Source organism: Tachyglossus aculeatus, chromosome 13, assembly GCF_015852505.1.
Source record: "Tachyglossus aculeatus isolate mTacAcu1 chromosome 13, mTacAcu1.pri, whole genome shotgun sequence".
In the NCBI taxonomy this organism is placed as follows: Eukaryota; Metazoa; Chordata; class Mammalia; order Monotremata; family Tachyglossidae; genus Tachyglossus; species Tachyglossus aculeatus.
In genome coordinates this window covers 18,068,551-18,356,908 of record NC_052078.1, presented here as the reverse complement: position 1 = coordinate 18,356,908, position 288,358 = coordinate 18,068,551, and the positions used below count along the sequence as shown (strand labels likewise).

Here is a 288,358-nt window from a genome sequence, read left to right as displayed (position 1 = left end):
TTGACTCAGTCAGCTCTCAGACAGAGGGGCACACAGAACTGGGGCACTAGAAGGTTCATAACACACCCAGTGGATCAGGGGGCCCCTTTTCACCTGCTGCAGAACAGTGCCCAGCGCTTAGAACATTGCTTGGCTCAAAGTAAGTGCTAAACAAATACCATAATTATTATTATTATCACCCGAGGAAGCAGAACTGTGGGCCCAGATGTCCTGGGGAAGCCACAGCTTTGGCCCTGGAGCAGGTACTGGGGCTCGGCCCAAGGTCATGGGACCCATAAAATTCATTTTTAGAACAAAAAGCATCATCTGGCCAGAATCCTGAAGTCCTGGATCCTCATCTCCTTTGCCATTCTCCACTCCTCAACTTACCTGGGTCCCACTCCCTCCCCATTCTTTATGTTGCATCACCGGATTTGCTCTTTCAATGTGTCAGGACTGAGCCACGGAAAAATGAAGTTCAGGTTTGCAGAATAAAGACTCCGCCTGCCCTCAGGGCTATTAAGCCTTTTAGCACATAATGAAATTTGGTACGTCACCACTGCAGGTCTCTTTTAAGCTTGAGCTCAACCGGCTTGGGTTGATTTTTGTCTGAAAAGCTTTCCCCTGTTGGAAAACACCACCAAGTCCGTTTGAGTTTTTTGGCCTTTATTTGCTTTTTCCTCAGAAATATTTATGTATCCAACATAAACGCTTTGAAAAAGGCCTTTGCCTAAATATTTTGATCGTTTCCATTTGGCAACTTTGATGACTTCCTGTGTTTTTGATTGGAGCTGAAAGGATCATACTTTAGGCTGAAAACTGCTAACACCTCTGGGTATCATTCACCTAGTCACACAAAAGCATCTTTATTTTTGCCTTGCATCAGCAAGGTGAGACCCACACAGACCTGCAATAGTATCTGTGCTTGCATGGGGATGGGAGAAGTTGGCTGGGCTTGTGACAAGTGGGATGCTCAAACTGTTTTTCCGATGATTTAGGTAGGTACATCAAAACCCAAAACAGACCCTGCCAAGGACTTTTCCATTCATTTTTCAAACTGTGTGTTCTTTTAAGGGAAATTTAACCTGCGTGTTTCTGATTCATTTACCCTTAACTCATCCAAATGGAGCTTCCTAAGAGCTCTTTGATGTTCAGGAAGCTTCCGAGCCTTTTAAAAGCCCCTTACATGTTTTTGCTCACAGAAAATGAAGACACATTTTGCTGAGGGTAAAAGAAGGCGGCCCTAAAGTTTCCAGTGTATTTTGAGACTCGGAGTCCACAAGGATTCAGAGATTCTTGATAGGGCAAAACATCTTTTTCCTTCTCCCTGTCCTGCTCCAAGGGCGAAATCGTACCGCCACTGTTTGAGGCCTGCGGAAATAACAGCTTCTGCAGTGCTGATTTGTTGCCAACTTGTACTTCCCAAGCGCTTAGTACAGTGCTCTGCACACAGTAAGCGCTCAATAAATACGATTGATTGATTGATTGCTGATGCAATGAAATGTTGTGCAGTAGCGGGGCTGGCCAAAATATTTGGAATTTGTCCTGTCACCTGAAAAGCCTGAGGGGGAATTTAGTAGGGTCCCATTTTGGGTCAGGGTGGCAGGCTTCCATAACCTCGGTGGCAGTTCAGCAGGAGGAAGGAGGAAGAGGAAATGTCTCCTCTTCATCACCAGCAGCAGTTGCTGTTGCTACTGGCACCATTGCTGCTGCCGCTGAACAGGCTACATGGGGCCATCCACGGAAGTCCCAGACCAAGTAGCCATTTCTGCCTGGGGAGAATAATGAACAGTTTTCACCTCTCCCAGTATGTACTGCTGAAATACACCCCTCCCAGCTGGACCGTTGTTTATGTTGCCAATTTGTACTTCCCAAGCGCTTAGTACAGTGCTCTGCACATAGTAAGCGCTCAATAAATACGATTGATGATGATGATGATGATGATGACCGTTCTACCTGGGAGTGAGTGCCAGGAAAGATGTCTGAGGAGTTGAACCACTTCTATTTTCATGACCCAAATGGCAGTCCCAGCTATGTCAGCACGCAGAAATGAATGGCCCAGTTGAAAAGACCAGTGGCTGACCACCTGCCAATACTATGAAGACCAATATGAATAATATTTGTTAAATGCTTATTATGTGGTAAGCACTGTCCTAAGTGCTGGGGTAGATATGAGTTAATCACATTGGACACACGGGGCTCATGGTATAAGTAGGAGGAAGGGCAGGCATTGAATCCCCATTTTACCATTGAGGAAACTGAGGAATAGAGAAGTTATTTGCCCAAGGTCACACAGCATCCATTTGGCTGCGCCAGTATTAGAACCCATGCCCTCTCACTCCCAGGCCCGGGCTGCTTCCACTAGGCCACTCTGCTTCCTTCACCGAGTTATAAGCTCCCTGAAGGCAGGTACCGGTTTCAGTCGGGCAGAGACGAAGACTCCTCTTCTTTATGGGCTGAGCCAAGCTGTGCTCCCACGGAGAAGCAGCGTGGCTCAGTGGAAAGAGCCCGGGCTTTGGCGTCAGAGGTCGTGGGTTCAAATCCCAGCTCCTCCAATTGCCAGCTTTGTGACTTTTGGCAAGTCACCTAACTTCTCTGGGCCTCAGTTACCTCAGCTGTAAAATGGGGATTAAGACTGGGAGCCCCCCGTGGGACAACCTGATTACCATGTAACCTCCCCAGGGCTTAGAACAGTGCTTTGCACATAGTAAGCGCTTAATAAATGCTATCATTATTATTATTATTATCTGCCACTGCTTCCTCCTTGTCTCCCTACCCGCCTCAGCCTGGCAGCGGGGTACATAAAGCACTGTCTAGTAGGGTAGGCCCTCAGCAACAGCACTGACTACATCCCACAACCCCTAGATAAATGGGAACACAAGGAGTTTCAGTGCTTGGAGTTCCTCAGTGTTATTACCACTTATTTGCTTTCCAGGGAAAAAATGGAGTTTCCCCAGAGCTGAGAGAGGGGCTCTCTCAGCTGCCCCTGCAAGTGCTAGTCACAAAGGAACGAGGGGGCCTGAGGCTCTGTCGGGGTCAAACTCCCATCCTTTCTCCCACCAGGCAATCAAGGGGAGTCCCGGGAAGTGTGGGCCCCCAGAATGGGGTAGGAAAAGCAAAACACGGGGAAAAGAATGTGGAAGGGAAAATAGATAAGGCAAATGAGAAGTGTAGACAGGAGAAAAAAAAAAGAAGAGAAAAATATATCTGAAAAAGTTTCCAGACCCCCCTCTTCTAATTATATAAGTTGTATTTATTGAACCCTTTAGTGCAATGCTCTGTACTAGGTTCTGGGGAAAATAAAACTCAAGCACAAAAGACAAAGGCCATTTAACTTACAAACAAGGATTTCTCTTAGAGAAGCAGCGTGGCTCAGTGGAAAGAGGCGGGCTTGGGAGTCAGAGGTCATGGATTCCAATCCCAGCTCCGCCACTTGTCGGCTGTGTGACCTTGAGCAAGTCACTTCACTTCTCCGTGCCTCAGTTACCTCATCTGTAAAATGGGGATTAAGACTGTGAGCGCCACGTGGGACAACCTAATTACCTTCCATCTCCCCCAGCACTTAGAACTGTGAGCCCCATATAGGACAGGGACTGTGTCCAATCTGATTGCTTGACATCTACCCCTGTGCATTAAACAGTGCTTGGTACATAGTAACTGCTTAACACATACCATCATTACTATTATTATTATTATTATTGTCTTAATTATCCAGTTACACAACCCTCCATGGCAATCTGTGCTAACTAGCCTGACCTTTGTGTGCATTTTTAAGGTGGGCCTTGATATGCTCTGTGAAATTTCTAATAATGAACTCCATAAGGCTAGGCCTCAGTTTAGCAAATTATGAAAACTTATACCTAAAGTATCCAGGTTTTCTTAAGCTCCAAGAAGGATTTCTCCTTTTCCTCTGGCTCCATGTCCCTTCCCCTTAGTTCCTCCCAATCCTCCCTCCCGCCCCCCTCTCTCTCCACCCTTCCCACTTCTCCCCTCTTCCTCCCCGTCCCTCATTCCAGGGGGCAGGACCAATACTGTTCCCCATTTTGGGGCAAGGGTTTTGAGAGAAAAAGAAAGGACAGAGACACATATGAGGCTAAGATTTGCACAAGAGAAATATTTCTGTATCTATGGCAAGACTGTATTTTGCGCAGTGCCATCAAGAAGGGAGTGGCACTCCCTGAGCAGAAACTTCGTAAAGACAAAAGAGAAAACTGTGCAAAGCACTATAAATATTGAAGTACACCACCGCAGGAGGGATGGCTTCTTTGTGTATCCAATGTGATCAGAACTATGAGTTCTGCATTAGCCTTTTCAATCAATATTGAGCTTTTACTATGTGCAGAGCACTGTACTAAGCGCTTGGTAAAATGCAATATACGGAGTTGGTAGACATGTTCTTTACCCACAATGAGATTATAGTTGAGACACACACCTCATAGGTGAACTTCAAGTCAGTGGCACCTTCTTTGAATTCGGAGGATAATAATAATAATATTATTATATTATTATAATATATTATAATATAATATAATATATAATATAATTATTATTATTGGTATTTGGTGTAAACACTTTCTATGTGCCAGGCACTATACTAAGTGCTGGGGCGGATACAAGCAAATCAGGTTGCACACAGTTCCTGTCTCACATGAGGCCCGAAGTCTCAATCCCCATTTTACAGAAGAGGTAACTGAGGTGCAGAGAATAGAGCACCGGCCTGGGAATCAGAAGGACCTGGGTTCTAATTCTGCCTCTGCCACTTGTCTGCTGTGTGACCTTGGACTTCTCTGGGCCTAGTTACCTCATCTGTAAAATGGGGATTAAGAATGTGAGCCCTGTATGGGACAGGGACTGTGTCCAACCTGATTGACTGATACCTACCCATAATAATAATAATCAATCAATCGTATTTATTGAGCGCTTACTGTGTGCAGAGCACTATACTAAGCGCTTGGGAAGTACAGGTTGGCAACATATAGAGATAGCCCCTACCCAACAGTGGGCTCACAGTCTAGAAGGGGGAGATAGAGAACAAAACCAAACATATTAACAAAATAAAATAAATAGAATTGATATGTACAAGTAAAATAAATAAATAGAGTAATAAATATGTACAAACATATATACAGGTTATATATATATTATATATAATAATGATAATAATGATGGTATTTGTTAAGTGCTTACTATGTGCAAAGCACTGTTCTAAACTCTGGGGGAGATAAAAAAAATAAATGATGGTATTTGTTAAGCACTTACTATGTGCCAAGCACTGTTCTAAGCACTGGGGGGGAATTCAAGGTGATCAGTTTGTCCCACGTGGGGCTCCCAGTCCTAATCCCCATTTCACAGTGAGGGAACTGAGGCACAGAGAAGTTATGTGACTTACCCAAAGTCACTCAGCTGACAAATGGCAGAGCCTGGATTAGAACCCATTGCCTCTGACTCCCAAGCCCGGGCTCTTTCCACTGAGCCACAATGACAAGGTGATCAGGTTGTCCCACGTGGGGCTCACCGTCTTAATCCCCATTTTACAGATGAGATAACTGAGGCCCAGAGAAGTGAAGTGACTTGCCCAAAGTCACACAGAGCCGGGATTGGAACCCACGACCTCTGACTTCCAAGCCCATGCTCTTTCCACTGAGCCACAATGACAAGGTGATCAGGTTGTCCCACGTGGGACTCACGGTCTTAATCCCCATTTTACAGATGAGATAACTGAGGCCCAGAGAAGTGAAGTGACTTGCCCAAAGTCACACGGAGCTGGGATTAGAACCCACGACCTCTGACTTCCAAGCCTGTGCTCTTTCCACTGAGCCACAATGACAAGGTGATCACGTTGTCCCACGTGGGGCTCACAGTCTCTTAATCCCCATTTTACAGATGAGATACCTGAGGCCCAGAGAAGTGAAGTGGCTTGCCCAAAGTCACACGGAGCCGGGATTAGAACCCACGACCCCTGACTTCCAAGCCCGGGCTCTTTCCACTGAGCCACGCTGCCCATGCGCATAGACAAGTGCTTGGCACATAGTAAGAGCTTAACAAGTACTATTATTATTATTATTCCGTGATTTACCCAGGGTCACCCAGCAGGCAGAGTGGGAGTAGAACCCAGGTCCTTCGGACTTCCAGGGCCGTGCTGTGCCCACTAGACCATTATACTTTATGGAACGGATTTTTGGACTGTGAGCCCACTGTTGGGTTGGTATATGTTGCCAACTTGGACTTCCCAAGCGCTTAGTCCAGTGCTCTGCACACAGTAAGTGCTCAATAAATTCATTCATTCAATCGTATTTATTGAGCGCTTACTGTGTGCAGAGCACTGGACTAAGCGCTTGGGATGTACAAATCGGCAACGTATAGAGACGGTCCCTACCCAACAACAGGCTCACAATCTAGAAGGGGGAAAGAGACAAACCAAGTAGACAAGTGTCAATACCATCAGAATAAATACGATTGTTGTTGTTGATTGTTAGGGACTGTCTCTCTATGTTGCCAACCTGGACTTCCCAAGCGCTTAGTCCAGTGCTCTGCACGCAGTAAGCGCGCCATAAATACGATTGATTGATTGATTGATTGATGATTCTCCGCCCCCCACGTGGCCGTGGCTGTTTGCACCAGGTGTTGGCAGGCCTTTGATGGGGCGGTCGGTCTCCGCCTCTTCCTCTGCCTTCCTCCCAACAGGCCGAAAGCCCGTGATTCCCGATTCCGGATCCAACGCCAGCCTGGGATTTCAAGCTGGACACCCGGGAGGACCGAGGGGCCGCTTGGCCCGCAGCCCCCTAAACGGGTGAGTGCCCCCCACCTCCGTAGTAACGGAGAAAACCGGATTTGGACGTGCTTTGCCCGCAGGAAAAATGGTCACCGCCCAGGAAATTTGAACATGAAAGGAAATGCTGCCCGGAGGCTCAATCTCAGGTTTTCCAGTAATCAACCAATCAATCAATCAATCAAGCGTATTTATTGAGCGCTTACTGTGTGCAGGGCGCTGGACTAAGCGCTTGGGAAGGCCACGTGGGCAACATAGAGAGACAGTCCCTACCCAACAGTGGGCTCACAGAGTGAAAGGGAGAACAAAACCAAACATACTAACAAAATAAAATAAATAGAATAGATATGTACAAGTAAAATAAATAAATAAATAGAGTAATAACTATGTACATATATACAGGTGCTGTGGAGAAGGGAAGGAGGAACAGGGAAGGGAATCAATCGTATTTATTGAGCGCTCACTGTGTGCAGAGCGCTGGACTAAGCGCTTGGGAAGGCCAAGTGGGCAACATAGAGAGACAGTCCCTACCCAACAGTGGGCTCACAGTCTGAAAGGGGGAGACGGAGAACAAAACCAGACTAACATAATAAAATAAATAGAATAGATATGTACAAGTAAAATGAATAGAGTAATAAATATGTACAAACATATATACATATATATACAGGTGCTGTGGGGAAGGGAAGGAGGAACAGGGAAGGGAATCAATCGTATTTATTGAGCACTTACTGTGTGCAGAGCCCTGGACTAAGCGCTTGGGAAGGCCAAGTTGGCAACATAGAGAGACAGTCCCTACCCAACAGTGGGCTCACAGTCTAAAAGGGGGAGACGGAGAACAAAACCAAACATACTGACAAAATAAAACAAATATAATAGATATGTACAAGTAAAATAAATAGAGTAATAACTACGTACAAACATATATACAGGTGCTGTGGGGAAGGGAAGGAGGAACAGGGAAGGGAATCAATCAATCAATCGTATTTATTGAGCGCTTACTGTGTGCAGAGCGCTGGACTAAGCGCTTGGGAAGGCCAAGTTGGCAATATAGAGAGACAGTCCCTACCCAACAGTGGGCTCACAGTCTAAAAGGGGGAGACGGAGAACAAAACCAAACAGACTAACAAAATAAAATAAATAGAATAGATATGTACAAGTAAAATAAATAAATAAATAGAGTAATAAATATGTGCAAACACATATACATATATACAGGTGCTGTGGGGAAGGGAAGGAGGACAGGGAAGGGAAGGAACAGTAAGTGTTAACTAGGTGCAAAAAGGGAGATAAGGCAAGTGCCCGCCGGTGGACTGGCGTCTGGTGAAAGGTCCGCGTGGGTCCGACTTATGCCCCTCACATTTTGGTCAGAAATGGGAACCAATAATAATAATGGCATTTGTTAAGCGCGTACTATGCACAGAGCACTGTTCTAAGCGCCCCGGGGGTTACAAGGTGATCAAGTTGTCCCACGTGGGGCTCACAGTCTTAACCCCCATTTTACAGATGAGGGAACTGAGGCTCAGAGAAGTTAAGTGACTTGCCCAAGGTCACACAGCAGACAGGCGGTGGAGTCGGCATTCGAACCCAGGACCTCTGACTCCAAAGCCCGTGCTCTTTCCACTGAGCCACGCTGCTCCTCCTATCGAACCGTGCCTTCTCTAGCCCTGGACAATGGGCAGATAAAATGCTTTAAAGCAGTCAAACAAAAACATCCCTTTATTGGAATTTCAAAGTCTCTGTTTTTGAGCCACTTGTACAGGTGTTATATGCCCCCACCTCCCATCAGACTTACCTCTTTTGAAGATTCTGTTTCTGCAATTTTGTGATTTTTTAGCAAATTCACGGTGGGAAACATCTGCAAATTTCCTTGTCTTAGAGGAGGCCTCCTCTGTCATTTGAAGTGAGGAACTCAGTGATAAATTCAAGGGAAAATTAGTTCTTTTGAGGAACCCATGAGCAGGGGGATGGCTTTGGGGGGCAATTGTGGTTTATGAATAGGGGAAGCAGTATGGTCTAGGGTGAAGAACACAGGTCTGGGAGTTAGAGGACCCGGGTTTTATCTAAGCTTGGGTCCACCTTGTTTTTGCTGAATTCCAGAGACAGAGATTGAAAATCGGCTGTGGGGAGAGCAAGGATTAAGGAGAGGACAGAAAGAGATGGGCAGAAAGTCTGCTATGTAGTCTTAAGTCATTTGACTTCTTTGTGCCTCCGTTTCCTCATCTATAAAATGGGGATTAAATAGTAAATGCCCTCCTTTCCCCTTAGACTGCGAGCCCCAATTGGAACAGGGACTATGTCAGATCTGATTATATTGGTTCTACCCCCAGTGCTTAGCGCAGTCTTGACCATAACAAATACCACAATTTTTATTATTGGTGAGGGGGATGAATAAAGTAAAATTAAAAAGATGGGCCTGAGGTGGGATTTTGTAAAATTAATTTCAATTCTATTGTCCTATGCCATTTTTAACAGTCCTCTTTAATCTGTCCCTTTAAACTGGCAAATGAGATCACCCTGGGAACTGAAAATAAATTATTCCTTCCTTTTTCTCTTGGGCTGGAATTTGTATTGGAAGTTTTTTGAATGTTTTGTTGCATAATTTGCTGTCAGCTTTTGTGGATTTTTATTTTATCTAATTGAAAGAGGATTGCTTGCTCTTCTCTCTCCAGTTTTAGAGGACAAACGAAAGAAGGTTTTCTACCTCTGCACCCTTCTAGACTGTAAAGTGCTTGTTGGGAAGGGAACATGTCTACCAACCTTTTATTCTCTTCCAGTCGCTTGTACAGTGCTCTGCATATAGTAAGAGCTCAGTAAATATCGATGATAATGATTTTAGTATTTCCAGATCAAACTGGAAAGTGTAGAAGAGGATGAAGTGTGATAAATGGAAAAAGAACCTTATTTGCTAACCAAGTTGAAGGCGAAATTATATTTGTGAAAGGGATTCAGTCTATCGGTGATATTTATTGAGGGCTTACTGTGTGCAGAGCACTGTACTAAGTGCTTGAGAGAATACAATAAAGAAGAGTTGGTGGACAGGTTCCCTGCCCACAATGAGCCTACAGTCCTGGTACATTCACTCAATTCTGTATCTCAGGGATTGTGTTCTTGTAGATCCCTGTGTTAGGGAAAATGCCATTTATAGAGCACAAGTGGGTTTGGTGCTGCACTTATTCACACAACTGTTTCTTCGGATATCTACATTAATGCTTTGTCAGTAGAATGTTACCTCATTCTGTCATCTTGTTCTATCCATAGCTTGTAGTGAAATATGCTTTCTGGCAGAATGGCATGTATTCAGTTTTCTGGCTATCAGTTTTACACAGCAGTTTAAAAACAGGCATTCCTGTCCTGTTCTATCTCTGAACTGCAATTTAAATATTCCTATAATTTTTTTAATAGCAGTACGCAGGCCCCTTCCCCCCACACTGATTTTCCAAGCTCTCACAACGCTCAAGTTTTGTGTTAAATGGCCTAAGGTCAGATGGTGTTGGTTAGATTTTATTTTACAAAGTTGTTGCTGGAGTCCATTGTTTTCCTGGCGAATATCAGTTTCAGGAAGGTGGTAAAAGGTCCCACCACTAATATATCTACTTAAGGATGCACTAGCTAGACATAAAAATCAGGTTGGAGGAAGTAAGGAATGGTTAGGTTTGAATTAGGATCACTGATGAGGATTGTTTCTTATTCGATTTGAACTAACACCGTTCTGTCACAATAGCCAGGCACTGAAGCAGAACAATTTGTCCGAAGTAGACAAGATAGCAAGGGCTGCCTTGCTGGAGGGGTATGTAAAAGAACCAAGGTGACTGGAGGTCATCAGTGGTAACCAGAAGAGAAAATTGAATTGAACAGACTGCTTCCATTTAGTGATATTCCTTTGGGATATTACTTACAAACCTGTGAGTCTGGTCCCAAGACTGCCCACAGTCTGTCCATTGGAGAGAGGCTGTGAAATAAGCTTGCATCCACCCATTCAATATTGAAAATAGTGGAATGCAGAATCCCCCCACTGATCTCTTTAAAAAAGATTATTTGGAACAGCTAGAGGCCATGAGGTAGCCAAAATGGTAGCCCCTCCATTGTTCTGATGCTCCTAGCCCCCAGGACAGCCTTGCCTCTTTTCCTTAGATGTTTTCTGCCCGGAGTCACATTCTGTTGTTTAGCATCACATGCAAAATAACCCTAAAAACCAGAAATGTGCTGTGGAATTTTCTTTAGTGCTCATAATGAGCTTTGCAAGCTCTTCCATCCAGAAGAGCAGGGAATGTGTAATTTCAAACACATTTTTAATAGTTTCTCTTGGCATAGGAGACGGGGCCAGCTGACACTACTCAGAGAGAGGCAACAGCTCTACATGTGGTCAATGTGAAACAAATTGCCCAGGTGCTAGAGGCATCTAGGCAGGGATTGGGAGTTTATGGGGAAGAGACAAGGAACCAGAGTTGGACCCAGGCTCCAGGATTTAATCCCGACTGGACGGGGTTATGGCAGATGGCTCCTGGTTTTTCTCTCTCTCTGCATCATCACTTCCTTGGACCTTCCTTAAGGCAAGCCCTTTCTTCTCTTAAGTAAAAGAAATAAGTAAGGATTTTCCCTCCAGTAGGAAGAAAAACTTTGGTAACAGATTTGCTACTAGCCAGGCCAATATCAAGCCACCGGATGGAGTTGGCATCCTCTGGCTTTGGCTTTAACTAACCAAGGTGTTCTTGCCAGATCAGAGTTGGGAAAAAGGGGCTCTCTGGATGCCCTTGGAAATCAGGAGGGAGGAGCTTGGGTTCAATCTGCTTTCAAGGCTGCAGAGTTCAAAGGAAAGCAGGGGAGATTCTTACTGGTAGGCAGCCCAGACAGAGAAGCTCTGAGTAAGCTACTTTGGCAAGACAGCAGGAAGAAAGTCTTGACTGTAAGGGTTACTTGCTTCACTGAACCATTCTGGTGGAAATCTCCTTTTCAAGAGCGTTCAGCTGGCCGCCCTGATTGAATGATTTTAGGCTTGCAACTGTCTAGAGGCAGGGGAGGTGGACCAGTTGACAGAATAATAATAATTGTATTGGATAAGTGTTTATTGCATGTCAAGCACTGGGAAAGACACAAGATAATCAGGTTAGACATAGTCCCACTTGAGGCTCACAGTCTAAGTAGGAGGGAGAACAGACTGTGAGCCCACTGTTGGGTAGGGACTGTCTATATGTTGCCAATTTGTACTTCCCAAGCTCTTAGTACAGTGCTCTGCACACAGTAAGCGCTCAATAAATACAATTGATGATGATGATGAGAACAGGTATTTAATCCCCATTTTACCGATGAGGACACTGATGCACAGAGAAGTTATGTGACTTGCTCAAGGTTACACAACAGATAAGTGGCAGAGCCGGGATTAGAACCAAGGTCCCCTGACTCTCAGGCCTGTTCCCTTTTGTGGGAAAGCCACACTGCTTGCCACACTGCTTCTTGAGGCTCTCTCCCAACTCTAATCCTATGGAATTTATATCTGGGGCTTAGGGAATTATGAAAAAAGGTCAGGCCAAATGGGCAGATAAACGAACAAGTTCATGACTAGGAATGCTGCTTAATTTCTTTGAGTATAATGAAGTCAACATTTTTGCATATAAAACAAAAAATGAAATCAATTTTGTCTTTTACTAAAAACAGAGAACTTGAGTTCCTTGTGTCGCTGAGGAGCTCATCTGGTTTTGAAAATGTTCAAAATGATAGTGGGTCTGCTTCCTTGGGAGCAAGTATGACCTTCTAGATGACTGGGTGTTAGGAGACTTGTGTTCTGATCTGCCACTGGCAGGCTGTGTGACCTCGGATAAATCTCTGAACCCCGGTTTTCTCATGTGATAAATGGGAATAATAGTAATTGTGGTATTTGTTAAGCACTTACTATGTGCCAGACACTGAACTAAGTGCGGGGGTGGATGCAAGGAAGTTAGGTTGGACACGGCCCCTGTCCCACATGGGACAGTCTAAATCCCCCATTTGCAGATGAGGTAACTGAGGCACAGAGAAGTTGTGAGTTGTCCAAGGTCACACAGCAGACAGGTGTTTGGGCCTGTATTCTATCCATGACACCATGCTGCTTCTCAACCCTGCTGCTGCTTGTACCTGCATTCTCAATCCCTAGATTGTGAATCTCACGTGGGCCAGAAACTGGGTTGGATCTGGCTCCCTTTTACCTACCCCAGCACTTAGTACGATGCTTAGCACGTAACAGTATTAGGTATTTTCTTTTATTATTCCTCTTGAACCATTTAATCTTGAAGGAGGAAGCCAGATTGATTTTCCTCCTCTTCTGTACACCTTTTTAGAAGGACATTTTGCAAGTGTAAGATCAGCAGGAAAGGGATAATTAAAAATGCCTTGATGGCTGGGGTATGGCACTGGTAATCAAACAAGGTTGCTGCTCAGAGTCGAGTGAGGCATCCAGCGTTTAGAACAGTGCTTTGCACATAGTAAGCGCTTAACAAATAACATCATTATTATTATTATTATCCATTGCCCACAGGCTTGGCCTTGCCACTTGAAAGCCCAGATGGATTCTGTCCTGCTGGTCCCCAGTCAAGCTAGCTAGCCAGCTATTTCTTTCTTGACAAAAACATCTGGCCATTTCAGAAACTGTAGTTTTCATGCATTTTAGCTCACGCTGGAATGTTGAAAAAGCTGTTCTGAAAAACACAGCTCCCTTCTGTGCCAAACCAGTTGGGCTGGAATGAGTGACTGTTATAAATCTCCCACTGGCCTTTAGCAGCAGCCCCAGAAGGTACAAAACAGAATGTTTCATGAATCCTGCTGAGGGGTTGGCAAGTGCTGTTGAAGGGAGAGACCAACATGGTCAAGTGAGCTAGAACCTGGAAATATTGTATGTTTTCCTTCTGTGTGGCTATTGGAAGGGGAAAAGGGGGGGTGCATACGTGTGTATCTGACTTCTGCACTTTTGGCCCTCCCTCTCTCTGTTTCTCTCTCCTTTCCTTTGCATCCGCATCTCAAGAACTTGTGTTGGAGTTTGAGAATGTATGGTGCCTCGGTGTGAACAACAAATTCCTATGTGTCCCTAACTGGACAGAGAATTAATTACATGGCAGAACTGCTTGTTTGCTGAGGAAATTCCCCAGGAAAACCTAGCAATGACCTCTCTGTTGTGGCAGGAAAGAAACTTGACTGGGATCTCAGACTGAAAGGTCCTGAGAGGTCAACAAGGATTCTGACCCCGCGGGTGTGTCCTTGGCCCATCTTGACCACATCTAGAGGATACCCAGCCTGCCTTTGGGCAGTCAATCAATGAATCGATTGTATTTATTGAGCACTTTGCTAAGTGCTAGAGACAGTACAAATGACAGAAATGTACATAAAGTGCTGGGAGGCCGAGGGAGGGGTGAATAAAGGGAGCAAATCAGGACGATGCTGATGGGAATGGGAAAAGAGGATGTGAGGGCATAGTAAGGGAAGGCTTTTCAATAAGGCTTTGAAGGTGGAGAGAGTAATTGTCTGTCAGATATGAAGAGGGAAGGTGTTCCAGCCCAGAGGCAGGACGTGAGCAAGAGGTGGGTGACAAGATAGATGAGATCAAAGAACAGTGAGTAGGTCATCTGTAAAATGGGGATGAAGACTGTGAGCCCCCCGTGGGACAACCTGATCACCTTGTAACCTCCCCAACGCTTAGAACAGTGCCTTGCACATAGTAAGCGCTTAATAAATGCTATCATTAGGGGAGCAAAGTGTGTGGGCTGGGTTGTAATAGAGCAGTGAAGTGAGGTAGGAGGGGGCAGTCAATCACCAGCCAGCCCAGATGCATTTCTGGTTTGCCTGACCCTTCTGATTCCGATATTTCTCCCAAATGAAGATTTCTTGCAGTGCTTGACTCCCGAAGTTCTTTGAAAGCAGCCTTTTCCCAGAGTGTTCAGTTCTCCTCCCTGTTCATGAGGAACTCAGTCTTTCTGCCTTTCACAGAGGCACTATCTGGAGTGTAGTTCGCAGTGTATCCGGTCTTACTGACAGATCCCGTCTCACTGACCATGTCTGTCTATAGAAAAAAAAAAGCTGCACTCATATGTTTAAAGGCACCAATGTGTGCAGCCTCATTTCCAATCAAGAGAAGTTTTCATCAGGTTCCTTTTGAGTTGCAGATATCTCAGATTGGCTGGAGTCTGTTTCTGTCCTTATATTCTGTGTGCATCTCTCCACTCCTCATCAAGGGTAAACTTCTGACTATCAACTTTAAGGCACTCAATCAGCTCCCCCCACCCACCCGGAGCCTCCCACCCCTCCTATCCTTGCTCCTGGCACACAAGACTCCTCTAATACCCATTTACTCACTGTGCCTCACTTTCATCTCTGAAAGTGCCTCACTTTCATCTCATGGCCTCCCTCTTACCTGCAACTCCCTCCTCCTTCATGGCCAGCAGACCATTGCTCTTCCCCATCTTCAAAACCCTAGGTATATCACATCTCCTCACTGCATCTCTGAGTCCTCACCCCCATGCACTTAGAGTACTCCCCCGCTCACATTTATGTACATATCCTTAAACTATGTTGCCTGTAATATATTTTAGTGTCTCTTATTCCCACTAATTTGCTCCCTGAGGGCAAGGGTCACGTCTTCCAACTCCTTTGTACTCACCCAAGAGTTTCCTTTTCCTCTCCTCCCATCTTGGGGACCGTAATGGCCGCACTGACGTAATATGCCAGAGGCATTTTTTGGAGTGTATCGAGCTCATCTGGAAATATGGGGACCCAAACATGACGTGAACACTGGTGTCTAATTTTACAGGCGTAAGAAATTTATTTAACCTGGATGAACTTCCTTCCATTTACAACCAAACTCTTGGGTAGCTCAGATTTATCCGACTCTTACCACTTTCTCAGATTTTTCCAAACTGAACTGAGCCTGATCCTTGTACCTATTGTGGTTTGTCCATCAACAGTGAGAACCTGTGAGGTAAATCGATGTGAAAAGCAGCATCGTCAGTGTTAGTGGAGACGAGACCTAGTTGTCTCTACTCACCCGAAATCTTCATCCCCTCCAGCATCACCATCCTTTCTCTCCCTCCAGTAAGGGGTCCTGGAACCCTCTTCCTGGGAGCTGCAGGATAATGCCTGGGATGTGGTAGAGCCACACACCTTGGACACCAAGACTAGTTAGTGTACATTTTAGTTACACCCATCCTTGGCACTTGTGACCTTTTGTATTTGACTGTATAATTATTTTAATATCTCTAGTTGTAAATGTTTTTTTGTCTCCTCCATTAGGATGTAAACTTCTAGTGGGCAGGAACTATGATACTTCTGTGTCGCACTTCCCCAGTGTGTTACTCCTGCTTATTAATGTGTGTACTGTTACTATTCCTCACCTCTACTTTCAATCTGATTCTAGTTTATCTACTTCAGCCTCTAGTACAGTGCTTGGTACAAAATAAGCACTTAAACATCACATTTAATATTATCTTGTTGTTCCAAAGGTGGTGTACCCCAAAGAAGTTCAGCTCTCCAAGGTTCAGTGGTCCTCTGATTATCCCAGGAACAACTAAACTTTTGGGTGTAATTTGCATTTTTGGAAGGCCTAGTTAAATGGTCCATCCCAACTGCAACTCATGACCTTTGTTTATCCATAGAACTTTTACCAAAAGCCTGGCTAATCTTTTTAGGGGGAAAAAATGCCTATAGCTCTTTCACCTCAGTGCTGCCCTGGACACCCTCTCTCTCCACCAGGCCTCTCCTTCCTCTTTATGTCCCCAGGATGCCCAGCAATGTCCAGAAAATCACCTGTCATGACTAGAATTTCTGCTTGATATAACCCGACTGTATTGCATTTGGGAAGTCGAGTTGAGGAAATGTGTCTTTTGATGCCTGTCTCCCCCTTCTAGACTGTGAGCTCGCTGTTGGGTAGGGACCGTCTCTGTATGTTGCCAACTTGTACTTCCCAAGCGCTTAGAACAGTGCTCTGCACACAGTAAGCGCTCAATAAATACGATTGAGTGAATGATGACCGTAACCAATGGCCCATTTATGTCTCGGGGCTGGGATCAATGGAGGGCACTGTGCTCGCTCCCCCCCTTTCCTAGGAGTCAGGGTTTCCTGGCTGGCGGGCCCTTCAGCTGGCAACCAGAGGCGCAGGGACCCTCGGTGCCAAGGAAGGGAGAAAAAGGGGAAAGTCCGAAAGGATTTTATGAGGAGAGACTTGGTGTGCCCATCAATCCTGGGAGTGAACGTTTCTGAGTGGCTTAAAAGAGGGGCTGATTTGTATCAGAAAATCTTTTCTGGCCTGTCCCCTGTCCCCCCTCCCCTTTTCACTCCCCCCGCATGCACTGGCAGGGCATGCTGCACCTCATTAATCAGGGTCAAACAGGCGCTTATGTCCTACGAGCAGTCTCGCTCAGCCATGCCTCCTTTGTCGGGTGTCCTGTGGGGCTGTCAGTCGCAGAATCCTATCCCAAATGGGAGGGAGAGACTGTGTGCTGAGACCCATTCTGGTCTCAACCAAACAGCCCCACACTTGGGGAAAATTTTCCCCTCGCCTCCTCCCCCACCAAACATTTGACAGGCACTAAGCGATTCTCCCCACAGGAACCAATTTCCCGTATTGAAAGCAAACATTTTTCCTTACGTTTTCCCTCTCAGAAATTCAAAAGGAATTATTTCCCCTGAAAGAAAGCCGCTTGTGCTTAAACTGCAGTTGTAAACACTGCCGGCCCAGAGAACCCAAGGTTTAAATTAGGAGGCTGCCGGCTGTTATTCATGTTTACTGTGCTGAATGTGTTTTATGCCTGTCAGAACTAATATCCTGCTTCGGAAGTATGTCGGGGGTAAAATCAAATCCTGTTGTCCCTGGAAAAATAGTCAAGCTCTTAACAGGTTTCTCTGAGATGGCTTCCGTTCCACAGTCAGAGGTGGGTTTTGTATCGGGAACCGGGTGTTGTCAGACTTTTCTTGTGCAGGCCATCGGTGCTGTCGTTTCCTGACAGTAGGTTCCCTTAACAGAATGAGTGTGTCTATGTGTTGATTCAGACTAAGCTCAAAGACTTCTGCTGGCCATAGAGCTAATTCGCCAGCTGTACCCCAGCCCGGCTCCCATTCATTTCAGGAGGGAGCGGTATCATCATCATCATCATCAATCGTATTTATTGAGCGCTTACTATGTGCAGAGCACTGTACTAAGCGCTTGGGAAGTCCAAATTGGCAACATATAGAGACAGTCCCTACCCAACAGTGGGCTCACAGTCTAAAAGGGGGAGACAGAGAACAAAACCGAACAGACTAACAAAATAAAATAAGTAGAATAGATATGTACAAATAAATAGAGTAAAAAATGTGTACAAACATATATACATATATACAGGTGCTGTGGGGAAGGGAAGGAGGTGGGATGGAGAGGGGGACGAGGGGGAGGTATCCCAACCTGGCAGGGGGAGGGCTTGGCAAGACCATCCTCAGAGCGAAAGCCCAGGTAAATTTGCAATCCCTTGTACTTTGGTCCCTGAAAGGGTCGGTTCTGCAACTCCGAACGTTGGCCGTCTAACTTGGATGTCCACCTTCGACCGGGGAAAGGGGCCAGCCCCACCAAAAATGAACATTTGTAATTAAGTTAAGCAGCCACTGGATGTCAGCAATTGATACTGCTTCGGGGACGTTTTCATGGGCCAGCGAAGCGCACAGAGCTCAACATCCAAAATCTGGGAGCGGCGTGTGCTGATGAAAAAGGCTCTGCACAAACAAACAGATGTGCAGATGGATAAATATGTATGTCTCAGGCTGTGTGTTTTAAATTGCATGCTAATTCTCACACACACACACAGTGCCTGGTACAAAGTGCTTCATTTGTGCACATCAGTAAAAGGGTGGAGAGCTAAGATAGTCACACACTTGGAATTTTCACTGAAAACACATGGGGTGATTTACCAAAAATGAGCGCTGCATTTCTAGAAAAACTAAACACACCACTAAGCCCTCAGCAGGTTTACTGATTTTGATTTTCTCGGACGTAGGGTTTAAGGTCATCAAAGAAAAACGCCGCCGTGGTCCGGGAAGTGGGGAAAAAAGGAACGAGACGTTTTAGATGTGTTTATCGCCCTGATGGGATTTATAGAATCAGGCTGTCATCCCTGGGTCGGATCTCGAGACTGGCCTTTACACTGAACGGACAGCATGTGATTCCCAATTATCAAGGATTTTGAATAGGATGCGGTCTGAGCAGCCTTCAAATCGAGTATCGTTTCCTTACAGAAACAGAGAGGGCCAGGCGCTCGGGGTTGAGGGTGTTCTGTGTGCAGGTCAGTGGGGATCTAGTTGGGGAAGAACACATGCCTGTTTACAAGGCCACCTGTTAGCGAATAAATGATGAGGGCCCCTTCTCCACTCACTTACCTCCTCCATGCCCCTTACACACCTGCTCCACTTGGTTGAATGGGAGGCTCAGAATTTGGCTGAATCAGATCCTCAGAAATGAAGATGTATAATATACACCCCTCCATCATTCAGTCGTTTAGCATCTGACCACCGCAAGCCTTCCCAAACTATTTCCTGCCTGGATTTCCCACTGTCCTTCCCCTGGCCTCTTTGGTCACACCACGCTTCTCCCCCCACCACTGTATACTGCCAAACTCACACCACAAGATGGAATGAGCAGCGTGGCCTAGGAAAAAGAGCACGGGTCTGGAAATCAGGAAACCTGCCACTTGTCTGCTGTATGACCTTGGGCAAGTCACTTAACTTCTGTGTGCCTCACTTACCTCATCGGTTAAATGGGGATTAAATCCTCCAACCTCTGATTTAAGCCTCAGAGCACCATTTTGGACAGGAACTGTATCCAACCTAATTATCTTGTATCTTCCTCAGTGTTCAGTACAGTGCCTGGCACAGAGTGAATTCTTAATTCTGTGAAAATAAAAGACCCTTCTAGCCAGCCCTGTCTTTTGGCATATCATTGCTGTGAAAAAGCACGATTTGCTCAGGCTGTGATTTTGTGTCACCAGTCACTCATTCGTTCGTATTTATTGAGTGCTAACTGTGTGCAGAACACTGATTAACCTCTGTATTATCTGACTGATGCTCTACAATTTTTGGTATAAAAATGAAAGAGAGAACAGGAGGTTTAATAGAGGATGTGGCCAGCTGAAAAATGCTATGGTGTGAGGAGAGAGAAGGTGGTGCTGATGAGGGGAACTTCAAGGACTTGTGAGTGCTGAGGTTGAGAGGGTAGGACAGAAGCAATGGGAGTCCGCAGGAAGAAACTAGCCTTGTTGCAGCCTTAGTGGGATTATGGACGCCCAAGGCCGCCTGAACAGAGGGATTTTGGAAGAATTAACAGGGGAGTGTGAGTTAAATGCTCTGAACGTCTTAGAAGAAGGGTGTTCTAGAAAGGTGAAAGGAAGTTGTTGCTTGGTAGGCGTGTCACCGGGACAGAAAGAGAGCATCTTTGGGGGGGTCTCAGAGCCATTATATTTCTAATTCACTACTAAATCCTGGGGATCCCATTAAGTCCCAGACCACTTCCTCATTTCTCTTCTGCGTTGACTCCCAGGACCCATTTATCAAAATATCAGTTCACTTTGGTCCTTTTGCCACTTTTCAGTTCACTTTTGTCCTTTAGCCAAATGAGAGATTGAAATATCCTTGTCGGTAAAGAACATCAACGGTAAACCATGTGCTAGAATTTCAGAAGTAAAAGCAAATATCTAGCTCAAAACATTTTGGTCATGTCGAAGATTCATTCATTCATTCAATCGTATTTATTGAATGCTTACTGTGTGCAGAGCACTGTACTAAGCGCTTGGGAAGTACAAGTTGGCAACATATAGAGACGGTCCCTACCCAACAGCAGGCTCACAGTCTAGAAGGGGGAGACAGGCAACAAAACATATTAACAAAATAAAATAAATAGAATAAATATGTACAAATAAAATAGAGTAATAAATACGTACAAACATAGATACAGGTGGTGTGGGGAGGAGAAGGAGGTAAAGCGGGGGGCATGGGGAGGGGAAGATCACAGCCCTCTTTGTTCAGTCATGCTGGATGCGTCTGTAAGGAGGAAATTTGATGTTATTTTGCAAAAAACTGTTTCAAATTATAGATGTGCCTTACTGGCCTTAATGAAATCTACCTCCTCAGCCCAATGGTCAAGGAGTTGGTTACCAGTATGTGTTGCAGTTCCACCTAGAAGGATTTGTTTTCTCTAAGCGTACATCCTCAAGCAGTCTCCTGATGGATTTAGCAGTCAGATGCTACTTGGGACTGCTGGTACTCCTAAGCTGGTCTCCTTGTCTAGCCGTTAGCCTTCCCGGACTCCGGACCGCCCTGAGGGAGCAGTCTGAATGGCCTCCTTGGGGAAGCGAAGGAGCTGAGCTCTCTCCCAGGGGTCTAAATTGGCCAGCAAATTCCGCAGCAGGCCGGATGGTCAGGTTTTTGGGGGTCTGCCCTTCCATTAGGGACAGGATCTTCAGCTGGAGATAGGGTGATGGTGAACTACACCATTGGTCATGGAAAGGGGTGGGGGAATCTTCCCTTGTCCCTTCTCCATACCTCCACTCCCATCCTGCCCCCTACCCCTCCTTAAATCCAGAAATCTGGTCACGGAAAAAGGGAGTCTCGTCTTCCTTCCTGCAGCAGGGTTGGTTAGAGCCCAACCCCTGAAGGAGAGGAGGGAAATGAGTTAGGTATTTCTTGAAGCCAATAGAATAAGTGAAGTAGGCTGATGGGAACAGTTGGAGTGAGGACGGCTGTTGTAGGTCCTAAAAACGCCCCTCTCCCATCTTTGGTCCCTGGGTCAGTGTTGGGTTGGCCCTGAAACCCTTGGGCTTCCTTTTTCAGGGCCAGGCCCATCTCTAAGACCTTTCCTCTGCTTTGTGAGAATTAGAGCCCGCTCTGCACTCTCCAGCACCCTGCCTGCTGCCTGAGTCAGCCAGATCAATCAATCAATCAATCAATCGTATTTATTGAGCGCTTACTGTGTGCAGAGCACTGTACCAAGCGCTTGGGAAGTACAAGTTAGCAACACATTGGTCAGGTCACATTGGTCAGATCAGGCTGTATGCTCCCTGTGGGCAGGGAACGTGTCTACTGACTCTACTGTATTGTACTCTCCCAAGCACTTAGTACAGTGCTCTGCACATAGCAAGTGCTCAATAAATATGATTGATTGATTGGAGAAAGGCTGAAAGGAAACTGAAGGGATAGGGAAGCTGGAAGGGCAGGAAACCCAAAAGGAGGAGGAGCAGGCTTGGGGCTTTCTCCCACCCATCCAGCCTTTCAATCAATCAATCAATCAATCAATCGTATTTATTGATTTTCATTTCATTTCAGCACAGCAGGCTGCCTGGAGCGGGAGCCGAGCTGGGGCCAGGGTGGGGACTAGGGGGCCACTGGTAGTCAGAGAGGAGAATCTGGGGCCCTTTGCAGAGCCCCTTCCCTTTCACTGGGGGTTGGGGCCACACCCGGTAGTCGCCCCAGAATTGACAGACATTTTACGCCTGTGAATTACATTTTTCTAAATAATTTATCAACACCCCGAACGACTGGGAACCGTATTCAGCGGCACATGTGTTTTCCATGTGTGTCGCGGCTGTAGAAAGTAACCAAACAAATCTGTATTTAACTTGTCAGACTCTAATCAAAAGTTCCACTAATTACTTCAGCATGAAACTGACCAAGGTCTCTCCCTTAATCACCGAGAACAGCTCCCATAAGTGAACAAAATGGCTCAGGAATACGGTTTTATTGTGTTTCTTGGACAAGTGGAAAGACATAAACAGAAGGGGAGTGCAGGGCCTATCCCTCCCCGTGCAGATCTGCACATTTTTCTGGAACCTGCGTTCCTCTTGCAGTCACCGTGGTCACCTCGAGAGCTCAGGGCTCGGGAGGCCCAGTATGAAGTCTGCATTCCTGAAAATGCGATTGGATAGTTGCACTGAAGCAATGGTTTTTGCCAGAGAGTTGAAACCCTGGCAAATGAGTTAGCCTTTCTAGGCTGCTGGCCCAGTAGTACGGGGAAGGGAAGCCAGCCAAGAATCTGCCAGTGTTTATATTTTTCGTTCAGTTGTTTTATCTCGGAGGGGCTGGTACCAACCAGAACAAAGGCTGAGCGTTCCGAGCCTGAGAGGAAGAAAATTAAGATGCTTGTTTCATTGAATTTTTAATAATACTTTTTTTTCTTTTCCTAGTGGGCTGAAATTCAGATTTCTCTAGAGTCCTACACTTGGAAGAACGGAGGGAAGGCGAGGGGGAGGGAGAGAGAGCGGAAAGACAGACGCCAATCCTTCTTAGCTTCTTTTTCTCCAAAGGCAGTTTCTCTCTGAGGATGGTGGGAGAGGTGAACCTGCCCCAGTCGTCTTGCTCTGTCCCTTGTAGGAAGCAGCCTGCGATGCCTTGATGGAAAGAGAGCTTGGCTAGAAAAGCAGTATGGCCTGGTGGAAAGAGAATGGGCCTGCTGTGTGACCTTGGACAAGTTACTTCTCTGTGTCCCAGTTTCCTCAACTATAAAAATGGGGATAAGATCCCTGCTCTCCCGTCCTCTGAGATTGTGAGTCCCGTGTGAGACGGGGACTGTGTCTTATCTGCTTATATCGTATCTACCTCGGTGTTTAGCACAGTACTCGGTACGTACTAAGCACTTAAACACTACGATTATTGTTACTTTGCTGACGTGGGCCCAGATTGGAGTCCGACTGGCTCACTGGTCCGAGGACAGGCGTTGTGGGCTGGGGTGGCCAGTTGTGTCTATGAATTTGCACTGTTCAACAGGGGTTTCATAATTTCAGGAAGCCCTGTAATCCCCCCAGTCTCCCAGCTCCCAGAAAGACCTGGTGTCCAGCCCCGTCTCTATCCGGGGCAGTCTTCCCCTGCACCCACCTATCACGAAGTTTAAGGGAGTGTCAGGGCTTTGAGCTGTACTGTGCGGGTTTCAGTGGGAAACTACTCAGAGTGTAATACAGAAATATTTTACTGAGTAAATAAGCTGGCACGAACAGTTAAAAATTAATCCCAGCTCCTTTGGCTGAAATCCCTGAGGTCTACTCTTCTGTTCCCCGGGCTCTGTTTCTTCCTTCTCTTATGAAATCAAGAAAAATTAGGCTTCCTTTCAAACCCCCAAGTTTCCATGAAAACCCACCAATTAATACTACTTAGATTTTGGGAGAGTATGATAATTAGAAGGGACGGTCCCTGCCCTCAAGGGCCTTATGATCTAGGAGGGGAGATGGGTAGAAGGAAACAAATGGGGGGAAGGAGAGAGTGGGAAGATGGAGGTGCTGATGAATTAAGTGCCGTGGTGCAGAGGTGATGCTGCTTCTGTTGTTGCCAGAAGTAGAGGAGCAGCATGGTCTGGTGGTTAGAGCATGGGCCTGGGAAGGCAGGTGGTCATGGGTTCTAGTCCCAGCTCTGCTACTTTTCTGCTGTGTGACCTTGAGCAAGTCACTTCTATGGGCCTCAGTTCCCTCATCTGTAAAATGGGGATTAAAACTGTGAACCTGATTTGCTTGTATCCACCCCAACGCTTAGTACAGTGCCTGGCACATGGTGCCTAACAAATACCACAATTATTATTGTTAATATTTTTGACGTCAAATAAGGTCTTTCACTGATGGTTTTGATGCACCTCAAGAAGTAGTCCATTGGCACCTGGAACAGAGCTAGATTTCAGTGTCAAAAGTAGGTTGGGCACCCACTGTCCTCTGAGGAACTTATTTTTTAAATGGTATTTAAGTACTTACTGTACGCCAGGCACTTTTGGACACAGTTTCTGGCCCACGTGGGGCTCACAATTGTAACGTCCATTTTCCAGATGAGGGAACTGAGGCACAGAGAAGTAAAGTGACTTGCCCAAGGTTACACAGCAGACAAGTGGCAGTGTGGAATTGGAACCCAGGTCCCTCTGACTCCAAGGCCCCTTGTTCTTTCCACTAGGCCCTCACACTGGCCACAGCCTAAGCCCTATCCTAGATGCAGACGTAATGAGCAGGGCTTCCAGTCTGTGATCCTGGTCACTGCTTGAAACATTAAATGATACCAGATCATCATCATCATCAATCGTATTTATTGAGCGCCTACTATGTGCAGAGCACTGTACTAAGCGCTTGGGAAGTACAAATTGGCAACATATAGAGACAGTCCCTACCCAACAGTGGGCTTACAGTCTAAAAGGGGGAGACAGAAGATCCAGAACTGACCTCTAAGTAATGCTACCGGCTGTGACTGCTTCTCTCTCTTTCTCTATAGCTGCCACTCCCTAGATCTCACCATCAAAGGGAGACATGCCTGGGAAATTCAGCTTCAGCTGGGATGGTGTGTAGGAGAATTGGGTAACTTTTCATTAAATTCCTGGGTGTGTGCACTCATCCGCTCACCCGCTCAAGCACAGGGTGACACATAGTCACCTTGGTGACTGACCATGAGCTCTGCGTGGCAGTGTCTGACCAGATTCCCTTATATCTACAGTGCCTAGGCACATTGTAAGCACTTTATAAAAGCTACTATTATTATTATTATTATTATTATTATTGTTATTATCATCATCAGACTGGGTATGATTAGGCCCTGGACATTGATCCTGCCACTTTGAAAATGTCCTCAGATATCTCTCTGTAGGTGAGAAACAGAGAGGATAAGTACCACCTGAATAATTTGTTTTTACAAGGAATGGCGATCAGGCCTCCTCGTTGTCGGGCGTGAAATAGAAATAGTAGGAGTTGTATGAAGTAGAGGACTGTTAGGGTGTTTTTGCAACCATTTTACAATAATAATAATAATAATGGCATTTATTAAGCGCTTACTATGGGCAAAGCACTGTTCTAAGCGCTGGGGAGATTACAAGGTGATCAGGTTGTCCCACATGGGGCTCACAGTCTTAATCCCCATTTGACAGATGAGGTAACTGAGGTGCAGAGAAGTTAAGTGACTTGCCCATAGTCACACAGCTGACAATTGGCGGAGTCGGGATTTGAACCCATGACCTCTGACTCCAAAGCCCGGGCTCTTTCCACTGAGTCACGCTGCTTCTTTGTGACAACTGAGCAGAAGAGGGGAAGACTTGCTTTGGACTCTTTGTGTCGCTTTGTGTCTTTTATCATATACAACCTCACATTGCTGAACTTCTACTTGAAATACACAATAGTCCAGCTCATTGGGTGGCTTGATATTCATACAGCCTGTCAGAGAAAACCCTCCTGCATTTCAGCTGGTAAATAAATAGCTTGGCCCTCTGGATTATTCCTTATTTTCCCTCAGAATAGGTAGGATCATTCCCAGTGGCCATTACACACCATGCTGCCATTTTGTCGTCGTTGGGGGAAGAGCAGTGAAAAGGGGCTAGTGTTACGCTTTCCGGTACTCATGTTGAATTTCCAGCTGTAAATCCAAATTCACCAGAACCTCACCGTCGTGCTAGGTATGGGCCGTTTTGAAACAGATATGGAGAATGTTTCAGGTTATGAATGTGGGCAGCGTTCTTACCCTGGATAGCCCATGAGGAAATTGCAGAAAGAACCCAAGGTGACTACTTTTAATGTCTGGAGGAGGCTCTGAGAAACAACAATTCTTGCCCTGGAGTTAATGTAGCATTTCCCTCAGGGGAGGCTACATAGGCAGGGCTCTGTTTCAGGCCGTATTCATTAAAAAATATTTGTGGAAAATGTTTCCCAAGTTTTGAAACCTTAATGGAAAGTTATTTTAATAAAGGGAGTATGTGAGGAAGGTAAATGAGCACAAAATGGGTCCACTGTTCAGCGGTTTAAAATAAAGTGACCCATCTTAGGTAGTTCTGAAAGAGAAGAGCTTTGAAGGCCACTCAACTTGTCCCATCTCTGTCAGCAACATGGTTCTGTGTTAACCACCCATGCTGTTCTCCTAAGAAATCCCTATGGGTGAGGATGATGTCTTTGTTTGACTAAATTGATCGTTTTAAGGCAGGGAGGTCTAGTGGAAATAGCCCTGGGCTGGGGGTCAGGAGACCCAGCCTCTGGCTGCCTGGAAAATCTTGGACAGATTGATCCCGTGCTTCAGTTACTCCACCTGAAAAATGGGATAATAATTCCTGCTTCTTACTCCCTTTTAATAATAATGTGTAAGGATAGAATGAGATGAAACATGTGAATGAACTTCAAGTGGAGGGGGAAAGAAAATCCATCAGTAGGAAAAATGGCATAATCCTTTTATTTCTTTCCTGACTTACTGAAGGATAGTGGGATTTACCGCTAGTGCTTTTTCGGCAGACCAACACGGGAGGATTAAGAAAATGTTATGTTGAGAACATGCAGACAGGGTGGATTATTAAATTTTTTTTTTCGTAAGATTGTTTCCTCAGAGCGGCTCCTGATTGGCCTCTGTAAAACTTGAATCTGACTCGTTCCTCCTACATTTAGGTGTAATTATTGGGTTTCAGGGACTAGTGGAAAATCACCTAAACAGGAGTAGTTAAAGGTGTGGGCAGAGTTTTGAAACCAGAAAACTGAGCTGTGCCTTCTCTTCTGTGTTACAGATTTGCACTTCAAATCATCAGTCCCGTAGGACCTTGTAGCACTTAGAGTCCATGTGGGAATGGGAGAAATACTGGACTTGAAGGGGAGGATGGAAGGGGAAATCTTTTTTTTTTTTCTTTTCCTTAGTAACACTCCCCCTGCCCCCTGGTTTCATCTTCACATAACTCTGAAAACTCCCTTGAGCCCTCCCAAGGAGTCAGGTCTGAGGAGATGGAAAAGTTTGAAGGTGGCAGGACAAATTATAGAAAATAAAGCCATTAAAATCCAAGAGCCTGAAGCACCAAAAGGTCTAATTGCCCAAGATTCCTAAAACAAACCCCAAACAAAAAAGAAAGACAAGACTTTATATCCCATCTTCTGTGGCTTTCCAACAACTGGCTTTTTTAGTCAGGCTGATTTTGATTTCTGGAATCTTCAGTTTGACTTTAATGTTTGGTTTGTTGTGAAACCCAGGAAAAGACGATTTGTATCAGCTCAGCACAGTTCCACAGTGGAGTCACGGGGAGGTTCACCTCACACAGATTTGGGGCCCAAATAGATTATCACTAGAAAATTCCTTTCAATAAATTCAGTTTAAATGGTTTAGGGGAAACACATTTGGTGGCTTCCATGTGTTTCTCACCCTTTGGCCCTATATGTAATCCTACACTTTTTAAAACCGGGGAGGGGACTATCATGTCCATAGGACTTTTACATAGCTACTGGCCAGTAACTACTTAATAAATAATAATAATAATAACAATAATAATAATAATAATAATAATAATAATAATGGTACTCATTAAGTGCCACGTGCCAAGCTATGTTATGTGCTATGTGCCAAGCACTGTTCTAAGCACTGGGGTGGATAGAAGTTAATCAAATCGGACACATTCCCTGTCCCACATGGGAATCACATTCAATCCCCATTTTTCAGGTGAAATAACTGAAGGCCAGAGAAGTGTAGTGACTTGCCCAAGGTCACTCAGTAGACATATGGCAGAGCTGGGATTAGAACCCGGGTCCTTCTGATTCCCAGGCTTGTGCTCTATCCATTGTGCCACGCTATTACTACAATCTGTGCTAATCAAGATATGTAAATTGAGTTTCATTCAAAGTGCAGATGAAAAACATCCACTGTAATTACAATTTTCAGTTCTAGCCTTATTTTAAAGCTAGTTTATGTTATGGAAACAGCAGTTTGAAACCTACCAAAGAATTGCATATTTGTATACTTTTCTAGTAGGTGCATCATGTAGAAGAAAACCTAACGACAACTGTGCTACTATGAGTTTGTATATCTGAAAGTACACTTTATGCAACTAATTCAGATATACAAACATCAAAATGAAAGAATAACAAAATAACTGAAATAACATAGTGAGTCTTTTCAACAGGGCCTTACCTCATTTTGTAGTTTAGGAAGATGGATACTTTGGGGCAGAGGAATGGATTTTAAAGCAGACCTTTAATCATTAAGTCTTCCAACCTTAATATAAGAACCAGATAGAGGGATAAACTCACTGAAGAGTATTCAGAAGGTTTCATGCTTATGAGTATAAATTGTGATATTTGAGTACTCCTGGATTATTATGAAATAATCATTCAACCAAGGGTATTAAGTGTTTACTTTGTGAAGAGCACTGTACTGAGCTTTTTGGAGAGTACAAGACAGATATGGTAGACACACTCCCTGCCCACAAGGAGCTTACAGTTTAGAGTAATTTGGCAAGTAATGCACCATGCCAGAGTAGAAAGCACAATATTGAGTTTTTGCAGGTCGACTGGCTCCTACACACTGCTAGGTTCTGTGAACTTCATATCTACCTTTACCTTCTTAGAGGGATCCTGTTCTGTAATAAACCCACGGAGTGGAAAACCTTTTTTGAACAAATGAACAACGAAAAAACCCCATGGCCTTATGTCCCATTTGAGGCACCTTTGAAAACAAAATATTTGACGAAAAATGTAAAAGCTGATGGTAACAGGAGACACCTCTTTTATTAAAACAAACAAAAACAAACTAACATGGTATTTGCTACATGCTTAATAGTGTCAAACACTGTTTTACATGTTGGGATAGATACAATCAGCTTGGAGCACCTCTCCATCATATTAAGCAATTGAAAAGAAGCTGTGTTCTCGTACAGAGTTGAAACAGTATGATTTGTTCAGCCTCACATTACGAAAAGAAACAAAATCTTACTGATCCCAAGAGTCTCCCATGCAAATACCTGACTGAGTAGCCTTGATATTCCTTGGTTAAGAGTAGCTACCAGTTGGGTGGTGGACTGGCGGAAGACTTTCCTAAGCTAGGGAAAAAGCACATGATAAGGACTGTCATCTTTGCCATGCAATATAGGGAAGAAATCACCCTAATTTGTGGTTATTTACAGCATTGTAAATCAAGGAAATGCCATGAAGTGCCAATAAAAAAATGTTTAAAATCAGCTTTAAATAGCAAAACTCTCAATACCAGCTCATAAAATGAGACTTGGCAGTTCTTGGGTAGTTATGGTTAAATTGACAGTCCTTCAGGGAGTTAAGATATCCAAAAAACAGAAGTAGTTAGAAATATAATGATATATGGTGGCATTTGTTGGTTGAAGGGAATTTATGGGTCACATTTAAATTTTTGGTGTACCAAGGAGTAAGCTGCAGCGTACGAGAGGGAGAGCATCAGTAAGAGCTATTTCATGCATCATTAATCTAAAAGTCTTCATCCTTAAGAAGACCTAGACCTGAAGGATAGACAGTGACCCATATATATTTTCCTGAAACAGGATATTTTTCAGGCATGAAGTTAGGTGGAGAACAGTGCAAATCCACAGGGGCGAAACAGGAAGGTCAAAAAAAATGTGAGAAGGGGGACCGCAAGTGGAAAATCTGAAAAAGGCCATAATTAAGGCATGAAAAATTTACTTTGCAAATGCCGAAGTGTGCAGGCCTGATTCCCAGGGACCAGCTTAAGCTAACATTTGCTGGGCTGCATCGGAGATGATCTGAATGTGAGGTGACCTCCTGTTAGCTGGTGTCGGCCAAGGCCAGCATTCATTTTTTTTTTTCAGGGATTCCATTATTCCCTACCTGTTTTTGCAATATCACTTTTATGATGGCCAGCGTCCAGGCTGCCGCTCCGGCTCGGGTCCCGTCTCTCCTTGCTCTCCGTCAGCGGCACCAGCCGTTTTTGCAGAGCTGCATTCAGTCCCTCCCACTCTTTCAACCGTTGCCTCCCACTGCGTGTGCACGCATACGTGTAACCCCCACATGAAGCCTCATGTAACAAAACCTGCCAGGTTCCAATCAGTCGTCAATAGTATCTGAGTACAGAACACTACGAGTGCGTTGGAGAGTGCTGTAAAGTTAGTAGTACGGTTTACAGTAGATAAATGGAGGCATCCCCCCTATGTTTCCAGGAAAATATGGCCTTTCTTTCCATAGGCATTTAAGATCCGCGGGGATCAAGGTACCTCACAAATGGCTCGTCGTGCTGCCTTCAGGCCCCACCTACTTCTGGTTGTCCGGAAAGGAAGGTCCCGGCTAGTGTTTATGAAGTGGTTTGTCTTTAGAAATGTACTGGCAAGCAGGAGGGAAGTGATGGTGTTCTTGCCAAAACCTTCGCTCAAGCCGAACACATCTCTTTTCCTGCTTATGGAAACAGTCTTTCTCTCTACCCTTTCCTCTTAGGTGCACTTGTAATTTCAAAGTGGTGTTTAAACTCCTCTTCTCCCGTAAACTCTTTGACTACTCTAGCCCTCTTTTCCTTCTCCTCTAAACTCACTTGGGTGTCTGTGATTGTTTCCATGCCTGGGCAAATCCCCCAATACACACAGGGGGCAAGACACGAAAAGTCCAGAGGATTAAAAAAGAAAAATACGTTAGGAACCCAGGAGTAGATTTGGTTTAGAAGCTGCCTTAGTGTGTAAAGTTTGGGAATTGTGCTTGATTTGCTTACTCTCTTGAAGAGAGTGACTGGTACATATCTATTCTATTTATTTTATTTTGTTAGTATGTTTGGTTTTCTTCTCTGTCTCCCCCTTTTAGACTGTGAGCCCACTGTTGGGTAGGGACTGTCTCTATATGTTGCCAATTTGTACTTCCCAAGCGCTTAGTACAGTGCTCTGCGCTCAATAAATACGATTGATGATGATGATGATGATGAAAGGCCAATTTCAGGTTTAATCTGCAGTTGTGCCTTTGCCTTTTTCCAAAAGTGTTTCCTTGAAGCACTCTGTTCGAACTTGGTCTGGACACAGCCAAGAAGAAAATAAAATACCTGTAGTCATTAGGGGCCTAGAAATTAAGATTTATTTCAAAGTTGTTGTTTTGGCAGTTATTAATTTTATTAAAATTACATACGTTGAGATGAAGAAGCACAATAATCCTGTTTCTCTAAAATATAAATTATGAATTCATTCTCATCTGTCGACTCTGCGTTGTTGAAGAGCCTTTGGTGGTGGTGGTGGGGAACATTTCTGTTTTGAAAAAGTTAAAGCAGCGATCGGAAAAATAAATTAAAGGTAACTGCAGAAGGAAATAATGCCAAGTATCTGTAATTGTAAAATCTTCTTGATGTATTTACAGGGCATTCTCCATGCTCAAAACCACATGACTAACTTCTCCACAATGGCTTATCTTCTCAAGTTTACCCCAGAGAACAAATTCCCTGCTCCTAAACAGGATCACAAAGTATGAATGGCCTTCGATTTGAATAAAAACACTCAGGATACATCTAACTGAAAAGTTTGTCAAAACAGACACAATTTATTGTCACAAAATATTTAATACCAGAATAACTTATTATGTAGTATGAACAAGAGTGAAGTATTTGTCTTGAGTTTTCAGTTCTACACTCCCATTATGACAAAATTCTGTCATGTGAAGTATCAAAAGTTGTCATGGAATCCTAAATACTTAAGGCTGGAAATCAATAAAATACATACTCCATCTGCCCATACAGTCACGTCATACATTTTTGCTTGGCACTTAATGACACCGCAAACAGCAATTTAGAAAACAAAGTAAAAAATATATACAAAATATTTTCATATCAAATCATCTCAATTATACACTAAATAACCTCCCCTGCCCCCCCCCCCCCCCCAAAAACACTATGTTACATTAAAAAAAGTCCTGCGAGTTAACACTACTGTTGATAGTTTCTGTGACCTCAATCAGTTTAATGCAACTGGAGCAGACTATTCTAAAAGTATTTTGCAACATAAAAGAAAGTTTCACCATGTGGCTGCATTATTGGCTCACCAGAAAGAGAGTTTCCAGTAAAAAGTAACAAAATAGGTTACTAGCAGGGGAAAAACATCCCTTCCCAAACAAGCCCAATCCCTTTCAGCTTTCTGTAGTTGGTTCCCTCTAAGTTATATTTGGTGTTTCTACTGTTTTATTCAAGTGCTCCCAAACTGAACAGAATATTATTGTTTGATTCAAGAAAAACAGGGTACCCAAAAACATCTTTTTTTCCATTGATTATTCCCTCTTCAATGGCAGTCAAGTTTAGAAACTGGAACTGTTATTTTTTAATGCATGATTTAGCTCCAACCTTTTCTCTAAACCCTCCCTTGGCCAAATGTGGAGATTTTCAATGTTTCATGTTCCATATGCTCTTAATTTAGGGAATAACTTCATGTGTGTATATATGGATTTCACTGAATTTTTCTCACTGAAATGCAGCTTGTCAATCAGCTGTCCTTATTTGATAAGTTCTAAATTAACTTTTTTTCTGGGTTGCATTGTACCAGTATCCATTTTTATCACAGAAAGACATTGATCTCAAGTACAAATAAGACACCACTCTATACATTTCGTTTCTGTACAAAAAGAGATTCTTTTTGGTTATTTATGTAACTTCAGTAAGTTTGTAGCAAAGCTTTAGAAGTAGTTTAAACTACATTATAGAAGGGTGTGGCAGTGACTTTTGGCAACACTTTCGACGGGAGCTTTACTGATCAAAACGGGTTATTGAATTTTTTAAAGATAATTTGAAGGACGTATTTCTTAAATATACATGTGGAGTATTGCACTTTTCAAAGAAGTGAAGTATTTTGGTAGTTTATAACATACTGCATATACAGGCAAGAAACATGCATAACGACCTCTACATCCCTTGAAAAACATACTGTACAAATTTAATACTGTAGAATGTAAAAAGAGGAGCAGTTCCTTTAAGGGGACCAGATTTTTCCATTTGTACCTGTAAAGCGCACTGCAAGGGCTCTTGCCTATTCTGGCCAAAACCCTGGGAATGGCCAGGCCCATCTGGAATAACACACGTAGACTAAGCATTACGGCGTTGTCATTTTGAGGCATGACTTCTTGTACTATGCCCACGTTTATAGCTTATTTTTGGAAAGCAAGGCACTTACTGTAATAGCAATGCAAGACATTTTATGCATAGTTTTGAGTAACATAAAATAAGTTAATATTTTGATAAAAACAGGTTTTTTTATAATTTATATGTCATTTATAGAAGCAACTAAAACCAGTCATTTCATTGAATTAGGAGAGTCTGAGGGGCGGGGGGTAGATTTCTTACTGACCACGATGCGGATGAAGGGGGACCGTTTTCAATGTTGGCTCCAGATCTGGCTTTTCGGAAATACAGATGATGTGAGGAACGTCCATTTGATCCAAATGGTAACCTGCTCTTAAAACTGCTGGACTAGTGGCACTTTGACAGTCTTTACTTCTGATATGTGTGAGGATTTCTGAATGATGCAGCTGGTAGTTCCCTGCAGTTTGTCTTTCCCCTGCGCGAGGTTTGTTAAGGCCATAGCTGCGTTGATCTCCTTCCAGTATGTTTCGTCTTTGCTCGTCCCCTTTCTGTTAGCTGCACTAGATTTAAGTAAAATGGAGAGAAGACACTGACATGTTACACTGCCCTGGCAGAGCTCTCCCAACAGAAGTTGATAACGGGGTACCACGGAGAATGCTATCCTCACCTGTCACACTTGTTGGGTCCATTGTCCAGCGTTTCTGAAAGCGGAGGGAACAGGCAGTTACTTTCAAAGTGCAGCACAGATGCCAAGAGTGAAAGGATTCATGAAGGGATATGGCCAGAGGCAATTAGGGCTCTTAAACACCCCAGTTTCTTTTGGGCAGCTACTTTGGGGAGGGTGTGTGTGTCTGATCCTTTAGGATTTGTGCCCTGAAAGCTCAGATCCATCAGTCAGCTCCGCTCTAGGGCGTGCACTCTTCTCTACCCATTTCATCGTGCCACTGAAAATGATCTTTTGGATTTGTTCCACACCAAAGTCATTCTTTCCTCGGAAGACTTCATCAGAAAGAGCTGGGAACCATAAGTCGGGGGCCAAGCTTGGTCTAGAAACCCAACCAAGTCTGTTTGGTTAGCCACATTTTTTGATGATCTCTGAACTGGTCTCAGCCTCACTTGCTTTGGTAATCACATCTCCACAACAACAGGACTTGCTCCAGATTTCTGGCCTTTGAGCAAATCACCTAACTCTCACCGTTTCCTCGGCAACGTAAGTGCGGTGGTAGTTTTGGTACCCAGCCCAGCATCCAGCGGGATACTGGGGTGCTATGAGTGCTTGCAGCAAGAAGGAGCAATCAGGCCTTTCTCCCTCTGTTCTCGGCTTCAGCCAGGACCTTATTAGAGTGTTTGTGCCAACCAAGTCCTGGGCCCCATAGCAGGGACGTAGACCGTGTGCTTACTCACCTGGGAGTTTTCCTGAAAGGAATCCAGTGGCTGAGAATGAGGAGGGAAAGCGAGGCCGGCCTACAGGACTGTGTCCCCCTCTGTTCGTACTGGCCCAGGGGGTTCCCGTTCCCACCTCCCCCGCTTCATACCTAACTTTCTCCCAGAGACTCAGCTCAACTTGAGAATATCACATACACCTAATAGTAGCAATGCAACCCCTGGTAATTTTATCTAAAAACGTCAGAGCCTGCCACTACTTAGTTTTCATAAACATCCATCGCTTGTTTCACTAAGGAATTGAGAAGCAGAATTTTGCCCCAGGCTGCTTCCGCAAAATGGGAATTCTAAGGCAGCAGTTTGAGAACAGTTTGATCATTTAGAGGTGAATATCTGAGTGATTGTTTATGATTATTCCAGGTGTATCCCTATCTTGCTGTCCCACCAAATCCATCTTCCACACCCATTAATCTTAAACTCGGTAGGACCATGATACTGCCAGAGCTCGAATCTGGATAAGATGCCCATTCAGTAGGTAAGCTGGAATTTTGCAGGGGGTAGGTGGGGGAGAAAGCAAATGACCAGTTATGCCTTTGTTTAATTTTGCCTGTAGCTTCAGAATCTTGGTTGCCAAAGATAAGCAATAAGTTAGGGGGGTGTTTTAGTCATTGGAATGAGTTGGCCAAAGCTAAATAAGTCCCATGAAGCTTGAATAACGTAGAGACATAACAAAACCTTATTGTGAAAAGCCAGATGACTGATGTTCTGGTTCCCTAATGTAACAGTTTCACATAGATAACCTGATTTCAGCTTCTTTGCATAACTGCTAGGTCGGTGATAATGGCAGGGGAATATGTAGATGTCAAACATCATACGGTATTTTGCCAGTCAGAATTCAGACAGCAGGACACATAGCTAGTGAGCTTCCAATTCACTGGGACGGAGCGTTAGAGGGCTTGTTTTCATTGGGAAACAAGGTGCCCACAGCCAAGTGTGAAACCGTAATTGGTTGTGTGTTTCTGTGTGTGTTGTTTCAAGAAAATAGGTCAGATAGGAGTACAGGCAGTCCTTGTGAAATCTTAAAACACAGCAGGGTGTTTTTTCTTCTTTAATGATCTGAGTCCTAACTCTATTCTAGGTGCCAGTAGACAGCTGAATTAGGCACTGGGGGCATCAGGGGCCTTCCAGCATGGACTTTTTATTATTTTCCAGCAATAATAGAAAAGCTTTCACAGGAAACCATGTGTGCCCCTAATGCTCCTGGACCAATGTCCAATATAACCCGGGTCAACTTTCCCCACAGACCTTGGGGATTAAGACTGTGAGCCCCCTGTGGGACAACCTGATCACCTTGTAACCTCCCCAGTGCTTAGAACAGTGCTTTGCACATAGCGCTTAACAAATGTCATTATTATTATTATTATTATAGTCTTTGGCATTCAGGGGCAGACTGTAGAGCTGACACTGTCTGAGAAAAACAAAACAAAAAAATCCCAAGGAACATGGAATTATTCTTCTTGATTACAGTCTGCCCTCCAGGCTATCTGAGCCATTGCAGAATAGAGAATTGCAGAATTTCTTGGCTACTGCAGTGGACTGGAAGTGACCTTCCCCAGGTGTGGCATGGCCACATGCCTGAGGGAATAATAGTTTTGTTAAAAAAAAAAAAATGGAGGAGAGGGCAAAGAGGAGGCAAGGAAAACCTGTCTCTGAACATAAGGCACTGAACCTAAAGGAACATCCTAATGAGCTCACCGCTGTCCCTTGGTGGGTCCCAATGGGGTCTCTGGAGGTGCTAAACTACAGTGAGAGGGGCAGGCTGGCCAATTTTGGGCTTTTGCCTGGTCTCACGGAGACTTTGTGCCTCCGAGGACCTCCAATGGAGCAGCACTTGAACACCATTTCAGTCACGGTGGCAAACAGGAGGCAGTTTCAGTCTAAAACTGGGCATCTGGTTGGGAGTCTTAAGATTTTTGCTATTCTAATATTTGAAAATAAAATTTGGGGAAATTGCCTAGTTCCCTTAAAGCACTCACAGCATTTATTTCAGGATGCTGAAAAGAATACCGCCCATCTGGGTGACTCAGGTTTAATTTTTTTCCTCTTATGTTGTTTCCTCTCAGCTGGGGGATTTGCTTTCTTTACAATGTGGTTCATGTTTTCTTCTTCTCTGTTCTGCTTCTTTCTCACTTTGGTCAGTTCTGCTTTGCCCCTACCCAAGCACAAATTAAACTACCATGTCAGACACCAGTGAGCTGAAAATCCATGTCAGAGTGAATTACTTCCGAGGCAACGGGTTGGCAGGAACATACGTTAAAAGACACTGTTTCGAAACAGTTGAGGCCCACTAACCAGGAATATTTTGGATGTTGGGAAACCAAAAATCTCTATGAAACTTTTGGCGTAAGTGGCTACAACTGTCCTCTGGCCTCAATTTACAGCTGGAGTGGTGAGTGTCACGGCACTTTCACAATAATGAGCCTCAGTGAACTGCCTGCAAATTCCTGGCCATCCCACCATAAATGAGAAGCAGCTTGGCCAAGTACAAATCAATCAATCAAACTTATTGAGTGCTTACTGTGGGCAGAGCACTGTACTAAGTGCTTGGACAGTATAACAGAGTTGGTATACATGTTTCCCTGCCCTCAGTGAGTTTGCAGTCTAGAGCGGGGGAAGAACACAGGCCTGGGAAGCAGAGGACCTGAGCTCTAATTCTGGTTCCACTCACTCCATGTCTCCTGTGTGCCCTTGGACAAGTCACTTATCTGAGCTTGAGTTTGGTTCTCGATCCTATTTCAAGCAGACTTACATTCCCGAGGAGGCCCTGAAGCAATTCAGGCTCGTGGGTGCACAATGAGCCAGAGATCCATGGCAACCCCAGACCAGGCCAGGCTCTTCATGACTGGACGCACCAAATGGCCTGTGAGAAGACCTGAAAGTGGTTGTTTGCTCCAAATTGGCAGTGTTAGCCCACATTTTCCAGTATTACCAGTGCCTTTCCCAACAGTTTACCTCCTCTCACTGGCCCCTGTACTCAGAGCTTGAGAGTACAAGTGTCTGCCTGAAACAGAAACTCCTGTTTCATTTCCACTGCCCCATGTTAACCATGAAATAGTGATGATAATAATAGTAATGGGAAGGAAAGGAATCATTTATTCAATATCTTTTCAGTTGGCTACTTGACTTCCCACCATTCCTCACAAGGATGTTATGAGGATAAAATGAGAACTGATTTGAAAGTGCTGTGGAAAAACACCTGCTATACAAATTCTGTGGATGAGGTCTGACTTTGCCTCTTCATTATAATAATCATCAAAACATTTACAAATTGGAGAATCTGTGTGTTGCATAAGTATTGGAAAAAGTTTAACAAAGTCACGGTCCTTGTCCTCCAAAAGCTAAAAGAAAGCAACACAGATGATGCTCCCATAAAGGATTTTTTTTTCCCAACCAAAATAAACCAGCTGTGACGTTTTTACTTAGGTTAAGGAGACAAAGGGGGGCCAGCAGGAGTGAGAAGAGGGGGGAGGAGCTGGAGAAGGACATCTTATATTTTTTAATTCTTCTTGACCTCTTGCTGCCTTCGACCCTGGGCATGGCTTAGTGGAAAAAGCAAGGGCTGTATAACTGTATGCTGTATGACTTTGGGCAAATCACTTCACTTCTCTGTGCCTGTTACCTCATCTGTAAAATGGGGGTTAAGACTGTGTACATGGGACAACCTGATTACCTTGTATCTACCCCAGCACTTAGAACAGTGCTTGGCACCTAATATGCGCTTAACAAACACCATCATTATTATTACTGTTATTCCGGAAACACTTTTTAAAGTGTTAGCTTTAGTCTTACAGGTGCTTTCTGATTCTCCTCTTAGCTCCCTGGCCTAGCTTTTTCACCAACTCTCCCTCTGTCTCTCCCCTAACTGTGGAGGGTGTCCCTTAAGGCTCTGTTCTAGGTCCTTTTCTCTTCTCACTTTACAGTCACTCTTTTGGAAAGCTCATCTGCTGCTATGGCTGCAACTATCTACTCTATATGGATGTTTTCCAAACCTGTATCGTTAGCCCTCTCATACTTCCGCTTGCTTCTTATGTTGCCAACTTGTACTTCCCAAGCGCTTAGTACAGTGCTCTGCACACAGTAAGCACTCAATAAATACGATTGATTCTAGGGCACTGCTACATGGATGGACCATGCAACTTGTCATCTTTCCTCATGATTGATAAGTTTCCTAATACTGCTCCCACCTAACCCGTCACAACCATCCTCCCCATCTCTGAAGCCCATAACTGTGGTATTTCCCTCGACTCCTCCCTCTCTTTCAATTTCTGATTCAGTCTGTCCCCAGATCTTGTCGGTTTCCTGGGATCCACCCTTTCCACTCCATCCAAGGGTTACCAGGTTGGTCCAAGTCATCCAGCCATCAATCATCACCCTCTGCCAAGCCCTTGGGAGAGTATAACAGAGTAAGTAGACATGATCCTTGGCCTCAAGGAGCTTACCACCTCCGAGCTGGACTTTGACATCAGCCTCCAGTTTTCCCCCCACTCTGGTCAATACTTCATTCTGCTGCCTAGATCACTTTTTTCGAAAATGCACTTTTGCACATCTCCCTGTTCCTCGGAAATCTCCACTCGTTGCTCCATTCCTCCCCACATAAAGCTAAAGATCAAGAGCTTCTGTCTTAAGGCACTCAATCCTCTCTCTTCCTCCAGTGAATCAGCCCTCTTCTCTCACCACATCCCAGCTTCCACTTTTCCTTTCTCTCAAGCTTACTCAGTGAGCCTTGTTCTCATCTCTCCAGCTTGCTCACATCCTGCCCCAGCCTGGAACTCCCTCCCCCTTCAGCTCTGACCAGGGCACTCCCCATAAAGCCCTTCTGAAATCACATCTACTCCAGAAGGCCTTCCCCATTTGATTTCTAATCTCCCCTCTTAAATCCTCCCTTTTGACTGTTGAAGACTTCTGCCTGATGTCATAGTACTTATCCTTTCACTTAAGCACTCATACATGTACTTTCCTTCTTCCTCCTATCTGAAATGTATTTTAGTACCTGTCTCCCTTGGTAGATGGTAAGCTACCTGAGGGTAACGAACCTGTCCACTAATTCTACTGTACTCTTCCAAGTACTTAGTGCTATCCATCCAGTAGGAGCTCAAAATACTATCAAAAAGAAGCAGAGGAGGAAAGGAAATGAACATAAAATAAGCAGCCTGCCTCTCCCACCCTCTCCCACCTGGCTGGGCTTGCTCCCCTCGACGACATTAAGATCCCAAAGTAAAAAATGAGCTGAGCTGGAACAGGGGAGAAGAGGAAGCAGGGAAGGGGACATTGTCTTGAGGGCTCCCCAAAGGACCTCCAAAGGCCCCATGGTATAGAATTGTTGTGTTTAGACTAAGGAATTAGGACCCTGCCAGAAATCGAAAAGTGAGCCCCAGAGGAAGAAACATGTCCTACTCATTGTTGACATTGGAAAAAAAAAAAAACGAACTAGAGAACCAGGTTCTGCTTTGCAACTTCACTTTTCCCCCATGGGCCCCTGGCTAAACAGAAAATCCTGAATCAAAGGCTGTAAGGGTAAAAACCACACTGACTGAACCCGACACAGGGGCAGGAGTGTTGGCCAGATGGCTTCCCTGCCTGCTTCCAGTCCCGGTGACAAACTTGGAAGGGTTGGGGAGGAGCTGGAACTGTAGTCAGGCAGCCCTGGTTCAGCACAGCTCTTTCCCCTGCCTCCCACCCTCACCTCCACCCACCTCCAACCCCACCTTCAGTGGCTGCTGGCAGCTGCCAGAAAACATTTAAAAAATCCATCAGGTGTTTTTGTTAAAAACTGCCCACATGCATAGTCTCATCTGTAAGTCTAACTAGACAATTAGGACAGGGACTGCTTTCCAACCAGAGCTAAATGCATCCTTGGCTCCCTGTATGAAATAGTGCTAGTTTCTCAAACTCTTTTTCCTCAGGAGCATTTAGGTTAGTAAGGAGTCCACACACATTTTTCAGAATTTGATATGTAATACCAAGGAAGCTGTCCAAATTCCAGTCCGGGGAATGTTAAAACTGCTTTTTACAGCTTCCCTGCCCTTTTAACTAGACATGCTGTTGCAGTCACTGTCCTTGCAGGGACAGTTGCAGTCACTGTCCCACAGCACCTGTATATATGTATATATGTTTGTACATATTTATTACTCTATTTATTTTACTTGTACATATCTATTCTATTTCGTTAGTATGTTTGGTTTTGTTCTCTGTCTCCCCCTTTTAGACTGTGAGCCCACTGTTGGGTAGGGACTGTCTCTATATGTTGCCAATTTGTACTTCCCAAGCGCTTAGTACAGTGCTCTGCACATAGTAAGCGCTCAATAAATACAATTGATGATGATGATGTTTTTACATATTTATTACTCTATTTTACCTGTACATATCTATTCTATTTATTTTATTTTGTTAGTATGTTTGGTTTTGTTCTCTGTCTCCCCCTTTTAGACTGTGAGCCCACTGTTGGGTAGGGACTGTCTCTATATGTTGCCAATTTGTACTTCCCAAGCGCTTAGTACAGTGCTCTGCACATAGTAAGCGCTCAATAAATACAATTGATGATGATGATGTTTTTACATATTTATTACTCTATTTTACCTGTACATATCTATTCTATTTATTTTATTTTGTTAGTATGTTTGGTTTTGTTCTCTGTCTCCCCCTTTTAGACTGTGAGCCCACTGTTGGGTAGGGACTGTCTCTATATGTTGCCAACTTGTACTTCCCAAGCGCTTAGTACAGTGCTCTGCACAAAGTAAGCGCTCAATAAATACGATTGATTGATTGTCCTTACCCACTGCATGTTGGTGCTAAGTGGCTGTTTGGTAGCTGTGGTATTGCAGTGCTAAGCCAGTAAGTTTTGGAGTTATTCACTCCGTGGCATTCCAGGTGCTTGGGAATCTTGGGTGTGAGTGAGAGACGTGTACTGTGTGTAAAGCTCTACTAAAGAGAAAAATGACTGCTTTTAATGGCCTGATGGGGAGGCCTCCCTGACCCACTGGCCAGAAATTAAGCACTCCCCTTGGATTAATTAATTTACTTATTTATGGCATTTAAGTGCCTACCACAGGCAAAGCTCCGCACTAAACCCTGGGATTGATACAGTATAAGCAGATTGGACACCATATTCATCCCACAAGGAGCTCACGGTCTACAGTTTGGGGTTTCCTATATGTGGCATGGGAATATATAGAGGTTTGAGGAGTCTGGAACTTTTGGGTGTTTCTGTCGGTGGGGACCTTTCTCCTGTAGCAAAAAAAAAAAAAAGGCTGAAGTTATTTGACTACTTCTGTATCTAGGCTTGAAAAGGGCGTGTCCCATTAGTCCATAGAGTCAAGGGCAAGGATCTTGTCATTACGTCGCTTGTATGTTCTCCTGTGCCTAGAACAGTGCTGGGTGTGAAGGTACTAAGGAAATGCTATTGAACCAAAAGTGCTTTATTTTTCAAAGAGTAACCAGTCATGACCTCAACTAAAAGTGCTTTATTTCTCAAAGAGTAACCAGTCATGACCTCGACTCCGGGGCCAAAGCCTGTTCTCCTCCCTGCCCCATCCCCAGGCACGGTCCTGTGTCCCAGTTACACTGTAACTGCTTCTCCCCCAGATAGGCTGGGATGGGCTTTTCCCAGATTTACAGAACGGAGAATATTTCATAAGAACTGGAGCCTGTTTTCGGGAGAGCGGTGGGCCACAGAAAGGAGGTATGCCAGGGTAGGCTGGGGGCAGGGTGAAAGCAAAAGGGAAGCTGATTTTTGCAACCCTGACCATGGATCCGTTCTCCAGGGCCTTTCCTCAGTAGATGAGGGCTTGAGGCTGAGGTCCTTCGGGAATTCTCAAGCTTGGCATTTATTCTTGTAGTTGGGATTGCTGCTCTCCTGTTATCTCCCTGAGTGAAGAAACCAGAGGTGAAAACTCGGGCTTGGAAATGCTTCTCTGGTTTAATCAGAGCACTTCCTATAGGAGGGAGCATCTTTCTCTTACACTCCCCTGGTTTTTCTGATACAGACATTAAAATAAATAATTTAAAGCAGTTACTCCACTCCAGCTATGTGGAAGGTAAGTTTAGGAAACGGGAATTAATTTAGCTTTCAGAAGAACACTTAACACCTGACTCAATTCTGCAACGTGCATCTGGAAAATACTAGGTTGTTACACTTTTATCTCATCCTCAACAATAATTTCAAGTTATTTTCCGTTGTTTTTAATCAGTCTTTCCTAAAATGAGCCCAGGGAGTAGGGTGGAAACATTCTAATTTAGCAGATTAGGTTAGTCTAGGATTCAGATTACCCTCAGGTCCTCAGTCTGTTGCTTAGCAGAGTGAGCCACTCCACTTGTAGAGCAAAATGAAGATTACAGAGGGTGTCCACCAAGTGCCCCTTCTGGTAGATAAATTGCTGAAATAAAAAGTGATTCAATGCCAAGCTGTTAAACGGTATTGGTGTTTCTTGACAATACTTCACCAAAATAGGGCATCCACTCAGTATTGATTAATACGTATGAAAGTCACACTGATCATTCATTCAGCTGTATTTATTGAATGCTTACTCTAATAATAATAATAATAATAATGGCATTTGTTAAGCGCTTACTGTGTGCAAAGCACTGTTCTAAGCTCTTGGGGGGATGCAAAGTGATCAGGTTGTCCCACGTGGGGCTCACAGTCTTAATCCCCATTTTACAGATGAGGTAACTGAGGCTCAGAGAAGCTAAGTGACTTGCCCAAGGTCACACAGCAGACATGTGGCGGAGCCAGAATTCGAACCCATGACCTCTGACTCCAAAGCCCGTGCTCTTTCCACTGAGCCACGCTGCTTCTACTCTGTGCAGAGCACTGTACCAGGCGCTCGGGAGAGTACAATACAATAAACAGACACAGTCTGCCCACAATGAGCTTACAGTCTAGAGTGGGGGAGACAGACATTAATATAAATTACAGATATGTACGTAAATATTGTTGGGCTGGTGGGGAGCAAAGGGAGCAAGTCAGGGTGATGCAGAAGGGAGTGGAAGAAGAGGAAAAGGGATATTTATTGAGTGCACACTATATGCAGAGTATATTGTCCTATGGGCTCAGGAGAGTACAATACAATACTAGGAGCTTGCACTTACCACCTAGAAAAATGGACCGTACTTAAGGTATTTTGAGGAAGGATATCCTTGTTGAAAGTATGTGAACTCGCCAAATTACAGAACAAGAAAGAATAGAAAGACAAAAGTGCTCCAAGAATCCTCTTTTAGAAGAAGTAGTATTTATTAAAAACTCACTGTGTGAAAAGTACTCTGTACTTAGCACTGGGAGAGAATACACAGGTGGGAGAAGCAGCATGGCTCAGTGGAAAGAGCCCGGGCTTTGGAGTCAGAGGTCATGGGTTCAAATCCCGGCTCCGCCAATTGTCAGCTGTGTGACTTTGGGCAAGTCACTTCACTTCTCTGGGCCTCAGTTCCCTCATCTGTAAAATGGGGATTAAGACTGTGAGCCCCACGAAGGACAACCTGATTACCTTGTAACCTCCCCAGCGCTTAGAACAGTGCTTGCACATAGTAAGTGCTTAATAAATGCCATTATTATTATTATTATTATTAATTAGACAGTCTCTGTCCCCTGTCTGAGGGGTGGGGGGAGCTCGCAATCTTTTACTGTTCTCAGACAAATCAGAAACAGGCCCTGGGAAGTAGGGGAAGGACGAGTATAGTCTCCGTGTACTTCTACATTATATGTACATGCAGATGATATTTAAATCAGGCTCTTGGAGAACAATTTCATAGAAATTAAGATACAAAGGGCTGGAATTGCACACATGTTTTAAATATATTTAGAAGTAATGTGCAGATGCTTTGTTAATAGCATACAGTCCCTAACTAAACAAAGTACCTAAAATGGGAGGCCCTTTCGCCTCCATATTTTATTTATTAAGAATACCTTGTTGACCCAGAGGAAAATACTGCCCTTTATACGGAGAGCAATACTCAGCTGTCCTTTATCTCTCCTTCCTTTTTCCACACCTCTTGCTGAATTTGGGGACACATAAATAGCATGTTCACAATAAGCAGCATATGTGAACCAGCTTTTAAAAACATAAGCAAAAGGAGGAAAGAAAGAGCAAGTCAGAAGAACACTGTACAGAAAGAGGCAAAGGAAGCAGTGAGAAAAATGAAGTTTACACTAGCGACGTGAGCCGGCTTAGAGATCCTTAGATACTTATCCATCCCTCTGGGCCTCAGAGGTGGTACAGATTTCACATTACGGGGGGTGGTTTTGAAATGAGGTCTTTTCCATTTTAAACACCCTGAACGCTATTCCTCGGGGGAAGTGGGTGAGTTTGGATTGAGAGGAGACTTCAGTGATGTGTAAGTCTCTGGTTCGCGCTTGCTGCAAAAAAATGCGAAGCTTTTGAACGGAGGAAAAAGGGACGGTATTTGTTAGGCAGGGTCTGATGTGAATCCACAGTCCTGTTCCTGCCTGGTTAGCAACTGGCCGTTCTGCCCTGTATTTGGTGCTTCCTTGGGGACATGCCAAGAATATGCGAGAACACGGAGGATGATCAAGTTCCTTTCTAAGTTGGAAACCAGGGGGGTGAAAACACTAAAGTTGGGTCAGCAAGCCATTCCCACTGAGGACACAGTAGGGATAACAGGCAGCCCGACTTCTTGGATGGTAAACAGCTGGCCCCTCAACCACCAGTTGCCTTCAGTAGAATTTATGCTGACCCATAAAAGGCTGCCTGGAAGAAAGTGAGTTTTAAGGAGGGTGTTTGTCAGGTAGTTCAAGGATAGGGTGTCACAGAAGATGGAAAAAGCATGAAAAAAGACAAGGGAACGAAGGTCCAAATAGCTATTATTATGTTGGTCCTTGTTGTGCTTGTGAGCCCACTGTTGGGTAGGGACTGTCTTAGGAGAAGCAGCGTGGCTCAGTGGAAAGAGCATGGGCTTTGGAGTAAGAGGTCATGGGTTCAAATCCCGACTCCACCAATTGTCAGCTGTGTGACTTTGGGCAAGTCACTTAACTTCTCTGTGCCTCAGTTCCCTCATCTGGAAAATGGGGATTAAGACTGTGAGTCCCCTGTGGGACAACCGGATTACCTTGTAACCCCCCAGCGCTTAGAACAGTGCTTTGCACATAGTAAGCGCTTAATAAAATACCATTATTATTATTATATGTTGCCAACTTGTACTTCCCCAGCGCTTAGTACAGTGCTCTGCACACAGTAAGCGCTCAATACGATTGATTGATTATGTGCCAAGCACTCTTCTAAGCACTGAGGTAGATACAAGTTAATCTCACTGGATATAGTCCCTGTCCCACATGGTACTCACACTCTGAATCCCTGTTTTACAGAGGAGGGAATTGAGGCCCAGAGAAGTTAAGTGGCTTGCTCAAGGTCACACAGCAGATATGTGGTAGAGCTGGGATTAGAACCTAGGTCCTGCTGACCCTCAGGCCCAGGCTCTATTCACTAGGCCCCACTGCTTCTCATTAACTCATTCCTGAAGGTTTATACTGAAAGTTTCAAGGGGGGCAGGGGGAATTATGAAGGGAGCTGAAAGGAGTTAACTAGAAATGGAGAATGGAGGTTAGTTGAGTAGTAGCAGAGAGCACACTGCTCTAAGCACTGGCAAAAAAGTGCACAGTGGGAATTGGATGTAGTCCTGTCCCTCAAGGAGCTCACGGGCTATGAGAAGATTAGTAGTGACAATTGGCACCAGATGGAGGAGGTGAAGAAGCCAGAAATAAAATGCTCCCCTGAGCAGCCTTAGAAAAAAAAAACAACCCTGAGAAGACTGTGGGGCTTCAGTCCAATTTAGAATGAATTTCTAAGCAATCGTGAGTGACCATGCCAACCTCAGTGAGAAGCAGCGTGGCTCAGTGGAAAGAGCCCGGGTTTGGGAGCCAGAGGTCAAGGGTTCGAATCCCAGGACCGCCACTTGTCAGCTGTGTGACCTTGGGTAAGTCACTTAACTTCTCTGAGCCTCAGTTCCCTCATCTGTAAAATGGAGATTAAGACTGTGAGCCCCACGTGGGACAACCTGATCACCTTATCTCCCCCCAGCGCTTAGAACAGTGCTTTGCACATAGTAAGTGCTTAACAAATGCCATTATTATTATTATTATTATTATTATTATTTTTAGGGACAGGGAAAGCGACACCATCTGAAATAGTGCAACTACAGGGATGACATGAATTCACCTCAAAAGAGTTTGGAACCGATTCCAGGGATATTGGCAATCAGGGCACTGTAAGAAAGGCAGGTTTACTTCCCTTTTTGTTCATTCACCAACCAGTTTATCTCTCTGCAGTTACAATAACACTGAGGTTAATTTCAAGGCCTTACCTTGAAACCCAGTAAATAGCAAGTAACTTACAGATTCAGGATATTTTTGGTGCGGTGAGTTTTTGAGGACAGAGCCGTACGGGCCAAAATGTTGTGTCTGACGTGAGTGGGGATGGCCCTCGGAAGAGCAAGATATTTCTGGCTTCATATTTACAGGATTTAGAAAAGGCAGATTAAATTGTCTTGGGGCCAAAACAAGTGAAGCTTGCTTGCTTGTGCATGAGAATAGGGATCATCCAACCAGTATGCAGAATAGGCCTCCGTGAAACTTAGGGAGACCTCACAATTTATAACTCCCATAGACCTGGTATGTTTTGGGCGTAGGGGTGTAAGTAAAACAATGAAAGAAATTGTCTACCGTTGTCATATCCTCACACGTTTTGCTGGCCATAAAGCGTAACCTGTTGATGTCACGGCCTGGGCCACAGGCTGGGTGCTCCAGCCTTTCCCTCGGAGGTGAGGGGAGGGGACAAAAACTCCCGGGAAGAGTCCCCTATCCCTGTTCATCCCCCCAGCCTAGAATTCCAGGCTGGGCTGACTCCTTCTGCCTGTAAAATGACAATGAGGGCAAGGGGGTGAAACACTGTGCTAGTGGTGGACACACAAGTAATGGTTCCAAGATGCCATCATGAGTGATATTTTCACTCGTCCCCCTCTCCATCCCCCCCATCTGACCTCCTTCCCTTCCCCACAGCACCTGTATATATGTTTGTATATATTTATTACTCTATTTTACTTGTACATATCTATTCTATTTATTTTGTTAGTATGTTTGGTTTTGTTCTCTGTCTCCCCCTTTTGTGAGCCCACTGTTGGGTAGGAACCGTCTCTATATGTTGCCAACTTGTACTTCCCAAGCGCTTAGTCCAGTGCTCTGCACACAATAAGCGCTCAATAAATACGACTGATGATGACGATATTTTTCTATATCCCCATACCATTAATTCCCATTGAATCAGTGGCCTTTATAGCACAAATCTGCCACAACACAAAGGTTCTTTCTGAATACTACCCCTGTACTTTTTGGGTATTATTTCTTGTAAATATTTCATCACTGCACTGAACCATTTCAGTGCCCGGTAGTTTTTTTTCCCGAGAAACATGAATGGAAGATTTCTGGATAAGATTATACAGACGTATACTGCAATTAAAATACAGAGGATCAGAGCGTCAGAGGAACTGGGTTCTAATCCCAGCTCTGCCATTTGTATGCTTTGTGATCTTGGGCAAGTCGCTTAACTTCTCTGTGCCTGTTACTTCATGTATAAAATGGGGATTGAGACTGGGAACGCTGTGTTGGACAGGTGTGTGTTCAACCTGATTATCTTGTATCTACCCCAGCACTTAATACAGTGCCTGGCACATACTAAACACTTAAGAAATACCATAAAAAAATAATAGCAGACAGCCTGAGAAAAGATAAGCTTCTTCCACGCTGGCAGTGATTTAGTGGAAAAAAACTCTGTTTTGTTAGGCCAATAACAGGGTAAAGGGTAGCCACTTCCACTCTTTACCAGAACTGCACTACAACCGCATTTCTGTTAAGCAGTGGACTTTACTATGAAGCAAGGTGGTTAGGCCTGTGTTCATTTCTGAAGTCTAATATTCACAGCGTGTTTTCCCAGGCCTCCGTGGCTATCCTCTTTAACAGAGGAGAAAACCAAGGCCACTGAAAGTGTGTGTTTTGGGCATATTGTCCTGGTTAACTAAGTCAGTGGCCGTTTGAATCGGACCTTGCAACTCTCAAGTTTCTGGGTGGCTACCTGGCCTTCTGGAACGTACAATTTGCAAACCATGACGTGTTCAATAATAAAGTTTCTAATGAAACTGAATGGAAAAAGACATGCAAGACTTACAGCAAATGCTTGCAAAATTGCAGCTAGAGAGTGTTAACTTTTACTAAAGTATTTCCTTGCAAGCAGAAAGGTGGTACTTAAAGTGGTGGCTCAACTGAACTGCAAAATAGAAAATAGATTTTTGGATGAACTTATAGTTACCAAGTAATGCTTCAGAATCTTTTGCCATAGTGCTTTACCAATATCATTCAAAATTGTCATTTTACATTGTTGCAAAATACCAACCTTGCAAAATGAATGTTGACATTTTATTATTTGTCACCCCCATGAGTACATATTGAGAATCTCTTCCACCACCTACACCCAAAAGGAAAAAAGTAAAATGAAATAATTTACATAAGTGGCCAGAAAATATTACTGTGGCTTATCAGCTTGAGGTACTGGACAACTGAAATTTTAGGCAAATCACTTTTTTTTTAATATTAGACCTCAACTATGTCATCATCTGACTTCAAATATGTAATGGGAATTTTGTTAGCCAGAAATTGGCATTTGAAAAACACTTAAATTGGAGCCGAGGCTACTCAAGAAAAAAGGGCTATTTATAGATTTTTAAGGTGAAAAGAAACCCAAGAATTAATAGAAATTGTAAAAAAGAACTAATGAACTCTTTTATTTCTCTCCGGAAAGAGAAGCAGCATGGCTCAATGGAAAGAGCCCGGGCTTTGGAGTCAGAGGTCGTGGGTTCAAATCCCGGCTCTGCCAACTGTCAGCTGTGTGACTTTGGGCAAGTCACTTCACTTCTCTGGGCCTCAGTTACCTCATCTGAAAAATGGGGATTAAAATCTGTGAGCCCCCCGTGGGACAACCTGATCACCTTATAACCTCTCCAGCGCTTAGAACAGTGCTTTGCACATAGTAAGTGCTTAACAAATACCATTATAAATTAAAAAAAAATTTGTACAGCATACATTTTCCTTTAAAGTTACTTTTCTATTCTGTCATCTATTTTTTTTTTAACGCAGTACCATCTTGACCACAGTTTTGAGTTGCTGAACTACCGCAAGCTGCAAGCACATTTCCTTTTATATTAGCTACTTAACCAAAATCAGTGAAAACCCATTTGGTTGAGTTTGTTACTCTCCTAGTAGAATCGGGGTATATGTACCCCCTGTGGGAAACCCAAATCTTTCAGAAAGGATGCTGTTTGCTGTGTGCGTGCGTACGATTCATTTGTCTTGCATCACCAAATTAGAACATGACAAGCTTCCAATCAACACTTGTTAATTTGAAACAAAAAGAATTCTCTCTTTCATTGAAACCAGATTGCTGCTCTTTCACTGCATTCTCCGAGGTCATATGCTGTTGGCAAGACACACCCCCCCCCACCAAAACAACCCCAAAACCCCTTGTAGTCCAAACTTGCTTATGTTCAGCTGTGTTTACTTAGACTTAACTTGACAAAGTCTGACTCTGATTACACATAGCAGTCATCTGCCCAAAGATAAATAGATATTACACAAACGTTTGGAGGGAATGACATTTGGCTACCATAATTTCTGGAATAATTGACTGTGCACCCTCAACTTAAAACACCAAAATGATTCATAATATGTTTCTGGAATATAAAAGTAAATATTTCCACTTAACAAAAAGAGTGGTCTCTATGGCCTTTCTGACTTTTAGATGGCTTACTCATAAAGAAAAACACTTGGTTAGGTGTAGTAGTACACATCTGTACTAAACAGCTGTCAACAAAAATTCTGTCTTTTCAATCTTCTCAAGTTTCAAAGAGTCCCTGTAAACCACATGTCACTTCAAAATGGACTTTCAGAGAATTTTAGCAGCCAGTCGCCAGAAAGAACCGAGCACACCTAAAATGGGAATGAACTCAATTATCCCCGGAGTTGGCATCTTTGGGTAATGATATTAAATGGGGTAGTTTTATTTAGCTGTGGTATCTGAAAAACAAGAGTACAACTCTGTTCTTGGAGTTCCACAAACCAAGTCTGCAGAGTGGAGGCTTGTCCATGAGTGACAGTGATCGTCTGTGGCCCACGTTTAACTTTTTGGGTTATTTTTTTCCGTACAGGAAAATATATACTTTGCGCTCACTCTGCTGGGCTGGAATTAGAAACAAATTTGCTATGGAAATATTCTTTTTCATTAATCTCTAGGTTGCCCATATTCTTTGTACAAATTCAAATGTAAAACCTTTTTTTTTTTCATGGAAACTGAGCTTTCTTTGCTCTCTCTGCTGTAGTTCTTGAATCAGTTCTTTAGGCTGGGGGAATGGTTTGTCATGGGAGCCAGTTGGGTTTCTCTGGTTGTGTTTCTGAGTTAGTTTAATTATTTTTGACTGATTCATTTAATACTTTTTACTTTACCTAGTTCCCTTAGATGCATGGTGACAGAGACCTTGCCAAATGGGTTAAAATAAAGCATTCAGATGCCACGGAAAAACTGTTTAAATACCCGAAGCCCTGACCGTTTTTTAGAAGTAGTTTTAAAGATCATATTCTTTAAATTCTGTTTCATGCATCAGAATGCATCTGGCAACTCACACACTAGTTGTTTACTCTCGACGTGCTTTGATTCCACAACAGAACATGGCTTTGAAAATGGAATGTGTTTTTTGAATGTGGTGGGCTGTAAAGGTCAGCAGGCAGATTCATACAGTGTGGAAGATGGGTATTTCCTCTTTATTGTAATTTCTGTAGATAGAGGTATTTCGGTCTCGGTGCCCAATTCCATTTATTGTCATGCAAGAGAACGCAGGTTCCCCAGAATCAAAGTAAAATCCAAGAAACTGGGTACAGGAAAATGACAAGATAACAAAGATTCATCAGTGGGGTTTCCCGGAATAACAGTTAGAGAAAGGTGCCTGGGGCCCGAGGCACCTCCAGAACAACTGATACAGCTACCTACCAACTAGAAGGACATTACTGCTAGAAAAATAACCTAATAATAATAATTGAGGTATTTACCAAGTGCTTTCTAAACATTGGGGTAGATACAAGGTAATCAGGCCCCATATGGGGCTTCCTAGTCCAAGTAGGAGGGAGAATAGGTACTGACTCCCCATTTTACAGACGAGGAAACTGAGGCACAAAGAAGGTAAGTGACTTGCCCAAGGTCACACAGAAGAAAAGTGGTGGAGCTGCAGTTAGAGCCCAAGGCCTCTGTCTCCCGGGCCCGTGCTCTTTCCACTAGGCCACGTTGCTTCTCGATACCAGACTCCCAACAGGAAGGCACAGGGCCGTTACAGTGGGGCAAGGGACAAACGGGGCCCAGCCTGCAACAGATTAGGTTTTCCATTTATCTCCTTTAGCATTTCCTTAGAAATATATATATATATATATAAAAGTACTAAAAGTTGTATCATTTGCTAAAGTGGCTTCTAACAGGGGAATATTATCAGAGCAGACCGAGCCCTCCAATCTGCCGGAGGGGAACCTGGTAATTAAGAGTTTTGAAGGACAGAAAAACCCACAAGTATCTTCTACGTAGCCACCAACTAGGACGATGGAAGGAATGCTCTACTGGTGGCTAGTAGATTGTTCCAGGAAATGTGGATCTGGATTGGTGGGGAGGGAAGAAATGAAAAGTGAGAAACCCTTAGGAAGCCAACGTAGATAGTTTGTATGTTTGAATCAAATTCCTACAAGACCTTTTAAAGTAAATAAGCATGCAATTTCAAAACAAAGGACTCTTATGATTTCCTGTAATTTCTGGTTTTGCTCTTTTCCCCCCAGGACTGATGCGGCATGGGAAAAACACTTCTGAGGACCCACTCCAGCGTGTCAGAAAACGACAGAGATGTACAAATATTCTTAACGAGTTTTAGCAGCTTTTCAAGGTTTGGACCACATTTCAGGTAACGGTTCATTCAGTACTCTTTTGTTTCCATACCAGTTCATCAGGGCCTCAAAAAAAGTAAATGATCTTTCCAACCCTTGGATGCTATGTAGATTTGTGCCAACATGTTGAATGGAATTACGGGCAGTCTCAAAGCCATGCAGAAAAATCCAATTTTAATACAGCTGAAAGTTCTCTGGAAGGAAGGAATGGATGATGATTTTATTATCACTAGTAGGAATGCTGGCACCTTCTATTCTAGTGAAGAGTTCCATCTCAGCAAATTACCTGCATTTCCACCTTGTCTCTCTTCCCCTCCTGTGCTTCTGCCCTTGCCAACATTTCCTTCCTACTAGAAATTCCCTTCCTTTGGCCTCAGGTTATGGGAGCATTCTGTGGTATTTTGAGTTTGTAAAACCAACTTGTTAATGTTTTGGATTTTGAAAAACTTGAAATACCTCCGTAATCCAACCTTTACCCTTCCCCAACAGCCCCCCCCCCCTCCTCCCCCATTTAAGCCACTTGCATTTTTCCAAGGAAATTTAGTTTGGGGAACATGTTTTTCTAACTAAATGGAAGCTTATACCCTACAAACAAAAATGATCCTCTACGAAAGTATAGTAACTCATGCCCCTTAGCTATGGATTTTACCAGGGGAATGGAAAATGAAAATTATATTCCAAGATCCGTGCCCGCTCCTACAAGTCCAGGCCAACCCACTGCAAATTGTGTTCCCACAAAAAGGGATAGGCAGAAGGTGACGCGAAGGAAAATAGTCTCATTACCCTTTCCTGGTGACCTTTTTTTCCTTTAAGGGGTGGAAAAAAAAAATCAATCAAAAGTGCTTACTGTGTGCAGTGCACTGCACTAAACATTTGGAAAAGTACAATATGAGAAAGTGGGTAAACGTATACTTTGACCACAGCGAGTTCAATATCCTCTGTTTCCTGCTAAGTCAGCGATCCCAGACTTTCTGCCTATATCTTCCTTATTCCAGTAAAAGAAATTAAAAGCCATATGCTTTACCGTCATGAAGTTTGTTCATCTTGGATTTGATCAGGTGGCAATTGATAAGAATTGTCCTCTAGACTCAGGCCTGTAGCTTGTGCTTGGAGTTTTCAGAGAAGGCAAGATTCATATCCCTTACGGAGTCTGTTATACCCCAGGCAGAGATCTTAATTGATTGGAGAGGATGTTCAGCAAAGGAGTGCTAAATGACGTATGATCTCCCTTAGGGAATAAAGTAAAATGCCCGGGTATTCCCAAGAGCCAAAAATTGGCCAAAACAATATAAATTTTAAAGATGATAAAGTGCAATATACATTTTCAAATAGCAAATAGTGTTTTACCAATAACTGAGGATTTTGAATTAGATTTTTTTGAGTATGTAGACACAGTACTTAATTTCATAGGCATCTTGAGCTAATGGCTCTGTCGTCATCTATGCTAAACTGCAACAGGCTTTCAATCATTCTTCAGTCAAAAGGATGCTAAAATAAGAGTGTTGCAAGTAGGGATAGCTGTGCCAAAAGAGAGACAGGAGGGGTTTCTCACCACTGGAAACTAAGAAGGGCCTCCCCAACGTAGTGGTTGGGGATTGTCGGGTGAAGGAGGCTGTTCCCACCCTCTCAGGCTGCAGCGGACAACCCAAATTTCTTGCCTTCATCATCATCATCATCATCAATCGTATTTATTGAGCGCTTACTATGTGCAGAGCACTGTACTAAGTGCTTGGGAAGTACAAATTGGCAACATATAGAGACAGTCCCTACCCAACAGTGGGCTCACAGTCTAAAAGGGGGAGACGGAGAACAAACCAAACATACTAACAAAATAAAATAACTAGAATAGATATGTACAAATAAAATAAATAAATAAATAATTTATGGCACCAAGGACGGCTGTCTGGTAAAATATTGCACTGGCCAGAGCCCCCTGGAATTTCCTGAACCCCAGTTCTCCTTGCAGGGAGTCTGCACTTCACCTTCCCAACAAGATAGCACGAAATGGGCCACGGTGGAAGTCATTGTTCCTCAGAGCTGGAGGGATGGAAGAGCGGGGATTCCTTGACATCCCCTGCAACTTGTTGGCACTCGGGGTCTGTCTTTTCGGGTGTGGTAGGATGGGTCTGGAAGCATGTGTGGGTACCGGACTGTCTTTCCCAGACTGTGTGAAAGGAGGGAGCAAAGGGTAACACGGTAGTTTAGAGACAGTCACTGCTTTTGACAGTTTCTGGGAGTTGGGCAGAGGGAAACAGCCGGTAGCTGCCAGATCTGAAAAGAAGTAGACAAGCAACATGTGCTAATCCAAGGTGATGGGAATGCCAGCACGCATGGCCCTTGGAGGCACTGCCAGGGTTCCAGTCTCCCTCTTCAGCCCTGACCCTGCTGAGAGCAAGGAGGAACCCCAGGTTAAAGGGGCTGGAGAAGGAGTGAGGATGAGGGAGGGAGGGTTAATCTTAATATTCACCTCTGTTCCCCAAATTCTCCTTCTGGCCTTGCTTTCACTCCACTGCAACATGCTCATTTCAACAGGCCCATGCCACAAGCCCTAAAGAGGAGGAGGAGGAAGAGGGAGGATCCCCTATCTCATAAAAAATGGAATTGGGCTCACTTATCCAAGATAATCTGATGCATTCAAAGAACTTCACAGACTCTGAGTACGTAACACCCCTTAAGTAAATCGGCTAATGGAATCTAATGATTTTCCTTTTACCGATGAAGAAACCGAGATGGCAAGGGTGACACTATGCCAGTCCCCCACTTTTTTTGTGGAAGCTCTATTGAATTTTAATGCCAGTGTTCTTCAGTGCCTTTTCAAGTGTTGTGATTTTGCTGTGTGTGTGCCCCGAGCACTGTGTCGGGCATACCCGGGCGCACTGTGTGTTGATATGGAATCCATCAGGTACAGTTCAGTACATCATGACCTCAGAACTGCCAGTGCAGAGAAGAAAAACATGAGTGTGTAACTCTGACTGTTAAATAATACGTCCTGAATAGTCGAAATTGGCAACGCTGGCATTTTACTCAATTCATCGTTCTCATTCAACCCACACATTCAGTCGGTCACAAAACTTGTCAGTTCAACCTTCACGACGCTGCTAAATTCCACCCTTTCCTCTCCATCCAAACCGCTACTACACTGATCACAGCACGTATCCTATCACGCCTTGCCTACTGCATCAGCCTCTCTGGCTCTCGCCTCGCCCCACTCCAGTTCCCACTTCCCACTGCTGCCCGCATCACTTTTCTAAAATACATTCAGTCCATGTTTTCCCCACTACCTCTGCATCAAATAGAAATTAGGAGTCAGGTAAGGTACCATTGGCTTTAGGGCAGTCAGTCCGTGCGTAGTCTCCTGCTCCTTAAGAAGCAGCGTGGCTTAGTGGAAAGAGTCCGGGTTTGGGAGTCAGAGGTCGGCGGGGGGGGGGTCTAATCCCTGCTCTGCCACTTGTCTGCTGTGTGACCTTGGGCAAGGCACTTCTCTGTGCCTCAGTTACCTCATCTGTAAAATGGGGATGAAAACTGTGGGACAACCTGATTATTTTGTATCTACCCCAGTGCTTAGAACGGTGCTTGGTACACAGTAAGCGCTTAACAAATACCAACATTATTATTATTAATCTTGTTCCCTCCTATTTCACCGCTCTGATTTCCCACTGCAACCCAGCCCGCTCACTTTCGCTCCTCTTATGCCAACATACTCACTGTTCCTTGATCTCTTCTATCTCGCCACCAACCCCCTCACCCGCATCCTGCCTCTGCCCTGCAACTCCTTCCTCCTTCAAATCTGACAGACCACTGCTCTCCTCACCTTCAAAGCCTTATTAAAATCAAATCTCTAAGCCCTCATTTTCCCTACTCTCTCGCTCTCACTTCTGTTTTGCACTTGGATTTGTGTTACTGGGCAGGGACTGTCTCTATATGTTGCCAACTTGTACTTCCCAAGCGCTTAGTACAGTGCTCTGCACACAGTAAGCGCTCAATAAATACGATTGATGATGATGATGATGGTGTTTAAGTTCTTCCCCATGTGTCAAGCACTGTTCTAAGGGGCGGGGTAGATACAAGTTAATTAGGTTTGGACGCAGTCCCTGTCCCACCTGGGGCTCACACCCAGAGTAGGAGGAAGAACAGGTATTGCATCCCCATTTTACATCCGAGGAAACCGAGGCACAGAGAAGCTGAATGACTTGCCCAAGGTCACACAGCAAGCAGACGGCAGAGCTAGGCTGAGAACCAAGGTCCTCTAACTCCCAGCCCCATGCTCTTTACAGTAGGCCACGCTGCTTCTCTGTGTGTTTTCCCTTTATTCATCCTACTCTGTCCTATAGCTCTTTTGTACATATCTGTAACTTTTTTAATGTCCGTCTCCACTCCAGACTATAAGCTCCTTAGCGGAGGTACCATGTCTACCAACTCTGTTATACTGTATTCTCCCAACTGCTTCACACAGGGCTTGGCCCACAGTAAGAACTCAGTAAATACCACTGGACGGATCGATTCAAGTGAGTGTCCAATTGGCAAGTACGGCGTTTTGGTTTGGCGAGGTCAGTAGGAAGGATAGTGACGGATTTTGTTATGGGCACACTCTAAGATTATAAATTTTAAACAAATGTTCACATACGTGAACATTTGTTTAAAATTTATAATCTTAGAGTTGACAGACCTTTACATTGCTAGCGAATGGTGTGTTTAGTGCTCTTTCACTTGACACTCTTACAGTGGAAACAAAAGTACTAATCAGTGTATTTCAGTAGGTGGAACTCGGTGTCCTATCTGCTGTTCCTGGCTCGTAGGCCCAGGTTTGGCTTGTCATGGACTAACTCCTCCCACAGCCCTGCAAGGCCCCAGAATAGGAGCTCTGAAAGTCATTAACTGGTATCCTGCTGAAGTCGAGCCCTCAACAAAAAAATCCCAAACCAAATACAGCATCATAATGAGATCCATGTTACATCAATACCCCGAGAGGAAGTAGAGGGCTAGGAATGTGGAATTCTTCTTACACTGGCCATGATAAATTGGGGATGGGCAACCTCTGTTCCAGTAGAATTAAAAACCAGTCTAAACTTTCTCCCCGAACAGAAACTAAACTGAAGCTCCCAAGGCCAGTCCCTTGGGGAAGGTACTCCCTCCAGACACTTTGGGGGACTCCAGACACTGTTGTTCCCAACCAGAGCATCAGCAAAGACCAAACACTTGGACAACTCATCTCTGAATTTTGTTCACTTCTACCATTCCGTGGCCAAGTCTGTAGCTGTCCCGGAAAAACCCATCCGGTTGCCATGATGGAGGCTAATACCCTGGCCCATCATCGCTGTATCCTAGTTGCTGCAGATGCAAAAGGCAAAATGCCGTAATATTAAGGTTTTGTGGCACAACCGTCACTGCTGTGAGAGAGCTGCAGATCATCTCTGAAGGGGCTCCTGTCAAAAGATGTACAAATGGCCCTAAATGTAAGCGTAAAAATATTTTTCTCCCTCTACAGCAAAAGGAAGCTAGAAAAGTTTGATGTTCAAGAGCTATTTTGATTTTTTTTTTTTTAATCCAACTTGCCAAGGTTTCCTCTGTGTTTCACTTTTGTTTCTCCTTTGCAATTACTACTACCCAAGTTTACTGTGGGTTAACACACTGATTTTCTGTAAGGGCACAGTAGGCACAAGGGAGGGAGGCTCCACATGACTTTTCTAAGGCATTGGCAACTTTCATGACATCTGATCTTACCCAAGGATTAAGTCATTCATGAATAGGCCCCAAAGGGAGGAAAAACTCCAAAAAAAAAAAAAATCCAAGAAACACACATCAGTCTCACTAACAGTGCAGAATCCAGAAATTCAGTCACTATTGCCACAGTCACAATTTGAAGTCTGTCTGGCAAACTGAGGACTCTAACTGCAGGCTCTGTGGTTTACATAAAATGTATCTACAGCAGCTTGGATCCATGTTTAAAAATGTTCCATGTTATTTCAGTCCAAGGACAGGCTTTTAAAATGAAAAGAAAACGGTGGTTTTAATTACAGATTAAAAGTGAAAGTTGTTCTAAGAGAATGTTTTTGAGCAGCGCCGTTCGAGGAAGCGTGTGAGATGTAAAATTCAAGCTCTTCCCCATTCTGTTCCTCCCACCGGGTTTTAGGCGGCCACCTTCATAAATATTTAAAGGTCAAAATCGGAAAGAATGCGATTCCGGTGAAGGAGAACACTTTGGGAGAAGAGGGGGTTTAACCACCATAATCCCGGTCCACTGGGCGTTGCCTGTTTTCTAGGGATTTCATTTACTTACTGATAGGGTTTGAAGTACTTTGATCAACATCATTAGAGGAACTCTGGCAAGGCAATTTCCATGTCGTGACTGGCCCATGTTCATTCTCCTGGTTAAAAAAGGCTATCCTGTGGCCCCACTGGGCATGGGGGACAGAAGTAGAGAACTCCGGGTTCAGGACCCTTCTCAGTAGGCTGCTTTTCCCTGTTGTAAGAAAGTTTTCTTCCTCCAGCTTGCCTGGGAACCTGCTCCTTTCCTGCTCGGGTCAGTCCAGTCCAGGGCCTGGATGGTTCATTACTGCAGAGGAGACCCCAGGCTCACTGACTTCTCTAGGAGGGTGAGGGGAAGAGAGGATATTAAGCTAGGGACTTTAACCTACCTTAGAGCGATGTCTTCAACAGACTTTGAAAGGAATAAAACAATCAAATAGCATTGGTAGAGCACTTTACGGTGTTTAGAGCACTTAGGACAGTACAGTACAAAAGATTTGGTAGACATGCTCCTTGCTCACCAAGGGCAGAAACATGCAGAAAAAGAAAAATTTAAGGACGTCAAGAATTTTTTTCCCCGCTCTGTCGTATACTTTGCGCTGAGACCAACAGATAATTATTCAAGATACAGCCAAATCAGGACTACCCAGGGATGTTAGCCTAAAACTATTCTATCTCCCTTACAACCTTCCTATTTTTTATAAACTGCCCTTCCCATAGGACAAGGTAGGAAAAGGCTGTGAATTGCAAGCCAATTGTGCCCTTTTTTGGGTTTTGATTGCTTAAACAAAAACATGAGAAGTAGTGGCTAATCAAGGTTCTGGAGTATTATTTTGGATTTCCTTGTCCCTAGCTGCCATACACAACTGAAGATCCAGGGCTACCAAAAATCCTATTCATTCCTTCAATTTATTCATTCACTCAATTGTAATACTTGAGCACTTACTGTGCGCAAAGCACTGTACTAAACACTTGGGAGAGCACAGTACAACAATAAACAGACACATTCCCTCCCTACAATGAGCTCACAGTCTACAGCGGGAGACAGACACTAGTATAAATAAATTACAGATATGTATATAAGTGCTGTGTGGCTCGAGGGGGGCGGGGATGAATATATGGAGAAAGATTGATGCAGAAGGGAGTGGGAAAAGAGGAAAGGGCGGCTTTGTCAGGGAAGGCCTCTTCTACTCCTTGGTCTGAAGAAGTCTCATAGGCCAAGAAATATACCTGTGTGCAAAGAGATGGCTAGATTTGAGTCAAAAATATAAAACAGGGAATAGGAAAAATGGCCTATAATACACAGTGGAGACTGCTGCATTTGGGGTGACTTCGGTGCACCTGAAAATCACTACTGCAGCTAGCAAGTTTTCAATATATTCAAATACTCAAGAAGAAAATCACTACTGCAGATAGCAAGTTTTCAATATATTCAAATACTCAAGAAGCAGGTGGCCCTTGAAGGAATATTCCTTGTGGGGAAGAAGGGACACAGGGAAAAGGGAGTCTTTTTTTCACCTCCAGGTTAGCAAGAGTCCAAGACGTCTGAGTTACAGTACCGCACTGAATGACTACCTCAACTGAAGTAGGAGGCGGCAGGAGACAAAGCAGTTTCGGATGAAAGAGGATGGATGGGAAAGGTTATTTTGATCATTTGCCTGTGAGCTCAAACATGCCCATTCCCCCACCCCCTCATACACTATCCTGACACTTATTTCTGGAATTCCCAATGATTTCAAACACAGTTGTCTTTCTTTCCTTAATATCTTTTTGGTCTGTCGGACGGCTTGTGAATCAACCTGAAGCACCAGTTGGGAATTACTGAAGTAACCTAAGAAAGCGTCCATATAACATTTAATATTTAATGCCCCATTATTCGATAATTTGGCCTGGGGAAAAGAAGTTGGCACAAAGAAACAGAATTCTTTAGCTCCTTAGTTTTACTTGAAAACTCCCAACAGTCTCCACTTGAACAAAGAACTTCAGTTTTCCACTGGAAAGACAAAAAGGAAAGCGCGATCTAGCCTGTCCTGCCACATGTTCAACTCCACTTGGATTCTAGTCACATTTCAAAAGTGGAGTCTTTATTAGCCCTTTGGCTGCCAAGTTCCACTATTATCATATTAGAATAACTATGGTGTATTTTTACTAACTAAATTATATTTAGCTCTTTAGTTTAAGCACTGCAGTTTGGAAAGTCTTGTGTGTCATGATGTGTCACGTATTTGGGACATTCAATCACATGGATTCGTAAGGTTTTTTTTTTTCACTGCCTGTAAGCTATTAATGTATGTTTGTGACCTAGGAGCTTTTTACCTAGTTATTATTCATTTAAACCTAAGGGTAAAAGTGCTCCTTTGGTGTGCCAAACGCCTGCTAAAGTGAGAAGGTCAGAATCCGTCAGACAAAATGCTTGCTGAAAAAACAGGCACCACCCTTTAAGAGCAAAAATCAACTGCTAAAAGCCCACCTTATGGCTAATTTCAACAGGGAGTTTCTCATTTTGTTTATTATTATTTCTCAGGGGTTTATTATTACATTTGGCAATGGGAATTCGAGGCATGGATTAAAAGAGATAACTCAGCATGTATGCATTTGCTGGCATTACCGATCTCCCCAATATGGACACTCTAAAAATATTTCAAGGCCAGGGAAGAAAAGCATTGCTGCCTGTGGAAAGGATTAAAAAAGTCACTGGTATTTGCGATTAGCAGAGCTGGAGTCAGCAGAAGTAAAAATTGGAATTCCAAAGACTGTAGGATTCTGGTTCTTGTGAACCCTGTGTTTTGTTTCCACTTAGCAAAAATGAGCATTGCTATTAGAATTTGGCCATACATTCACAGAATAGTAACATTCAGCGGTTAATGGCATCACCTCATCAGATCAACCATTTGCGGTGGAAATTACTTGTTCACAATAAATGAAGGCCAGAAATCTGAATAAATTAAAATAAATAAAAATCAGACCAACCTAAAGCCTTTTTTCCAAAAGCAGGAAAGAAATGCATCTTTTACTGATGCACCAAAAAATTTACATGAGTTTATAAGATATTTTGCGGCTTTATTTTTCACTCTGCCAGGTCATTCCATGGATTAACCCCAGAGTTGCCACTGCCATTCACTTTGAATAAATCTGTTCAACTATAAGGACTGTCTTTAAAATAAGGGATTTTTTGGGGGGGCGGTTTGGGGGAGGATTGAAATCCAGTTTCATTACTGACCAGCTGTGGGGATTATGCCATTTCTGCGGCCAGAGTTTAAACCCCTGCTTTAAAAACTCAGACATCAAATTGTCAGGCATGGTGGATAGGGAAATGTAAGGCTTTTCCTCCACTTCTGTCCTGCCACCCCCAGTCACTAAGCAAAAGGATAAATAATAATAATAATAATGATGGCATTTATTAAGCGCTTACTATGTGCAAAGCACTGTTCTAAGCGCTTGGGGGGGGGTACAAGGTAATCAGGTTGTCCCACGGGGGGCTCACAGGCTTCATCCCCATTTTACAGATGAGGGAACTGAGGCCCAGAGAAGGTAAGTGACTTGCCCAAAGTCACCCAGCTGACAATTGCTGGAGCCAGGATTTGAACCCATCAGGGCTGGCCTCACCACAACCATCCAGCACTGGCGGTAGTGCCGATTCCTGGCCATTTAGGAATCGAAATAGGAATTTAGTACAGTGCCAAGCGCTTGAAACAGTGCTCTGCACACAGTAAGCGCTCAATAAATACGATTGATTGATTTAGGAGCCCTGAGGACACAATCCAATTTCAAAACCACTGGGCTTTGGACTCCCAAACAAAGCAGCCTCTCAATTTAGCAGCAGTAGTAGTCGCGCTGATTGAGTGTCCCGTTGCAGTGTGCGGTGCCTGCGTGACCTCAAAATACTGTTGTTTGGCCTCAACGGGCTGAATGGGACAAAAAGAACAAAAAGGAACCCTTAATGCCACTGTCATAGATTCTGTGAACTTCATGGCCCGTGAAGAATCCAACATAATCTGTGGAAACTGCACTGCAGTTCATTAAAAAGAATGCTTTCCTACAATAGCCCAGACCTGGATCTAGCCCAGTGCGGAAGCAGAAGCAAAGAGCGGCGGAGGCTTGTGAGTGCTGAGGGTTTGGACGTGGTCTGAGCAGATACCCAAGTGACTTTGGGCAAGTCACTTAACTTCTCTGTGCCTCAGTTACCTCATCTGTAAAATGGGGATGACGACTGTGAGCCCCACGTGGGACAACCTGATCACCTTGTATTCCCCCCCGCCGCCCCCAGCACTTAGAACACTGCTTCGCACATAGTAAGCGCTTAACAAATGCCATCATCATCATCATCATAACAGTGCACTGTCCACACTCACTCCAACTCTGTCAGGATCAAGAGATGCAGGGGATGGACAAGGAGCAGAACAGACTATAGAAGAAGTAGAGAAGCAGCGTGGCTCAGTGGAAAGAGCCCGGGCTTTGCAGTCGGAGGTCATGGGTTCGAATCCCAGCTCTGCCAACTGCCAGCTGTGTGACTTTGGGCGAGTCACTTCACTTCTCTGGGCCTCAGTTCCCTCATCTGGAAAACGGGGATTGTGAGCCCCCTGTGGGACCACCTGATCACCTTGTAACCTCCCCAGTGCTTAGAACGGTGCTTTGCACAATAGTAAGCGCTTAATAAATGTCACTATTATTACTAGATGTTCTGGCTTACTCCAGCCCCTTACCTTCCTAACTCAGCTGGGGCAGCCTGAGATGTGGGGAGCGGAGTCCTGGAGACAGGGAGGACTGACGACCTGAACCGCCCGACCCCAGGCAGTCCTCTGCCCGGTCCCTGGCTTCCCCGGCCCCACTCCCTGACAATCAGATAACACGTACCGTTCTCCTTTAGTGCAGGAGTCACTTCCTTGGCAGACACCAGACGATTCCACACAGCGGTTTCTTCCCACCTCACGCCACATTTATCCAGGCCGACACACGTCGGAACAATCCCGACAGCACTCTAGCCAGACGGCAGGGTGAAAACACGCGCTACCGAAGACCCGACTGCATGAGGTTTTTCTCTCCCCAGCACTAGTGCGAACTGGACTCTCAGAGTCTGGGGTCTGGCAAAAGCAGAGGTGATACAGGTGTTACGGGGCCTGGCAGTGCTGGAATCTGGGAACTTGAACGATGTGCCCCCTCCCAATCCTGCTGGACTCTAATCCTGTCCCATACTCCACCGCCCCATGCGATGGTACAGAAACCGACCCCAGCGACAGCCCCTTGGGCACCTTACTCTGGGCAGCATACAATGAAGGCCACAACTTGATCCAAACCATGAAGTATCAGTTAGAATGCACGTTAGGAATCGGCAAAAATAATAATAATGATGGCATTTGTTAAGCGCTTACTATGTGCAGAGCACTGTTCTAAGCGCTGGGGGGGGGGGAGATACAAGGTGATCAAGTTGTCCCCCGTGGGGCTCACCGTCTTAATCCCCATTTTACAGCTGAGGGAACTGAAGCTCAGAGCAGTTAAGTGACTTGCCCAAGGTCACACAGCAGACATGTGGTGGAGCCAGGATTCAAACCCATGACCTCTGGCTCCAAAGCCCAGGCTCTTTCCATTGAGCCACACTGCTTCTTAAAAATGGCACCCTGTTCTTACCATAGACTGTAAGCTTGTTGTGGGCAGGGAACTCATCTACCAACTCTGTCATACTGAGCCCACTGTTGGGTAGGGACTGTCTCTATATGTTGCCAATTTGTACTTCCCAAGCGCTTAGTACAGTGCTCTGCACATAGTAAGCACTCAATAAATATGATTGATGATGATACTGGACTCTCCCAAGTGCTTAGGACAGTGCTCTGCACTATGAGGTCATGGGTTCAATCCCGACTCCGCCATATGTCTGCTGCGTGATCTTGGGCACGTCACAACTTCTCTGGGCCTCAGTTACCTCATCTGTAAAATGGGGATTAAGACTGTGAGCCCCCCATGGGACAACCTGATCACCCTGTATCCTCCCCAGCGCTTAGAACAGTGCTTTGCACATAGTAAGCGCTTAACAAATACCAATTATTATTATTATTATTAATTGATAATGTGTGTCTTCGATAGAATGCTGGTAAGGGAATTAGGGAACGTTCTTCTGACATCGCACGTCTGGATAGAACAGGAGTGCAATGTTGGAAGAAATGGTTGAGTGAATGTGTATGGTGTTGTCCTTCCTCTCCCCCTCGTCCCCCTCTCCATCCCCCGCATCTTACCTCCTTCCCTTCCCCACAGCACCTGTATATATGTTTGTACATATTTATTACTCTATTTATTTTACTTGTACATATCTATTCTATTTATTTTATTTTGTTAGTATGTTTGGTTTTGTTCTCTGTCTCCCCCTTTTAGACTGTGAGCCCACTGTTGGGTAGGGGACTGTCTCTATATGTTGCCAATTTGGACTTCCCAAGCGCTTAGTACAGTGCTCTGCACATAGTGAGCGCTCAATAAATACGATTGATGATGATGATGTACCAGAGCACAATTTTCCCTTACCACAGGGTCTGTTGGAGAAAGCGTATTTGAGCTGGGTGAAATTTCGGTCACACATCCACACCATTCTTTGTATTATAAAAATGGTTACAAGACCCCCATCCAAATGGACGAGAGTACTGCAGGACAGTGTGCCTCCAAATAAAGCTGGACACATTTTCTGGCTTATAAGGGTCAGCATTACAGCTTTGCAGTCTGTAAACTTCTTGTGGGCAGGGATTGGATCTCTTTTCCCAAGAGTACAGTGCTCTGCACACAGTGAGCGCTCAATAATCACCACTGATGGATCGCATCCTTCATACTTCGTGCACCCCTAGGCTGGGCAAGGTGTCGGACGGCACCTTGGCCCAAGTCAAGCTCCGGGATGGCTGAAACTCCTCGGCAAAGATGCTTCGTACCGAACCACGGGCCGGCGAGGATTTTACGTTTCAAAAATGTAAGACATTGCGACACTGAAGGAATTCTGGTTTGTGCCAGAGACCCCCGCCTCCCTCCCTGCACCCCCACAACTGATGATCCTGTGTGCTTACTTGCCTGCTGTGCGTCTGTTGTCTAAATCAACGCGAAAGCTGGAAGGAGAAAGTCTAAAATTTGGCCTTCGCTGTAAGGGTACATTGTAGTGTCATAATGACCATCTTGGCAGAACAGATCATTCTTACTTGAAACGCTTCTGCCATACCAAAAGAGCTGTTCATCATAACCTTAGTCACTGGCAAGGGGAAAAGATATCGGTCCCAACTTTCTAAGGTCCCGCCACTGTGTGAAAATTAAAGAGAAAATGTGTTCCTTGGCTCTTTCCGCTTAAAAATCCCTCTTTTCAACAGTTTCACTAATGCAGCTTCTTTGATTAAGCTCTTTACTTTTCCATTTTATCCTACTGAAACATTGTTTCCTAAATGATTATTCCTCACTCACTTTGGTTCTTTGTTTTCCAAATTCTTGACAGAAGCAAACTCATCTTTACAAACTGTATATAAAACTAGTCTTAAAATGAGCAAACACAACAGTGTTAGCCTTATTAATGCTCACCTTATTATTAATGCTAGGCTTATAATAATAATGATGATACTTGTTAAGCACTATGTGCGAAGCACTGTTCTAAGCGCTGGGGGGGGATACAAGGTGATCAGGTTGTCCCACAGTCCCATTTTACAGATGAGGTAACTGAGGCACAGAGAAGTGACTTGCCCAAAGTCACACAGCTGACAAGTGGTGTATATGTATATATGTTTGTACATATTTATTACTCTATTTTATTTGTACATATCTATTCTATTTATTTTATTTTGTAAGTAAGTTTAGTTTTGTTCTCTGTCTCCCCCTTTTAGACTGTGAGCCCACTGTTGGGTAGGGACTGTCTCTGTATGTTGCCAGTTTGTACTTCCCAAGCGCTTAGTAAGCGCTCAATAAAATAATAATAAAAAAAAAAAGTGGTGGAGCTGGGATTAGAACCCATGACCTCTGACTCCCAAGCCCGTTCTCTTTCCACGGAGCCACGCTGCTTATCCAATTAAGCCCTCTTTTCCCCAACTTCCCCTCCGTGTTATCTGTGCATTTAGAGCCGTACCCTTTGGGCACTTGGTAGTCACCCCACCCTCAGTCCGACAGCACTTAAGTTCATGTCTGTAAGTTGTTATTTATTCATGTCTCGCCCTTTAGAACGTAAGCTTGTTGCGGGCAGGGAACACGTCTACCAGCTCTATCGTATTGTACTCTCCCAAGTACGTAGTACAGTGCTCTGCGCACAGTAAGCGCTCCCCCGTCCATCCCCCCCATCTTACCTCCTTCCCTTCCCCACAGCACCTGTATATATGTATATATGTTTGTACAGATTTATTAGAGGAGCAGCGTGGTTCAGTGGAAAGAGCCCGGGCCCTGGAGTCAGCGGTCATAGGTTCAAATCCCGGCTCCGCCAATTGCCAGCTGTGTGACTTTGGGCAAGTCCCTTCACTTCTCTGGGCCTCAGTTCCCTCATCTGTAAAATGGGGATTAAGACTGTGAGCCCCCGGTGGGACAACCTGATCACCTTGTAACTTCCCCAGCGCTTAGAACAGTGCTTTGCACATATTAAGTGCTTAATAAATGCCATTATTATTATTATTATTATATACCATTGATTAAATGTGCTTGCTCTCTTCGTCTGCTATTCCCCAACTCGTTCTCTTCATGCCTCCCAAAGTAACTCTCCTGCCTCCGTTCCCTTACTCGTGCTGTTCCCCAGCTTGGAACTCCTGCTCTACTCCAATGTGACGGACCAGGGTTCTCCCCATGTTCAAAGTCCTCCTGAAATCCCACCTCCTCCAAAAGCCTTCCCTAATCAATTCGCAGCACCGTAAGTTCTGCAAACCAACCAGCCACTTCTGGCCCCTGTGCACTCATTTATACCCATCCTCAGCACTTTTGCATATATCTTTGTCTATTTTTTATATCTGACTCCCCTGTTACGAGTATAAGCGCCTTATGGTGCTTATACTCGAGAAGCAGCATGGCCGAGTGGAAAGAGCACAGGCCTGAGAGTCCTCTGACTTTTTTTTATAGTATTTCTTAAGGGTTTACTAGATATCGAGCACTGTATTAAAGAGCTGGGATGGATGCAAGGAAATCGGGTTGGGCAGCAGTCTCTGTCCCTCTGTGCTTGACACATATACTATGTGCTTAAATACCAGGGAACATAACGTCTTTGTTGTGTACTTTTCAAGTGCTTAATCCAGTGCACTTCTTCAAGAGAGCACTCAATAAACACTGCTCCCTCAGAGAAGCAGAGTGGCTCAGTGGAAAGAGCACAGGCTTGGGAACCAGAGGTCATGGGTTCTAATCCCGGCTCCACCACTTGTCTGCTGTGTGACTTTGGGCAAGTCACTTAACTTCTCTGGGCCTCATCTGTAAAATGGGGATTAAGACTGTGAGCCCCTTGTGGGACAACCTCATCACCTTGTATCCCCCCCAGCACTTAGAACAGTGCTTCGCACATAATAAATGCTTAACAAATACCACCATTATTATTATTATTATTACTGTCAGGGAAGACAGTCTTCCACAGTTCACCAAAGTAGCCGAAGGCTCTACATTAATTAAATGACATTTGGCAAGAAAGGAGGGGCAACTGATGAAACATATAAAATAAAATACGAGCCTACCAATGGAAGGACCCAAGCAAATAGTGGGGAGCAGTGGTAGCAGAGGAGGAGGGGGCTAAAAGCCGGGAGAGGAGAGGTGGATGGAGAGAGGGTTAGCCCAAGGGAGATAGTCTGCTCCTGGGGGGATCCTGGCAGACTTTCCCCAGGAGGCCACCTCCTTCCATCCTCCTTCCATCTCCTTCCTTCCCCGAAGCTAGCCCTTTCCTCGGCAGGTCACAAACCTCCGGTGTCCCTAACCAACATCCTGCCTGTGGCAACGTGGCACACTTCTTTTACTACAGAAGGAGCTGAGATAAAGGAAGATGTTGCCCACTAGTTAGATGGAGAGGACTTACTGCTGGATTGTACTTTCCCAAGCGCTTAGTACAATGATCTGCACTCAATAAATACGACTGAATGAAGGAGAGAGAATAGGTTGGAATCAGGAGGGTGGATTATGGCTGGAGACCAAAGGAATGTGGCCGTGGTTCACCAGGCAACTGGTGTAACCTCGTCCCCGCCTCCCAGCTCTGGCGTGGACAAAAGGAAGTTGCTCCCTCCTGGCACTGCCTGGATCCTGAACTCCTTTCCCCTGAGCTGGCTCTTGGCAGTGGTCCAATTCATTACGGATAGTGACCAATAATAATAATAATGGTAGTATTTGTTGAGCGCTTACTGTGTGCCAAGCATTGTTCTAAGCGCTGGGGGGAGATACAAGGTAATTAGGTTGTCCCGCGAGGGGCTCCCAGTCTTAATCCCCATTTTACAGATGAGGGAACTGAGGCACAGAGAAGTGACTTGCCCACAGTCACACAGCTTTGACAAGTGGCGGAGTCAGGATCAGAACCCGTGATCTCGGACTCCCGAGCCCCGGGCTCCTTCTGCTGAGCCGCACTGCTTCTCTGGCTGAATTGCCAGTTAGAGCAAATTGTGAATTGCCATGATCAATGGGTCAGAATTCCGAGAAGTGGGATTAAAAAAAAGAAAGTTTTTACGCAGAAATTGCAACCAGTAGGATCTAGTGAAGTTAGGGAACCATTTTGCAAACTATCTCCTTGGCCTGTTGGCTGGGTCTCCCCTTTTACACTGGGCTAAAAAATCTTCCCGTCTCAAAACTGAGATTATCCCTATCCCTCCTGTGGGGAATCTCCCTCTCCCCTGCCACCTACACACCCTAAGGAGCCCGGCCCCTAGAGTGGAAGCAGAGACCCCTGCATCCCCTCAATGTTGAAACTCCCCCAAATTTCTGCCCTTCTAATTCCCCCCAACCTTTCCTTGTCACTCCTGGAACCCGGAAATCCAGAGGAGCCGTCAACAGGCAGCCCAGGGCCAAGAGGGGCAGCAGGAAGGGCAGTCTCAGTAACCTCAACTTTTTTCATTGAGATTTCCCCCCTCCACCAGCCCCCCTACCTCACCTCCCCAGCCTTCAGGGCCTGGCACTACCCAGCATCTAAAAAGATAACTATTCTTTGGTCGAGGTTCCCCAGAAGACAAAAGGTAAATATTGTCTCCTGGTCCCTTCCATAAATGTTGTAGGCCGCACCCCCTGAGGATGTGGGGTGGGAATTTTCTGAGAGCAGAAGCTTGTGTGTGTCCTTTAAAACTGCCTATACCCTCCCTTCCCCACAGCACCTGTATATATGTATATATGTTTGTACATATTTTTTTACTCTCATTTATTTGTACATATCTATTCTATTTTATTTTGTTAGTATGTTTGGTTTTGTTCTCTGTCTCCCCCTTTTAGACTGTGAGCCCACCGTTGGGTAGGGACTGTCTCTATGTGTTGCCAATTTGTACTTCCCAAGCGCTTAGTACAGTGCTCTGCACATAGTAAGTGCTCAATAAATACGATTGATGATGATGATGATGACAAAGATTCCTACTTCTCACGGTCCCTAGGCATAAAATGTCAGAGAGCAACAAACTGCTGTTTCCCCAGAGCCAGAGATGGCCCCAAACAGGCTAGATGTTCACCTATGGCTGCATTTCACCATTGCAAGGTTCACCACTGGAGAACAATCCCCCAAATGGCAAAGAGATTGAATAAATCACGCCTCACCCACGGCAAAGACATTCCAACCAAAACCACAGGAAAATATCTGAAGGAAGAGGCCCAACTAGGATAAGTATTACAATACTTTGAATTGTTTGTACATTAAGTTGCTAATGTCAAAAATTTATGAGACCATAAGGCGCTTGTACAATGCTCTGCACACAGTAAGTGCTCAATAAATACGATTGAATGAATATCCCATCAATCGCTCCTATCAATTGGGCAAGCTCCATTCAGAAGCACTGACTTATAAGGCTGTTGCTAGCACTTCTGCTTGTACCTCATCAGCTCTTCTAAGTCATAAACATGAGGGAACTTACTGAAGCTAAAAACTAAGGGAAGAGTGGTTTCTCTTAGGCCAAAGCATTTTGAGAATGTGCCTTTTTATTGTTGTACTGTACCCTCCCAAACGCTTAGTACAGCGCTCTGCACACAATCAGCACTCAATAAATACAACTGAATAAATACGACGGAATGAATTTCAGCATCCTGGTGTTTTTCAAGTTCCGGTAAATAAATGGGGCAGGCTGGGCATAAACTATACATTTCTTGTTTCTTCAAGAATCGGGGTGGGAGGAAATTTTTTTTTATCATCTCCCCTAGAATCGAGGACCCAATCTGCATTACAAAAATAGATTAAATATCTGATCAGGCCTAAAGCAAGCCTTCTCCGTGGGAAAGTATTTATTTATTTATTTATTTTACTTGTACATTTCTATCCTATTTATTTTATTTTGTTGGTATGTTTGGTTCTGTTCTCTGTCTCCCCCTTTTAGACTGTGAGCCCACTGTTGGGTAGGGACTGTCTCTATGTGTTGCCAATTTGTACTTCCCAAGTGCTTAGTACAGTGCTCTGCACATAGTATGCGCTCAATAAATACGATTGATTGATTGAAAGTAATTTCTCATCTACAAGGCAAATTTTCACCTACGGAAACTCCTGGGCAACATTAGAACAAAAGAGTAGAACCTAAGGAATACATACACACAAGCGATAAGGAACAGGCCCCCACACCTTCATGACCATTAGAAGCATACTCTTTTGTATAACGGTAGCTGCCGGCAGAAGACATCTTAGCAGGTTCATTCCTTTTCATCAGCATTTACCCAGAATTTACAAGCCTAACTCAATGCAGCGTTACTGGGTGTTTCCCCGTTCAGTATCCTAAACACAGAAGGGAGAATGGAGCCTCTTTCTGTGCCAGTTTTCAGCCTGAATTCCATTTTTATGACTGACTTATAAAACTCTTGGAATAAAAATGTCTTCTAATGGAAATACTGACACCATTTTAAATACACAGAAATGAATGGCACCACTATAAAACGACTCCACCGGGCTCAGGCTGAACAGAATGGAGCAGAAAGATGGCAAGAATTTCAGTCACTTCAGTCAGCAGACCCTGACAAGAACATATCGAAACATCAGCTCCATGACTAAAATATCACATAAAATTATTGCTTTTTTTTCCAAAAAGAAACTGTGCTTTGCACTCTTCTGCCTCTTTCGAATACTACCAGGAAAACTTGAAAATCTTATTCCTCTCCTACTCTAATTCAGACTAGGCAATCCTATATTGCTGAAGCCAGAATCTCTCAATGATGCTTCCGTGTTAAAAAATAGTCACTTTAATGCCTCATCTTTCTCTGTCAAGGTGCATACCCACAACTTCTTTAAAAAAAAAACACCCCAAAGTTTTAAGTTGGATGCTAAAAATTACTGACATATAGTTAGTGGCTGAAGTCAAATCTTCAAGAAAAAAAAACTACATACTCATTTGCTCACCTGTTCTCTTTATTTTCTGTCTTCACTTTGGATTGCACTCTTTTTGTGCCTACTTTTCCGACATTACAAAAGAAAAGCAATAATTCCTAGAAGCAAGATGCTCAGTTTCATTTTACATTTTTACCCTTTGTTCTTGCGTTTCAATTGATTTTCTTGGTCACTAGAGTTTCGTTTTTATTCACATTTTTCCTTTCATTTAGAAGGTTTACTTTTGGCCTTAAGCCTTGCTTTAAAATTTATTCTGAATTTCTTTCCTCTTGTAATGTGTAAGGATGCGCCCACAAGCACATAAATTAATATCAATGAGGCAAGAAATGGACATCTTGGATGTCTTAGAGGAGAAACAGTAGGATACACAGGGGAAAAATGGAAACAAAGACGACTAAGATCAAAAACACTTGTGAGAGTATATTTTATATCTTTCCTATAGTAAAACTGCCTTTTGTTCGCTTTTTTAAGCAATGGAGGTGGGCCTTAATTTGCATTTCTTAGTCTCTCACACAAAAAGACAAATGAAAATCTATCTCTAATAAATCTGTAAACTCCTTAAGCAGACCGCAGGGTTGTTTTTTTTTCTGATTTGGTTTGCTGTTAATATTAATCGTCCAATTTAAACTAGAGAGGTTGGAGAAAATTTACTTAAATGATTTGAGCTGTAACAATAAAGAAAATTTGGTTATCGGAGTTCAATCGTCTTTTGTTCTCTGTCTCCCCCTTCAAGACCGTGAGCCCACTGTTGGGTAGGGACTGTCTTTATATCATCAATCATATTTATTGAGTGCTTACTGTGTGCAGAGCACTGTACTAAGCGCTCTATATGTTGCCAGCTTGTACTTCCCAAGCGCTTAGTACAGTGCTCAGCACACAGTAAGCGCTCAATACGATTGATGATGATGATGATGTTGCCAACTTGTACTTCCCAAGCGCTTAGTACAGTGCTCTGCACACAGTAAGCGCTCAATAAATATGATTGATTGATTGATTGATTTAAAAATACACACTTTGTTAAAAACTACTCACAAATGTATCTGCAAATAGCTGTCTTATTCATCCTTAACTAATGGCTATTGGGTGCCCATTATCAATGTTTCACTTTAAAAATACACACTTTTTTAAAAAACTACTCACAAATGTATCTGCAAATAGCTGTCTTATTCATCCTTAACTAATGACTATTGGGTGCCCATTATCAATGTTTCACTTTAAAAATACACACTTCTTGTAAAAACTACTCACAAATGTATCTGCAAATAGCTGTCTTATTCATCCTTAACTACTGGCTATTGGGTGCCCATTATCAATGTTTCACTTTAAAAATACACACTTTTTGTAAAAACTACTCACAAATGTATCTGCAAATAGCTGTCTTATTCATCCTTAACTACTGGCTACTGGGTGCCCATTATCAATGTTTCACTTTAAAAATACACACTTTTTGTAAAAACTACTCACAGATGTACCTGCAAATAGCTGTCTTATTCATCCTTAACTAATGGCTATTTGGGTGCCCATTATCAATGTTTCACTTTAAAAATACACACTTTGTAAAAACTACTCACAGATGTATCTGCAAATAGCTGTCTTATTCATCCTTAACTACTGGCTACTGGATGCCCATTATCAATGTTTCACGTATATTGTGTGGACCTGAATTTTTCATATTCCAGTTATGAATAAAAAGCACTTGGAACTTTGATAGCTTCCCAAATATTCTTTTTAGTCTGCTCTCCTGAAGAACAGGGATAGCAGAAGTGCCCGGAACAGTCTGTCAAAATCTGGAATGCCTGGTTCTTTTTCGTTTCCAATGTGATTTAAGTGCTTACTTTGTGCCAGGCACTGAACTAAGCACGGGGAGAGAGACGAGATAATCAGTTCATTCATTCAATCATATTTATTGAGCGCTTACTGTGTGCCGAGCACTGTACTAAGCGCTTGGGAAGTACAAGTTGGCCAGATAAGTGCTGTGGGGCAGGAAGGTGGGGAAGAACAAAGGGAGCAAGTCGGGCGATGCGGAAGGGAGTGGGAGATGAGGGAAAGTGGGGCTTAGTCTGGGAAGGCCTCTTGGAGGAGACAGGCCCAGCGTTTCTCCTCGGAGCATTACTTATCAGTCAATCAATCAAGGTATTTATTCATTCGGTTGCACACACACCATGTCCCACATGGGGCTCAGGGCCTTCACCCCCATTTTACAGAGGAGGAAACTGAGGCAGAGAAATGAAGGGACTTGCCCAGGGTCACAGAGCCAACAAGTGGCAAAGCTGGGATTAGAACCCGTGACCTTCTGGCTCCCGGTCGTGTGCTCGATCCACTCCGCCAGGTTGCTTTTAGACTGTGAGCCCACTGTTGGGTAGGGACTATCTCTAGATGTTACCAACTTGGACTTCCCAAGCGCTTAGTCCAGTGCTCTGCACACAGTAAGCGCTCAATAAATGCGATTGATTAATTGATTGATTGCTACTCTGTCAACCTGCTCACTCTACCTAGATCTCCCTGTATCTCTATCTCGTCCGTCTTGTCGCTGACCTCTCACCGACGTCGTGCCTCGGGCCCGGAACACCCTACCTCTTCCTTTCTGAGAGCCAATTCCTCTCTCCACCCTCAAAGCCTTATCGAAGGCACATCTCCTCCAAGAGGCCCCCCCTGATTAAGCCCTCATTTCCTTTTCTCTGATTCCCTTCTGCGTCACCCTGCTCTGTTCCCTTTATTCACTCCTCCCTCAGTCCCACAGCGTTTACGTACATACCCAGAATTTATTTAATTATATTATTGTCAGTTTCCCCCTCTAGACTGTAGCCTTGTTGCAGGTAGGGAACATGTCTATTTTTTTTTTTTGATGGCATTTATTAAGTGCTTACTATGTGCAAAGCACTGTTCTAAGCGCTGGGGAGGTTACAAGGTGATCAGGTTGTCCCCCGTGGGGCTCACAGTCAATCCCCATTTTCCAGATGAGGTAACTGAGGCACAGAGAAGTTAAGTGACTTGCCCAAAGTCACACAGCTGACAATTGGCGGAGCCGGGATTTGAACCCATGACCTCTGACTCCAAAGCCCGGGCTCTTTCCTACTGAGCCACACTGCTTCTCATATAACTCTGTTATACTACTCTCCCAAGTGCTTAGTACAGTACTCTGAACACAGTAAGTGCTCAATAAATACGGCTGATTGAAAATAAGATTCATTGTATTTTTTTTAAAACAAACAACATTAACTGAAAACAAACCGAACAAGTGACTCCGCCACTTGTCAGCTGTGTGGCCTTGGGCAAGTCACTTAACTTCTCTGAGCCTCAGTTCCCTCATCTGTAAAATGGGGATTAAGATTGTGAGCCCCACATGGGACAACCTGATCACCTTGTATCCCCCCCCCCCAGCGCTTAGAACAGTGCTTTGCACATAGTAAGTGCTTAACAAATGCCATTATTATTATTATTATGAAATTCTAGGACTTGAAATTTTTCCTACATGAGGAATCAAAGAAATCAATGTAACATCTCAGTGTACTTCCCGGAAAACTCACATCAAATTCTCTCCAAGCTTACATCAAAGAACTATTGATCCAGCATCTTAAAGGTACAGATGAATCCAGTCTGTACTATGCTCCCTGCTCATTCTTTTGACCATATTTTCAGTTAAAAGGTTTGCATTTGGGTTCCCCGTATCAAAGCACAGGTGCAAGACACATCAGTGGCTGGGATGAGACTGGAAAAGGGCTGGAATTTTTTCTTGGACTGTTTTCCATTACTGCTAAATATTATGGCATTCCTGAATCTCCTCTAAATTACCATAATACTTCCACACACGGCAGCAGCTATTCTACTGTAAAATTAACTGGTACCAGAAGCACACAAGATCTTTTCAAGAAAAATGCAAAATCTTTACTTCGCTTTTCAAAAATCACTGCAAAAAACTCTCAGACACAGTCCACAGTTAAAGTCCATTACAAAAAATGGAAATTGCAATTTTTACTCACGGCTGACAAACACCACAATTACTGGCCACACCCTCATCAATTAAAAAAAATAATTGTTTCATCTCTTTCAAATGATTTATTTCCTTTTTCTGGCTCCATGAATAATGGGCCTCAATCTTCAGGGGTTAAAAAGACAAAATTTTTTCAGAAGCAATGGCACTGCCAAGAACCACCAATCAATCAATCAATCAATCAATCGTATTTATTGAGCGCTTACTGTGTGCAGAGCACTGTACTAAGCGCTTGGGAAGTACAAGTTGGCAACATATAGAGACAGACCCTACCCAACAGTGGGCTCCCAGTGTATCAAAAGGGACAATAATGGGGGTATGACGATATTCACGCAATGGCTTACTATAGGTCTTTGATTAAAGCCAAGTTTCGGAGAGCGGGGCGACTATCATGTATGCTCAGTTACAAACTGATTGGAGAATGAATTAAAGTGCTTTTCCTTAAAAATCAGGTCTCAGGGTCTCATTCGGAGATGGCATTCTATCCCTGTCGGAAAACAGCATTTTAATGTTTGGTAGCAGCGGACTGCCAAAAGCCCTCCACGTGGGATTCCCCAATCACACCCCAATTACACCAACACACTGGAGTGTCCAAACCAACTACTGAAATCAAAAGATCACTACACAAGCAAACATATTTGGAATCTATGTGGGTGCACACACGTACACATGCGTGTGTGAAATCACAACTCAGGAATGTGTTTAAGCTGCACGCTTTAACAATTTTCCCCCGAATGCCGTTCCTGACTTTCTATTCCCCTTATCAGAGGCAACTGGGTTCTCCAACAGACCGCGGGAAGTGACGGTAAAACATTGCATCCTTGCGCTTGGATGTGCACCCTTTATTCACCCGTCCCTCAGTCCTACAGCACTTAACGTACAAATCCACCATGTCTGTCTCTCCCTCTCGACTGTAAGCTTGCTATGGGCAAGAAGCCCACTCAGAGAAGCAGCGCTTTCCAGCAGACGGAGCCCGGGCCTGGGTGTCGGAAGAAATTGGTTCTAATCCCGACTCTGCCGCTTGCCTGCTGTGTGACCCTGGAAAAATAGTTTCACTTTTCTGGGCCTCAGTTACCGCATCTGTAAAATAGGGGTTAAGAGTCCCCCCCGCCCGTGGGGTATGGACTGTATCCAACCTGATTATCCTGTATCTACCGCAGCATTCAGTACAGTGTCTGGCACGCGGTAAGCGCTTAATAAACACCACAAAAACAAAACCCCAAGACAAACCTCTGTTGTAATAATGTTAATGTTGGTATTTGTTAAGCGCTTACTATGTGCAGAGCACTGTTCTAAGCGCTGTCGTACTCTCCCCAATGCTTTGTACAGTGCTCTGCACGTGGTAAGTGCTCAGTAAATGTGACTGATTGGTTGCTTATTGCATGGCCCTCCTTTCCACAATGTGTTTCCTCCAAATTCCTCACTTCTTGACCCCTCCTTTCCCTAGTCCCCAGCTGCTCGGAGGAGAGCGTAGCAGGGATCCATTTGTTCCGAACTTCTGTGCCGCCTCACGCGTGTGTCGCTTTGGGGAAAACCTACCTAGAATCTGCTTTCTTGTTTCACACTTCACTCAAGCTAGAGACCGATCAGAGCTGCAGGCACGGGTCAGAACTAGAGCTACTGTTTCATCATCATCATCATCATCATCAATCGTATTTATTGAGCGCTTACTGTGTGCAGAGCACTGTACTAAGCGCTTGGGAAGTACAAGTTGGCAACATAGAGAGACAGTCCCTACCCAACAGTGGGCTCACAGTCTAAAAGAATAGATACGTACAAGTAAAATAGAGTAATAAATATGTGCAAACATATATACACATACACTGGTGTTTCCTTAATCATTTCATGCATCTTAGCAAAGTGCATAATAGGGATTAACTGGAGAAAATCAGGAGTCCCTGCCACTTGATTTAGAGATCAATGTCTTAAAAATACAGATAACAGTGGCGATTTTGGGGGAACTGTTCGATCTGAAGTTAGAAATCCTAGATGGGTGATGGCATTTTGTCTAGGTTGACCCCCAATAATACTCTTGAGTGGCATTCTCATCTCACTGGGTGCTCGAGAAGGCCGAGAGACGTGATCCAGGATTGTCGCACTGACTCTCGGCTGGTGCAGGTACACTCGCAAAAGCCCCATCTTCTGATCTAACGCAACAGAATAAAAAAATACCGGCCCATGATCATGTCAGACCGGACAGCAGCAATGCTTTCCTGGATGTCTCCCCAGTGGATTAAGAAGAGCCTTGCCAGAAGGGAGCATACAGTGGCAAGGCCCCTAGGTCTATGTGCCCTATTTGAGGGTATGGGCTGGGGGTTGCGGAGAGGGAAGAAACTCTGGTACGTGGTAGATGTGAGGCTCATTTTTGCAAAAAAACCCCAAGGAGTCCTTATGGAGCTAGCGCCAAGCGGGGGCCAGCATCCCCATATGTGACTTCGTAGGCTTCACGGACGTGGAGTGGAGAACGCATGGACATGTGGTCTCCAATTCCCCGGTTGGGCAACTCGTGTTTAAGGGCTGACCAGTTCCTCTGACATCCGAAAATTTCAGCCCGCTAATCTGACATCGCCGGAGTGGATTGCAACATTTCTGGAGACCAGCCAGAGGCTGTCGGCTACACAAGCATTCTGTGAACTTGAATCTGAATGACCTCACTTATGGCAGAATGCTGAGTGACTAATTCCCTTTATTTTTAGAATGACTATTGAGCAATTATTAGAGCTAATTTCCACCACTTCCCATTGTAGTTGCTGCTTTCATAAATACAGTTGCAGCTGTATACAGTACAGTCTTACAGACAAAGAAGAGCTAGTGGTTTTTCAGCTCTTTATACAGTATTACAAACAAAAAAGAGCTAGTGGTTTCTAGCTACTCCTGTTTGTGGACATGTTCACACTCTGTTTCCGGAAATAAATAAGCATCCCTTAGACAAATGGCAAAGAACAAGATGCGAAGTGGACAGACACCCTATGGTACACCGCTCCCACAGACTCTGCCATTTGTAAGGGCCATTTGTGGAAAACAGAACATTGGCTTCAGCAATTCTTCAAAAAACTGCTGACAGGGGAATTTCTTTACATAGCCGAGACAGCTATAACCAGAAAGTGTTCTCTTTCTTTTGTGCTCTCTCTCTCTTTATATATATATATATATATAGGCATATATATATACCTATATATATATATATACACACACACAACTATTAATGCCATATATATATGTAAAGAGAGATGTATTAGGGGAAAATATATATGTATATACATTAGAGGAAGAAAGAAAAACAACTAGAGTCAGGTGGCCCATCATTCTAAGTATCACGTTAATACAGATGTGTATCAAGGTCGGAGCTCCGGCACGATCATCTCACCACTTCCATACCAGACCCTGTTTCCACTCTGGGCTAAAACTGTGCAGGCTGCAACAGTCCCCCAGCACTTTCACCAGCAACAAACGATCAGTTTATGCACTTTAAAGTAATACACATGCATGAAAACCAGAAGTTTACATGTCTCAGTTGCTTTTTCTCCGCTTGTATAACTCTAAAAAATGCTTTGATTTAAAAATAAAACTTGGCAAATGATTAGCCCGTAATATGGACCAAATGCATTTGGAATGCCCCAAAAATTGTTCAATAACCAAGTTACTTAACTTTGAAAGGCAATCTCCCTGCATGTACCCTATCTACTGCTTATAGGGTTTTACAGCACACCTTCCTCTGAAGAGAGCGGGCACGCTCAGTACAGCACATACATTTGGTAACCTTGTTTTCAAGGATCATTACATTCATGAAAGATGTTAAAGGAAGTCAATCAAATGCCTGATTCATATTCCTGTAAGGAGCCACACACAGGCCAGATTACGCTTTTCCTACAACTGCTCGTACCCGCATCTTCCATAAAAGAAAGCCCCGTTATTCGCTTCTAAACAACTGCTACTTTGCGCCATTTATTCTGAGTAAGGTTCCTCTTAGACTCTTCTCATGCAATAATCTGCATTGGTGGATGCAACGCTGACCTCTCCGGTCCTACCATCAAGTAAACCACATCCCTCTGAGAATAGAGGACGCTGACGGACTAACTAGCAGAAGCTGATCAATCCCGATTTTCTAGAGCTATTCCTCTTGGGCTAAAGTGCTTTGTTGCCATGACTCCGTGCATAACAGGTTTTTAAAAAAGACTTGGGACCTTCTGCTTTACCACAGCCATCAAAATGTTAAAATCAAAATGGAGTTTTCTTTATGTCTAAGGAAACACTCCCCTTGATATCCGCTCGGCATAAAACAGTAACACTAGGAATTATACTTGAATAGCAAGATGAACTTTCTCCCCCATCCAAATTTAACTGTGTTCAAAAAAATCGGTGAAGTACTGGCAGTTTTGAAACTCAGGGTGAATCGCTTACCTGTGCGATAGACAAAGTTGCCTTCGGTTTCTGATGACGACGGGGACACCAACTCCTCCTCAAATTCATTGGAACTAAATGAACCGGAATGGTTCCTTTGCCTTGTCTTTTCCATCATAGCGGCATTCGTGGCCATGACGTGTCTCAAAGAGTCATTAAGGTAACGGTTTAACAAGCTGCTCTTGTATTTCGGGGGAGACACATAATCCTCGTTTGCATTTGCCTCCGGTCGCACTCCAGTTTTTATTACTGAGCTTTCAGTTTTAATCACAGTGTGGTGAACTGGTTTATTATATCCCCCTTCATTCATGTGGTTTCTTGGAGGATTTTCTCCATCTGAGGGACAGAAAAAAAAAAACCCAGAACAATTTACTAAGTAATCATTCACTCAATCGTATTTATTGAGCGGTTACTGTCTGCAGAGCACTGTACTAAGTGCTTGGGAAGTACAAATCGGCAACATATAGAGACCGTCCTTACCCAGCAACGGGCTCACAGACTAGAAGACGGCCTCACAGTCTAGAAGCACTGTACTGAGCACAACAGACTGCTACTTTGCGCCACTGGGAGAGTACAATACAACAGACAGACACATTCCCTGCCCACAACGAGCTTCTGGACCGCTCTTTCCCTCCCAACCCAGTGTTCAAGTTATGAGCAAATCATTGTCATTCACTTGAAATACTGAATTGTATTGAATTGTTCCAGGAATATGTTTCCTGACGATTGCTAAGGCTCTAGACAAAAGAAGAATGCCACGCTCCTATTGACCCTTCAAGGTACCGTCTTATAAATACTAAGCGACTTCAAGAAACGGGCACCAACAGGTTTTGTGCGATCACCATTCCTTAAAGTTAGGGCTCAAAGGTGACGCTCTAGGAAGGGGGCAAATTAAGGGGGAAAAAATGTCAACTACAAAAAAAAAAACAAACCTTCGGAACATGAATCATCACTGCTTACACTAAGCCTTTCCGCATTTCCTTGGACGTATTTGTTGTACAGTTTTATTCGTAACGCCCAGCTTAGATCTGGCTGCCGGACAGTGTTCTTTAGGCGCCGTCTTGCGTTGGCAAACCAATTCGAAACCTAAAAATAAGAAAGCGTTATTTTTCCTCTGTTGGTGATTTGGCCAGGGTGAGAAAAAAGGCAGCAGGAACCAGGAAAACTGGGCCCCACCAAAAGGTCCACCAGCCTTGTACCCAACTGGGTGATGAATAAATGCCAGTGCAGAAGGATTCCCACACTGATTTCCATGCAGGCTCATTCTGTTCATGATAATGATGGTATCTGTTAAGTATTTACTATGCGCCAGGCCCTGTACAGAGTGCTGGGGTGGATACAAACAAATAAAGTTGGACTCAGTCCCTGTCCCACATGGGGCTCACAGTCTCAATCCCCATTTTACAGATGAGGTAATCTGAGGCAGAGAAAGGCTAAGAGATTTGCCTAAAATCACAGAACAGCCAAGTGGCGGAGCCGGGATTAGAACTCATGACCTTCTGACCCCTAGGCCTGTGCTCTGTCCACTCTGCCAATATTGATACCCGCTCATAATCAATCCACGGCATTCACTGAGCATTTCCTATGTGCCGGGCACTGTACCAAGGGGCATGGGAGAATACAGAGTTGGTAGACTCTGGCCACAATCATGGAGAATCAGAATGGCCTAAAGGAAAGAGCCGGGGCCTGGGAGTGAAAGGACTTGGGTTCCAATCCAAACTCGGCCAAGTGCTTGCTGTGTGACCTTGGGCAAGGCGCTTCACTTCTCTGTGCTGCAGCTTCCTCAACTTTAAAACGGCAATTAAATGCCTGTTCTCCCTCCTATTTAGGCTTTGAGCCCCATGGGGGACCACAGACTGTGCCCACCCTGATGAATCTGTACCTACCCCAGCACTCAGAACAGTGCTTGCGCTTAACAGATGCAACAATAACGGCTCCTGCTGCCTTTGCAGGCTAGAAGCAGCGTGGCTCAGTGGAAAGAGCCCGGGCTTTGGAGTCAGGGTTCATGGGTTCAAATCCCGGCTCTGCCAGTTGTCAGCTGTGGGACTTTGGGCAAGTCACTCAACTTCTCTGTGCCTCAGTTACCTCATCTGTAAAATGCGGATGAAGACTGTGAGCCCCCCGTGGGACAACCTGATCGCCTTGTAATCTCCCCAGCGCTTAGATCAGTGCTTTGCACATAGTAAGCGCTTAATAAATGCCATTATTATTATTATTATTATTTGCACGCTAGAAGCAGCGTGGCTCAGTGGAAAGAGAACAGGCTTGGGAGTCAGAGGTCATGGGTTCTAATCCCGGCTCCACCACATGATGTCTGCTGTGTGACCTTGGGCAAGTCACTTAACTTCTCTGAGCCTCAATCACCTCATCTGTAAAATGGGGATTAAGACTGTGAGCCCCACGTGGGACAACGTGATCCCCTTGTATCCCCCCCGGTGCTTAGAACAGTGCTTCGCACATAGTCAGCGCTTCACAAATGCCATTATTATTATTATTGCAATCACCATCATAACAACAATCCCAGTCCTAATCATAAGAACGACAATAATAATTTAACCAACACCACAATGGGAGAGGTTAAAAACGTATTCAGTTTTGTGGAATCAAAGGACATTGGAGTAACGGGCTGATGATTGCCTGGGGTCCACCTGCATGGTTAGCCCTCTGTTGGGTAGGGACTGTCTCTATATGTTGCCAACTTTTGTACTTCCCAAGCACTTAGTACAGTGCTCTGCACACAGTAAGCGCTCAGTAAATACGATTGATGATGATGATGATGGTTAGGATGCTCTACCATCCATCGCTTTGCCCTCTAGTGACCCCGCCACTAGCTTACATAACTTTTCCGTCTGGTCATCTGACAAGGACTGCCAATCTGCCCATGACTCTTATCTGCAGTTTTCCTGAGCGTGCAATTTTCTCTATCAAGCCTTACTTTCCCCCTCAAATAATCCATTATGGACCTCTCCCCCGGAATCTATCCAATCAACAGCATATATTAAGCACCTGCTGTGCACAAAGCACTGTACTAAGGACATTATCTTCTTGATCTTCTTAATAGTTTCTGTATAATGAATTCCACATGCCTCCGACCCAACTGTACTCAAAAGTGCTTCCTTTTGTTTGTCTTGGGAAAATTAGGGTAAACTATCATCACAATTCCAGAAAATGAGAAGGGGGGCCTCATGTTTGGATTTATCATCATCATCATCATCAATCGTATTTATTGAGAGCTTACTATGTGCAGAGCACTGTACTAAGCGCTTGGGAAGTACAAATTGGCAACACATAGAGACAGTCCCTACCCAACAGTGGGCTCACAGTCTAAAAGGGGGAGACAGAGAACAAAACCAAACATACCAACAAAATAAAATAAATAGGATAGATATGTACAAGTAAAATAAATAGAGTAATAAATATGTACAACCATATATAAATATGTACAACCATATATAATATATAACAACCATATATTATCCCTAGCTACTACCCTGCACCGAGTCATACAAATCTCAACCCCTAAAAGATGATCTTCCAGCAGGTATTCAAAGTGTATCGGCAGCAGATGGCCGGGGCAACAGGGCAGGGAAGGCAAGCGACATTAAGTGAGCGGCAAGTCTGGCCTGGAGTCAGAGAGGGCTCAGGGCAAAAGAAGAAGAGTAGAGAGGAGGAGGGGAGGGGATCTCGGGATCCAAAATGTCAGAGAAGGAGGCCTTCAGGACCCAGGAAGACACTGGGGGGCCTGGGAAGACGGAAAGGGAAGGATCCAGGGATCTAGAGAGGCCAAGAAGTGTTGGGGAACTTGAGGAGGGGCGATAAGGAAGACCAAGCAGTGGTGCTGGTTGCGGTGGGGAGCGAGCGAACAGGGAGGAGGAGGAGAAAAAGGTGCTGCAAGAGGTGAGAAAGACAAGAGCCTAGCAGTAAAAATCCATACCGAAAGCGGTGTGAACAAGAGGATGGAGGAAGCAAAAAAAAACATGATCCTAATTCCATACAAAGTCTTGGTGGGTTTCAGCTAGTAGTACGCCAACCTGTAAATGTTTTGGAGAGGTGAAACTACCACCTTTTTACTGAAGAAAAATAACAAAAAAAACTTCCACCTGCTTGACACTGGTAAAAAAACATTGGTTCAAATCTCAGCTCTGTGACCTACCATAGACTTCTTAAGCTTGTCATTCTGATTTCACTTAAATCCTACTTTACAGTAAGCAGAACTCCACGGGGAATACAACCGGCTCAAGATCGGCATTTGCTGTCAAAAGTACTGCTTTGGAAACCCTGTATTTTACAGTGACAGTTTAGCAGACTAAAGCCGAAACTGGCAGCGAAATCTAAATAATTTTCATCCTACACTAATGCTGCTTGTTTATATTCATCATATTGACACAACATCCATTAGAAGTAAACCAAGAGGGATTCTTTGGAATCTGTCCCACTTATAATGCACTAAGTCAACAAACCCACTCCACTCAACTGAAATATTGATGGTTTGACTTCCACGTGATTTAGTATAATTCCAAATTCAGATGTGGAGTAATGTGGAGGGACTGATTTGTGCCTCCAGTTGAATATTTAAACAGTTACAATGAAACCAAATGGCTGCCAGGTTTGCGAGCATCTCAACAGATGCACAGCACGCTGCAGTGACAAGGCACACACTCATATGCAGCAAATATGGTGAGTGTGGCACACATCAACATCATGACATTTCATCAAAATAACATAATACACCGTGGTGAGTAAAAAGTACTGATGGTGGCTACCCTTTGCTTACTGAATATTCAGTTTGCCTCTATCCTTCCCATGATACTGAATGCGTTTCTATTAATAATTCCAACACTGAACCTTCAGTTTGGAAAAAGAAAAAAAAACCCAGTAGCGTTCAGTCGTATGATTTTGAACTCAACATTCTAGACACTTTTCCATGATCAAAAAGCAAATAGAAGAAAATGCCACATGCGTGTATTTCACCTCCCACTTCAGAATTACTCAGTCGTTCTCCAAAACAAAGTACATTCACACAGGCACAGAGCTCTTGAATCTAGCCCACTCTGTCCTCCTAAAAGATGTCTTGAAGGGTAATTTATTACGGATTACTCGTCAAGAAGGGTAAAGTATTTTGAAGAGACGAGGGCCAAATATTTTCCATTCCTCAGTAGACTATAGCAGAGATAGCCTCACGTAAACTTGAATATTATGAAATCCCTGCAGCGCATTGCTGGTATACTAATCATTCAAGGGCTATTCATTTCTATTCTAAAATGAAGGTATTCTTTTCTTTGGACAGGCCAAGAAATCATTTTTCTGGTGAACGTTACAAAATGTCCCCATCAAATTTAAATAAGACACTGGGCAAATAAAGAAAGCATAGCAGATTTTGTGGCAAATTAGCAGTGCAAATTGCTGATTCTAATTGGGGAGTTTAAACGCAGAGTTGCTTATATGTTGCTTTGTGGCCTTCTGTTTCTGCAAAGTTGGCAGAATCTGGCCTTTGATTACTGTGTTTTATAATGCTTCATTTAAAAAAAAAAAAAACTTTCATTAGTTTAGCATTTCACTTTAAAGCCGCGACAGCCAATCCACTTTAAAATGGAGGGACCTTGGAAAAACTGCTTTATATTAAAAGTCTTTCCATTTGAATTATTTTTACCCAAGTCCAAGAGGAAAACTGCAAATGGGAAGGAAATGATTAAAATGCATATTACAAGAGAGAGAAGGACTGTAAAGAACTGAGCCACTGGTTTGACAGATTCCTAAAACAAGCCATAATGAGAAACGTGATACTGAAAGTAGGACTGTAAGGTCAACCTCTCCCTCTAGACTCGTGTGCTAGTACATACTATAGTTAATTGCCCCACTATTTTGCATAATTTTTGGCCGTCCCCAAACAGGGGAGGGGCTCCTGTGGGGAATTAAGTCTAGCAAGAAGGGGAGCAGGAGGAGAATAAAAGGATGATCAAAGGAAGGGAGGAGGAAAAGGAAGGTAAGAGGGTACTTAAAGTTACTGCTTCTCTTACTTCTACAGTGTATGGTATTTATAATAGGCACTCAATTAATTAACTGCCTCCAAACTCTGAGTTATCACCCTTCTGCTCCTCCTCTCCTGGTCTGTGGTTGTCCCAATGAATTCACTATCCTCACCGGTCCTGTTGAAATTCTGAATTGTGCTCCTGCCCTGGCCCACTGCCACCTTAGTGAATTCACTACCCTCACCTACTCTGCGCCATTCTCACCCCTCTGCTCCCCATTTTCCCCCTTCCTCTTCTCTGTCCCCCTTATTCCCCCCCACCCACCCCCAATTTTCTACCCTCCCTGCCCAAGCTCCACAGTTCAGGGCCTTTAAAACCTGTCTGACACACTGCACTTGGTTTGATAAGTGTGCAATACCTTGTACTGAGTTCTTTTAAAAACTGAAATGAGCCAGTGTCTCCCATTACATAAGCATTCCTGTTTGCAAAGCGTTCTTGGAAATTCATATTAAATTTAATTCTTGCAGGACTTGGGCTGCTGTTTTGTACCGAAGTGCTAGTGGCCGGTTTGAGAGTTAAGGCAGCTTCCAACAGTTCCTGCTTTATTCCCAAGAAGTCATTTACATGGGGTGGCGGAGGACGACGACGACACGGGAAGGACTCAGCCTCAACATGTTCTGAGCTAATTTTCAGGGTCCAGTCATGCTGATCTAGATTACGGTCCGGCGCACTTTTTGCAACTTTATAAACCGTTTGGGAATTTATACCGGTTTCCCTTTCCTGGCTCGGGATCTGCGTCTATGCCTAGTGTATGCATTTCCTTCATTTTTTCTGCTGTTCAAGTTGGTCGAGATAAGAAAAATGCAAGCTACGCCCAAATAACAAAAGTGTGGTTTTGGGTGTGCGTTAAGACCTTTCAGTGATATTAAAATTCTGATTTGCTCTTTTTTTCCGTTCGACTTCATTTTTCAGTTCCTGAAATGAATTTCCCATAACATACAAGTACCACAAATTACTAAAAAAAGGAGGGGGGGAAGATCCTACTACGATTACCTATCCATGTGAAAGGAGTTGTAAGAACTTTACATTTCTGGTTGTTTACAGGAGCCGTATTTAACAGTAAAAAGACCGTAGACCTCGAATTAAAATGCTCTTCCTCATAAAATATTAAAAATTCTTAATTGTCAGGAGGTTTGTTCTCATACGGTATTAGTTATCTGGATTTCAATTCCTCCACGTATTTGTCTATAGTAACCTTTTAAATTGCTAACAAAGACATTTTGCCATTCCAGTACACTGCAATTCAAAGATACATATTTTATTGGGCCAAGAGATGTAGAGCACCCCTTATAATAACTACTAATACGAACAAATTTGAGGTTTTATCACAGATAAAGGAAAAAAACCCAATAAACACGTAGATTTTCTTCGCATTCAATTCGAAAAACATAAATACCGTTCTACAGTTCGACAGAAAGTCCTTTTGCGTTTCTACTTGACCAAATTAACCCAGTAGACCATTCATATCCTCGTCTAGTGTTCAGCACATTTCTAAAAACCACTCTTAAAATAGATTTACGCTCGCCGAATACATTTTCGGTGACATGCTTTCATAAACCGAATCATTTCCTGGGGTGAACTAGTCATCAAAAGGCCGTAGCTGTGATGAGGTTTCTGTCGGTTCTCAACGTAAATCAATGTATTTACCAATTTCGTGTGTATAACTGCATTTTATCACCCACTAGCAGTTCAGCGGAATACCGGCACCTTTTAATGACGAAAGGGGAAAATGCCCGTAATGCTGCTGAATAGCCTGAAAACGTTGGTTTTCATTCAGCTCTGGCAGAAACCGTGGAAGAGTGGCTCTAGTAAGTTCTCCTGAAAAGTCACATTCATGCCATGTCAAAATCCAGATGATCCCTCCACCTCAGGCTTAAAACATTATGGAAAATCATTCCAATCCCAATTAGCCCGGGTACTGGTTTATGACTTGGGTTCCCTGGTCTTTTTTTGGGGTGTGTTTTCTCAAGGAGGGGTTGGGTTCCGTCCACAGGACTGTGACAAGGCAGGGGGACGGAACCCAGGATTGCGGTGAGAAGCAGGAAGAACCCCAAATGCCAATTACTGGGGTCCCGGGGCTGACGTCAGTGTTCCTAGGGAGGACGCCGAGGCAGCCCCGATGCTTCACGGTCGGTCAATATCTTAAGTGCCGGGCCCTGTGCTAAATGCTAGGGTAGATGCAGGATGACAAGATCGGCTAACAGGTAGGGGAAGCACGCATCCCCATTTTACGGATGAGAAGACGGAGGCGTGGAGAGGTTAAATTGACCTGGTAAAACTAGCTCAGCAGGCCAACGACGGAGCTGGGACTAGAGCCATGCCACCTCTCGGCTTTAAAAGCATCCCTCCGCTTTCATATCTGACAGATCACTAAGCTCCCCATCTTCAAAGCCCTATTAGAAAAAAAATCACATCTCCTCCAGGAAGCCTTCCCTGACTCACCTCTCATCTCCCCACCCTATTTTCCCTTACTCTATTTATTTATTTATTTATTTTACTTGTACATTTCTATCCTACTTATTTTATTTTGTTGGTATGTTTGGTTCTGTTCTCTGTCTCCCCCTTTTAGACTGTGAGCCCACTGTTGGGTAGGGACTGTCTCTATGTGATGCCAATTTGTACTTCCCAAGCGCTTAGTACAGTGCTCTGCACATAGTAAGCGCTCAATAAATACGATTGATTGATTGATTGATTGATTCCTCTGCATTGCATACGCACTTTATTTTGTTAGTCTGTTCGGTTTTGTTCTCTGTCTCCCCCTTTTAGACTGTGAGCCCACTGTTGGGTAGGGACTGTCTCTATATGTTGCCAACTTGGACTTCCCAAGCGCTTAGTACAGTGCTCTGCACACAGTAAGCGCTCAATAAATACAATTGATTGATTGATTGAGTCAGTAGCTCCTAGGCAGTTAGATATTCGCCATCAAAACCACCCTTCTGTACTTTTTGATGGTACTCGTTAAGCGCTTACTATGTGCCCGGTACTGTATTAAGCGCTGCGGTGGATACATGATAATCAGGATGGACACCGTCCACGTCCCACACGGGGCTCGCAGTCTTAATCCCCATTTTACAGATGAGGTAACTGAGGCACAGAGAAGTGAAACGACTTGCCCGAGGTCACACAGCAGACGAGTGGTGGAGCCAGAATTAGAACCCAGGTCCTTCTGACTCCCAGGCATGTGCTCTATCCACTTGGGCACAGCGCGTCTCACTAGGCCACACCGCTTCTCGTCTATTTTTACATTTTGTTGCTTCCACTACGTGCAGTTTATTTTAATGTCTTTCTTCTCCACTAGGGGTAATAATAATAATAATAAGAATAATAATAATAATAATGGCATTTATTAAGCGCTTACTATGTGCAAAGCACTGTTCTAAGCACTGGGGAGGTTACAAAGTGATCAGATTGCCCCATGGGGTGGGGGCGCTCACAGTCTTAATCCCCATTTTACAGATGAGGTCACTGAGGCCCAGAGAAGTGAAGTGACTTGCCCCAAGTCACACAGCTGACAATTGGCGGAGCCAGGATTTGAACCCGTGACCTCTGACTCCCAAGCCGGGGCTCTTTCCACTGAGCTGCTTCTCAGGGTGGTAAAAACTCCTCGAGGGCAAGACTCAGGTGTACTTATTCTACGGTACTCTCTCAAGCATTAAGACAGTGCTCTTGCGCACAGTCAGTGCTCACTAAATATCATTAAATAGGTTTATCTTGCTGGCATGGCACCTCAAGCTTGTCTTGATCAGTTGCAGGTCCAAAATGGATTTTTCTGCTGAAAAATCATTGTAATAAACCACTCTTGCCTGGGCTAGACAACATATTGGACATGGTGTTCGCAGCTAAAGTGCTTTTTCCTCACAGGGATGTGTTCCTTTAGAGAAGCAGCGTGGCTCAGTGGAGAAGAGCCCGGGCTTTGGAGTCGGAGGTCGTGGGTTCGAGCCCCGGCTCCGCCAATTGTCAGCTGTGTGACTTTGGGCAAGTCACTTCACTTCTCTGGGCCTCAGTTACCTCATCTGGAACCCAGACTGAGCCCCTTCCTTCCTCTCCCCCTCGTCCCCCTCTCCATCCCCCCCGTCTTACCTCCTTCCGTTCCCCACAGCACCTGTATATATGTATATATGGTTCTACATGTTTATTACTCTATTTATTTATTTATTTTACTTGTACATATCTATCCTATTTATTTTATTTTGTTAGTATGTTTGGTTTGGTTCTCTGTCTCCCCCTTTTAGACTGTGAGCCCACTGCTGGGTAGGGACTGTCTCTATATGTTGCCAATTTGTACTTCCCAAGCGCTTAGTACAGTGCTCTGCACATAGTAAGCGCTCAATAAATACGATTGATGATGATGATGATGATGATGATGATCTGGAAAATGAGGATTGAGACTGTGAGCCCCACATGGGACAACCTGATCACCTTGTAACCTCCCCAGGGCTCAGAACAGTGCTTTGCACATAGTAGGCGCTTAATAAATGCCATCATTATTATTATTATTACTTTGACAGTAGTTCCCGACTGCCGTCCAATTTCTCCGTTACGGCTGAATCCCCCTCCCTCTGTTCTGCCTCGGTATCTTGTGCGGGGCGGGTGGGCCTTACCTGCACGAGCGTCATCTGCGAGCCCAGGGCCAGGAGGATCTTCTCGGTCTTGGTGGGGTAGGGGTTGTCCCGGTGCTTGTACAGCCACTGCTTCAGGGGCCGCGCCATGTCCTGCAGCGCCTGCCGCTTGTGCCTCACCTTCCCGCCGCCCTGCCGGGCCCTGGGGTGGGCAGAGGGTGGGATTAGCTCCCGCCCGAGGAGGGCAGGGCACGTGGGGCGAAGGGGGAAGGATGGAGGCAGGCCCGGGCACCAATAAGGGCCTGTATGTATGCTTGTACATATTTATTACTCTATTTATTTATTAATTTTACTTGTACATAATAATAATAATAATGGTATTTGTTAAGCGCTTACTATGTGCAAAGCACTGTTCTAAACCCTGGGGGAATACAAGGTGATCAGGTTGCCCCACGGGGTGGGGGGGGGGGGCTCACAGTCTTAATCCCCATTTTACAGATGAGGCCACTGAGGCCCGGAGAAGTGGAAGTGACTGGCCCCAAGCCACCCAGCTGACAATTGGCGGAGCAGGGATTTGAACCCACGACCTCGGACTCCAGAGCCCGGGCTCTGTCCACTGAGCCACGCCGCTTCTCGGCGTGAATGAATAAATTCTCCTCAGCGTGGATTCTAGCCTGTGAGCCCGCTGTTGGGTAGGGACCGTCTCTACATGTTGCCAACTTGGACTTCCCAAGCGCTTAGTCCAGTGCTCTGCACACAGTAAGTGCTCAATAAATACGATTGATTGATTGACTGATTGAATGAATGCAGGGCACCGTACTAAGCGCTTGGACCCACGACTCCGGGGTGGCAGTCATCTGAGTGACCGCCGGGCCTCGCGGGAAGGGGGAAGGCCCGGAATGGGGGTCGGGGGCTATGTACATATCTATTCTATTTATTTTATTTTGTTAGTCTGGTTTTGTTCTCTGCCTCCCCCTTTTAGACTGTGAGCCCACTGTTGGGTAGGGACTGTCTCTCTACGTTGCCAACTTGTCCTTCCCAAGCGCTTAGTCCAGTGCTCTGCACACAGTAAGCGCTCACTAAATGATAAGGGTGCCGCTTCGCCACCCCACCCCGTGCCCGATGAGGCATGGGTGGGTCAATCGATCAATCAATCAATCGTATTTATTGAGCGCTTACTGTGTGCAGAGCACTGTACTAAGCCCTTGGGAAGGCCCGGGCAGAGGGGGAACCCCCCCGGGGCTCGTCCAGCCCCCCCCCCCCCGTGCCCGCCCACCGCCCACGTGCGCTCTGGGACCGGCTGGGCCTCGGTGCCAGGAGGCCACCTGCCGCAATTAGCCATCGTGAGCCCACCGCTGGGCAGGGACTGTCTCCATATGTTGCCAACTTGTCCTTCCCAAGCGCTTAGTACAGTGCTCTGCACACAGTAAGCGCTCAATAAATACGATTGATTATTTTACTTGTACCTATCTATTCTATTTATTTTATGTTGTTAGTATGTTTGGTTTTGTTCTCCGCCTCCCCCTTTTGGACTGTGAGCCCACCGTTGGGTAGGGGCTGTCTCTAGATGTTGCCAACTTGTCCCTCCCAAGCGCTTAGTGCAGTGCTCTGCACACAGTAAGCGCTCAATAAATACGATTGATTGATTGACTCGGGGGGCCACGGGCAGCAGGGTGCCCTCCCGGAGGCGCCCGGCAGGTGTCGCGGTGGGTCCGCCCGCGGCCAATCAATCAATCAAAAGTATTTACTGAGCGCTTACTGTGTGCGGAGCACTGTACTAAGCGCTTGGGAAGGACAAGTTGGCAACACAGAGAGACGGTCCCTACCCAACAGTGGGCTCATACCGGGCAGGGGCACGGGGGCTCGTCTCCCTTTTAAATAAACAAATCCATTGACAAACGGGCAACCTCCGCGGCCCCAACGGGAAGGCCGCCTGGCCTGCCAGGGGGATAACAGTGATGGTACTCGTTAGGCGCTTACTACAAGGCCCTGCTGAGAGCTCACCTCCTCCAGGAGGCCTTCCCAGACTGAGCCCCTTCCTTCCTCTCCCCCTCGTCCCCCTCTCCATCCCCCCCTTCCCAGACTGAGCCCCTTCCTTCCTCTCCCCCTCGTCCCCCTCTCCATCCCCCCCATCTTACCTCCTTCCCTTCCCCACAGCACCTGTATATATGTATATATGTTTGTACATATTTTTTACTCTATTTTATTTGTACATATCTATTCTATTTATTTTATTTGTTAGTCTGTTTGGTTTTGTTCTCCGTCTCCCCCTTTCAGACTGTGAGCCCACTGTTAGGTAGGGACTGTCTCTAGATGTTGCCAATTTGGACTTCCCAAGCGCTTAGTACAGTGCTCTGCACATAGTAAGCGCTCAATAAATACGACTGATGATGATGATGTGCGAAGCACCGTTCTAAGCGCTGGGGGGCTTGCTATGTGCGAAGCACCGTTCTAAGCCCTGGGGGCGGGGAGGGAGACACACAAGGTGATCAGGTTGTCCCCCCACGTGGGGCTCACGGCCTTCACCCCCATTTTACAGATGTGGGAGCTGAGGCACCGAGCAGTCAAGTGACTTGCCCAAAGTGACCCAGCTGACAGGTGGCGGGGGCTGGGATTAGAACCCACGCCCTCTGACTGCCAAGCCCGCACCTGCCATCCCCCGGGCCTCCGAGACCGGCGGCTCGGGGAGAGGAGGAGTGAGCCCATATCTACATATCAATTCTATTTATTTTATTTTGTTAGTATGTTTGGTTTTGTTCTCCGTCTCCCCCTTTTAGACTGTGAGCCCACTGTTGGGCAGGGACTGTCTCTCTATGTTGCCAATTTGGACTTCCCAAGCGCTTAGTACAGTGCTCTGCACACAGTAAGCGCTCAATAAATACGATTGATGATGATGATGATGATGTTGGGTGGGGACTGTCTCTCTGTTGCCGACTTGGCCTTCCCAAGCGCTTAGTCCAGTGCTCTGCACACAGTAAGCGCTCAATAAATACGATTGATTGATTGATTGCGGGGCTGGGGGCGCCGGGGAGGGAATGCCACCCACTCTCCCACCCCGCAGGGAGAGTATGACAAGTCGGGCCCCGAGCCCCTCGCCCCCCAAACGAGACGATCCCGAGGAGGGATCGGGCCTTGGGGCTGAGGTCCCGGTGGGGGCTGACCTCCAGAAACTCCTCACCCCGGGCTATAAGGGCTGTCCATCCATCCACCCATCCCCTCGCCCCCTCCTACCTCCCCTCCCTTCCGTCCTTCTCCAGCGCAGCCCGCACCCTCCGCTCCTCTGCCCCCGCTAATCTCCTCCCCGGGCCTCGTTCTCGCCTGTCCCGCCGTCCTCCCCCGGGCCTGGAATGCCCTCCCTCTGCCCTCCATCCGCCAAGCTAGCTCTCTTCCTCCCTTCAAGGCCCTGCTGAGAGCTCACCTCCTCCAGGAGGCCTTCCCACACTGAGCCCCTTCCTTCCTCTCCCCCTCGTCCCCCTCTCCATTCCCCCATCTTACCTCCTTCCCTTCCCCACAGCACCTGTATATATGTATGTCCATGTTTATTACTCTATTTATTAATTTATCTTAGTTGTACATATCTATTGTATTTATTTTATTTTGTTAGTCTGTTTGGTTTTGTACTCTGTCTCCCCCTTTTAGACTGTGAGCCCGCTGTTGGGTAGGGGCCATCTCTCTATGTTGCCAACTTGTACTTCCCAAGCGCTTAGTCCAGTGCTCTGCACACAGTAAGCGCTCACTAAATTTGATTGACTGATCTTGTAACCTCCCCAGCGCTTAGAACAGTGCCTTGCACATAGTTAGCGCTTAACAAATGCCATCATCATTATTATTATTTCTAGACTGTGAGCCCACTGTTGGGTAGGGACCGTCTCTATATGCTGCCAACTTGTACTTCCCAAGCGCTTAGTCCAGTGCTCTGCACACAGTAAGCGCTCACTAAATACGACTGATTGATCTTGTATCCTCCCCAGCGCTTAGAACAGTGCTTTGCACATAGTAAGTGCTTAACAAATGCCATTATCATTATCATTATTTCTAGACTGTGAGCCCACTGTTCGGTAGGGACCGTCTATGTTGCCAACTTGTACTTCCCAAGCGCTTAGTGCAGCGCTCTGCACACAGTAAGCACTCACTAAATACGATTGATTGATTGATCTTGTAACCTCCCCAGCGCTTAGAACAGTGCTTTGCACATAGTAAGTGCTTAACATGTCGTTATTATTATTATTATTATTTCTAGACCGTGAGCCCACTGTTGGGTAGGGACCGTCTATGTTGCCAACTTGTACTTCCCAAGAGCTTATAGTCCAGCGCTCTGCACACAGTAAGCGCTCACTAAATACAATTGACTGATTGATCCTGTAACCTCCCCAGCACTTAGAACAGTGCCTTGCACATAGTAAGCGCTTAACAAATGCCATCATTATCATTATTATTATTTCTAGACCGTGAGCCCACTGTCAGGTAGGGACGGTCTCTATATGTTGCCAACTTGTACTTCCCTAGCGCTTAGTCCAGCGCTCTGCACACAGTAAGTGCTCACTAAATACGACTGACTGATTGATCTGGTAACCTCCCCAGCGCTTAGAACAGTGCTTTGCACATAGTAAGCGCTTAACAAATGCCATTATCATTATCTTTTTATCTTTTATCATATATCTTTTAGACTGTGAGCCCACTGTTGGGTAGGGCCTGTCTCTCTATGTTGCCAACCTGGACTTCCCAAGCGCTTAGTCCAGTGCTCTGCACACAGTAAGTGCTCAATAAATACGATTGATTGATGGATTATTATTATTTCTAGACTGTGAGCCCGCTGTCGGGTAGGGGCCGTCTCTCTAGGTTGCCAACTCGGACTTCCCGAGCGCTTCTAGTCCAGTGCTCTGCACACAGTAAGCGCTCACTAAATACGATTGATTGATGGATCTTGTAACCTCCCCAGCGCTTAGAACAGTGCCTTGCACATAGTAAGCGCCTAACAAATGCCATTATCATTATCTTTTTATCTTTTATCATTATCTTCTATCATATATCTTGTAGACTATGAGCCCACTGTTGGGTAGGGACTGTCTCTAGATGTTGCCAACTTGGACTTCCCAAGCGCTTAGTCCAGTGCTCTGCACACAGTAAGCGCTCAATAAATACGATTGCTTGATGGATTATTATTATTATTTCTAGACTGTGAGCCCGCTGTCAGGTAGGGGCCGTCTCTCTAGGTTGCCAACTCGGACTTCCCGAGCGCTTCTAGTCCAGCGCTCTGCACACAGTAAGCGCTCACTAAATACGATTGATTGATGGATCCTGTAACCTCCCCAGAGCTTAGAACAGTGCTTTGCACATAGTAAGCGCTTAACAAATGCCATTATCATTATCTTTTTATCTTTTATCATTATCTTCTATCATATATCTTTTAGACTGAGAGCCCACTGTTGGGTACGGCCCATCTCTCTATGTTGCCAACCTGTACTTCCCAAGCGCTTATAGTCCAGCGCTCTGCACACAGTAAGCGCTCGCTAAACACGATTGATTGATCTTGTAACCTCCCCAGCGCTTAGAACAGTGCTTTGCACATAGTAAGCGCTTAACAAATGCCATTATCATTATCTTTTTATCTTTTATCATTATCTTTCATATATCTTGTAGACTGTGAGCCCACTGTTGGGTAGGGGCCGCCTCTCTAGGTTGCCAACTTGGACTTCCCGAGCGCTTCTAGTCCAGTGCTGTGCACATAGTAAGCGCTCAATAAATACGGATGGATGGATGGATGGATGGATGGATGGATGGCTGGCTCCCGCGTCGGTTCGGGGCCACTTACCCGGCCCTGCGGTGCCGGAGGCTGAGGCTGTCTTTGCCGGCGGTTGTGCGGGGCTCCGGAGGGGCCCCCCGGCCCCCGGGCCCGGCCCGCTCGGGCTCCCCGTCCACGCCGTCCCCGTCGCCCTGGAAGAGCAGGTGTCCGTCCAGCTGGCCCAACACGATGGTGGCGTTCATGGCCTGGGCGGGCCGCGGCGTGGACGCCCCGGCGCCTGGGTGCCTGCGGGGGGACAAGGCGCATCGGCTTTACTACTTACTGCTCCACGAGCCCCCGATGGGGCGGGGCGAGGGGCGGGACGGATAAGGGAGGGGACGGAGGGGAGGGGAGAGGAGAGGAGGCCCGGCCCTCCGGCCCCGCTCAATCCATCAATCAACCAATCCTATTTATTGAGCGCTTACTGGGTGCAGGGCGCTGGACCGAGCGCTTGGGAAGTAGAAGTCGGCAACACATAGAGACGGTCCCTACCCAACGGCGGGCTCACAGTCTAGAAGGGGGAGGCAGAGGACAGAACCAGACTAACATAAGAAAATCAATCAATCGATCGTATTTATTGAGCGCTTAAATGGGTGCACGGCGCTGGACCGAGCGCTTGGGAAGTCCAAGTTGGCAACATCTAGAGGCAGTCCCTACCCAACGGTGGGCTCACAGTCTAGAAGGGGGAGGCAGAGGACAGAACCAGACTAACATAAGAAAATCAATCAATCGATCGTATTTATTGAGCGCTTAATGGGTGCAGCCCTGCTGAGAGCCCAGTCTGTGGCCCTGCTGAGAGCTCACCTCCTCCAGGAGGCCTTCCCAGACTGAGCCCCTTCCTTCCTCTCCCCCTCGTCCCCCTCTCCATCCCCCCATCTTACCTCCTTCCCTTCCCCACAGGACCTGTATATATGTATATATGGTTGTACATATTTATTACTCTATTTATTTATTTATTTTACTTGTACATTTCTATCCTATTTATTTTATTTTGTTGGTATGTTTGGTTCTGTTCTCTGTCTCCCCCTTTTAGACTGTGAGCCCACTGTTGGGTAGGGACTGTCTCTATGTGTTGCCAATTTGGACTTCCCAAGCGCTTAGTACAGTGCTCTGCACATAGTAAGCGCTCAATAAATACGATTGATTGATTGATTGCAGGGCGCTGGACCAAGCGCTTGGGAAGTCCAAGTTGGCAACATCTAGAGGCAGTCCCTACCCAACGGCGGGCTCACAGTCTAGAAGGGGGAGACAGAGAACAAAACCAGACTAACAAAATAAAATCAATCAATCGTATTTATTGAGCGCTTACTGTGTGCAGGGCGCTGGACCAAGTGCTTGGGAAGTCCAAGCTGGCAACATAGAGAGACAGTCCCTACCCAACGGTGGGCTCACAGGCTAGAAGGGGGAGACAGAGAACAAAACCAGACTAACAAAATAAAATCAATCAATCAATCGTATTTATTGAGCGCTTACTGGGTGCAGGGCGCTGGACCAAGCGCTTGGGAAGTCCAAGTTGGCCACATAGAGAGACGGTCCCTACCCAACGGTGGGCTCACAGTCTAAAAGGGGGAGGCAGAGGACAAAACCAAACAGACTAACAAAATAAAATAAATAGAATAGATATGTACAAGTAAAATAGATAAATAAATAAATAGAATCACAAATATGTACGGGCTCACAGTCTAAAAGGGGGAGGCAGAGAACAAAACCAGACTAACAAAATAAAATAATTAGGATAGATATGTACAAGTAAAATAGATAGAGTCATAAATATGTACGGACTCACAGTCTAAAAGGGGGAGGCAGGGGACAAACCAAACGGACTAACAAAATAAAATAAATAGGATAGACATGTACAAGTAAAATAGATAAATAGAGTCATAAATATGTACGGACTCAGTCTAAAAGGGGGAGGCAGAGGACAAAACCAAACAGACTAACAAAATAAAATAAATAGAATATCAGCAACATCAATCGTATTTATTGAGCGCTTACTGTGTGCAGGGCACTGCACTAAGTGCTTGGCAACATACAGAGACAGTCCCTACCCAACAGTGGGCTCACAGTCTAAAAGAATAGATATGTACAAGTAAAACAGATAAATAGATAGAGTAATAAATATGCGCAAACATATATACATATCCTCGGTCCCTACCCAACAGTGGGCTCACAGTCTAAAAGAATAGATATGTACAAGTAAAACAGATAGAGTAATAAATACGCACAAACATATATACAGTCCCTACCCAACAGTGGGCTCACAGTCTAAAAGAATAGATATGTACAAGTAAAATAGATAGAGTAATAAATATGTACAAACATATATACATATCTACAGTCCCTACCCAACAGTGGGCTCACAGTCTAAAAGAATAGATATGTACAAGTAAAATAAATACAGTAATAAATATGTACATATATACATATATACAGTCCCTACCCAACAGTGGGCTCACAGTCTAAAAGAATAGATATGTACAAGTAAAATAGGTAAATAGAGTAATAAATATGCGCAAACAACAGTCTAAAAGAATAGATATGTACAAGTAAAATAGATAGAGTAATAAATATGCGCAAACATATATACATATCTACAGTCCCTACCCAACAGTGGGCTCACAGTCTAAAAGAATAGATATGTACAAGTAAAATAGATAAATAGAGTAATAAATATGCGCAAACATATTTACATATCTACAGTCCCTACCCAACAGTGGGCTCACAGTCTAAAAGAATAGATATGTACAAGTATAATAGATAGAGTAATAAATATGTACAAACATATATACATATCTACAGTCCCTACCCAACAATGGGCTCACAGTCTAAAAGAATAGATATGTACATGTAAAATAAACAGATAGAGTAATAAATATGTGCAAACATATAGACATATAGATGCAGGCACAAACCGCCAACCTTGTCCGGGGGACGGACGCTGGTTGGTGGGGGAGCCCGCTTACCGATTTGGCCGAGCTCTTCCTGCTCAGTGAAGACCCGGGGGCCGCTTTCCCGGCCGCGGTTCCCAAATTCCCGATTTCAGGAAGAGGCCACCCTCCTTGGGAGAGGGGGGGGGGGGTCCGCTCGGGGAAGAGGCCGCCGGCTGGGGCACCGGCCCTGGGCCCGACTCGGCTGCCCGCTGGGGCCCTGCCCCTCGAGGCGGAGGAGCGCGCGCGGGGGGCGTCCAGCACAGTGCCCGGCTTCGGGCGAGACGCCCCCCAGTCCGTCCGTCCCCGGCGGGGAGGGGGGGCCCCACACCATCCGACCGGACCGCTCCTTTAGACTGCGAGCCCACTGGTGGGTGGGTGGGTGGGTGGGGACCGCCTCTAGATGTTGCCAACTTGTCCTTCCCAAGCGCTTAGCACAGTGCTCTGCACCCAGTAAGCGCTCAATAAATACGACTGATTGATTGATTGACCGGTCCGCTGCCCGGCTCGGGCCTTCTGCGGCCGGGGAGGGAATTTGTGCGCATCTCCTGAGGGCTAACACAAGCCCCCACCCTCTTTCTGCGCGGAGGCCTCCCCTCCCCCGCCCCCCCCAACACGCTGGGGCACTCATTCATCCATCCATTCATCCATTCATTCATCAACTCATTCATCATCATCATCAATCGTATTGATTGAGCGCTTCCTGCGTGCAGAGAGCACTATACTAAGCGCTTGGGAAGTCCAAATTGGCAACATAGAGAGACAGTCCCGACCCAACAGCGGGCTCACAGTCTAAAAGGGGGAGACGGAGAACAAAACCAGACTCACAAAATAAAATAAATAGAATAGATAGGTACAAATAAAATAAATTCACTCATTCAATCGTACTTATTGAGCGCTTCCTGCGTGCGGAGCGCTGCACTAAGCGCTTGGGAAGTCCCAAGTTGGCCACGTCTGGAGACGGTCCCTACCCAACAGCGGGCTCGCAGGCTGGCAGGGGGAGGCAGACGACAAAACACACTGACAAGATAAAATAAATGGAATATGTACGAGTAAAATAGAGTGATAAAAATATGTACAGGCAAAATAGAGTGATAAATCTGCGCAAACGTATATACAGGTGCTGTGGGGAGGGGAAGGAGGTAAGGAGGGGGGGGGATGGGGAGCTCACTCACACTCACAGCGCTTAGAACAGGGCTCTGCACATAGTAAGCGCTTAATAAATGCCATTATTATTATTATTATTACAGGCCCGCGCCCCCGTGGCTAACCTGCCGCTCCGCCAGGCACCGCACCGCGCCCAGAAATGAAAAGATGGCCACGGTCAATATTTACAAGGAGGTACTTCAGACCTCACTGGGCCAAACGCCGATGTCTTGCGAGACAGGTACTTCCCAAGCGCTCAGTCCACTGCCCGGCACCCGGGAAGCGCCCAGTAAACACGATGAAACGAAATGAAATGAATGTATATCGATACCTATCTGGTGCATGGATTGGAAACCAAAAAAAAAAATCACTCGCTCCTTCGCATCTTCCGCATTTTCCCGTTTTCTCTTCTGGATCCTGGGACTGGCATTGACGCCTTCCCAGATCTATAAAAGGGGTGGGGGTGGGGGGGGGCTCCCCGCCCCTAAGGATTTAGAAAGCGACTGACAAACCTGTTTGGTCACCCACGTCTCAAGCTTGTTTTCACCCCGTTGCACTTCCCAGACATTGCGAAGCGTTTTGGAGAAGTTGGGAGGGGCGCGGGGTTGACAACACGACAGGGGAGAGGGGACAAGGCCCCCGCGAATCCACAACCGGGGGGAGGGACACACACACACACACGCGTCCCTATTTTTGGTTTTGTTGTCTGTCTCCCCCTCCTAGACTTGTGAGCCCGTTGTTGGGTAGGGATCGTCTCTCTACGGTGCCGACTTGTCCTTCCCAAGCGCTCAGTACAGTGCCCTGCACACAGTAAGCGCTCAATAAAGGCCCTACTGAGAGCTCACCTCCTCCAGGAGGTCTTCCCAGACTGAGCCCCTTCCTTCCTCTCCCCCTCTCCATCCCATCTTACCTCCTTCCCTTCCCCACAGCACCTGCATATATGTTTGTACATATTTATTACTCTATTTTACTTGTACATATCTATTCTATTTATTTTATTTTGTTTGTTAGTATGTTTGGTTTTGTTCTCTGTCTCCCCCTTTTAGACTGTGAGCCCGTTGTTGGGTAGGGATCGTCTCTCTACGGTGCCGACTTGTCCTTCCCAAGCGCTCAGTACAGTGCACTGCACACAGTAAGCGCTCAATAAAGGCCCTACTGAGAGCTCACCTCCTCCAGGAGGCCTTCCCAGACTGAGCCCCTTCCTTCCTCTCCCCCTCTCCATCCCATCTTACCTCCTTCCCTTCCCCACAGCACCTGTATGTATGTTTGTACATATTTATTACTCTATTTATTTTACTTGTACATATCTATTCTATTTATTTTATTTTGTTAGTATGTTTGCTTTTGTTCTGTCTCCCCCTCCTAGACTTGTGAGCCCGTTGTTGGGTAGGGACCGTCTCTCTATGGTGCCGACTTGTCCTTCCCAAGCGCTCAGTACAGTGCCCTGCACACAGTAAGCGCTCAATAAAGGCCCTACTGAGAGCTCACTTCCTCCAGGAGGCCTTCCCAGACTGAGCCCCTTCCTTCCTCTCCCCCTCGTCCCCCTCTCCATCCCCCCATCTTACCCCCTTCCCTTCCCCACAGCACCTGTATATATTTATTACTCTATTTATTTATTTATTTATTTTACTTATACATATCTATTCTATTTATTTTATTTTGTTAATATGTTTGGTTTTGTTCTCTGTCTCCCCCTTTTAGACTGTGAGCCCACTGTTGGGTAGGGACTGTCTCTCTATGTTGCCAACTTGGACTTCCCAAGCGCTTAGTACAGTGCTCTGCACACAGTAAGCACTCAATAAATACGATTGATAATGATGATGATGAATAAAGCGCTCGAAGCCGCCGCGTGCCTCAGTAGTAAAGAGCCCGGGCTTGGGAGCCAGAGGGCAGGGGTTCAAATCCCCACTCCGCCAATTGCCAGCTGTGTGACTCTGGGCCAGTCACTTCTCTGGGCCTCAGTGACCTCATCCGTAAAATGGGGATGACGACGGCGAGCCCCACGTGGGACAACCTGATCACCTTGTATCCCCCCCAGCGCTTGGAACAGTGCTTTGCACATAGTAAGTGCAGCGTGGCTCAGTGGAAAGAGCACGGGCTTTGGAGTCAGAGGTCAGGGGTTCGAATCCCGGCTCCGACACTTGTCAGCCGCGGGACCTTGGGCAAGCCACTTAACTTCTCTGTGCCTCAGTTACCTCATCTGTAAAATGGGATTAAGACTGTGAGCCCCACGTGGGACAACCTGATCACCTTGTATCCCCCCAGTGCTTAGAACAGTGCTTTGCACATAGTAAGAGCTTAATAAGTGCCATTATGATTATTATTAATAATAATAATAAATGCCATTATTATTAATACTAAATATGATTGAATGAATGGTTGGGCCCGGCTTCGGTCCCCCCGGTGCCGGCCCGGGAACCTCCCTGCCTCGATTTCCCCCCGGCCTGGGTCCCTCTGGCAATGGCTTCCAGGCAGTGAGACCCTCCTGCGCCCGTGGCTGTGGCCCCCGATCCTGTTTCTTCTAGACTGTGAGCCCACTGTTGGGTAGGGACCGTCTCTATACGTTGCCAACTTGTACTTCCCAAGCGCTTAGTACAGTGCTCTGCACACAGTAAGCGCTCAATAAATATGATTGATTGATTGATTTCCCCTCCTCACCCGGCCCTACCCACCTGCCAGGGCAGGCCAGGCCCCCGCTCCTCTCTCTTCCCCCTTGCCGGCCACGGGCCGGAACACAGACGGATGGATGGACGGACTCAGACACCTGCCGGATGTGGGCGAGAAGCCTGCTCAATCCATCAATCAATCAATCGTATTTATTGAGCGCTTACTGTGTGCAGAGCACTGTACTAACCGCTTGGGAAGTACCAGTTGGCTCATCAACTCCAACGGTGCGTGTGTGACAGACAGATTTCTAGACAGTAAAACCCGGTGTGGGCAGGGGTCGTCTCTCTTTCCCGCTGAATTGTACTTTCCGAGCGCTCAGCACGGTGCTCTGCACACGGGAAGTGCTCAATAAATACGATTGGATGAATGAATGACGGCGAGAGAGACAGGCGGACGCCGTATTTCCGGAGGGATGCTGTACATGCAGCTCAAGGCAGCAGCCTCTCTGTCAGGGTCACCAAAGACCCTCGAGTGCGTCCCTTAGACTGTGAGCCCACTGGTGGGTAGGGACTGTCTCTATGTGTTGCCAACTTGGACTTCCCAAGCGCTTAGTACAGTGCTCTGCACACAGTAAGTGCTCAATAAATACGATTGATTGATTGACTGATTGATTGATCTCAAAGCCTCCCCCTTCCAGACCGTGAGCCCGTTGTTGGGTAGGGACTGTCTCTATATGTTGCCAACTTGTACTTTCCAAGCGGTTAGTACAGTGCTCTGCACACAGTAAGCGCTCAATAAATACAATTGATTGATTGATTGATTGATCTCAAAGCCTCCCCCTTCCAGACCGTGAGCCCGTTGTTGGGTAGGGACCGTCTCTATCTGTTGCCGACTTGTACTTCCCAAGGGCTTAGTCCAGTGCTCTGCACACGGTAAGCGCTCAATAAATACTATTGAATGAATTTAAATCTATGGGGCCTGTGTAATCTGTGCCGCCTACTTCTATTTGGATCCATTCACTGCAGTAAAGTTTGGGAAGGCTAATACTGAATTAAAAACCCTAATACTTCGGAAAGCTTTTCAGACCTTATTACTCCTTAAAGTACTTCTTGTTCCTGCTCCACTACACCTTAAAAGACTCGTTCTGCCTCAGAAATAGGGTTACTCTTTCTGCAACATCTCCATCTGTTTTCTGTGCGGGGACGGGATACACCCCAGTGATTCCCTAACCCTATGAAATGTTGATTTACGATTATTCATTTGAACTATGGTTGGAAATAAATGGTACATTGAAAGACAAAAATCTTACGGGGAGACAGAGTCGGTCTCTAAAATGAAGTCAGAGACGAATTTTGTTTCCTAGAGATAAATCTTTGGCTTTCCAACTTTCAAGTTTGTCCCTAATTTCAGTTTTGAAAGCATTTTCTTCTCTAAACTCATTTTTTATTTTGCTGTAGTTCGGCTTAAAATAAAAATCTATCGACTATATTCAGTGACCATAATAGAAAAATACACGGCACCCAGATTATGATCCTGATAAGAATGAATCCTATTTTCTTTAGCGAGAAACCACTAAAAGATTTAGGAAAATATTTAGAGCCCTTTTTTTTGCCTCCTGTCACGGTGATTATTTCCTCAAGCCAGAGACTTGTCAAATTAGGACAACTCTGTGTATCTCTTGCACTGCTCCTTAGAAATTTGCCGTCAATTTCAGCACATTTTTTACCTCTTATTTGCTTCAGATATTTGACATTTTACTCGAGGCAAAAATCTTGCCATTTGGGATCAATGTTTCCTGTGGTGCTTTCAAAAAAGCAATCTGTTCAGGACACAGCCCAGTCATCAGTAAATTTTCCGACACTACGGATGGCCAAGTCGGGAGACCGATGTCTGCCTTGCCTGTTGATGGAAAACTGGATGGAGGGGTGGACGGATGGATAGATGAACGAATGGGATGGGCGGGAGAAGAAGGCTAACTCTCCACCTGCCTAATCAGAATATGCAAAATCTGTATTTGGAAATTAACTAGAGCAACAAAGGGGATGGAGGAGTAGGAACATCCTGCCAAAGGAGCCTGAGCAAACTGCGGGAGCAGTTGGCACGGAAGGATGCTTAACAAATCTTCGAGAGCTGCAAGGTCTACCAAATAGCTCATATAAATTTCACCCTCACTAATAGGTTCCTTTTCCATAACTCCCGTTTGAAAGGCTTCTAATAAAACCACAAGGTTACTGCTTCTATTTTCAGACCTCATTACTATCTGGATGGGAATATGCAAGCCAGGTTATGGTTTTAATTAAGGTTGCTGAACCAACACGATTCTAAATGTAAGTCAGTGCTTATTAGCTGGGGAGCAAGTGAACGGTCCAGTCTGCTCTCAGTTTATTTGTGTATTCTCCAGGACAGAGCGTGGTGGGATTGAGAGGTCTCAGAGATCTTACACGAAAATACAGAGTTGAGAGAGCCTTGACAATATAATGCCGGCTGCATGTGACTGCGAACAAATCCAAAGAGAAAACAATAGTTGAGTTGTACGTTATGTTGGGATACAAGTAAAAAAATTGGAAGAAGGTTTCGGATTTAAAATGGGCTTTAAAGACCCTTAATTGGGAGTCAATTTAAAAAGGTGATTTAAAATTGTTCAAAAGTCAGCCCTGATAAAACCAAGGAGATTTTAATAAAAAGAGACCAGGACTTGGACTCGGTGGCTAGCAATTCTTCCAGTGCCCAAGTTTTCTCCCTGGTAGTTAAGAAGGCACTTTTAAGGGGAACATTAACTCTTTCATACCACCAGGGTCCTTTCGGCTGCATTTGCCGTTCACGCACACGGTGCCGCAGTGCACTTAATGAAACCATCCCTAATGGTCTGAAAAAGGGAAGTTTAGGAACTGAAATCATTCTGGCTGCAGTCCATCCTTCAGGTGGAATGTAAAGACCACCAAGCATTCAGTAGGGCCTTAAAGTTAACTACTGTTCTCTCCCCAACCCTCCTGTGGGTTTTTTACTCTATTTATTTATTATTTATTTAATTTATTTGTACATATCTATTCTATTTATTTTATTTTGTTAGTATGTTTGGTTTTGTTCTCTGTCTCCCCCTTTTAGACTGTGAGCCCACTGTTGGGTAGGGACTGTCTCTATATGTTGCCAATTTGTACTTCCCAAGCGCTTAGTACAGTGCTCTACACACAGTAAGCGCTCAGTAAATACGATTGATGATGATGATTGAGCTGTTCAAGGACACCTAGCAAATTAGTTTTGGAGCCAGGAATAGAACACCAAAATGGCTCGATTCCCTGCCCGTTGCTTAGTGCACTACCCCAACCTGCTTGCCCGCATAAGAGCACAGGGTGGGGAACTCCAGGACACTGAGGGAGTGATAGCAGTGCACTTGACCTAATCAATAGAGCATGGGTCAGAGTCCTCCGAGTCAGAGGACCTGGGTTCTAGTTCCGGCTCCACCATCTGTCCGCTCTGTGACCTTGGACAAGTCACTTAACTTCTCTGTGCCTCAGTTACCTCACCTGTAAAACGGGGATAAACTGGGGATTAAGACTGTAAGCCCTGTGTGGGGCAGGAACTGTGTTCAACCTGATTATCTTATATCTTATACCTATCCAGTGCCTGGCATACCATCTGTATGCCAGGCACTGTATATATGTATACAGGCCACCTGTGAGCCCACTGTTGGGTAGGGACTGTCTCTATATGTTGCCAATTTGTACTTCCCAAGCGCTTAGTACAGTGCTCTGCACATAGTAAGCGCTCAATAGATACGATTGATGATGATGATGATATATGTTTGTACATATTTATTACTCTATTTATTTTATTTGTACATATCTATTCTATTTATTTTATTTTGTTAGTATGTTTGGTTTTGTTCTCTGTCTCCCCCTTTTAGACTGTGAGCCCACTGTTGGGTAGGGACTGTCTCTATATGTTGCCAATTTGTACTTCCCAAGCGCTTAGTACAGTGCTCTGCACATAGTAAGCGCTCAATAAATACGATTGATGATGATGATGATGATGATTATCTTATATCTATCCTCGTGCTTAGTACAGTGCCTGGCACATTAGTAAGCACTGAAGAAATACCATAAAAAAGGAGCTTGGCTGGATCCATTGGTGTCCTTGTGGTCTCACATAACACCGGTGTCTGAAACCAACACTTCTGGCTGTTACAACGTAGCTCAGGGGCCGGAAAATTGCGGCTCTTCTTCACTTGCTCTGAGCTCGCGCACTTCAGTTTTATTATTTTACTTTAGTACCGGGCTGCAGCGTGTCCCTGCTCCGGCCCTTTGCTGGTCGGCAGCGGTCCCACCCCTGTCAGCCCAGGCAAAGGAGAGGTCTGGCGTCCGGCCCCATCCTCAAGGCCCACAATTTCCTGTAAGCTGCCATCACTTGTCCCTTCACCCTGGGGACTTAACTAAGCAAGTAGTTGACCCAGCTACCATGTTATATGGTTTCAAATGCCTGTCCCTTCTACTTGCCTCCATTTCAGCTCAGGATTCAAGGTTCCGCTCTGCATTTTCACTGGTTCTGTTGGGCCGACCTATCAGCCCGCCCTTCAATTATATGGAAATCCCTACAATTTCCTCGTGTCTCATCAGAGACTCTGATCAAACAGCCACTCTCATCATATGGATGACACAAAGTGAACCGACTCCACTCTATCGGAAACTACTTTCTAGGTCCTCTGGTACTCAGAAATGCACGCTGGATCACACTTTCAGACACTCACCGTGTGCAATGCACCCCACGGTCGTTTCTCTCCATATGTCCATCTTCACAGTCATCCACAGTATTGGAATGTCTACTCTGTGCAAAGCACTATGCCGAGTAAAAAAGAATGATCCTTGCCAAATAGTAGCTTGCAGGCCATAGGTCATAAAAATAGATAATCATACTGACTGACGCCCATTTTCTCCAAGGAGGCTCTCCTACCTAAAGAGTCTATTTAATCCAGGGATTCTTTAAGTCATCTGAAGGAATTCACAAGCGAGCACGTGTCAGGTTGGATAACCGTTTTATGTTTCCTTCCTGGACGAATATGAAAGAAAACGTGATTCTGGACATATGAGCCTGATTAAAAAAGAGCATTTTATTTTTCACCCATAATGTGTTTTGTATTTTTTTAAAGTCGACTTCTATGACCACTGTGGTTCTCTACATAACCTCTAAGAGTTCCTGAGAAAGGTAATGGCAGATGCGTTTAATTTGTGCCTGGTCAGCCATTTTCAGGCCTCTCAGACTATAAAAACCTAAAACAATCCAACTTTGAAAACCACTAGTTCATTCTGAGGCATAGGCCCTCGGCTACACTATCCCAACATCTTTGGTGTGACGACTCACTAGTTAAACCACTCAACAGGACAACAACTGTTCTGCCCTATGGAGCTGCTTATAAGAAACAGACACTGCCATTTCAACAGTTTCATGAAGATGTTGGAAAATCAGATTTGTCAATTGATAATCCCTTTCATTCTTCATGATGAAAGACTACCTCCAATTCCACTTGGTCTGTTTACTTTGTATACAGATATATCCATTCATCATTTTGTTTGCAATTCACCATAGTATCACACTTAAGCACAAAGCCAAGACCAAATTGATTTGCACAAGCTGAAAGGGAGCAACTATTTTAAGCATTTGGCCCTTGATAACACTAACCTGAGGAGAACCAAGACCAGATGTCACTGTTTTGTGAATTTTTCCATTTGCATTTTTTTTTTTTTAATGGTACTTAAGCGCTCGTTATGTTCTGGGCACTGTACTAAGCACTGGGGTAGATACAAGTTAATCAGGTTGGACACAGTCTGTGTCCCACATGCGGCTCACAGACTTAATCCCCATTTTACAGATGATGTAACTGAGGCTCAGAGAATTTTAGTGACTTCCCCAAGGTCACCAGGATTAGAACCTAGGTCCTTCTGACTCCCATGCCTGTGTTCTCTTCACTAGAGCATATGTGTGAATAATAATAATAATAGCATTTATTAAGCGCTTACTATGTGCAAAGCACTGTTCTAAGCGCTGGGCTGTGAATGTTGTCGATACTTGAAATTGGATCTATATTTTTTTCTTTTCCATGAGGCCCTATACTGAAACTGATTGGGTCCATTGCAGGGGAATTTAGCTACAGCAATAACCCTCTGAAGAGTTAATCTGGGAGATAAGCTTAGGGCTGGCCCATAGGGGCTTGGCCAGCAGGGCCACACTCTGAAAATGAACTGGAACACAGAAGGAAATGATAAAAGCATATACTCACAATGAAAGATGCCTTTTTGGAATTCATTTTCCCCGTGGTCAGCAACACTGGATTCAAACTATTATTACATATGACAGTTGCTTCTGTCCTGGATTCGCAAACTGCACTTTACCCTTTCAATTACAATGCAAATTGATGGGATGTCAGATTGGCAAAGCTATGTGACAAAAGGCACATCAAACAAGAATGAATCCCAAGAGAGGAAAAAAAAAATATCCTGTGATCCCTGACTGGATACTGCTGCCACCCAAAGGTCCTGGTATCAACTCTGCTGTAGTGCACTTTCGCAAACACTTAGTACAGTGCTCTCTGCCCAGTGAGTGCTCAATAAATACTGCTGACTGACCGATCAATTCATCTTGCTACCTGTTTCCTCCTCAGGCATGATAAAAGGCCTTTCAACACACCCAACAAAGCTCCCCAAAGCTTAGCCAACTTTGTCGCATGATATTAAACCCACATTCTCAGTTTGTCTCTTACCATTAAATTCATCCATTCAATCAATCGTATTTATTGAGCGCTTACTGTGTGCAGAGCACATTAAATCTTTTCTACGACCAGCGGATGTTCTAGGGACATTGGTTCTAATCCCGGCTCCGCCATCCGTCTGCTGTGTGACCTTGGGTAAGTCACTTCACTTCTCTGTGCCTCCGTTACCTCATCTGTAAAAATGGGGATTGAGACTATGGGCCCCATGTGGGACAACCTGACTACCTTGTATCTAACCCAGTGCTTGGCATATAGTAAACGCTTAAAAATACCACCATTATTATTATTTACTCTAGCAGAGAGGTTCTTGATAGATCATGGAATTTTTACAGATGAGGGAACTGAGGCACAGAGAAGTTAAGTGACTTGCCCAAAGTCACACAGCTTGTACTTCCCAAGTGCTTAGTACAGTGCTCTGCACACAGTAAGCGCTCAATAAATACGATTGAATGAATGAATGAATGAATTTCAGGGCTGGACCGAGTGGTCACATACTGGTAATTTACCCCCCTGTAGGCAAGATCGCACGTAAATTGTTCCAAATAGCTGACCCTACAGTTACAGCTGCCTTGAGAAGGAGATTCTTCAACTTCCCTCAGCAGTTCTTTCCCAAGTTTAACAAATCTAGGAATTTTGTCTCTTATACGTAGCCTAATCTTGGTAGTTGCTTGTTTCTGCCTTTAGGACCATCCTCTGTGTAAGGGTCTGTCATATTCCGGGAGACCGATATTGGATTCCTGAGAAGCAGCGTGGCCTTCGAGTCAGAAGGACCAGGGTTCTAATCCCGGTTCACAGCAGCCACTTGTCTGCTGTATGACCTTGGGCAAGTCACTTAACTTCTCAGTGCCTCAGTTACTTCACCTGTTAAAAGGGGATTAAGACTGTCTGCTCCACGTGGGACAGGGACTCTGACCTGATTAGCTTGTATCTACTTCAGTGCTTAGTAAAGTGCCTGGCACATAGTAAGCACTTAACAAATACTATTAAAAAAGAAAAACTGCCCCACAGCCTTCTTATTTCCAGAGTGAATAATCCCAGTTCCTTTATTCTTTCCTTATACGTTACATCCTGGTTCTCTTCTGAGCCCCCTCAAGGACGACCACGTCTTTAAGCACGATTCCCTTCACCTTCCAAAAATGGTGAGGGATTTTTTTTTTAACTGCTTCCCTGAGCTAGCAGTAACCTAAAGGCATCTGAAATGAACCGAAACCATTAACCTGTAATTAATACGCTATTATTTCCAAATCTGTTACATTTCTCTTTCTGCTCAAGAAAATATCCTTGAATCTCTTGGCCTTTCTTGGTCTCCGAGAGACTGTAATAAATAGGTGAAACTAAAAGAGACTATTAATTTCTAAGAATAGATGTTCGAACTAGTTAAGTGATGGGGGCCAGCAACGTTGGGATGTAGGGGGGTCTCTGAGGAGGAGGAGGGGGGGGTGCCTGGCACATTGCAAGCGCTTAAGAAATATCATAAAAAAGAAGGAAAAGAAAGGGGGAGGGGAGCGAGGCATTCATTCATTCATTCAATCGTATTTATTGAGCACTTACTGTGTGCAGAGCACTGTACTAAGCGCTTGGGAAGTACAAGTCGGCAACATATAGAGACGGTCCCTACCCAACAATGGGCTCACAGTCTAGAAGGCGGAGACAGACAGACGACAAAACAAACCACGTAGACAGGTGTAACCTGGGTTTTTGAAGTACAAGGGCAGATACTGGAATTAAAACCCCAAGCCTGTTGATCACAACCACCGTGAAAGAACAATTTCTAATTCTCTACGTTAAGTAAAAGGCACACGGACAATCTTGCTAGTCCCAGGAACTGTTCACTGAATGTTTGGAGCACCTTAAGTTTTTAAGTCCACATACGCAACAGCATTCCCTAAGTATGGAAGAGCAAAAGTAGACAGTAAACTCTTTATAGTTTAAAAAATATTAAGACCATAAGAACATTAGTCCCGTATTCTGATCAGACCTAACACAACAGCCTCTGAATTTTCAAAAAAAGAAAATCAAGTTCCGCCCAGTTTTTTGGATCAAAGTGTGCTTTAGAGTATTGCACTTAGAGGCAGAAGGAGAGAACCAGCCCAGGAGTATGGGAAGGGAAAAGCAGGAGGGTGAATGAGTGTGTGGAGCAAAGAGCCGGGTTTCGTCTTGTTTCGGCCAACCTCTCCCCAATTTACTCCTCCACCACCTTGTAATGCCCTCCAGTTGGCTCTCTCCCCAACCCTTCTGCTGGGCCTCAGGGAGAGCGGCAGGCCAGGTGTTGATTGGTCGAAAATGACTAGTAGAGGATTTTATGAAAAACAACATCCTTGTTGCATGAATGCAGAAGATTAATTTCACTTAATAATACCATGCCTAGTTCCTGCAGTTGAGGCATGCATTTCAAATGACTTCTCTCCAAGTTTTCAAAACTGCATTTGCATTTCATGAGCCCGCAAACGTTAACATGCAGTTTTCAATAATAAATGTCGGATGTATTTTGAGGGGTAAGAGCCAGTTCTAGGTTGTTCTCTCTGATAGTCAAAAGACTAATATAAAAGTACTGTCACTCATTCTTCACTTTAAGTCTGGAGTGGACTTATATATCTGCATGTAAAAAAGTCCACATCATAACTTCGTGCAGAGAAAATTTCCATGCCTAGGAACTAGTCTTTTCAATCATGAGTTAATTTTCCCAGAGAATTGAAAATTGATTATTGCAATAGATAAGTTTCAGAGTATTGTGAAGGGCATAGACTATATTTAGCCATATGTCGGTCATTTCCTGAGCTGAAGGAACCATTTGCTAATAGTAGAGGGGTTTACATTTAAGTTTGTAAATGATTCCTTGGACTGAGAAATAAAAGAGATGAAAAGCTGGGGGAGGGGGTGGAGACAGCAAAGCTCATACTTTTATGAATGATGGTTCCTATGACTGAAAAACAATGCATCTGTATGGAGCTCAGTGGAATCAGTGTGTTGTACTAATTCACAGAGGGCAGCCCCAAGTGACTAAGCAATGCTGCTAAAGGCTACAAGAGGAAATGTGTATGGAGTCATGTTTTCAGGGGATCAGGTAAGAAAGAATAAAGAGTTAAAGTTCAGAAGCTGGGAGACTGAAGTGCTCCCCATGGGAGCAGTACTATCGCTCAGGTTAAATAAAAAAAAAATCTCCAGATCGTGACACACAGACTAAATGAAGGTAGCTGTAAAGATGATGAAGAGCACAAGACCATATCCTGAAAAATGAGCAACACAACATGACTTCTGATAGATCCTTAAATTAAATTTCCTGTGGTCTCTGTGACCAAATGGAATCCAAATTCAGGAAAAGAGTAGGTGGAAACTAAAGGGAAAGGAAAAATTAAGGAAGATAAAGTCGCCAATCTGGGGTGATACAACCAGAGAGAATTACTCAACCAAACCTGTGCTTTCCAATTCTGGTCAGCCTGTTTCACCACCAAAGGATCGGAGGCAGTGCTCACGTACCTTTGCTTGTACCAGATGAGAAACACTTTTACATTAGTTCCTAAACTTGTGAACATGCACTAATAGGAAAAAAACACAAACATCAAAGGGAATAGTGGTGTAGCTTGAAAACACCCTCAACTGAGGATCCGGCAGAACTAAATTTGGAAGAAGTACGACACGTTGGAAAGAAAAGCTGCAGATTATAGCTACATTTAATTATTTTAATATGCAGGAGACCACTTTTTTGTGTTAAAGTTTCCCTCTGTGGAAACAGTGTGAGTGGTTTCAGATGTTAATCCTATCAGAAGAGAGCTCTAGAGTATCATTTTTGGTGTGACTCAGTGTTAACAGGCCCTCTAAAACTTGGAAGAAAACTGTAAGCTCCCTGGGATAGTCTGACAAACTGTCCACAGCCTCAGACTCTTACTCCTCAAAACATCATCGTGCAAAAAGAAATCGGAAACCGCTTGTCTGTTATAGGCTTTCACCCCACCCAGCCCATATGTCGCTTGGAGGGAGCTTTGATTTCCTAATAGAGCGGGTCTTGGGATTAACAGTGTGGAAGACAAGGAGCAGGAAGGAGTAGATGGGAAATTGGGAGCTGGATCGCTTTTGTCCTGGACTTTTTCCAAACCATTCCTCTCAATAAATCAATCAGCAATATGTACTGACCCCTTACTATGTGAAGAGCACTGTTCTAAGCACTTGGGAGAGTACAATATGATAGCAAAGGGAGACGCCCCCTGACCATAAGGAGCTTACAATTAACGGGGGAGACAGACATTGAAGTAAAAATTACAGATAGAGGAAATAGTAAACTACAGGATAAGTGCTGTGGGGTTGGGTTGAATATCATACTGCTTAAGGGGAACACAACCAAGCACATAGTCGATGCGGAGGAAAGGGTGGACAGGGGAAATGAGGGCTCTTCCCATGCCACTGCCTGCGCCAACTGTAGTGGGGCTCTTACCTGCTGCCTTTCCCTTGTGTCTTTTCGCTCTCAAAGATCCATTTTGATTCCTGAGCAACTTGGGACCCAACTGAATTTTGGTTTGCTGGGTGAGGATGGGCTCCCTGCAGTGTTCCAAGATTTCCCTCTTCCACAGAAACAAAGGCCTGGAAAGTGTCGACGGGTTTCACGTAATCCTGAGGGATGAAAAGAGTCTGCAGGAATTATTTTGCCAGAGTCAAGTCACTGCAGGGAGCTCATGATTTTCTCCCAAGGAGGGAACTCTCCCAGAGAACTCCTGGGTGGAGATGCCAATGCCACTGATGCCCACGCGGGTAGAGAGAGTGGCTGTTTAAGGAGGGGAGGAGACTTCTCGTGGAACAAGTTTTCAGGCAAAAAATACAATTTCAGGTGAGTCATGAGTGTTTTGATAAAATTACAGACATTTTATCAAACTTCATGACATTTCCATTTTAACTGCATATACGGCCCCAGGAGATGCCCATATGCCTTTTCTCCCTTCTACAGGGACTAAGACTGGAGAGAACAAGTTTTCCTAATCCAATTGCTCCTTCTTAAGGTTTCCTCCAATCCCCTCTCTCCACTCACCCAACACCTACTCATATCTGCCCTCTACACCCACAGAGGCCTTCAAACTCTAGCCCCTCCCCTACTGTCCCAAACCATCATGCCCTACCTAGACTCCACATTGTCCCTCCCCTCTCCATAATCAAAATCTTTGCCCTTAACTTTGCCTTTTACCAAAGCCAACTCCCTCCCCTTATCTCTGACGGTCAATCTCACACCAGCAAGCTCAGTTTTGGATCACCCCACAGTCCGCTTCCTCTGCTACTGCAGAGTGCGTTGGTGTAAAAGGCACTGTGGCTTGGTAGAGAGAGAGACCAGAACCAGCAGTCAGGAGACCAGAGTTCTAGCCCTGGCTCTGCCTCTTGCCTGCTGTGTGACCATGGGCAAGTCACTTAACATCTCTGTGTCTCAGTTTCCTCATCAGCAAAATGGGGATAAAATACCTGTGCTCCCTCCACCTTAGACTGTGAGCCCTGCATGGGACAGGGACAGTGTCCAACATGATTATCTTGTATTTACCCCACTTTTTAGGACATAGTAAATATTCCAAAACACACCATCATTATATTATTATCTATATCATTTTATTATTAAATCCAGAGACCACACCAATTTCTACTACTTTAAATTCACCCTGGCCTGCTATAATTCCACTCTCTTTCGCTCAGCAACAGTTTTCCTCCCTCGTTGACCCCCATACCCATAGCCACCAATTACTTTTCCAGGTCTTTTAACTCCCTCTCCTAAAACTTTCCAGTGCCCTCCCACCCATTATCGCTGACGTCCGGACCAACAATTTTAAATCCCATAAGATGTGAACTCCTCCGAAGTCTCTCCCATGCCTCCCTATCTCTGCTCTTCCTTCACCAATCCTTAGTCTGTGCTCTATGCTGAACCATCGCTGGGGTGGTATTTGTTATGGACTCATTATGTATTAAGCTCTGGAGTAGATACGAGAATATCAGGTCAGACACGGTCCCTATTCCACATGTGACTCACATTTTAAGTAGGGGACCGGCGATTGAATCCCCATTTTACAGATGAGGAAATGGAGGCACAGAGAAGTTAAGTGACTTGCCCAAGGACACACAGGAGGCAAGTGGCTGACCTGGGATTAAAAACAACAAAAAATAAACAACTCCGGTACTCTGATTCCCAGACCCATGCTCTTTCCGCTAGGCCACTCTGCTCCTCGATCCCTCTCTCCCACCTCTCCTGCTTCTTGCTTATGGCCTCCACTCTGCTGATACTCCCTCCCCTTTCAAATCCATCAGACAATAGTTCTCCCCATCTTCAAAGCCCTTCTGAAATCCCAACTCATCCAGGAGGTGAATCCTAATTAATTTTCTTCTATGAAGTTTATATCCCTCCAACTACTCACTTTAGGACTTACGCACACAGCCATCAGCAGCACTCTCATACCCTCCTAGTTCAGCACGTGCACACATGTATTCATCTTTCCGTTCTTTTTTAACTCCTATCTGTAAATTTTGTGTCTGCCTCTCCCATAAACGTAAGCTACTTGAGGGCACATTTTTTTTCCCCCTTTTACAGCTTATGTATTCTCCCAAGTGCTAAGTGCATGCCCGAGAAGTACATAGCTAAAATATATCATCTTTCATTCACTGTCTGCAACATGTTTCCTAGAAAACCGATTCTTTTTCTTAATCAAGCCAAACATCCAGGAGGCTCAGAACATGCTGGTGTGAAGGCAGCGGTTGGGGCATATTCTAGCTTGGATTCTAGCTCCTCAAGGTAAGGGAGCTGTGTCTCGTGCTTACCTCATGTCCAGATCATGTGGTACCAATGCTCAATCTATTAGGGGACAGGAGTCAGGGAGAGTTGTTCTAGGGGCTCTGAAAACCAGCCAGGACTGACAAATCTCCTTCTGGGAATGTTGAGAGTCGAGGGAGGGGGAGAAGAGGGTGGAAAGGGGGGGAAGGGGGGAAGAAGGAGAGAGGGAGGGGGGAGAGAGAGAGATAGGGAGAGAGAGAGATGGGGAGAGAGAGGGAGAGAGAGATCTTGTATATATATATATATATATATATCTCCTGAAAGGTAGTGGTTCTAAAACAGGCTCTTGGGGATCAGTCCCCACAGTTCAGCAATGCATGTAACTTTGTCTGCACTTCATACAGGGTTCTGCTCAGAGTGGACGCTGAAGAAATATTTGTGATGAGAATCTCTCTACGATGATGTCACTGTCAATGATTGGTTTAACAGGGGACACATTACTCTGATTCCAAACTAAAAATAATTCCTGATATAACAGAACCAATAAACCTTAAGAGTCTCTTAGATAATTGGAAAACCTGGGGGAATGTCATCAACATTGAAGCTGTTTTAAAACAGCAATCCAGGCAAACATAAATAGGCCAAGTATCTTTCACGAGCTACTAGGAGTGCTAGGCCTGACCTATGGGTTCCTTTAGCTTGCATGTCCTTTTGCCTTGTGATAACAGGTAACAATAAGGTATGGGCACCTTTTAAAAAATTTAACAGCACTGCAGATAACCACCCACCTCCACTTTGTGATATTCATTTGATTAGCTTTTGATGGGCAATGATGCTTCCTTCTCAATGACACCAATCTTGCAAAAAGGCCTCTGTAAAACTTCATGAAAAATCAAAAAGGTAACCAGAGAACCTCCACCCTCTAAAAAAGGACAGACCCAGCTCAAAGTTTCAGAGATTAAGAGTTCTCTTTTGAAATCAGTTTTGCCAACCATTACAAATTTCCCGTCTAATGACTCCTGGCCAAATTTCAGAAGAGATGGAGAAGGATAGGAGTAGAAGACTTCTTTCTTACTTCGTTTCTCTAAGTAATCTAATTAAACGAGAAAGCAGTCTCCACATTGTGGCGACAAGTGCGTTACATCCCTAAATTCCAAAACAAAGCAGAATGGGCTAATGGAAAAAACACAGGCCTGGGAGCCAGAGGATCTCAGTTTTAATCCCAGTCCTACCACCTGCCTGCTGTGTGACCTTGGACAAGTCACAACTTCTCTGTGCCTCAGTTACTTCATTTGTTAAATGGGGATTAGGATTGTGAACACTACATGGGACATGGACTGTGTCCAACTTAATTATCTTATCTACCCCCGAATTTAGAAAAGTGTTCAAAAATCTCCAGTGGTTGTCTATCAACCTCCGTATCCAACAAAAATTCCTCACTATTGGCTTTAAAGCTCTCCATCACCTTGCCCCTTCTTACCTCACCTCCCTTCTCTCCTTCTACATCTCGGCCTGCATACTCCGCTCCTCTGGTGCTAACCTTCTCTCTGTGACTCGATCTCACCTGTCTCGTTGCTGACCCCTGGCCCATGTTCTACTGCTACCCTGGAATGCTCTCCCTCCTCAAATCCACCAAACAATCACTCTTTACCCCTACAAAGACCTACTGAAGGTGCACCTCCTCCAAGAGGCCTTCCCAGATTAAGCCCCCTTTACCTCAGCTCCCCCTCGCTTCCATGTCACCTTGACTCGCTCCCTTTGCTCTCCTCCCCTTCCCCCCAAAGCACTTATGTATATATAATTCTACTTATTTATATTGATGTCTACTTGTTTTGATGTCTGACTCCTCCCCTCCAGACTGTAAACCCATTGTGGATAGGGATGATCTCTCTTTATTGCTGTTTTTTACTTTCTAAGTGCTTAGTAAAGTGTTCTGCACACAGTAAGTGCTCAATAAACATGACTGACTGAAACATAGTAAGTGTTTAACAAATACTGTTTTAAAAAAAAGTTGCGATTTTTGCCTGCTATCAAGATCATATCAAAAGGCCCAGAGAGCTCACTGCATTTCCACAAAGTAACAGAATTGATCTGATGACTCAGTTCAGCTGTCAGTGTAAGATTAGGAATTTGAGGGAGGAAAGGAAAGCCTAGCAACCACTTTGTTTTTCTCCAAGAACAGCCAGATGGGACAAATGTAGGACCATGAGACTAGGGTGGTTAAACTGATTATCGTGTCCTAATGTTTCAATAAAACAGGGTTCACCTCTGGGTTCTGTTCAGTTGAGACCAGTTAAATTGCTAGCACATGGATGGATGGCATCGCACAATTATTTTCCCAGTTCCCTTCTTAAGTTGAAGAATTTAAGCAATTACAGATTAAGTAATAGCAATAATTGTGGTATTTGTTAAGCACCCTCTATGTGCCAAGCATTGTTCTAAGGACTGGGCTAGATACAAAACAATCAGGTCAGACACAGTCTCTGTCTCACAGGAGGCTCACAGTCTAAGAGGGGTAGAAGGGAGAGAATAGGTCCGTTTTACAGGTGAGAAAACAGACCCAAAGAAATTAGGTGATTTGCCCCAGGTCACACAGCAGGCAGATGGGGGAGCTGGGATTAGAACCCAGGTCCTCTGGCTCCCAGGACCATGCTCTTTCAACTAGACCACACTGCCTCACAAAAGGAGTTTGGCTCAAAAGAATATTCAGCAATTCCCTGAGAAGCCCGAGGCTTGCAGTGACTGTTGCCCTGGGTAACCTGACAGGCAACATATCGGTTATTGGACAAAAATGCTCTAACTCGCCCTGACGCAACCGGCTATTCTGCAAAGTTGCTCCCTTGGTGGAATTGTGAACATTACATACTTGCAACAAGATAAGCTGAGCCTCCCTTATCTCTGGTTTAAATTTCTTGGACATGTTTACTGTTTTATGTGACCTATTTGAGAGTTGCTTTGGAGAAGGATGACTGGGGACCATGAAGGGTTCAATCCAGGTGACAGTTTTATACTCTCAGAAATGGCCCCGCCCTGCTCACTCCCATTTCTTCCTTCTCCCCTCTTCATTTTCCGTCCTTCCCTACTATCCAGACATGTGCTACTTCCAACTTTCTATCCTTTACCCTCATAGCATCTCTTTCTCCATTTCTTTGCTTCCTGCGTTTTCCCAGCTAATGCAAATTTCTCAGTCCCTTTTCTCCATAGCCACCACAGCCACATTCTTTTACTGAGAACAAATAAATGGGTTTTGGATTAGTTTAGGATAGTTCACCCCAATTCATTAAAGCAAGGGTTTTCAACTATTTATGTGAATCTTTATTACTGTGTTCTCAGGGGTTTTACTCAAAGCATGCCTCACCCTTAGATCTCCTCCCGCCCCTCCCTCCCCCAGCCATATATGCCCTCCTCATATCCAGTAACTTCTATTATTCACCCCTGTCTTTTGACCCCAAGGTTACATCCTCTTCTGTTTCTCCTTGGGGAAAGTCCCCCTGATTGAGAATCTTTGCAATAGAGGAACACTCTTTTTACAGGCTCGGAAGAAGCAGCTTGGCCTAGGGGGGAAGAGCATGAGCTGGGGAGCCAGAGGACCTGGTTTCTAATCCTCTTACCTGCTGTTTGACCTTGGGCAAGTCACTTCAATTCTCTGGGCTTCAGCTTCTTCATCTATAAAGTGGGGACTGAATATTATTCTCCTTCCTATTTAGCTGGTAAGCCCCATATGGGATAGGCACTGTGTCTGATTTGACTGTACTGTAACTATTCCAGTGCTTAGTACAGTGCTCGGCACATAATGAGCACCCACCAAATACCATGATTATTATCCAAAGCACTAGGCAGACATCAAGCACCAGATACCAGATACAAGGGTTGATCTAGCCTGCCATTCTTACATCATACGACAAAGCCATAGGGCTGGGTAAAACTTGGGAGTCTCAGGCTATTGGACTGAACAAAGCCGAACTTTCATTGCAACATTCCACAACATCCAAGGTCTCGTTATTTTTTCCTTTAAACAAGAGAACTGCGCTTGGCATCTCTGATGTCGAAGCCAGAGCCCCACAGAGGCTGCTTACTGGAGAATATAACCCATGATTGGAAATAGGAGTTTAATGTTTACTGCACCAATTTCACAGTACAGCTGTAGACATACTCTAGTAGAGGGATGGAGCAATATGATCTTTTCGGGCTCGAAAAACAGTGATGCATAGCCAAATACTTAGAACTGTTTGCTTGTTCAAGACAAGACCTATTTCATGATTTAATTACCACTAAATCAGACAACTTTTTCATCACTAAGTCATTTCAATTCCATATCATATGTTTCTAATTTGGTCAGTATTTATAACTTATTTTTGTTGAACTCTGCTTGTCAAAAACAATGTGGAAATCCCGGGTTATATAAGCAGGGTCTTAGAGAGCCAATATAGGGCTAGTTCACTGAAATAAAAATAACTGTCAAGCAATGTTCTCAGAGAGGCTCATTTTGTTCTCGTAGCAGGGCACCGGTGTTTTGGGTTGAGTTCTTGGGTAGAGTCAGATGAGAGAAAGCGGGTTTCATTTAATGGGATCATACGTAGGATGAATCCCAATCCAACTGTACAGGCGATTGGGAAGCCAAACTCCCCAAACTGGGTTTGGCCCAACCCAGTACCAGCTCCCGCTCCACAGCACAGCTGCACCGGGCTTGGCTCAGTCCTAGGTGCAACATAGCAACGTAGATGCCTCCCAACTGGAAATGAGAGGGACCAACCAAGGAATGGCCCAACAACTCACACTTTGGGGGAACATTTTGGCTTGTGAACTACTGTCACTGAGCCTAAAGCACATGGATAATTATGTGCCAGAGTTCACCCCCCGCCTGAAGCGAGTAGGGGGACCCTCCAATTTGGCCCTCCTACTTGGTGTTCGGTGGCTGCGGGATCATGGTCTCGAACAGGGTCCTGAGGGGAATGATAATAATAATGTTGGTATTTGTTAAGCGCTTACTATGTGCAAAGCACTGTTCTAAACGCTGGGGGGGATACAAGGTGATCAGGTTGTCCCACGGGGGGCTCACAGTCTTAATCCCCATTTTACAGATGAGGTAACTGAGGCCCAGAGAAGTTAAGTGACTTGCCCAAAGTCACACAGCTGACACTTGGCGGAGCCGGGATTTGAACCCATGACCTCTGACTCCAAAGCCTGTGCTCTTTCCACTGAGCCACGCTGCTTCTCTACTGGGTTGGGGGAAGGAGGGAGGAGAAAGGGAGGGAGGAGAAAGGGAGGGAGGGGAAACTTTGTTCCCCCCACTGATCCAGTCCAGGGAGCCACAGGCAACACTTACGTTTTTCCAACCTGCTTCGGAAGAGAGTGACTAATAATAATCGTACTTGCCTGAGTTGATAATGGGTCTTCCTTCCAAGAAGCTCAAACGGTTCCACATGTCATCACAGAGGCTGGGTCTCTAAGAGGTTGGGAGGAATGTGTATTATTATCATCCCAATTTAGCAGATGGAGAAGTTTTACTGCCTTCTGAAAAAACTTCCAATTTCATCTAGAGATATGTCTTTGTGGACTGGTTCAGTCACATATTTTGCTTTCACATTGAACAGATCATTCTATCTGATCCAGAGCAGCACTTCTACCGCTCTCCCTTATCACTGGAAAATGACTTGCCTCTACTTCAAATTTGTCTTGATCTTTTACAAAGTGCTTCCAGGAAGCCGATGTATCCATTGGTTTCAGGATTGCAAAATGCTGGCCGTATCTCTGGCTGCCATTAGATTGCGAGTTCTTCAAGGGCAAGGACCTCATCTGTTACTTCTAATGCGTGTTCCCAACTGCCTTGATCAGAGTGCAGTTCACAATATGTGCTCAGTAAATAGGGCTGCTGATGACGATTGAAGAGGACCCAAAAGGCCAGGGCCACGTTCGGTGATAAGGTGGCCTAATTTGCAATCCTCTTTAAGACAAACTTTCAGTTTCTATGGGCAGGAGTGCAGGAAGCATGGTGTGGGGCGGGGGGGAAAATCAGTGAACGTCAATGACCAGTTCTGCTAAGAGGCTGGGTTTACTGACAGATGTGATAACTAGCGTGATAGAAGCAGGGTAACATTGTACTTAGAGATGGTGGGAAAGAAAGTGAATCCCTGTTATGTGGCAATCTGGAAAGATAGTAACTAGCTCGTTGTGGTCAGGGAACATGTCTACCAACTCTGTTATATTTTACTCTCCCCAGCACTTAGTAGAGTGCTCTGCACAAAGGAAGCACTCAATAAATACAATTGATTGACTGATTGATTGATTGAACGATTCCAATGCTGCTGAGGAAACTTGAAGGGGCTGTAGCTACTAGAGAGATGTTTAAAGGAGAAAAGAGGGAGGAGGGGACTTGGCTTAATTTTAATAGGAACAAATCACTTCCCCAATAATAATAATAATTTTGGTATTTGTTAAGTGCTTATTACGTGCCAAGCAGTTCTAAGCACTGGGGGAGGTCAGGGTAATCAGGTTGTCCCACGTGGGGCTCACACTTTTAATCCCCATCTTAAAATGAGGTAACAGGCACAGAGAAGTTAACTGACTTGCCCAAGGTCACACAGCAGACAAGTGGTAGAGCTGGGATTAGAACCCATTTCCTCTGGCTCCCAAGCCCGTGCTCTTTCCACTAAGCCACACTGCTTCACGAAAAGACCCAATGGATCACACAATGATCTTGGAGAGACCATCTAAAGATTGCCAAGAAAACCTGCTTCCAGATAACATCGTTGGGGGAATCTCTTCTAAACAAGACTAAAAGTGGGAATGTTAAATTCCTGTGAGAGGACTCCCTCACTAAGCATTGTTCCAGTGATTAAGCTGCTGTTTGAGTTTTAGAAGCCTGAATATCTCAATTCCTTTTTAGATAAGTCCAAAATCAAATTGAGGACAATGTGCTTTGAATGAAAAATGCTTTTATCATACAGCGTCTATAAGTCAATTATCTGCATAATGCAGTGTTTGTTATGGGGGCTTCTGTATTTGTAAGGCCAGATAGTATTAAAATATTATTCGGTCGGGACCTTCACAAGCTCCAGTATTTCTTTTTATTAATCTTTGGGTGATAAATGCTCTGGTCCCAATTACTAAATGTCCCTACCCCAGTTCTCTTTATAATAGGGAAAAGAAGTTGGCATCTCCCTCTCCTGAAAACCCTCAAAACTGATTTTTCTCTTGTTCCTCTAACATCTGTGGCAAGCAGGTTTCACGTTTCAAAAATGTCAATCATTCTGTGTCCAAAATATTCTTTTTTTTTTAAACAAAATTAGAGCCGGATACTAAACTCTTCATCAAACCACGGGTAAATACACAACCCTCCCCCCACCCCCCATCCCCCCAGAAACCCATTATAAAGCAATATAGAAAAATCTTAGCTGTATGTAATACAGCTTCAACATAAACATTTCCTCCATGTTCGAAATATCAACTTTTGGGGTGCTAATTGATCCAACTGATTGCTGGTGGAAAAAGGGTAAGGCAATTCCGAAGCCACAAAATATTCTGACTCCTAGTAATCGGGGAAGACAGTGGTGCTAGCATGTAGGAGGAGCCTGGGCTGATGAGCCATCGGGGAAAAATCCATAACTCTGGTCCTTCTCTGAAACCCTTTAGAACACGTCTGGACCCCCCTAGGCATATCTGGCTCCCAAAGTGAGAAACTTGGATCTACTACTGTACAGATTTTCTTCGAGAGAACAGTTATTCAGTAAATAACCTCCACAAATACACCCAAGGCTGGTGCTAACGTTCCAGCGGTTCCAAGCCAGCAAGCATTTTGTGGGCCTAGTCTGGGTGGGGGAAAGGGGATGGGTATGGAGTCTGAAGGGCAGAACTACATGCTGTTCCAATAGTTCCCCTCCTTGAACTGTCTCCTCCTTGGATTAAGCCCGGGAGGCGTTGGTTCGACAGTCCAGTATTAGGTGGGATGGAATGAAAAGTTTCGCTGACGTCCAGATGTGATGCATCTATCCCCTTTGTCTAGATGGCTGGACATTAAAGGAAATTCAATTAGTACGACCCAACTGACTCTTCACGAAACTATGCTGACTGCTTCCCAAACTTGTGTTCTTCTAGGCAACCTGACTGGTCGGTGATTTCTTCTCTATGTTTCCAGGCATCAACGTTACACTTCCTGGTCTACGATTATCAACATCATCCTTTTGCCCCTTTTAAAGATGTCGTCGTGGCCCAGTTTAGTGCAGAGATATTTCCCAAAGTGTCCACTAAAGGACAGTCTGGTTTTTATTTATTTTTATGTGAGCCTGAAGATGTTATTGAGCAAATTCTGAGTCAGGCACAGCATAAAATCAGGAATGCTTTATTGAATTACAGACTTCACCCCAAGCCCTTGATACTAAAGTACTCATCTCCAAAATCAAATCTTAAACCTCACTGCTCTGTTCCTACCACCTTTCACCTGGCCTCTCCATCTCCTTTCGTCCTGGATATCCTTTCCCTAGGCAATACTGATATAAGCCTCCCCTTTCCAGTAGTAGACAGTGACCTGTATTTACCCTGCTCTCTAAACATTTTGATATAGTTCATGACCTAGGGCAGGCAACCAAGGCCCCTAGCCTCTTGAATGGGTGATAGCTTTCTCCACTGCAACCTCTATTACATGTTTTCCCTGTAACAAACATCCACACATGCAAATTGGTGGGTCTTTCCATTAATCCATCAATCAATCCTACTTATTGAGCACTTACAGTGGGCAGGACACTGTACTAATGAGCTTGAGAGAGTACCACATAATAATAATCACGATGGTATTTGTTAAGCGCTTACTATGTGCAAAGCACTGTTCTAAGCGCTTGGGGGAGGATACAAGGTGATTAGGTGGTCCCACGTGGGGCTCACAGCCTTCATCCCCATTTTCCAGATGAGGTAACTGAAGCACAGAGAAGTTAAGTGACTTGCCCGAAGTCACACAGCAGACAAGTGGCGGAGCGGGCATTCGAACCCATGACCTCAGACTCCCGAGTCCATACTCTTTCCACTGAGCCACGCTGCTTCTCTAAAAGGGTTGGTAGACGTGTTCCCTGCCCACAACGAGCTTAAACTAGTACCTTGGCTTCCTTCACCCCTGCCACCTCAGTGGTGGCAAGTGCTTAGTACAGTGCTCTGCACACAGTAAGCGCTCAATAAATACGATTGATGATGACGACGACAATGTAGGGGTGCAGTTCTGAGATCCTGAGGTGATAATAAAAGAACCCAGAGTCCACACTGAAGGGCACTATTTTTGGTCTTTTTTAATCTTCAGGGGCCTTTCCTGTTTTCTTTGAGTCCTCAAAAATAACACTAGCTGGGCTATAACGCTTTCCAATTCTTTACAAACCTGAGAACATAGGGCATCAGAATCTGGTGATTTGATTTCATTCAGTTTTTTTTTAAACAACTTTTCAACTACTTTCTTTACTGTTTAGTTTTTTTCCCACCTTTCATCACAGGTTGTCCTACTTCTGGCTTATCTGATCACAAATACAGTTTTTCATAAAGACCAGAGTGAGAAAAATCAATAATAATCTATCTTCACAGACATCTGTTATTAGCTTTTTCTTCTTAGCTACTGAGAATGAGTTATTTCCCCTGGTCTTCCTCTTTTACCCTAAACAAACTGAAAAGTATCTTCTAGCTGCTTTAAGTCTTTTGCAAGCAGCATATCTTTTCTCACTTTAGCTTTCCTGACTTTGTCCCTTCACTATCACGCTACTTTTTTACATTTTAAAAATCACTGATTTGCCCTAATTTCCACTTTTGGGTGGCTTTACCAATTGTTTCTGGTCTTTGTAAAGGTTTAGGTATAACCAATTTAGTACCTAGACTTGCTAATTTTCCCATGTCCAGGTACTGCAGAACTATTTACTCTTTAAATACATTTGGGTCCTTATGCCTAAATATAAAACAATTATAAATGGTAGCTGCTAAAATAATGTATTTTTTCAGCCAAAATCTTCAAGTATCCCAAAAAAGTATTCAGGGCTTCCTTTCAAAAGTACTCTGCAAACCAGTAGTACAGGCAAATAGGTGTAGTTTTGTACTAAATTTTACTTCCCAAATCCTTTAATTAGGACACTGAAAAATGGCAGTTTATGGAAAAGTTTTATTACAGCCAAATTTGTCAGATACCCTATAAAGGTAGACAGCTAAGACTTTCTTTTAAAAGAAACCCCCAAGATAGTTTCACAAGACTTATGCGGGGCAGTTTCTCCACAAAATTGGCCAAACTACTTTTTCTTAGTATTCTGGCTTGTAGACTAGCGGGAGCCAATTTACAGAGCATCCAGCTGCCTTGAAATTCCTTGTGCCAGACTGTTTTTCCATTAGATTTAGAAATACTCCAGCATGTGGCCTTTCACTGTAAAAATTTGTTTTCCTGATTTACTTGAATGCCATGTGTGTTGCCAACTTGTACTTCCCAAGCACTTAATACAGTGCTCTGCACACAGCAAGTGTTCAATAAATACGATTGAATGAATTGAATCATCCAGAAGTTGTTTCTGTCAAGATTTCATCAACTTTCATATCCTTGACAATAAGAATAAGATATGCAAGGGCATTTGCACTTTAACTGATTCCTCCACTTTTTAAACTGAGAAATGCCATTTTTTTAAGCTATCTGTGACCTGCTCTATTGCTTGCCCTGCAAGTATCTGCCTGAGGGCGTTTCTTATCAGGATGTGTTTGTGACCAGCTGTTTGAAGAAGGAAGTAAACATCATGGAAGTGTTTCTAAGGAGTAAGACTGCATGAAGTTCAGGTTTACTAATTTGTTGGAGACAAAACACTGGCCTTGATAGACCAGGGCTTAGAATCTGAAATTTAGACTATCCCCTATCTCTCCATCGATCTCATACCACTAACCCACTGCCCTGGATCACCTCCACAGGATGCTTCCTCTGCTCCTGTCCTTGAACTGTGGGGCACTGAAACCGAGATATCAGACTAACCTCATCCATCTCCAAGTGGTCCCTGGGCTAAAGCTCTGCCCTCTCTGCCCAACATTATTTATCTAACCTTATTGACTCCCATGCCCGTGGCCTTTGCTAATCGTTTCAGACATTAAACTCTCTCCTCACTCTTCCTGTTCCCCTGTCACCCCCACTGTCTCTTGCCCCAAATGATCTGGCCAGGTACTCTACTGAGAAAATTGAAACCATCAGGCATAATCTCCTTCAAATCTGCCTTACTCCTTCATCAAGATGTAACCCATCTCCATAAAACTGGCTACACGTTAGGAAAGTAGAAGTGAAGTTTGAATCACCTTAATTCTAAGAAATTCCTCTATCCCCACTTACTTTTCTCTGAATTTATTAATAATAGATGATAAATCTATAATCCTACAAGAGTCTCCCTGGGAAACTTCTGCGTAACTGTGACTCTAAAGTGAATTACCTAAGAGTTGAATATCTTTTGTTTTCCAGGAAAGCTGTTATTAAACAACTGCCCACTCTCAGATTCATGCACAGACTATGAATCAGTCTGGCTGTTGCAGCCTGCTCAGATATTTAGTTCCTATGATGTCCAATCTGATTCTTGCAATCACACTGGGATATCTAAATGCCTTGGAGCAATTATGTGGCATGTTCCTGAGAACCCAGATACGAACTTGAAGACACGGCACAGAATATCGACAATGAAGAGAGTTTCAGAGTGAGGGCGGGGGGGAGGGCAGGGTGGGCATAGTCCCATTATCTGTCTCAGTCTGACCTGGACAAGAGCAGGGAGTGGGAAGGGCAGTTTAGTGGAATAGTGCTTAGCGCTTAGAACAGTGCTTTGCACATAGTAAGCGCTTGACAAATACCATTATTATTATTATTATTGTTATTATTAGTGGAGGGAGATGCCAACCAGCAGCAGAGTCAGCCGTACTACCAGTGGCAGAGGATGTAGTCAGAATTTCCTTGCTCACTGCCTTCCCCACTGCTGCCACAGAGAAGGCTAGCGGGGTTGCTATGATGCACAGGAGCTCTAGTCTGGCAGATGGGAAGGGTTAGAAACAGCCAGAAGTTGGGAGAAGAGGAAGAAGGGGGAAGAGGAAGGGGCTCAGGATTATTATTGTGCCAAAGTCAAAGAACAGGCAGCCCTACCCCTGCTGTTTTTTTATGGTATTTATTAATTGCCTACTATGTTCCAGGCACTGTACTAAGAGCAGGGGTAGATATAAACTAATCCGGTTGGACACAGCCCATGTCCTACATGGGGCTCACAGTCTTAATCCCCATTTTACAGATGACGTAACTGAGGCTTAGAGAAGTGAAGTGACTTGCCCAAGGTTACAAAGGAGACAAGTGATGGAGCCAGAATTAGAACCCAAGTCCTTCTGACTTCCATGTCCGTGCTCTAATAATAATAATAATAATAATAATGGCATTTGTTAAGCGCTTACTATGTGCAAAGCACTGTTCTAAGCGCTGGAGGGGGATACAAGGTGACCAGGTTGTCCCACGCGGGGCTCACAGTCTTAATCCCCATTTTACAGATGAGGTCACTGAGGCTCAGAGAAGTTAAATGACTTGCCCAAGGTCACACAGCAGACATGTGGCGGAGCCGGGATTCGAACCCACGACCTCTGACTCCAAAGCCCGGGCTCTACCCACTAGGCCACGCTGCTTCTCCAGCACTACACTTCCAGGCAAAGATTAGGCCCAACCCACCAGGTCAAAGCAGCTCAAGTTTGCAACTAAGAACCCTGAGCAGGGAAACAATGAAAAATTCCCAAAATATTGCTGTTACAGAACCACAGTGGATCTCATCGGAAGCCTCTGGGGGAGAAACCAAACTACACATTCCCAAACCTCACAAGTGGAGGAGAAAGAGCTTTTCTCTCTTCCTTTTCAAAGCACAATTTGTTGTTTTTAGTCATAATCTCCACCTTTTAGGAGAATATTCCAAATAGCAAAGGCCTCTGAGATTGAAATGTGTTAGTAAGGCTTCTGTTTTAAATCAGGCCCCGGAGCTGTTTATTGCTTCAAGTAATATACAGCAATTGCAATGAACACTGAATTATTTACACCTTCAATAAAGGTTTAGAAAATACCATTGGAAATGAAAAACTGCCCTCATTAAGCAAGCTACTCTTGCGTTCTTGGGATGCTCTGGGCCCTCTCTGGGGATCAAGGTGAGAGCAGTGGGCCTTGAGGGCTCTGCCACATTGGAAGAGTCATCAGGGAATGGAAGACTAGACAGAGTTCATGGCGATCACAGTTACAGCTTATATAGCAGATAAGCATAGGCGGTGAATTCAATCAGTGGGTGCAAATGGATTGATAAGAGTAATGTAGAGCCAACTGCCTGTTATCTGATCTTGGGCAGTCACTTCTCTGTGCCTCAGTTAAGCTACCAGATAAGCTACCTGTTCTCTTTCCCCCTTAAAATGTGAGCCTCCTGTGGGATGGGGACTATGTTTGATCTGCTTATACTGTGTCTGTCTTAGTGCTGAGTTCAGTGTTTGGCACATAGTAAACCCGTAAACCGTATTATTAGTAGTAGTAGTAGTAGTAGGTGCAATAATAATAATACTAAAAAAGGTTGCATTTTGTAATGTCACATATGCTATCTTCTACCTCTTTCGTTGCAAATTTCTTGAAGACAAAAAAGAGTTATAGCAATTTTTGACTGCCCATGCCCAGGGAAACATGATCTGTCTTCTGCTGCCTCCCAGCCATCCACAGGTATGTCACATGCTTAATTTCCTGCTCAATGATGATGATGATAATGATGAAGACCCCAGCCCAGAAGGATGTTCTGTTTCATCCTGTTTCAGGAGTGTGAACCGGTGTCAGGGAATTGATTGTAGTGACGGTGACGTGTACAGCCTCCTTCACATCTCACCCCCGTTAGCCATGCTGGGGCATGGAATATGTTGCCAATTTGCACTTCTCAAGCGCTTAGTACAGTGCTCTGCACACAGTAAGCGCTCAATAAATACGATTGATGATGATGATGATGAATGCAATGAGCAAGTTGGGTTCGTTGATCCAGATGGTCTCCCAGTCCTGAGGGGAGATCAACACTCCCTCCGAAAAACACTGAAAGGACTGAAAAGGAGGACTGTGGTTCCCCACCTCCACCCTAGGAAAACCGTGCTTTCTGGGAGAACACACCTCAGAGTCATTCAGGATTAGCACTGCAGTCTGGACTAACGGAACAAAGGATCCCCAAGCAGCCCCGGGGGCCTGTAATACTTTTAAAGTGATTGAAACCCTTAGACCTTCCTTTCCTGGCAGAGGACTGAATAGTCAGATGAAAAAAAAAAAAAAAGGGGAAAGATTTGCACCCAAAATACAATTGACTACAGTCTTTGTAGCATGAGATCAAACAGATGAATTACACTGGAGCCCATGTAAATTTGGATAAAACATCCACCTTGCCAACAGAAACAGCAGGAATTCAAGAGATCTGGCAAGAGAAAGAAAGCACTAAAACAAAATGGCTGATTATCTGGCACAGCTCAAAGAAATAACAGAGGAATGGTCACATAAATTGAAGCAAACTTGTCTATAAAACATACGCATAGAATAAGGGAAACCCCTTAGCCAAGATGTCCTTAACAAAATAAAGCATACCGTACTCCGAGAAACCACGATGTGTTGTATATTTATGGCCTTTTAGAAAGCAAATTGCAATCTATTTATGCAGCATAACGCATAAGACTGATTCATTTCCAGGAGCTATTACCAAGGCAGAATCTCACTGGTCATCATCTCTAGTACCATTTCTTTCAGAGATGCAGTTTAACTATTGGTAGGCATTAGGAAAGAGGGGGTTGGGAAAGGTGCCTGGTGGGAGATGGAGCTCATTTTATATGCTTCTTGTGCCATTTTTTTTAAACTATTAGAGCCCTAGAAATTGCACTTGGTCTTCTTTTGCTTTAAATGGGACAATGATAATTATGCAGTCCTCGACCTTAGTGTCTTCCCTAGGAGCTAATGAAAATCTTGACTGTGCAGAGCCTCAAGTCCAACCAAGGTTTGTTGGTAAACTGTGAGGGAAATATGACTGAAATGTCCCCTTATTCCATCAATTGTATTTATTGAGTGCTTACTGTGGGCAGAGCACTGTACTAAGCACTTGGGAGAAGTAATGTTGCTCAGCTGAAGAAGCAAGCTCTAGACTGTGAGTCCATTTCTAGACTGTGAGCCCACTGTTGGGTATGGACCATCTCTATATGTTGCCGATTTGTACTTCCCAAGCGCTTAGTACAGTGCTCTGCACCAAGTGAGCTCTCAATAAATACGATTGAATGAATGAATGAAAAACAAGAGGTGAAGGAGCTAGTTTGTTCTTTTCTCAAGAGATACTTATCTGGTCTGTTTAGAACAAAACACACTTATTTGGGAAAAAAAAACCCAACTTGAACTTTGCTAATATCAGTGTTCCCCAAAATCTCGGGTTAAAATCTACTACTCTACATGCTCTCTTTTTGTAAATTTGTTTATATTGAGATGATCCTCTTTGTTCTCTGTGTTAGTACCAGCATTTTATACCAGTAATATGATACTGTACAATGCTAAGTTCTTGTGGTTATACGCTCTTATGCATGCAAACGTGAAAATAAATAGAAAAAACACCTAAGTCTTACTGATGAACTTTGATTTTGCACATCAAGAGATAAGTCCATTAAGCAGAAAAGGATGTCTATTATCAAGCAATTAATCATGATGACACAGGCAAAGGAAAAGATTTTTTTGTGTGCTGATAGGTGTAGCGAATGAAAGCTTCACTGTTCCTTTAAGATTCATTAAAGGAATATCAAAGGGGGAAAGACTGCATCTGTTACACCACCTCCTATCAACAAGGCATCCAAAATAATATGGACATTTCAAAACTATTTATCATACTTCCAAAAAACAAAGAGCAAATGTCTCCAAAGGTAGAATACACAATAAGCATTTGGTAGGATTGATGTAAAAAGAGGTGGGAAAATAATACTAAATGGCAGGTTTAAAATGAAAACTTGAAAGGAAAATGGAATTAGTAGGGGGAGATGCAGCAACAAATTATGACAAATACACAAAAGGAAAGGTCAGAAAGAAAGATAGGCTGGTTTTCCTAGGAAAACATAAATCCAAACATTTGCCCACTCTTACCTTTTGAAATCTGGGTGAAGAAGATTCTCCTATCAGTTTCATTTGACTTAACATGGATTCATCATCAACCTCATTGTTTGAGTGCCTGTGGCATTCTAAACTTGCATCTGACAAAAATCTGTAGACAGAAGAAAAACTGGAAGGTCAAAAATGGTTTTACTATTTTAATCAGAATTCAGTGAAATGTGAAAAAAATATATATATATATGATATATCAAGCCCATTTCCCTGTACCTAACTACTTCCAGTCAAATCTCATTATTATTGCTAAGATCTTGAAAGGAAAAGAGATGCTACACTTTCCCCTGGTAGTCAAATGAAGGAATAATTTGGGGACAGAGGGCTTTCAGGAGATGGGGCTTCCAGGGACACGGCGAGAAAAAGACTGGAAAGAGAAAGGTGGCAAGAGTCAGAGATTCAGCCAGAGAGGCAAGCACAGAACCCAGAAAGGTTGATCTTTCCTCTACCTCCCTTCTTTCCCCCCATCCCCACATGACCCCACCCAGGTAGCGTGGCCCTGATGTCTCCCATAAGAGAGGGACCCCAGAGCCTCAAGCTTCATTCCTGCCCAGGATCCCGTGAATGGGTTGTTCCACTTCTAAATCACAATTCTCTGCTTTGCAAATAGTAACTGCTTAACAAATGCCATCATTATTATTATTATTATTACTGTAATAGAACAACTAATCAAGTGCCTTGCAATTTCACATCTAGCCCGATAATAGAGTTGCTTATTATCCTGGGAGGGACACGAATTTATACATGAACTCATGAGAAGCAGTGTGGCTTAGTGGAAAAAGCGTGGGCTTGGGAATCAGAGGACATGGGTTATAATCCTGCCTTTGCCACTTGTCTGTTGTGTGTCCTTGGGTAAGTCACTTAACTTCTCTGTTAACTTCTCAGTTACCTCATCTGTAAAATGGGGATTAAAAGTGTGAGCCCCATGTCGGACAACCTGATCACCCTGTCTCTACCCCAGCGCTTAGAAGAGTGCTTGGCACATAGTAAGTCCTTAAATACCATTATTATTTATTATTACTTCCTAGCTTCAGTTACAGTTTCAATTCTCAGTTCAATGTTGATGCCTTGGAAATTTAAGCTACACCACTGCCATCTGACAGGAACCAGGCTTTTACCCCACTTCGCTTTAAAGACACATCTTTCACCTATTCCAGTGAATTTATGGGATGTAATAGAGTTTTACAAATAAGGTTTACTTTTAAGTTCTCATTACCCTGAGTCTACCCGAACTATGCTGGCTGTACAGAGGTCTCTACCCTGCAACAGACCAGCTGTAGTGATGAGTTTCACAAGAGGAAACTTCACAGACTAAACAGGCGGGCAGCTCAGGGCTAGTCCACGATGTCTTCAAAATTGCTAGAGCAGCAGAGCATATCGCAGCATAAAGGTTGGTGAAGGCTGAGAGCTCCTTTAGAGAATTCTTCCTCAAACTTCCACTGAGCTGAACAGCAGCAGTGGAAGCTATTCACAACTCAGAGAGCTCAAATTCACATATCTCTGAATATCCTAAGGAACAACAAAATAGAGTTCCTTACAACCAAAGCCCTTACTTTTAAAATAATTCTGAGGAATGAATTCTAAGGGCCTTCTTTCCCAAATGCTTTAAAAAAAACTAAAAAAAAAACTATTAAAAATCAAGGGAAAAAGTAATTGAAAAAATATGAGCGCTCTAACCATGTGATGGTGAAGTAATATTGTACAGTTGTTCCCTGTACATCACATGGACAGGTAATGTACTTACCGGTTCTTTCACTTGCTTGGAAATTTCAGCTAATTAGATCACAGTTTTCTGTTACATTATTTCAAAAAAAAAGGTAGAAACTGAGCTGAAAAACTGCCACAAACTCGAGTTGCTTTCACAAGAACTTAAGGTACAAACCATTTTAACCCAACACATTAAATACATCCAGTTTTCCTATAACGTGGCGGGTTCGTTCATTCATTCATCCAACAGTATTTATTGAGCACTTACTGTGTGCAGAGCACTATACTAAGCACTTGGAAAATACAATTCAGCAACAAATAGAGACAATCGCTACCCAACATCGGGCTCACAGTCTAGAGTTACATTCATACAGGCTTAGGGAAATCCACATTATAATACTTACAGTGTTTGAGGCTGGGTCCCCGCACCTAATCACGCAGACTGTTTCTTCTAACACAGTTCCGTGCTGTAGCCAAACAGGTCTGCATTGTCGGAAGAATGCTCCCTATTTCCCTAATAGTGTTGAAGTCAAAACACATAATGAGACCACGTGCTATAGTAAAACAAAGAATACTATGAATTTCTATCTAAAGTATTCATTGTTTCCCTCCAGTTGGGTAGAGGAAAACAGGATTAATTGAATTACATTACTTTTAATTCAATTTTTCCTGAATTTCATTGAAAATGATGGGAATTTGTTGAAGATATTAGTGGATGGACTAGCTTCCTCCTAAAAAGAACAATGTTTTTATGGAATAATTTCCTCCAATTGACTAAATTGAGATGATTTTAAAACCCAAAGGCAACTTGAAAGGCAATATAATTACCTTTTTTGCCAAAGGTATGTGCTTTTTTGAATAATGATATAAACATATATGTGGCTGCCCTTCATTTTCCAAGACGACACTGATGGAGAGATCTTATCCATGTTTCAATGTGACTTGACTTACCCTCCTGTATAATAATAATAATGATAATAATAACAATATTTGTTAAAAGCTTACTATATGGCAAGCCTGGTACTAAGTGCTAAGGTAGATACAAGATTATCAGGGTCCTACAAGGGGCTCACAGTCTAGGAGAGAGAACTGGTATTAAAATCTCCATTATGCAGATGAGGTAACTGAGGTACAGAGAAGTTAAATGACTTGCCCAAGGTCACACAGCAGTAAGTGGCAGAGTTGGGATTAAAACTCAGGTCCTCTGATTCCAAGGCTCTTTCCATCTAGGCCACACTGCTTCCCACAATATGAAGGGGATCCCTTGCTGGTACAATAACAGCTGTGCCTTATAAGATCTGTCTGTTTTCAAGCTTGACTTTTAGTTTCTGATTTTTATATGCACAACCCTTCTTCTGATTGCTGTCTGTTAGGGTGATTGGTCTATTACAGGTTTTTTTTTTAGCAGTCCACTTAAAGTTACATTGTTTGTGACTGCATTTTACTGTTTGAATTGTTTACTAAGCCTTCCCAGCTTGCATATACTCTTTCAGTTCACGCTACATTAGTTGTTAGGGTATCCTGCTGTCATCCATTTTCCTTAAATGTACTGCCCAGTGAAGTTTTCTGGCTATGACCACTGCTTCCATGCTGGTAAACAGACTGCCTTCCAAGATTTCATTGTTGGTAATCTTGTTCTCTCAAATGGTGCTCATTGTAGTTCACAGGTGATGCTGGAGAAACTGGTTAACATGCTGGATGTCTCTCCTGGAGCGGGGCCAGGTCTCAAACCTATTCCCTGCCACAATGCTAGAGGATGCAACAAGGGATTGGAAAACTAGAGTCAGAATTTGCTTCCATCCACCACAAAATTCTTCCCTCATCAGGCTACAACATCAAAAAAGCCTTTGAGACTAGTTCAAGGAATGACTACATTCTTGTGAGGCACATAAGCAGACATGAAAATGATAATGAATAACTTTGCAGATTTGACAAAGTGCTACAGACTGAAAATAAGTCAGAAGAAATCCAAAAATATGTGCCAGCTTATACCTGGAAAACGTTATGCAAAACTAAACATTTCAATTAATGAACAGAACTAATGTTATCAAGGCACGATACTAACCAATACCGTACAAAGTAGAAAACACAATAGGATATCAGAATGACTGTCAGCAGATTGGCAGAGTGTGGTGACAATGGGGCATTCACTCCATAAGAGTTGGCGGTCTACAATATAAACGACATACCACTTTTCTGCTTGTGTCAGTTATGCACATACTTCTGGAGGAATGCACTGTGAGAAAACAGATAATGAAACAAAGCTTGTAGTTGTGAAGAGTCTTACAAATATGCAACTGCTGAAAATTAAAGTGAGAACACTGCAGATGCATTTTTGAAAATAAACGGTAGTTAATACCATTTCTTTATTCAGCAGTGTATTACTCCAGCTCTGTAACCATTCTTAAAAATGCACGCTAACTTGCCTTACAGAGGGATTGTGCATATTAAGAACTGCTGGCAGAGATTTTGAAAGTCTCTGTAGTTTCCTATCACTTCAGTATATGCTTCATTATTTAGTCTTATTATCGTATTAGAGAAAAGGGCTCCCTAATCAGTAAAAGGCCAGCAGCACTGTGAGATGGAGGAGAACCGTGTGTTGGATGGAAGGTGACCGTGTTATCTGAGGAACTGCTAAGGGAGAAGCTGTGGGGAAACTGCTGGGGAAGAAGAGGGAAGACTTGGCTGTGCGGAGATGGAGGAAAGCCACTCTTTTCCTAAACTCCTGCTGGCGTCAAGACTGGGTGATGACTGGTCAGAAACTTCTATGCATAACCCACAATTTCTGATAATCGAACAACATCTATCCCAGGATCATAGAATTTCCCATTTACAATCTATTTCTCCCCCCAAATTTATATACTTGATTTGCATTTCCATTACAGTAGTCCATTATCTGCCCCAAATGACAAACATTAACTGGAATTAATTAATAACAGCCTACCCTTCAAAGTTACGAGACTTGTCTACCCTTATAATTCAAATGAATGAATTTACATTCACTGGCACATAGCACTTTTTTCAGATCAGTATTTGCTATTGGGCAATGTCAGCTCCTAAACACTTAGTACTCTGGAGTTTACATATGTAGTTCCTGCAGTGGGTTTTAACATTTCTATGTGTTTGCAGATTACTATTCAAGAAAGTACAGTATGTGCTGAAAACTGTTTCAGTAATTGCTTTAGGGACAGTAACACACTATCATTATTTCAACAAAATTAATTCTGTTCTTGTTGAAGGGATTAGTGAATCCCTTAAGGGAAAATTTATAAAAGGAAACTTATGTTTCTAAAGTCCAAACATAAACATGCTTATTTTTTCATGTTTCAGATCACCTGATTCGGTTACAAAAATACAAGGATATCTTGTAGGCTGCTGGACCTATTTAGGAGACATCTGGGGTGACCTTGAAATGATCTTTACTTCTCCAGCTGCTTACTCCAGTCTTACAAAAGCAGATGTGAAATCAATGCATCTATACATTCAACCCTCTCTTGTGCAGTGCAAGTGATCAAATGAGCAAAGCCATAATGACAGGATGATTAGACAGGTTTAGCAGAAGGGAGATTGCCCGAGACATTCTCAATTGCTGGCAACTATGCATTATGAAGGTAACGTTGTCATTACAATCACGGCTATGCTGACATGCAGACTGAAAACAAATAACTTCGCCTTAAGTTCCTGGACAATCAGTTTCATAGATTTTAATTGATGTTCATTTTAACACAGAGCATTAAACAAATCAACTGAATAACTAAATTTTTGGAATAAAAAACCTTCACATTTTTAATTCACATGTCTGCATTTAGACGGATGCCTAAATTTGCTAATAAATGCTTTCTAAGTGTGAATTTATGCTGCCTGTCCATGAAGTGACAGTTTGATTTTGGGTAGCCATTCAAAACCATTCAGACTTCAACCATATTTTGCCTTCTCGGTAGCAAGAGCCAGTCTGCGGATGTTTGATATGCAACCAGCTGCTGCTTCCTGGAGGGCTTCATCTGGAGAGCCAACCATATCCAGTAATAGCTATAACAAAAAAAAAAAAAAAAAAAAAAAGAAAAAGAGGAAGAAAGATGGGCTGAAGAGAAATTAACTGAGTAAATCTACATGCTGGACCCAATTTAAGTTCTTAAATTTCGGGCTGGATAATTCACAGCTTGGGAGTTACCCAGTTTCCTCATGTTTCTTGCTCCCTTCTTCTTTTTATTTCTTTACAGTGCCAGCCTCTATCAGGGTTTAGGGAAAACAAATGCATCAACTTTGCTGTTTGCTAGCAGCTCTGGGGAAAGGAGTGATAGGGAAAGGGGCGGAAGCTAATTGCTAACTTCTGATTTGATTTCACTTATACTAGTCTAAGAAGGTAATCTAATAGAAAGATGACTATTAGACATCCAATTAGAGGGTAAGGTCCCTGTAAAATGGGCACTCAATAAATGTTATTACTACTTCTAGTTGACTTTACCCACTTGGTTTAATTTGGTTGCTTCTCCTCAGTTGGCATAAGGAAGCATTATTTTCAAAAACACTTACTGAATATGGTCATTCACACCCTGTTGAGATCCCAGTTCACATACAGCCCCAACATCCTGATTGACAAGGGCCTGTTTACCTTCTCTTCCTAACCCCAGAAGATTCACTATGAGGAGAGTGGGGACATTTTAAACAGGGAATGCCATCACTAAAGTTCTATGAAAATGGGGAAGCGTGTCATGACCGTGGCTGAGGTAGTGGCAGCAGGACCCATTCAAATAGTGCTAACATGTCATTTTTCTGCCCAGACCCCAGGCAGGAGTCAGTGCTCATTATCTGAATAGTTCATGCTGTCACTTCTCCCTCAGCTGCTAGCTGTTATACAGAGTGGTTAGTAACACCTGGTCACAAAAGGAAGACAAAGATCTCCCTCTCACCCACTACTTCTCATCACTGCTCCACCCAAATAACTCAACGAGAGCCCTGCCTTCACCAGAACATAGTGCATTTGCTCTAAAGCTTGTCAGAACCGTGACTCTGGAAAAATGAATTCCAGAAGACAGGAACCTTTACCTGAAAATAAAATGACACAGGCTTCCTAGGTACTATGAAGCTGACTGAACGACTCAGATGGAATTCTGTGAGGAAGAATATCCTCATACATTTTAAGTAACTGCTTTATGGGCTAGTGACACGACCGCAGTTGCAAGGCCATATAATTGGAAAACAAAAGAATCGTGCACGGCTCAAATCAGTTCCGGGAACGCAACATGTTTTCTGAAAACGTGCCAGGTATTCCAGAGGACACACAACTCTAATTAAAATCCATATTTTCAGCCTGTGATACCTAGAATTCTGTATTCACCCAAACAACGTTGCGTTAACTACAGAAAAATCTGTTATTACTCAACGCTACTGAATAATTTTCATACAACTAAAACATAACATGAAATGATGAACTGCTAAATGTAAAGGCACAAATTGAATGCAGATTTCAGATTCATATGCTACCTTTTTTCTAATCTTCCAGTGGCTGTGACGCCTTGGCCACAGCTGCATTCATATGGCGTGGCCTACGGAGATCAAAGTGGGTTATACACAAGGAAGTGTTTGTGTTAGCTTGTTAAAAATAAGCATTTTTGTCAGTCACCTATTATTCCTGGTCTCCAACATTACAGAATGTCTACAGTTTGCATTATATCAGATAAACTGTGCAATTAGGTACTAAAGGTGTGTGCGTGTGCAGGAGAAATAGGTCTAAATTATTATATACACACACACTTTCTAGGTATTATTCTAGAAACACCTAGAACATTTCACAAAGTTGATATTGAAATCCTCAGAAACAGCTGGCTAATGAGGGTGGCAAAGACAGTAGATGGCTAAGAAGGAAAATGCTTGTTGAGCTATGGCACTAAGGAACGGCATCATCCCTATACTACCATCACTTGGGCACTTCACCCTGCCTCCTTACTGACTCATTCCATTTTATGTCTGCAGGAACATGGCTAGAAGGGATGTGAGGATGTGAGAGGCTCTGGGAAAACCACTCTCACTACAATAGATTAACTCCTTCACACACGTTCTTGGTCCTCAAGTCTCAGGACTGAGGTTCACCCGTTTTTCTTAGCAAAGGGCTCAAATACATGAATGTATTTGTGGGTGTGTGGGGGTGAAAACTCCTTCCCTTTCAAAGATGACTTTACTGATAGTAAAGTCTAGTCACACTTCTAGACTGTGGGCCCGCTATTGGGAAGGGACCGTCTCTATATGTTATCAACTTGTACTTCCCAAGCGCTTAGTACAGTGCTCTGCATACAGTAAGCGCTCAGTAAATACGATTGAATGAATGAATGATAGCGAAATCCTATTCTTATGTATGAGTTTAGCTGAAAAACCCTTCGTACACAATCCAGTCCCTGTAAAATTGTCTCAAGGATGTTTGCCATTTACAGTGCCTGTTGAAGTTTTCAAATCTGTCCCCTGAAATTCCTAAAATTCCACCCAAGTGGGGAAATCCCTCTCCTGGTTGTTGCAAGTCTGCCTTGTCTACCTGCTGTAGTTATCGTCCAATCACTACTCAATTTTTATGCCATTTTCTTTAAGGCTGTGTATCACTATTTTACAATATTTGTCTACCCTTCCAGTTTCTGTATGCCCTATTTCACCTAGGCATATAGCAGTTGCTTGGGTGTACCGTTCACATGTCCCACCCAGAAAAGTTATGTTGGGATGAGCTTTACTCCAAAGCTGGTTAATTGACTGTTTCAAGTCATTCTGTTTTGCCATTTGATGTCAAGCACGGTTCTTGGGGGAAACAAAATTGTGGTAGAAACTGGGTGTCTTTTCTGTATGGTTTCAGTTCTTACAGACATAGACGTTGGGCACTATGCTAACTTTATAGATCTTTAGTTTCACTCAAACTTGTGTAATCACTGCAGTGTGTCTGTCAATTTCTGAGGTCAGCCTGCTGCCAGGGGATGGGCCCAGATCACTCCTATAGCAGGGCTGGGCCTGGTTTGGCAGCCCCCCTCTCAGTGGGGGTCTATGTGAGTAGAGGTGCTGACCGCTGCTAAACGAAAGGGCAGCCATAGCGGCAGTGGTGAAGTAATTTTCATGCAGGAATGACTGCTCTGATAATCATAATAATGGTATTTGTTAAGCATTTACTATGTGCAAAGCACTGTTCTAAGCGCTTGGGGGATACAAGGTGATCAGGTTGTCCCACGGGGGGCTCACAGTCTTAATCCCCATTTGACAGATGAGGTAACTGAGGCTCCGAGAAGTGACTTGTCCAAGGTCACACAGCAGACATGTGGTGGAGCCAGAATTCGAACCCATGACCTCTGACTCCAAAGCCCACACTCTTTCCACTGAGCCACGCTGCTCAGTGGAGGAGGGTGCCCATTTTACAGATGAGGAACCTGAAGCACAGAAAAGTGATTCACCCAAGATCACCCAACAGGCATGAGGCAGAACCAGGACTCCCAAACCCATACTGTTTCCACTCAAAATATCTCAAAATGTTATTTCAAAATGTGGACAGGAGATAGTATGATAAGAGGCCCTTGAGCTTAGGTAAAATGGCTCTTCCCAAAATGGTAATCCAGTCTGGGAAAAGTCTGACAGACTACTTTTGTTCAGAGCCTTTCTGGGGGAGCAGCCCACTATCACAAATGCCATACAATCAGGAATCTCCAGTAGTGACTGAGGTGATGTCTACCACTGAATTAACTTACCTTGACTTCATATTGTTGAGTTACACATAATAATAATTACGTCATTTGATAAAACCTTTCCACTGAGCCACACTGCTTCTCTAGTACTTTTCTGATACTTTTACTAGAACCAAAGTCTGGTCTGTACTTATTTCCAATTCTGAACTGTTCCAACTTATTTCCAGGCACCATACTAAGCACTGGGGTAGATACAATATAATCCAGTTGGACACAGTCCGTGTCCCACATGGGGTTTACAGTCTTAATCCCCATTTTACAGATGAGGAAACTGAGGCATAGTGAAGTTAAGTACCTTGTCTGAAATCACACAGCAGACAAGTGGCAGTGCTGGGATTAGAACCCAGGACCTCCTGACTCTGAGGTTCAGGCTTTTTCCACTAGGCCATGTTTCTTCAGGGGTTTCCTAATTGCATTTGTGCACCACTGACCAGAAAGGAGAATTTGGACCTAGCATTCAGCTCTGGAGAGGAGATGAAAATCTTTAAATAAATTTTGGACATCATGAGTTTCCTTTTTGCAGAGTGGCATAATTCAGTATTCTTCAGAATTAGTCAGTCCACAGTGCTTTGCTGACTCTGCAAAGTAGTTCATATTCACGTGCATTTCATCTTGGGAATGTGCTTCAAAAGCATAGTCATTAGTATACAGCAGCTTCTGGTTGACAGTCTCAAAGGCTTTCAATAACGTTCGCATCCTTCCTACTTGGATCTCTTCGACTTTCAATTCCTTTCATATTTTAAAAGGAAGAAAGCCTTTTAATCCAATCAATGATAGTTACTGAGTATATAGTGAGTGGTAGACACTATACTAAGTGCTTTGGAGAGTATAACTATAGCAAGTCAGATACTCCCTGCCCTTAAGCTTACAATTTAATGGGCTAGACAAAACATTATTTAAAGACACTGAAAGCTAGAGGAAGATTATGTATAAGAAGGAAACAGTACAGGCACATCAGTTTGAAGCAGCTGAAATGATTGACAGTACGGATTAATATATACAGTTGTACACATCTATGTACATATACACATACGCACATGCATAAGATTAAAGAAGTTATGTGCTACGGATGGATTTTGTGAATTATTTCCTGAACTAGGTAGAACCTTAAAGGTAGAACTTTTAAAGATGGAGAGAGCTGTGGTCTGGAGGATTTTGGTACGGAAGAAAGCATCAGGTTTGGGGAAAAGCAGGAGCTAGGGGTCAGAAGGTGAGAGAACTGTGACATGGTACAGTTTGGTGGGGACTTGGGGAAGTGAAGAGTATCAGCTGGATAAGAGACTATTTGGTACACCTATGTTCCTTCTATAACACCACCAAAATTCTTTACGTTACAAGGAATTTAGAGTGGGAAAAAGAGAACCAGTTATCATTCAATCACATATCGAACATACCCTCCTTTACCGAAGAAATTATGATGCTGTAGAGTAAAAATCATAAATGTATTATAAAACATTTCCTTCTACCTCTACTAATCAGTGATTTTTCAAGCATTTTGTCCTCTAAAACGTTAAAATAAGAACGATGCTTGAATTGGTTTTAAAGAGTTCTCTGACTTGGTCTCAGTTTGCCTGCAACACAAAGATGGACATATATTCCAGGGCTTGAGTCAAAACCCAAAGCCCAAATATACAGCACATACTGTAATGGTTGTTTGGGTAAGGTAATATTTATTTATTCAATTCATAAAACCATATTCAATGCCTCGCCTCCGGGTGCATATCACAACAACGAGTAACATTCATCAGTAGTGAGCAATAAATGAATTTCATACTAATATAGTAACAACAATTGCCACAAAAACTACAAACTGTCAATTCTATGGTGTTTCCAGTGACAATGTTGGGATCCAAAATTTGGACAGTGAAAAAACAGGATAGAAAGAACATTGATTCCTTTGAAATGTGGTGTTGGAGAAGGCTTTTGCTAATACCATGGACTGCCCGAAAAACAAACAAATGTATTTTAGAGCAAATTAAATCAAAGTGGTCTTTGGAAGGGCAAATAACTTGACTTAGATTAGCAGATTTTGGTCACATAATCAAGAGACTAAGTCTCTGGAGAAGACACTACTGCTAGGAAAAGTCCAGGGAAAACATGGAAGAGGCAGACCAGCGGCTAGATGGACAGGGACGATAACAACGATTATGGAAGAACCTTTAGAAAGGTTGCAGATTATGGCAGGGGACAGGATGTTCTGGAGCAATTCTATCCATGGAGTCACTATGAATCAGAAATGACTCGATGGTACTTTATAATAATGATAATAATAACAGTAATATAGGAAGCAAAACAGACGTTTGACCAAAATATTGAGCCATGGACTGTACCCTAAAGGTCAAAATTGTTAAGTTCTTTACAGAGAAAAATGTCCAGCCTCCAGGTGTACTCTCCCAGCTCTAAATTCCAATTCCAGAACAATGCTCCTAGGGTTTATGAACAGATCTTACTGTTCAGAAGGAAGACAAAGTTAAAATGGTGACAGATACAGTCCATCATGCCAGACCATAAAAGCCTGGAAAAGTGAAACAGACACTGGAGAAGTGAGTGGGATGAAGGAGCTAAGGGGAGTAAGGCAGGATGGGGCCAGGAAATGGGGAGAAAAAGATGCTTCCACAATCAACTTAATTCCCTTTTACTCCAGTGGGCCAAGGCGGCGAAGCAGATAGGGCCCAAATCAAGTAGTGCTTTAGAGAATAAAGACAAAATTTTGAATTATACTTAACAGATTTAAGGAAGGTAGTCAGGAAAGAACAGGTTTAGTAGTTTCTAGATGCCTCCACCCTTACGTAAACTGCTGAAATGGAAATCAGTGGAAGCTTTGCAGTTGGCTTTCAAGCAGAATGAACTGCAATAGCTCACATTAGAGGCTAAGAGGGGCAAAGGCCTAGATAACTGTGGCCAGACTGCATCTTGGAGAATGGCTGCGGATTCCTGCTAAGAACAGAGGGAAGAAAGTGTTCTTGGCCATGAATCAGAAAACAGCTGTGCACCCAGAAACTACAAGACTAAACTTTAAGGGAAAAAGTTAAACAGTACACTCTAGAGGGAGGCAAAATTTCCCCACCTCTCCAGATACTTTCTACTCTCTACCGGTATAACTTCTTTTTCATCAACTCAAACGAGAAACTCCAACCTTTGGACAAGGTGAATGGAGGTTTAGATGAGTCTCAGTGCAACTCTAGTAATTCTGGCAGAAATCAGGGCAAGGGGATCCTTGCCTAAGTGTCCTGCCTGGGAAGGGGAAGGGAGCACATAACTGAGGCAGGACTAGGCCTAGTAAAAAAAAAGGCTGCTCAGTTGTTGAAGGAAAGGGGGCCCTTCCCTGATTTAGTCCCCATTGCCCCTCTTGGCCCTCCCTTCTGCATTGCCGATACACTTGGGTCTGTCCTCCTTAAACCCTTGATATTCACCCCACGCCTAGCACTTACGTATGTGTTCTTATACTCTCAATCTTTTCCCCTTTCTGCCATTTAGTTTAATGCCTGTCTCCCTGTGTAGACTGTGAGCTCCTTGTGGGCAGGGATCGTGTCTACCATCTTTACTGTATTATACTCTCCCAAATGCTTAGTGCAGTGCTCTGCACACAGTAAGCACTGAATAAACATCATTGATTGATTGATGGTACCTTGGCTGTGCCCCTCCCTACCAATGGCACCCTCTTATCTTTAAGGCCATATCAACTCTCAGTTCCGAGCTGTTGAGACAGCACTATTCTGAATGTGGGCTGGGAATGTGTCTACCAACTCTGTTATACTGTACTTTCCCAAGCACTTAGTGCAGTGCTCTGCACACAGGACACACTCAATAATACCACAAATATACAAAATAACCACAATTATCATCATCATCATCGTCATCAATCGTATTTATTGAGCGCTTACTATGTGCAGAGCACTGTACTAAGCGCTTGGGAAGTACAAATTGGCAACATAACATTACCAATAAATATGGCTGATTGAGTTTGGAACAAAAAACCTCCCAAAAATCCCTTCAGGGGGGAACATGCAGGTTGGGAATATTTTCTAAGTGCTTTGTTTCTGGCCCTGCAAAAGAGAACACTGGGTCTTAATGCAGCACAAAGATCCACAGGTTAACAACTTCTAAGAAGTTATGTGTCTTGAAAGTACTAACCATATACAATTCATTAACTGAATAATATTGGGGGTGAGGAGGTTGAAAAAAAGATATCTGTTGCAATGAAGCTTGAAAGGGGTAAACAGCATTTGGCTGAGGCTGTTCACACAGTACAGAGTACTTCTTCAGAAGACTGTGTCATTGTGCGAGCCTCCAAGGAAACTGTCTTACTGGATAGGGACCGTCTCTATATGTCGCCAACTTTTACTTCCCAAGCGCTTAGTACAGTGCTCTGCACACAGTAAGCGCTCAATAAATACGACTGAATGAATGAACTGCTGTCTTGGGAACTCTGCATCACAGCTCCTCACTGTGCTAGACTCAGCCTAGACTCTGGATACTTCCCTGAAGTCCCCTTAGGGAGAAGGAGGCTTTGGGGAAAAGGACTGGAAGTTGGAAAGCCTGAAATAATAATAAAAATAATGGCATTTTTTAAGCACTTACTATGTGCAAAGCACTGTTCTAAGTGCTGAAATGAAATCTGTCATTCAATCAATGGTATCCACTGAGTACTTACTGTGTGCAGAGCAACGTATTTGCTGAGCACTTGGGGAACATTCAAAATAAGTAAAGACATAGTGGCACTGGGGTTCCTGAATGTGCTCTAAAGTGGGACAGATGTATGCTTAATGCAGGGTCCACCCAGTGTAACTGCTGCTAGTATTAGTTTAGCAGTTTTTCTTAGCTCAATCAACCAACCAGTGGTATTTACTGAGTACTAACTACGTGCACAGCACTGTACTAAGCAGTGGGGTAGATACAAGCTAATCAGTTTGGACACAGTCCATGTCCCACATGGGCTCACAGTCTGAATCTCCATTTCACAGATGAGATAACAGGCACAGTGAAGTCAAGTGACTTGCCCAAGATCATACAGCAGACATGTGGCAGAGCCAGGATTAGAACCCAAGTTCCAAGACTCTCAGGTCTGTGCTCTTTACACTACGCCATGCTGTGCAGATCTAGGCTCTAAAAATAATTTTCTAAAGAAAAATTCACCTTATAAATCTCTCTCTCAAGGTAGTGCGTATTAAAGCACTTGCTATCCACCAAGCACGGTGCTAAGCCCTGGGAAAGATAAAAGATAAGCAGTCCAGACCCAGTCACAAACATATACATCTAGCATTTATGAACTTATCTACAGTCTCCTTAGCACTCATATAAATATGCCTATTTTAATTATTTTACACCTCTCGAGTTGTAAATAGTTTCATGTTTGTCTTCTTCACTAGCATATAAACTCTTTGAGGGCAGAGAACCTATTATTTCGTTAATCTGTTCTTGCCAAGCCCTTGATACAGTGCACCACATTACGTGAGGCAACTACTTACACGCCCCACAAAGTCACCACTATTATCTCTGTGCCACTTCAAAAGTTTTCCATCAAAGCTAGGGTGGACAAATTGAAACCCCATAATCACGATCCTCAGTCTGGACCCGGTTCCAAGGAAGCTCAAAGAGAGAAGTGTTTCTTTATCTTAATCAATCCCCCGGACACTAAAATTGCTGAGGCCTAAGAGGTGCTAAAGAAATGCCTGGGGAAGACTGGATAAACGGGGAACAAGATTTTGAAACATTGCATTCCTTTAAATCTCTCCCAGTACTGCCAACACTGTTGGCTGCCAATGCTAATCCTAGTCTAAAAATACGATTTCGTGTCTACATAAGATTCATTTCTGGTGATTTTGAACTGGAGACAACAGAGTGTTGGGTGGAAAGAGGAATTAAAATGAAATCTACTATCAATCTATTTTGTCTGCAGGAGCTCCTGAGGGCTGGCCAAAACAAGCTACAACAGCCCAGTTATATTTAGAACGACTACGTTAACAAGAGGCCCCTGGTGTCCAGTTAAGTGGATAAATACAAAAGATGAGAAGTTAACTCTAGCACTCGGGCAGTCCCACCATTATATTAACTTGCTATTTAATTTGCATCTACGCGGCTCCAAAAACAGATTTGGGAAGGGCTAAAATGGCAACTACTGTCAAGGACGGCAGGTCTTCACGGTGAGCTCTATCCAGGTGATGGAACTTTTCTTCAAACCAATTTAGCCTAAAAGTTCGGTTCTGTTACAGAGAGGGAAAATTTCCAGCCAACTTATTTAGTGCTCGTTAAGGCAGCTAACATGGGGGGCTTTGTGTCTGTCTCAGGATTGACCAGGGGTTAAAGAGAGTTTTGTCTGGCAGCTGGATATTGTGACAGAGAAGTATAGAAACTGCAAGCTAGCTCTAAGGCTTGGAAGGGACAAAGAGCCCACAAAAGGCCAAAAAGAGTTAAAGAGGTATGAGCTTGCCCCACTTGAAAGGGTTTGAGTGGCTTGCAAGGGGCAAAGAACCCTAAAACCAACTTCAATCCTTTAAGCTTCCTTACTATAGTTATGGTATTCGATAGGTACTTACTTTGTATCAAACATTGCTCTAAGCATAAGGGGAAGGTACTAGTTAATGAGGTCAGACAGTGTCCCTGTCCCACATGGGGCTTACGGTCTAACAGGGAGAACAGGCATCAAATCCCCCTTTTAGAGATGTGGAAACTTAGGTCCAGAGAAGTTAAGTGACTTGCCCAAGGTCACAGTCAATGGCTGTCTTGGGTTATCAGCAAGTACCTGAAAGTAGAAATTCAGAGCAGGGAGACCAAACCGGTGCAGCCAGTGAGCCAGATCGTCTGCCTCAGGGTTTGTAGCCACTTAGGGCCCAATCTACCACAAGGGATCAGACCAAACCACGGGTCTGCTAAGTGGTTGAACAGCTACCTCAGTGCATGGCCATAAAATTTAACTTCCTGGGATTTCTATTTGTGGGTCTTCTTTTCTGTTTGTCTCTAATAATAATAACTATTATAATAATTATGGGATTTGTTAAGCACTTACTATATGTCACACATCATACTAAGCGCTGGGGTGGATACGAACGAACCAGTTTGGACACAGTCCCTGTCCCGCATGGGGCTCACGGTATTAATCCCCATTTTACAGATGAGGTAACTGAGGCACAGAGCAGTGAAGTGATTTGCCTATGGTCACACAGCAGACAAGTGGTAGAGCCAGGATGAAAACCCATGACCTTCTGATTCCCAGGCCCACTCCACTATGCCATACTGCTTCTCTGTCTCTCTCTGTTCCTTTAAATCTGGGAAACGGGAAAGACTTCCTCTGCTTTCCTTGTTGCATTTACACTTTAACACTTTAATCTTTCCCTTTAGATTTGCAACAACCAGGTCATATATTTTATTTTTTTTTGCTAATTCCCCTCAACATTTGGAACACTGCCTTGCGTATAGAAGTGCTTAATAAATTGGCACACTGCAAGTACTTAATAAATACCATTAACAAACTACTGCTGATGATGTAAGTTCCATGAATGCAGTTGCATGCTCCCAAGTGCCTAGTATGGAGCTCAACCCATGAGTAGAAATTTTTTAATTTTTTTGGCCTGTACAGGGCCTAACAGACCAAGCGCGCTCCTCCAACAGCATTACCTCCAGACCAGTTCCACAGGCACTATGCAGTCCCCACACGCTTCCCAGCAGGGCAGACATCTTCTCAAACCCTCCGAGAAGCTCCCTGTGGTCTCCATCTCTACCCTGGAGCCATCCCACAGCACCTGTATATATGTATATATGTCTGTACATATTTATTACTCTATTTTACTTGTATATATTTATTCTATTTATTTTATTTTGTTCCTATGTTTTGTTTTGTTGTCTGTCTCCCCCTTCTAGACTGTGAGCCCACTGTTGGCTAGGGACCATCTCTATATGTTGCCAACTTGTACTTCCCAAGCGCTTAGTACAGTGCTCTGCACACACAGTAAGCGCTCAATAAATACGATTGAATGAATGAATGAATGAATGCCAGGCTTGCCCTGGCCATCACCCTACACCCGCCCCTTGCATTCCACTCAAGGGTCAATGTAAAGACTGGCACAGCCACGTCAGAGAGAGACTCTGAGCCTACAAATAATTCATGCCAGAAGACACGTTCTGGAACTTAAAAACCTAATACCTATTTTAAAATGCCACATGCATAAATATTGCCTTATTGAGGGCAGAGATCACGCCTACAAATTCTACAGAACTCTCCCAGGCACTTAGGGCAGTGCTTTGCAGAGAGTCAGGTGCTCAGTGAATATTACTGAATTTGATTTGCTGAATTGAGGGTCCTAGATCACTTGGATTTTAGAAAAGTGGGTGTTCCATAGTCTATTTCTATTGTACTATGAGATGGGACTGTACCATTATACTGAATGAGAAATATTTTCACAAGGCTAGATTATGTGCGTAACAACATTCAAAACCAAAATTTTAAATTTTTCCAGAATGCTCCAGACCGTGAGCTGTTTGTGGGCAGGGAATGTGCCTGATGTTATACTGTACTCTCCCAAGTGCTTAGTACAGTTCTTTGCATACAGTAAACACTCAATAAATACAATTAATAATAATCCATTGGTGAAAGTTTCCAAAATGCTGGCTGGACCTAGATTAATGCTTTTTTTGAGCAGCTTCTATTACATGCTTTGTTAAAATCTTTTTTTTTTATATTACATTTCTAAAAAGCTTATAAAAGGATCCTTTTGTAGGAGAAGAGTTCTACATTTTGGTATCGAAAAGGATCTTTCCTTCAGGGTTAAAAGATGGGGAGGAGTAAATAAAAATACCCAGAGGAACAACATAGTAAGCGCTTAATAAATGCCATCATCATCATCAACTACAACATGGAGTGGTTGGAGGGACAAAATTCGTAACTATGTGATGCCTGAGATTATGGCCACCTGTCATACCAAAAATAAGGAGGAAAATAGGGAGCAAGAAAAATTGAGCATGGACCTATATACTACAGCAAGCTACCACAGAATGGGATCTAAGGCACATAAGTACTAAAGAAGTTAAACCATTGGTGGGGGGGGGGGGGGTAAGAAGTGGGGGGGGGGCAGGTGGGGGGGCATGTAATTATATGCTGAGAAGTAGTGTGTCCTAGTGGATAGTCCTGACGGGGCCGAAATACCTCAGTTGGGAGAGCGTTAGACCGAAGATCTAAAGGTCCCTGGTTCGATCCTGGGTTTCGGCACGTGGTTGGCTTTTCAAGCGCTTAGTACAGTGCTCTGCACATAGTAAGCGCTCAATAAATACGATTGATGATGATAGTCCTCACATCTGGGAGTTGGAAGGACCTGCGTTCCTAAGCCCGATCCATCACTTGTCTGTCGTGTTACCTTGGATAAGCGACTTTGCTTCTCTGTGCCCGTTACTGCATCTGTAAAATGAGGAGCCTCAGGTGGGACAAGGACTGCGTCCACCCTGATTAACTTGTATCTACCCCAGTGCTTAGAACACTATTTGACCCATAGTAAGCGCTTAATGCGTACCAAAATTATTATTAAACCAAGAGGGTCTTTTATCCTGCCATTCAAGTGAATTGCTAAAGGACTGAGCCCCCTCTTTCCTCTCCCCCTCCCCATCCCCGCAGCCCTACCTCCTTCCCCTCCCCACAGCACCTGTATATATGTTTGTACAGATTTATTACTCTATTTATTTTACTTGTACATATTTACTATTCTATTTATTTTGTTAATGATGTGCATCTTTTAGACTGTGAGCCCACTGTTGGGTAGGGACTGTCTCTATATGTTGTCAATTTGTACTTCCCAAGCGCTTAGTACAGTGCTCTGCACACAGTAAGTGCTCAATAAATATGATTGATGATGATGATGATGATCTAGCTTTACTTCTATTTATTCTGATGACTTGACACCTGTCCACATGTTTTGTTTTTATGTCTGTCTCCCCCTTCTAGACTGTGAGCCCGCTGTTGGGTAAGGACCGTCTCTATTTGTTGCCAACTTGTACTTTCCAAGTGCTTAGTACAGTGCTCTGTACATAGTAAGCTCTCAATAAATACAATTGAATGAATGAATGAATGACTAAGACTGTAATCCTCATGTGGGACAGGTACTGTGCCCAACCTGATTAGGTTATATCTACCCCAGTGCTTAGTACAGTGTCTGGCACATAGTAAGTGCTTAACGAATACCATAAAAAAAGTAATGACCAATTTTTCTCCTTTCTATTTCCACGTAAATAATTCCATTTTACAATAATAGATGACTGAAAAAGTAATACTTCTAAAAAAGTTCTGCACTTCTGATCTTTACTCTTTCCAAGTCCTCAGGAAACAATGGAACGCCTACATACACTGATCTAGCCCTAAAACAATGCTTGATGCTTTTGTGGCCATGTTTTATATCAGGATGGGAGGACAGAAAAGCAAATCTATGCCTTTACAGCTATTAAAAAAATAATGAAAACACTATATTTCTGTAACAACTATTAACATATCTGCTGAAATTCATACAAACGGGAAAGAAGACTTACTCTAGTTTTCCCTCTTTTTCTTCAATTTCCTTCCCCTTTCCTTTCATTACCTTATTACATCTCCCTGTCTCCATGGGGGAGCTCATTTTGATTCCCCTCCAGCAGGTCTGGAATGCTTCTTTCAATTGCACACTTGGGCTTGAAACTGAAGAAAACTGGGAGAGAAGCGCCCTTACCAAAACTGGGAAATACAGGACTATGAAAAAGTATTAGGGCACAATGGAATGTGAAAAGCAGCAAAGTATGTGAAAAACAGACTGGGTCCTGAAAAACCTAAAAAGGAACTTTTTTTTTTTTGGCCACAGATGACAGGCCAACACTTTTGGGTTTATTCCAGCTGGACGGTATCTTGTCAAACAGGGGTGCACTTCAATGGAAAGCTGGGGGTGTGCATTTGTTGAAAACATTTTCTGCCTTTGAAAGAGGATCAGGGTTAAAAATCCCTAAGATCTGCCTGTTTTTCCAAGACACCGTTGCCCTAGTAGCTGCTGTTGTCCTAAGCAGCAATGCCTGCACAAAACTAGCAGGTGACTGTTAGGTGGGATGGTTTCAAGGTTGAAAATAGCTCAAAAAAGGGAAAAGACCATAGGCAATGAGAGATATTTAATGGGGACCGCCCCCCACCCCCCCCACAAAAAAGCCTGAAAACAGTAGCCTGTGACACAGAAAGGGCTCAGAAATTGTGGAACAGAGAGATATATGACTGGAAACCAAGAGAGAATGCAGAAGCCAAATAGTGTTACTGAAGAGTCTGACACTGGGGGAGCTTTTCAGCCAAGTAAGATGAGTCATTTAGAGTTAAATATATTGAGGACTATTTATTAGAAAAAGACTTCCTTGAATTTATAATGAATTCTCTGCAAAGGGAAGCTTTTAGTTTGGCACTCTGCTTCTCTCCCCCTTCCTTCCATCCTTTCCCCACCCTGCTCACTCCCCTCCCGCCTCTGCTAAAAATATCACCCAAAGTTGTCTCCACTACCTCTCCCATATTTTGAAGGCATGTCAATTTACATCTATGAATCTTTTGGGGGTAAAGGTGAAAAACTAGGATAGGCTAATGATTTTGGTGCATTTAGAGAAGCAGCAGGGTTGTAGAGCACGGTCCTGGAAGTCAGAAGGTCATGGGTTCTAATTCTGGCTCCACCACTTGTTTCCCGTGTGAACTTGGGCAAGTCACTTCACTTATCTGTGCCTCAGTTACCTCATTTGTAAAATGGGGATTGAAACTTTGAGCTCCATGTGGGACAGGGGACTGTGTCCAACCCGATTAGCATGTATGCACCCCAGCGCTTGGTACAGTGCCTGGCATATAGTAACCGCTTAACAAATACCACAATTATTATTTACAAATCTCAAGGCCACAGATTTTTACGCTCTTGCAAATAAGGGAGACTATAGTCTCCCAAACATCTTTTTTCGAGCCTCTGTTAGAGAAACTCTGTGTAATGAATATGACAGTAAACAAAATAACAGAACAGCAAAACATAGGGTAATCAGCCTCACCAATATCGTTCACTATAAATAACCAGTCCAAATCATGAAAGGTTAGTTCTCTTGGATCATGTTCTAGTTCTCCAGCTAAAATATTTATAAAGAATTAAAAGCCAAGAACATTCCAATTTATAGTCTTAAAGGATAAGAAATTCATCCCTTGAAAGCAATAGAAAGATCTGATAATCCATAAATGATGAAGCCAAACATCTTAGAGCTAATTATATTTGAACCATTTTTTCATTTCACTGTATCTTTCAAAAGGAGGTTTATATGAAAAATGCACAAGTCAAGAGAAGAAAAACAAAGGCCTTTTTCCTAATGGCATAAAAATAGTTCGTCTACTCTTAATAAATTGGAACATTTCAGAAAGATTAAAATGGGAAGTCTGAATTCCTTTGAACCAAGTCTTGAATGCAAGGGTCCTTTGCCATGTACATTGTTATTTAAAAAAAGCCCTTCTAGTTGCTTTTCCCCATCTTTGAGAATTTATTTTACTGTGGCTTTTCCTTTCGCTTTCCTTTACCCTTATCTGCTCTATCTCATTTTTCCATTTCACTGTGGTTGCTTCCAATTTGGGCAAAGGTTTGACTTTGTTCTTTAAGTTTGCCCAGTCCAGGGTCTTCATAAGAGAACGATGATTCCAATCTGGTTTTGTATTTCACTGATCCTCACCCACACAAAAAAGACATTTTCTAATATGATTCACACTTCACAGAACCTGAAAACACAACCTCAAGATGGGTAAATACCCATCTTGTTTGGATTCAAGATTTTACCAACCTGGGAAATATATTCTTAGTATGTGGTAGTATGTTTCTGCTTTCTCACATTTTTCTTGTGCAGTAAGTAAAATCCACATCTGCAACTGTTCCTTACTAGAAGGTAGCTTCACCCTTGATGCAACGGCCCAGGAAAAATAGCTGAGCCACGGTAAAAAGGTCCCAATTATTGCCCCAGATGCCAGTTCAATTGTGTACTTTCATTCATCCACACAATTGTCTCCATTGAATGTTTGCTATGTGCAGAGCACATACTAAGCACCTGGAAAAGGACATTACAACAATAAAGTGACAGTCCCTGCCCACAGCGAGCTGACATCAATACAAATAAAGTTATGGATATGTACATAAGTGCTGTGGGGATGGGAGGGGGGAAAAGCAAAGGGAGCAAGTCAGGGCGACGCTAGGTGATCCCATCTGATTTCAGACTCCCTGCAATCTGGAAATAGATCAGACTGACGGTCACCATCTCTCCTTGAAAAAACTGGAATGGAACACTGATCTAGGTCTGTCATGCAGCCAACCAACCAATCAATCAATCAATCGTATTTATTGAGCACTTACTGTGTGCAGAGCACTGTACTAAGCTCTTGGGAAGTACAAGTTGGCAACAACCAGACCTCAAGAGAAAACTCCGATGTGACCGGGATATTCCTCTCCCTCTCCACCCACTGCCCATGATCTCATGATCCTCTAGCTTAAGTGAATCATGAGTAGAGATGGCTTTCCCTTCACCATAACTTTCTAACCAGAAATTACATAACTGCACTTTACCAAGCACCTAATATGCAAAAATTATTATAGGTATATAATGTGTACACACACACACACACACACACACACACACACACACACACACACACACAAATGGAAAAACTAGAAGAGGATTTTCAGGTAATTTCTACATTGGCACAGTAAAGAGTGTATTTGGAAAAAAAAAATTAGAACATAGTTTGTCTTTTCTATGTTGCCATTGGCAGGCAGATAACTTTAGTGAATTTTCCCCCTAACTCAAATTCACTGGAAACAGGTCCTTTTCTAGTTATTCTTGCACTTCGGCAATCCCCAATAGCTCCAAGAGTGCCAAATTACACCAGTAATCAGATCCTGAACTTAAGATGACTCCACTCCTAAAATCTGATGCTTCCATAATAGAAAAATAATTTAAATTTGAGAACATAAAACATGCCATTTATGGGTCAGATAATTGGTTCAACCAGCCCAGTATTATTTCTGATGGTAGCTGGGGAGCAGGAGGACAAATTGCCCTGGCCTCAACCATGGTAGGGGGACCTTCTGTCTTTGCCCACTGAAGACTGCCAATTGAGACTGAGACATAGTTGCTTAAGATTGTACTTTCCAAAGGATGACATGTCCTGATGCTCCAAACAAGGAATTGCAAAACAGAAAACTTTTACCTCATATCTATTTCTGAAACAAATCCCTCTGTTGTTTTGGGCAAAGCATTTGACTATCTACCTCATAATGCGTGCTGTGAAGATTCTTTAATGGCTGTAATTTAAAACCAAGCTCTTTGGGAATTTTGGAGCGGTAGCAATGAAGAAAAGTAAGTGCTTAGAACAGTGCTTTGCACATAGTAAGCGCTTAACAAATGCCATCATTATTATTATTATTATTAAGTAAATGGCGGGGTGGTGGGGGGGTGCTATAGCCTGCTTTGGTTGTCAAATACCAGGCCACTTTTTAAGATGGGATGAGTGAAGGAAGAGCAGAAAGGAGAAGGGCCCTTCTTTCAGGAGCACATTTACTTGAGGTTCACTGCTAGGCAAATAAGAATTACAAGAAAAGTCCAATACACTAATTTACAAACTTCAGTACAAGGCTTAGGTTTCTTACTTGGTAAAATTGCCTAGAGAATTCTTAATGACAAGTGGGCAGGACCTCTACTTATGACTCACTCAAAATTGTTCTTATTAGTGTGGGGCATGATAACCTCCAGAATTTAACTGAACATGAAAAGCTCTAACAATACTAGAACGTTTGAAGTTCGTACGCATTAAAATAATTAAGTTGATTTATTTTCCAAATTTAAACTTCCATTTGGAAGTAAGACAGATGATCGTTTCCACAAAATCCATATTCAAATCCAACACATGAGCAGTCTGGCTGTATAAATCCAAGGCAGTAAGCCCTTAAAAATATAAATTGGAGCTAGCAAAGATCCTTGTAGAAATAGATTTAGACAGTTTTTAGTTAATTTAGGCCTACAATTCCTATTCCAGACCAAAACGGCTTCTACAGAAAGAGAACTTCCAGGTTTGGTACAAGGGTAACGAAGGCTTATTATGACCCAGGGAAGGTACAGTTAATAGGAGGTATAATTTTGTTTTCAACATAACTTCCAATGGAAACAATCTGGTAGCATCTCTCATTATAGTCATAATGAAAATGTTAAGATATTACTCCTTCAGAGTTCTGGTAGAAAATGCTCAATCACAATACTCTCAGTGTCTTTCCCTACAGGATCTCGAAACCCAACTCATAGAGATATGGGGTAACTAACCCACTCCTTGGGAGAAAAGCCAGGCTGGCGGCAGAGATCCTAATGTTTGCAATATGGCTTTTACTTTTCAGGATACAGTCTGGCAGTGTATATATTTTTATGACTGCAGGTCTAGTAATCTTGCTGGAACACATCCTACACAGTAAATTCAACTGAAATTTAACAAATTTTTCTTTGTAAAGAAAATACTGGTTAAAATAACATTCTAGTTGTCATAATCAAAATAACAAAATACTTATATCCCAAAGTTAGCTGGTAACTAGCCTAGGATTTCGAGTGACTTAAATGTTCTCATCTGCAAATCTGCTTGATTTGCTTTTGGAAAAGTTGCAACTTTTTTAGTTTCAGATCCTTCTTCAGAAAATGGGGCAAATTAAATAATTGCCAGGCTTAGCCTACCTACAGCCGTACTCTTAGGATATTGCAAATTCAATGATTTTTTCAGTGGCAATTTCTTCAGCATGAAAATAACACCCTTCAGGCACCTGTACTTTCCTATTTGCAAAATGAGGCCGCTAAAAGTGAGAATTCACACCACAGCAATAGGTGGTTAAATATGGAGACTTTGGTGCCTAAGGGTCTGAGAGCATTTTTAAACAAAAACTGATTGATCCTGCAGAGAGAGAAAATAAGTCTTAGAAGACAGCACTAATGAATGCATATTTTTGGTACATTAAAGACTCCAGAGTGCTAATTCAAGCACTGTTTACTTTTTGTATGAAGCAGAATTGGTGTTTTCAAGGGAAAATAGATGATATTCTCACTGAATGCCAAAAACTACTTATTCATGAAGTCTGGAATACCATTATTATTATTTCTTATGTTCGGCTTCTGTGAATAGCTTCTTGTACAAGGAAACTATTTTGAGTCAGCTGAATGCCAAAAATAATGATCTGGCATCTTGCCTTTGTGCATTAAGCCCAATACCTGCCTGCCAATTAAGAAAACTGATTTTATTCATTTTCAATTTGCATTTCAGAAGATAAGAACGAATGCTTCTCCTAGAGAACTGGTTCTTTAGTGATGTCTAATTAAGAATACATATTTCAAATCTGTCCTCAAGGCCGAACGTCGTGCGAGGAGCTAAACAATTGCGAGGCGCTTCCCTGTGTATTTCTGTGGTTTAGTGTAAGTGCCAAGTCGGAAGGAAAAGACATTCCCTGCATTTTCTAAAGCTAGATAAATACCGAAAAGGAATATAGATGAAAGATGGAGCTATCTATGGATCCTGCCAGATTCCTCGGCTTCTTGGCACACCTACTGAAGCTGGCAGACGAAGCCAGCAGCAATTTTTTCCATTAGAAGGAGCAGCACATATTTTGATTCAACACACTTTGTTTGTGCATTTTTTAATCTTCCCAAATGTCAGCTTCAATTTTTTTTTTTGAAAAAATTATTCTTTTTGCACAGTTGGCTACAGCTCCATTTATTTGAAATGGTCCATTTATCACTGAAAGAGCTGCTGGGCACTGCTACTGTTGAACAGCTCCAACAAACCTACAGCTTAGTGGGACAAGCTTCTTTTTATAAGACTAAAAGATGTTTAATATGTGCCAAGTGCAGTCTTATGCCAGTCAAAAGGTTAGCTCTCCAAACTGTTCTAAATTTGAGGTCTCTTGAAGTACAGTTAAGACAAAGATAAGCTCGTCTGACTTTCTGTTGCTGCTGCTTTCTTCCTTTTGGAACTGGGCAGACAGTAACACACCACTTGTGGGACGTTACCAAGCTTCTGTAACATGAGAGCCTCATAAACTTAACCCATCAGTGATTTTCATTTATAAAGAGTCCAAAGGCTTCCTGACCTCAAAAGTTTTTTTTTCTGAAATATGCTCTCTCCTTAAGGCTGTAGTACAAGAGGAACTTCCTTGATGCATGGAAACAACATAAGTCTAGAAAGGTTTAGTGGCAGGACGTATAGAGGCAGCAGCCTGCTGTTTTCTGTTTCATCAAATCAACTTCTGAAGGAAAATGTTCACACCTGACAACCCATTAACACAACTCAGGCTGCACTGATTTTTCTGGTTTTTGTGTTTCAGTGGCTTCTTCTTAAACTAAACAAAATTTGCTATGGAGACATATCTTTGGAAGTCTCAAAGTGCAATATGACTGATACATTTGTAGGCTTATAAACAGCAAAGATGCTGGACAGGTTTTCTGTGGCTAACAGACTTACTCTCCCCCCACCTCCACCCCTCAGCACTTATGTACTCATGTATAATATGTATAATTCTATTTATTTATATTGATGCCTGTATACTTGTTTTGATGTGTACATATCTATAATTTTATTTATTTATATTAATGCCTGTTTACTTGTTTTGATGTCTGTCTTCCCCCTTCTAGACTGTAAGCCCTGTGTGGGCAAGGACTATCTCTTTATTGCTGAATTGTACTTTCCAAGCACTTAGTACAGTGCTCTGCATACAGTAAGTGCTCAATAAATATGATTGAATGAATGAATGAATGCAGCCTTCTTTTTTTAACATCTGTTTCCTTTTTCTTGCTAAGAAGCAACTAATTTATAGCAAGTGACACGCATCAGCTTAGTATATGAGCCATCTGAACACTTAAACAAACTATAGAGCCAGGATCAAGGTAATAAAATTAGATTCCCTAATTTGCCAAGATGAAAATTAGAATAAACCAGTGCATAATCATTTGGGTATATTTGTATACATATTTAGTTCAACAAGAACTACATAATGATGGATATTTTACAAAAGTTTAAATTTGGGGGGATTAAAAAAAAACTCAGGTTGATTGCATAGCAGGGTATCCCAAACAATCATGTTACAACAAAAAGAAGGGCTAAATGTTTTCATTTAAGTTTCAAAATGCTAAATCCATACTAGCATTTGGCAACCGTTGGGTTTGGAATACCTTCAGTAAAAATTAAAAATAATTACCTTCCACATTTTGTAATTTACATCAATTTACTTCACAAAGCTTGACTTCTGAAAGAAGTTCTTTAACTCTCCCCCTTGCCAACCCCCACCCCACAAAACCCTATGTTAGCCAGAGCTGTCTGCAAGAATTTGTAATTTTGACAAACAATTCCCAGTATTTTGGAAGCAAAATGGAATGTATGCTGCTTTAAGGAACATATAATAATAAAAATAGCACAACAAAACACATCAAAATTCAGTTGCCATATTAAGATTAGAAATCAAGTTAATTTAACATGGGAGATCACAGTTAATCTTGTCACTTCAATGTCTAACTGGTAAAAACTCATTCTGTGCAGCTTGGAAATGCATATGAAATTTGAGAATCTTTTCAAAGAAGTCTCTTCACTAGTCTGGGGAAGACACTGTAACACGTTACACCTGATCATCAGCCATTAATATGTATTAGGCATTCACTTGGTGCACTGTACTTATAAAATATTTTGCAGAATTTGAGAGAACCAAAGAAACTTTTGTACAGAATCCAACATAGTACCATGACTTATGTGCCTTAAATACTATTTGATAATGACAGTGTCCAAGTAAACCAGTTAATATCTATATACAACCAACAAAATTCTTGAATGGCCAATGGAATTCAAAATTTCTTATCTTGCTAAACTGAAGTGAATTATTAACCAAGATCCATAACTCAAGTCACTCTTGGTCTTCTATATGGGAAAGCAGCAAGTTACAATAACTTTTTCACCTTCAATTGCTCACTATTGCTTCTCAAAGATGGCAAACTCCATTTTTATTCCTATTCGCAAAGTTGCAGGCCTGGCAGAGAAGTTGAGGAGTCTCAGAATAGCTTAGATGAACCTCCTAATAAATTCTTTAAAGTTTTTCTTTAACCCTCAAAAAGTAATTTTCAAATTTTCACTTATTTCACCGTTTTTGAGAACTGTTAGTTTTGATACCTTATGATAGTCTTCAAATACACTTTTGAATTTTGGGCGTTTAACTAGACTGATCACCAACTGCAATCTACCATGTACCTACTATGCAAAGAGCTACTGAAACTTGGGAATGTGACTCTTCATGAGATACTTTGATTTCTGTGACAATTCAGTAGTAGAGTCTGGATTTGAAGGTTTTTTTTTTTTTAAAAAGAACAATAACAACAAAACAACCAAAAACAATTCCCATTAAAAACAGTGAATGTGAACCCACAATTGATAATAGTTACGGAATAGTTCAAAATCTCCTCTAGCTAATACTCCACCTTTAACAAGGGGAGAGTCTGTGCATCTGTGCACTCCTCCTTTGGAGGAGATGCCAAGGAAAACTGAACTCTTTTAGACTGTGAGCCCACTGTTGGGTAGGGGCTGTCTCTATATGTTGCCAACTTGTACTTCCCAAGCGCTTAGTACAGTGCTCTGCACACAGTAAGCGCTCAATAAATACGATTGATTGATTGATTGAACTCCTCATCTTCCCTCCCAAACTCTCCTCTCCCATACTTTCCCATCACTTCTGGCAACCCCTCCATCCTCTCTGGCCCACATCTAGGCATTATCCTTGACTCATCTCTCTTCCTCAATCCACAGTCACCAAAACAGCCAGTTCTATATTCAAAAAGTCTCCCCAAACGAACTCCTTCCACTGCATCCCAACAGCTATCACCTTGGTCCAAGCCCTTAGCAACAGTTCTGTCTCGACAACTGAATAAATCTCTTTGCCGATCTCCTAGCTTCCAGTATTTCCTCCTCTCCAGTCTTCACTTCACTCTGCTTTCTAAACCATTTTTCTAAATAATTCTGCCCACAACTCGCCACTCCTCAAAAACCTCCACTAAATGCCTATCATCTCCATATCAAGCACAAACTTCTGACCATCGGCTTTAAGGGTATCAGCTCTGCCCCTCCACCTATCCTCGCCCACAACCCAGCCCACTCACTTCACTCCCCTAACAACAATGTACTCACTGTGCTTTCTCTCTATCAACCACTTGCCCTCACCCCCCTTCCCGCCAGGAACTTCCTCTCCCTTCAAATCCGATGGACCGCCACTCTTCCCAACTTTAAAGTTCTACTGAAATCACATCTACTCTAGGAAGCCTTCCCTGATTACTATTTCACCACTCCATTTTCTCTCCTTCTGCCTCCCTCAATGTACCAATGTACATATCCCTATACTCAGTCACTTGTCTTGCCCAGTAAGTGCTCAAAAATATCACTGATTGACTGGTTGATTAATTAAGGCACTCTGGGATTAAGAGGGCTAGGCTCTAAAGCAGGTCTTTGGCATTTCCAGTTCTGATTAGTGACAATGGCTCCATTCCCATCTTTCATTGATGAATCCTTGCTGGGAAGGTGGCAATGGCCTCTCCCTCCCCATGCAAGAACTGACCCCTCGGAATAACAGAGCTGCAGACTGGAACTGAGTGTACTCTAATGCTCTCCATCGAATCTTTGTGTGCCATGCCTGCATGCAATAATTTAGAACAGGAAACAGAAAAACCATTCACTCTGCTAATTACAATCACTTCCACAAACAACCAAATTTTTAATTTTCGGGTCATTTTTAACTTGATGAGGGAAAATCTGAACTTTTAAAGCTATAATTTTAACATACCCTTGAAAGTGACTGGCCAAAAATATTCTAATCAATCTCACTGCTTTTTAAAAAGCACAATTAAGTCCTCCATGTATAAGCAATCACTTCCATATTTCCATGTGCTTTCAGGTTAAATCGTTATGGAATCGTGGAGCCAGAGGGACATCAAGTGGCCTCCATGCCCATCATCCCAGTCCAAAGTAGGTTTGCACCAACATCACCCTGAGTACATGAATATGGATTTTATTTTTAAAAACATCCACATGAGGAATTTCTACAACCTTACTTTTAAGAGACCTTCTTTACATCTAATAAAAATCCCTCATTCTGCAGTTTATGTGCAATTCTGCTGCTTCTCTGTGTATATGATAGCCTACATGGGTATAGCTGCATGCTTCAGACTCATATTTTATACCACTTATAATGAGATGACTATACATTGTAGACCTCTGGATATGATAAATAATAATAATAATGATATTTATTAAGTGCTTACCATGTGCAAAGCACTGTTCTAAGCACTGGGAAGGTTACAAGGTGATCAGGTTGTCCCACAGGGGCTCACAGTCTTAATCCCCATTTTACAGATGGGGCAACTGAGGCACAGAGAAGTTAAATGACTTACTGAAAGTCACACAGCTGACAATTGGCAGAGGACGGATTTGAACCCATGGCCTCTGACTCCAAAGCCCGTGCTCCTTCCACTGAGCTACGCTGCTTCTCCTAAAGACATGGTCCTGTTCGTAATTTATATTTTTTAAAACCAAAGTTGCACATAAGATGACAGTTCTTCCAAAAGATGATTTACTGGTATGGCCACATTACTTGTAAAGTACAGCCCCTTAGAGACAATGAGATCTTTTAATTTCTTATAAGAGCGGACTACAGCCAAGACTGCTATTCACCACTACACAGGGGCATTTTACATTTCAAAGAACCACAGAAGAGCTTTATATATCTATATCATGATAATCTGAATTATTTAAAATACTGTAAATCCTGGTGTAAATGGTTATGATTTCAGAATTCAAAAACAAATGTACATGAATAACTATTTAATGAGAAGCAGAATGGACTAGTGGAAAGATCACGGGCCTGGATTCAGAGGATCTGGGTTTCCTGCTCTGACACTTGTCTGCTGTGTGACCTAGAGCAAGTCCCTTCACTTCTCTGTGCCTCAGCTACCTCATCTGTAAAATGGGGATTAAGACTGTGAGCCCCACGAGGGACATGGACTGTAGCCAACTTGATTACCTTTTATCTACCCCAGCACATAGTACAGTGCCTGGCACAGAGTAAGCACTTAACAAATACCACATAAAAATCTTAAGAACTAGACAGTGGCACCTAAGTATTGTCCACTCAAAGGAGTTCATTTTGCTGCTTTGCATAGCACCAAATATTTGACACCCTCCAAACTTTTACTACCAACAAGGCCACTGTATTGTAGAATGGCATTCAAACCATCCCACTGGCTGAAAGTTCAACTTTTGGAGAAAGGAGACACATGCTACACACTTCATGTCCACACTGAAGCAGCCCTATTAGGGTACAACTAATTCCTGTGAATGGGCCTTCCATGCAGTTACCCATTCATACTCTGGCTGCTCTTTACAAAAGTGGCAAATTACACTAAATTCCTTGTTAAATTGCTAGTCACCTATCCCGATATTATTCAATAGAACTAAAGAAAATGAAATTTGGGACTAGAATCAACTTAATCCTTTTCTTATTAATACTATGTTAGAGGGTAGGAATTCTGTTGGGACAGGGAAAATAATCAAAGGTTAGGAGTCACAAAAAGCTGAGAAATCAATCAATCGTATTTATTGAGCGCTTACTATGTGCAGAGCACTGTACTAAGCACTTGGGAAGTACAAATTGGCAACACATAGAGACAGTCTCTACCCAACAGTGGGCTCACAGAGAAAGACAAAGAAAGAAAGAGATCGAGTACAAGATTCATGGGTAGAGAGACAGACAGGGACAAGACAGACAAACACAGAGAAAAAACACACCAGAGACACAGACAGTATTAGAGAGAAAAACTGAGGCACAGACGAAACAAGAGGCCAGATAAAGGAGAGGTGCAGGTTACAGACACTCACAGGCTTGGATGAGAAAAAGACACACACTACACATAAACAAGATCTCTCGCTTGAATCACCCAGAGGAGTTTACCCTGTGGACAGTAACGACAGCAAAAACAGCAAGAGGAGGAGAGGGGTAGAGGAGAGAGCGTTCCTTTGCCTACAATTACTCAACAGTTCAGCTCCATGCTGCTAAGGTGGCTGCTTCTGCTCCCCCGGGGTTTGCAGCTCAGGGGAATCGCAAGCAAAGTATCCCCAGAAGTCTGGAAATCCCAGAGAGTGAAAGCAGTAGCAGTAGATGGAGGTGGATTCCAGAATTTGTGTGGAGGACATGTCAGCAGCATCTCTCTCTTCCTGTTGTTCTGACAGGGTGAACTGTCCTGCGGGTCACCTAGATTTAGAGATCTGCATATCCACAGTTTATCCAACCCAACCCGTGGGTACCTGCCACACGGTTATGGAGTAGGCCTTCCTTGTATGAGGTGGGTAGGTGTGGAAGTATGTGGGTGTGCGTCAGATTCTGGTGCAAAGTGGACATATCCGCGTAGGTGAGAAGACGTGATGTTGTAGACGTCAGACACGTTTCTTATAAAGGGTACTTAATGCTGGTAACTAGGATACGCTTCAAGGAGAGGGCTACAGCAGCAGAGCAATGGAGAGACAGAGGGTGTGAGACAGAAACTGAGAAATAGGCAAAGAAAGGGAGAGCCAGAGGTCAGAAGTCAGAGATACAAGGCACATAAAGAAGTGGGGGGGTACTCAGGGAGGAAAGGGACTTGGCGCAGAAATTTGAGAAGAAGCCTGGCCTATGAGAAGCAGCATGGCCTAACGGCAAGAGCACGGGTTTGGGAGTCAGAGGTCGTGGGTTCTAATCCTGGCTCCACTACTTGTCTGCTGTGTGACCTTGGGCAAATCACTTCAATTATCTGTGCCTCACTTACCTCACCTGGAACATGGGGATTAAGATTGTGAGCCCCATGTGGGACAGGGACTGCGTCCATTCTGTTCACCTTGTATTTACCCCAGTGCTTAGAACAGTGCTTGGCACATAGTAAGCGCTAACAAGTACCACTGTGATTATTATTACTATTAGTTCTTAAAAAATAGTGAGGCCTAGGGTCTGGCGGTCAGATTATCATGTATCCACCCCAGTGCTTAATATAGTGTCTGGAATATAGAAAGTGCTTAACAAGTACTATAGAAAAAATCAGAGCATCAATTGAGGAAGGAAGACTCAGACCGAGCTCCTCTGGTCACCAGAACCCTGCATGCTGGAAACCCTAGGCTGTGCCTTTACAAGGCTGTGGAAACTACGGATGTTTGAAATGAACTGCCTGGAGCAGTGAGGAGTCTGAGGACGCCTTTCAAGAACTCCTTATGGACCTTAATATTGTTACCTTCGTTTACCAACTCTGTAACTTCTTTTTTTGTTAATGTCTACCACTACTCGGAATGGGAGCTTCATGAGGGCCATGATTCAATACTGCGTATCTACCCCAGCAGTCTCGCTGTTGGTCCGCGGGAAAGAGGAAGGCTCTAGGCATCGGGAGATCTGGATTCTAGTCCCAGGCTGTGTAATAAATGATAATAATAATAATAATGGCATTTATTAAGCGCTTACTATGTGCAAAGCACTGTTCTAAGCGCTGGGGAGGTTACAAGGTGATCAGGTTGTCCCACAGGGGGCTCACAGTCTTAATCCCCATTTTACAGATGAGGTAGCTGAGGCACAGAGAAGTAAAGTGACTTGCCCAAAGTCACACGGCCGACAATCGGCAGAGACGGGATTCGAACCCATGACCTCTGACTCCAAAGCCCGGGCTCTTTCCACTGAGCCACGCTGGCTATACCATCAGTGGTGAAGACTTCTGACCAGAAAGGCCACCTAAGATGTTCTGCGGTGGACTGTCTCTAAATGCGGCCAACTTGGACTTCCCAAGCGCTTAGTACAGTGCTCTGCACACAGTAAGCGCTCAATAAATACGATTGATTGATTGATTGATTGGACAGGCCTGGCAGGAATGCTGAAAAATAGGTGGCTAACGTGGGTGGCAAAGACTTTGGTGGCCTATGAAGGTAATGTGCTACAACTTGGCTCGGACACTATGCTGCGATCACCGGATAAAAATGGGTCCTGCGTGTAAAACAAAACCAAAAACCCCTTCTGGTGCACTTCACAATATACTGCACCCTTTCTGACTGCCAGGGACCAGAGACTGTGCACGGTGCTGCGTTAGTCACTGACACACGAACCAATTCCTTCATGCAAGATTTCAGTACCAAAGCCTCAGGGCAGAGGCTCATTCGTTCTTCCTAATGGGAGACTCCATCATCTACCCCAGCCCAAAGCACAATGCTCAACACGTAATAAGCAATTCATAAATAATCACCAACCAACGATTCCTGGAATTTCATTCCTGCTCCTTCCTTCCTCTCCCCCTCGTCCCCCTCTCCATCCCCCCCATCTTACCTCCTTCCCTTCCCCACAGCACCTGTATATATGTATATATGTTTGTACATATTTATTACTCTATTTATTTTACTTGTACATATCTATTCTATTTATTTTATTTTGTTAGTATGTTTGGCTTTGTTCTCCGTCTCCCCCCTTTTAGACTGTGAGCCCACTGTTGGGTAGGGACTGTCTCTATATGTTGCCAATTTGTACTTCCCAAGCACTTAGTACAGTGCTCTGCACATAGTAGCAGCATGGCTCAGTGGAAAAAGCATGGGCTTTGGAGTCAGAGGTCATGGGTTCGAATCCCAGCTCCGCCACATGTCTGCTGTGTGACCTTGGGCAAGTCATTTAACTTCTCTGAGCCTCAGTTCCCTCATCTGTAAAATGGGGATTAAGACTGAGAGCCCCACGTGGGACAACCTGATCACCTTGTACCTCCCCAGCGCTTAGAACAGTGCTCTGCACATAGTAAGCACTTAATAAATGACATTATTATTATTTTAGTAAGCGCTCAATAAATACGATTGATGATGATGATGGTTGCGGAAGATTTTGGGTAAATCGTTTTACTTATTCTAGGCTTCCGTTTCTCCATTTATAAGTCTGCTGGGTGACCTTGGGCAAGTCACTTCACTTCTCTGTGCCTCAGTTCCCTCATCTGTAAAAGGGGGATTAAGACTGTGAGCCCCACATGGGACAACCTCATCTCCTTGTGTTCCCCCCAGCGCTTAGAACAGTGCTTGGCACATAGTAAGCGCTCAACAAATACCAACATTATTATTATTATTATTATAAGTTAACGAATCATCCTCTATTTTAATTCCCAGATCATGTGGGCGCCACCCAGTGGTTGTGGATGTTGAATAAATAAGATCTTAAAAATTCCCGGGATACAGGGCCACCTTCCTGAATGAGCTCCAATGCAAGTATCTTTGGAAAATGTTCCCCTTGTGACGGAGTCTCTAGTCAAAAAGAAGGAATTATAGAACTACATTTCAAGTCAGTTGCTCAGAATGTAATTAGAAATGCCTTTGAGAAATTCAAATCTTTATAATCAATCAATCAATCAATCGTATTTATTGAGCGCTTACTGTGTGCAGAGCACTGTACTAAGCGCTTGGGAAGTACAAGTTGACAACATACAGAGACAGTCCCTACCCAACAGCGGGCTCACAGTCTAAAAGGGGGAGACAGAGAACAAAACCAAACATACTAACAAAATAAAATAAATAGAATAGATATGTACAAGTAAAATAAATAGAGTAATAAATATGTACAAACATATATACGTATATACAGGTGCTGTGGGGAAGGGAAGGAGGTAAGATGGGGGGGATGGGGAGGAGAATAATAGTACAATTATTCTATGTTACCCCAAGAAACAAAGAAAACTATTTACTACTAATCTAAGTCTTAATGGCACTATATATCTGGACTTTATGGTGCTGTTACTGTGCCCATTGAAAATTCTAAGATTAAAAATTTTTAAGCACATGTAGAGAAAAAAACTGACTCCTAGACAAATGACATACAATTTGTATAAATCAATCAATCAATCAACCGTATGTATTGAGCGCTTACTGTGTGCAGAGCACTGTACTAAGCGCTTGGGAAGTACAAGTTGGCAACATATAGAGACAGTTCCTACCCGACAGTGGGCTCACAGTCTAGAAGGGGGAGACAGAGAACAAAATCAAACATATTAACAAAATAAAATAAATAGAATAAATATGTACAAGTAAAATAAATAAATAAATAAATAGAGTAATAAATATGTACAAGCATATATACATATATACAAGACATATATACATATATATAATGATAATATAAATCATTATCATGGATAGTTACTGAGCATTCAAAGTATGCATGACACTGTACAATGAGGAAGGACTGGACAACTACCTTTAAAATCTGTAGCCGTCACACCGGAGAATAGAATTTTCATTCTTATTTGACATATTCGGCTGACGTACATATGAATTGAATCTACTAGCATAAAATGGTTATGAAATTTTTTGAATAACCAATAACTCTGGGGTACGAACTGACAACTTCCTAAATGTTTTTTTAAATTAATTTTTATATTTTCTTATTATAAAGATACCATATATCTCACCATATTAGGGAATATCACATTTAACTAATCAATGCAAATTTACAGCAAGTCCAAAATAACTCCCAAGAAATCCAAACCTTTTTTTTGCTATTCTTTCATTACAATCCTATTTCTCTTTCAACTTTGGTAAAAATTTTTAAAAAAATACCAAGGTTGAAAAGAACTGTGTTTGCCAGGTTTTGGCCTGAAGAAAATAGTTTGGCTGACTTAGGTATTCCCTAAAATAGGGGTTTATAATGGAAAAGGTGACAAAATCTTAAATATAACATTGTAAATCAGATGTTCTATTTTAGAAAAATTAACACCATTTTCCTACATAAACTGTAGGAGTTCAGAAACATAAATTAGAGAAAAAAGTCACCTTAAAATAACATCTGCATTTCAAGATTTTCTTGCCCAGCACAATGAAGGCTTTGACTACATCTCATTCTGTGATTAAATCCTCTCTAAATAAAGCAAACTTTCATACTAGGAGTTGTTTCATCTTAATAGAGAATGAAGAAAGATGTTCAGTGTAACAAGCTACTGAGACAGCGGTTTTCAACAAACCGATTAAACTTGAATTTCACATACACGTGTATAGCTTTCAACATTAGTTCAGCAATGGTAAAATTCGTTTTTACCGTTAAAGAATCCTATTTAGCACTAAATCACTGCTGACTGTAAAATGGGGATTCAATACCCGTTCTCTCTCCTACTATGTTTAACCCAATATCCTGACTCTACCCAGCACTCGGTACAGTGTTTGGCACAACGTAATCGCTTAACAAATACCACTATTATTATTATTATTACTATTACTATATAGGTATCTAGTGCCATGTGCTACAAGGACTGTGTCTGACTTGATTACCTTGTATTTACCCCAGTGCTTACAATTCTTATTATTAATAATAATAATAATAGCATTTGTTAAGCGCTTACGATGTGCCAAGCACGGTTCCCAACGCTGGGGTAGATACAAGGTAATCAGGTTGTACCAAGTGGGGCTCACAGTCTTAATCCCCATTTTACAGGTGAGGGAACTGAGGCACAGAGAAGTGAAGTGACTTGCCTAAGGTCACACAGCCGGCAAATGTTGGAGCCGGGATTAGAACCCACATCTTCCGCCTCCCAAGCCTGTGCTTTTGACTCTAAAGCCATGCTGCTTGTCGATATTTTATTTTGTTAGTCTGTTTGGTTTTTTTCTCCGTCTCCCCCTTTTAGACTGTGAGCCCACTGTCGGGTAGGGACCGTCTCTATATGTTGCCAACTTGGACTTCCCAAGCGCTTAGTACAGTGCTCTGCACACAGTAAGCGCTCCATAAATACGATTGATGATGATGATATTCTAGCTCTATACATTAAATGAGTAGTTTAATGAGGAGTTCCCAGGCTCCAGACTTGAGGGCAGGGATCAATCAGTGATATTTACTGAGTGCTTACTTCTGTGCAGAACACAGTACTAAGTGCTTGGGACAGCATAATACAACAGAGCTGGTAGACGCGTTTCCTGATTACAACGAGCTTTTTACAGTCTAGAGGACTCACTACCTGCTTAACTCTCTCAGCGCTCTGCACATAGTGAGCCCTTAAATGCTACTGACTGACTGATTCGTTGGTTTCATTTAAGGCGGCTGCCTCAGTTTAACTAAGCATAAATGAAAACATCTTCCGACAGGACGAGCTTCCCTCCCTCTCTTTCCCTTCCACCTCCAGACTGATGGGGAAGGGGCTGCAACATCCCTTTCTCACATGTCCCCTCCCTATGATACAGCCAACATTCTTCACCCTTAATTTTAGAAGCGGTGAGGTGTAATCATCATCAACCGTATTTATTGAGCGCTTACTGTGTGCAGAGCACTGGACTGAGCGCTTGGGAAGTCCAAGTTGGCAACATATAGAGACGGTCCCTACCCAACAGTGGGCCCACAGTCTAAAAGGGGGAGACAGAGAACAAAACCAGACATACTAACAAAATAAAATATCGATAAGCAGCATGGCTTTAGAGTCAAAAGACAGTCCCTACCCAACAGTGGGCTCACAGTCTAAAAGGGGGAGACAGAGAACAAAACCAAACAGACTAACAAAATAAAATAAATAGAATAGATATGTACAAGTAAAATAAATAAATAGAGTAATAAATATGTACAAACATATATACAGGTGCTGTGGGGAAGGGTAATCAACGGTGATTACACTGTTGGGTTTGTTAGTAATGTACCAACCGACCAACTTTTCATTCCCAGAGTTTTCTCCAAGTATAATTTAAAGAGCGTAAACACCCCCAACAAATGGCACTGAATTACGGGCAAGTTTTGTGGTTGACCGCACTAAGAAGTGACTACCGAATGCGCCTGGGCCAGCACTAGTGGTTGACATTTTTCAGGGGCATTCAGTGGCACCCTCAGGTTCAGCAGTTCATTACTGCATTGATAAGGATCGTGTGTGAGGATGTGTGATGAGACAAGGGAAAGGAGGCTCTCGAATTTTCACTTCTCTTCGGTTGCTGCGAAGTCCCTATAGAGTGGGAGAGGAGAGTGGCGGCTTCCGTTCCTATTTGGGGGGCAGGGTTTACCACTGTATAATCTATTTGCTTAGCGCCCCAGGCTTGAGGCACACTGTAGCTCTGTTCTCTTGTCACCGGTGTGACTGATGCAGCTCTAAATACCAGGAGAAGGCTCGCCTCCGATGGATTATTACTCAGTGCGTGAGTGGAGGTTACGTGGGAGGGTGTTGTGGGGATGACAAGGTGTTGCAAGGAGAGAAAATGAAAGGGGACTGGATTGGAAGGATTAGAGCATATCACTCCCCTCCTCAAAAATCTCCAGTGGCTACCAATCAATCTGCGCATCAGGCAGAAACTCCTCACTCTGGGCTTCAAGGCTGTCCATCACCTCGCCCCCTCCTACCTCACCTCCCTTCTCTCCTTCTACTGCCCAGCCCGCACCCTCCGCTCCTCCACCGCTAATCTCCTCACTGTACCTCGCTCTCGCCTGTCCCGCCATCGACCCCCGGCCCACGTCATCCCCCGGGCCTGGAATGCCCTCCCTCTGCCCATCCGCCAAGCTAGCTCTCTTCCTCCCTTCAAGGCCCTGCTGAGAGCTCACCTCCTCCAGGAGGCCTTCCCAGACTGAGCCCCTTCCTTCCTCTCCCCCTCGTCCCCCTCTCCATCCCCCCATCTTACCTCCCTCCCTTCCCCACAGCACCTGTATATATGTATATATGTTTGTACATATTTTTTTTACTCTATTTATTTATTTATTTAATTTGTTTGTACATATCTATTCTATTTATTTTATTTTGTTAGTATGTTTGGTTTTGCTCTCTGTCTCCCCCTTTTAGACTGTGAGCCCACTGTTGGGTAGGGACTGTCTCTATATGTTGCCAATTTGTACTTCCCAAGCACTTAGTACAGTGCTCTGCACATAGTAAGCGCTCAATAAATACGATTGATGATGATGATGATGATTAGAGGATGGGCCTGGGAATCAGAAGGATCTGGATTCTAATAATAATAATAATGGCATTTATTAAGTGTTTACTATGGGCAGAGCACTGTTCTAAGCACCGGGGGGATACAAGGTGATCAGGTTGTCCCACGTCTTAATCTCCATTTTACAGATGAGGTAACTGAGGCTCAGAGAAGTGAAGTGATTTGCCCACAGATGTATATCCCGGCTCCACCAGTTGTTTGCTGTGTGACCTTGGGCAAGTCACTTCTCTGTGCCTCAGTTACCTCATCTATCAAATGGGGATTAGGACCATGTGGGACAGGGATTGTGTCCAACCCAATTTGCTTGCATTGATCCCTGTGCTTAATACAATGCCTGGCACATCATAAATGCTCAACAAATACCACTAGTATTATTGTCACCCTATCTACCCCAGCAGTTAGTACAGTGCTTGGCATATTATAAGCACTTAAATACCACAATTATTATCACTGGGGGTTTGGGCCAAGTTCCCTTTAACACTACATTGCTGACAGGGTCAGGAAATTTTACCTCTCCTCAGAGTCCAATGTCTAAAGTTGTGGTGCTTGCCTGACAACCTTTGCCAGATAATTTACACCACACTGAACCTGGAAAGTGACCTCCCCAGGTAACCCATTAGCTCCTCATCAGTTACAACTTCCAGTTTCCAGCCTACAAAACAGCAAGATTAGCCCGAGCTCTGCTGCCTGTCGGTTTGTGCGATTGGCCTTGCTTGCCTCAGCTACCTCTCATTTCTCTGCCAATGTTTATCGGGTCCTTAAAATTTCAAAACACCAGAGTTTGAATGGCATAAGTATTTTACGTTTGTCTGAACAGGTACAAAGACAGATAGAGGTCTTCTCTTTCTTTGTCTGTGAAGGGCAGCTTAATAATAGGGAGAATAATGTACTTCTTAAAGCATTAGTGATGGCTGACTGGTTGGCCAGCTAAAGTTAGGGGAATGTGACACTAATATTTTTGCCAAGACTCGGAATGAAAGACATTAAAAGTTCAAACAGTACTGAGAGCATGTTTTTTCCACGAACGGTAACTACATATAGGCCTTCTGACTGGCTGGAAGTCAGCTGACTGATAGCTGCTGTCCAAGGGTGCTGGCAGCTCTGAACCCTACATACCACCAACCTGGATTCCAGGAACTGCCTGGAATGCCCCCAGGGAATCAAGAAGGTTAGAGAGGACAAGAACGTTGTTAAGTCGGGCAAAAAAGTCAGTGTCGGACTTCTTAGAGCAGGCATTAGAGGAAAGGCGGGGGCAGTATGGGGTGGGGGTGTTTCCAAAAAAAGAGGATTCTTTCAGCAAACTCTCTCATTTCTGGTCAGTGGTTCAATGTGATGCTTACCCCTCAGAGTTATAGGCCAAAAATGGGAATTTTTAAAAAAATAAGAAAATGATCTTCAAAAAACACACTTGGCACGTAATCTTGGCCTATTTTTCTAGGCATCGCTGCCTCACGTAACGGCGTAAGTGCCAAGAAAACAATGAATGAGAAGGAACTGAACTGCCTGTTGCGACCTACTTCATACGTTTATGGCTGTGGGTGGAGATAGGCAGGAATAGCATGTTCCCATATCTACTACGGGATGGACTATTTTGGCTTCCAATTTCTCCAGCACCTTCCTCAAACTATAATTAACTCATCTGGATCTTAAGTTACAAAATTTAGACTCTTACCTTTACCACTCCATTTTCATGCATGGTAATACAGTTGTTGGGATCTTCTGACAGTTGGAACAAAGCCTGAGCTGTAGCTCGATGAACTGCCGTGTCCTTTGACTTCAGGTAACGCACTAAAGGAGCCACAGCTTTGGTCTCTCCGAATGCAATTCTATTTCTACCCCACATGCAACATCGAGAAATAGCTTCGGCCAGATGCTGCCTCAATTTGTCATTATTCTGAAAAAGAAAAATTAAGAGTATGTGTTGGAATAAAATAATCAAGCTGATTTTTTGGTGTGGAGAACTCCTAAATACATTTCTGCTATAATGTCAAAGTTATATTCCTAAAAAAACCCTTTGTTTTACAAGAAAATAGTGTGCAGGTAGTCCTCAAACTTAGAATGGGTTCCTGAGAACTCCATTTGAAATTGAAACATTATAAAGGAGAAGCAGCGTGGAAAGAGCTTGGGCTTTGGAGTCAGAGACCATGGGTTCAAATCCCGCCACTTGTCAGCGGTATGACTTTGGGCAAGTCACAACTTCTCTGGGCCTCAATTACCTCATCTGTAAAATGGGGATTAAGACTGTGAGCCCCCTGTGGGACAACCTAATGACCTTGTAACCTCTCCAGTGCTTAGAACAGTGCTTTGCACATAGTAAGCGCTTAATAAATGTCATTATCATTATTATTATTTTTATTATTAAGTAGGAGGAATTTTTTTCAAAGGAACCAAGTTAAAAATGGGGGATTGATTCCTGAACCAAGGTTGGGTACCTTACTTTCTCTAAAATCATCCCAGGACTGGATATTCTGTTAATTGAAGTTGAAAAATATAGCAACATTCATGTATTTATAGGGGCTCCTCCTAAGTGATAATATAACCTTATTATATTACCCCTCACCCTCCTTGCCTCTTAAAACCTCTTCTGCTCCACCCCTCTCCATCATTACACTTACTCTTTCTTCCTTTTTTTCTAGATTTTGGAATTGTCTTCCCTTTGCCCCACATCTACCGTTTACCTTCCCCCCATTGCTTGTACCCCTGGAGCTATGCCATAAAGGTAAGTAGTATTTTAAAGTCGAAACTTAAGGAAGATTCTTGAGGGCAGGGAACAAGAGGCACTACTGCAAGGGAGAAAGCTTATCTTTAAGTGAGGGAGAATTGGAATTTTTGGATTTTGTATGTATTTTAATTATCCACCTTTATTTACTTCTCATTTACATGGGTACCTAATAGCTGGCAGGATCATGATAATATGATCCGCCCCCTTATCCTGGAAACTTATCTGACTTTGGCTTCACTAACACTGTCCTCTCCTAGTTCTCCTCCTACCTCTCTGACTGCTCCTCTCAGTCTCTTTTGCAGGTTCCTCCTCTGCCTCCCACCGTCTAACTGTGGGGGTACCTCAAGGTTTGGATCTGGGCCCCCTTCTATTCTTCATCTACACCCAATCCCTTGGAGAATGCATCTGCTCACATGGCTTCATCTACCATCTTTCCGTGGATGATTCCCAAATCTACCTTTCCAGAACTGACCTATCCTTTTCTCCTTTTCATATTTCCTCTTGCCTCCAGGATACCTCTACTTATATGTCTGTGAGCCCATTGTTGGGTAGGGACTGTTTCTACATATTGCCGATTTGTACTTCCCAAGCTCTTAGTACAGTGCTCTATACACAGTAAGCGCTCAATAAATATGACAACTGAATGAATGAGTGTCCTTCCAACACCTCAAAATTCACCTACCCAAAACCAAATTTTTCATTTTCCCAACTGAACCCTGTCCTCCCTCTAACTGTCCTCTCACTGTAAACACCACCATGATCCTTCCTGTCTCACAGGCCCTTAACTTTGGTATTATCCCAGACCCATAGCTCTCATTCAACCCACATTCGATCTGTCATGGAATCCTGTCAGTTCTACTTTCCCAAATGTCTACAATCCACCCTTTCCTCGCCATCCAAGCTATTGCCATGCTGATCCAAGCACTAATCATTTTCTGCCTTGACTACTGAATTAGCCTCCTTGTTGACCTCCCCCTCCCTCTTGTCTCACTCCAGTGCATACTTCACTCTGCTGCCCGGATCATTTTTATAAAAAAAGTTCAGGCCTCGTTTCCCCCCTCCTCAAGAACCATCAGTGGTTGCCCAGCCACCTTTGCATCAAACTACTTACCACTGGCTTTAAGGCATTCAATCAGCTCACCCCTTCCTGGCTAACCTCACCGAGCTCACTCCACTCCTCTAAAACCATCCTACTCTCTGTCCCTTGATCTCATCTATCCTACCACCGACCCCATGCCCACCTTCTCCCTCGGGCCTGGAACTTCTCCTTCTCCTCCTTCATATCTGATAGTCTACCACTCTCCTCACTGGAAGACAGCACTTAGCACAGTGCTCTGCACCCAGTAAACTCTCCATATATACCATTGATTGATTAAATATATTACTTACTGTGTTTGCTAATTTGGATAAGAGAGCAACAACTCCATGATCTGTTATAACAGCTAAGTTCTCTTCATCTTTAGCTATGTTGGTGATAGCTGCACAAACGCTTGCTAGAACTTCTTTATTTTCTGATTTTAGCAAATTGACAATAAGCTCCAGGCCACCAACAAAGGAGCGTACCATTTCTCCGGCATCCTAAATGGAAAATAAACCCAACAGTAATCAAAAATAAAAATAAAGACAGGCTCACCATACATATTTTAAACTCTCCTTCTTGAAACCAGATAGTCAACACCGCGATGTAAGTCATTTCTTAAATGTACCAGCCAACTTTTTAGTGCAGGTTATTCAATAACAAAAGTCCTCATTTTTATTCCTTCTTACATACATAGAGATAACAATGTACATATGAAGAGATAAACATTTTCCACAAAAATAGTTATGAATCAATGCCAATGAATATTCAAATGAACAGATCCGATGGTCTATTATCTGCAGATATGCCGCACTGGAAGCAGATCAAGGGATGCTGCGGAAAGCTCTAGGCTGTTTCAATCTACCTCGGCTCAGAAGCCGCTCTAAATTGTAGGGCTATCAATTCCCACTGTTCAAAAATATGTTCATCACAACATCAAATTAAAGGGAGATACTCAGATGGCATTTCAGTTTTCCTCCAGAGAGTCAGAGAATATAATGAGAATCATAGCTTTTGATGCCTTTCATTTTTAAATTTTGGTGGTTAGGGTTCTAGTAGAAGGGGCTGGTAGCACAGGAATAGTTTTAGTTTGCATTAAGTGAACAGGATCCAAAGCACTCCAATTTATCATTAAGAAGCTTTTGGGAGCTCTTTTATTAATGAATTTTACTTTGCCTGTGTTTGTCATGTCCCATTAGTGCACCTAAAACAAATAGAAAACCCTTCTTCTTCCATCCCCAACCATATAATTCTTCCCATTTCCTCTATCTAGCTTTAACGTTTTTCTGCAAGCTTTCTGCCTTCCTCTTAAAACTCATGCACTATTTCTTTTTCATAATCTACAGCTTCTATTTCTCTGCCTTAGATTTCTACATCAACGGATTACTCTCTCTTTAAAAGAAAAATGCACCATGCTAATCTTTTTACTCTTGATTTGTCAATCCAAGAGAGAAGTGATTCATCGACGTCAAAGTCAGAATTACCTCAAAATGATATGGATTAGTTCATTATGGGATGAAAGTGGAAGACCAAACACCAATATCAATAGTTTCTCATGTACACAAATATCCAGCCTTAATTTTTACAGATGATTCTGTAGACAGTAAGATTTTATTTACTTTGTGAATATTGTAGATTGTCCTTTGAAGTGGCTTTCTATTTGCTATTTGCAATGCAAAGTAACAACTGCAAAAATCTGGCAGATTTAAGAACCAAGGATCAACATCAGTAATGAGAGTTTTCTGGCAGATTTAAGAACCAAGGATCAACATCAGTAATGAGAGTTAAGTGCTACCCCTGAATTCTATTCCTTGGCCTAATTCTATTCCCACTGCCTATTATGCAAACAGAGACAAAGAAATGGAAAAGTGAATCAAGACGGGTAGAGGGTTCTTTGGGAGAATCAAGTAGAGTGTGCACCAATTTTTTAATGGTACCTGTTAAGTGCCTACTAAGTGCCAAGAACTGTGTGCCAGGCACTATACTAAGCGCTGGAGTGGATACAAGCAAATTGGGTTAGACACTGTCCCTGTCCCACATGGGGCTCAGTATTAACCCCCATTTTACAAAAGAGGTAACTGAGGCCCAGAGAAATGAAGTGACTTGCCCAAAGTCACACAGCAGACAAGTGGCAGAGCTTGGATTAGAACCCAGGTCCTTCTGACTCCCAAGCCCACGCCCTATACCCTAGGCCATGCTGCTTCTCTAAAAGCTGGGGTAGATATAAGGTAATCAGGTTAGACACAGTTCCTGCCCCTCATGGTGTTCAATCAATCAATCAATCAATTTATTGAGTGCTTACTGTGTGCAGAGCACTGTACTAAGCGCTTGGGAAGTACAAGCTAGCAACATATAGAGACAGTTCCTACCCAACAGTGGGCTCACAGTCTAGAAGGGGGAGACGATCTATGGGGGGGGGAGGGTTTAATCCCCATTTTATTGATTAGGTAACTGAGGAATAGAGAAGATGAGTGATTTGCCTAGGGTCACAAAAGAGGCAAGCAGTGGAGCCAGAATTAGAACCCAGTTCCTTCTGACTCTAAGGCCCATGCTCTTTCCACTAGGCCAGGCTGCTTCTCTTTGGCATCACAATTCCGATTGTATTTCATCTGACTAGCCTGTATCTACCCCAGTGCCTGGCACGAGGTAAATCCTGAATGGAACAATAAAATAATATTATGTTCCACCCAATATTTTGAATGACTGAGAACTATGAACTTTCCATGGATGTCACATTCAATTTCAGGAGCAGTTTCTCTAGTGCCATCTACACGTATATAACACCTATCAGTCAGTGGTATTTGAGTGCTTACTGTGTGCAGAACACTGTACTAAACACTTGGGAGAGTACAACAAAGTTGGTAAACACGTTCCTTGCCCACAAGGAACTCACAGTCTAAAGGGGGCTCACATTAAATGTAAATGGTATGACGGGATAAAAAAGCAGCAACAAAAAAAAAAAACAAGTAAGACCCCGGGGTTGCATGAAGACCACCAGCATCCAACTGAATCATATCACACTTTCTCTAGGTAGAGCATGTGAGGAGAATAGTCGCCTATCTATGGTCAAGAAGGAATCAGAGAAAGGGTGGATAAAGCAATTGTTTCAAGACAGAGTGAAGAAAAAAATCTCAAATGTTGTGGCATAACAGTGGCTAGTTATTATTATTATTGTTATATTAGTTAAGTGCTTACTGTGTGTCAAGATCTGTTTGAAGCACGGGGTTAGATACAAGTTCATCAGGTTGGGGAAAATCCTGTCCCACATGTGGACCCAAGTCTACGTAGGTGGGAGAACAGGAACTGAACAGAACAAAACAGTAGCCAAGGAAATAGCAATCAGAAATTAGGGAACTATTTTGGAAGTAAATCATGGTATCAAGAGGGAAAAACCGTAACTGTGTCAGGCCCTGTGGGTAACAGACTCAACAGAACGGTAAACGGCAATTTTTATAACCACATGAAGGGACTATCAGCCAGGATTTGGTTTTATTAGTCACACCTGTTCACCCACACATACAATAAGTTAGTGCCCCCTTTAAACTGAAAGCCCAGTTATGTATAGGAAATAATTATCAGAAAATATTTTACTACATAGGTCACCTAAAAACAAGTCATCACCCACTATATTAGCTATTGGCCAACTATGAACTTTATGATGTCTAATTTGGGGCTTTTCAGTTTAAGAAAGATGATAAAATTGGAAAGGGCCAGAAGGGACCAATAAAAATGATTACTAGCTGAATCTAGTAATCATGATTACTAGCTGAATGATTACTAGCTGAAAGCTGAAAACCCGCATGGCCTAGTGGAAAGAGCACAGAACTGGGAGTCAGAGACCCTGGGTTTTAATTCCTGGCTCTACCATTATCTGCTGTGTGACCTTCATCATCATCATCATCATCAATCGTATTTATTGAGTGCTTACTATGTGCAGGGCACTGTACTAAGTGCTTGGGAAGTACAAATTGGCAACATATAGAGACAGTCCCTACCCAACAGTGGGCTCACAGTCTAAAAGACCTTGGACAAGTCACTTAAATTCTCTATGCCTCAGTTACTTCATCTGTAAAATGGGGATTACGACTGTGAGTGACATGTGAGACAGGGACTATATCCTGATCGTATTGTAGCTACCCCAGCGCTTAGTACAGTGCCTGGCATTTAGTAAGTGCTTAACAAACACCATTGGAAAAAATAACAAATAAAAACAAAAAACTGGACCTATATAAGGGCAGGCTAAAGGAATCAATGTTACTAATCCTGAATAATTGGTGAATGAGAGGCATCTTCAGTCAACAACATTTCCATTCTCTCTGGAAGTTTACAACTTTAGAGTCATCTTGATTTTTTTCTCTTTCATATTCAGTCAGTTTCTGAATTCGGTTAGTTCATTATTCTTTCAGGGTCCTGTCCCTTCCTCTCTGGGCTTCCAACCCCTACTCTGATTAAAGGTCATGGCTAAGTAACAGCCTCTCAAGCCTTCTTCAACCCTCTCTGCTCTTCATCATCATCATCATCATCAATCGTATTTATTGAGCGCTTACTGTGTGCAGAGCACTGTACTAAGCGCTTGGGAAGTACAAGCCTTCAGACTATCGTGCTTACAGCTGAACACATCCGTTCATTCAATCAATCGATCAGTGGTGTTTATTGAGTCTTACAGTGGGCAGAGCACTGTACTAAGTGCTTGAGAGAGTATCATACAATAGAGCTGGTAGGCATGTTCCCTGCCCGCAAGGAGCTCACAATCTAGAGGGGGAGAAAGACATAAAAATTAATTACAGATATATACCTAAGCGATGTGGGGCTGAGGGTGCAATAATTATCAACTGCAATGTATCAAGGGTACAGATACAAGTGCTTAAGTGATGCAGTAGGGCTTCTCACATATGGGGAGAGTGGTGGTCCGAAGTATATGAAGGGGGAGGGAGTTTCGGGCCAGAAGGACGACACAGGCAAAGGGGTCAGCGGCGAGGTAGATGAGATCAAAATACAGTGCGTAGGATCGTGTTAGAGTGAAGAGTACGGGCTGGGATCGTAGCAGAAAATCAGAAAAATCATCTTAAGGCATTGTTCAAAAATAACTACCTTCCTTATAAATCTCAATGGCCATCCATTTCTTATTGTAGTAGACAGAAACTCAAACTACCGGCTTTTGAGGCTCTTCAGCAAGGGTCTCCATTTTACATTTCTCCTCTCCTCTCGTGCTACTCCCAACTTAATTTTCTACCTGTACCTTGCTCGGGATTCTCTGGCCTCCAACCCCTCACTCACACATTTCCCCCTTTCCCCCCCCCCCCCCCCCACCCCCTACTTAAAGGCCACTTTGTTAAGAGGCATTCTCTGACTTTAAATTACAGCAGGCGGATTTAGGTTAGACGTTGGGAATAGGTTCTGAACACAAAGTCTGTGAGAAGCTGGATGTTATCAAGAGATGAAAAATCTTCTTGGGATTATAAAGGAAACGACGAATAAAGGTTGGAAATAAGATGCAGCAGACATTCAAATCCTCTAATTCTATTTTTTCCCCCTGAAATCATTGCTGGATAGATCAGTGGAAATGATTATGCTTGGAAATAGAGTCCTTTTCTTTTTCTTTATAATGGCATTTATTAAGCGCTATGTGCAAAGCACTGTTCTACGCGCTGGGGAGGTTACAAGGAGATCAGGTTGTCCCACGGGGGGGCTCACAGTCTTAATCCCCATTTTGCAGATGAGGGAACTGAGGCCCAGAGAAGTTAAGTGACTTGCCCAAAGTCACACAGCAGGCAATTGGCAGAGCCGGCATTCGAACCCATGACCCCTGACTCCAAAGCCCGGGCTCTTTCCACCGAGCCACGCTGCTTCTCTTCTTCACCCCCATTACATTCTTACACATTATACATGAAGCAGCGTAGCCTAGTGGATAGCTAGAACATGAGCCCGGGAGTCAAAAGGACCTGGGTTCTAATTCTGACTCGGCCACTCGTCTGCTGTATGACCTCAGGTAAGTCATTTAACTTCTCTGTGCCTCAGTTACTTCATCTGTAAAATGGGGATTAAGACTGTGAGACCCATGTAGGACACGGACTGTAGAGAAGCAGCATGGTTTAGTGGATAGAGCACAAGTCTGGGAGTAAGAAGGTCATGGGTTCTAATCCCAGCTCTGCCACTTGTCTGCTGTGAGACCTTGGACAAGTCACTTCACTTCTCTGTGCCTCCATTAATCTGTAAAACAGGTTTTGAGACTGTGAGCCCCACATGGGACATGTGCTTAGTACAGTGCTTAGTAAGCGCTTAGTACAGTGCTCTGCACACAGTAAGTGCTCAATAAATATGATTGATGATGATGACATGGACTGTGTCCAACCCACTTTGCTTGTATCCACCCTAGCTCTTCGAACAGTGCCTGGCACACAATAAGTGCTTAACAAATACTATTATTATTATTATTATTATTATTATTATTATTATTATTATTATTATTATTATTATTATTATCCAACCGGATTACCTTGCACCTACCCCAGCGGTTAGAACACTGCCTGGCATATAGTAAACACTTAAATACCATAAAAAAAACTTGTAAATCTGGTTTGCCCAAGAATTAGTTGTATTAGCAACATTCAACTTCTTATCCGCATAATTATAGAATCGTAAACCTGGAAGGAACCCTAAAAGGTCATCTAATCCATGTGAAAATGACTTTCAGATGTACATGGTTATATGTGCTCCCTACCACACATCCGAAATGAAATCAGGCTGGGCATCTTTAAATCCAGGAGGAAGCCGAGAACACAAGAAAAACTTCAATGATAATGTTTCATTTCAGATTTGGAATTTTAAATTATTTTCAAAAATATATTCCAAAAGTTAAAAGCCTCTTAGTATTTATGTGCTAGTTAACCTGTCAACTCTCTGCCAGTAGCAAAATTACACAACAGTTTTTTCTTAGGAAAAAAGTATTATTCAATAAATTCACATACGTGAGTTTAGAAATACAACTGTCTTCCAAAGGATTTTCTTCCATATAGATTTTCTAGGTTTACTTTTGATTTTCCTTGTTTCTCTACATTCAGTTGAGAGGAAATGCCACAGAAGCAGGGCCATACTGGGAAAAATAACAAAAATGAGCTCATCTGCCAAAGGCTTAGTGAGATCATGAACTTAGTTCACTCACACATCTTCAAATCCATGGATAAAAGTGAACTCCTAAACCAGGTAAATTGAAGATTCTCCCCCCAACTCCTAACCCCCAAAGCTTTGGGTTTTTGGTTTTTTAGGTATTTTGTAGGTTTGGACTTTTAACATAATACAATTTGGGCCTTCAGGTTTATGTAAAATGGGAGAATAGGTTAGAGGATGGAAAAGCAATTTGCACACCAAAACTGTCTTTCGTTAAGGTAAGAGGGTTGAACACAGCCACAATATTCACCTCCTGACATACCCTGAATAGTTTTTTTATTGCCATTATCACCACTGTTTAACCTTGACATTATCCTGGACTCATCTCTCTCATTCAACCCACATATTCACACTTCCCCCCACTTCAAAGCCCTCCTGAAGTCTCACCTCCTCCAAGAGGCCTTCCCAGACTAACCTCCCTTTTCCTCAGCTCCCCCACCCCGTCGCCCCTATTCACTCCCTTTGCTCTATCCGCCCCTCCCTGCCCCACAGCACTTGTGTATATATGTACATATCTATAACTTCATTTATTTATATTAGGGTACGTTTACTAGTTCTGATGTGCATACACCTATAATTCTATTTATTTATATTGCTGCTACTGATGGCTGTTTACTTGTTGGATGTCTGTCTCCCACCTTCTAGATTGCAAGCCGATTGTGGGCAGGGATTGTCCCTCTTTCCTGCTGAACTGTGCTTTCCAAGCACTTAGTACAGTGCTTTCCACACAGTAAGCGCTCAATACATACAATTGAATGAATGAATGAATATCCACTTCTGCAAAGAGAAACTCCTTACCACTGGCTTTCAAAGCACTCAATCACCTTGCTCACTCCTATTTTACCTCATTGATTTCCTACTACAACGTAGAACATTCACTTCACTCATCTTACGATTGACCACCCATCGACATCCTCCAGCCTCTGGCCTGGAACTCCCTCCCGAATCATGTCTGACAGCCCAGCGCTCTCCTTACCTTCAAAGCCTTATTATAATCACAGCTCCTCCAAGAGGCCTTCAATCAATCAATCAATTAATCGTATTTATTGAGCGCTTACTGTGTGCAGAGCACTGTACTAAGCACTTGGGAAGTACAAGTTGGCAACATATAGAGACAGTCCTTACCCAACAGTGGGCTCACAGTCTAAAAGTCTCCCCCTCGTCCCCCTCTCCATCCCCCCCATCTTACCTCCTTCCCTTCCCCACAGCACCTGTATATATGTATATATGTTTGTACATATTTATTACTCTATTTATTTATTTATTTTACTTGTACATATCTATTCTATTTATTTTATTTTGTTAGTATGTTTGGTTTTGTTCTCTGTCTCCCCCTTTTAGACTGTGAGCCCAATGTTGGGTAGGGACTGTCTCTATATGTTGCCAATTTGTACTTCCCAAGCGCTTAGTACAGTGCTTTGCACATAGCAAGCGCTCAATAAATATGATTGATTGATAAAAGGACTGACTAAAACCGATTAAGCCCTCATTTTGCCTACACCCTCTCCCTTCTATGTGGCCCTTGCACTTGGATTTGAACCCTTTATTCATCCCACCCTCAGCCCCAAAGCACTTATGTACATATCTGTAATTTATTTTCACGTCTGCCGTCCCCTCTAGACTGTAAGCTCCTAGTGGGCCGGAAACACGATTTCCAACTCTGTTATACTCTACTCTCCCAACTGCTTGGTTCAGTGTTCTGCACACAGTAAGCACTCAATAAATATGACGGACTGACTGTTCAGATTGCTGCTTTGGTGCAACTTTAGTTTGCACTTGATCTGTAAATGTAGGGTTCAAGGCAGACACTTGCTCAAACTATATATATACGTGTGGGAAGAAGGTGCAGGAAGAAGTTTTGGACTTTTTCGATCAGGCATGGTTGAAACAAAATCTGTCCAATTATTCCATGATCAGTTTCTTCTTTGCTTCAAAAACATAATCAATCAGTGGTATTTACTGAGTGCTTACCATGTGTGGAGCATCATTCTACGCACTTGAGTACAATGCAACAGCTGGTAGACATGATCTCTGCCCTCAAGGGGTTTACAATCTAGTAGTTAATGAGAGTGGATGGGAAACTGACCCGAGAATGTCCAGACATGCCATCTCCAGAGGAAAATTTCCTTGTTATTTTCTAAATCTAAAATTACCTCTTCCCTGAGTTCATCAGGGGACAGCGAAGTGCTCTACGCGCACCAATTTGACATCTTTGTGATACTGTGGAAGCAAGCAATGTAACTGGATAAAATTCCAACTTCACAGAAATGCAAAATGAAATATTACACAAAATTGAATTAAAGCCTTGGGTAAACTTACAGAGCACTAGAAATACATTTTCAAAACATGTCTGTTATTTATTTTAAATTTAATAGAAAAACAGCCGAGCAATATTTACAGATTAATGAATAAAACAGAAAACTAGCAGGTTTTGGCACAGTGAGATTAAACTAATGGGTATGGAATTCCTTCTGGAGCCGCAGGCGAAAAAGAGAATTGGCAGTTGTCTAATGAGGTGAGAGATACTTTATGTATCCCTAAAAACACATAGACCATAAACCTACCCTGTCTGAAGACACAAATTTTAACTAGATGAGCTATAAAACACTGCCCGATGCCATTACAAACCATGGTCCCCAAAATAGTATCTGACATAGTACCTCGAGAAAGAATTGATGTTGCGACAGACCTTCAAAGGACACAGTATATGAATATGGCAAGAGAGACAAAACTAGACATGTTGGGTTTTTTTTTGCGGTAACCAATTCCACTCAGGTTTTATACTAATTAGTGAATGAACAGTACATTGCTTTGTTGGCTTTACCGCAACAGGCTTTTTTGTACATTCTTGGTAGCAAAACATAAATAGAACATTTTTCCAGCTATTGCTTTACTAAGGTTCTTCCACTGTCTCAAAAGTAGCCCTTCCAAAAAGCCAAAATAGAAACATCAGCTCTGCGTGTTCCCTCATCAACTGGAAAGACTAACTGTTATGAATAAAAATACATGGCAAAAAGTCTCTCAGGCTCAGTCCACATAGCACGAAGAAGAGGGCTGGCAATTTTCTGAACTCAAGCTACCTAGACAACCAGCCAAATTGCAAAATAAAATGTAGCGAACGATTTAACTAGATTTATCAGGCTAAATGGACTAGTGACGTTAGTGGCTAATCCCCACTCCACTTGGTTTTCACAGATAATGGCCTGAGTTTCAGAAAATCTGGAATGGTGCATGGCACTCATTGCTGACAAATTCTTAAGAGTTTGTTAAATTCCAAGAGAACATTTATACCATAAGGAAAAACACTTCTTCAATGTTCCTGATGCTGACAGTTTGGATTGTTGGATTTTAACTTGCCTTCATTGTTGCCTGTATTACAGTATTATTATTATTAGTCTGTTCTCCCTTGCCTAGATTTTAAATTCCTTTTGGAGTCAGGAACTGTGCTTTAATTGATTTTCCTCTATTTACTTCAGCTTTCCTTACAGAGCATTGCACATTGCATTTAGAGATGAAATAAATAATATTTTTTAGATTATTAATGTGGTGAATCATCAGTGAACAGGATTGTCTCAATAAATGCATGGACGATAAGGTAGATAAGGTTAAAAAAGACAGAAGCAAAAATATCCGATTACACTGCAAAACTTGGGGAAAATCTTCTTAAATACCTATGCCTCTAAGGCAAATAGTACCTCCCAAGCACTTAGTACAGTGCTCTGCATACAAGTGCTCAATAAATATATGATTGATTGATTACTTTAGCCACATAAAAGTCTTTTTATTATTGATCTCCAGCTTTCTTATCTTGTAGCTAAAGATCAAATTACAGTAAGCTCTCAAATACCCATCCTTTTGGAAGGGAACAGTTGTGTAGGTAATCGAAAGAATGGATAACCTACATACTTTTCTTTGACTCAGGACATAAACCTGGAGCTTCCCATTCAAGTTTCAATATTCACCCCTGTGGCCAAGGTGCCCCCCCTCACATTTCTTGAACGGCAGAACCAAAGTCATTTTTATTTCATTTCCAGTTGGCTCCCTGGGGTCCAATTCACTTGTTTGGGAAGCGCATGACACCTGTTTTGGCATGCAGGCCCTGTTGGTTAATTGTGTCTACTGTGGAATTAGAGACCTTGGCTTTCTGGTGAGGGGTGCGTACATATGTGCATACACATGCACAGGTATTCAGGAGTATGGATGGGGGAGAGGAGAATAATCATCATCATCATCATCATCATGGTATCTGTTCAGCTCTTACTATGTATGAAGCATTGTACTAAGGCTGAACTTGATACAAGACAGTGAGATTGGACACAGTACCTGTCCCACATAGGGCTCACCGCCTAAGGGAGAGAAAGAGCAGGTATTTAACCTATTTTACAGATGAAGAAACTGAGGCCCGTGCAGATTAAATGACTTGGCCAAGGTCACACAGAAGGCAAGGGGCAGAACCAGGATCAGAAACCAAGTCCGGGCCTGGACTCTATCTCTTAGGCCACACTGCTTCTGAAGCCAGCTGTGCTTTGGCAACAGCTGCCTGAAAAAATAATAGACAGAGCGGGTGAGTGGATTATGTGCAGATAATTCTTCTATGACTAATTGGAAATTTAAACTAAATCAACAAAAGATATTTGAACAATTATTTGAATGGTCAGTTTTCAGACCTTCTTTGCTTCAATTTTTTTAAAAAATTAGCATTAGACTTCCCCATCTCTCTTCCATAAAATGAAAGCACACTAAATGCTAATGCAACATTCTTTGGGGAAAAAAAGAACCAGGAAAGGTGACCATTGCTAAATATTAATATGGGAGGTTCTCATTTTTCATAAGTCTAAAGCATGAGCAAAGGAAGGCAAATGACGGTGCTTCTAAATCTTGGCTCAGTATGTTGAGTTTTGGCTAACAATACGATTCTGACAGACATAGGACAAAGAGCATACATTTCAAGCCTAAGGCTAAGTCTCAACTTCATACTTATAAAATACTGAGCATTTATATACTGTACAATTTTAACTTGTTAAAAACCTAAATTCACACTGATTTTACATTTTCAATACGTCTCATATGGTATGATTCAAGGGATATTATTTTTCTTTTCTTTAATAAAAAGCATATTTGTGGAAATAGATTTACATTAAATAATTCCATTTCAAAAGTGGCATGGTAGATATATATTATGATGTTTTAGAGTGCTTGAAGATACAGCTGGAAAAATTCTGAACCAGATTTTCAGTTCAGGGACTATTTATTGAGCACCTGTAAGATGACCATCTTACACAGTAAGCAGATGACCATCTGCACACAGTAAGTGCTCAATAAATACGACTGATGATGAAAAAAAAATACGATTGATGATGACCATAGCTATACAGACACACCCTGGGGGTTACAGCTACCCTGAGATACCTAGGGCCATACTGCATATTACAGGTTGTAGTAGGAGATAAGTGAGGTAAGGTTGGAGGGGGAGAACTTTTTAAGTGTCTGTCTGCTATATTGCTGTGCTGTACTTTCCCAAGCGCTTGGTACAGTGCCCTGCGCATGGTAAGAGCTCAATAAATATGACTGATTAAAGCCGATGATAAGAAAAATGTTCCGGGCAGCAGCGGGAAGTAAAGACTGAAGTGGGGAGATAAAGGAGGCAGGCAGGTCAGCAAGGAGGCTGATGCAGTAGTCAAGGTGGGATAAGTGCTTGGGTCAGCATGGTAGCAGTTTGGATGGGGAGGAGAGAGTGAATTCTAGAGATTTTGCACAGGTAGATCTGCCAGGATTTGGTGACAGACTGACTACGTGTGTTGAATGAGAGAGATGAGTCGGTGCTTAGTACTCAACCTGGCACAAAGTGAGTGATTATCAAATATCATTTAAAAAAATGCCAACATTTCAAGGCTTGTGAGACAGGCAGCACGGTGGTATTGTCTACAGTGTCGGGAAAGTCTTGGAGAGGTCATAACACCTAGATCAGATGTGTGTCTATCCTACTAGAGAAGTAGTGTGGCTCAGTGGAAAGAGCCCGGGCTTTGGAGTCAGAGGTCGTGGGTTTGAACCCCGGCTCCACCACAAGTCTGCTGTGTGACCTTGGGCAAGTCACTTAACTTCTCTGAGCCTCAGTTCCCTCATCTGTAAAAATGGGGATTAAGACTGTGAGCCCCACGTGGGACAACTTGATCACATTTTATCCCCCCCCCCAGTGTTTAGAACAGTGCTTTGCACATAGTAAGCGCTTAACAAATGCCATTATTATTATTATTATTACTTTTAAAACTCTCCATGGCAGAAATTCCACAACCTCCTTTGGACAGCCGTTAACTATTCTCTGGCCATATGCTGTAAATTAAACTCTGTCCTCCTACTGCAGACAGATAAAAGAATGTCAATATCCTCTTCCAAAGAACCCTTACTATTCTAGAAGACAGGTATCAATTCATTCCCGTCTTCTTTTCTCTAGATCAATTAAACCAAATTATATCGCTATTAAATCTAATTTCCCGAGCACTTACTGTGTGCAATGCACTATACTAAGCACTTGGGAGAATACAATAAAATAGAGTTGGTAGAAACATTTCCTGTCCACAATGAGCTTGCAATGTAGAGACAGACATTAATATAAACTATGGATAAGCACATGAGTGTTGTGGGAAGGATTAAAGGGTGCAAATGCAGGTGCAAAGGCAACACAGAAGGGAGTGGGAGAAGAGGAAATGAGGGATTAGTTGGGGAAGGCCTCTTGGAGGAGTTGGGTTTTTGATAAGGCTTTGAAGGTGGGGAGAGTGATCACCTGTAGAATCTAAAAAGGGAAATAAGGTCCAAGCCAGAGCCAAGGAGTGAGCGAGAGTTCGGCACCAAGAAATTGAACAATTCCTCTGGCCCCTTTGCCCCCTCAGGCCCCGTCCACCTCCACTGTTCTAAGTGCTGGGGAGGTTACAAGGTGATCAGGTTGTCCCACGTGGGACTCACAGTCTTAATCCCCATTTTACAGATGAGGGTACTGAGGCGCAGAGAAGTTAAGCGACTTGCCCAAAATCACCCAGCTGACAATTGGAGGAGCGGAGATTTGAACCCACGACCTCTGGCTCCAAAGCCCGGGCTCTTTCTACTGAGCCACGCTGCTTCTCTATGGAAACAGCAAATGCTTCTCAATGGAAAGAGCACGGGCTTGGGAGTCAGAGATCATACGTTCAAATCATAGCTCCGCCAATTGCCAACTGTGTGGCTTTGGGGAAGTCACTTAACTTCTCTGTGCCTCAGTTACCTCATCTGTAAAATGGAGATTAAGACTGTGAGTCCCACGTAGGACAACCTGATCACCCTGAATCCTCCCCAGCACTTAGAACAGTGCTTTGCACATAGTAAGCACTTAACTAATGCCATTATTATTATTATTACATTTTGAAAATGACTTGCCTTAAATTCCTTAAGAAACCTGGAGATATTATAAAGTTTGCAAATGCTGACCAGCGGGTAACACTGAAAAGTTTTATATTGGAGTCAAAATTATCTACTAAAATGTTCACAATACCGTCAAAAGAACTTTTAAAGAGGACAAAAATAACACCAGCTCAAAAATACACATAAGGGGAAAAATAAACTTCTTGTTTTTAGCTAAACTATGATAAGGCTCCTCTATTAGCTGCCAAAATATTTTTGAATAGTTTTGTTCATTTCCAGTATTTATTAATTCCCCTTTGCATTCCCTGTTGCTCTTGACATTAAAAGTTATAGATGACCCAAATACTATGAGAGTGATGGCTTTTATATAGTATTAGATTTACCACTCATGAAATAGAAAAATTGGTTCATAAAAAGCTTGTTCTCATGAGAATTCTAGCAATAATTTAATGACTAAGTAGGTTTCTGACCCATGTTCAAAAATCCAACTAAGTTCTGGGTGTGCATTTAAATAAACTTTTTGATTCATCCCTATACAATCTCTTAGTTTCTAAAATTACACTTATTGAGAAAATCAAGTTAACTGTGAATTGAGATAAAGAAATTATCTAAGCATCACAAAAATGCAACTGAATTCCTTTCTTGTTCTTTTACACATGAACAATGCTTCCCTTATTTGATAGATTGAAACTAAAAACTTTATTCTGTAAAGAACATTGCATTTATCCCTAAAAATACTATCATAGATTAAAGTCTCTTCACAAAAAGCATGTAGAACATCTTAGAAAGCTTAATATGTCAAATTTAATTTGTCAGTTTGTATTTCTTCTGCCCAAAAATGTGATGGTATGGTCGTACAAATAAACTTTAATTAGCAAAAAGGAGTCTTTTTATTACGTTTCTTTCCTTCAGTGGAAGCCTGGCATTCTTCTTCTCTCAAGTCAAACACATATTACCTCTTAAAGATCACAACTTCTAAAATACACAATTTTAACTTAGAAAATGATTCATCTGTTATAGATAATTGATTCACTGGGTGACACACTAACTAGTGCTGTTAACATATTCCACAGAATTATTTAGTGGGGCAAGAGAAAGCAGTTTAAGAAAACATAAATACTTCTCACTCGGGCTACCACTATATTCAGTTTTGAAATAATTCACTAATTACCTTTGTAGTTTTGAATTCATCTTATTGTGTAGCACATCATACAATTTGAAGAAGGAGAAAATAGTTCATTTTGGATGGCTTAAACCACCCATCCCACCCTCTTCTCCCCCACCCCTACTCATACATTCTGCCCCAAGTTAACATCTTCTCTCTAGTCTAGCCACTCTTCCATTTTAAATCCTCTCTCTTTTTCAGGCCTCACTGGATATGGAGAACCTTCCCCACAAAAACCCTTCATATATCTGAAGACAGTTATTAAGTCACCACTTGTATATTCTCTTTTCTAAGCTAAGCAGCTCCAATTTCTTTAACCCATTGCTCAGTCAGGGATTTGATCAAAAAGATAGCAAGTAGATAATACTAAAAACTGAATTGATGCTCATCATTAAGCCTTCTTTTACTCCTCACCTCAACATCGCTACCTTTCACTAATTCCTCTTTGCCCTATCAGCAAATACCTTGTCCAGGCACTGATCACCACAGGCTGAGTTGCTACCTTCCAACTTAGGCAGTCCACTAAAACGTTCTGCAATTTGTGGGCATAAAACAACATCCACACTGCCTCCACTCCCCCAACATCACTACCACCATGCAAAATGCTCATTCTGGAACTTTGTATTCTGGAGCAGAGTTCCTCCCATTCCATCTTACTTCTAGTGTTGGCCATTACATTTTTTGATAAGTGAAAAGAAGAATTGAAACAGACTGAAAATCTTCACTACAAGGCTGTCTCAATGCTGAGTCTGTGAAAATAAGCATTTGAGCTCCAATATGGTTATAACTACTCTTGCATCTATCCCAGTGGTTCAATGCTTCGAAAAGAGTAAGCACTTAGCAAATGTCACAATTATCATTACTATTATTCCCCCCCCCCCCCGCCCGCCACCTTTTAGACTGTGAGCCCACTGTTGGGTAGTGACTGTCTCTATATGTTGCCAATCTGTACTTCCCAAGCGCTTAGTACAGTGCTCTGCACATAGTAAGCGCTCAATAAATATGATTGATGATGATGATATTATTACCAGGCCCTCGGTGGAGTCTGGTAAAAAGTTTGGGCACCTCCCCCTTCCATCCTCCTTTCCTTTCCTCACAGAGTGGCCCGGAAAAAGTGTGTGAATAAGACATAGAAAATGTACAGGCTGCCGACCAGATTCACCTCACCAATTTATTTAATCTGGCCTCGGGGCCAGATTGGGATTGCCAATATCTTGATGGAAGTCCAACTATTTCCACCTGAAGTGCTTCCTACATGGCTCTGAGTATGTCATGAATACAGGCAGTGAACGCCAGGATGCCAATGCTCTTGGGTCACACAGCATGACAGAGGTGCTAACTGCAGCCCTGACTGGCTTGGAGTCAGGTGGGTGTCACTATAGAAGAAACATCTGCCCTTGCAAACTTCTGAGCTTCCTTCTCCCCTTCCACTCTCATCCTAATTGCTTGAAAGTACTCTGCACACATCAAAAGGACATAAATGGTCTTGCAGTCAAAATACTGCCATCCCTGGTGTAGAGGCTGTGCAGGAACACATGAACAACTGATAGAATAAAGAGGGACCAGGTGGGAGAAAGTGAATAACAAGGTAAGTATGCCACGGAAAAGTGAGGGTTTCATAGGATATTTGATGAGGAGGTGGATGGGAGAGTGACAATGTTGGATTTTCTGAATTTTACAATTGCTCATTAATTTTCAATGTATTTGTAGTTTGGTATTTTGGGACCTCTGATCCCAATACACTGGTTTACTGAGCGTTCCTGACTTTTCCCCTGGGTTGGAGGGGAAACCACTATTCATAACTATTGGCTAGCTTTTTGCTGGAGACTTGACATAAGTCAATTACGTCAGTCCCGGTCCTACTGGGCACATGTCTTTATTACCAAAACCATTAACCACAACTGGAACTCTCCTAAGCAGACTGAAGAGAAGTCAGGAAGTCAATTTACTTAGAAATTTAACTATATTCTCAGTCTCAGTGTCTGTCCCTTTCAAAAAGGTTGGATTATTTAGTAGCCAACTCTTGATTATTCACGGATTACAGTACTAAACAGATGGCCCCAAACGCTTTCATTTTGTTTTCAAGCCTATCGCCGAGCCTTTTACCAGTACTGCTATCAAATGGCAAAAATTTTGTTTCACCTCCTCTTCCTCCCTCTGCATACCACCTTGAGGAGCTTCCAATAAGCACTGAAATGATTAAAAAGCAGGAAACAGGAGGGAAAAGAGAAGAAACAAGAAGCCGGGACAATCCCCACACAATAGATGGGCCTATGAATAATTAATATTACACCAAAGGAGCTAGGACCAAAAAGGAATAGCTCATTTTAAAATGCTTCTTTTCTGACCCCAATCCATAATATTGATTTTACTGTGGAATAGTCAAATACAGAAGTAATACGGAAACACTTGGGGTGAACAAATTTCTGCTCAATTTATTGTGAAACTGATAGTCTTCAGATGGAGAACAGCCATAGAAAGCAACAGAATACTTCAATGATTTGAATTCTAAAATAAAAAGTTTCATGAGAAATTTAAAGAAATTTAAGAATGTTAATGAGATTCATAAATCTAACTGCAAATAACATTATTGAATTCAATTGTTTACAGTAAATTCTCTCACCTTTGCATTTTCAATGCAGGGACAAATGGCCCAGGCCGCACTAGACTGAACATCTGGATGAGGATTCTTCAATAAGGACCATAACAAACGGACTCCATCTAAGCGATCAATTATCCTGTTTTAAAGCACGTTAAACAAATAAGCATTAATGACAGGGTAAGAAAAATCAAGCTGAAATTATGTCATTCTGTTTAAATGACATCACCAAATATTCACTATGATTTTATTTAATAATCCTTCAAAAACAATAGTCCTGAATTGTTGAATTTGAAGTGCACGCCTGCCTACTATGAAAATTTTGATCCTGAAGACCGGGGGGGTGGGGGTGGCGGGGGCGGTTTCTCTGAGACGCTGTTTGGTGATGGCAAGGGCATCTATTGTGATTTTCACTTCCCCCATTTACAGATCGGATCCTGTTCCCAGAAATTTCTATCACTTATTTTGCCATCGTGGTCTGGCATAACATGAAGAAAAATGCCTATGCAACTTCTTGAACATAAATTTGTGTGGTAGTTGAGACTTGTGAGAGCAATTTAATTGTCAACACATTGACTTAAATGTTTAACTCAAGAAACAGAAAGCAAACTGCCTGATAACCAGGATTCATGTAAACCCAAAAACAAGTCATGTGATTTTTTTAATGAGCAGCATGCAAACTGAAACCTGAATTCAAACATACTGGTCCCTTTCATATTGTAACAACTAAATACTTTCCAAAACAAATATTTACGCCAAAAAACTACGTACTTAACTTTTTTATTTGGGCTGTGTTTAATTTATTTACTTTACTGTATGACATATTTTAAACTCCTATGGTTCTAATCTAGCATTAGGAATTAAAATGGTCACACCACAGTGCATCCTTTGTTGGGCAAGAATAACGCGTAACTTGTTTCCCATGTGTTCCCTTACCAACAAGACCAACACTGAATACTGTGTTGTAATTACTTAAACACACTGTAATCAAAGTATCTTCATGACTGGCCGAAAAGTGAATTATCATCAGAATCATCTCTATGCCATCTGTCTCATGTTTATATATCAATCAGTCTAGGGGATCATAACTTCACATAAGGGTCCACTGAGTACTTTATATGGAGAGGAAGGCCAAACAAAACTTAATATCCTTTATAAACATAGCTTTGTTCAGATAGACATGTTAAATTCAAAGCAGATGAAATGAAGATAAAGGAAAATCAACCTTGCTTTGATTTTTGACCTGAGTGGAAGTTTAATTATATGTCTTATTCAGCTACGACTACGAAAGAACTAGTTAACTGAACTAAAATATAATGTAGATCCAGTTTTGCTGACTAATGTAAAAATATCTAATTTGCATTGGGCTATTACACAATGCATTGTTCTAAAAACTGTATGTAGACGAATCTATCTGGTACACCCTCCCAGAGTGATTGATGTAAGAGGAATAGCCTCTGACATGAGTGCTGCCTGAAAACCCCAAAGGCTTTCATTTTCCAAAAGGAAAGCAATAGACTGGGCAATTTGTCTTCGGAGTTCATTTAGCTTGAAGGGTAACAAGAGCTTTCTCCAAACCAAAGGATCTCTGTCAATGTCAGTCCATAGCTGGTAAGGAGGAGAATTACTGTTTTTTAATTTCCAGATTTATATTTTAAAATAATGTACAAATGACCAATTAAGCATATGGCAACAGAGCATACAAATTTTTTAAACTCCCCAAATGCTTTTATGCCTAAAAGCCATAAAACACCACCTGGTATCTAAATCATCTCACCATGAAAGTTTTCCCTTATATATACACCGAATGCCAGTCTGGCCCACTATGCTACAAAGTCAATTTGCATATAACTGAATATCAGTCAATGGTATTTAATTAATTCATTCATTCAATTGTATTTATTGAGTGCTGTGTGCAGAGCACTGTACTAAGCGCTTGGGAAGTACAAGTTGGCAACATATAGAGACGGTCCCTACCCAACAACGGGCTCACAGTCTAGAAGATGGGCTCACAGTTAATAATTGTGGTATTTGTTAAGCGCTATGTGCCGGGCACTGTACTATGCGCTGGAGTGGATAGAAGCAAATCAGGTTGGACACAGTTCCTGTCCCACATGGGGCTCACAGTCTTAATCCCCATTGTACAGATGAAGTTACTGAGGCCCACAGAAGTGAAGTGACTTGCCCAAGGTCACACAGCATACAAGTGGCAGAGTCGGGATTAGAACCCATGACCTTCTGACTTCCAGGGCCATGCTCTATCCACTATGCTGTGCTGCTTCTTAAGATGAATGGCCCCTATGGGGATCTAACCTGCAATCTTGGCATCATCAGCATCAAGCTCTAAGCAGTTGAGCTAACTGGCCCACCCATCATGGAGTGCTTATTGTGTGTACTAGCATTTGGGAAAGTACAATACAATGGAGTCGGCAGATGCGATCCCTGCCCACAAGGGGTTTACATTTTATTACAGAGTTAGTCAAATGGGTTACTAGTTTTACACAGTATTATAACCTGTTGAATGTTCTGTCTCAGGGAAGGGAAAGGAATAATATGAGCTTCAATATCAAGCAATCAATCATTTATTGAGTGCTTACTGTGTGCAGAGCACTGTACTAAACTCTTGGAGAGCACAACATAACAGAGTAGGTAAACATGTTCCCTAACCACAACGAGCTTAAGTATAGAAGGGGATACCGGCATTGCTATAAATAAATAAGTTACAGATATATACATAAGTGCTGTGGGCCTGAGGGAGGAGTAAATGAAGGGGTCAAGTCTAAGTGCAAGGGCAACCCAGAAGGGAATAGGAGAAGAGGAAATGAGGATTTAGTTGGGGAAGACCCCTTGGAGATTATGTGCTTTTAATATGACTTTGTAGGAGAGGAGAGTGATAGTCTGTAATCAATCAATCGATCAGATTTATTGAGTACTGTCTGCAGATCACTTGTATTAAGTGCTTGGGAGAGTACAATGCAATGGAGGCTATGAAAAGGGAAGGTGTTCCCGGCCAAAGGTAGGATATGAGCAAGAGGTAGCCAGCGAGATAGATGAGATTGAGATACAAGACGTAGGAGAGGAGAGTGATAGTCTGTAATCAATCAATCTATCGGATTTATTGAGTACTCTTTGCAGATCACTCGTATTAAGTGCTTGGGAGAGTACAATGCAACGGAGGCTATGAAAAGGGAAGGTGTTCCCGGCCAAAGGTAGGATATGAGCAAGAGGTAGCCAGCGAGATAGATGAGATTGAGATACAAGACGTAGGAGAGGAAAGTGATAGTCTGTAATCAATCAATCAATCGGATTTATTGAGTACTGTCTGCAGATCACTTGTAGTAAGTGCTTGGGAGAGTACAGTGCAACGGAGGCTATGAAAAGGGAAGGTGTTCCCGGCCAAAGGTAGGATATGAGCAAGAGGTAGCCAGCGAGATAGATGAGATTGAGATACAAGACGAGATCGAGGTACAGACAAGATTGAGGAACAGAGGAGATCGAGGTATCAGTGACGCAGCCGATGAGAATTTTTATACAGCAGCCGTTGTCAAGCTTTTCTTTCTAGCAATCTCTCCTCTCGGCCGTCACTCATGACCCAGCATGACCCACATCATCATCATCATCATCATCAATCGTATTTATTGAGCGCTTACTGTGTGCAGAGCACTGTACTAAGCGCTTGGGAAGAACAAATTGGCAACATAACCTCTCCACCAACAAAAAGGGAGGGGGAGGCAGGATTTCCAGGGCAGTGAGTAGAAAAAATTTAGCTCTGGAGCGTCTGAGGGCCCTCCCTCTTCATATGTGATGGATGATTAGTCTCCCCACCTTCAAGGCCGCATTAAAAGCACATCTCTTCCAAGTGGCCTTCCCTGACTAGACCTACATTTTCTTTCCTCCCACTCCCTTTGCATCACCCTTGCACTTGAATTTTCACCCTGTATTCACTCCTCCCTCATTCCCACTGCACTTATGTACACATCTATAATTCATTTTTTATGGTAATTTCTCTCTCCCCCTATACACTGTAAGCTTGTTGTAGGCAGGGAACATGTCTACCAATGTTGTTATATTGTACTGGGAAGCAGCGTGGCTCAGGGGAAGCAGCGTGGCTCAATGGAAAGAGCACGGACTTTGGAGTCAGAGGTTGTGGGTTCAAATCCCGGCTCCGCCACTTGTCAGCTGTGTGACTTTGGGCAAGTCACTTCACTTCTCTGGGCCTCAGTTACCTCATCTGTAAAATGGGGATTAAGACTGTGAGCCCCCTTGGGACCACTTGATCACCTTGTAACCTCCCCAGCGCTTAGAACAGTGCCTTGCACATAGTAAGCGCTTAATAAATGCCATTATTATTATTATTATTACTGTCCCAAGCCCAATAAATACGATTGCTATAACTTCTATATTCAACTTATCCACACAACATTGTAACTATATACTATATGTCAGCATTATTAAAATCCCCACTATGTGTCGGGGTGTATTCCTTTGTTACTTACAGTATCAACTTTGATTAGTATTTTATCTGGAATTCATTTAATAATTTATTGGCATAATGACCAAAGTATATTGTTTATTTTAAGAACCTCCAACTTCACTTTAGTAATCATTCTGTCCTCTGGCCAGATTAAAGCATCTAGGCATAGAAATACACTTTTCACATTCTAATTACCACAGAATCAATCGATATCATGCTGATTTGATTTAAAAAATCTACTAATAGCAATTGCTAAAATAAACGAAAAATGGAGACAAGCTGTTTGGTTATATCACTTAATTTTTTAAAAAACATACATTAGCATCTGCCAGGTTTTAAGAAGCCTGAATGAATCTCCTGCCAATTGAGACCGCATATGTGAATGTCAACAAACAGTGTTATACTGACTCCACATCTTGTGCACTGGTGAGATTGTGGGGTTTAGTTTTGGCAGTGTCAACATGTCTGTTTCAAAACCACAGCTTTACATGCTTTTGAACACTTTTACAGTATTTGTTACCCACTGTAAAGATCAATAGCATTATATGACAATGGCTCAAATTAAATTTGGTCCTCTAAAAAGAAGATAAGGCCCTTAATCCTCAGTATTTAAAAAATGGAGGTGAAATCTATGCATTTTGAAATTTAGAGGGAAAACCGGACAAATGGAACAAGGAATGAATTCCAGAATTGTGTGTGATCATTCCAGGAAGAAAAAGAATGATTAGAAAATAACTTTCTCAAACAAAAAGAACCCTCAAAGAAATTATGATGGCATCTCCATGTACGGCTCTGCAAGAGGCCAAAATCTGAAAATAATTTTGGATGCAACAACTGGGAGAGTGGAATTCAAGTAGTCATAAAGCTATCAGTTTGGAGAAAGAAAAGGAATAATACTCAACTGACAGCTAAAGCAAATGTGGGAGGGCTGCTAATCTGCACCTTAACCAGTGCAGGTCACCAAGAAGACCCTTGTCCAGCATTCTGATCTAACAAATTGGTGAAAATGTGAACATCCATTTTCAATGTTCTTTTTCTGTTAATACAAGTTACTTTGTACTGATCGACTCTCTAAAACATTTCCTAGCTTTGAAGAAAAATGCTAGTATTAAACAAAAAATTAGTAAAACAAGGATGCATAACTTTTTTAGTGGTGGGGTGTGTGTGTGTGAATAAATTCTATAACATTCTGAATGGCCATCCGTCTCTGAACAGGCATTTCAGATTATTGGAGAATTTAAAAGGCAGTGATTACTTTTATTCTCTTATTTTCTTAGTTTTCAAGTTGACACAGCCATCTGTCTACTCATTTCACTTGGAATAAAATTAAAAATTAAGGGTTGAAAAAAGTGGTTGCTGCTATTTAAAATTCAAAAGTTTGTTTTCTCTTTCAGACATCTGCTGCATCCCTAGTCCTGGTTCAACACAGGCATAAGTAGTAGTACTAGTAGTATTTGGACCCCCCACAGGGGAAAGTGCAATAGACACATTAAACACGTTCCTCACCCACAAAGAGCTTATAATAGGACAGTCCTAGCAATTTAAATCAAGTAATCAGAATAAATAGTAGGGTGTAGAATTGACTCTATATACACGAGTGTGATTGAAGGTATAAAGCAGGAATCAGCAACCTTTTGGAATGAAGAGAACAAATGTGTGATAAAATACAAACCAACTGTTCAAAGGCTTCAATGAAAAAAAAAATCATTCAATTTATGGCCAATTAAAGTGGTACAAGTGTTTGTGCAGAATAACATCAAAACCCACCCTGCACAATCACAAAACAAGAACTCTTCAGATACAATGTACTGAATTAAGAAAAAGTTCCAATCCTCCTAAATTTTCATGCCCAATGGGTCTTTTCTCAAGATGCAACATAAAGGTCTATGCTATTCAAAGATCTGGAGAAATGGTTGCTTTTCCTCATTTTTCCAACGTATCTGGAGTAGAAACAAAAATTATGGGAACCACGTTTGTTTCTATATGGCTAGATGGCATTGTATTGCAGTCTGTAATGAGGACTGTGTGCTTTCAAAACAAACCAAGGAGGCTAGCAAAATAGTTGTGGGAAAGAAAAGAAGAAATTACATCTCCTTATGGGCGAAGGGGCTGATTGCCTACATTTACCAGTAGCCACTGGGGCTTTTTGGAAAGTGTTCGCATCGACTACCAGGAGTGGAATTTATTTCTACTTCTGGGGAGGAATCAAGCCTTTATAAGGGGACTATACAAACCTGGTCTTTGAGTCTCTGACTCAGCTAGGGGAAGGTTCACTCCTGCTTTACTCCCAGTGGGACTTAAGGGCATGCAGGGAGTTATTCTCTTTGCTTAAAGGAAAATAGGTTAGAATAAGAGTTGGTGACATTACAGTTTAAATCCTCTTTCTCCTTTACCATGTGTAAGCTCTAAAGTCAAAGCACCCCTAAGCTGGGTCCTACCTGAGCACACAATACTGGGCTCTGTTATCTCTCACAAAGGCTCACCAAGGCTTTTGCAGAGCTCCCATTTGTATTGCGGCCAACTTCTTTTGCTCCCTCGCTTTCTCTGAATGCCCTGATGTGGGAGGGCTGGTAATCTGCACCCTAACCAGTGTAGGTCACCGAGAAGACCCCTGTCCGGCATTCTGATCTAACAAATGGTAAAAATGTGAACATCCATTTTCAAGGTTTTTTTTTCTGCTGATATCATTTACTTGGTACTGGTGATCGACTCTCTAAAACATTTCCTAGCTTTGAAGAAAATGCTAGTATTACACAAACAATTAGTAAAACAAGGATGAATAACTTTTTTTGTTGAGGGGGGTGAATAAATTCTATAACAATCTGAACGGCCATCAGTCTCTGAACAGGGAATCAATCAATCGTATTTATTGAGCGCTATGTGCAGAGCACTGTACTAAGCGCTTAAAGGGAATGGGGTCAGAAGCACAGGTGGCCAGAGTAGCACTTGAGAGGAGGGAGGAGATCTCATGTGAGGATACTGCTGGGAAGGATGGGAGAGTAGCAGAGAGGGTTGAGAGCCAGGGGGCTGGAGAAGGGGGTGGGAGAGTGACTTTGGGGAGCTCAGACCTGATGGATTTAATTTTATTAATGAAGTAGGAGGCCAGATCGTTGGGGGTGAGGGAAGGACGAGGGGGAGGAACAGGGGGCCTGAGAAGGGAGTTAAATATACAGAAGAGCCGACGGAGATGATGGGCATGGGTGTCAATAAGGGAGGAGAAATAGTTTTGTCTGGCAGAGGAGAGGGCAGAGTTAAGGCAGGAAAGGATAAAAGGATTCAATACCATTTCTACTATAGCTACAACTACAATTACTATTTATTTTATTTTTGTATTTATCCCTGTCTTCATCTTTTAAATTGTTGTTGCATTCTTATTCCTTTATTTTTTCCTCTTACGGCTACAGATTGTCAGCTCTTTGTGGGAAGAGATCATGTCTACCAACTCGGTCGTACTGTGATTTCCCAAACAGTACAGTGCCTCTGCACATAGTAAGTGCTCAATAAATGACTGATTGGCTTTGAAGATGGGGAGAACTGTGGTCTGGCAGATTTTACGGGGAAGGGAGTTCCAGGCAGGAGGCAGGGATTGAGGAAGAGGTCTGAGGCAGATGAGTTGAGAATTAGGTACAGTGGGAAGGTGAGTTTGGGAGGAAAAAGGAGTATAAGATGAGGGGTAGTGGGCTCTCCTCCCCCTTCTTTCTGCACCACCCTTACACTTAGATTTGCACCCTTTATTCACCCTTCACTCAGCCCCACAGCACTTTTGTACATAGTAAATTGTTCATACTAACGTCTGTCTCCCCCTCTAGACTCTAAGATCATTGTGGGGACGGAAAGTGTCGACCAACTCTGTTACACTGTAGTCTCCCAAGCACTTAGTACAGTGCCCTGCACACAGTAAACGCTCAATACGATTGGCTGATGGATTAAGAGAGCTGATGGAGTGCCAATGGTCAGGAGTCCCTGGTTGATGTGGAGAGAGACGGAGGTTTTAGGAGAGTGGAGAGATGTGTGAGAAGGATGGTTTAGAAAAATGATCTAGGAAGCAGTGTTTAAGATGGCACTGGAGAGGGAAGAGGCTGCAGGCAGGGAGATGAGGCAGAAGGGAATATGGAAGTCTAGTCGATCGATGTATGTGTAGATTCGGATAAAATTAAGATGAAAAAATGAATACCTTAAAAAGGAAATGGGAGCCAAGTATTTCCCTTCCATGAACTCAATCCAAAGAACAGTGCAAATACTAAGAGATCAAACAGTGACTCTCTGGCGGAGTGACCTATGGAGAAGCAAGGAAGGGTTGGCCTATTCCACCTCACACATTAAACACAGATTTGGGTTTTTTTTTTCCTTTCTCTTAAAATAACAAATTCAATGCCACCTCCTCCTCCACTGTCAGTGCAGCGTAATTATGTTTAAACCACAAAACCCAGGAAATTTAGAATTACAGATTCCACGGTAGCTTTTAATTCTACCCTGGTGCATATGTAATATAAAAGGGTCTTTCATTACATGATCACATAACAGTGGACCATGTGACACTTGTAAAAAAATTATTTTATAAATATAAGTTAACTACATAGGGGAAATATTACATAAAATAGTTGAAGATATTTAGCATCATACAGGGAAACTGACATAAAGTTCTTCTGACTATTCTACTAGTGAGTTCCTTTTCAAATATCAAATGCAGCACACGGTTTTACCCCATCTTACATGCAACTCTTTTTACAGATGAAAAAAACTGTGAATCTTTGAGCTACCCTAGAGGTACGGAATATTTAGAGGATCATTTGGAATGCGCAGCGTTTCACCTCCAACCTGTCGCTAATTCGCAACCTCTTTGGTAAAGACGACCGTACTAAATAACACATGTGCAAAGTCCTTGGGTTTGAGAAATTAAGCCAGATCTATTAGAAATCACTCATGTCTGAACATTGGAAAGCATAACCTGTCTTCTCTACCCAAGCAGCTACCAAACTATTGTCCTATCACATGATAAGATTATTGGGTCAGCCTCTTCATGGGTCTCCTTGCCTCCATCCGTTCCCTACTTAAAGACCCTACCACACACCGCTGTACCCATTTTCTTGATGCAACACTTGGCACACATTTCTCTGCTTTTCAAACATCTCCGCCTCATTAAAGCTACTTTTGGCCGGAGGCTCTCTCCCAGTTTCATTCACTTTAACCTGTCAGCTCTCTTTACCATTACATCCCAGTTGAAACTTTTGCTCCTCTTAAAGCCACCTTGACTCGTTGGCTTCTGACCCCTTGCTCATGTTGTTCCCCTAGCCTGGAACTCCCTCTCCTTCCAAACTGTCATATCTCTCTTCACAGTCTTTCTAAAAATCGCACCTCCCCTGGGAAGACTTCTCTGATTCATAGCACCCAAGTGCTCTGCACATAGCAAGCACTCAATAAATATGATCGATTGATTAGACTGTGAGCTCCTGAACGACAGTGATCGTATGGGAGGAGCAGGGCTGGGTTTGTACCCCTTGGAGAGAGAGCAAGACTAGTTTTACATAACTCAACAAGAAAGATGTTGAGAGTGCAATTTCTGAAGTTCCTAAAGTGGGAAATTTGCTCTGCTGATCCCTGGAGGAGGGATGGTTTCCCAGAGTTAGCAAAGACCGACTTAAGGAAAAATATGCGCCAAGAAAGGATGGGAAATCTCTTGGAGTGGGAAGTCCAGGAACAAACGTCCTGAGTGAGATTTCAGGAGAAGGAATGGAAGAGAGCCATTTTAGGTGTGAGGGAAAGTGTTTAGGAGGTTGTCCCTGGATGAACACTGGGAATGTGAATGCCCAGTCTAAAGGAAAAGTCCTAAAATGAGAGGAGCGGTCTCAGAAGTGCTGGTCTAATGGAATGTAGAGTTGTCTCTGTCAAACACCAGAGGACAGCTCCTTTTAAGACCCATAAGTGATGCAGCTTTACTTATGGAATGTTACTTAAAATTGATCAAAGGATATTCTTTAGGTGGTTAGAAGCAACTAGTTAACCTTGGCCATTTGTGGTAAGAAAATGTGCACCGTTACATAACCAAAATTTACCTTTCAACATCTTTTCAAATATTACAAACTTTGGATGGCTGCATTTCAAGATTTAACTTCTTCCTTCAAATTTGGCAGGCTTTCCTGAATTTCTTACTGAACAACATCCACTCTTTCCTTTTCAAAAACAAGGTGAAATTGTTTGAATAAAATTTGAGCAATAATGTGGTATTTTTGGTCCTAAAGATGACCACAGTCCAGTAAGAAGTTATCCATACTGAGGATCAGAAATAGTAGTTTTATGAGTTGGTGTAGGCCTGAGGTTTTATAATGCCACCCTGTATTTACTGATTGATTTATGTTGCTGGTTCTGTGGCCTAATTTTTAAGTGTATTAGTTCGATCCTTCTCATTCTTATTTAGAAATTCTTGGAGGGAGTGCTTCATTCATTGTGAATTTTCACAACTCAAGGCTAACTGCTTGTCTAAGCCATGTTTACCCTTGTGCACTATCTAGCTTTTAGCCACTGGGTGACAGCCAAAGCACAAAAACAACGGCCCCTATTCATGAAGAAAGTAATCATTGCATTAGCATGTACACTGCACAAAATAAATCTCTCTCACTTTCCAATCTACCCAAAAACCTAATGAAGAAACAAGTTCCACAGACAGGGGGAAACGATCACATCCCAAATACGGTGTGGAAAGTGAGTTCTGGACAGGGCTTAATTTGTGCCAAGGCTGGATGAGGGTCAGCCTTGGCACCTCTGGGTAGATAGCCCCAGCACCTGTAGCCCCAGGACCAAAATCCTGCCCCCAGAATACCTAGAACCATAACTCCCAGATCCTTCCTGTCTTCAAACTCTTCTCCTCCTCCTCCTCTCAGTTGCCACTTCACTTGAGGCATCAAGTCGAATTAGGTACCAGTTTTGCCCTACGTGAGACATTTGATTGAGACATCTTTCACAGTCATTATGTTCACTTGTGAATTAAGCAACACAGAATTCTGAGGAAGTTGAGGAAATGCTATTGCAGTCTTAGCTGGTACAGGACATTTTCCATTCAGAACCTCTGGATTTCCCTGCCTCTCACAGCCTCTGCCCCTGCTTTCTGTGGCCTCTCCTTCCAAGAATTCAAATGAGTGGGAGGAGGGGGTACCAGTTTTGTGTCAGGATGAACGTAAGTTACATTACGGACACTGGCTGATATCATTTTATAAATACGTAGGCACCATATTTTTGTTGGGTTCCAATAGAGTTAGGACCAAGGAGGGGAAATCACAAGTGCAGGGTTAATTTTCATCATGGTATCCCTTACGGTACAGAAGCTAATGGCTTTGGGGGTATAGTAGCTAGTTTTACCTGCACTCTCTGTCTCCCACCTCGGAACTGGAGAAAGGCCAGAGGCAATGCCATCTTTTGTTCTGTGCTGGCAGGAAGACAAAGTAGCTCCTCACCAGGACTAGGTGTGGGTAGGTTCCCCCTCCGGGGACTCCCATGAGAAGGAGACACCTGCTTGGGTCACCCAAGCCTGGGTGGCCCGGTGCTCTAACAGAGATGGGATGGAGGCTAGCAATCTGGTAACACCACTGCCCAGGCACCCAATGAGCCAGACAGGTATTACTGCCCCTGGGCAAGGACCGGAGATCGTGCAACTCTCAAGTGGCTGGGCCTCGGCAGTGGCCAAGACCAGCTGATCCAGCCAAAAAGTAGCACGGAAAAGCAGGGCTTGTGCCGTCTCACGGAGTCCCTGCTCTGAATCCCCTCGAGGGCACTGACTGGCCCCTGTGTGGGGGCAAGTCGAGGGAACTGGAATTTAGCGTTAGGGCCAACCAGCCTCTGGTCATAACCACAAGACTATAGTCCTACTTTTTTAGTATTCTTGTAAAATCTTTAAAAAACCCAACCGCTTCACTTACATCATATTTTCAGGCTCTGCTGCACAAGCTCCTACAGCCTTGGTGACATTCACAAGAAGGGCTTGATTGGTTCCAGTGAGCAAATTCACAAGTGGCTGGATGCCACCGCATCTTCGAACAATAATCCGATTTGCTGGCTCTTGACAACACTCTCCCAATGCTCCAACCACATTCACAAGGACTTCTTCTGGTTGATCAGTTAGGAGTCCGACCAAGGTTTCTATGGCTTTGTATTCCCGAAACCTATATTGTCGGAGGAAAAAAAAAATGGATCAAAATTACGTTCAGAGTATTTTAATTTTTATAAACTTTTGATTGGTGTTCTCACACGGGTCATGCCATACTAATCCTCACACATTTCCTTTTCAATTAGTAATTCAAATATTAATTATTTACCTATACCGTCACTTAAATATTAAACATTCATCACAAAGCCTAGAATTATAACTATATTTCTATATTATTTTACCTCATCATCGTATTTCAGCTCAAATATATAAAGGGAGCTATGGAGAACAAAACACTTTCTAGGAAGTTGCTAGACAGAAGTGAGGTGCAATGGATTTTAAAATAAACTGTATCACATTCCTCTAAATGAAAAAAAAAAACCCTCAGCAGTCATTTAACCAGCTTCCCTGTTGCCTTCACTTATTTTTTTTAGCAGTATTTGTTAAGTGCTTACTACCTTCCAGACACCATAGTAAGCATTTGGGTAGATAAAAAATAATGAGCTTGGACACAGTCCATGTCCCACATGAGGTAACTGGGGCACAGACAAGTTAAGTGACTCGCACAAAAGTCACACAGCAGACAGTTGGTTGAGCCAGAATTAGAACTCAGGTCCTCTAATTCCCAGGCCTGTGCTCTTTCCACTAGGCTATGCTGCTTCACCTCTTTTTTTTCTCAGCTTACTCTCTGTCTGAAGCCGGCAGAGGCAGCTGCCACTGGTGAGTAAGCAAGCCGCTGTCTCAAGGTGGCACGCTGCAGAAGCGGGCATCCACTGTTGGGTAGGGACCGTCTCTATATGTTGCCAACTTGTACTTCCCAAGCGCTCAGTACAGTGCCCTGCACACAGTAAGCGCTCAATAAATACGATTGAATGAATGAATGGCCACCATTCATGCACAGAGTCCCTGCCACTCCCCTGCCGATACTGCACGTACACAGTGCCCATATTAGTTTCATTTTTCAGTGAAGCTCGCCCCCTCATTTCATCCTCTGTCCCCTGAAATAAAAGTCTTACCAGCGCCACAAGGTTTACTTGTTTTTCATTTGTTTTTTTAGGTGCTGTGAGATCACTGATATCCCCCTCCCCTCCCATCCCATTTTCCTGGAGGTTGGCAGGTAGGGGCTGGGCTGTAATGGCACAGAATCAGGGAGGTGGGTGGGGATAGGCAGGGCTGGTGAGAGCAGACAGGTAGGAGGTAGAGGATGCCAGGATCTCACCAAGGTGCATGAGATTAATAGAGGAATGGGAACAAAGGGAGTCAAATCCCAGTCTTAGCATCACTCCCTAACCCAGAAGCTGGGCACAGGGTGGGTAGGGAGAAGTCAGGGCCTGGGTCCCCACTGGAGACTTCAGCTGTAACCCTGCCCCGCAGGACCTGAAGCTGGGTGCCGGAGATGCTCCGGTGAGGAACCGGTCCCCGATGGGACTCACTGTTGTGCCCTGCAAGCCCAGGCAGCTGGAGCGGCCCGTTTAGGTGGGGTGAACTGAAGCTGGAGGCGGTGCAGAGTGGTACAGCAGACGGGGGAGCAGAGCATTAACTACACTGCCGGTGAACAGCTCCCACAGTTCCACCGCTGGTGGGAGGACTGAGGGCAGGCTCCCCAGAGGATGAGCTGAAAGGCCTGGCGTCTTAGACAGTGGACCACACTCAGCCATGCTGAGAGGGAGACAGGGAAGCTTGAGCGCTGCTCCATCCTGTCTTCTCACTCTAGGCTGTAAGCTTGTTGTAGGCAGGGAACATTGTATTGTACTCCTCCAAATGCTTAGTACAGTGCACAGAACAAAAGTGCACAATAAATACCACTGATGCTGATCTTAGAGGTTCAGTGCCATTTCCTGCCACCCATCAATCAATCAATCAATCAATCGTATTTATTGAGCGCTTACTATGTGCAGAGCACTGTACTAAGCACTTGGGAAGTACAAATTGGCATCGCATAGAGACAGTCCCTACCCAACAGTGGGCTCACAGTCTAAAAGGGGGAGACAGAGAACAGAACCAAACATACCAACAAAATAAAATAAGTAGGATAGAAATGTACAAGTAAAATAAATAGAGTAATAAATATGTACAACCATATATACATATATACAGGTGCTGTGGGGAAGGGAAGGAGGTAAGACGGGGGGATGGAGAGGGGGACGAGGGGGAGAGGAAAGAAGGGGCTCAGTCTGGGAAGGCCTCCTGGAGGAGGTGAGCTCTCAGCAGGGCCTTGAAGGGAGGAAGAGAGCTAGCTTGGCGGATGGGCAGAGGGAGGGCATTCCAGGCCCGGGGGATGACGTGGGCCGGGGGTCGATGGCGGGACAGGCGAGAGCGAGGTACGGTGAGGAGATTAGTGGTGGAGGAGCGGAGGGTGCGGGCTGGGCAGTAGAAGGAGAGAAGGGAGGTGAGGTAGGAGGGGGCGAGGTGATGGACAGCCTTGAAGCCCAGGGTGAGGAGTTTCTGCCTGATGCGCAGATTGATCGGTAGCCATTGGAGGTTTTTGAGGAGGGGAGTAATATGTCCAGAGCGTTTCTGGACAAAGATAATCCGGGCAATAATCCACCCATGAAAGTTTCTAGAAGTGGGGTGCTAGCGGCCTCTTCCCTGGAACCCACAGCTCCACAACTGGGCCGTGGGGAGGCACTTACAGTGTAGGGGCTCAGCTATCAAGTTGGGGTTCTGTAGCAGAACCTACTTTCAGGAAGGTTTATGGGACAACATACCCCACTACAGTCATGCACAATACAGTTTTAGTTATGAGGACCATAACCCGGCTGTAATGTGGGGAGGGCTGTAAACGCCCAGGCATCTCGGCCACAGGAATCCCCCCGGCACATAAGAAGCTCCGAAAAGCATCTCTCCATGGCCGAGGATTTCTTGTTGGTTAGTTGGTTCAGAAACGACTTTTCAAATAAAGAAATCCTCTTAGAATTGGCCCTGTTTCAAAACAGTGTTACACTACAGGATACTTTTAAATGACTGCCTTTCATTTCACAGCATTAAAAGGTTTACCCTTACTTTGTCACATTCTCTTTGCTGATTGAACATTTCCATATTGCACCCGTTACTGCTGCCAACCGTTCTTTATTGCTGGAGTTAGTCAACAGGGTTGCAAGTGGTTTGAGCCCTCCGTGTTGTCTCACTAAATCTCGAGTTTCTTCATCTTCAGCACACTACGGAACAAAATCAGGTTAATGGATTATTATATAGAATACCGTGTTTCCTTTGGGCCCAAATGATCACAAAAAGTGAGGGCGAAAACAACAGGATAAACAGTTATTATTGATATGCTGCCTTTTACTGAGCTAGACTAGTACAAGTCTCTCCAGAACAACAGGGAATGGATCTACCAACTCTGTTGTAGTGTACTTTCCCAAACGTTTAGTACAGTGCTCTGCACACTGTAAGTGCTCAATAAATATGACTGACTGAATGACTGACTAACTAGCAGATGGGTTGTTCAGTGAACATCTTCCCCAGGACTGGGAAGGTAATAATTAATCTCAGGTCCTATACTGTTAGCGACCCCTCCCTTGCCCCCCACCAAAATCTAGGTCTACACCGAGGGTCCAGAAAGATTGATTGAGAGATGTTATTTTCCTGTTGCCAAAAACTGGTCCACAAATTTTGCCAAGTAATGACATCCTCTAGTCCATCTTTTCAGCACAGGATTCCTAAAAGTCACTTTGTCGTTGGGATGTCTCTGACTCCTTCATGGGGCTGCTGATTCCTTCCCTGATAGAATCAATCAATCAATCGTATTTATTGAGCGCTTACTGTGTGCAGAGCACTGTACAAAGCGCTTGAGAAGTACAACTCATCATTTTAAAATCACAACTCTGTGCCTCAGTTTCCCTCTTCTATAAAATCATCATCATCATCATCAATCGCATTTATTGAGCGCTTGCTGTGTGCACAGCACTGTACTAAGCGCTTGGGAAGTACAAGTTGGCAACATATAGAGACAGCCCCTACCCAACAGTGGGCTCACAGTCTAAAAGTGGGAGACAGAGAACAAAACCAAACAGACTAACAAAATAAAATAAACAGAATAGACATGTACAAGTAAAATAAATAAATAAATAAATAGAGTGGGGATTAAATACCTGTTCTTACTCCCCCTAAAGATTGTGATTCCCATGGAAGACAAGGACTAATATGATTATCTTTTTTCTTTTTGTTGGTACTTGTTTAGAAAAATGCTTCAATATGGGATAATGGGCTGGACACAGTCCATGCCCCACATGGGGCTCACAGTGTTAATCCCCATTTTACAGACGAGGTAACTAAGGCACAGAGAATTTAAGTGACTTGCCTCGGGTCACAGAGCACACAAGTGGCAGGGCTGGGATTAGAACCCAGGTTCTTCTGTCTCCCAGGCCCCTGTTCTAATCCACTGCTTTTCTGTAACTTGTATCTACCCCCCATCTAGCACAGTGCATGGAACATAGTAAACACCTTAATACCATTAATGGTATTATTAGTAGTAGCACTATACCACATACATCAGGATATGCTGCTTAAAAGGAATATTCAAAAAGAATATAATCAGTGTGGCGTAGTAGATAGAGCATGGGAGTCAGAAGGTCATGAGTTCTAATCCTGGTTCCGCCACTTTGCTGTGTGATCTTGGGCAAATCACTTAACTTCTCTGTTCCTCAATTACCGCATCTGTAAAATGGGGATTAAGACTGTGAGCCTCATGCTGGACAGGGGCTGTGTCCAACCCGATTGGCTTGTATCCACCCCAGCGCTTGGTACAGTGCCTGGAACATAGTAAGCACTTACAAAATACCATCATCATCATTATTATTATTAAATGAGTTTACCTTAAAGATGGCTTGGGCACAAAGCATCTGCAGCTCCTCATTTTCACTACTTAGGTTTTTCACAAGATTCTCAATCATCTTTTCTGATTTTATAGCACGTCTGTAGCTTGCCTATGAATGTAAATTTTCAAATTTTCACACGTACAGTAGTACACTATATTCCCGCCATAAAACAAACAGTGGCATTTTCATCATATCACTTCCTGTTTTGAGTTAGCTTCGATTATTTCCTTAACTGGAATTTATTTCTCTAAAACACAGATATTTTACTTCACAATGATGCCAAAGTAAAATGCTTTTCAGCGACATTACCAGTAACATCATTTTGCACGATGCGTGCTAAATAATGTAATGAATGGTGACCAACATTCTCTTTCAAGCCAAAATTATTTAGTTTACTGAATTAGCAATTACTTAATGACTTTCTGGGCCACTAAGGATGGTCTACTTTACTATCTTTTAACCCATGGTCCTATCAAGTATGGCATCACTAGGGCTGTTCACCCATCAGATGACATTGCCATCTCTTCACTGTCTGCTTTCATTGGAGTTGAGATTAAAATATGAGGTGGGAGGGAAAAAGAAGATATTGTACTGCCAACAAAACATGAACTTAAGGGTTTTGGCAGAACTGATGCGTTGCACTGAACCAACCACTTTGTCTTCCTTGATCCCCATTTATCTAACAGTATGCTGTTGTAAAATGGCCAGGGCAGGTGGTCTGAACAGAATTATGGAACAGATTACCTCTGTGTGAGTTCTTTCAATAGTAGACACTGTTTTATCCTTTCCCTATTCACAAAGCACTACAGGGTGTGGCACTGTAGTTCATTATACGTAAGCTTGGAGGTCTTGACAAAAATTCAGCAAAATTCAGAGATTAGAAACAAAATGAGAAAGGAAAAAAAAACCTACCAAGAACAAGCCCAAAAAGATGAAATGTAGACCTCTGCTGATGTGTCTGAGATGCCTGAAATGCCCCTAATGGAGAGGTAGAGGGGTGAGGTAATGGGCTTAGGCAAGTTCCATAATGGCCTTGTTGATGATATTCTCACTGATCTTCTCTCTACTTACACTGTGCACTTTCTGACCACTTTGTCTGGCTGTCATGGGCTGACTCACAATTCATTGTGGAGGGCAGCTGGAAGGGAAGGTGGGGAAGAGGGACTTCAGCTCTGGAAGAGCCTGCGCTTCTGGGACTGCTACAAGCTGTAGGACTGGGCTTTGTAATTTCAAATTACAATGACAGTACTCAGTCCTGAAAGCTTCCAGTCAGCAATATTCCCTCTGATCTGCCTGGCTGCCCATTCCAGGATTTCTGAATCATGGCACCTGTGATCTTTCTGTGCAACTATGCAACCTTGTGCACTTTGGAGGCAACACTGGTTATTTTAACTTCTTCCAAGGAAAAATGCTTACTTTATACTTAACAGTCACAGCGATGTTAAATTCCTGGTACAGGATTTCATGACACCTGGAGGATCCTCCAGGAGGCCTTCCCAGACTGAGTCCCTTCCTTCCTCTCCACCTCGTCCCCCTCTCCATCCCCCCCATCTTACCTCCTTCCCTTCCCCACAGCACCTGTATATATGTATATATGTTTGTACATATTTGTTACTCTATTTTACTTGTACATATCTATTCTATTTATTTTATTTTGTTAGTATGTTTGGTTTTGTTCTCTGTCTCCCCCTTTTAGACTGTGAGCCCACTGTTGGGTAGGGACTGTCTCTATATGTTGCCAACTTGTACTTCCCAAGCGCTTAGTACAGTGCTCAGCACACAGTAAGCGCTCAATAAATACGACTGATGACGATCCCAGGATCTTTTATCTGGTCTCAGGTCATCCTACTGACCTAGAAAATGTGAGCTACCAGTGAAGCGCACACCAGAACTGCCTCCAGTCATACTCCCCTAAACAAAGAGTAAGATTGTTGAAACGAGTGAATCAGAGAGGAAGCCAGGACCTATAAAGGAACTTCAGTCTTGCTCCCTTTTCTGGAATCCGTTTTCTCTTCTGGACCCACTAAATGACATTTGTTGGGCTGCTATGACTCCTTTTGGCAGGTGTTGTACTAATATTTAGCCAAACGGTGTCATGCCCCTGTTCCGGAAATGATCCCAGCAGAATTCCTCCCGTTATTCTATCAGCATGCCGAGGCAGTTGGCCAACAGACATGATTATGGCCCTGTTAGGCCTTCAGACAGCTCTCTGCTGGATTGGCCTCTGAGTGACCTGGGCTAGTGCAGACTCAATCCACTGCCAACCAGGCAAAGGGCACTCCTGCTCATCTGTATCGCCTTCAGCAAATCTGAGGACGAGGAGGAAGACACTGTACCATTGAGAGGTGATGGAATCAGAGCAGTAGCTCCATCCATTTCTGTCTCTCTTCTCTTTCTACTCTCAAGTCTTTCATTGTTTTCTACTTCACCAGTTGTGCCTGTGCTCTTTCTCCACCTGGTACAGAGACATTCTCTGTTCTTGCTCCCCTTTGCCGGTGGATTTAAATGGCCCTTAAAACCGGCCAAGAAGTTTCCCCTTGGCATATTTTGGGACAACCTAAAGCCACCGGCAAAGTAAAACAAGCAAAAAGATAATGTGACTCTGAGAGAATCAGTAGCAAGAACTTAACGCAAGCCAAACATGTAGGACCTGGCTTAGTATATCAGCAGGCCCTGGTACTAGCTACAGTATGCTAAATTGGAAGTTTTCAAAACCAAAAAAAAAGCTCTTGGAAACTTGCTTTTGGAGGAAGGGAAGAGCAAAGTAGACCAAGAAGAAGTGGTGAGACCTAGCGGAAAGAACGCAAGCCTGGAAGCCAAAGGACCTCGATTCTAATCTTGGTTCCACCACCTTTCTGCTGTGTGTCCTTGGGCAAATCACTTAACTTCTCTGTGCCTCAGTTTCCTCATCTGTAAGATAGAGATTCAGTACCTCTTCTCCCTCCTAAACTGTGAGTTTTCAACTTGATTATTCTGCATCTTACCCCAGTGCTTAGTAAAGTGCTGGGCATATGGCAAGTGCTTAGCGAATACTATGATTATTCTCAACAGTGGCCTTCCCTTGGCCCACACTTCAATGCTACATAAATACTTAACAAAACAAGAAGAGGAAAAAGCTGCGGCACCATGATAATACTAGGATACCACTCTTGCTTCTGCAGCAGTTTTTGCTTTCGTTACTTTTTCTGTCACTAGCAAAACCAAGCAAGGACAGGACTGTGCTGTAAGAATTTTCAGGTGATCTCCAGGATTCCTGAAACTCTTCCACAAGTGGGAGCCAAGACTTGGGAGTCACCTAAGGGTGCCTGCGGTGCACATCTCCCCTTAGTTAAGACACAGAATAGTTAATTAACTAATTTACTTCTCAGTGGGTCCCTGTCACTTTGGACAGGGCCGGAGGAACTCGTTCATTGAGGGGGTCCCCATTTATAGTCCTTATTCATTAAGGTTGCCGACACGCAGGGTGGCAGAAATGAAGTTGCCATTGATAATGCAAATGCATTCTTTAGCATTTTGTCTCCTGGGCTGGACTTGGATCAACCTACTTGCTACAGGTATATTTTAAATTTAGCAAGAACATAGGTAATGTCTCAAATTCAGCCTTCTGTCACTCCAATAGAGTATCTGGTAGGATTCCATTATGCACGATGTCCTATTTTTATTTCATGTACTTTTGGTATGAGCTCTCAGGATCTGGGGATTGTAAAGACAAATTACAAAATCAAAAATCGTGAGTCCGTGGTTTCACATTCTCTTAAAAAAATTGTAACTTTCCTGCTGAAGATTTGAAACAGAATTTGCATTTTGAGGCTTAGAAAGTAACAGACCTCCACTGAAAAAATGGTCCTTAAACCCAAATATTCTTGTAATTCACTGGTGGAGGCTACAGCACCCTTTCACAGACCACCTGATTAGAACGATGGTATTTCATCCTGCCCAGGAATTCTATATCAAAAAAGCAATCCAGAGCACTCATTCCTATTAAAAGAAATATATAGAAGGAACTCAGTAAAATGGAGGCAAGCTGGAGAAACTGATTACTGTTTACCTCTGATGCACATTCTTGAAATGTCCCCACCACTGGAATTAGCATGTTTACGTGCGACGACTTCAATAATTGTGCTAGCAGAGGAATTCCCCCAGCCTTACGAATGGCTTCTTTATTGCTGTTGCTTTTACTGCAGCTCCACAGGGCCAAAGCCCCACAGCGTGCCACTTCAATATCTTTGGTTTGATTCTGAGTTGAGTGAGGGGGTCCCACAGAGGCACAGTCCAAGAGCTCAACCTGAAAGAACACATCAGGGAAATATTTTAAATGAATCAAAGGGACGTTATTTCAATAGTGGTACGAATGTGTATGTGGTGAGCCCACACCGAGCTGCCTTATTAGTGACTGTTTGTGATCCCGCGAACAACAACAAGGAACAGACTCTCGAAATCACCGACGAGCTCTACTTGAGGCAGTTATTGCGGGCCTGTGGAGGCAGAGCATGGAGGGAGGCATGGCCTTCTCTCTCTGTTTCACCTGGTAACGGGCCTGGACCAATTAATGACCGCCACATAAAGCCACAGCTGCGATGCCTAAGGCAGATAAAAGGCAGTCATTTTGAACTGCGAGGAGGCAGAACAGAGGCAGGCAGAGAAGCACGTATTGAGGCACGTGGGAGGTACAGCGAGAAGCAGCACTGAGAGGGAGAAGAAGTGAGCGGCAGAAGCAGCAGGAGAGCAGCACTCGGAAGCAGCAGCACTTGGAAGCAGAAAGAAGAAGCATGGGCACACTGGTATTGGATCCTTGGTGGAGTGGAGAGAGAGAAAAAAAGAGAGAGAGAGAGAGAGAGAGTGTGTGTGTGTCACTCCCTTGCACACTGGTAAAAACTAAGTTAAAAACTTTCCCCGGTTACCCTGGTGATCAGAGGTGTGGTCTGACTTTACTACGTGTCACTGAGGCTTCCCCGGTCCAGGAAGGTCCTGGTTGGTAAGACCCGGGGGCTCGCGACAGGGTGATCGAAAATCTAAATAGTTCAGAGTTCGCAATACATGAAGCACAGTTCAAGAAGCAGCGTGGCTTCGTGGAAAGAGCCCGGGCCTGGAAATCAGAGTTCATGGGTTCTAATCTCGACTCCGCCACTCGTCAGCTGTGTGACTTTGGACCAGTCACTTAATTTCTCTGTGCCTCAGTCTCCTCTGTATAATGGGGATGAAGACTGTGAGCCCCATGCGGGACAACTTGATTACCTTGTATCTATCCCAGTGCTTAGAAGAGTGCTTGGCACATAGTAAGTGCTGAACAAATACCAAATACCATTATTATTATTATATTATAATATTATTATTATAATTATAATATTAATAAATAATAATAATGATGATGATGATGATAGTATTTGTTCAGCACTTACTACATGCCAAGCACTGTTCTAAGCACTGGGGTAGATACAATGTAATCAGGTTGGACACAGCACCTGTCCCTCATGGGGCTCACAGTCTTAATCCCCATTTTACAGATGAGGCAACTGAGGCACAGAGAAGTTAAGTGACTTGCCCAAGGTCACACAGCAGACAAACGGCAGAGGTGGGATTAGACTCCACACCCATGCTCTTTCCGCTAGACCATGCTGACCAGAAAATACTCTCTGCTCTTGGGAATCTTTTTATTACCCATCCAAAAGGTGTAGGACAAGGTTGCTGAAAAAAATCAAATTGGGAACCTTAGATTAGGCTTGGAGTAGTTTCTGAGGCAGCTGCCTTGGGAATCAGATTTATCCTGTTCAGCAATGTCCTACACTCCACGAATGGGTGAGCTGAGGGTGTGAGGATTCAGCAGCACATGCATAAGAGATAAATAAAGTCCAAGAAAGGCTAAAGCTTATCTATTTCTGGATGTTTCTCCATGGATGTAATTAAAAGATATGAGCTTATTGGCAGGAACTAGAAAGGGCACAGACTGTGGATAAGACAGATGTTAAGGGGCAAAGGTGCAAGAAGAGTGGGGGAATGATATTGATGAATAAAGACAAACTAGAATAAATTTGGGTATGGTCTAATTAACTTGAAAGGATAGTAGATTTTTAAAATGCTTCTACAAGACTCTCAAAACATCCTTTTATACAGAGTGCCCATTTCTGTGTATGGCCAGGAAGATCCAACACAACACACATCTGATGTATTTCTGAGCATTAGAATGAATGCTTAATAGCAATCAATGCTTTAAGAAAATGAGTAATAAAACAGCTCTTAATTATTTTGGTATATTCCTCGGGTACTTTAGCCAAGAGGCCCATGCCAAAATGTCCAAATATTGTAATTTTTCAAAACATTTTGGGCAAAGTCAGCCAAATATAGAAACTATTTCCTTGATGTACATTAGGAAGTTTCAGAGATGCACCAACTCATTTAGTACTAAAAGGTATTATTAAAAAAAATAGTTAAAATAATTAAATGCTCTTATTCTACACACTAGACTTTAGCCCTTGATAAGAACATCTAAACTACTTACAAGTTTTTTGATACCTCCATCCTGTCTCACTATCCACCGCGCTCGCTTAAACTTGGCAACGTTTGCAATTGTTTCAGCTGCCAAGCACTTCAGATCTTTATCTGGTGAATCCAGTATTTTAACCATAATTTGTAAGCCTCCAAAGTCAGTAATAGCACGTCTGATCTGAGAATTTTGACTTATTTCCTTCAGGATTTTTAATGAAGCAATCTGGATGGAGAAAAATATTACACATTAAAACTAAAGAGTTCATAAATATGATACATTTTAAATTGCCAACCAAATTGACTACATAGGCTCCCAAAAATATTTTTAACTCTTTTCTCTAGATATCATTATTCTTTTGTTTTCCATTGAAAGGAGAAACTTCGTGTTTAGTACTGCAAGATGCATTTTTAAAAACAGATTTTTACAAGTCAGAGATCAACTGATTTTACATAGAAAGCTACCCACCTTGCATTTGACTTCTTCAGTATCAAGCAAATTGATGAGCACTTCAAGGCCCCCCACATCTCTGATAGCCAACTGACAGGTCTCTTGCGCCAAGTTGAAGTCTCTCATCGAACACAATGCAATTACTGTAGCTGTCTGATTACCTCCCTAAAATATATAATAATACACAGCTGCAGGATAAGACCATATTTTTATAGACACCTCTGGAATGAGGTGAAGCTAACCCATGGACTAGGCAATTTCCTGCCCTATCGCTAACATATTAAAATGTGGAAATTCACTGGATGGATTATGTCTGTTTTCTTAAGAACAGCAGATTTGGTAAGAAAGCTATGCATAACTTTACAAATGGGGAAGAACAGCATACTCCTTCTTACAGCTCATTCTGAATTGGAGGGGAAAGCAGCTTCTGCTTCTGAAGGGGAAGCAACAAGACTTAATGGATAGAGCACGAGCTCTTGGCTCTGCCACTACTCTGCTGGGTGACCTTGGATGAGTCACTTCTCTGTGCCTCAGTTACATACCATTAAAAACAAATTGGGAAGTTCAGGCAATTTGATGGGATTGGACCCCATGCCGGAGCCACGCTCCTGCCATTTCCCTGGATGAGGTTGAGGAGACGCATGGAGGCTGGCGGCATTATATCTTGTAGAACCTAGTGACTGACTAGAAGAAAATGGAATGTGCTTGTCATTTATTCAGTACAGGGCCATCAGTAGGAAAGTGGGAAAATGAGCATCGAGAAATAGCTTACCATTAGACTTTGGAACAGTTAGATTTTTTTAAAGCTGTGGTAAGGAAAAAGTAGGCTTCACTAACTGAATAGAGCAGCAAAAAATCCAATCACTTCTACATTTAAGTACATTATTTAGAGTTCTCTTTTTAAAGTATTAGATATCTTCACTTCTCTAGAAAAGCAGATGACTGTGGAATGATGAGAATACCCTCCTCATCACAAAACCCCCAGGGGCTTTCCTTGCTTCTGGAATAAAATCAAAGTTGCTGACCATTGAATTCAAGGCTCCCCATGAGCTAGCTTAACAGGTTAACATAGTTGGGGAAGAACAACCCGAATAAGATGACAAAAGTAAAATATTTAAGAGTGTGAATGAGGGGATGATATTATAAGCACACTGGATGAATAAATGATAAACAGATCAGTACAAAAGGTAATAGTGAGTGCTAAAGTGACAAAAGTGTGTGGGGAGTGGTTAATCCTGGACTATGTCCTGGAGGCAGTGGGCTTTTTACAAAAGGGCTTTGAAGCAGGGGGGGATGTGGTTTGGCAAGGAAGGACTGGGGGAAAGCAGAATGTGCCTACCAACTCTGTTGTACTGTACTCTCCAAAATGCTTAGTACACTGCTCTACAAACAGTAAGCACTCAAATACCATTGATGATGAGGAGGAGGCACTTTTTTAAAAAAAATGACATTTGTTACATGCTTACTAGTCTGCCTGGCATTCTACTAAGTGCTGGAACAGATACAAAATAATCAGATGGACACAGTCCCTGTCCCACACAGGGCTCAGAGTTTTAATTCTCATTGTACAAAGGAGGTAACTGAGGCACAGAAAAGCTGACTTGCCCAAGGTCACAAAGCAGATTAGTGGTGGAGCTGGAATTAGAACCCCGGTCCTCTGATTCCCAGGTCAATGCTCTTTCCTCTAGGCCATGATGCTTCTGACTTGTTTTCCACTTTTTATTTGCTATTTAGTAATTTACATTTTCAATATCCCTTACAGTTACTGCTTCATTTTTGAATAGCTCTGAAATTTGAATATCGGAGAAATTTGAAAGATTTGGCCAAGTTCATTCAGTGAGTCAGTGACATTGCAGGAACTCACTCTGTTGTGCCCCCGATTAGAAGAGTCCACCCACTGTGTTAAGTACACTCAGTAATCCTGTGTCTTGAAATCACCTAAACAGAATCTGGCCCCCCAAATTTACGTGGATCGCTAGGACATAGCCCAAATAAGCAGACTGAAATAAAATAACTTGAAATAATTAATGGCTTATACCATTCTGAAAAGGAAATACTTTTACCCACATTCACCCGTACTTTAATAAAGGACGAAAGTTATGTTTGAAGGAGGTGTTCAAAGGCAGTCTATCAATATTGTACAAAATAACAGTAACAGTATTCCGAGTAAATCCACTTTTTAAATGGAAAAATCTCTCCAAAGCATAACTTTACTTTGATCTAGCATTCAATAATATTTTCTATGGTCTTTATCTGCTTTATACAATGGTCATCAGATGATACTAAAGACATCTCTAACTTTAAAAACTCCCTCATCTACTGTATAAAGAATATGAAAATCACAAAGGAACTTTTCTTCCTTTTCTAAACTGCATAGACAACTTAATAGACATTTTAAAGTAAAACAAAAAAAAATTATTTTTCATATGTTCTGAAACATTAGTTTTATACCATATGCCTTACTACTGCCACAACAAATATTTCTCTTCCTAGCAGTTACTATTAGAGTAAATCCTACAGCAAAGATTATAACAAATATGGAAATAGTTAGCTCCCCATTAAATTCACACAAAATCGACATCATGTTGTTAGGCTCTTTGAAATCCGATATTTTGGATGCAAAATATGTTCTACTGACATTTGAACAATCACATTTTATGGTTTTAAATTAAATGCAGATTTGGTTTCAAAATGTCTAACCCATCTTACATAATGGTTTTGTGTAAATCTCCGCAAATTAGATGAAAATAAAATATGAATTCTCAAACAGGATGTGTGACATGGTAATAGGTAAAGCAGTTTCTGACAAATTCGAATGGAGTAACATGAATTCTCAAACAGGATGTGTGCCACAATAATAGATAAAACAGTTCCTAGCAAGTATGAATGTTAACAGAGTTCAGCAAAAAGGCACATGCCACACAGCTGAGAAATACAGAAACCATATAAGTGGTCCAACGAAGTTTAGCTATTTCAGCTCAAATGAAAAATTTACCTCAAAGAGGGCTCCCCTTTGACTCCTCTTTGCAGGGTTTAGAAGAAAACTATACCTTGAAAATATATTCAAATTCAAAATCTCCAAGTGATCCCCCAAGTGAAAGGAATAAAGACCCCATTTCAATCAGAAGGCATCTACTGATTAAAAATGATGTCCTTAAAAAGTTAGCTTCCTAATAATATCGAAACTACTTTAAATTAAGAATGGGCTTCAGAGTTGAATAAAAGTGATACCCAATCTGGTTTAAAGAAATAATAATTTCACTTGCAATATCTGAAGGTAAGATATGCTTAGTACAGTGTTAGTACAGTGCTCTGCACACAGTAAGCGCTCAATAAATATGATTGATTGATTGAATGATAGAACCAGGGCCACTTCAAGATGGCATGGGCAACTTTGGGGTCCTCTTTTCAATCAATCCATCAGTGGTATTTATTGAGCACTTACCCTGTGCAGAGCACTGTCCTGGGCACTTGGGAAGGTATGATGCATCAGAGGTAGTAATAGCAATCAATCAAATTTATCGAATGTTTACTATGTGCAGAGCACTGTACTAAGAGTTTGGGAAAGTGCACTATAACAATTTAACAGGCACATTCCCTGCCTTCAACAAGCAAGTCTAGAGGGGGAGACAGACATTGTAATACAGATATATAAATTACATTCATTCATTCAATCAATCGTATTTATTGAGCGCTTACTGTGTGCAGAGCGCTGTACTTAGCGCTTGGGAAGTACAAGTTGGCGACATATAGAGACGGTCCCTACCCAACAACGGGCTCACAGTCTAGAAGGGGGAGACAGACAACAAAGCAAAACACGTGGACAGGTATCAAGTTGTCAGAATAAATAGAATTAAAGCTAAATGCACATCTTTAGCAAAATAAATAGAACAGTAAATATGTACAAGTAAAATAAATAGAGTAACAAATCTGTACAAACATATATACAGGTGCTGTGAGGAGGGGATGGGGAGGAGGAGAGAAAAAGGGGGGTCAGCCTGGGAAGGCCTCTTGGAGGAGGTGAGCTCACAGTAGGGCTTTGAAGGGAGGAAGAGAGCTAGCTTGGCGGATGTGTGGAGGGAGGGCATTCCAGGCCCTGGGGAGGACGTGGGCCGGGGGTCATCATCATCATCATCATCATCAATCGTATTTATTGAGTGACTACTGTGTGCAGAGCACTGTACTAAGCGCTTGGGAAGTACAAATTGGCAACATATAGAGACAATCCCTACCACAGTGGGCTCACAGTCTAAAAGGGGGAGACAGACAGGACAGGCGAGAACGAGGTACAGTGATGTATATAAGTCCTGTGGGGCTGGGAGTTAGGAAGAATAAGGGGAGCAAGTCAGGGTGACACAGAAGGGAGTGTTATTACCTAAAATAGCTGTTAAGAAAAGCAGCGTGGCTCAGTGGAAAGAGCCCCGGCTTGGGAGTCAGAGGTCATGGGTTCTAATCCTGCCTCTACCACATATCTGCTGTGTGACTTTGGCAAGTCACTTAACTTCTCTGAGCCTCAGTTACCTCATCTGTACAATGGGGATTGACACTGTGCGCCCCAGATGAGACAACCTGATAATAATAATAACAATAATGATGGCATTTGTTAAGCACTTGCTATGTGCAAAGCACTGTTCTAAGCGCTGGGGAGGTTACAAGGTAATCAGGTTGTCCCACGGTGGGCTCACAGTCTTAATCCCCATTTGACAGATGAGGGAACTAAGGCCCAGAGAAGTTAAGTGATCACCTTGTACCCCCCCCCCCAGTGCTTAGAACAGCGCTTCGCACATAGTAAGCATTTAACAAATACCATCATTATTATTATTATTAAAATTATTTTCAGAGATGGTCACAATCTTTTGAATTGGAAGAGTTTTCTGGAGGTCCAAATGAGACAAATTAATTTAAAATTAGATTCAATCTCATTTCTTTTCTTTTGGAATGGACAATGGTACAGATATGACCGAATCAGTGTTTTGTGACAGCAGATCTATGGAAAGATCTTCCCTCTGACAACAGGAACCTGCCATGAGCAATGCGGTGTTGGAAGAATCAGTTGTGAGTGCTCACATGGCATCAGGTATGGTGAGTACTCCAATCTGAGTTTTCCTAAACATGGGGTACTGCAAGAATGCCATCACTGCATTATAAGATAATTAGATGTACTTCCAAAAGTACAGGTTAGTTCTCTGAATCAGTGTCATTTTTACTTCCTAAAATGGGAACTGAAATATTTAAGTTTCAAAATTTTATGTCATCTATAAAAATTTAAGGCAATGCAAAATTCAAACTTGGCCCTCTTCAAACGTTTCATCGTGGTACTGAATCTCACTTTAAGATCATATATCCTGTTTAAAACCTTAGAAATTAAATAGGAACATGAAGACACAGCAGAGGACATATATTTCAGAAGTAACTTTTTAAATATTACTGTTGCCCCTAATGCTTAATTTTTATTTTAAGTTTTAGATCCAGGCCTACATTTCAGTTTATAAAAAGAGGTCAAACTGAATCTTGTTAGAAACAAGTTATGGGCCAGTTCAACTCAGTTAAGGAATAATTATCTGCTGTATTTCCTGAGTCGTCCAGAGCTCTTGGGTCATAAGCTGGAAGCACGTAAAACATCCAGACTAAAATCGGGGCCAGTGGAAAAATCACAGGAATGTTAAAAATCACAGTTTCCCTGATGTGCACGTTGCTCTACAATTATCTAGCATTGCGGGAAATTGCTGTCATTTAAAGGCACATTAACCCCTTTTATCATAGAAAGTCCAAGTTTGTCCTAGTGATAGCAATAAGATATGTGCTAGTAAATGCGTTAAGGTTTGTTAATAGGTTTTCAGAGATTCTTAAAATAGTGTGGGGAGGAAAAGAAACCATATTATTTTACATCTACAAAGAGCTTCTCCTGAGTGTTGGGTATTCATTTCTATAAGTTCAGTGGCACATTTCTAATCTTTCCCCAAAGAGTTGAGAAACTTGAAAGCTAGTAGTTAAAAGTAAATTGAGTTATAAACCTTTATGATTTCTAAGGTTTAGTCATCCACCTATAGCAATTCTTCAATAACTGACTCTGGGGCTTATGATGATGCTTAATGTCAGTTGATACAAAAAGCTTTCTGGAGGATGTGAAATGAATATCAACACCAGCATTCCTGTACCTTCTGAATCCTCCAGCATGACTGAAGAATAAATTGAATAGATGTCTACTATTTAACCCTGTTGACGATGGGGAATAGATCAGACAGGGTATCCCTGATTCTGGAGCAATCAAACAATACTGAGAATTTCTAAAGGTAGCCGAGCTTACTTAGTATTTTCCAGATTTTGGAACTCCTAATGCTATCTTTGTAGAGGCCAAGTGCTGAAGTTTTCCTCATATGTTATTTCATATGTTATAACGATTACGTTCACTGACCCGTACTGTGGTCTGATGCCGCATTTTGCTTCTGGGAGCATATGGTTAAAATGTATTGGCTTGATTAGCCAGTCTACATGACTATCTAAATTATTTCCAGCCAGTGATACCACAATAACTGCCCCAGCTGGATTTTTCATTGTTATTGGTTTTGGGGGGGTTTTTTGCATGGTATTTGTTAAATAATAATAATAATAATAACAATGACATTTATTAAGCACTTACTATGTGCAAAGCACTGTTCTAAGCGCTGGGGAGGTTACAAAGTGATCAGGTTGTCCCATGGGGGGCTCACAGTCTTAATCCCCATTTTACAGATGAGGTAACTGAGGCACAGAGAAGTTAAGTGACTTGCCCACAGTCACACAGCTGATAAGTGGCAGAGCTGGGATTTGAACCCATGACCTCTGACTCCAAAGCCCATGCTCTTTCCACTGAGCCACACTGCTTCTCTAACACTTAATTAACTTAAACACTATGTGCCAGGCACTGAACTAAGCACTGGGGTAGAAAAAGCTAATCAGGTTGAAAACAGTCTATGTCCCACATAGGACTCACAGCCTTAATCCCTATTTTACAGCTGAAGTAACTGAGGCCCAAAGAAGTGAAGTGAGTTACCCAAGGTCACACAGCAGACAAATGGCGGGACTGGGAATAGAACCCAGGTCCTTATGATTCCCAGACCAGTGATCTATCCACTAGGACACACTGCTTCAAGACGGTAATGACGACTGGCATGTTTGGGAAAACTCTGGCCTACTTGTTTAAACAGTATTTCCTCACTTAGCCTCAGAAGGTATGCCATCAGGTTCATGCTATTTTTGCTATTTGCTATTTTTCATGGTTTCACCGTAGAGATAATTTCCTAAATAGTTGGGACAAGTGTCATGTTTTCACATGCTGGGTGATTTTCTATGCTTTGAAAGGTGTTATCTGTGATGACAAAAGATGTGTTGAAGATTTTTTAATTAAAATGGTGTTTCTATCTCTTTAGGATAGCCTCTGTGTCAATGTAAAGGCTGGAGTCATCTTTACTCTTCAGAAAATGAAGGAAGTCTGACAAAAATAACCAACAGTAGCAAATGCCAGCCCCAGAAGGACGAATCAGACTATTGTCCACCTGAAATAGGTAGTCTGGAATTATCTGCTTGTCTAATCCATACAATAGTGTGTGAACACAGTACTTACGATCCTGTATATTCCAAATGTTCAGTTATGCATGAGGAAGTAAGAGTCTCTCTTGGCATTCTTGCCCTCCAATCTCTGGTTCTTTTGTGGCTTTCTGCCATTCCCCACCACAAATTTGTTTTCCATTTTTCTAGTCTTGAATATGTTTCCATTTTCTGCTCTATCCTATTTCCTTGTCTCTTTTCTTCACAGTGTGACCAAGGATGTGCCAATACAGTGTCTTACAATGTCAGTTTAGGTAAACCCTTAAAAGTTAACTTGTGGATACATCTGAATGACCTCTAAATAGATTCTGAGGGCAAAAAAACCCTGTAAGTTAGCATTTGGCATTAAGAAAACAGCTTCTTGAAGGAGAAAAGGTTCCAAAAATCATCAACCACTTCTGAAAAGCTGGCATCATGTTTGGAGTAAAAAATAAAAAGGCAGTATAACATTAAGGAAAGCTAGGTTTTCCACATTTCAGGATTTACTTCTACTCTTTTGTCACTGACCATGCTCCCAAAAGATCTATTAATCTTTTGAAATTAAGGGAGGGAGCCAAAATATTTAGCATCCATAGCCACAAATGTTTGCCAACTGGTTTTCTCTGAATACCAGTTAGGTCAAAAGATTTTCTAATGTTAGTCTTGTTTTTTTTCTTAATTTTCTAACTATCCATTTGAAGTGTTAATACTTCTTCAGTTATATAACCCTATAAATTATCTAGCAGAACTCAATTCATGTCTCCAGCTATTTGAGGGATAGCCAATTCTATTTAGAACCATTATCCTTCTGTAGAAATCCAATGTAAAGATATTTTCTCAGTGAAAATTTTCAATGATAAACAGTCTCATTTCATCAATTTAAAATTCCCTAGTCAGCCCCTGCTGCTCTTCTTTCTCCTTCTCAAGTATGTCCAGGGCACATCAGTCTTGGAAGCAATTTCTTAAAATACTGCAAGTTTCAGTTTTGGATTTCTTTCCTACACTAGCATGTATTTTTTCATTGGCAATGAACAAACATGTTTAGGGCAAGTAATGCCTGGATGAGCTTCAAGCATTCTTTCTTTTTTCTATAACATTTATTAAGCACTTACTATATGCAAAGCACTGTTCTAAGCGCCGGGGAGGTTACAAGGTGATCAGGTTGTCCCACAGGGGGCTCACAGTCTTCATCCCTATTTTACAGATTTCTTTTTATCCAATTATTATTCAACACAACAAAAATAACGTAAGGATACTTTTATCAGTTTGTTGAAAATGAAGGGAATTTAAAGATACAAAAAGGAAATAAAATATGCTCTTTGATATTTGATATATTTGACAAGAGAATTCAACATTCTTCCCCCTCTGCACTGAAAGCTCGTTGAGGGCAGGGAACATGTCTGCTAACACTGTTACATGGTAGTCTCCCAAGTGTTTACTACAGTGCTCTGCACACAGTAAGAGCTCAATAAATACAGTTGATTGCTACTACCTTCAAATAAAAAAAATACTGTCATCTGTAGAATAGGTAGCATCCTATCTGTTGTGTGTATCTGAAATGGGCTATTTTACTAGGTTTCAGATAGCCGGATTTAGATGTGGATCCTGTGAACTGTGACAGTACCTAAAGTGGGTATGAATTTTGGATGCCATTTGGGACCGAACAGCTGTCACTTGATATTCACTGTCAAAATAATAATAATAATAATGATGGCATTTATTAAGTGCTTACTATGTGCAAAGCACTGTTCGAAGTGCCGGGGAGGTTACAAGGTGATCAGGTTGTCCCACGGGGGGTTCACAGTCTTAACCCCCACTTTACAGATGAGGGAACTGAGGCACAGAGAAAGCACACGTAATCAAATTAAGGCGACTGGTACAGAAATGACCTTAAGAAGTACCCAAGGCCTGAAAGCCTTTGTTAATTCTCTTTCCACTGTCTGAAACAGAGGAGTCACATATGAGACCTGGTGAGGTGATCCAAACATTAACCAGACATTCCAGCTGGTGCTGAATGTTCTCGGTCACGGGCTTTTGAAAGCAACATGCTACTTGGAGCAAAACAGTTTTCTGTAAAATGTACTGCTGCCAATGTCTGCTTAGTAATGGTGATAGAAATGCTTGTTGCCAGGCCCGGAAGCTGGGTTAGAAATAATTACCCACTTTCCCTCGGGCTCAAAAAGCGTAGTGTTAATAGAGATATGCAACTGTTGGCTAAAAATCTGTAGCGAACGGTACTACTTTACTGTCGGCTTCTTGAGAATTTATTTTGCACTGATGACTCAGCCACCATAAACCTGAGACTTTATAGTAAAGAATATTTTTCTGTTAGAAATTGAAAACCACAGTTTCATTCCTTAGGATTTAGGAAGCATATATACTGTAAAACAGGTCCACAGAAGGTCAAACATTACTTCTACCTGCCCTCTTTTCTTAAAAAAAACAAAACTGATATAAAGGAACGTCTTCTGACCATAAACTCCTTAAAGACAAGTACACACGCAGATTTGGAGTATAACAAAAACTTATAATCCAAATGCTAAATAAATACCACTTATTGATTGACTTGATACCAGAAAAAAAAAAACTGGCCAAAGTTTCACAGCAGTAACAGCTGAAAACAAACAACTTGGTCCTTTTGTAGGTGCTTAGTACAGTCCTATGCACACAGTAAGCACTCAATAAATACGCTTGAATGAATGAACGGAAGGGATTTTTTTTGCCTCTCCTCTTCCTGTTGCCTTCCTGTTCTGTTATATATGTTGCCAACTTGTACTTGTACTTCCCAAGTGCTCAGTACAGTGCTCTGCACACAGTAAGCGCTCAATAAATGTCTTACCTCCTTCCCTTCCCCAAAGCACCTGTATATATGTATATATGGTTGTACATATTTATTACTCTATTTATTTATTTATTTATTTTACTTGTACATTTCTATCCTACTTATTTTATTTTGTTGGTATGTTTGGTTCTGTTCTCTGTCTCCCCCTTTTAGACTGTGAGCCCACTGTTGGGTAGGGACTGTCTCTATGTGATGCCAATTTGTACTTCCCAAGCGCTTAGTACAGTGCTCTGCACATAGTAAGCGCTCAATAAATACGATTGATTGATTGATTGATTGATTGATTGTTAGTCACTAAAAACAGATCAACAGGTGTTTGTGAAAATAGGATAGCTTGTATTACACCAGCAAAAGACAAAATATGGAAAAATCAGCTTTTGTTCACCATCTTACAAGGTGAAGCTCTGGTCAGACCGGATGGAAGCATCTGATATTTGGCCAGACCAAAACTGCGCCTGAATTCACTTCTGGAGACATGCTGCTTTATGTGTATGCATCAATTATGAGCTGCTAGATGGGGTAGCTCAAGGACAAATACTCAGATGTAGCAGCGTTCCCAGGAAGTGACTTGGCATATTGGATCAGGACAAACTCCTCTCTATTTCAACAGCAACCCAGCCTTTATGCTTTGCCTCCCCCATCCGAAATGGAGGGCAGCACTGTAAGAAGCTGAGGAGGCCATGTGAGCCTGAGCATTAGAAAACTGAGAAGATAAAGATAATACTCACCGGTTCCAAACTCTGGTTTCAAAACCTGAACTAGTTCTAAAGTATGCCTGAAGAGGAAAATTATTACTATAGTAGATACTTTTCACTCCAGCCTTGGGATCCACAGGCCACAACCAATCCACCAAGGCCCATCACTAGGGAAACAGAATTTGACTAGGAGTCTAAAGGAAAGATGAAATGCAAGAATAGTATTCACTAAGTCAAAAGACTGTAAGAGTGTAAACAAAATTTCAATTACATTTTGACTACTCACTTGGGATAATTTGGTCATATAAATTACAAGACATGACATCACTCTGAAGGATTCTCTCCACCATTTCCCACTTGGTTGTGGATGCCTGGCTCTAAACTTGGATTGCATAAGCCATTATTCCAGAGTCCATGGAAAGTTCACATTCCTTGATTACTAGTATTATTTTTAGGAACATAAAAGGATGCTAAAGTTGCTAAAATGTAGTCACCAGGTCATAAAAGTTAAATCACTCATTCTTTCGATGGATGCTTATGAGTTTTTGCCAATCTGATATCCCAACGACAATCTCTGCTCAAATTAATTTGTAAAAACATTCTGAGTCTTAAGTGAACGATTGTTAGCATTTTGTATGCGACCATATTCAAAGTTAATTGTCTATTTGGTATTCTCAATAAAGACATTCTTTTTACAATAACAAAACTGATTTTCAGTTTTTTTTAAGATCTTGCCTAGGGAAATGAAAGAACTAGTACATGGGAAATAAAAATCTGAATTCACTATTAAAAAATTGAAGTCACAGATAATACAGTGCCTATTAGAAAACAGAAACTATTTCTTAAGAGTTTACAAAGAGCTGAGCATTTAATTAGAATTTAACTTATTTACATTTTTATGCAAAACTCAGATAATATGTGTTAACTATGTTTTCGGTAATAAAAAATTACAATTAAATTAAGGATTTCAAATAATATCATGGGCCCCAGTTCCCTCATCTGTAAAATGGGGATTAAGACTGTGGGACAGGGAGTGTCCAATGTCATTATCTAGTATCTACCCCAGCACTTAGAACAGTGCTTGGCACACAGTAAGTGCTTAAATACCACAATTATAATTCAGTAAGTGGAGAAATTGAGATCCGGGAAATTTTTATGCTATGGATCACATTTTTCCTCTGCTAGCAAAATAATAATAATAATTGTGGTATATGTTAAGCACTTACTGTATGCCAGGCACTCTACTAAGCGCTGGGGTGGATACAAGCAAATTGGGTTGGACACAATCCTTTTCCCACATGGGACTCTCAGTCTCAATCCCCATTTTACAGACGAAGTAACTGAGGCACAGAGAAGTGAAGTGACTTGCCTAAGGTCACATAGCAGACAAGTGGCGGAGCTGGGATTAGAACCCACGACCTTGTGAATCCCAGGCCCGTGTTCTATCCACTCTGCCCTGCAAAATGTAAAAGTGATTATACAAGTTAATTCTAATTTCAAAATCATTATTCAAGAATGGTCTTTTTTTTTTACAAAAAATGACAGTTTATTCTGATTTTAGGTGAGCATCTAAAAAGGGGGTACACTCAATATGGACTCCAAATAATCCCATAACATGAAGGCACATAATAATATTGGTTATTGAAAGCATGAGTGCAAAAAAAAAGCATTCCTTTAATGAGCTGGAATTTTCTGTTAGAGTTGAACATATAGCTTGATTTTCCAATAGGTAGTAAAAGTGCTCAATAACTTGCCCTTTCTTTTTCTTCCTCAGGAAGTGTTGAAAAAAAAAAACAAGAAATCCATAACCCACATCAATGCCGCAACACATATGCAGTAAATTAAAGAATGTTTCTTATAAAAAAAAAGAAGCGCTATACTACAGCATTAGTTAAACAGCAGGGGTTTTACGTGATCTGATGATTCCAAGTCCGAATTTGTGCAAGAAAACAGTGAACATGGTATTTAAACAAAAAATTATTTAATAAATGAAAACTGAATAATTCTTTTCCCCAAGAAACACACATTTGATATAAGCTGGTATTTTAAAAATAAATACTGAAATATTGCTCAAGAAAAAAATTCCTTTGTACTTTGTCCATGGCTCAATATTGGAGACTAAAATCAACAGGCAGCAAGATAATGGAGAAGAATGTGCACATAGTGTTTTTCCTACATTACTTTTCAATGGTGTAGAATAGCAATTTAGATAGAACCCTGGCCTGGAGTCAGGAGGCCTGGATTCTGTTCCTGGCTTTATAGTTGACTTGCTTGTGTGGCCTTGGGCAAGACAGTCAACCTCTCTACTTGTTTTTCCACCGTGCAATGAGAATAACACCCCCAGGGATTTACTGTCCCTTGGCGGTAGTGAGAATTAGTTAACATTTACAAAGTGCATCTAATTCTTTGGATAAAAGAATCATGTAAATTTAAAACGTAATTAAAATGAAATCTGTTAAACTAATTTAAGCTTTTGATCCAATCAGGCCAGATCAATTAAGAACCCAACACCACACACACCTAGGTGATTTTTAACAAAAGCTTTGGTGGATAACCTGCCTAGATTACCTTCCCCTAAAAGGCAATCCAAAACAGCATCAGGGAGTGAGCCCTGAAAGCTGCCTTAGAAGTTTTAAAACACTCAACCTACTATGGCTTTCACTTATTTCTTTATTGCAAAGGTTTGATCACTGCACCTTTATGCCCTTGTGACACTGAGGACCAATTAAATTCACATTTGAAGACTTGAAATTTGATTGTCAGATTATTATCAGGCTTTTTAAAGACTCCAATACAGACACAGACTAGATGGGACATGAGACCTTTCTGCTGCAGGCAAGATTCAAGACAGAATCATTATTAACAGGCTCCTGAAAACCAGTCAGCTGTGCCCTACCTGAATCCCCAGGTGGTTTCAAGCCAAACCCTACACAGCAAATACGATCTTTGCAGCATGACAGACACAGGAAGACTTTTACACTTAGGTCTCCATCCAAACTGCTACCACACTGATCCACGTCCTTATCCTTTCCCACTTTGACTACTGCATCAACCTCCTTGCTGACCCCCCTGCCTCCTGTTTCTCCCCACTCCAGGCCCTACTTAATAATAATTATGGTATTTATTAAGCGTTTACTATGTGCCAAACACTGTTACTTCACTCTGCTGGCTGGAACATCTTTCTAAATAAACATTCAGTCCACGTTTCCCGTCTCTTCAAGTACCTCCAGTGGTTGCCTACCCACCTCCACCAACAGAAACTCCTTACCGTTTCACTCGAAAGCCCTCAATCAGCTTGCCCCCTCCTATCTTACCTCTCTGATTTCCTGCTACAATCCAGCAAGCACGTTCACTTCATTCCTTGCACCCTAACCTATTCACTGTACCTCGAGCTCATCTATCTCATTACCAACTCCTTGCAAACAATCCTGCCTTTGGCCTGGAACCCCCTCCCCCTTCAAATCCCACAGACCATCATTCTCCCAACTTCAAAACCTTATTAAAATCACATCTCCTCCAGTAGGCCTTTCCCGACTAAGCCCACATTTCCCTCTCCCTTCTGCGTCATCCTTGCACTTGGATATGTGTCCTTTATTCACCGTACCCTTAGACACACAGTACATATTCATAATTTATTTTAATGTCCACCTACTCCTCTATACTGTGGGCAGGGAACATGTTTACCAACTCTGTTTATATTCTTCTCTCCCAAGAGCTTAGTACAGTGCTCTGCCCACAGTAAGTGCTCAAAAAGTCCAATTGATTGATCATCAGTGGCACAAACCTTATCAACCCTTCAGCTCCCTCTTCACTTATGCATTAATTTATGTCTACCCTCAGCATTTGTGTGCATATAATAATAATAATGGCATTTGTTAAGCGCTTACTATGTGCAAAGCACTATTCTAAGCGCTGGGGGGATACAAGGTGATCAGGTTGTCCCACATGGGGCTCACAGTCTTAATCCCCGTTTTACAGATGAGGGAACTGAGGCTCAGAGAAGTTAAGTGACTTGCCCGAGGTCACACAGCAGACATGTGGCGGAGCCAGGATTCGAACCCATGACCTCTGGCTCCAAAGCCCGGGCTCTTTCCACTGAGCCACGCTGCTTCTCTAATATGTAAATTTGTAAATGCATTTGTATATGTCTATGTAAATTTGCATATGTAAATTTGGTTGATGGTGCACTTAAATACTCACAATCAACAGTATTTCTTGAGTAGTGTGGTATGCGAAACCGTCCTAAATGTTCAGGAGAGTACACTAGAATTAGTAGACATGATTCTTAGAGTAAAGATAGGAGGTTGTACATAATGTATACAATCAAGAGTAGCACATATGTACATATCTTATATATTATTAATAACAATAATTATAACTATTATTATTATCATGGCCTTTGTTAAGTGCTTACTATGTGCCAGGGTTCTAAGTGCCAGGGTAGATACAAGGTAATCGCGTTGGACACAGTCCCTGTCCCATATAAAGTTTACAGTCTAAATCTCCATTTTACTGATGAGGGAGTTGAGGCACAGAGAAGTTAAGTGACTTGCCCTAGGTCACCCAGCAGACAAGTGGCAGAGCCGGATTTAGAACCGAGGTCCTTCTGACTCTGCTCTATCCACTAAGCCACTCTGCTTCTAATGTTTCCTCCCATGTGTAATTTACTTTAGTGTCCATCTCCCCCATCAGTATAAACTCCTTGAGGACAGTGAGCATGTCTATTCATTCTATGGAGTAGGTAAGATATATGTAACTTTCCATAGCACTTAAGTAATCAATCAATCAATCAATCGTATTTATTGAGCGCTTACTCTGTGCAGAGCACTGTACTACGCGCTTGGGAAGTACAAATTGGCAACATATAGAGACAGTCCCTACCCAACAGTGGGCTCACAGTCTAAAAGGGGGGAGACAGAGAACAAAACCAAACATACCAACAAAATAAATAGAATAGATATGTGCAGGTAATCAATCAATCAATTGCATTTATTGAGCGCTTACTCTGTGCAGAGCACTGTACTAAGCGCTTGGGAAGCACAAACTGGCAACATATGGAGACAGTCCCTACCCAACAGTGGGCTCACCGTCTAAAAGGGGGAGACAGAGAACAAAACCAAACACACTAACAAAATAAAATAAATAGAATAGATATGTACAAGTAAAATAAATAAATAGAGTAATAAATATGTACAAACATATATACGTATATACAGGTGCTGTGGGGAAGGGAAGGAGGTAAGATGGGGGGATGGAGAGGGGGACGAGGGGGAGAGGAAGGAAGGGGCTCAGTCTGGAAATAAATAAATAAATAGAGTAATAATAATAAGTACATGCTATTGATGCCCATCTATGCTACTGATGACTTTCTACTTGTTTTGTTTGTTGCCTGTATCCCCCCTTCTAGACTGTGAGCCCGTTGTTGGGTAGGAATTGTCTCTATCTGTTGCCGAATTGTACTTTCCAAGTGCTTAGTACAATGCTCTGCACACAGTAAGCTCTCAATATAATTGAATGAATGAATGAATATCTTATACAGTCTATTTCTTCCTTCTATCTGCAAGTTATTTTAATGTCTGTCTCTGCCACTAGATTGTAAGCTCCATGAGGGTCAAAGGAACTAATTAGGAGGGCTGGAGTGACAAACTTAAGGCTGAGGGGGTGGTGGAAGGGGAGCTGGCAGCATGCCTGGATGAGGGGTGTGGAATTGGGGGAGTGCCCAGTAGTCTGGGGAAGGAGAGCCAGGACTAAGTTTGGGATGAGGCCAAAAGCAAGCCCAAGGCAGCCTGGCTGGGGCATGTAATAGGGCTGAGTTTGCATTATGCTTAGATATCACAGTGACTGGAAATCCCACAGTGGTCAAACTAATAGGCTTTGCTCATGCTCAGCCAAAACTTGGTTGAAAGTTTTAAACCAATTAGTCTGTATCCCCAGGGAGAGTTATTCTAAAATGTTGTGGTTAGATCTACTTCATGAAGTGTTACTTATGATACCCTCCTAACATCCCTTCCTTCTCTTCACTCACTCCCCCCACTCCCTCTGTTTGTACCTATCTTTCAATCAAACGATGGTATTTATTGAGGTCTTTGTGCAGAGCACCTTACTAAGCACTTGGGAGAGTACAATACATTAGCGGGTAGATATGATCTTACCTCCTTCCCTTCCCCACAGCACCTGTATATATGTATATATGTTTGTACATATTTATTACTCTATTTATTTATTTATTTATTTATTTTACTTGTACATATCTATTCTATTTATTTTATTTTGTTAGTATGTTTGGTTTTGTTCTCTGTCTCCCCCTTTTAGACTGTGAGCCCACTGTTGGGTAGGGACTGTCTCTATATGTTGCCAATTTGTACTTCCCAAGTGCTTAGTACAGTGCTCTGCACATAGTAAGCGCTCAATAAATACGATTGAGGATGATATGATCTGGCATCACACTCATCCTCATTCTCTCCCTTTCCTCTTCCTCACTCCCATGTTGACACAGATAGCTTTATATTGCATTGGATGTCAATAGTTCTAGCAAATATATTAGAAAAGTACAAGATACATTTGCCCTGGAACAGTTTGCATGTGATGGAAAGAGGTCAAAATGAGCCTTAAGTGGTAAATTGAAACAAAGGAGTTTTAATAAGGAGTTAGTGTGACTTTGTGGAAGTAGCACAGGCCTGGGAGTAAGGATGCCCAGGTTCTAGCCCTAAGCCAACTCTGTTGTCTAAGACTTTGGACAAGGCAATTAACCTCTCTAGGCCTCCGTTTCCCCCTCTGGAAATGGGAATACACCACCTGTTCTCTCTACCACAAAGACTGGGAGCTCCATGTGGGATAGGGACTGCATATGATCTTATAACAGTGCTTGGCACATAGTAAGCGCTTAATAAATGCCATTATTATTATCCTGTATATATCCCAGCACTTAGCATATGCAAAATTAAAAATTAAAAAAAAATGCTCTTTCTCTCAAACTATGGTACCCTGGTTATCTACCTAGTTAAGTGCTTATCTGGAAATATAGGCAATTCAACAAATGTAACCCTTGTATTCTGTGAAAAATAAATGCAATATTCAAGGTTTATAAGTGATAGGGTTTTTTTCTCAATTTTTTGAATGGTACAGAAATGGCATGCTTGTCAAAGTGTTTTAGAGGTGATAGGTACCAAAGAATGAAAATATAATTCATCATATAAGATGATTAATATTTTCAGAGAACAAGCTGCCAATTTAGATTCAAAGTGTAATCTTTTAGACTGTGAGCCCACTGTTGGGTAGGGACTGTCTCTATATGTTGCCAACTTGTACTTCCCAAGCGCTTAGTACAGTGCTCTCCACACCGTAAGCGCTCAAATAAATACGATTGATGATGATTGGAATATTGTATATTCTTCCTCCTCTCTCTGCCTCTTGTGGTGTCCGGAGCCCTCTCTTATACTGTTTTCAAGGTCCTCTCCTTCTGCTCCTACCAAAATCATAACAAAAAACTGTATACTAAACAAATTCAGCCAGAATACTTTCATTTTCCAAAAACATTTTGAAAAGGGATATGAAATTTTAATACTGATTAGTTTTAATACGTCACCTCTGTTTTCGCATTTCCCAAGTTCACAGTTCAACACAAAGCACCAAGTGAACGCTATGTAATATTAATACTACTACTACTACTATGTCAAAAACTGTGCTTAGCGCTGGGATGGACACAAGACAATAAGACTGGAAATTCAGGCTCACAGTCCACAAGGTAGAAGGGCAGGGACCTTATTCCCATTTTACAGATGAGGAAAGAAGTGCAAAGCACTTAGGTGACTTACCCAAAGTCACACAGCAGGTAAGCAGCAGAGTTGAGGCAAAGAACATCACTTTCCTGACTCCCAAGTCCCACGTGCTTTCCACTGTACCATGCTGGTTCACAGCAACATGGCATTAGGTTCCAGATCCAACGAAATGTCTAAAAATCTGCAACGCTGTCCAACTTTTTTTTTTTATGACTGTGAGACTGGATTCCACACCGGCACCTTATCTGACTCCTTGAACAGAACCATTAGTTTAACCTATGGGCTACATTCAACATCAAATGGCTAGTCATGGCTATAAACAATGAAGTCTCTCCCCTCTCACTGAGGCTGGTCTTTACTTTGCACGGCTGCGCTGGGTGGGACATGTGAGAAGAGCAGAATGCCCAAACAACTGGCTAAAACTGAGAACACAAAAAACAAGGTCGGAGGAAAAGTTTTAAAGATACAGTCAAAACAACGTCTCAGGTAATGCTGCACCTGAGTTGCAAACTGGGAGTCATTTGCTGCAGCTAGATCAGCATGGTACGCTGTAATCAAGAAACGAGCAGCAGCTTTCTACGAATTGAGACACAAAAGTGAAAACAGCACTAGGCACGACAAACATCAAGGCAGCATAACAAGGATCGGACCTTGTGTGTGGAAAATGAGGCCCGAATCGTGGGTTCCACACTGGCCTTTTCAATTCACTGGTCAGTGAATTTTACCACCAGTGGCACCTTCTTTGAGCATGAAGGAAAACAACTGGTAAAGTACAGCTGTGATATACTTGTTCACTTACTTCTAAAATCCAAAGCTCCAGGGGGTTGGACACACAAAGCTTTCAAACTAGGCCTGGATTAGATTGGGCCTCAAAACACAGTCCAGATATGTCTGTGAAAGCCACCCTGCCTAGCATTTACACATACAGACGGTAAATCTGTATACGTGTGAATGTGCAAACATAGAGAGGTTTACCCTTCTTAAAAATGTATTAGAGAAAAGTATGAATTGCTTGAGTTTCTTGGCTAGATAAAACAACAAACCTCTAAATTATCAGACGAAAAAGAGATTCTGTTGGACCATACCAGAACAGTTAAAGAAACTGCTTATTGATGAAGTGCTGCTTTAAATGCACACGGGCTTAATTAATAATTCTAGTGCAAATACTGAACTTTTGGCCAGACTGACTACATTTCTTGGCATTCTCATTGTTCCCCCGAGCAAATATTCATGACATATTCAACATAAAAGAAAGCACATCTACAAATGGTTACGCACTTCTGACTTAAATAAATGTTTTCAATAGTGGAACAAGAGAAAATTTAAAGGCAGACTGCGTTATACAAAATTTAATATCTGCCAGTTGTGAATCATAAAGGTGAACCAAAATGCCTTTAAAATTATACATCTGTTTTGAAGTTGCAATTTATAGAGTTAAATACAAATGTAGACTTAAACATTAAACTTACAAATAAACATATTAAAGGTTGTCTGTCGAGTTTTCTGGTCTGGATTGAGAAACTCCCTCAAGAGTTGATGACCTCACTACTACCTAAACAGTTCAGGGAGCTATAGCATTTTATTTACCCAAAGCAATGATCTCAGACCTTGGCAAACATGCAAAGGAGAACTGGTGTTTCTACATTTGCTTTAGAAATACATTGTTTGTGTTTTCAAGCACTGCACATATATTCTTTTAATGATCTGAATTCCAGAACTGGCTTTTTTTAGTTTTAGAAAAAAGAATTTCATTTCTTTAGCGAAACGAAGGGAACGTCTAGGTACACATAGTAGTGTAACCCTCCCGGAGAGATGTCGAGTAGTTTTGATAACCTAATAGAAACATTCTTTGATATTACAGTACTTCTTAAATCTTAAATATAAAAAAACTCCCTCTCCAACCTGACAAGGAAATTCAAACCAAATTGGAACTTTTTTTCTTGCAGGATTTTCTTGGACTCTTGACTACAAACATCAAGTTGTGAATTTTCATATGCTAAAATTAATTTGTCTCTTTCTGCTATTTACACACTCCTAATCTCTGATCATTCCCAATAAAAGTTAGTTGGAATAGAACCTGGGAAAAAAATCACCTTTGGAGAAAGACCTCTGCTACTACATGCTCCTAGTCTTCTTTCCTGTTAATGTGGCACCCACAAGGTGCACCCGCTCCAACAGCAATTTTAGGGTACCTAGTGAAGCCTGGTGTTGGCCTAGGAGACGTTGGGCCATGAAGAATGAGGATAGAAGCACAAAACACTTAATAATAAATCAATCAATCAATCGTATTTATTGAGCGCTTACTGTGTGCAGAGCACTGTACTAAAATACAGTATAAAATACACTATAAAAATAATAATGGCATTTGCTAAGTGCTTACTATGTGCCAAACACTGTTTTAAGCGCTGGAGCAGATACAAGGTAATCAGGTTGTCCGCGTGGGGCTCACAGACTTAATCCCCATTTTGCAGATGAGGTAACTGAGGCACAGAGAAGAGACTTGCCCAAAGTCACACTGCTGATAAGAGGTGGAGGCGGGAATAGAACCCACGACCTCTGACTCCCAAACCCATGCTCTAGGCCATGCTGCTTCTCACTTAAGAGGCCCAAAGTCACACTGCACAGCAGGTAAGCAGCAGAGCTGAGATAAAGAACTTTATTTTCCCGACTCCCAAGTCCTACGCTCTTTCCGCTAAGCCATGCTGCCTCACAGCAATATGGCATTAGATTGTAGATCCAACTAAATGTCTAAAAAGCAGTAATATTGGCATTAGAATTTAGGTCCCAGGCCTATGTCCTCTCCAGATTTGGGGATCCTGAACATAGAGGTGGTAGCTGAAGCCATGGGAGTAGCTGAGTTCCCCCCTGGGGTGAGTGCAAATTGAGGTGAGGAGACCACCCAGGATGGAGCCCTAAATGGCACCCGCATTTAGGAAAAGGGAAGCACAGAAAGGCCCTGTGAAGGGGATGTGAAAAGCAGCGTGGCTCAGTGGAAAGAGCACAGGCTTTGGAGTCAGAGGTCATGGGTTCAAATCCCGGCTCCACCAATTGTCAGCTGTGTAACTTTGGGCAAGTCACTTAACTTCTCTGGGCCTCAGTTACCTTATCTGTAAAATGGGGATTAAGACTGTGAGCCCCACGTGGGACAATCTGATCACTTTGTAACCTCCCCAGTGCTTAGATCAGTGCTTTGCACATAGTAAGCGCTTAATAAATGCCATTAATAATAATAATAATCTCTTCCAGTGCTTAGAAGAGTGCTTGGCACATAGTAAGCACTTAAATACCACCATTTAAATACCACCATTTGCCCTACTGAGAGCTCACCTCCTCCAGGAGGCCTTCCCAGACTGAGCCCCTTCCTTCCTCTCCCCCTCGTCCCCCTCTCCATCCCCCCATCTTACCTCCTTCCCTTCCCCACAGTACCTGTATATATGTATATATGTTTGTACATATTCATTACTCTATTTATTTTACCTGTACATATCTATTCTATTTATTTTATTTTGTTAGCATGTTTGGTTTTGTTCTCTGTCTCCCCCTTTTAGACTGTGAGCCCACTGCTGGGTAGGGACTGTCTCTATATGTTGCCAATTTGTACTTCCCAAGCACTTAGTACAGTGCTCTGCACACAGTAAGTGCTCAATAAATACGATTGATGATACCACCATCATCATTATTATTATTATTATTACTGAGAAGGTTCAGCCATTTGGAATTATTAGTGGGAGTAGAGTTGGTGCCACTGTTAATACTGTTGTGTGTTCACTCTCCTTTGGGCACAAAATTCCTAGCTTCCCACTCTTTCTGGTGAGCGGGGATACTTACATCCCTAACCCCCCGGACAAACCAAAGACTTCATCTTGAAACTTTAGATAGTTCAAGCTCCCTATCACAAGCTTCTTGAGTCTCAGCTGGAGTGGCAAAGCGGTGTCCTTTGTCAAGGGAAAGTTAGGTAGCCATTCTTGTGTCCCTTATCAGCCTACTCCCTGGGCAGCTGCCCCATTCGCCCTGTTGTAGATAAGCCATTCTGTCAACAACTCTCAGCCTGCTTTCCACCCAGTCACTGACATCATCCCAGAACCAATTACAAAGAACTGAGGAAAGAAACCAATGGAAGAAAGAAATCCATCTTCCCCATTAGAAGAGCCCTCAGACATCAGCTCACAGCCTGCTGCTCATTCAGTCTCGGACATCGGCCCAGAACCAATTACTTTAGCCTGGGAAATACACACTGGGTGAAAGAAATCCACCTCCCCGGCCAGAGGAGCCTTCAGATGTCAGCTCAGAGCCTGCTGTTCACTCGGCCTCTAACACTGGCCTGGAACTAATTACATCAACCTGGGAAATTCACACCGGGAGAAAGAAATCCTCCTTTACTACCACAGGAACCCTCAGAAGACGGCTCACAGCCTGCTGTTCATTCAGCCTCTGACAACGGACTGGAACTAATTACGTCGATCTGGGAAACCCACTTTTACCACCACAGGAGTCCTCAGACATCAGCTCACAGCCTGCTGCTCACTCTGCCTCTGACGTCATCCCAGAAACAATTACAGGTATATGTCTGCAACCTTCAGAACACCGGAAGGATATCCCCTCTCAGGATCGAAGACTGGAAGCTGCGGTCACTTGAGACCAGGGATTTCACATATCCTTGACTCCCCTTCCCTCTGCTTACCTCATCCCTGCCCCAAACCACCCATCCCCAGCATCACGCCCCATGAGCTCTCATTCTCATCCAGCCCATCTCCACCCCTCGCATCCAATCCTTTACCCTACAAGCTTGTCTGTACATGGCCTGTGGAAGCTACACCCTGATGTGGGAAAAATTCCCTATGTTTTTGACCTGTACCTGACAGTCACTGCTCCTCACTGTCTATATAACACCTGGTTCTCATCTAATGACTTCGTCTCCCCTGCCATTCTTTCCCGAAGAATACAAACCTTTTTTCCCCTACTCAAGGGGAAATGGGGAGGGAATAGTCTGCTCCTCATCCACAATATCTTTCACCCCATTCCAACCTCCTTACATCCCTCACCTTCTCTTCATTTGAAATCCACACTCTACATCCCTCACCTTCTCTTCATTTGAAATCCACACTCTTTACTGCCCTTCACCTCCCCTAACTACCCTTCGTATCCCAGCAGTCTATAATTTTCTAATTGTCCCCAATTACCCTTTAGATGTCAGTCCTCCCATGGATAGCCAAAGGAAGAGGACTGATCCCTAGAGGGCCGCCTTCAGATTCACCCACTTAAATGAACAGCTATAATAACTAGCCAATAGGCAAAATTTAAAAGAAAACTGCTCATGTGTTAGAAAAAAAGTTAACTTCAGAAAATAAAATGGACACCAAATTTCTAATGGAAATGCAGAGATAAGGGAGTGTATATTCCAGAGTTAAGACCCTGCCCACCTGGCATACTTGCCCCTGGCCCTGCACATGTGCTCTCTGCCCTGGCAATTCTTTTTAGAAATTTGCTGTTCAGGAGCGAAAGGAGCTGACCTTTCCCCTCACTACTCAGGCTCCTTTATTTGGGCTTGCATGGAACACCGGATTTTAAGCTTATGCCACTTTAGATTGATACTGGATGACTGTCGACTGAAATAAACATGAGAACATTTTTTAAGAGAAAACTATCGATTAAAAAAAATAGACTCGAGACCCTAGAAGGAAGTGTATAAAAGGAATTAAGATACTGGCCTGAACACATGATTTATCCTCATTTCTTTGAGCCCCCAAAGTGAAGTTTCTTTCTTACCTTTATGTACTTCACTAGTTTCTGAATTTGCCAGTACTCAGATGGTAAATCAGTGTTTCCTTCTTGATGACGTTCAGGTTGTTCATTTTCCTCCTCACTCTCTGAGGAACTCTCACTAATATCTTCACACTTTAAAGAACTTTTACTAAGAAAGGAAAAAGGAATGTTAATCATTAGTTGTGGGAGGCCAGGTACAGAGCAGGGTCGTTGTTCTCTAGAAGTTTACAACCCTACAGAAGTGCCATGATGATGATGGCAGCATTTATTAAGCACTTACTATGTGCAAAGCACTGTTCTAAGCGCTGGGGAGGTTACAAGATGATCAGGTTGTCCCACGGAGGGCTCACAGTCTTAATCCCCATTTTACAGATGAGGTAACTGAGGCACAGAGAAGTGAAGTGACTTGCCCAGTCACACAGCTGACAAGTGGCAGAGCCAGGATGTGAACCCATGACCTCTGACTCCAAAGCCCGTGCTCTTTCCACTGAGCCACGCTAGTTAATTATAGCAATATTGATCAAATTTAAGAGAGCCAAAATTGCAACTGTAATGTATCATCATCATCTGGGAAGGCGATCCCAAAGCAGGATACTGACATTAAAACACTGGTCCAGAATCAAACAGTAGTATTTACTGAGCACTTACTGCATGCAGAGTACTGTACTAAGCTCTTGGGAAAGTACAATACAGTAGAGTTGGTAGACATCATAACAATCCTAAGTAAGCTGTTTGTCTTTTTGATTTTTTTTTTTGAGAAGAAATTTCACTTGCGCTCCCTATTTCGGTTTCTCCATTGCCTTGAATCCCCACAGTGTCTGACCGCAGCTCCCAACCCAAAATAATAAGAATAGTGTCATTTATTAAGCACTTACTATGTAACCTCTCTAGAGCTTAGAACAGTGCTTTGCATATAGTAAGCGCTTAATAAATGCTATTATTATTATATTATACTTACTAAGCATGGCCCCTACCTAGCTCTTGGGAGAGTACAGAACAGCAGAGTTAGCAGATATGGTAGACATGCTACTAGAGAAGCCCGGGCTTGGGAGTCAGATGTCATGGGTTCTAATCCCGGCTCCCTCACTTGTCTGCTGTGTGACCCTGGGCAAGTCACTTCACTTCTCCGGGCCTCAGTTCCCTCATCTGTAAAACGGGGATTAAGACTGCGAGCCCCACGGGGGACAACCTGATTACCTTGTAACTACCCCAGGGCTTAGAACATATAGTAAGTGCTTAACAAATACTATTATTATTATTATTACTACAGCGTTCTGTGGGCACACTGAGCGCTCGGTAAATAGGATTATTACCCCAGTGCGCTCCGCCCAAAGACATTTTTACTATTCTATTTATTTTGTTAATGATGTGCATCTAGTTTTACTTCTATTTATTCTGATGACTCGACACCTGTCCACATATTTTGTTTTGTTGTCTGTCTCCCTCTTCTAGACTGTGAGCCCGTCTAGTACAGTGCTCTGCACACAGTAAGCGCTCAATAAATACGATTGAATGAATGAATGAACAGATGAGATTATTAAACTGAAAGCACATTGTTAATTGTGCTCTCTGGGTAATGAGCTACTGGTACATGCGCAGCAAGGGGATCAAGTCCCAGAACAAAGCTGTTGTCTGACGATGCTAGGAATAGTTGTCTGAATGACAACTGGTCCACTTTTTCCTTTGGGAGAGATAAAATGGTCCAATCGATTCCAGTTAACAGTGGCTCCTTAGGGCCAGGACTAGTTTAAGATCTTTCTTTGACCCAAGGTTTCTGGGGAATTGAAGTTCAGGTGAGACTGACCCCAGATGAAACCAGATCCTCTATCTTCTACCCTGTTTTAAGTACCAACACCCTCCGTGGGAGGGACCAAAACTGATGGGTCTCTCTGGGGTCCTCAGGACCAAGGGTTTCAGAGTGAGTGGGGTAGTAGCCAAAAAACAATTTTGTTCCAGGTCATTGGACCTGGAATTCTTGGAAGGCAAAGAGTGAGGCAATGGTTTAATGGTTCTAGTTTGCTTCTCTGGAATACAACTACATAAAACAGGACCCTAGTCTCTCAAAATAGGAAGTCAATACCTGGCACATCCATCCCAGAACTCGTGAATTCAGGAGGCTATGAAAAGCCCCTAGATAAAAGTTACCTGAGTGGGGCAAAGCCCAAAATAATTGGGGGACAGAAAGTGGAAAACTACAGCTCAATCCCAGGAGAATATTGGCTCCCTTGGGATTGGAATCTGATGAAGCAAAGTCCAGTGAAATGAATGATTCCAATGGCAGTGTTATGCCTTCAAATTTTCCAGGTAGTAGCATGTAACTTCAAATCTAATAACAGTATCTTAAAGAGGCAAATATCACTAATCAAACTGAACCCAACCCTCCACATCTGTAGGCAGTTTGGTTGTGTATTGGAGTAGCTAAATAGAAGCCCAGGTCACCCCTGCTTTGGAGGAAGGAACCCCAGGAGGCTCCTTCAGTTCTGTGCTTGCCTTCAGGGCACATCCAGGTTGAGTCTGAAATTTTGTGACTGCCCCTTATCTAAAGTGGAAGAAACTCGATTAGAGCTCAATTAGTTCACAGTGTAGAATGACTCAGACCCATCCTGGCTTGTGGCCACTGGGTAGCCGAGTACTCTTCACTTTGACTTTCACTAAAAAGCCAGTTGCTAAAATTAGAAACCCCATTTCTTTTTCTCTACCCTAGCTGCTCTACATTCATTTACACTGATTACCTCTTTGGCATCTACCTTAGGTTTGAGCATCCCTTTTCTAATTTTATAGCTTCACATCCAGTCACAATCCTTGACAAATGTCAGAAGGTTAAAGCGAGATAAGCTTAGACAAGACGTAACCCACAGGGGACCCAAAGCCATGTTTAGATCCTAGTGTGATTCCCATTATACTGTAATGAGACTAGAAGTTAATATTCATGCTTACTGAAGAATTCATGTGAGGCGTCCTTTTAAAATTCCCATAAAGTGGAAAGTAACACAGTTCACTCTCAAGTATTCTAAGTAGCTAAAGTCCTAGGAACCAACTGCTTGGGAGGGCTAGGGTAATAGGGTGTTCACAGTGCCTGTGTGCCCAAATAATGTAAATCCCTCCTGTCTGGTTTTGCCTATGTGAGGGTCTGGGCTTTTCTAGAGTTAAAGACTAGGACTGGAACCTTGCAGGCCCTGGGAGAAGATCCAGAACTGGGTTAGCAGCAATTCCCTAATTCCAAGAATCAAGCCCAGGAATTTGTCAACCTAGGGAATTGGAATTGGTGGTTGTGGCCTATGCACTATGGCTTGAAATATTTACAAACCTAAGACCATTTCTGATAAATATGGCAATAAAAATAAATATAGAGCCAGAGAATACCTTCTTGAAGTTGATTGTCTTTTTCCAGTTCCTGGGGTAGCTGGCTTAACTTCTGGTTGGAGATCCTTCTCTTCTTTCGTTTCTTTCGCAGAACTCTTTTCACTGAAAATATTGTTTTTCTAATTACACAACTATCTTTACAAAGAAGACTATTAGATAGAAGTAAATAACATCATAACATAATTCTCTCAAAGACTGTGATTTTCTGACTTTGGACGCTTGAAAGAACAAGGAATTTGGGTGAGAACAGACTGGATGAGTTTTAATCTAGGTAGGCATGTGCTGAGACTGGTTTCACTGACTCTTTGGGGAGAATATACGGTCCTCTTCAAGATGTGCTTCAGGGTAAACTGGTTTTACTCTAAGAACTCATGCTGTCTGGGCTATCACTATCCCAAGGGATGCCCATGGTACATCAGGTTGGGTCTTTTTGGTTCTGAGAACCTACAAGGGATCAAGAAAATCTGGGGGCCTATCCTGAATTCTGAGTAGTTCTGGTAAATTTTTGAGAGGGTGGTGGTTCTAGATTAAACGAAACTCCTAACTTTAAGACCAAATGGAACCCATGAAAGGGCCTGAAATGATTTTCCCCACTCTGGGACTCTCCAGACTGAGTCAGCCTGGACCACAGCAAACCTCCTACAGTGTATTCCCTAAGCCAACTCTAGGCCAACCCAAAGACTTTAAGGACGCTTAGGAAAACCCTCTAGCTATCCCAGATTTTGGAGCACCTATGAAGATAAACTCTTTATGTCTTAATACATGGAAAATAAGAGACACCATGGCAGAGGGTTAGAACCAGGTGTCTTTTGATTGTTGTCTTTTTAGGACATTCTCCTTTAAAATTCAAGAAAATAAGATTACAAAATGGAAATCAGACAAGTAATTGATTGGATGTCACTACAAATCAAAATGAAGATACTTTCCCTATTTTTAAAATTGATACATACTCTTGGGGACCAGGAGAGATCCATTTTAAACTTGTTTCTATTTTTTTGGCTTGTTTTTTCAAAGAACCCAGCATACTCTTTTCTGGACAAACAAAAAGTTTTGAGGCGGGATAAGATTCTTCAGCATCAACTGCTTCTGAGGGCCGATCCTTTTCACTTGCGTCCTCTTCAAAAAATCTATAATCCTGAAACAAAATAGGACTTAGATTTGGCTGAATGTAATACTTTATGAAATAAAAATAAAATACCACTTAAAAGGCATTTCTGTACCTTCCGAAAAGCTAGCTTGCTGTACTCTGGAATTAAAGGGATATTAATTCATTAATATCATTGAGACAAATGATACAAAAGTAGTGAACTTATTGAGTGGGTGCCTGAAGCAAGTTGCATATTACGAGTTTAGGAAGTTTGAGTCTATAGGCCAGTGCATCCCAACTTGCATGGCTATCAATTAATAGTACTTACTAAGTGTTTACTGTGTGCACATGTAAATGTGGTACATTTTGGAACTCTGCTGTATGCCTCAAAACTTTTGGAATGCAACTTTTTTTCAACGTTATTGTGCATGCATGGCAAAACCATATATACCATGATTTCACCATGGAATGGGACCAGTGGTCTTGGAATACTCCAGCTCAGCTCTCTGTCAGGAAGCAGGAGTGCCCACTAAAAGCAAAATCTACGATGGGTATACCCACCATTGAAGATTAGAAAGTACAGCTTTAGACCACAGACTACTTTTGTCTTCTGAGGGAGAACAATTAGGTAGCAAAGCACCTGTGTCTTCAAAACATATAACATTGTACAACCTCAACCATCTGATTCACTCTAGATACCTGGTTTACCCAGAACTTTTTTTTTTAGTATATGTAAGAACTGAGAAAGCAAGGTTGGAATATAATTGAAAAGAAGCATCCAGGTTCTCACCCAGCTCCTGGCTTCTTTAGTCAGTCTCATCCCTAATTTTTAATAATATGTGTTCCTTTATTGGGATTCCCAGCCCTCACGCCCTTAACCAAGCCTTGGCTCTTTTGTCAGTTCCAAGCTTCCTGCCTGTTGAGTAATTAAAAAGTGGGCCTTGGGAGCATGACTGAGAAACATGAGTCTTTTAGACTGTGAGCCCACTGTTGGGTAGGGACTGTCTCTATATGTTGCCAACTTGTACTTCCCAAGCGCTTAGTACAGTGCTCTGCACACAGTAAGCGCTCAATAAATACGATTGATTGATTGATTGATGAGGGACACTAGGGTGTGGGGTGCTGGGAGGTAGTGCTGGGTTCAGGGGCCACCAGAAGTGATTGGTGAACTGCACAATGGACCATACCCTGATTAAGAAATATCTGGATATTCTCACATCCAAATAGTGCCTATCTTGAATAGTTCAGAAATACGAGTTACCTGTAATCTCCTGAAACAAATTTTATCAATCAATTGCATTCACTGAGAGCGCTCACTGTGTGCAGGTCACTGGACTAAGCACTTGGTAAAGTACAACATAATAACATAATAGAGTCGGAAGACACGTTCCCTGACAACAACAAGCTTAGCTTAGTCTGGAAGGGGAGAACTATTAATTGTGTAACAGGAAGTTTAAAACATAAAGTGTAACATTTTTGATATTAATACACTTTTTAAAACACTCTTTTGGCCAACTGTCCACAGTATTAAAACTAATAGAAATGCACAGTTTATTTGACGCTGTACAAGTCAGAGAAAATGTTATTCATTAGGTTTCTGACCTGTATATTGAACTTCTAAATGAATTCCAACAAAGAATTATGTTAGGTGGTTTCCGCCAATTCTAAACATCGACCTTGGCCAAAGTATTATAATTTGATATTTACAACAAATTATTTAATTGCCACCTGCTGTTCATAGAGTACAGTTCAGTTATTGGCACCCTTCAGAAGATGGTAAACAAAGCAATGAGGCAACAACATTCAGGAACCACATTTCAGTAAGTTTGTATTACTCTTATACTATAGTGTTTATGGTAGGTCAATCACTTAATATCATTAATATCATCATCATCAATCATATTTATTGAGCGCTTACTGTGTGCAGAGCACTGTACTAAGCGCTTGGGAAGTAAAAGTTGGATATTAATATTATAATTTGTTGACTCATATTCAGCTTCTGTACTTGGGTTTAGCCAGTCTTTCTGCAACCTCATTTTGCAATGTCCTAACTGGGCTGTCTTGCATTTGTCCTTAATGCATTTATTCCTATTATTATATTCTTCTGATTTAAGTGATTTTGAGTTTGCTCTACTATACAAAAAGGTTGGCAATCTGACTCAGTGAAGGGCTATATGCCATTCTGATCACTGTGCTTGATTCTGTGTGTGTGTGTGTGTGTGTGTGTGTTTATGGTATTTGTTAAGCACTTACTATGTGCCAGGCATTGTACTAAGCGCCGGGGTAGATAAAAGCTAATAAGGTTGGACACAGCCCTTGTCCCACGTGGGACTCACAGTCTTAGTGGGGAAAATGAGGCATGAGAAGTTAAATGACTTGCCCAAGGTCATTCAAGCAGACAAATGGCAGAGCAGGGATTAGAACCCAAGTCCTTTTGACTCTCACACCTATGCTCTACCCACTAAGCCGAGCTGCTGGTGTTGAGAAAGGAACTGGGCCAAGGACTAATCTTTTTGGGCCACCACTCTAGACACCTGTGCTCACTCCCAAACAACAGTATAGCTCCATCACACTTCCTAGCAAGTGACGCTGCCGTATCTTAGAAGTGGGTCACCAGGGCCTTCTGATTGAAGTATTTTAGTTTTCCTAATTCCTTTTAACTTTTCTTTGCCCTTCTCCAACCTTCTATTCCAAACGGGACTTGCCCTAATCTGCTATTCATTTTTGAGTTGTTTATTTACGTGAGTCCTGTCTGACTCCAAGCTATTGTAGTAATCATGAAGTGCAGATGTTTTATGCAGCAAAATATTTATGAAATGTAAACTTGCATTTGGATACAATCATAAGAGAATGATTTCTGACAATGGCTATGCAAAATAAATTCAGATCAGTCGATGATCATATATTAATTCACAAAACAAAATTTAAAAGTTATTTACCAGTGCTGTTGGCACAAACTGTATTCTATAAAATTACATTAGTGTTTAAGGGAAACGTGTTTGTACTTTGAATGCTTTCAGAGGGCATTTTAAAGTATCCTAGCTACATAAAATAAATATTTTAAACTCAGGAGCAGAATGGAGTTGAACATAACAAAATATTCAACACTATTCAGCCACTTGAAGAGCAATGCGGATGTATGACAAATACAGAACAACATTTTTTGGAAAGTGACAACTATTAAAAGCACTCAACGCATTTTGACAAGAGAAGTCCTAAGCTCAAAAATCACAATCTTCAAACTTTAAATGTAATTACAGTAATTGAAGATAGTCAAGTAATACTGGGGTTTAAGGCATTCAAAGTGACATTTTTCTGGGAATGAAAAGTGTTTTGGGCATAGGAAGAGAGTGATGAGCATGTAGGTTTTTTTTTTTTTAAGTTTGTCTAAGAGATTGCAGTTTCAGTGGAATGAAGGGGTTGATAACCCAATTACAGTGGGTCAGAAAGAGACTTGGTGGAAAGGAAATGAAGGCAGCAGGTGTATGGGATCCATTCCAGCAGTTTGTATATGGATGGAAGAAAAAAAAGACAGGCTGGTAGCTAGACAGGGTTGTGGGATTGAGGACTTTATAAGTGCGGAGGAGAACTGACCATGTTTAAAGGCAGAAACCATCAGAGAGTAAGTAGCTTAGTTTTATAGTATAGGCATGTTATATTTAAGATGCTAGTGGTTCCTGCATGTGGCGATGTGAGATTGTAGGTGATATTTTAGGTCAGGGCTGGAGACGTACATTTGGGAGGCATATGCATAAGAAGGTTGCTGAAGTCAAGTGAGTGGGTGAGCTTCAGAGTGAGATGAGGGCAAGAAGAGAAGGATTAAGGATAGTGAGAAAAAGCTGTACGGAAAAGCTAGGGCTTTTATGAGGTGAAAGATGATAGGATCAGTGTTGCAGATGAAGAAGATGAATTTGGATTTAGAGAGCAGGGCTATAAAGCACTCAATCACCTTGTCCCCTCCTACCTTACCTCTCTGATTTCCTACTAAAAGCCAGACACTTCACTGCTCTACTGCCATTCTACTCTCTGTACCTTGATCTCACCTATCTCATAGTCGACCTCTTGCCCATGTCCTGCCTTTGGCCTGGAACTCTCCCCCTCTTGGTATCTGACAATCACTCTACCCACCTTCAAAGCGTTATTAAAAGCACATCTCTTCCAATAGGCCGTCAAAGACCAAACCCTTATTTCCTCTCCTCCCACTCTCTTCTTTGTTGCCTTTGTACTTGGATGTGCACCCTTCATTCACCCCTCCCTCAGCCCCTCAACACTTATGTACCCATTCATAATTTTTTTATTTACATGAATGTCTGTATCCCCTTATACAGTGCAAGCTTTTCATGGTATTTGTTAAGCGCTTACTTGGTGTCTCAGCGCTGGGGTGGTTCAAGCTAATAATGTTGGACACAGTACCTGACCTCCATGGGGCTCAGTCTAAGCAAGAGGGAAAACAGGTATCCTCATTGCACCATTGAAGAAACAAGCACAGAGAAGTTAAGTTACTTGCCCGGGGTAACACAGCAAAATAAATTGGCGGAGCTGGGAGTACAGACCACTGAGTTGTGAGAGCAATTAATAAATTCATTATTTAGTCTCAGACAGTTAGACTGTCAATTGCATCTCCTCCCTCATCTTTTTCTTTTCAGACACAGGGGTTGGGTGTGACATCTCTGGCCCTGGCGAGCACTAATAGGGAAGCACAACTAACATGTGATTAGTGGCAGAGGGAAATGGCCTCCTGAGAATGCAAATAAGTGGGACTGGAATATACCAGAGTAAAACTAAATGCTAAAATCAATATTTTTTTAATCCAAGTTCACTTTAAAATCCTAAAAGTAGCCAAGGACACTTAATATGTTCCCTGAGTTAGCATAGTAGCAACATTGGCTGTGTGAACTGAAAGCATATGTTTCAACTTTGACATTTACACCAGGAACAATTCTAGTAAAACAAGGTCTTTGTTGTTTCAGTCAAAGACTAAAGTTTTAAATGTAAATGATTTTCATTTTGAAAAGGACTGAAAAATAACACAAATGCTAAGAGACTGCATTTTTCTGGAATAATGTCTCATCATTCATAAGAACATAATATTACTGAGATGTACAAAAGTCTTTTTATACTAGACATGAACTTTTTCAGTTGCACTTTGGGAAAAGGCTACTGAGGGAAATGGGTGGAGCAAGTGCCAGATCTGAATCACTAACTTATGGCTCAGAAGCTGCTGCTTTTCCCACAGCTCTAGAGTTTTGTATCATTTTTGCTACTGCCTCTATTGCATTTTTTATGGTATCTGTTAAGTGCTTACTATGTGTCAGGCACTGGTCTAAGCCCTGGGGTAGATACAACTTTATCAGGTTGGACACAGTCCCTGTCCCTTATAGAGCTCAAAATCTAAGAAGGAAAGAGGAGGATTTAATCTCCATTTTACAGTTGAGGAAACTGGGGCACAGAGAAGTTAAGTGACTTGCCCAAGGTCACACAGCTAGCAAGTGGCCAGGATTAACAACTGACTCCTTCAACGCCCAGGCCCAAGCTCTTTCCACTAGGCCATGCTATTCTATTGTCTCCGTTACCATTACTCCAATATTCTGCCTCCCTAATAAAATTGGCCCTTAAAGACGGGGCAAAGTACAGCGGGGAGGAGCTGAGGAAAGCCGTGGGGCCCCAGAGGCAGTGACATGGGGAGGCAAGGGCTCAGGTGGAATCCTTCTATAACAAGACAAAAAGTGCCTGGCCTGAAGCTGCCAGGCTGGGCAGGATGACCTGACATTCGCAGATTTATATGATTTATCATAATCACAGCAATATACAAGTTAAATAACTTTTGGCTATTGCACTGTATGTAGAACTCCACTTAAATAATCTCTGGATACACTAAGCTGAATAATGCACTTTTATTAATTTTCAAAAAATAGCTGGCTTGGTCTCATTCAGTCTTTGGCTAAGAACTGTGTGAGGTCGAACCCTGAAGAGGACTGGTTGGAAGCTGGAAAGAGAATTATGGGGGAAGGAAAGGGAAAAAAACCCCCACCACCACATATCTTGTAAAGGAAAGAGGGGAGCAAAGCTCCACTGGGGATTTCAGAGAGGAAAAAAGCCTTCAGTAACCAAAAGGTGAAAACTTCACCCACCTCTGGCGTGAAGCTAAGCTTTCATAAGTAATGGCTTAGACTCCAGTCTCTTTCTGCCTTTTCCTGCTTTGGACCCTGCTAGAAGATATGCCTCCTGCTTTGAACTCAATCTCACTTAAAGGCTCTTTTGGTAAGTTTTTTCTCTTTGCTTTAACCAATACCTGTGGTAAAATAGGCCAGAGACATAAGGACTTACTTATGGGATTTATGATTCTATCCTTTTTTTTGGAAAATACCCTTGGAGTACAAGTGTTCGTGGGCTTCAGGCCCTAGACCTGATCACATGGAAAGAGAGCCCCTGAATTCAGTCAGGCTTTGTATGTGTAATTTTAAATCTCACTTTATGAATCTCCCTTTGACTTTCCTTTTGCACTCTTTTTATTTGCAATTTGACTAAACAGTAGTAGTTGACCATCACTCTGTCTGAAGACCATTTCAGCCATGTTTTGCTTCATTCAGAACTTGATCAGCCTTTCTCCCTCCCCTCCCTTTATTCCTGAGAGTTGATACTTCTACCCCATAATTAGTAGAGGTCAGAAAGGAGACCCCAATCTCACAGATCATGCAAGTACACAAACAGAAAATACCAAAACATACCTGCTTGTTCATGTTTTCTGAGAACTTTGCTGATTTTTCCCGTAAAAATGAGACAAGATCTTTAAAAATATCGCTTTTTCTCTCGTAATTAATTTCTTCAGTTTCTCTTTTCCGACCCTTAGAAAGTAAATGATGTTTTAAGTTGTCAGCAATATAAGTTTGCACTTAAAATGTCGGTTCTATAAGCTACATAATTCTAAGACAAAGAAAATCACTTTTATAACTTCATCCACCATATTCACATCTCACAAATGTGACAAAAAGGAGATAGACCACCTCCGCCTTTGACTCCAAACCACTCTGGAAACAAATGTACAGTTCAGTGCCAAAGAAAACCCAAAAGCCTTTCAATGGTTCCAGTACTGGCAGCTAGCGCAGTAAAGGAAGCCGAAGGAAACCTTATGATCTGAGCTCTCCTCTCCTCTGGCTGACTCCAAAAGACAAGGAAGAAATACAATTCGGAGCCACTCCAATCACTGGACAAAAGGAGCGGCTGAACAGAATCTCTCACAGGGCCTCCCAGAGTGTTGGAATGACCATGGTGGATACCCCTAAAACATCTCCTTCAAAGCTCTTTCACTGCCTCCCCTTACAGTTGGACTAAAAATAGCCCAACAGCATTAAATAAGAATAAATGGCATTTATTGAGCACTCACTGTGTGCAGAACACTGTACTAACCACTTGGGAAAGTGCAACGTAACAGAGTTGGTAAATGTGATCCCTGGCCACAAGGAGCTTACAGTTTACGGGAATTAATTACAGATGGGAAAATAGTGGAGTATAAGGATATGTACATGAGTGCTGTGGAGCTGGGATGAGTATCCAAGTGCTTAAGGGGTACACAGTCAAGTGCCTGATGACACAGAGGGGAGGGCAGGTAGAGGAAATGAGGGTTTAATCAGCGAAGGCCTTTTGGAGGACATGTGATTTTTCTGAGGATTTTGAAGCCGGTGAGAGTGGTGGTGTGCTGCATTTGAAAGTGGGGTATGGGAGGTATTCCAAGCACAAGGGAGGTCATGGGCAAGGGATGGGTGACGGGATACACGAGATTAAGGTACAGAGCAGGTTTGCATTAGAAGAACACAGTGTGCAGACTAGGTTGTACTTGGAGTTGAGTGAGGTCAGGTAGGAGTGGGAGTCCTGATTAAATGCCTTCAAGTAAATATGAAGGATTTTCTTTCTATATGGGCAACCACTAGAGGTTTATAAGGCGTAGGGAGATATGAATTGAACAGTTTTTCAGAAAAAAATGATCTGGGTAGCAGAGCTCAGGATGGACTGGAGAGGGGAGAAAAAGGAGGCAGACAGGTCAGCAACGAATCAGGGCAGGAACGAATAAGCGTGTGGATCAGCATGATAGCAGTTTGGATAGAGAAGAAAGGGCAGATTCTAGAGACGTGAAGGAGGTGAGATGTGTTCACTCCGAAGCTACTGTGTGCATTCTGGGAGGGAGAAGGAGAATTTTGGCTTGGGAAGGCATATCATTTTTCTTCTGCCTCGGACAAACCTGAGATGTAATCTGATCCTTTCACTATGACTGTCCTGGCAAGGAAAGAGCAGGAGCAGTAATTTAAAATCTTTTTTTTCCCCTATATAGGTTCTCCCACCTGGCTCATTCAGTACCACTTCCATTGGCAAGTTAGGTATGTTGGGCCTGACTGCCCCTACCCATCCCAAACTCTTATTTTTTTCCTTCTCTAACTAGGCTTCCAAAAGAAAAAAAAACTGTAAAAAGGAATCACTATCAGGCAATTCCCCTCTATGAGCAGCAGTACAGCTATCCATCTCCATTTCTGCCGCTTTATCTTTTAAAGTAAAAAGTATCTGGATGGCAGGGAAAGTCACTTAACTTCACTGTGCCTCAGTTACCTCATCTGAAAAATGGAGATTAAAACTGTGAGCCCCATGTGGGACGTAGACTATGTCCAACCTGATGAGGATGCCTAATCAGGCCTTAGATACTATGAGTCCTGATAATACCCTCTCAGAGTTAGAAACAATAGGAGCTCTGGTAAAGCTAATTTTGGGACTTTTGGCTTACATGTAATAAATAACAATAATAATAATAGCACTTAAGCACTATATGCTATGAATTGCTTTAAGCTCTGGCGTAGACACAAATTAATGAATTTAGACAGTCCATATCTTACATAAGGCTCACAGTTTAAGTAGGAGGGAGTAGGATTGAATCCCCATTTTACAGATGAGGTAACAGGCACAGAGAAGTTAAGTGACTTGCCCAAGATCACACAGCAGACACATGGCAGAGCCAGGATTAGGACTCAGGTCCTCTGATTCCCAGGCCCATGCTCTTTCTAATAGGCCACACTGCTTCTCTGATTATACAACAAATATACATTACTTTAAAATTTGAGAAAAGCAAAGCTTATAGATGTGGTGTTTCTTCAACAACTTTCAAGAAGCAAGGGATTAAGGGAAAGAAGGGCAAGGATTAGTTAAAGGGAGATATGACTATGTTCTAGAAATTCACTTCTTTAAGACTAGTACCATATGGGAAGAGGTAAGGCTACTTTTAATCAGATTATGACTCACCCCATTTAAAAATACTCCTGCTGTACTGCAAGTGAGGTAAAAAGGATCTGTGTCGTGTGTCTTCACCATCAAATAACAAATTTCACCATGGACTTGTCTCCAAGGTGGAGCACGACATCCATTTGAGAATTCATACTCTACAAAAAATTGACAATCAGTTAGTAGAAGCAGTGGCTTTAGTCTAAATTTCCACAAAATCTTGTGGCTTCATAAACTAAAGCAATTCAATATTAAGCTGCCATTTAAATCCTCTTTAAATCCTAAAAAGAAAAGGAAAAGCTGGGCATTTCAAATATTTTAAAAAGCTTTCTATGAAAATTTTCCTACTAGAAGTGAAGTAAGAGATAAGAGAGATAGGAACCTGATGTATATTCAATAGATGCCAAGACTGTTTGGTCTCCTTCTCCTGAGAAACGCTTGAGCAGCTCTACATCGTTCTTAACAGTCACGGGGTTTAAACGTACTTCTCTGTAATTAAAAAAAAAAGGCAGTAACTATGTTGGACAATTTTGTCCAGTTTTCCTATATGTCTATTTTTCCCATAAACTTGTTCATTTCCTAACAGAAGAGCCCTTGGGCAATTATACCCAAATCTCAGTTATCTCTGATAGAAGACAAAGACTAACATGAAAAAATGGAATCAAGATAGTCCAGTTCCTATTTCCCACAAAACCTCTTGTCCAAGCTATTAATAAACTCACTGATTTGAAATATACTTCCTCCCGATCTTCCTACACTAATACAAATGGGATTCAAATGAAGATCCTCAATAGCCAAAAGATAATAACAGAAGGGAGAAAGAAAAGGGAAAGGACCAAGTCCATCATACATCAAACAACCAAAAATTAGCCAGAAGTATCTCTCTGAAACCAAGCATAATTAGCTATCAAATCACCTATTTCCCAGAATATCTACTTGCAATTTAAAAAGGAAGCTGTACAGAAGTTCCTGTTGTTTATAATGCACTTAGAACAGTGCTTTGCACATAGTAAGCACTTAAAAAATGCCATTATTATTATTCTAATGTATGAACCCAATCAGTTTTGATTAAGTGAGGATTAAATACCTGTTCTATCGCCTACTTACACTGAGCCCCAAGTGGGACAAGGGCTGTGTCCAACCTGATTATCTTGCACTTATTCAAGCACTTAGAATAATGTGTGACATAAAGTATTTGTTTATAATGCGCTTAGAACAGTGCTCTGCACATAGTAAGCCCTTAATAAACGCCATAATTATTATTATTATAATGTATGAACCCAGTCAGTTTTGATAAGTGAGGATTAAATACCTGTTCTATCACCTACTTACACTGAGCCCCAAGTGGGACAAGGGCTGTGTCCAACCTGATTATCTTGCACTTATTGAAGCACTTAGAATAATGTGTGACATAAAGTAAGTGCTTAAATACCATAATAATAGTAACTGAAATGAATTATGCTTTTTGGGTAGCTGAATTAATCTTTTCAGGTCAGTGGAGCACGATTTGGTATATTATAGTTTCACTGGAATAAACAGTACCGTAGATTGAGTCCTACAGGTCCACTGGTCCCACAGTTCTCAAACCCCCAAGCTGAGACAGGTCAGGTAAAGCTGAATATGGATGAATTTAGATGGGTCCTTCTTGCTCCCAACCATTTTAGTCTGGGAAAGTTGTAGCATTGTGGCTTCTATGTGACTTTTAGCCCCATTCACCAGGTTCTGTAGATGCCAGCAAGGCCAGGAAGGACCGTAGCCCAGATAAAAAAACTTTGGGAATTTTTTTCAGTTCCTGTAGACCATTACTTTAAGCAAGCCCTGCCAACGAAGACCGGAGCTAGCTCTTCTGATTAACTATATGATAAATAGGAGGCTGGACAAATGGATAGCCCCTCTTTAGGTTCTGCTTCTCCAACTACGTAACACCGAAAGGTTGCATAGGCATAGCTCAATCAGAATTGAAAAAAATGCACTAGTCATTTTGTTGCTTGGAATTATTTCAAACCAAACATAGCTGTAGATATAGTTGATCATTAAGCTACTTAACTTTTTTCCAATTAAAATTATGGTCATTCATGCTCACACTGCATTCATTATCAAATTTTATAGATTATTTGATACATTTGTATGCTATCATAATAACATAAAAAGCAACTAAAATTCTGAAAATTGGGGGGATTTATTAAACAGAAAACTCCTGACCATTTTCTCTTAAGGAGTGCTCCCTCTTATTTAACCATTCTCTTAACCTCTGACACCCCAGTTTATGGTTCATCCTTCTCAAACATTCCTTTTCAACTTTTCCGCCTTCAACCCACGGCTAACATCCTTCCTCCTGACCAAGGAACTCCCTCCATCTTCAAATATACCAGACCTCAGTACTTCCCATCTTCAAAACCCTTTTGAAATTTCATCTCCTTCAGGAAGATTGCCTTCTAGACTGTGAGCCCATTATTGGGTAGGGACCGTCTCTATATGTTGCTGATTCGTACTTCCCAAGCGCTTAGTTCAGTGCTCTGCACACAGTAAGTGCTCAATAAATATGATTGAATGAATGAATGAATCCTCCTAAATTAATCTTAGCCATTTTTGAAACACTTCAGCACTTTTACACGAAACTTCTTGTTGCATTTTTGTTCAGATTGAGTTACATACTCTAAGCACTTTTTTCTATCCATAAACTGTTTTGGGTCTGCCATTGTACTGGGTTCCCCATTAAAATGTATGCTTCTTGAGGACAAGGACCCTATCTTCTTCCTCCTCGACTGTACTATCTTAAGTACTTAGAAATGTGTTTAGAACAGAGCAGGCACTCAGTAAATCCTATTAATTTATTAGCACCGTCAAATATGTAAGCTACTGCGACATAGAAAACACTCAAATCTGCAAATATGTATTTTGTTTCCTGAAGTAATTCATGTTATTACAATTTTAAATATAATGACTACTACCATTTTTTAAATCTCTTTTCCTAGAGTTTCCAAATAAAATTTTGATGATAGATTTTCCTTATACAAAAGTGACTATTCTTTAGCAAAACACTTACAGTGAAACATGCTTTAGGGAACTGTTAAGCAGCTGCATATCCAGTTGCTGTAGCAGAAGTGAGATTTTCATTTGAATCTCACTATCTGGATCATCATCTTTTTTCATTTTATCGAGCAAACGAAGCATAGACAGATCTTCTCCTTCCACTGTACCATATCCAGGACCTAGAATTTTCACAATGGGGTCCCTGTTGGCTGCCAATAAAGAAAATGTTAATAAAAATAAACATCAATAAATTAACCTTTTCAAATAATTATATATAGATTTTTTTCAACTTTTGAGTAAGAAGTGCAAGTTTCTATTTAAAATAACTTTGTCTCCTAAAGCAGATATAGCTTTAAAAATAATATCCAGTCCAAAATTAGGCTTGTGATGCACAAGGCAAAACTAACATCAGGCTCCAACTTAAAGTTAGAGGGGATTGTGGCTTGCAGGCAGGACTCATGTGCCCAATTCACTTTCAAGCTAGGAACCCTGATAGCAGCACATTTGTGTGGGTAACAGGCTGCATTTTGGGCTTTTCCACATAGGACTAGAAACTGTCTGGGGTTTAAGCATCAAATAATCCATGTAGAACAGGAGTCAGCAACCTTTTTGTGCTGAACAAATTGAAATCTTCGAGCAGTTGACACGCAAAAAGTCAGTCATACAATTTACACACACATTAAGGTACTCGCATTGCCATTTTCCACTGGGACTTGGGAAAAGTGGGAAAGGCCAAGCTAGGGGTGTTGCCCTCATGATTTTGAGGCTGTGAGGGCAAGGAAGAATGGCAGCCTATTCTTGAAAGCCACAGATGGAATCAAGAGGAGCCATATATGCCTCAAGAGCCATATTAAGCAGTGTGGTCTAGTGGATAGAGCACAGGACTGGAAGTCAGAAGTACCTGCATTCTAATCCCAGCTCCGCTACTTGACTGCTGCGTGACCTTGGGCAAGTCACTTAACTTCTCTGTTACCTCATCTGTAAAACGGGGTTTAACACTGCGAGCCTCATGGGCTGTGTACAACCCGATTACTTTGTATCCACCAAATGCTTAGAACAGCCTGGCAATAGTAAGAGCTTAACAAATATCATTAAAAAAAGGGCCGTGCATGAATTGCTAACACCTAATGTAGCACAAATGTACTGATTTGATGTAGAATTATTGTTCATATAGTTGATAACATAGATGATACATGTAACTTGAATAGGAAATACAATCTCAGAGTCTTCATATTTCTTTTTCATTTTCAAGGCAGCCTAAATAAACTTACTGGTGAATGGCACAACTCATTTCAGCCATCCACTAAAACTGCTTGTAACCACTTTAGCAAGTGACCCCATGTAGTTTTATTTGACAGGAAAATTAATTCTACCTTCAAGGCATGCTTGTGCTTCCTTTAGCTTTTTTCCCTTGGCTACTTGTAGTAGGTGTGACAGCTGACCAAAGCTACCAACTTTAATAGTTGGCGGAGAGAGCAAAAGCAGTGGCTGACCTTCTTTGTCAATTTCTTCAGATCTGACGCTTGTTCCACTAGGAAAAAAAAATTAATGAAGAATTAAAATCGACACATGAATTTTTTCCCCTGCAATTTTGTAAAGTACAAGTCAGTGGATCATATTGTTCATATCCGTTCATTCTACCTTATATAAAATTCAATGCACAATAAAGCTTATTCTGCATTGTCAGAATTTTCACCTTCCTTTTTAGATGCCGGTAAATATCTATTTATGATTAAACACTGAATTCCTGCAAATATAAGTATATGGAGATGGGGGGACAACAGAGTGGAAGAAAAAGTGAACCTTTCGAATTCAAAGAAGACACCAGTGACAGTGTACTCTTTACATACATCTGAAAAGGCTTAGTGGAAAGAGCATAGGCTTGGGAGTCAGAGGATGTGGGTTCTAATCCTGACTCTGCCACTTGTCTGCTGCTGTGTGACCTTGGGTAAGTCATTTAACTTCTCTGTGCCTCAGTCACCTCATCTGTAAAATAAGGATTAAAAGTGTGAGTCCCACGTGGGACAACCTGAACAGTGCTGGGCACATAGTATGCGCTTAACAAACACCATAATTATTATCATTATTATTATCCTTTGCTCCTTCCTAAAATGTCCCCTCACAGACAACCCCTGCAGAACTGATCCCCGTTATTTGCAAGGCCTGAAATATTTTCCCTTTTAGCTCAGTTTCATGATCTTCTAGAGGAATCTACTCAAGAAGCCAAGCCAAGGTATTCTTGAATGCAACACCTCTAGTAATCTGTACACATTACTTATAGGGTGTTTTTGTTAGGTAACAATAACGTTAGGTATTATATGTTCAAAGTCTCTTCTATGGGGTCCTCCACTTTTTTTTAAGTGCCTTTTGCCAAGTTGGGTGAATATTAAATACTTAGAAATAGTGCTGTGGAGGCTGAGAGAATCCTGGTCCCAAAGTATGGTAATGAGGGTCCCAACCCCTTCCCATCCCCTCCAATTTTCGTAATCACCTTCTTCCCGGGAAAAGGTCCCTATTCTTGGGGAGGCAGAAGGGGATTGGGGGTAGGGAGAAGAGCAAGCCTCTGCCCATGGAAATGAGAAAGAAGAGATGAGACTGGCTGAGTCCTCAACGCCCCTTCGGTTTTCTTGAAAGTGAAAATCCTGCTGATTAGCACGAATGTGATAACTACCTGCTGAAATGGGGATGTAACCAGTTAATGCTTGAGTAGGTCAACTAGGTAGGGTCAACTGCTAAATTCTACACGGTAGTGCAGAGCAGCTCCCTTCCTAATGCTGCCTGTTGGCAAGTATTTCTATGCCATTTAAATGACTCATTATTTGGAGACAAAAAGTGCAGATTCAGAATTTTAAAATTTCTATGATGTTTGTGAAACATTAACATAAAGCGCAGGAAATCACAACTAAAGACATGCATGGGGCAGCTGTAAGAGTGTGTGTATGTGTGCATTTTGTGGGGAAATAACAAAAGGAAAGAGGAGAGTTTGATGCTCCTATTAAAGAAAACCAAAGCCACAGCTTCCTATGCTATACTGGAAAATAACGGGCTTAAAGTAAGATGACAACCCTTCACTGTTTCAAAGCTACTATGTGGCTGAAGAATACCATGCACAAAATAAAGGAATTTTAAAACAAACAAAAAACCACAACATAACAAAACAAAAAAAAAAACCACATTAAGTTCTCTCAAGAGAACAGAGATGTTAATGATGTTCTAAACCCTTCTGCTCTGAACTGCAATTCCGTGTTTTCCTCTACATTTCCCATTTGGCTTTGTCTGAGACCTAATCTAATTTTAATAGTTTCAGGATTTCTCCAAAGATACTGTACCTAGATTTTGCTCAGGCAGTGTGAATAAGGTGTTCATTAGTCATTTAGACACTAAAGCTCTTATTACATCAGAATCAGTATTAATACTATTTACTGAGTTACAGTCATGTGCAGATCATGGTACTTGGTCCTTAGGACACATACAGAATTAGTAAAAGGAGTGTCCACGCAGTTTGATTCAACCAATAGAATTTACTGAGCACTTACTGCATGTGCAGCACTATCTCTTTGCACCTTTTCAAAACACTTGCCCCTTCCCTTCTTCTTCTTATCTCCCCACTGTTCTTCCATCACTGTAGACAACACCATTATTCTCCCTGCTTGCAGGTCTGTAACCTTGGCATCATCCTCTACTCATCTCTCTCATTTAACCTACATAATCTGTCACCAAATCCTATTGGTTCTGCTATCACAAAAATCTCTAAAATCTGACTTTTCGTCTCCATCCAAACTGCTACCATGCTGATCCAAGCACTTATATCCCGCCTCGAAGAGTGCATCAGGCTCTTCGCAGACCTCCCTGTCTCCTATAGATACACATTAATCAGGCTGGACACAATCCCTGTCCCACATGGGGCTCACAGTCAAGTAAGAGGGGGAACAGGTACTGAATCCCCATTTTGCAATTGAGCAAACTGAGGCAGAGAAGGGATTTGGCCAAAGTCACACAGCAGGCAAATGACAGAGTGAGATTGGAACCCAGGCCCATACTTTAATGCACTAGGCCCCACTGCTTTCCCTTGTTGTCAACAGGGTTCTAGTTTCTGTTCAGACCAGTTTTATACAAAGGGAGTGCTGAATTAACACTTCTTTGATAATACCAACTACGTTGATGCAATGCAGGAATTCGTCACAAATTCTCGGCCCATAAATGTTAATAGACAATTCCCTCAGATCCAAACAACTCACGGCTACTCCCCTTGATTTTTAGGAGCTGTGGAAGTCAGCCCAATTGCCATATCACATCCCTGAGACAACTGGAGTTGCATCTATTACCACGGCCCCCTTGAAACAAACAGGTCTCAAGCTCATAAAACCAGTCGGTTACAGTGTTTGCTAAACGTCCTTGTGAACAAAAATCAATCTTCCATTTCACGATTCTCAAAGCCATAGATCCATCTAGATTATTTCTCCTTGAGTCACTGAACATCAAAATCAGTATGTGTGAGAATACAATACTCTGAGGAGCAAAAAAAAAAAATCAAAGGAATAGACGGTGGAATTTCAAGTAGTTCTCTAAAGACTTACTTTGGCACCATGATATTAAAACAATATATTATTTTCACTCAAAAGATCGTCCAAACTGAACGTAAAATTTACTTAAGGTTACACAAAAACTTTATATGAAGTTTTAAAACAAAGTAATTTATGGCCCTGTCCACTATACCAGCTTAGTCTGCAATCTCATCGGACTTCATAAATTAAAGGTCAGGCCTGGCCAGCACTTGGATGGTAGACATCCAAGGAAAATAATGGCACTCCAGCAACTGCACTTAATGATTTAGTAGACCCCATCTGATTCACAAAGTACAGCTCTCTCCAAGTCAGCATGAGAGGACCCCGAACAGCTGGAGTCATGGTCTTAATGGTGTAATAAAAAACAGAGGTCATGAGCACCTGCAGTCATTAAAAATATCAAAAAGCTTCTGCGAAACTGATAGTAGTCGTCTTATGGTTGCTACCAACCCCTAATTGGGAAGCTAATTCCAGCCTATTTATATTCTCTTAGCTGTTTCCTATTGGGAAAAGACATTGAGCTCAATTCTCTCAGGAGTTAAAGTTACTCCCTGGTAGTAAGATGGGCATTTTAGGAGAAGCATTAACTCTTTCACACATCTCAGATAATTTAATGAACTACAGCTGAGAAGCAGCATGGCCTGTTAGGAGGAGCATGAGTCTGGGAGCCAGAGGACTTACCTGCTGTGGGACTTTGGGAAAGTCACTTCTCTGACTTCTCTGTGCCTCCGTTCCCTCAACTGTAAAAAAGGGGATTCAATATCTGTTTTCCCTCCTTCTTAAACTGTGAGTCCTATTTGGGATCTCATTATCTTCTATCTACCCCAGTGCTTAGTACAGTGTTTGGTACAAATACCACTATTATTATTCTTGTTGTATGCACAGTGCAATGATGCCCTACAGGCCTAGAAAGTTATCGTTCCTCCCAAAGTGTGTACCTTAAACCAGGCAGCAATTTTAAGTTTTGGGAGAATCAGGTTCATGTACTTTCTGTTCCAAATTCCTCTGCATTTTTTAAAAAAACATTAGCTCCTCCCTCACCTGAATCAGGTTCGATCACAGATCACAGGGCTTGAAAGGGTCATGTTTTATTTTAGGTAGCTCAAGTGGTAACCTTTGTTTCAAGTAAACCAAACTTTAAAACTCTTGGAAAAAAAACAGAACATACAACCAACAGAAAGCATTGGCTCTGACTTGGGAGTTTTTTGTTGTTGTTGAATAAACAAAATACATTTTTATAAAGGTTTGTTTTCTTTTAAATCACCATTAAGGTATAAACCACTCTGAAAATGTTATTCCAAAAAGTGTCAGTAATAACGTACTGAATTAATCTAGAGCATTTTTCTGAGGAACTCAGGTTGCTCTCCTATTTCACCTTTACATATGAAGATAAAAATGAGGTATTATTTTCATTCAAAAATGAATACAAGTCACAACAAGTGATTCATTTAAAAAAGTGACAGCCAGCAGCACAATATGGACTAGAATTTAGATCCTTTAGTTCTAGCCTAACTTTTTCAATTAGAATCACACTCCTAAATGATGGGGAAATAACTAGGGAGCCTCTTCAGTGGGCCTTCCTCAGGTGGAGTTGGATTGGGAAGGAGAAAGGAGAAAGAAAACATGTTCTCTTGCCTCACAATGTGGCCTTCACTCTTTCAGTATGTCCTATAACCCATTAGCTGCTAGTACAGCTGCTGCTACTACCAACATCACTCTTTTAAAAATGCCTTTTACCACTTTCATGCTTTTACAACATGTTTAAGTGTCTTCTTTCCACTTTCAGGCTTCACCCCTCTCTGCCCCTTCTTTTTCTCTTTTCTAATCATTTCCCTTTCTTCCTTTACTGAGCAGGCCGCTGTTGATGATAATGGCGTTCTCCATTGCTCCCCATCCCTAGTCCTTCAACTGATATTCCTATCCAGCAGACCAATTCCCCAAACTTCTCAACATCAGTTTTTGAACCAAGAAGCTTTTTCTGGAAAACCTACGGGTATCTTGCTACTGGACCACACTAAGCACCACTGAATCAAAACCAACTGATAAAGAAGCTGCTAGAGGCAAGTTGCCTTTAGAGACAGCAGATGTAAAAATATGTGAAAATAATTCCACTGATGTGAACCAATTTCTTAAAAGTCAACAACAATGGTGGGGAGGGGGGGAGAGGAAGTGATCCAAAAATATCTTATTTCACTTTGGAAAACATTTATAGTGTCATTATGTCCCCCTCTATCTCCTCAACAAAAATCCACACTTTCTTTGCCAAATGTTTTTCTGTGATCTGTCTGCTCACTATCAGTGATTGATTTCCGAGAAAATACTGAAAAATGCAAGACTGAACACAGAAGGAATAAAACCTGAAGGCTAGCTTTACTGCAGCTCCAAGATTGGAGACGTAGACAAAACTGTGGTACCCAAGGTCAGTATGTTAGGGGACTCTGGAATTGGGGAACTGAGTAACTCTTGACATTTCTGAAGCCCCATTATTTAATAATAATAATGGCATTTATTAAGCGCTTACTATGTGCAAAGCACTGTTCTTTTGGGATACATGCACACTATATACCCCCCATTATCAGAGATACAAATTGTACTTTCCAAGCGCTTGGTACAGTGCTCTGCACACAGGTAAGTGCTCAATAAATATGACTGAATGGATGAATGAAAATTTCTTGCTTCATCCATTCCCCATGAACAAGGCCTCCAAATGCCTTGGCCTATATGGGTTTTTTTATTTTAAATGTTATTTGTTAAGCATTTACTGTGTGCCAGGCACTGTACTACGCACTGGGGTAGATACAAAATAAACAGGCTGGACACAGTCTACATCCTATATGACACCACACAGTCTTAATCCCGATTTTACAGATGAGATAACTGAGGCACAGAAAAATGATATGCCCAAGGTCACAAAGCAGACAGGTGGAAAAGGCAGGATTGGAACCCAGGTCCTCTGACTCCTAGGCCTGAGCTCTTTCCACTGGGCCTTCTCTTTCTGGGTTGAGTCCATTTTAAATGTCAAACCTGATCATTAGTGGTGTCACCTTCTAGTACAAAGAGCCACTATATATACATATGCATGAACTTTTGGAAAAGAATAAGTCATCCGAGGGGAAATGAAGGTAGTTGGGTGCTAAAATCTTAAAACGAGGATGGATTATCAGGGACAACATGGTTGCTCCGAGCACCTTATTGCCACTGTCAGAGACACAATGGTGACCACAGTGAACAATTATTCTGGCCCTGTAATGCAAATATTTTGACAGAACTGGAGGAAAGGTGAAATCTATTGGTGGTAAACACACTTGACAAGGTGGAACAAGAGGCAATTTTGGCTTATTGATTCACCTCTTCCTCTCTTCGTTTTCAGCTCCTGATGAGTCATTTTTTGGCTGGTGGGGGGGGGGATAATTTGAAAAGCTTTCCATTTATTTATTCTTAGCTGTTTGGCAATTCTCTCAATTGGTGAGTCGATTCTCTTTAATACTGGTTCGCTCCCACCAATTGTTATATGCTTTGTCCTGGACAAGGTCCATGCATTCCTATTGCCAGCTGAAATTTCCCAGAAAATACATATTTTTTTCCTTGTTTCTATATACTACCGATGGACTGTACACACATCTGCTCTGTTGTCTGATGTCTTGGATTCGCAAATATATACTCCCCCAAATGAAAGAGGCCTGCAGGCTGGCTAAATCCTCCTTGCAGCAGTGGTGACCTCAGCCAGTTGAGGGGTGGTGAGAGGCTATATATACAATGTGGACACCAGTAGCCAGATAAAGGGAAAGTCTAAAACATAGGGAGGACAAAAGTGTGACTATTCGCAATCCTTCAACAAAGGAAATTGTTTCTTAATTTTCTGGGGCAGGGTAGGAAGGATGGAGTGATGCTATAGGTTCCAAGTTACTGAAGCAGGGCAGGATTCAAGACCGTGAATAGGTGGGTGTCTTCACCCACAGTGGGAAATTTGGACCCGACCACCAGGCAGTTTCCGGCCATCCAGCTGAAACATCAAAAGGAGAAGCTGGTGGTCAGTGGACGGGTAGAAGGGAGAGCAGGCAGAGAAGCAGCCTGGTCAAGCAGACCATGATACTTAATGAACTTGTGAATTTTTTCCAGGATTCCATGGAAACCTGGGGCTCTGTAGCCCTAAAAAGTATAAAAAAATGAAACTACTTTCTGAACCGGTGTGATTCATTTTTGCTCTTATTATTTTAAGAAAATGATGTCATGAAACAACGTCTGACATTTAAGTCTGCTAGTTCTATTACCACAGTTCTTTTGTCCCACTTTATTGTAAGCTACTTGATGGCAGGGATTGTGTTTATCACCTCTAATTGTACTCTCCCAAATGCTTAGTACAGTGCTCTACATACAGAAGGTACTCAAGAAACACCATGGATTGATTGATACATATATTTTTCCTCAATAAGATGTCATTTAGCTTTTTTTTTTAATGGTATTAGTCAAGTTTTTACTATGTGCCAGGCACTGTACTAAGCCCTGGAGAAGATATAAGATAATCAGGTTGGACACAGATCACCTTCCACATGGGATTCACAGCCTTAATCCTCATTTCACAAATGAGGTAAGTGAGGCACAGTGCAGTTGAGTAACTTGCCCAGGGTCACACAGCACTTATGTGGGATAGCCGGTATTAGAACCCAGGTCTTCTAACTCCCAGGCCTGTGCTTGTTCTACTAGGCCACACTGCTACCCACTAGAAATACATTTTAAACAAGTGAATTATAACACGAGGCATCTATATTTAAGGAGGCTGCCACAAATCAAAAAGGTAAAAAATATTAAATACTTAGCACTTAGGGTAAGTACTTGTTATAAGTCCTTGTTAATAAATGGACCTTCTAAAAGCAGTTAAAGACATACCTGATGTCATATCCTGATTCAAAGAAGGAGTGGTCCAAGTTTGTTTGCCATTCAAGAGGCTCTCTGAAAACAAATTTTGCCTCCTGAGGATGCTTAGAGCTGAAACTCTCCACGAACTTGATAATATCATTCAGAAGAGATTCATTTAAAGGGGTAATCTCCAAGGCTCCAATTCCATGACCAGCAGCGGTCCATTGGGCTGCTCTTGTCAGTGCCACTCCCATGATGGCGCTTCAAGGATTTGAGCCTTAGCTAATATGTTCTGTAAAAATAAAAAACAGAAAATTAGAAAACTAGGTTATACTACTTTTCTCCTCTTCTATGAACTACAATAAACTGCCCACAATCGGGAGTCCCTCAAAGCTCACTTCTGTATGGCACTTCAAGGATTTGAGCCTTAGCTAATATGTTCTGTAAAAATAAAAAATAGAAAATTAGAAAACTAGGTTATACTACTTTTCTCCTCTTCTATGAACTACAATAAACTGCCCACAATCGGGAGTCCCTCAAAGCTCAGTTCTGGATATACCCGTCTACCCTCTATTTTATACCCACTGGAAAACTCACTTTCTGTACTCATCCCCAAGGTACTTGTGTACATATTCTTACACTCTTCCTTCCCCTACCTGTAATTAATGTCTTTCTCTCCCACTAGATGGTAAACTCCACGAGGGCAGGGACTGTGTCTACCTTCATTGTTGTACTCGACCAGGCATTTGTTAAATGAATCTGTATACATTACCCTCAATACTGGTTGAATGTTCTATTATTCATTCATTCAGTCAGTCGCATTTATTGAGCGCTTACTGTGTGCACAGCACTGTACTAAGCGCTTGGGAAGTACAAGTCGACAACATAGACAGACGGTCTCTACCCAACAACGGGCTCACAGTCTAGAAGGGGGAGACGGACGACAGAACAAAACATGTGGACAGGTGTCAAAACCATCAGAAAAAATAGAATTAAAGCTATTCATTCATTCAATCATATTTATTGAGCGCTTACTGTGTGCAGAGCACTGTACTAAGCGCTTGGGAAGTACAAGTTGGCAACATATAGAGACGGTCCCTACCCAACAGTGGGCTCACAGTCTAGAAGCTATATATGCACATCATTAACAAAATAATTAGAATAGTAAACATAAGTAATAATAATAATGACATTTGTTAAGCACTTGGTATGTGCAAAGCACTGTTCTAAGCTGGGGAGGATATAAGGTGAATCATTCATTCATTCATTCTATTCAATCATATTTATTGAGCGCTTACTGTGTGCAGAGCACTGTACTAAGCGCTTGGGAAGTACAAGTTGGCAACATATAGAGACGGTCCTTACCCAACAGCGGGCTCACAGTCTAGAAGGGGGAGATGGACAACAAAACTGGGCAAGAAACACTAGAGCAAACAAAAGCAATTTACCAACTAGGTGCCCTTTAGTGGCAACCAGAGCAGTTCCAAAACAGATTATAGTCCCCCGATCAGTTTGTCCTGAACTATGACTACTCCCGGCCTTTATAACTAAGTTTAAGGTAAACGACATGGCTATAAAGTGCATAACCTGACAGGCTATTTCCTTAGCATCCTCTTCAGTATTTGCCCTCTACATTAACTATCTATTTTTCAGGATTCCTACTGGGTCTACTGTCCGCTACACAGAGCGCCCAAGGTGGCTCTTTGGTCAGAAACTCTCACCACTAATGGCAACAGGCAAAACCAAAACGAGAATCCAGATTACCAGATTTTTTCCACTTGGACCAACACCTCTGCACATCTTTGAACTTTTCTCCATTAAGGCTTTCCTTTGCCAATCCTTACATAAGAGTTCATTTACTTTCTACGAAAATGATGCACTATTTTAATCCCCAAATTTTAGCTGTTGGTAGGATTGACGATCTTTTTTCATCTGTTTTGGCAATCTGCAATGACTCACTAAATTGTCAAAGTTCACTCTTCACTGAGGTCCTTGTTGAATGATTTTTTCTGGATGAGATGCAACTAATTTATCTCCTAAATATGGGTTCTCTCTTTTGCACAGGTTTTCCCTCAATCCCACATAACTTTCCTTTGTGAGGACGCAATGGTAAAGTCTTCTCTACTCCATGTTATCCAGGACTTTCCGGGCCTAAACCAGCACAGAAACCTGGAGGTCAAAGGAAAAAAGACGGAGAGAGAAGGGATTGTATCCTGCTTGCTGATCTCCAGCTGCCGACTTCTGGGCCTGTGCCATGCTCATACAACAGAACATGCAATAGAAGTGTAAGATGTAGTTCCTGCCCTGAAGGACCTACAGGCTAATAAGGGAGAAAAGTTGATGCAAGTTGCCTAATAATATGTAAAAGACTAAGAGCATCAATATAAGAGTTGCAGAAAATGAACAATATACTGAATGAAACCATACACAACTGGAATTGATGGGGATATCTCATTAGGAAGGTGGAGGGGAGTGAGTCAGGGACTGCTTCCTGCTGGGGGTGACTTTTACTGGTCTTTGAAGGTAGAGGAATTAGTTCCATTCATGAGGAAAAGCAGTGTGAGAAGCAGCATGACCTAGTGGATAGATTATAGGACCTGGGTTCTATAATCTATAGATTATATAGATCTATAGATCTATAGATTATATATTATAAATGCTGGCTCTGCCACTTCTCTGCTGTATGACGCTGGGCAAGTTACTTAACTTCTCTCTCCTCTAGGCTGTAAACTCATTATGGGCAGGGAACATGTCTGCTAATACTGCTGTACTGTACTCTCCTAAATACTTAGTCTAGTGTTGTGTTCATAGTAAGTGCTCAGTAAATACGACTGATTGATTCTCTGTGCTTCAGTTCCCTCATCGGTAAAATGGGTATTAATTCTGGGAGCCCCATGTGGGACATGGACTGTGTCCAGTCTGATTAGCTTGTCTCCACCCCAGCACTTAGTACAGTGCCTGACACATAGTTAGCACTTAAATATCATTAAAAAAAACCCAAAACAAAGGATGAGCTGAAAGCTAAAGCTACGTACAGTACAGTTACAAGGTTTCCTTGGGTGTTCGGAAGAGTGCTTGGAGAGAAACAGGAGAAAATGGCAGAGAGCAAAGAAGAAACTGTCAATAAATGGGAGGTTTTTGAAGAGAAAATTGTAACTAGGTAAGCGACAGACTGAATTTTAGGGCAAACGGTAGTTAATAATTGTGGTATTTGTTTAGTGCCTTCCACTGGCCAAGTGCTGTACTAAGCATTGGGATGGATACAAGATAATCAGGTCCCACGGGGCCGCTGACAGTAGGTATGAGGGGGAGCAGATATTGAATCCCCATTTTGCAGATGAGGGAACTGAGGCTCAGACAAGTTAAGTGACTTGCCCGAAGTCTTACAGCAGTTCTGGCTGGGGGGGGAGGTCGGGATTACAACCCAGATACTCTGACTCCCAAGACTGTACTCTTTCCACTAGGCCACACAGCTTGGCAGTCAGACTTAATAGACTGTTCAGTTAGGTGGCGAGCCTGTGGGCACTGATGTGAGTGGATACCAAGGAGCCACTGCATGGACGGGGCTGGACTTGGGGCAGCGTTGGGCACTGCCTGCTCACGTGGTAAACGGGGACTGTAAAAGATGTTTGGTGTGGCAACAGGGAAGCTCCACACGTTAGGCCCAAGAGGGCTGTGCCCGGGGCGGCTCTCGACAAGACCCAAAATTTGGGTGGGGGAAACCGAGGTGTGAACTAGAGAAGCAGCGTGGCTTAGTGGAAAGAGCATGGGTTTGGGAGTCAGAGGACATGGGTTCTAATCCCGGCTCCCTACTGAAAGCTCACCTCCTCCAGGAGGCCTTCCCAGATTAAGCCCCCCTTTTTCCTCTGCTCTCCAACCCTCCCCATCGTCCCAACTCGCTCCCTTTGCTCTACTCCCTGCCCCACAGCATTTGTGTATATTACATATTTATAATTATATTTTTATTAATGATGTGTATATATCTATAATTCTGTGTATTTACAATGATGCTATTGATCATTGTTGAACATTGCTACTGATCAACTGTTTACTTGTTTTGATGTCTGCCTCCCCCCCTTCTAGACTGTTAGCCCGTTGTGGGCAGGGATTGGCTCTATTTGTTGCCAAACTGTACTTCCCAAGCGCTTAGTACAGTGCTCGGCACACAGTAAGCTCTCAATAAATACGACTGAATGAATGGCTCCGCCACTTGTCCGCTGTGTAACCTTGAGCAGGCCACTTCACTTCTCTGTGCTTAAGTTCCCTCACCTGTAAAATGGGGATTAAGACTGTGAAACCCGTGTGGGACAACCTGATGACCTCGTATTCCCCCTTAGTGCTCTCAACAGGGCTTACCACAGTGCTCTGCATATAGTAAGCGCTTAATAAATACGATTGATTGATTAGCACAGTGCTTAACAAATACCATTATTACTATGGGCTTGGCTGCCATTTGAGGTGCGAGGCAAACCTGCCCGGGAAGATGGTGAAGCCCCATGTGGGAAAACCTGATGACCTTGTATTTCCCTGCCCCCTCCCAATGCTTTGAACAGTGCTTGGCACAGAGTAAGTGCTTAACAAATACCATTATTACTAAAGGCTCGGCTGCCATTAGAGAAGCAGCGTGGCTCAGTGTAAAGAGCACGGGCTCTGGAGTCAGAGGTCATGGGTTCAAATCCCAACTCCGCCAACTGTCAGCTGTGTGGCTTTGGGCAAGTCACCTAACTTCTCTGTGCCTCAGTTACCTCACGTGTAAAATCAATCAATCAATTGCATTTATTGAGCGCTTACTGTGTGCAGAGCACTGTACTAAGCGCTTGGGAAGTACAAGTTGACAACATATAGAGACAGTCCCTACCCAACAGTGGGCTCACAGTCTAGAAGGGGGAGACAATACTGTGAGCCCCACGTGGGACAACCTGATCACCTTGTAAACTCCCCAGCGCTTAGAACACTGCTTTGCACATAGTAAGCAATTAATAAATGCCATTATTATTATTATTTGGGGTGCGAGGCAAACCTGCTTGGGGGGACGGTGGAACCTGATGACCTTGTATTCCGCCCCCACAGCGCTTTGAACAAAGTAAGTGCTCTGTAAATCCCCCTTTTAGACTGTGAGCCCACTGTTGGGTAGGGACTGTCTCTATGTGTTGCCAACTTGTACTTCCCAAGCACTTAGTACAGTGCTCTGCACACAGTAAGCGCTCAATACGATTGATTGATTAAGTGCTTAACAAATACCATTATTACTAAGGGCTCGGCTGCCATTTGAGGTAGAAGACAAACCTGCCCGGGGTGACGGTGGAAGGGAGGAGAGGAAGGGCTGAGGAGAAGCGAAGGGGGCTTGACACCTGTCTACTTGTTCTGTTTTGTTGTCTGACCTCCCCCCTTTTAGGCTGTGAGCCCATTGTTGGGTAGAGGCAGCGTGGCTCAGTGGAAAGAGCCCGGGCTTTGGAGTCAGAGGTCGTGGGTTCAAATCCGGCTCCACCAATTGCCAGCTGTGTGACTTTGGGCAAGTCACTTAAGTTCTCCGGGCCTCAGTTACCTCATCTGTAAAACGGGGATTAAGACTGTGAGCCCCCCGTGGGACAACCTGATCACCTTGTAACCTCCCCAGCGCTTAGAACAGTGCCTTGCACATAGTAAGCGCTTAATAAATGCTATCATTCTTGTCACTGTTGTTGTTAGGGACGGCCTCTACCTGTGGCCGAACTGTACTTTCCCAGCGCTTGGTACGGTGCTTTGCAGCAAAACAGCGTGGCTCAGCGGAAAGAGCCCGGGCTTTGGAGTCAGAGGTCGTGGGTTCAAATCCCGGGTCTGCCAATTGTCAGCTGTGTGACTTTACTTCTCCGGGCCTCAGTGACCTCATCTGTAAAATGGGGATTAAGACTGTGGGCCCCCCCCCCGTGGGACCACCTGATCACCTTGTACCCTCCCCAGTGCTTAGAACAGTGCTTTGCACCTAGTAAGCGCTTAACAAATGCCATTATTATTATTATTATTTGCACACAGTGGGCGCTCATGATCCAGTGCTTAGAACAGTGCTTTGCACATAGGAAGGGCTTAACAAATGCCGCCATTATTATTATTATTAATAATAACGGGAGAGCAGCGTGGCTCAGTGGAAAGAGCCCGGGCTTTGGAGTCAGAGGTCATGGGTTCGAATCCCGACTCCACCCCATGTCTGCTGGGTGACCTTGGGCAAGTCACTTAACTTCTCTGAGCCTCAGTTCCCTCAGCTGTAAAATGGGGATTAAGACTGTGAGCCCCACGTGGGACAACTTGATCACCTTGTGTCCCCCCCAGCGCTTAGAACAGTGCTCTGCACATAGTAAGCGCTTAATAAATGCCACCATTATTATTACTATTATTATTATTATTATTATTATTATTATGAGTGAATGGGCCCCTCAGCATCGCCCCCTCCATCCCGGGCTTACCTGCAGCCCGGGGAGCAAGGAAGGCCTCAGCAGCAGCAGTAGGCCGCGCGCACGGCCGTTGCCCGTTGCCCGGGTAACCGGCCCGCGCGCCGGCCGCCGTTGCTAGGAGACGCGGCAAACACGGGCCTTCGAGGCCCCGACCGGAAGTGGGGCGGGGCCTCAAAATGGCCGCCCCTCCCCGCCACCACACAATCAATCAATCAATCGAATTTATTGAGCGCTTACTGTGGGCAGAGCACTGGACTAAGCGCTTGGGAAGTCCAAGTTGGCAATATAGAGAGACAGTCCCTAACCCAACAGTGGGCTCACAGTCTAAAAGGGGGAGACAGAGAACAAAACCAGACTAACAAAATAAAATAGAATAGATATGTACAAGTAAAATACATAAATAGAGTAATAAATATGTACAGACATATATACAGGTAATATAACGATAATAATATTGATATCTGTTAAGCATTTACTATAAACCAGGCACTGTACTATGCACTGGGGTGGATTTGGGCAAATCACTTAGTTGCCTCAGTTGCCTCATCTGTAAAATGGGGGTTAAGACTGTCAGCCCCACGTGGGACAATCTTATTACCTTGTATCTCCCCCAGCACTTAGAACATAATAAGTGCTTAACAAATACCACCTTTATCAAGGAGTCAGAGGTCCTGGGTTCGAATCCTGGCTCCGCCACATGTCTTCTGTGTGACCTGGGGCAAGTCACTTAACTTCTCTGAGCCCCAGTTACCTCATCTGTAAAATGGGGATTAATACTGCGAGCCCCACGTGGGACAACCTGATCACTTTGTATCCCCCCAAGCGCTTAGAACAGTGATTTGCACATAGTAAGCGCTTAACAAATGCCAACATTATCATTATTATTTATCAAGTGCTTAGTACAGTCATCATCATCATCATCAATCATATTTATTGAGTGCTTACTGTGTGCAGAGCACTGTACTAAGCACTTGGGAAGTACAAATTGGCAACATATAGAGACAGTCCCTATCCAACAGTGGGCTCACAGTCTAAAAGGGGGAGACAAAACCAAACATACTAACAAAATAAAATAAATAGAATAGATATGTACAAATAAAATAAATAGAGTAATAAATATGTACAAACACATATACATATATACAGGTGCTGTGGGGAAGGGAAGGAGGTAAAATGGGGGGGATGGAGAGGGGGACAAGGGGGAGAGGAAGGAAGGGGCTCAGTCTGGGAAGGCCTCCTGGAGGAGGTGAGCTCTCAGTAGGGCCTTGAAGGGAGGCCCTACTGCACACAGTGTCCTCTGCACACAGTAAACACTCAATAAATACGATTGAATGAGTGAATGAATACCAGCCAATCAGGTTGGACACGATCCCTGTCCCACATGGGGCTCACAATCTCGATCCCCATTTTGCAGCTGGGGTAACTGAAGCACAGAGATGTTAAATAACCTGCCCAAGGTCACACAGCAGATAAGTGGCAGAACAGGGATTAGAACTCCGGACCCTCTGGCTTCCAGGCCCGTGCTCTAGCCAATAAGCCATGCCACATAGCCTTTAAACCAGATCATAACCAGATCTAAATAGCTCTGACATCAAAATAAATTCGTGAAGCACTTATGATATGCCAAGTATCACACTAAACACTGGGGTTGATTCAACTTGGACACCATCCCTAATCTACCTTACCTAGATGGGGTTCACAATTTAAATAAGAGGGAGAATAGACATTAAATCTGATTTTAGAGGAGGAAACGGAGGCATTGAGAACTTAAGTAACTTGCCCATGGTCACACACAGCAGGCAAGTAGCAGAGTCAGGATTAGAAACCAGGTCCACTGAAGGCCCATGCTCTTTCTACTAGGCCATGCTGCTTAGAAGAGAAAGGTGTTGGTCAGAGGGAGACTCTGGTCTTTATGTGCAGAGGAAAAAGAAAAGCTCTCTGTCATGACAGGTGGGGTGGCTGAGGTTCTCTTTAGTCAACCTCTGCACAGGAGCTGGATAGCTTGGTCCTCATCAGAATGGAGAAAAAAATGGTCTTTTCCTTCATTGTTTTCCCCTTCTCCTCCCTGCTTCAAAGGAGAGTTTCAGGGTAGGAGGAAGTTTTCAACTATGAATTCAATGTGGGAGCCCCACACTCCCAGGCAGGAGGCTGGGGAGGGAAGGAGGAAGGAAAGAACTATTTACTTTTTTCCCCCCCCTTCTTTCTCAGTTTCATTAAGGGAAAGCAAAAGGATAGGGATAGAACCCTGCACGGCCTATATTTTCATGGCCCAATTCAATCCGAGCCCAAGAGGCCTGCATGACAAATACTGGGATCTAGTCTGTTAAATCCCATAATTTTTTTCAAAGCTTGCTGGTGTCAACCCCTGAAACGGGGGTGCGGACTCTTTAAATGACTCTGCAGACTCTGGCTGGGCAAATAATGTGGTCTGGGGTTAGGCAGCAGCCGTCAAAATAAACACTCCTTATAGAGTTCCCCTTTATTTTGTTTTTCATTCCTACTGAGTGAGAAAAACAAAGGAGTACATTTTAATAGGCATCTAGCCCTGCTCCTGTCTCTGACAGCCTAGGCTAGAAGTGAAATCATAATATTTTTGCTTGAATTTATCTACTCCTGGATACTGCATGGAGTAACCATCCAAACAACAGCTATGTTACATAACCTTGAAAAAGTTGTATAATCACTACGAAGTTTTCTCTCTGATAGTACTACAAATCTATTTTCCTTTCAGGTGGCTGGCTATTTTACAAAACTTCAAAAACACTTCACAACGAAACTACTCCTGCGTCTAAGTTAATTTAATAAGATATGTCGTCTTTCATAAAACACGGGAATTAAATAGGCAGTCACCTGGCTTTTGAAATAAGCTGGATTCTTCTGAATGTAGACAGAGTTTCCTTCATGTTTGAAGAAGTCTCCCCTGACAGTGCAATTCACCAAGAGTGCATATGTGACTGAAAAGGCCAATGTGGGAAACACAATTTCAGCCACACTGTCTACACTACCCTTGGAGTGCTCTCGTGTTTAATGTTTGCAGCACTTGCTGCTTTTATTGAATATAGATGGTGACTGCAAAGTGGGTGAGGTATCTTCTAAGCTTTGGGACAGTGTGCAATCCGATTATTTTATATTTTTATGTACATATCTTTAAATTATATACTATAAATTACTTATTCATATTAATGTCCACCTCCTCTAAATGAAAACTCGTTATAGGCACAGAACATGTCTGCTATTCTGCTGTATTGTACTCTCCCAAGTGCTTAGTACAGTGCTCTGCATATAGTAAGCACTCAAATATGATTGATAGATTACCCCGGCACTTAGCACAAAGTACATAATATGATTACTCTTTGAGAAACAAATATTTTCAAAAAGATACACTAGGTTGAATGTACAGCACAGTCAGGAAGATTTGGATCTTACTAGAATAAATGGATAGGTTATGACAAGGGACTAAGCTTTTTAACCCAGATGTTTTCTGAAGTACTTCTCAAATTTGCACAAGACTTATTGGAATAAAAGACAACACACAGAAAGAATGGGTTATTAATGAGAAATGGAGAGTCTGTTTCTAGTGGAAACTATTTTTTTCAAGTTCATTAAAAGTAGTAGTTTGAATGAGAAAACAATTCTTTGGATTCATTTTTTCCCTTCCCCAGCCCAATGGATTAGGCTGAAATATGGGGTGCAGATTACTGAATTTTAATGCCAGTAACCTATACGGTGCTCTCAGGGCCAGCGAAATTTGGTTACCCTGATCCAGGAAAAAACCTACCTTCCCTCCCTGTTCTGCCCAATGTTATTATGTTTCACTCAATCAATCATTGTTATTTAATGAGCTAAGCACTGTACTAAGCACTAGGGAGGAGCAAAATACATGTTCCTGCACTCAATATATTTACAATTTAGTGGTGGAGTCAGACAAAAATAATTTAAAGAGAATGGAAATCAGAGGAAGAATGAGTATAAAGCAGGAAGCAATACAAATACAATGGGATGAAACAGCTTAACAATAACTGAAAGTAAAAGAAGCAGCCTGGAGAAGCAGTGTGGCCGAATGTAAGAGCACACACCTGGGTTCTAATTCCTGCTCCACCACGTCTCTGCTCTGTGACCTTGGACAAGTCACTTAACTTCTCTGTGGCTCAGTTACCTCATCTGTAGAATGGGGATTAAGATGTGAACCCCATGTTGAACATGGACTGTGACCAACCTGATTATCTTGTATCTACCCCAGCACTTAGTAGAGTGCCTGGCACACAGGAAGTGCTTAACAAATCCCTTAAAAAAAAAGAGGTTGTAGGAGTGCTTAGCTCCCAATGGACTCAACACACTGTACTAATAGCCTGGAAAAGGGCAATAGAAGCATGACACACATTCCCTACCCACAAATAATTTATGATGTCTAATAGGAGAGACAGACATAAAAAGGTTTATAATACAAGTTGCAAAGACACGTAGAACCAGTATTGTTAGAAATTTTACCCCAGGGTACAGTCGGTCACACTAAAATCCATATAACTCAGAAATACAGCCAGTATAGTTTGGTACCTATCCTACATTATCACCACCCCAAAATATCAATCAATCAATCGTATTTATTGAGCACTTAATGTGTGCAGAGCACTGTACTAAGCGCTTGGGAAGTACAAGTTGGCAACATATAGAGACAGTCCCTACCCAACAGTGGGCTCACAGTCTAAAAGTCTAAAATACATTCAACGTGGGGAAACAGCTGGTACTGTTTGATACTTTACCCTGGGGGACAACCGTCCCATGCTACAACTAACCCAGGGATCCAGGTTATATTGTTTGATGCCTTACCCCATATAAAAGCCTGACAATCCTGACATTCTGGCTGAGCGCTGCAAGTGTGCAAATATATCCCTGCTTCCTTCCCACCTAACCTGAACTTAAGGCATCAATGCCAAACAGATCACAAAAGAAAGTCAGCTCACAATTTGGGTCTGATTTTCAAAGCGGAGAAGAGACTGCCTACAGTGGTTGAACTAGGGGATCCTACTTAGTTTAGAAATGGATGGCGAATTTGTTGAGAAGTTCACTGCATCTTACTCGGAGGTATCATTGTGTACTGAAGACCAAATCAAAGTTGTAACTATCCAATGCATCACTGCAGGATGCTAAACTAGATGAAGGAGTAATTACGGTCCCTCCACTACCTGCTAAAATTTGGAACTTTAGAAATCTTACACTGATTTTCAAGAAAGTGGATGAATTTATAAAGTGATTGAAGATGATTCTGACAGAGAGAGAAGTTCTAAAGTACAGGGAGGTAGTCAGAAGGAGTTAACCCTCTACAAGATACTTTATGAAGACAAGGAGAGGGCAACCTGAATTGGACAAATTCTTCACTCAGGTTAAAAATCCACTACCGCAGTCAGTAAAAAAAGCTTCAACATCTTCAGCATCTTGAAAAGACAATCATATTACAACTACTTGATGTTGTGATTCTTTGCTTGGAATTACTTTAACAAGTGAGGTTTGATATGTTGCAGCAGAGCATATACAGATATTTCATACTTTTCCAAAGGTTTAGAAATGGATTCTAATTTATAACATACATATTTACAGGAAAACATAACCCACGATACAATAAAGGTCTGTTCCTTGACAAGTTGATTGTGTCATGAATGCCTGTATCATAAGGTGAACCTGTACATATACATATGTAAAGAATATGAAAATATTCATATGTATAGCATAACTTCCAAGCAATTTTCAAATAATGCAACACAGTTGCACCCTGCTAGGAAGCAAGAGTGATATATAGCCCTGCATGTAGCCATGGCTCTTTGGGCAAAGACTTTGGGAAAGTAAGAATCTAATAGGTGGCAAGTGTAGCAAGCAGGAAAAAAACCCCCAAGAGCTGAAATCTCACAGCTAATTTAACTTTGCTGTCGGGTCTGGCCTCAGGCTAGCAGCAAATCAATATATGAAATTTTGTAAGACAATTGTGTTTTGTTGGGTATAACTGTCAACATTAATAAATTGATAATCTTTTATTATTGGTGCATATTTACATTTCTATTTGGTCATGTAAGTTAGTGTTGACTAGATTGTGTTTATTATCACTTTTTGGTCAAGACTTAGGCTCTTAGGAACATTTTATATTTCCTGTAGGAAACTTTATTTTGCACTCTTCCACCTATTTTCATGGAATCAATTAAGAGTCATAACTGGGGCTTTTCAGTATATGAATCCTGGGGAGCAGACATCCAATTAGCTTACAAACTTTTCAGAGTGAGTATACATTTGTGTAACAATATAGCATTGTGTCAAACTATTGAGTAACTATGGAAAGTTGGAAAGGATCTCCTGGAAAATGTATTTCTGCAAAATGGAAATTGTAATCAACAATTCAACCAAAGTAAATATGGGATGACTAAACCACTAAGAGTTAGTGAAATTCTTGATGAGAAAGACGTCATTCTTAGCCCATTGCTGGAGAGGAGTGGTACAAGACTCCTAAGAAATGTAAATTAGCAACTTTTACTTCATAAAAATGTCACTAATAATTCCTCTTTAATATTTCTACTTTATTTACACTTGTAATTCTATTTATATTCTATAAATCCTTTGACACAAATTCTCTTTATATGGCAAATTATTTCTTAAACAAGTTAATACATGGTACTAAAAGCAAACACATGGGAAAGATATTGACTATTGTCTCCTATGTCAAATTCTTGCTTAACAAAGGAGGATTAAAGGGAGAAAATGAGCAGCTATTCAGCATTTTAAGGAAGAATAGCTTTGGTCAGTGGACCTGAGAGTTTGAAAGATTACAATAGGAAGTTTGAAAAGAAACACCAAGGAGCTATGCTTGCTGCTATGTTGCCAACTTGTACTTCCCAAGCACTTAGTACAGTGCTCTGCACACAGTAAGCGCTCAATAAGTACGATTGATTGACTGATCGATTGATTGAGAAAGATGCCTTTTAACTAAACAGGTGTAGTAGTTGGAATTTTTCAGTCATGGATGCAAGTTGAGAGGAGTTTAAGTGGGGAATCAATCCAGTACACCCAATTCTCCCCTAAAGTGGGGGATACAATCTTATAGAAATCACATTAATAAGGAAAATTTGAGTTTTGTACCCACCCTTCATCCAATGCTGTGAACTGACAGAAGAACACTCCCTAATTCTGCGATCACATTTAGCCACCTTTCAGAATGACTGCCTCTTCCCTTTCATATTTTTCCTTTCTGAAAATGCAATGATGGAGTGAGTTACAGCATGCTCTGTCTTTCAGGTTCAAAAAAGATTCTGTTAATGGGTTGTTTTTTAACTCTGGGCTCAGATTGAACTAAAATGACCATTCATCGTGTGATAAGCAGCCCCTTCCAACCCATGTGATCTTCACACTGTCCCTTGTTATTGCATTCCTCAAGAGTACTTGGCCCCCTTCTTGACTCTACTTCTTGACAATGTGATTTTTCTCCAAGCCTCGGTTGTATTCAAGTCACTTCAACTGCTGCAAGCCAGGATTGTCTATTTGCTGCTGCCAGTCTTCCAGCAGTCCACAGCTATGCCATTACTGTTTGAGGTTTCACTTCATTGTGTCCTTAGAACAATTCTTGTGTCCCTTCTGCAGTTCATCTATTTCAGCTCACCTTAGAGCAGCAGCTGACTGGATATTCTGTTTCTACGCATCCTTACCCAGCATGCGGGCCACAGGCCCAGCCCAAGCTACAAATCTGAACCCTCTAAATCGAGAACTGGCTGCCAAAAACCTATGGAATAATTGCATGGGTGTGTAATGCACACACTGTACATAAAAGTGAATATTTGTTGAATGGGTATTATTTTAAAGCCTTGAAACAATAATGCACCAGAGAACCTAGTAAGTCTTCAAAGGGAACCACAAGAAGATGAAAGGTTTGGAAAATAAGACCTATGAGGAAAAGTTGAAGGCATTGAGTTTACTCTGACAAATGAAAAGCTGAGGGGCGATTTATAAGCATTTTGAGGCCCTTAGGCTTTTACCTAGAGGGGGGTAATCTGCATTTTTCCAACTCCACTGAGGAGAGAAAAAGAAGAAATAAGTTTAGACCATCTTATGAGGCATTTGTCCAATTAGAGGAAAAATTTCCTGACAATGAAAGCTGTTAAACTCTATGAAGAGTTCCTGCAGGAAACTGTAAAATTACCTTCTCTGGGGGCCCTTCATCACAAGAGTGAGATTTCCACTTCTCTGATTCAGTTATGACACAGCATTCCCTGCAGGTGGTGAAATAGAGAATGAGATAGCCTATTAAAGACCCTACTCCTGCAACCTTTCTTAATCTTGGGCTATTTCGTGTCATAATGTGAACTATTGTATTTTCTAGTAGAAAAGGTATTGTTTACAAACAAGGAATGGACAAAAGGGAGCAAGAAAGTCTTGCTAGCTCTACACATAAAAGGTCTGTCTTAGAAAACAAAACCAAAAATCTATTCTTAGGTCCATACTAAATAGTTTTCCAAATTTGGAACAGACCTCCCACAAAGGAATGGGAGTCTGCATTTATTTGTATAAGCTGTACCGTTTCACACTTGGGATAGACCATACGCAGAATACTTGACCTGGATTTCTTCTTAATAGAAACCTTGCCCTTTCTTATCTTTCTGTATGCCTTGCTTTGAAAGCAATACACACGAAGTGTTCTAATAAGTGAAACTGTAGTCACTCTGCCTCTAGCTGGTACCCCACTGCCCATTTGCTCAAAAACTGTGCACTAGCATAACTTGTAAAGTTAAACAAGCGCCCATTAAATAAAGTACAGTGGGTCTGTATCTAGAAAGCTCAAACAGAAAAACTGCTTTAGCTACCATTTTCCTTCTCCCTCAATCTCTTTGGGCTGAATTACCGGCTTAAAAAGGTTTGCCTTAAATAATTTTGGCATTAGAAGGTAAGACAAACTACAGGGTTTCATTGGGAAAAGATGTGTTTCTGTCTTCTTCTGTCTTTTTTTTTTCTAAATTTACAATATATTGTTTTCGGCTGGCTCTTTGGCAGTGCAGTGTAGGGAACTAAAACTAATAATGAAGATTATTCCAATCCCAGCCTAGCTGGGGAAAGAATGTTATAGTGCATTTATTTCCATTTGCTATATCGATGACCTCAGATCCATCTTTAAACTTTGCTGTTATCTACCCTACTTAGGATAATCACAAGCTCCAGAAATGCCAGAGATGATCTGTAAGTGAAATGAGCCTTTAAAAATATTGTGTGTCAAGCAGCATACTGTCCCTGATCTAGATATTTTAAAAGTTCAGACATTTGGAACTCAGTACGCTGGGATAGGAGAATGGTTATATGATTTACAGAGAGGATGTCTGGCCAAAGGTGATTACTTCAGAGATTTCCCCCAAGAGAATAAAGGATTTAACATGTGATTTGATTTTTGAAAAACAAACTGAGGGTTAACAAAATTCAGATGATTGGTCTCCCAACACCAAGAGATGCTACTGGCTTTTTAGAAATGGCTTCCAGATGTCCAGGGTATCATAACCCCTTCAGTGAGACAGTTACCTGCTTTAGAAAGAAAGGAATACTGTTTTGTAACTTTAGTATCTCCACCTGTCTGCATGGTGACTTCAGGTTCCCTTACCAGGGAAGCACTTCTGTTTCTAGAAATGGTTGGTCTTGAAAAGGAGTGGAAAAGGGGTAGGGAAAGTTTTAAGGATTGTGGGGACATCACCAAAGCAGTGAGGAATAAAATGCTTTTGGCACCAGACAGGAAAACTAATCCCAGGAAATGAGGTTTTAGCAATCCAGCCGGGAGAGTCTACCTCGTTCTGGATTTTACGAGACTGAACAATTGCAGATCCTTTTTGTTTCCAGATCAGGATCCTAATATGATTTATCCCCTTATCTCCTCAGATGACAAGAAGACTGCAATGAAAAGGCTATGCAGTCTTTTGGCTTGGCTCTGGTCCAGCCCCATGGGAGCAGGGCCAGTTCACGGGGGGAACGGGGAAGAGGTGGAGAGCTCTCTATTCAGAGGTAGGACGACCAGAAATCTGGACACCTGAAGCAAGGCCAAAAGGGAACAGGTTCATGGAAAAGGGATCTGGACTTTGGAAGAAACTGTTCTGTGTATACATGCTGTATACTTATAAGAGCAGAACCTCATGTTATAAAAGAACTGAGGCAATAGAGATTTGATCCAAGGTCAGAAAGAACGGGTTTCCCCTTTTTAAAGTGGAGAGATAAAACCTCAAGCTTGGGAGTCAGAAGTCATAGGTTCTTATCCCGGCTCTGCCACTCGTCAGCTGTGTGACTTTGGGCACGTTATTTAACTTCTCTGTGCCTCGGCTACCTCATCTGTAAAATGGGAATTAAGACTGTGAGCCCCATGTGGGACAACCTGATTCCTTGTATCTACCCCAGCTCTTAGAACAGTGGTTGGCACATAGTAAGCACTTAACAAATACCATCATTATTATTTCTAATCCATACTTTGCCTCCAGGGAATCTAAGACCTTATTATTTCTTCCCAGAGGAAGAAGAAAGGGGACAACCTATAGGCCTAGGGGAACAAACTCTACAGGGTTGTAATTTACGGAAGTTGTTCCAAAGTAAACCGGTAGCATGCTTACCAGGCCTGGAGTTT

The 288,358-nt window shown here is 42.7% G+C and overlaps 2 protein-coding genes, 1 long non-coding RNA gene and 1 other non-coding gene across 10 annotated transcripts; 2 read left to right on the top strand and 2 right to left on the bottom strand.

Moving 5' to 3' along the window:
- Positions 1-6,700: 6,700 nt before the first annotated feature.
- On the top strand, positions 6,701-70,994 carry LOC119936104. The gene is made up of 4 exons (XR_005453643.1): positions 6,701-6,769; positions 52,788-52,909; positions 65,963-66,081; positions 70,664-70,994. It is a non-coding gene; the product is annotated as an uncharacterized LOC119936104 (long non-coding RNA).
- Positions 31,929-115,776, bottom strand: MKX (mohawk homeobox). 4 transcript variants are annotated; one of them, XM_038755486.1, is made up of 8 exons: positions 115,220-115,773; positions 97,381-97,596; positions 91,611-91,770; positions 81,913-82,066; positions 80,981-81,316; positions 49,318-49,389; positions 34,152-34,185; positions 31,929-34,044 (listed from the first exon to the last, which is right to left on the bottom strand). In XM_038755486.1, exons 2-8 carry the CDS (start codon positions 97,551-97,553, stop codon positions 33,858-33,860), a joined length of 1,116 nt encoding a protein of 371 aa, XP_038611414.1. In that variant the 5' UTR covers positions 97,554-97,596; positions 115,220-115,773; the 3' UTR covers positions 31,929-33,857. The 4 variants fall into 4 exon arrangements, with proteins under 4 accessions (XP_038611414.1, XP_038611415.1, XP_038611416.1 ...); XM_038755488.1 differs by having other exon boundaries at positions 33,953-34,039; positions 115,220-115,776; XM_038755487.1 differs by lacking the exon at positions 49,318-49,389 and having other exon boundaries at positions 115,220-115,770.
- Positions 115,777-122,894: 7,118 nt separating this feature from the next.
- ODAD2 (outer dynein arm docking complex subunit 2) lies at positions 122,895-271,598 on the bottom strand. Of its 4 annotated transcripts, XR_005453642.1 has the most exons (21): positions 271,340-271,598; positions 263,261-263,418; positions 261,901-262,096; positions 259,237-259,343; positions 258,876-259,012; positions 256,322-256,438; positions 249,457-249,641; positions 248,507-248,608; positions 245,147-245,291; positions 220,518-220,664; positions 220,065-220,274; positions 217,617-217,853; positions 213,566-213,676; positions 211,755-211,909; positions 208,525-208,767; positions 196,165-196,279; positions 178,129-178,317; positions 175,690-175,911; positions 135,761-135,870; positions 133,632-133,749; positions 122,895-122,966 (listed from the first exon to the last, which is right to left on the bottom strand). XR_005453642.1 is itself a non-coding variant. In XM_038755483.1 (20 exons), the coding sequence occupies exons 1-20, from the start codon at positions 271,561-271,563 to the stop codon at positions 139,265-139,267; spliced, it is 3,183 nt and encodes a 1,060-aa protein (XP_038611411.1). In that variant the 5' UTR covers positions 271,564-271,598; the 3' UTR covers positions 138,669-139,264. The 4 variants fall into 4 exon arrangements, 3 of the variants coding, with proteins under 3 accessions (XP_038611411.1, XP_038611413.1, XP_038611412.1); XM_038755483.1 differs by lacking the exons at positions 122,895-122,966; positions 133,632-133,749; positions 135,761-135,870 and adding exons at positions 138,669-139,385; positions 140,841-140,902; XM_038755485.1 differs by lacking the exons at positions 122,895-122,966; positions 133,632-133,749; positions 135,761-135,870 and adding exons at positions 138,669-139,385; positions 140,841-140,902 and having other exon boundaries at positions 263,381-263,418.
- Positions 152,195-152,267, top strand: TRNAF-GAA. Its single transcript has one exon. It is a non-coding gene; the product is annotated as a tRNA-Phe (tRNA).
- Positions 271,599-288,358: the final 16,760 nt, after the last annotated feature.

Bases quoted from the DNA above. Each gene is read 5' to 3' on its own strand.
- MKX (XM_038755486.1), bottom strand. From the start codon at position 97,553: ATGAACGCCACCATCGTGTTGGGCCAGCTGGACGGACACCTGCTCTTC. The intron at 49,390-80,980 runs GTAAGCGATTCA...TTTTGGGTGTAG, and splicing joins CAACTTTGTCTATCGCACAG to GTGGTGGAAGAGATTCTCAA. The intron at 34,186-49,317 runs GTTGGTATTTTG...CTCCGCTTTCAG, and splicing joins GTCAACATTCATTTTGCAAG to AAACGCTGGACAATGGACCC.
- ODAD2 (XM_038755483.1), bottom strand. From the start codon at position 271,563: ATGGGAGTGGCACTGACAAGAGCAGCCCAATGGACCGCTGCTGGTCAT. The intron at 217,854-220,064 runs GTAAGTAGTTTA...GTGTTCTTTCAG, and splicing joins ATGGAGGTATCAAAAAACTT to GTTGAGCTCTTGGACTGTGC. The intron at 178,318-196,164 runs GTGAGAGAATTT...TTTTCCATTTAG, and splicing joins CCTGCATTGAAAATGCAAAG to GATGCCGGAGAAATGGTACG.